The sequence below is a fragment of the Zootoca vivipara genome, chromosome 1 (assembly GCF_963506605.1).
Source record: "Zootoca vivipara chromosome 1, rZooViv1.1, whole genome shotgun sequence".
Taxonomy (NCBI): Eukaryota; Metazoa; Chordata; class Lepidosauria; order Squamata; family Lacertidae; genus Zootoca; species Zootoca vivipara.
The window spans coordinates 123,058,343-123,298,698 of record NC_083276.1 but is presented as its reverse complement, the minus strand read 5'-3'; the positions used below and the strand labels follow the sequence as shown (position 1 = coordinate 123,298,698).

At 42.6% G+C, this 240,356-nt stretch overlaps 3 protein-coding genes and 1 long non-coding RNA gene across 11 annotated transcripts; 3 read left to right on the top strand and 1 right to left on the bottom strand.

Moving 5' to 3' along the window:
- The first annotated feature begins 1,028 nt into the window (after positions 1-1,028).
- SF3B1 (splicing factor 3b subunit 1) lies at positions 1,029-25,656 on the top strand. 3 transcript variants are annotated; one of them, XM_035136660.2, is made up of 25 exons: positions 1,029-1,144; positions 6,066-6,232; positions 6,457-6,558; positions 7,991-8,105; positions 9,918-9,997; positions 11,172-11,339; positions 11,935-12,172; positions 12,666-12,878; positions 13,143-13,264; positions 14,389-14,586; positions 14,679-14,780; positions 15,359-15,538; positions 16,063-16,149; positions 16,574-16,844; positions 18,234-18,379; positions 18,474-18,620; positions 19,134-19,259; positions 20,006-20,227; positions 20,901-21,083; positions 21,174-21,285; positions 21,381-21,501; positions 21,752-21,883; positions 22,486-22,758; positions 24,420-24,636; positions 25,278-25,656. In XM_035136660.2, exons 1-25 carry the CDS (start codon positions 1,117-1,119, stop codon positions 25,434-25,436), a joined length of 3,909 nt encoding a protein of 1,302 aa, XP_034992551.1. In that variant the 5' UTR covers positions 1,029-1,116; the 3' UTR covers positions 25,437-25,656. The 3 variants fall into 3 exon arrangements, with proteins under 3 accessions (XP_034992551.1, XP_060137512.1, XP_034992559.1); XM_035136668.2 differs by lacking the exons at positions 1,029-1,144; positions 6,066-6,232; positions 6,457-6,558; positions 7,991-8,105 and adding an exon at positions 8,166-9,589; XM_060281529.1 differs by lacking the exons at positions 9,918-9,997; positions 11,172-11,339; positions 11,935-12,172; ... (16 more) ...; positions 24,420-24,636; positions 25,278-25,656 and adding an exon at positions 8,291-9,639.
- A 9,245-nt stretch (positions 25,657-34,901) lies between these two features.
- On the top strand, positions 34,902-167,472 carry ANKRD44 (ankyrin repeat domain 44). Of its 6 annotated transcripts, none has more exons than XM_035136639.2 (28): positions 34,902-35,103; positions 93,420-93,503; positions 98,635-98,713; positions 109,293-109,363; positions 114,481-114,681; positions 116,010-116,097; positions 119,906-120,048; positions 121,299-121,511; positions 122,911-122,989; positions 123,886-124,000; positions 125,861-125,943; positions 130,445-130,508; positions 132,614-132,682; positions 134,258-134,398; positions 138,292-138,375; positions 139,795-139,906; positions 145,270-145,341; positions 148,263-148,464; positions 150,646-150,724; positions 152,362-152,479; positions 154,548-154,764; positions 155,618-155,705; positions 157,720-157,803; positions 158,438-158,583; positions 158,900-158,982; positions 160,915-160,997; positions 161,387-161,478; positions 165,691-167,472. In XM_035136639.2, the coding sequence occupies exons 1-28, from the start codon at positions 35,077-35,079 to the stop codon at positions 165,747-165,749; spliced, it is 2,976 nt and encodes a 991-aa protein (XP_034992530.2). In that variant the 5' UTR covers positions 34,902-35,076; the 3' UTR covers positions 165,750-167,472. The 6 variants fall into 6 exon arrangements, with proteins under 6 accessions (XP_034992530.2, XP_034992494.2, XP_034992520.2 ...); XM_035136603.2 differs by having other exon boundaries at positions 164,175-167,472; XM_035136629.2 differs by having other exon boundaries at positions 130,391-130,508.
- Positions 167,473-174,912: 7,440 nt separating this feature from the next.
- On the top strand, positions 174,913-230,093 carry PGAP1 (post-GPI attachment to proteins inositol deacylase 1). The gene is made up of 27 exons (XM_060281504.1): positions 174,913-175,123; positions 189,628-189,781; positions 192,287-192,462; positions 193,436-193,607; positions 197,939-198,099; positions 199,638-199,690; positions 199,805-199,871; positions 200,076-200,181; positions 201,243-201,298; positions 201,953-202,036; positions 202,186-202,235; positions 203,891-203,942; positions 204,197-204,274; positions 205,157-205,232; positions 206,071-206,144; positions 206,282-206,333; positions 209,470-209,536; positions 210,545-210,653; positions 211,902-211,940; positions 213,345-213,438; positions 215,471-215,561; positions 215,744-215,941; positions 217,534-217,669; positions 218,871-218,921; positions 220,073-220,317; positions 220,750-220,854; positions 222,492-230,093. The coding sequence occupies exons 1-27, from the start codon at positions 174,971-174,973 to the stop codon at positions 222,628-222,630; spliced, it is 2,838 nt and encodes a 945-aa protein (XP_060137487.1). The 5' UTR covers positions 174,913-174,970; the 3' UTR covers positions 222,631-230,093.
- A 5,375-nt stretch (positions 230,094-235,468) lies between these two features.
- LOC132593035 (uncharacterized) lies at positions 235,469-237,973 on the bottom strand. The gene is made up of 3 exons (XR_009558461.1): positions 237,772-237,973; positions 236,556-236,660; positions 235,469-235,566 (listed from the first exon to the last, which is right to left on the bottom strand). It is a non-coding gene; the product is annotated as an uncharacterized LOC132593035 (long non-coding RNA).
- Positions 237,974-240,356: the final 2,383 nt, after the last annotated feature.

Genomic DNA, 240,356 nt, shown 5'->3' with positions numbered 1-240,356 from the left:
ATGTTTGGGGTATGTGTACCCCTGTGCCCCCCAGAAAAAAAAGCAGAGATATTTATTTTTACATTACATTACTGTTGTAGAGGGATCCCATCCTTCATGTGAGGTTCACATTATATAATAATAAACTTTAGATGAAGGGCGGTATAAAAATTTTATTTTATTTATTTATTTAGTGTCCTTCACCTACAGCTCTTAGGGCAGGGCAGATTACAACCATGTTGAATTCAGTATTTAAAAGCATCTTGCCCCCCCCCCCCAATGAGCTATTCGGTCATACTGAAAACAAGACAGGAGAGTGAAAGAGCAACCCTATTAAACACAAGCGCTCCTCAGCTGGGATTCTCTATGAGCAGAAATGGAAAAAGTTGAAGGAAGTTCCTACCAAAGAAGAATGGACAAGCAAAGGGAAGGATTCAGCAAAATAACTTTAAAAACTGCTAAAATAAGGTAACCTGATGACTGTTTCATGGTTAGAAGCCTTTTTTCGCGCTTAAAAAGAAAGAAATGTTGTAACATGTTTAATTCGCGAACAGAACTTGGAGCTACTAGCAACAGAAATATTAAGAGACTATTTGTGTTATGGTTACGATATAACAGAGTGAAGGATAAGGTGCAGCAATGAGATGGAATTTAAAAACAACAAAACCACGGAGAACGGGATACGAAGTCGATTAAACAAGCAAAACTTTTATTTTTATTATGTGTTGGAATGCTATGTGAAATTTGTGTAAATTTAATAAAACACATGTTAAACACACCCGCAGGGGATCTGAGGGTACAACGGAAGCTGCGCCTTTTTCAATACACAAGGAACCCCGCGCGTCTCTAGGCCGAAACTCGAGGGCCGCTTGGGCGGAAGCAAGGCCCGACATCCTTCCAGAGCCTTCTCGTTCTTGTCTCTATGGTTTCCTTGGCCTAGCTAGCGTATAGCCCCCCCCCCTCCCGCCGCTTGCCTCAACGGCGCTGCTCCGGCGCTTGCGCAAGACTCTCGCGCCTCCCTCCCCACGCCCTCCCGCTTGTCGGTCCAAGATAGCGGAAGTAGACGTCGACGAGTGGGCGGAGCTAGGCGGGCCCCTTCCATCTCGCTCGCTGTGTTTGTCCCGAGCTCCACACAAAATGGCGAAGATCGCCAAGACTCACGAAGGTAAGGGACGGGGAGGGCTGGGCCGGGCCTTCTTCTTCCACTCGACTCCGGGCCTGAAACCTTCTTCCGCTCCCCCCCCCGCCTCACGCGCTTTGGGGGAGCCGGAGGGCCTTCGTCGGGCGGCCCAACGGTTCGCGCGCCTCAGTCGGGGCTAGGCCTGCGCGTAATGGCGTCGCTCGCGCGATCTCTTCCTTCCTCCTTCCCGCTCTGGCCTCTCCTTTTGACTCGCTCCCTCGCGCCTCCCCTGCGGCCTCCAGGCCTCAGCTCAGGAGACCCACGGAAAGCCCAGCCAAAGATGGGTGTGTGTTGGTGTGTTTGTGAGAGAGAAGCGTGTGTAAAATGCTCTGGACCAGGAACCAGCGTAGCCGCTACACCCACCTCCACCCCCCAAAAAAAACCCAGGACGTGAACTCCATTTTATTTATTTGATTTGATTTACAGTACAAAACCGTACACGCAATACCGTGTTTCGCAATACTCGCCACGGAGGGCAAGTGCGAAAGGGAAATCTGCCCCTCGCATGTAATACATGCAAGACGCGAGCAGAGGGCCACGATTTCAGATTAAAACTGCAGAGTGGAAGGAAAGGAGGACCTTTTTCTGCCTCCAGCTACTCTCTCAAGACTGGAGAAGAGACCCTCTTAAGAATACTATGGGGGTGGGCAGGGAAAGGACTTGACCAGACATCCCCAAACTTCGGTCCTCCAGATGTTTTGGACTACAATTCCCATCATCCCTGACCACTGGTCCTGTTAGCTAGGGATCATGGGAGTTGTAGGCCAAAACATCTGGAGGGTCGCACTTTGGGGATGCCTGGACTTGACGATGTGAAAAATGAACATATTTTATCTGCAGTTCATTCATTTTCAGCTTTTAAAAAGCCTAGATATTCTGTTGTTGTGCCCATCCAGGTTTAAGGTGCCTTTTAGCCCCTAGCTTTTATATCTGTTTCTAACACTGGTTTAGGCGGAGGTTCTGTTTTTATATACGTATAGATTTATAGATATTTGTTTCTTCAGTGTTTGTATGGTTTTGCCATGGCCTTTGGCTAGTGCAAGAAAGCTTTTTTACTTCCTCTTTCAGCTTTTGACTCAGTTTGCGGAAAGTGTTGCACATATGGCTCGTAGGGGAGGGAGGTTTGTTGCTTAACTTTGAGGGTTTTTTTAAATAGCAGGTCGCCTGGGGGGGGGAGAGGCCACGTGGCCCAACAATGCCATGAAACACACTCACACACTGAGGGAGGCTTCTACCGGTAGGTAGGAGATGCAGAAGTGAGAAAGGAGGTCAAGAGAGAAGATGGGGCGATGTAAGCGGCTTTTCTGCAAGCTTTGTGGCAGGAGCCGTGTAGTTTTTAGTGGCGTGTGCTATTTCCTAAGCGCATTGGTGTGTTGGGAGAAATCTAGCTTTGCCCTTGGGAGGTAACGGGTGAGCCCACCAAGGGCGCTTGTGTTTCACTTTAAGCTTGATACCATAGCAAGTGTCTGCCTAGAAGTGCCTACCTGGTTGGATAGCTGTGTTTTTGTAAGGCGCAAGAGATGAATTTATTAGTTTAAAATGTTGTGAAGGGAGTAGCTTTGCATACTAGGACATTGAACAAGTTTACTGTAATTGGGAATGTCTTTTTTTTCCCCCAAGCCAGGAATGATGCTGTTGTATGCAGCTGGCAAAGAATGAATATACTTGTAAAAACCAAACAGAAAAAATCACATTCCCACGTTGATGTGGATAGAACCCTGTAGCAGAGGAAATTCTCCACTGCTTTCCACAAATGCAGTAACTATAAAAGGGTTAACCATGCCCCTTTCTACCAACTAAAGCAAGTTCATAATCTCTTTCCATCTGTGGTTCAGTACAATCATTTAATATATAGATGCTTTTTTTTACGAAGATGTGGCTACTGTAGACTAGCATTTAATCCCAAACACATTTACTGGAAAATGTCAAATTGACATTGTCCAAACCATTATTCTAGGTAGGTGCTTTGGATTGCAGTATTGGAAACTGTCTTCTCTTTCATGTTTTCCCCTTCATTGCTGCAACATGTGTTGTTGCAGGGATTCTTAGCATAACTTCAATGTGAAATTATAAATTAAAATCTTGTAAGATATAAGAATATATAATTAATTTATGGTTCAGTAAGCCTAATCTTCATAACACATAGTGATCTTTATTGAGATTGGATGAGTTTACTTTTATTGTTAAGTGGAGATTAAATGTAGGCACCTCGGTTTTGCTATAGAATGGATTTTAGATGGTTCTGTTGGAGGCAGAGTGTTCTCAATAGTTGGGGTGTGCCCAGTTCCGTTATGTCATAGTCATGATTCAGAGTTAGACAATCCTATCGGTAAAAAAAAAAAAGTGCAGGTCTGGAAAAGGCTGGATAAGTTGAACTCGGAAGTAGGAGTTGATTCAAATGAAGTACCCCCCTTAACAAAATGGCTTTTCTGCCTGTGCAACAGGACTTACTCTCTCTTGTCTCTACAGTGCACCTCCAGATCTGTTCTCAAAGCTCCACTGGAACAGATTTGGGGAGCATGTAGGGAGAAGAGAGAGAGATGAAGTCCTGTTGCACAGGTCGAATACTTGGTTCTAATGGTATGGCTTGTTGGATGCAGCCCTATAGCAGCATGTAGTAAAATTAGTTAATATAGTTCAGGCATCCCCCCCCCGATGTTTTTGCTTACAACTCCCATGATCCCTTGCTAACAGGACCAGTGGTCGGGGAAGATGGGAATTGTAGTCTAAAACATCTGGAGGGCCAAAGTTTGTGGATGCCTGACAAGAATTAGTTCCTCTCTTCCTTAAACCTCTTAATGCAGGGGTCCCCAAACTACGGCCCCCGGGCCGGATGCGGCCCAATCGGCCTCCCAATCCGGCCCGTGACGACCCCCGCCGCCCGCTCTTACGGCGCGCGGCGCGGCGACGATCTTAAAAATCGGCAAAAAAATCGCCGAAAATCCTTTGTGCGCATGCGTATGGGCCTCTCCCGACCCGGAAGAGGTCATTTCCGATGCACTTCCAGGTCGGGGGAGGCCCATACGCATGCGCACAAGCGATTTTCGGCGATTTTTTTCCCCGCCCGTGTGCGCACGGGCGCGCACTCCCCCGCCCTCCGGCCCGCTGCACTGTCGGCGCGGCGGGCACCGGCCCACTGCGCGGTAAGTCTGGGGACCCCTGTCTTAATGCAAGCCATTCCGTATGTAATATCTTATGAATGGGGAAATCATCTGGGCAGGCAGTCTATTCATATTTGTACTAATTGTGCCATACCTGGTGGTTTGTGCAACCTTTTTGCTGATAATAAGACAAAGTCAGACATCTACATGCAATTGCGGTTAAGTGCTGCATCTTTGATTTTGCAGTTTTGGCTGTAGCAAGTTGCGGTGTACTGTATACAGGGAACCCCATTTGATAATAGTTTCTGTAGCAAGGAATTACTAGAACAAAAGAGGCAGGTATAGGGTTTTGAAGCCCAAATGATAAAATCTTCATTTTGTTTACTAAAGTGGTGTTAGTTCTTAACAAAAACACACACAAACCATTGATTTCCCAAACTAGGAAAATAATGAGAGTGCAGTAGCTTGCTCGTATCCTAATTGTATTTGTAAAGATGGTTAATGTACCTATACTTTAATAAAATCAACAGTACAGTTTTTGTTCGTAATATAGTAAATGTAGCATGGATAAGAAACCTAACTATTGTATACCTCTCATTTCCCCCTAAATTTTAATCCCTCCCCCCCCGAAAAGGGGAGCATTTTTATTTTTCATAGCTTTCTGGAAATTTTACATCTCTAGGCAAGAATGTGGGGGTAAAGGATTTTGAAATATATGTTTTCTATAACTTTGCAGTTATTAGATATAAGCCTATTTTGTTAGTTTTTAGGGTTTTTAATGTATTGTTTGCTGCCTTGGACTCCTTTGGGAGGAAAAGGGGGGATAAAAAAAACTAATAAGAATAGCCAAAAGTGGAAGCCAAACTTTCAGAACTCCCAACTCCTAGCCACACAGGAGGTTGAGAAAGGAAGCACGGAAGACTCACTACAGCTAATTCCTGTTTAGTTATGTTAGACTGACATGCAAACACGACTATTTTAGTGCATGTTTTATTATCTAGGTATATTTAGAAGGCCTACAGGGGACCTTACAGTAGGCAGGTCCAACAAATCCTGCAAGTTAGGCAATAATTTATGTAAAAAACCACAAACATTGATAATAGTTATTACTAGAAACTTAAGAGTTGGAAGGGACCTTGGACGTTATCCAACTCCCTCATCAATACGACTGGAACTTTCCTAACAGAAAGTTGTTTCATCCTCTGTCAGGCCCTTGGTCTTTTCATAAGTCACACTGCTTCCCAGGAATATGCTCACTCTTCTCTGAGCCCTCTTCAAGTCCTTTTGCTGTACTGGATTGCACCCTTAAACTATGACAATGCATCTTGATTGTCTGAATGGGGAGTGTGTGTGTGTTTTTATCTCAAAACCTTGATGTGTGTGACTGGAATGTCTCACCATACAAAAGGTTATAGCAGTGATGGCCAAACTTGGCCCTCCAGCTGTTTTGGGACTACCGTTAGCTAGGGATGATGGGAGTTGAAGTCCAAAAACAGCTGGAGACCCAAGTTTGGCCACCACTGGGTTACATTCATTGGTCCACCCACCACTTGCTTGTAGTCCCAGAAAAATTTCCCCTTGGGGCAAGTGTCCCTTGATCTGAATATTTCCATCCCTGATTTAATACAGTACTGTAGTTTCCTATATATGCTGTATGTGTTCAGCACTGCAGAACAGTTGCTAGATTGCTCTTTGGTTATGCCTTGGAGATGTAGAGGAAATGCTTCCAGTAATACCTTTGGTTATACCTTTGTGAATAATTTTTTTAATATATATTAAAGCATTTGAATGTACCTTTTTCATAGATATTGAAGCACAGATTCGAGAAATCCAAGGCAAAAAAGCTGCCCTTGATGAAGCTCAAGGAGTGGGCCTTGATTCTACAGGATATTATGACCAAGAGATCTATGGCGGGAGTGATAGCAGATTCGCTGGATATGTAACTTCAATCGCAGCAACTGAGCTAGAAGACGTAAGTACATCATATTACAATACATTACTGTCAAAACAAATTCTGTCATATTGTTGAAATTATTCTTAAATGAAAAGGTATGTAAGTTTTACATTTCTGGCTACAGCTTCCATTTAAAGTTTGCAAAAAAGCCTTCCATACCAAAAACCATAATTTAAATACAGTTTAAATTGTTTAAATTAATTAAACAATTAATTAAATCTTAAATGTTCCTGTTTGTATAGGATGACGACGACTACTCTTCTACAAGCCTGCTTGGCCAGAAGAAACCTGGATACCATGCACCAGTGGCACTCCTTAATGACATACCACAGTCAACCGAACAGGTAAACCTTTCAGTATATAATACAATAAGGAAGTAGAAGCTTTCTGTTTCCATTTCTGGGAGGAATGGTGGGGACAAAATACTCAAGTGAGAGGTGTGAGAGATTTTACCTGTGGTTGTGCACATGAACGTACACACTGCATGTGAATTAGTAATTTATTTATTCTGTAAGCTGCTGAAACCTCCATGCAATTGTATGCAATGATTACATTTCGTTGTGTGCCACTCATTGTTCTTAAATTTTAATTGTATTGTTTAACCTGACTTCTTTATTTAGAAGCATTTAGAAGTCACTTAATAGTATTAAACTAAGTGGTGTACAATATTTTTTAAAAACCAATGTGATTAAAAGTACAGCCTAAAACCAATAAAACACACATACGCGTGGGGATTGACATTTAAAAGGGTCTAATCTTATGGGTCCAGGGAAGCAATTCATGGTTATTGCTTCATGAATGGCAGGGGGAAGAGTGTTACGTAATACAGCTGCAATGGCAGAAAATGCTCAATTTCTCGTCATTGTCCAATGTTACATTATAGTATATTCTGCCACCCCCAATCGTTCTGCCCAGACACTGAGGTCCAGCTCTGAGGGCCTTCTGGCGGTTTCCTCACTGCGAGAAGTGAGGTTGCAGGGAACCAGGCAGAGGGCCTTCTCAGTAGTGGTGCCTGCCCTGTGGAATGCCCTCCCATCAGATATCAAGGAACTAAACAACTATCTAACGTTTAGAAGTCATCTGAAGGCAGCTCTGTTTAGGGAAGTTTTTAATGACATGTTTTAATATATTTTTAATCTCTTGTTGGAAGCTGCTCATAGTGGCTGGGGAAACCCAGCCAGATAGGCAGGGTATAAGTAATTAAATTATTATTATTATTATTATTATTATTATTATTATTATTATTCACCTGGATGATCTATGTCACCTTAGAGGTTTGTACAGGGGAAGGCAGGTAACCCGGTCCTTACTTGTTCAGAACTTTATATATAACAACAAGACCTTGAACATGACTTGGGAGTGTTTGGCAGCTAGTGTAGTTCCCTCCGAGTAGGTTTAATATGTGCTTGTCCAGGTGCTCTGCTTAACGTAGCTGCAGCATTCTGCCCCAGCTGCACCTTCTGCACCAAACATAAGAGTGAATTGGCAAAAGACACAAGCTGTGAAGTTTAACTCTTGGCAGTGAAGAAAAATTCTTGCTTTGGAAGGGTTTTATAGGGAATAGTGATTAACTGTTTTTAAAATAAAAGCTAAATTAATTTGTAAGTGGAATACGGAATACAATCAGCTATGAACTGTAGTGAATTGGGAACACAGTCTTCATTAAGCTGAAGTTGTCTTTCCTTTAAGAGGAAATAGAAAACTGGGGAAATTTCCTTATCTTTTTACATTGCTGACTCACAAAAGAAAACCATATTTTGTGTTTCTGGTTCTTAGTATGATCCGTTTGCTGAGCATCGTCCACAAAAGATCGCTGATCGGGAAGATGAATACAAAAACCGCAGGCGGATGATGATTATTTCCCCTGAGCGTCTTGATCCTTTTGCAGATGGTAACTTACTTTCTCTTTTTCACTGGATCTTACGAGTTTTGTTCCCTTAAAATTGTCTTTAGCCCTTTGATTTCTGTTGGCATGCTTATAAATTCAGGAATTTTTAGTTTATGTAGTTTTAAGAGTTGGTTGAAATCGTAGTTTGCCATTTTGTTCATCTTTTATAATACAAATTTTCTTTCCAGGTAGAAGGACAAGAAAATAATGAGCCATTGCCATAGAAACACAAAGGGTTAAAGGTTTCTCTTTTTTCTTTTTTGCTTTGGGTTATGTATACTATACTTTGAGCAACTTGTATATTTAGTGCTCAAGAACCTTCCAGCTTTCTGGAAGGGTTCAGTCCAAAATTATAACACAAGAGAATTGCTGCTTTTAAAATGCTAAGCAAACATAGCAGTTCATTCTCAGTAGGAAGATTAGCTACATGAAGCAAAAGTAACATTGAGAGGCTTTGGTACTTTTTAATAGTTCAAGTCTGTTCTGATGATTTTAGACTGTAGGTCAGTGAAAGGGGCAGTAGTGGGCCTGATGGAAATTTTCCTCAGGTGAGTCAGCTTGACAGGTAACCTGAGGGCACCTGTTGGTTAAAACTATAATTGGTTGCAGGTTTTTCTAAATTAGCATTTCAGCCTGCATGAATTGATAGGGATATGGATTTTACTTGCTTAACTGTCATTGATATAAACATGTATTGTCAGAATTCACAGGCCCATACTAACTGTCCTTAATTTCTTTCCTACAGCAGTACTGCTATATGCCAGTCCTGTCTGCATTCTTAAGGGTGCAGTTCAACACATCCTGTGTAGATAATGGTGAAAAAGTATCCCAAAGGAAAGTCCTTATCAAAGCTAGTGTCAGAATGACACTGCCAATTGGGCAATGAACTTCAGCATAGAAAATGTATTAAGAATATTATTTTGTCCTAAATATTAATGCTATACTACCTGTATAGCCAATCTGCACATTAAGAGCAGTGCTTCCTTGCTAAGTTTGTTACTATATAGTTGGGCTTCTGTAAAATATTTAAAAGTTAGAATAAAATTTAAGATATAGATTGGTATATCTTATGATGTGGGAAAAACAAATCATTTGCCTGTGAGTATCCTTATAGTGAATATAGTTTATTGGAATCAGCTCACAATGTAATAATTGTGCCTTCAGAATCAGTGGGGGGAGAAATTGTGTGCTCTTTAAATGAAGCCCTTTAACATGTCACCACAAAATGAGAATCTAGGAATGGTTGTCCAGATTCATCAAAGCATATACGCTGGTCTGTATGATTAAAAAAAAATCAAATTTTGAGTTATTATCTAGGTTTACAATAGTTCATAGTCAGATAGCATAGGCTTTATCAGCTTGAACAAGGTAATGTGTTGATTATAAATATCTTTCCAAAGTGTTACTAATGGTAAAGAGATAATTTTCTAGGCTTCTATTCTGCTGCTTGAAGTCAGAACTGCTGATGGAGACAAAGGCACGAAAGTGTACGTATTCCGGATTAGCAACCCAGGAACCCATCACTTCTGAAGACTCTTTTAACTGTGCTGTCATTTTATCATTCTTATCTCCTTTAAAAATATTTGTTTTAAACTGTTGTAGTTATGTTTGTGTTCAAACAGGTTAAATTGATCAGCAAAGTGAATAAACGTAAGATACATGTAATCTTTTTTTAAAAAATACAATTCAGTCAAAACAGTAAAAGTAATTGATTTTGGCATAATGTAATATTAGAGTAGGGCAGTTTTAAAAGCCAACTTTTCCTAATCTCCTGTACTTATTATACTTCTGTCCTGTTGCTGTTCTCTTCTGCAGGAGGGAAGACACCTGACCCTAAAATGAATGCGAGAACATATATGGATGTTATGCGTGAACAACATTTGACAAAAGAAGAGGTTGGTTAAAATTCCACTTTAAATTTTAATTGGTTGCAGTCTAGGCTGATGTCCAGCATGATCAGGCAGCTTTTGAGAGCCCACCAATGCTCAGATCTCACATGAATTGGCTTTCCACCCTGTCCATCCTCCATTGACCTGTTTGTCCAAGTGCATGAACAATTTTAAATTTTCCTATATGTTTTGGAGCAACACCATGTTAAAGCATTGTGAGGAAATTAAATGATGGGTGGCTCACAACTGCCCACTCTGGATCATAGTGCTGTTGCCAGTAAGTTCACGTACGGAGGCAGCAGACATTGAAGGCACCCAGAAGATGGCCAGGAGTTCCTCAGCTCTGGTCCTAGTGCAACTGCATGTGACGTTCTTGGAGGACAATATGTGCAAATACAGTGAATTGAGTATTGTGGATTCAGCAAAAAATAGCAAAACATAAATGTTATCATGGTGAATTTGCACATCTTTTTAGGAAGAAAACATTTAATTGTTCTTTTGGCCGAAGCATTGAATCCGTTCACAAATAAAAACCAGTCCTCCGAGCCATGGTATGGAGCAGGCATCCCCAAACTGTGGCCCTCCAGATGTTTTGGCCTACAACTCCCATGATCCCTAGCTACCAGGACCAGTGGTCGGGGAAGATGGGAATTGTAGTCCAAAATTTCTGGAGGGCCGAAGTTTGGGGATGCCTGGTATGGAGCACCAAGAGCAAGCTTTAGGCTCAAGGATTCCTTCCTCCTATCCCACGCTTAGATCCAGTTGAGCACGAAGAAACCATTTATTGTCAGTTCAGACGTAATGGCAAAGGATTGCTTGCACTAAGCAGGAAGTAAGTTATGGAACCTGAGCGAGGGAACCCATGCCATGGTTTGAAGAGGATCAGGAATATTTTGAGTACGTCCTGTTTAGTGTATCCTGTTGATATTTTTGGCTAATTTTTTTAACAATAATTGGCAGTTGCTTATATGCAGGATTAAATTATAGCAGCAAAAAAAGAAAGAAAGAAAAGATTGCAGTTAGGGGATAGCCAACTGAATAGCTTGCAGGTTTACAAAAATGCAAATAAAAGTGTGGATCAAAGGGTTTGAAAAGGCTCCACTAGCATAGGAGTGTGGAATTTATTTTAAACTGACAGTATTGGAGGAATAAGTGATTTATTGGTGTTATCTTTTAATAGAGGGAAATTAGGCAGCAACTAGCAGAAAAGGCTAAGGCCGGCGAACTGAAAGTCGTCAATGGGGCTGCGTCCCAGCCACCATCAAAACGCAAACGGCGTTGGGATCAGACTGCTGACCAGACTCCTGGTACCACACCGAAGAAATTATCTAACTGGGATCAAGCTGAGGTAAGGGTGTGATGGTAGTGGGTGCTTGTTCCATGAACCTTTGCTGTTATTCAACACACCCATTTTTTAAAAGCTGTATTTATAGAGCTATCCTTTTTTCTTAAATTGTGGATTCAATGGCCACTGCCCTGTGGCTCTTGAATGTGACCCTTGGGCCACGCCTGGCCTACAGCACAGAGAACAGTTAGGTAGTATGGAGGGCATGGTATGCTCACCCATTTCACAGATTTCCGTGGAGAGGGTAGAGTCCCCAGCACTTTGCCTCCCCTTTCATACAAGCCAGGCATATGCACAAAATGCACTGCACAGTGTTCCCCAACCTGGTGTCTTTCAGCTATCCAGTTGGCTGAGATGGATGGGATTTGTATTTAAAAAGATATAGAGGGCACCAGGTTGCCTTAGGACCTCTCAATCAATGTAATGCTCTAGTGTGGAATATATAAAAGCTACAAAGGTGAATGAAAATACCTGCTGGATTAAAAAAAGGCAACTAGTGATATGCACCTGATAGTTGATGTGAATTCCCAAGTATTTTGCAGTCTTACGTACTTTTGCAATTAGCGCAATATAACACCTGTTTTTTTGTTTTATTCAGACCCCTGGACATACTCCATCTTTGCGATGGGATGAAACACCTGGGCGTGCAAAGGGTAGTGAGACACCTGGAGCAACACCTGGATCTAAAATATGGGATCCAACTCCTAGCCATACACCAGCAGGAGCTGCAACACCTGGGCGTGGGGACACTCCTGGGCATGCAACACCAGGCCACGGAGGCGCAACTTCCAGTGCACGGAAAAATCGATGGGATGAGACTCCCAAAACAGAAAGAGGTATTTTTTAATCATCCTGACCTGTTATTTGCTTGTCAATGTACATGAAAACTTTAGCCCAAATCTAAAGGACCTCAAGAAGTTCTATGCAGTCAAGAGAGTTCTGGATGTCTTGGGCAGCAATCTCCTTTGTTACTATTAATACTAAGAAGAATGTCAGTTCTGTGTTAGATTCATGTGTCTTCTGACCAAAGGGGACAAAATTAATCTTCCATTTTAGCAGGTGAAATCCCTCAGATGTATTTAAAGAAATTTATTTTAGTTCTGATCTCTGAAATAAAAAGTTAAGAAAAGGATTGCAATCACCCAGGAAAGCTGTGTATAACTAATACAGTTATTTGCAAGTAATGTCGTTCATGATTGCATTTTAACATCTTGGGGAAGTACGAGTTTTGAAAAGGTTCTTGAAACCTGCAGTGAGTTTTCACTTTCAGAATAGATTGTCTCTCTGTGCACTGGAATCAGTTTGAACCAAATGGATTTTGTTTTACAGATACTCCTGGACATGGGAGTGGTTGGGCTGAAACGCCTCGTACTGATCGAGGTGGCGATTCCATTGGTGAAACACCAACCCCTGGGGCAAGCAAAAGAAAATCACGTTGGGATGAAACGCCTGCAAGCCAGATGGGGGGGAGCACCCCTGTGTTGACACCCGGCAAAACACCAATTGGTACACCAGCTATGAACATGGCAACCCCCACACCAGGTATGCTTGAATTATTTTTTTAACAGCCCAAGCATAAAACATGCTGGAACTCAGCAACGACCTAATGAAATAGAAAAGCAGTTTTCAAGCTTACTCTGCTTATCCCTGACGGGGCAGACAATGCTTGTCTGCTTAAATAATTCGAGCTTGAAATTTGGCTGCCTGCGATAATGATGCATATATGTCTTTGCTTGTTGCGCCGTTTATTTGAACAGGGAGATCATTTGGTGCGGTTAACAACATAATCTGTTGATTTCAACGTAGGTCACATCATGAGCATGACTCCTGAACAGCTCCAAGCTTGGCGGTGGGAAAGAGAAATAGATGAGAGAAATAGGCCACTTTCTGATGAAGAACTTGATGCCATGTTTCCTGAGGGATACAGGGTAAGCAGATAGATCCAAGCCATCACTTGCAGGATCAGCATGAATTTAGATAATGTTTTCCTTAACCTTAACGTGCCTTGTTCAGGAACGGACCTATGTTTTAAATATTGTCTGCATATTGTGAATCCGGACCTGGCTGATATTTCTTCTCTGTTCGTAGTAACCTAATAGCCTTTGTGCCTGCTCCTTGAGCAATCCCTTTATTGCTTTTAAAAATCTACCACAAATGGTCTCAAAAGACTTTGGATGGAATCCAGCCATGGGAACCTGGATAGCTCAGTGGGTTAGAGCATGGTGTTGATAATGCCAGGGTTGCAGGTTTGATCCCCATATTGAATGGCTGCATATTCCTACATTGACGAGGATTGGGCTAGATGGCCCTCAGGGTCCCTTCCATCTCTGTGGTTCTGTGATTCTATTGGGCTTTAACCCAGAGGAGCCTTTTACTTATTTGTATAGCTGGGGCGCCACCATGTGTCAGGTTCCCTCTGTAATTCTCAGTTTCAAAAGCAGTTTGCATTGGAGAGCAAGGTGCTCTTAAGGGAAAAGCAGTCTAAAAAGCCCTTGTGCTTAGAATTACTTGCTCTCTCTCTCTCTCTCTCTCTCTCTCTCTCTCTCTCTCTCTCTCTCTCTCTCTCTCTCTGGAAATCTTTAGTTCACACTAGCCATGCTCAGTGCTTTCAGTCTGAGGTGCTGAATTCTCTTCAGCAAAGCTGCTCAGGGTCTCCAGTGTCATCCCCTCCAGAGCAGCTTAAGTAGAGACAAAATTGGAAGATGAGCACGCTAAATTCAGTACATGAGAGCTGGGCAAGATTTTAGAGCTGGCTCACGGCACCTCATTTTCCCAGTGACATTAAAGAGGCCTCAACAGTGACGCACAGGCTCCTCCAAGAAGCTGAGAAAGATGATGCCAAGTGGCTGAGATCCAACACATTGGACGGAGTTGTTTCCTGAGCAGGCTCTTGAGAAGTGGCGCTGCTCAGGTGAGCAGCAGCCTGTAAATTGCCACTTCTGAGCCAGTTGGGGGCAGTATGGTTGCCAGCTGGCACATGCCATAGCTGTTTGTGTTTAATAATTTTAATCTCTCTGATGATTGGTTTGAACACTTAACCTTTTCATTTTAGGTTCTCCCTCCTCCAGCGGGTTATGTCCCTATCCGTACTCCGGCTCGTAAACTTACGGCGACGCCAACACCTCTGGGCGGCATGACTGGATTCCACATGCAAACTGAAGACAGGACCATGAAGAGTGTCAATGACCAGCCCTCAGGAAATCTTCCTTTCCTAAAACCAGATGACATACAGTATTTTGATAAACTACTGGTGAGATTTTGGCTTTTCTGTGTTGTTATCTTACACTGTATGGAGGTTGGCGTTAAATGTGTGTTAACCAGCATACTTGTAATTAATCGTAGGTCGATGTTGACGAATCAACACTCAGTCCAGAGGAGCAGAAAGAAAGAAAAATAATGAAATTGCTTTTGAAGATTAAGAATGGCACCCCTCCCATGAGAAAGGTAAGTTAGATCACTACCCCTCTGACACCCACTGTTTTTGTTCATGTTGTCTTGTGTTTGCCCTGTACTTTGTGACTGAATTTCATTATTATTACGTTATATAGGCTCACTTTATAATTTCTTGCCGTAGCTGGACATAATTTTTAGTACCATTACTAAAATAAATAAAATATTACTAAAATATTTAGAAGAGAGCTTCTAAAGACTGGCTGTGTTTATTTAGAAAAATATTTACACAGCTCATTCATGTACAAAACCTCTAAGTGGTGTACAGCAAAAATAAAAACAGCAAAGATAAAAACAGAAATCTCATATGCAGCTTACCAGTCACATAAAATTCATTTATGATCTTGTTGAGATTCCTGTATTTCAGAGGCTTAGAGTAGAGGACCCTTAGGGTTCCTTCCAATTCTACAGAAAAGGCCTGTCAGTAAAGTGAATCTTCGAAAGATGTCTAAAAACAAGGAAGCATATGCCATAGAAGCATATTTCTTTATTTTAATTTTTTGACTGTTGGGCTTTAAAATGAATAGAGCAGACTGTGTCTAATGTTATGCTACATTTCCCCTCTTCCATAGGCTGCTTTGCGACAGATTACTGATAAAGCTCGTGAATTTGGGGCAGGCCCGCTGTTCAATCAGATTTTACCCTTGCTGATGTCACCAACTCTTGAAGACCAAGAACGCCATTTGCTTGTCAAAGTTATTGACAGAATCTTGTACAAATTAGATGACCTGGTCCGACCATATGTCCACAAGGTTTGTCTCACCGAAATTTAGTACTTTTCATTCTGAATGACATAACTTTAATGTAAGCCTGTGATGTATATACAGTATTCTGAATAACAGATGATTGCACTCCCTATTGTGTTGTTGGCTCATAGCTATAAATGTACTAATATTTCCACAATTAAATATAGAAAAAGCTGTGTTGTTAAACACTGTTGGTGCTCTTCAGATAGCTGAGTTTAAATTTTGAATTCCAATTTATTAACTTGGGTCCTTAAGTCCTAGCTGCCACAGCTATAATATTAATTATGGAAGTAGAAATGGTCCTTATTAGCATTACATTATTAGTGCCATGTACCGAAGTAGAAGGATAACTGAGAATTGCAATGCGGATTAAATGAATGCAAATGAGGGCTTCCTTGGACTGGAAAAGCATGGAATCTTCAATTAATACGAAGCTCATTCTTGAGTTTAGCTACTACTGAAGTTAACATAGTTTTAAAGCTGTATTTGCGTAAGATCTAAGTGTTTAACTCTCATTTTACCCTTTTCAGATTCTTGTGGTCATTGAACCGTTGCTGATTGATGAAGACTACTATGCCAGGGTAGAAGGCAGAGAAATTATTTCCAACTTGGCTAAGGTAAACCCACCATAAATTCTTTCTTTTGATTATGCTAATACTAGCAGAGATTGAAAACCTGACCTGGGATAACATAATAATTACTGTATATTCCTGCGTATAAGACTACTTTTTAACCCAGGAAAATCTTCTCAAAAGTCGGGGGTCGTCTTATACGCCGGGTTGTATTTCTTATACGGCGAGTATATCCCAAACTCTTTATTTTAACTGGAAAAGTTGGGGGTCGTCTTATACGCCCAGTCGTCTTGTACGCCGGAATATACGGTATATCAACCAATCTGACTGCATATTGTGAAGAGGCAAGATACTGTTGCTTTATGGCTTTGAAAAGTGAGCACAGGCTTGCCAGATCATGAATTTAGATTGTAGAAATGCTTTGTGCAAGTCAGCAATGACAGCCTGTTTGCTTATTTTGTCTTTTCAGGCTGCTGGACTGGCAACAATGATTTCCACTATGCGACCTGATATCGATAACATGGATGAATACGTTCGTAACACAACGGCTCGAGCCTTTGCTGTGGTCGCCTCTGCTTTGGGCATTCCATCTCTCTTGCCCTTTTTAAAAGCCGTGTGCAAAAGCAAGAAGTCCTGGCAAGCTAGGCACACTGGTATCAAGATTGTGCAGCAAATTGCTATTCTTATGGGCTGTGCCATTTTGCCTCATCTCAGAAGTTTGGTTGAAATCATTGAGCATGGTAAGTATCATACGTAAAATTGCAAAGCGCTTGAGTTCTAAAGCAGGGGAGTGTGTTTTAACTGAATGCTGTTAATGCGTCATATAACAAATCAGAGCATCTTTTTTTGTATTTGAGGATTTTTTTTAAGTTTATAATTGTGCAAAAAGAAAGAAAATTCAGCCACCTTCATCATTTGGATCTGGCAACATTAGCAGTGACCTCCCTCCCCACAGGAACCCATAGGTGGAGGACTAGCATCTGGAATGTGGCCGGTGCTGACTTTTGCAGCAAGATGCATAGACATGTCATCAGCATAAGGGGGGAAACAACTGCCTTTGCTTTTAGGACATGAAAACAACACAAACTCATATTCTCAGAACAAACCCAGTTTCATCTGAGGAACCTCCTCCTGGCACAGTGCTTCTCAAAACATGGGTCACTGTGGATCAACACATTCCATACAGGGAGACTTGAAAAATCACAGCATCTATGACTGCTGTGTGTATGAAAGCAAAATGCAGAGGAGAATTTGGACTATTCATAAAATGCATCTTAGCCTCAGGTCCATCAGCAAAGTGTGCATTCTAGTTACTGCATTACTGCAAGTGACTAGCAGCTGGCATACCAATGTAGTGTGCACTTGGTGGTGGAGATACTCTCTCTTTTAAAAAGAAAAGAAAAGGAAGTTGTAAAATTTATGTTAACAGAGTTTATATCAGTCTCGACCTTTTTAACGCTATTCAGATAAAGATTTAAGCCATGGATAGACGAGCCTGCAGTATAGTTGACACAAGGTAGTATGTTGCTCAAGGCTGGACACTATGCTGACGTTAGGCTTGCAGTTCTGTGTGCCTTTTGGTATTGTGCTACTCTTCCAGTAAAGATCTTTTTACACAAAGCCATACCAAGGCCTGGGAAGTTGGGCAAGTACTGTAGTCATACACTTTAGAGTGGGGTGTAGATTTGTGATGCATTTTGGTCAAAGCCTTATCACCACTGGATTAGGCTGTAGGCTTGGGATATTCTCACTGACTTGTTTAAGACATTGGTTTATAGCTCCAAAAATATTTCAACATGAATTCTGTGATTTTGGCAAGCATAGGGTAGGATCTAGTTTAATGTCTGCACAAGAAGGCTTGGGTGTGGCAATTGTTGCACAGGTGGTGGCACACAAAGGTACCCTGTGAATGAGTTGCAGTTGTGCCAGGGGGTTTCACAATATCTCTCACAAGCACAAGATTGTGTGTAGCACTTGTGTTGTACTAAGAAGTGACTCCTGTTCACAGAATGCCTGCTGTGGTGCAAGCTGACTGACACAACTGGATATATCACCTGCAATGTGTTTTGTTGTGCCCTGATATCTGTTGACCCTTGCAAGGTGAAATGAGCATTGTGTTTGTTTTGCAGGCTTGGTGGATGAGCAGCAGAAAGTACGTACCATCAGTGCTTTGGCTATTGCTGCTTTAGCTGAGGCAGCAACTCCCTATGGCATAGAATCATTTGACTCTGTTTTGAAGCCCCTGTGGAAGGGTATACGCCAGCACAGAGGAAAGGTAAGTCTGAGTTGCCTCAATCAGCTCATTTTTAAGAGAACATGCCTGGATATTATTGACTTTTAACCATTTTTCTAAAATTATGTACCATCAGGGCCTGGCTGCCTTCTTGAAAGCTATCGGGTACCTTATTCCACTTATGGATGCAGAATATGCCAATTACTATACCAGGGAAGTAATGTTGATCCTTATCAGAGAGTTCCAGTCTCCTGATGAAGAAATGAAAAAGATTGTGCTGAAGGTATGCAAATGTAATATCTGCTGATTGCTATTTGAGGCTTTAAAGAGTTGGATGTATGCAAATTACAAAGAAGCTTATGCTTCTGTGTGCTGGGGGAGATGTATTGGCAACTGTCAATTTTTAACTTCTTAATAAAAACAAGTGTAATATTTTTATATAATATTTTTATATATTATATTTTAATTATACCCTGTGTGTGTGTGTGTGTGTGTGTGAGTGAGAGAGAGAGAGAGAATATGAGAGTGCAGAAAGGAATACTGAGATCAAGAGAAATGGGGGCTTGCTTAAGATCAGCCCAATGAGTTTGTGCTTGAGCTGTGCTTTGAATCAGGAGCTTCCTGGGTCATGCTCTTGAATGCATTTTTAATTAGTTGCCTAATAAGACAGTTTTCTAACATGCTGCTTTTCCAGAATCATTTTGTCTATTTGAAACTGGGTATAATGAAGCTTTTATCATAAATTTTTCTCAAGGAGGAATAGGGTATTCATGCTGGCTGTTTCCTCTCCTTCCAGGTAGTCAAGCAGTGCTGTGGAACAGATGGTGTTGAAGCAAACTACATTAAAACAGAGATTCTGCCCCCATTTTTCAAGCACTTTTGGCAGCACAGAATGGCACTGGACAGAAGAAATTACAGACAGGTACTGTTGGCTTCTTAGTTAGAGAAGGCTTTAAATAGTTTTGCAAGTGTGTTGGAAACATTTGGAAGAGTGTTGGAAACAAGCAATACTTGTATCATCATGGGTAAAGCAGTTTCAGAAGAAACCATAAATGCTAATTCTGAGTAGATTACAGGAAGCCTTATTAATTTCAACCATTTGTGTACCACTTCACACCTTAGTCTCTAAACGATTGACAGTGTGGTTAAAGTGATAAAAGAACTATGTTTACACTAGTGCTAGTTTTAATACAAACTTCAGTTGCATTAAGTTTGGCAGTTCTTATTCAGTGAGATATTCAGTTCAGATACGTTGTGTTTCAACTATTCACATATAGTAGTAATGCCACCAAGAATAAAATTTTAGCACTGCTGTTCTATGCATATGTCTAAGAGTAATCCTTTTTGAACATAGCAATTACTTCCAGGTAAATAGGCATAGGAACAGGTTGTAAGTTACCCACGTAGAATTATAAGTGGGGAAAACTTTCCATCAGTTGCAGGCTTCAGATCAATTTATATGGCCTGTTCCACGCTAATAGCAATCCTGAAGTTTCTTTATTTGCTGCATACTAGCAGCCTCCCATAACCTAATTTTAACACTTACCCGAACTCTTTGGTTTTTATCCCTAAAACATAGTTTTGCTTCTATTTATTTTTGGGAGAACAGAATAGGGGTGGTATGGATCTTACTTATTCAAAAAATAAAATAAAAATTGTCTGTTTCAGTTGGTTGACACAACTGTGGAGCTTGCAAACAAAGTTGGAGCAGCGGAAATAATTTCCAGGATTGTGGATGATCTGAAAGATGAAGCTGAGCAGTACAGGAAGATGGTTATGGAGACAATTGAGAAAATCATGGGGAATCTGGGAGCGGCTGATATTGACCACAAGCTGGAAGAACAGCTTATTGATGGTATCCTATATGCCTTCCAAGAACAGACCACAGAGGTATATGAAAACACTCATAATTTCTATTCGGGGTTAAGTTTAGAATAATGACTTAATAATTGTGTCGGAAAGGGAAAATCTAGACTTTAAATTTTAAAATTTACCAGTAACATATTCCATGCTCAAAGACAGCCCATCTGCACAAGCATTCCCACAGGTCATTTGGGACTCTATGTGGGTAATAAAAGTTGCTATCCCTTTAGTTGTTAGGGGGCCATAGGAGATATCTGACTAAGTCCACACACTATTTTATTCCCAGCCCAACAAATGACTGGCAACAGTCATCTGGATGGAGAGAGAAAGTACTCAGGCTACAGCCACAAGGTCCTTCCTGTCTTTGATTTTGAATGAGTTGATACTGAGGTACTTGTGATGCTCGTGTCAGTTTTCAGTATCCACCCCTACTAAGCAGCTGTCAACGGCGAATTGTTTGTTTCCATTTTCGGGCTCAAATCAGCCTTGTAGAGCTTTTACCATTCTGCTGATGTGATGATGCAAGAGTTCAGGGCTGATACCTGAAATTGTGCTTGGCTGTCAAGTCATGAGAAATGTAGATGGGGGTCAAAACCTAGCTATCGGAACGAGGCGGTGAAGCTAGGAAAGTCCAATAACGTCCAATGTTGGTGACAAAACAATACTAAGACATTCTGTTTTATAACTTCCTTGTAAACAGGACTCCGTGATGTTGAATGGATTTGGAACAGTGGTCAATGCTCTCGGCAAGCGAGTTAAACCGTACTTGCCCCAGATCTGCGGTACGGTTTTGTGGCGTTTGAACAACAAGTCAGCCAAAGTAAGGCAGCAGGCTGCTGACCTGATATCCCGTACTGCAGTTGTCATGAAGACTTGTCAGGAGGTAGAAACTTTTCAATATCACTTTTCATAAACATTGCTTTTGTGTCTAGAGATGTTTGATTACAAGCTGTTGCTTCTTTTTTGTTCATAGGAAAAGTTGATGGGACACTTGGGTGTGGTATTATATGAGTACCTGGGTGAAGAATATCCTGAAGTGTTGGGCAGTATTCTCGGAGCACTTAAAGCTATTGTGAATGTCATAGGTAAGTGTAGTTTTTATAACAAAAACAACAAAGTGAGTTTTTAATTTGGAAGGATGGAAATTGAGACTCAAGGTATACTTTTCTATGTTGAACAGGTATGCACAAAATGACCCCTCCGATTAAAGACTTGCTGCCAAGGCTCACACCTATCTTGAAGAACAGACATGAAAAAGTGCAGGAGAATTGTATTGACCTGGTTGGGCGTATTGCAGACAGGTAAATGATTTTTTTTTTTGTGGTTAAGTGTACAGTTAACCTTCAGGTCTATATTGTATAGAATATTATTTTATATATGTGTGTACTGTAATTTCTTTTGCACTTATTAGTACCTCATATTCTATCTTCTTTGTAATGTTCAATCCAAAATAAATAGTGAAACTACATCTTGCGGATCTAGGTGTTTGCGTAAAAGGTTTCAACTTCATTTTCTTCATTAAAAAATACCTTTCCTCTCTCTTTTACCCAGGGGGGCAGAATATGTTTCTGCAAGAGAGTGGATGAGAATCTGCTTTGAACTGCTGGAGTTGCTAAAAGCTCATAAGAAAGCCATCCGAAGAGCAACTGTGAACACATTTGGTTATATTGCAAAGGCTATCGGGTAAGCATTTCCATTACTGTATAAACTTACAGCTCAACACAATCTTCTGTATTTTTCCGTGTACAAAACAGTGTTTTTTGCTAAAAGAAATTAGTCTAAAATGGGGGGGGGGTTGGTCTTACAGATGAATGGTGAATGCACATGTGTTCAAGTCCAGGCTCCGGTGCGGGTGGTCTGAGTTCATGTTCTGCCATGGGTGACCCAGTTCGGTATCTGGCCCAATTTCTTAATTTTGTGTTCAAAAAAATAGAGGCCGTCTTGCGCATTGGGGGGGGGGGCGTCTTATACATGGAAAAATATGGTAATTTCCCCTCTCTTTGAAGTAGTGTTAATATCCCGTTTTCCAACATACAGGGTGATTATAAACTCCTCCGACTGGGCCCATTGACATTAATGGACTTAAGTAACTAAGTCCATTGATTTCAGTGCTTCTGGGTGTCATCATGTGTGTCTGGGGTTTGGAGAATGGAAAGTTAACACAGCTGCAAAGAAAGGGGGAGTTAGATCCTTTTGAGCTATGCATCTGAATGAAAAAACTGGAGAAACAGAGTGTGTCTGTTTTAAAATTATAAAAAAAATTTAATGCTTTGTTCTTCTTCTAGACCACACGATGTGCTGGCGACGCTGCTAAATAATTTGAAAGTCCAAGAAAGACAAAACAGAGTGTGTACAACAGTAGCAATAGCTATTGTAGCTGAAACCTGCTCCCCTTTCACAGTGCTGCCTGCGCTCATGAATGAATACAGAGTTCCAGAACTGAATGTCCAGAATGGTGTATTAAAATCACTTTCCTTCCTCTTTGAGTATATTGGAGAAATGGGAAAGGACTACATTTATGCTGTAACCCCATTGCTTGAAGATGCTTTAATGGACAGGCAAGTAACCTCCCCCCCCCCCAAAAAAAGGCTTAAACTGTGCTATCATCATCTTTCATTTGATGCACTTCTACTGGAGAATTTTAATTGGGGGACGGACACAAGACTTGACTTGCTTTCTAGGGATATAATAAGCGAACACTGGAAGTGTCAGGGCAGTTGCTGGCTACCCTCGAGCAACGACACTCCAAACCATCTTGTCTTTAGTGCTTTTATTGTGAAAGCTATTTACAAGGCAAGAGCTTCATGAAAACATGTCTACTCAGTACTATCAGATTCTCCCAATAGCGCTTTTCGGCTCCTCCCCCAGCAGAGTAGTTTGGAGACCCCAAATCTCCCCCCCTTGCGTTTATGAGCCGCTGATCGCCTCAGTTCTGGGGTGAATTTGAAAGGACTCCCCTCTGCTGTTTCCCCGCTGGAACTCTCTGCTGGCCCCTCCTTCCTTGCTGATATCACAGGCTGCAGGTAGGGCTCTTGTATGCTGCCTGAGCTCTGGCCCGCTCTTCTCACTTCTCCTTCCTGTCTCCTGTCCCTCCGCTGTTGTCCGAGCCATTAGAAGAGCTGGATTGGATGGGGGGGGTGGCTGTTCCCTGTAAGCCCACCCCTTACAGGAAGTATTTGTAAAAGCAAAATTGGCCATAATATGTGATAAAACAGCCTGTGTGAGCCACCAGTTCTGGGAAGAAGGAGTGGGACTGATTTTCCTGTATCCCAAGTGCCTTCCTCTTCCCTAGAGGGATAAATGTTTAGAATCCCTGCCTCTCTCTCTTCAGTATACATACATATAGCAAGCTTAAACAATTGCCACATTGCTTGGCTGAACTTCATTTACATAGCTGTGGTTGGAAAAGTGGCGCTTGGTGTAGCATAGCTTTCCACTTTTCTACTCTTCTTGGTTGATTAACATCTGCCCAGGGAGGCGGTAGTTAAGCCACTCTGAATTATTCCTCTCCTGGACTCTGGGAACTGTTCCAACTGCTAGCCTGTTACTAATTTTTTTAGCAAGATCAACACTGGATACCAGTCTGTTTCTGGGTACAATTTGAAGCGCTAGTGTTAATGTATGAAACTCTTAAATGGTTTGGGGTTAGAGTGTTTGAAGGCCTACCAACTCCCACATGAACTTGCTAGATCTTTACAATCATCTTCAGAGGCCCTTATCAGAGTTCAGAGATTAAGCTGGTGGTGCCTGAAGAAATCTATGAGGTACCAGCTTTATCATTTAGGTGCCATGTTATTCTCCAAGGCTTCACATGGTTAAATGGCCTCTGCCGTTTAATTGTTCTCTTAATCATTTTTTATTATATTGTTTCCTGATTGTTATAGCTGCCTGCTTATTTCTTTGTGCTTTTCCTCTACACCGTTGTGTGAATTTTACTGCTTTTAACGTGGTAGGTTTCTATTAATATTGTGAGTTGCTGAAATGGAGAAGCAGCACCAAAGTATCTAAAATGAATAAAACAGATTGCAGCTCTCACCCAGACATACTGAATTGAAACTATTGATGACCGCAGTAGAGAGAAAAGGGGATGGACAGTGGGTTTAAGAAGCTAAATGTCGCCAAAATAGGTTAACTTCCAACATATATTCATGTTGTAACATGCAGTCTGTCAACCTGGCGAAAACCAAACCTAAACACGCCTATGTAATTTCCTTTTCAGGGACCTTGTTCACAGACAAACTGCTAGTGCTGTGGTGCAACATATGTCGCTTGGAGTATACGGCTTTGGCTGCGAAGACTCTTTGAATCACTTACTGAATTACGTGTGGCCCAATGTGTTTGAGACATCGCCCCATGTCATCCAAGCAGTTATGGGAGCGCTGGAAGGACTGAGGGTTGCTATTGGACCTTGCCGGATGTTACAGTATTGTTTACAGGTAAATTTCCTTAAGTAAAATTGTTTGGTTTGTGAGCAGACTTTGGAATAAATCCTGTATTGCATTTTTTGTCAGCGTTCCCAGGGTGATTTCTATGAACAAACACCATAAGCTTGTCTGAATAAATCAGGCAAGGAAAGACATTGGTTAAATATTGCACGACCATATAACGGTTAACGAAGGCAGGGGAGTTCTTTGACATATTAAGAACTATTGAAATACAATTGGAGAGGAGGAAGCCTTGATCAATCATTAGCTGAAAATAGTCACAAATCAGTGTAACATTTGGTTTGTGCTGTGACTGAGCTAAAGAGGATAGTGGTTGTGATGGGGGAGCCCTCTGGGTTGATGTGAGAGGTTTTGTGCATCTGCAGTGTGACTTTTGCCACTCCCATCCTCTGTGCTCCACTATACAAGATGTTTTTAAAAATGTTGAGCTTGAGCAGCTTGCAAGTTTCTTGGGGTGAAGGGAGGGTTAGAAGAGGGGAGATGTATCCCCATTATGTATATATTTAGTTGTGAACACCCTTTGCAATGCCTAGGATTGTGGCTCCCTATGGATAAACTGTCATTTCTTTTAAACAAATTAGGGGGGGACCAATTGGAAATGTGATTTAATTCCCCTACTTTTATTTCCTTAGGGTTTGTTTCACCCTGCCAGAAAAGTCAGAGACGTGTACTGGAAGATCTACAATTCCATCTACATTGGTTCACAGGATGCTTTAATAGCACATTACCCACGAATCTACAATGACGAAAAAAACACCTACATTCGTTACGAACTCGATTATGTCTTGTAATTTTATTTCCCATTCTTTTTTTGTGTTTAGTGCACAGCTATACCACACTTGGTTCAGATCTGGTGATGTACAATTTTTAAGACACTGCAGATCACCGTAGAGCGGATCAGAGGCGCAGAGCTTTAGAAATCCAGTAGCATGATTTTTACATAACATGTCCTTGTTGATTTTGATGTTAAAGCCAGTAGTGACCAAGAGCAGTGATTTACAGAGTACTGGAAAGATTTCATTTTGGATTCATCTTGATGAGGATTTAGATTCCATTCCTTGTGTTTAAAGGGGCTGTTTATTTGAGAAATAAACATTTGTGTATAAAATATTAATGGTTATGTGTGTGTGTGTGTTTGCATTTTTCAAAAGGGAGACACTTTAACAAGTCTCTGATAGATCGTCAAGCAGTTTATGTAAAAAGGTGGCATACTGCATTTTAACCCTCTTTGTCATACCCTAGCTTTTGAATAAATAAGAGAAATGTTCACATTTTGATTGTGGCGTCTTCATCCTGTGCTTGCTGTGTGGCTGATAAAAATCTACAGATTTTCTATTTGCTGAGCAGCAGTGGGTTTCTGGCTTCGTTCACTCAATTCTTTTTTCCAAATCCCTCACCAAATTCCTTATTCTCAGCAACTTTTTATTCTTGTATTGTGCTGCTCTGTTTTCCATGAAACTGAGGTGAGATGTTCTAGGAATACAAAAGAGGGTTGTTTTCACTAAGCCTGGGAAAACTGGCTGGTGGCTCTTTATCTTATGTGGAAAACACTGATAAAGAGAAAAAGCCAGTAGTTTGCTGAGACAAAGAACAAATTATTACAGTGGTATCTTGGTTCTCGAACTTAATCCATTCTGGGAGTCGACTCCTGAAACCGTTTAAAAACCAAGGTGCATGTTTAAAAACCTGCACTCAAGCAGAAGCCACATCGGATGTTCGGCTTCCAAAAAACGTTCGCAAACCGGAAGTTATTTAGGTTTGCGGCGTTCAGGAGCCGATTTGTTTGGGAGCCAAGCCATTCGAGAACCAAGATACCACTGTACTTGGTTTTGTCAAGATAGAGTTCTGCAAATTTATAGTTAGATTATTTAGTTTTCATCCGCTCACAAGATTTGTAGCAAACAACATAAATTTATATGAAATACACTGAAAGAACAGGCCCTTTGTTTTTGATACAGCACGTAGATCCAGCTAAAGAGACGTGTGGGAAATGCATTCTAGGTGAATAGTGACTTCAATTTGTAGGCATAAAAACAAATTATCCTTTAGTCTACGCTGACAATGATTCATTGCATAGGAGTGATATCCAGTGTGGGTGTGGCCGCTTGCAAAATGGGACTTTTGGTTTCTCTTCTCCCTCCAGTCCCTTATATGCTGTCAAAATCTGCTTCAGATGGTCCTCCAACCCTCAGGGAGAGGGAGAAGAAGCAGAAGCCCCATTGTTCAAGTAGACGCTTGTTCACAGCATCCTGGATCTAATTTATTGGATCCAGGCAGTGACTAACCCGGAAAGAGATCTTGCTGTCATGGTGGATTTCTCCATTAAAATACTGACTCGGTGTGCCATAGCTGTGAACAAGTGAGATTCCAGGGGTCTTGGCGCTTACCCAGAGTTCGTGTTTGCTTTGGAAATTGGGAACAGCGGAGACTTTTACTGTAGTTATGAACTATGGTTTATTTACATACATAAATCTGAGTACAGTGGAGGGATTTCCAGCATTCACATCTCAATATTATTCTTGGCTCCTGTCTTGGGAGCAGCAGGAACTAGTCATGTTGCCTGTCTCGTCGTTCCAGCCTACTCCAGCCAGCCCACCAGGTAGGCCGCCCTTCTCCCCTGGTTTTCAAACCTTGCACAGATTTCCTTCAGCCTGCATTCAAGCTGAAAACCTCAAACCTTTTCCCTGCCCACTAACATGCACAGCTGGAGGAGGAGCCCATTGGACCTTGTCTGGCCATCTCTCCTTTTGATGGCTCATCATCAGCCTTTATCCCCTGCTTAATGCTCCATTTTAGTGGCTATGCCAAGTTGGCCTGGGTTGTAAGCATAAATTAAATCCAGGGAGTTTCAGCGAGGATCTGGCACCCTGGAATTTAGGGAAATATGGCCCCCACAAATGCATAACATCATGATAGCACTTGCAGAGAGCTACCTCTCCTTCATTTGTGGAGGACCAGCTTTTATTTAGCACAGCTGATTCACCTAACTGTTGCCAACAAAACACGTCCATGTCCCACCCCCACCCCCCTAGCTAGATCTCTTGGAATTTGAAGTATGAATAAAGCATTACATCATTGTCTTTCACTTATAATTAGGTTGGCTTTTTCATTTTCTGAATCATACCTAAAACGTAAGCGGTGTTGGTTTGAGTTTTTACATAGGGCAGCCATGTTTTTTGTGCACCATTCGCTGATTGAGACCCTACGGCCTGCCAGAGGTAGAATCTGCCTCTCACGTTTTATTACGCTGCCGTTTTTATATTGACATACGCCGGGCTTTCATTTCCCCGGTCATACAAAATTATTTAAGCAAATCCCAATGTCTTAAACTCCTTGTAGAAGATATATGGACCCCGAGATTACGCTAAAAGTGGCCAAATTCTGTGCAGCAGCCATAAAGCTCAGAGAACAAGCGGTGCTACCGCAATGAATAAGACCCCAAAATGGTAATCTTTGGGCTATATTTTAGTGTCCCAGTTCCAATTTATTCATTTTAAATGCTGCTGCGCTGTGTACATATATATGTGTGTGTGTTGTTCCTGCTGTGTAAATTTTAGTGTATTATCTTTGTGTTTTATGATTTTTAATGTTCTTCTGATTTTGTAAGCTGGTCTGTGACCGTAAGAATAAATTCAATCAGTTCACTGATTGACAGGGCCCCTTGCTCTACTATACTCAAAGGGCTGAAGCAAGGAGCCCTGTGTGCTAGCAACTCTAGGCCATGGGTAGGCAAACTAAGGCCCAGTGGCAGGATCTGGCCCAATTGCCTTCTAAATCCAACCCACGGACGGTCCGGGAATCAGTGGGTTTTTACATGAGTGGAATGTGTCCTTTTATTTAAAATGCATCTCTGGGTTATTTGTGGGGCCTGCCTGGTGTTTTTACATCAGTAGAATGCGTGCTTTTATTTAAAAAGCATCTGTGGGTTATTTGTGGGACGCAGGAATTCGTTCATTTCCTCCCTCAAAATATAGTCTGCCCCCCCCCCAAGGTATGAGGGACAGTGGACCGGCCCCTGCTGAAAAAGTTTGCTGACCCCTGATCTAGGCTGTGGGTAGCTAGATGACCTGTTTTGCAGTTCAGTCGTACCTTGGTAGTCGAACAGAATCCGTTCTCAACTTCTAAAACGTTCGGAACCCAAACACGGCTTCTGATTGGCTACAGGAAGCTCCTGCAGCCAATCAGAAGCCGCAGAAGGCCCGTCAGATGTTTGGGTTCTAAAGAACATTCTCAAACCGGAACAATCACTTGGTGATTTGTTTGTGGTGCTCAGGAGCCAAAATGTCTGAGTACCAAGGCGTTCGGAATCCAAGATAGACTGTATTGTCAAACCTTAAAAACCTATCAGGGAGGCAGTGCAGCAACCCTCATACACCTTATAAAAGCATCCTCAGGACTGCAGATTCTTCAGAACTCAGGATTTTGATGCAGGCCATGGCCTGCCTGGATCAAATCTGGTGAGTTTTGCGCAGTCTTACTCCATCCTTTACTGGCAGAGCACTACAATTGCACTGCTTTCCATTGGCCGTCATAACTGCATTTGAAGAATGATTCACAGCCTCAAGCTCATTTTTGATAAAGATACCGGTAATGCTGGACCAGAGCTGTGCAGATAAGAGAGAAAGAAGGTGAAATGGGGAACACAGCGCCAGTGAAGTGAAGGAAGGGGCCCCTGTTTTAACTGAAATTCAAATATTTTTATCTCGGGCAATATATTGTTCTCCTTGTCCAAGGTTTTTCCAGTGCAGTCCTTTACTCAGATTACCGGTACATTGGGACTGGAGACATTCAACTGCTTCAGGAATCCACATCTCTCTTCAATCTTTGTACTGTCCTGTAACATCTTTAGTGCTTGTGAGCATATTTTTAGGAACCACTGTAGTTGTGATGGTAACTTCTTCTTTTTTTAAATTGCTTTATTGCATTTTATTGTATTTTAAATTATGACCACAGCCCTAGGATCTTGTGGTGAAAGGCAGTTAATGAACCGAATAACAGCAATAAATGCTGGAACCAGGAAATTTTAATACTGAACACTAGTCTTGGCCTACTGTTTCTTTTATATTTTAAATTAAATATTAACTTTGTGGGCAAAGATAGGCTAAGGTATCAGGAATAATACATATCTTCCTGTATTGCTCTCTGAGATACAATCGCTCTGAAGGAAAGCGCTTTGATTTCCTTTCTTTGAAACATCCTTATTAGGCATCTGTAAAGCATTTACATTCCTAGTTCTGGGTCAGACTCCTTTTGTGCCTCATGTTACTTATTCCCTTCTTTAGCTAAAATGCTGCATGGGATGGGCTTTCCTTTCACTTTTTAGCATTTATAGTGATAGTATTCTATTTCCCCCCTAGCAGCAGTTTGTTTTATAAATTAACAGATACGTATTGGGCGACCAGCTGGGAGATGAAGACAGTGTGTGAGATTATCTAAATTAAGTGGAATATTCCACATGATGTAATTGTGAAATTCATCATCGGAGGTCGCAGGGCTTGAATTCTTATTCAACAGAGTGGTCTGGAGATCTGTGCAGGAGTTTTGTCTCAGTTAAATTCCCTGCAGGCACTTAAAAGAGTGTCCGTGAATCTCATCTAATTTAGGGAATGAGCAAACTTCAAGTTTGTAGTAGTGACTTTTTTTTTATTGAACCCTGAGATCGGCCAAATGGAGGCACATACAAAAAGATACGTACCTAGAATGCAAAAAAATAATGAGAGCTCAGAAATTTGTTTTGAGCACCAGGATTGAATGGAACTCACACACACAAAAAAGGCCACCACTCCTTGTTATCCCAAACTGCATTTCAGGGCAGCATAGAATAAGTATTTGGTTGTTGCTATTATTAAACCCTGTGCTGATCTACAAATAATCCACAGATCCAAACCATGCATATTCTCTCTCTCTCTCTTTTACACACACACACACACTGTATACTCTTTCAGATTTATCACTAAATACATTACTTTCTAGACCTATCTACCCAAAATCAAAGGGGCTCATTGCTTGCCTGATGTGAAACAGAGTGGCATCATTTTCAGCTCTTTCTGCCCTCCCCACTTCTGGTCCTAAGACATTGAATCCAACTGTTCACCTTTCTGGATGTTGCTGGTGGACATAAAAATGTCCTCGCCTTTCTTCACCCTGATGTCATTAGGAATCATTCTGTATGGAAAATTGTCTTCTGCTGGACATCCAAATTGACGCTGCCTGATTTTCCGAAATCAATCATTTTCATTTTGTGAATCACGTCCGCTTAAACCTTTTGAAGTAGTTAATGATACCAAAAGCAACGATAAAAATAATTAAAACCATTTCGTTGATAAAACAACCCAAATCCAATGCTGATACAGAAGGGAATAGAACTCTCCACTTAAAAGGCTGGTTGGAAAATGAAGGTATCCCACGGGTGTCAAAAAGGTGGAATATCCAGCGGGAAACTTGAGATACTGGCTTTGAATAGGGCTGCCATATGTCTGGACTTCCCCGAACATTATTGGGATTTCAAAGGAGGAATTGACATCTGAAAGGTGGGGCTTTGTCCTGGTTTTTAGACAAGTCAATAGAAAAATTGAAAAACCGTTGCTTGGGATTTTTTGGGAGTTTTTTTGGGGGGGGGGAGCTCAACAACTTTTGGGGTGACCTGTTTTTTCCTTTTTGAAATATGGCAACCCTAGCTTTGAATATTAACAAAGCAATCCCATGTGTTAATCTACTGACAAGTAAGTTATATTGAGTTCAGTTTTGTTTGCACCCAGATAAATTGTGAGATTGCAGCTTAAACGTGTAAGTTGGTTAGAAACTACATTTTTAATACTTTTATATGTGATATTGTTGGTTTGACCCAGGGACTTTCCTGTTTCCTGATCGCAGGCTGGAAATGAGGCTGGGCCAAACCTGGGGAAAGGTGGATGCAAGCCAGTGGCTATGGTTGTATTTCCTGCAGAGCCCCATCTTTGAAATTTGCTTTTACAGCGGTAACTTTAAGATCTCCAATTTACATTGCATGCACATAGGACAAACAGTTACCAGGCATTCTCTACATGAGGGAATAAATGGACTGGGAACCCCACTATCTATGCTGTGAGACGGGGAAATGAAGCACCAGTGACAATTTAAAGACTATGTGTGTTTATTTTTAAAAAGGCATATGTTTCCACAGGCCGTAAGTGAAGAATCAGACCAGGTGGATATATAGTTGACTCAACTTCCTGCCCATTCAATTACAGATCTCAAAGTCAGGAGCACAAGAGCTTAGGTTCAAAACAATCTCAAGATGGCACATGTCTCCAGTTAGACTAAAAAGAATAACACAAACAACAAAAAACAATTGTTTCCAGTTGCTTATTTATTTGTAAAGTCTTATTATTTAAAACTCAACAAAATAATATCTACATATGAAGGAAGCTCCGGCCTACAAAAGCTTATGCCATAACAAAAGCGGTCACTAATTTCCCACAGACTTTGTTTTTCAGACGCCATGTTGTTGTTTTTCATGGCGCCTGAGAGACCACTGTGGCAAAATGGTTATTGTTCCTGTAAAATATGTTGAAGATTTTATTTGTAATTTAATATTGTGGAGGCTCTTGACTTGGTTCAGTTTACTTCAAAGCTTTTCAGTATGCTAGGCCCTGCTGAGGCCTTGCAGTTTTGAACTGGGTGGAGCCAGAGCGAAGGACGCAGCCATCTTGTGAGGGCCTTTAAGGCAGGATATAAATTCTTAACAAACAAATGAACGCTGGTGGCAAACAGGAACAAAACCCCTGAAGAATCATGGGAATTGTGTTGAAGCTGCTTTGGAAAGGAGGCCATCATGTGAGCCTGTCAAAAATTTTACACATCACTTGGGAAGACAGGCGAACTAATGCCACTGTACCGGAAGAAGCAAAGATCACAATTCTTCAACATCAATTTCATTGGACTGGTCATGTTGTTGTGTGGGTGCCTGATCATCGTCTTTCAAAGCAACTACTCTATTCCAAACCTAAATATTGAAATCATAATGCCGGTGAGAGAGGTTTAAAGACTCTCTCAAGGCAAATCTTTAAAAAATGTAGTATAAACGCCGACAACTGGGAAACACTGGCCTGCAAGGGCTCCAATTGGAGAACAGCCTTTCGCAAAGGTGTCGTGGGCTTTGAAGACACTCGAACTCAGGACTAAAGGGAGAAACGTGTTAAGAGGAAGGCACGCTTGGCAAATCCACACCCTGATCAACTCCTGCCCGTAAACCTATGTCCCCACTGTGGAAGGACGTGTGGATCCAGAATTGGCATCCACAGTCACTGTTAAGATTGTGTTTATGGAATACATTATTACAAAAGATAATAATGGCATTGGCTTCTCCACGGGAATGGAAGTTGGAAGACGCTAGTCTGATCTCTGCTTATCACCCAATAACCTCCCAGTTTTTATACCTCCTCCTAACTCCACTTACTGGGGAGTAAGCCCGACTGAATACAGCAGGACTTACTTCTGAGCAGACAAGGTTAGAATTGTGCTGTAAACCTCACTGCATTTGGAGCTGGAGTTCTGACTGCTTAACTCCGTAAGTCAATGGGATATTTGGTGTGAAAACTGCTTGTACTGTACATAGATCAAGGTACACAAATCATATCCTGGTTTGTAGTAGCTCTGTTGCAACCTTTGGAGCGTCTAGTCCAGAGTTCAGAGGAAGGGATGGTCGGCAGAACTACCAAGTAAATTGGCAACCTTAAATGTATATTGGGAGTTTGCTGTGTTTCAGATCCAGCACATTTTACACAGTGCTTTTAACCTCCCCTTGAGCTGAAACCAGGAATATAATCAACCTGCCCCTGTGGCAACAGCCTAGGTTATTTATTTATTTAATTCCCACCCCCACCCCCCAAAGAAAAGACCACCATTATTATTTTTGGGTCAGGAATTCTGATTTAATAAAGCGTTCCTGGGACCAGGCTCTGCCTATAACCTACCAGCTAGGGTGCTTCACCCATATTCTTCAGGGATGAGTATTTGTGAAAACGCCCTCCCTCCCCAGGGAAGTCCATGAGTTAAATGGGGCATTGGCTTCCAGGGCAAGCTGCATGTGTTGCATGTAGTATTTAATGAAGAATGACAAAACAGTTCAAGTGGACTTTCTTCCAAGTAAGCATGCACCAGATTACTAACCATTCTTACTATTAATTCTGCACATGCAAACCAATAAAACGGGAATTGCCCTATTGCAGTCTTTAGATCCACTGACTGGGATAGCTCAGTCGGTTCAGCATGAGATCCCTCAATCTCAGGGTGGTGGGTTTGAGCCCAAAAGATTCCTGCATTGGGGGTTGGACTAGATGACACTTCTGGTCCCTTCCAACTCTACAATTTACAATTCCCCACACCAGATTTAGGGCAGTGTGTGGACCCCTCCCCCCCAACAGAGCAGCAAGCTGAAGGGGTGCAAAATTGAGAATATCCATAGTTAAGAAGATCCATTTGAGGGTGCCGAATTTTGGGCTTGCTTAGGGCGATATATTACCAAAGATTACCAAAGTCCACCCTGGAGTCTGATATCAAGCTTGGATTCCAGAATTAACATGATTAGGACCGAACTGTAAGCTGCAAAGTCTAAAAATAAAATAAAGAAACCCAAGTTGTTGAGCTTATATCCATATATATATGGATAGAGGAGGTGTTTTTTCCCCCTGGGGGTACACAGGGGTATGCATACCCCTAAACATTTTGTGCATCTTTGTACTTTTGTCCATTTACTGTATTTATTTCCCCCAATTCGGACTATAATATGGTGATTTTTCTTGAGCCAAAATGAGAGTACCCCTAAACAATTTTTTAAAGCACTGTATATAGGCTTATATTATTATTATTATTATTATTATTATTATTATTATTATTATTATTATTATTATTATTATTATTATTTATTACTATTTATTATTATTATTATTATTATTATTCATGTGTGAGATACCTATAGCTGACTGAAGGAGCTTCAGCAGTGAGCGCTCTGGTAGGAGATGGAAAATGCAAAGGGCAGGCTTCGGGGTGGCGGTGGGGAGGATGGGGGGGAAAGCTGAGAGAGGAACAAAGGAGAGAGAACAGGAGCAGCAGGCGGCAGCAGATTTCCGGAAACGAAAAGGAAAGCGGGGAGGCAAGGGTGCAAGTGGCCAGAGGTGCATTTCGCGGCTCTGGCCGGCAGGGGGTGGCCTTGCGCGCATCGATGCGCGCCCGCGGCTCGCCGGGTTTTGTGCATCCAGCACTTCCTGCATCCGAGCAGGCTGGGCTTGCAATACCAGCAGCCTTTTCTGCTCCTGATCTAACAAGCGGCAACCGGAGCAACAGAAGCAGCAGCAGCAGGCGACTTGTCAAGTCCCGGGTCTCGCGTCTCCGTTTCTTGACGCTTCCGACCCAGCGGAGCTGCATGCGCGCGAGGAAGCCCAGCGGGAGAGAATGGCAGTGCTCAAGCTCGCCGACCAGGTAGGAGGAGAGGCGAAGGGAGAAGCCACAATGGGAGACTGGCGGGGAAGGGCTCTGGTTGAGCCCGGCCGCAGCCGAGGAGCAGCAAGCGGGGGATCGGCTGCCGTCCGTTGCTGTCGAGAGCCGGAGAGGAGAAGTCGCAGGGGGAAAGAGGAGGGGGGATCATGGATCCTTCCATTTAACTGAACGTCAGACCTGCCCGCCCCTCTCCTCTCCTGCAAGCATTTCATTCCTTGCAAGCGTCGAGCCCTGCTGTGCTTTCCCAGGCAGTTTTGCATTGTTGTTGTTGTTGTTTTCCAAAGGCCTTTCCCCCTTTGCAGAAGCGGCATGTTTCTGTCTAATGTTCTGATGCAAATCCAGAGAGAGAGAGAAGGAGGGCCGGGGGTGGGGGGTGGGTGGCGGTTTTGGATTATTATTTTCAAAAGGCCTTTTCCCTTTTGTGGAAGCGACATGGTTGGGTTTTCTTTCGGGTTTTTTTGCTCCGAGGCAAATACACACACACACAGAGAGAGAGGCTCATCGCCGTTCCCAATACTCGCCCGTCAAGTTTCTCATTGTCTTGGGGAAAACGAGCAGTTGTCAAAATACTCGGAGGTTTAGTTATGTTAGTTAGGGAGGGGAATCTCACGGCACCCGTGCATTTGTGGCTTGTGGCTTTTGTTGTTGTTCTTTTTGGAGGAGGATATATGGCTGTTTGGAATCGCATCGCCCAGCCATCAAGGCCTTTTGTCCTTCTTTGCGGTGCGGTAGCATTTGTTGCCTCCCTCCCCCACCCCCCCGGACGTGAGATTCCGCCACATTTTCCTCCTGGTCCCTCTTCGTCCTCCTCCTGCTCCACGATCTACCTGCGCAGGGAGGTGGCGGTGCGGATGTCAGGTTTTAAACGCGCGACAAGGGAAGAGAGACTGATGCGGGTCCTTTTGACCAACGCTGTCAGTTGCAGCGCCCCGTCAAGCCAGCCTTTGGCATGGATGGCTTCGCCCGAGGTTTCTAATCCTCCCTCATGGCCCCCCCTAGCTTCCCCCCCCCCTTTAAAATGTGACACTTTACAGCTGGCTGCATTCAGGGCTGTTAATTGGCTGCTCAATCAGGGCCAGTCCCCAGTCGCTGGAGAAGCTCAAATATTTATGCAGCCTTTTATAAGAGAGAACTCCAAAGGGGAGCCTCTAATAGGCTGTTTGTTTAACCAATCCACGGAACTGTTGGATCCATTTAATCCCCAAGCCTGGGACTACTGGGCTTTTAGTGGCGTTGGAAAAACCCTCCCCTTCACTTGAAAACAAATGGGATAAAATTGTGCATTAATATTTGTGTTTTACAGGGTGCTTGTTGCTTTCCAACTCGTAGAACAGTGTTATCACAACAAGATCAACATCCTTGCCCCTTTCCCCCCTTGAAATAAAAAATTAAGCAGCAGGATTTGTGCTTTTGGTGCAGGACCTAGCATGAAGGCCCATTAAATTGCTTATCACAACGTATAAGCAGTGAGTTAGTCAGAGATAGGTGCTTCTTATTAAATTGACAGGCTACATCATGGAATGCGGAATGGCAACTCTTCATCTGCTTTTGCTGTATGTTCCACAATGCTGATATGTGTACTTTTAATTATTATGCCCGAAGCTTGCAGTCAGATTCCTCTTGAAAGTATTGTGTGCCACTGAGCACAACCCCTTACAATTATTTTTAAGATTACAAATTATCCTTTTAAATGTACAGAGTAGGATGAATACTGTAATATGATACGAAAACCGCATTATAAGCATTCCTGGTGTCTTTTAAAGTTCTATTGTTGACTATGCAACAATATTTGTTATTGTAGCTACTTTTGGATGTGAATAGCACTTCAGAAGGCAAATGGATTTTATTGCTTACTCCTTCACTGCATATATTGATTGAACCGGTACTTCCATCGCTCACTTCTTTTCTTACCGAGGCTTCACTTCTCTATTGACCTACCCATTGAACTGAATGGGTCTTGCTTCCGAGCAGGCGCGTGTGGGATTGCGCTGCAAATCTCTTACCATTAATAGCGCAAAGCATTAAAAGGGGACATTGTGGCTGTTATATATAGTGGCCTCATTTATCTACTGACTCTACCAACTGTTTCAAGCTTGCCTGGTTTAATCTGCTAATTTTGGTTTAACTTGGTCTGTTTGTAATCAGTAGCATGGATATCAGCCGAAATCCCCCACTGCTTCTTAAACGGATTATCAAGTTCTTCTTAGATAAAGACCACTGTGATGCACCTTTCTCAATTTCGTGCTTTTTAAAAAGTATATTGCCTGCTGAAATCCGCTGTTTCCTTGCTTCTGCCATGCGTGGAAAGTCTGGAATGGAAAGTGCCCTTTCGATCTCATAAAATAAAGGCAGATACTGAAAATAGACTGTGTTGTCTTCTAATAGCCAGATGTGTGTTTGTAATTGTGAAGTAAGCAATGTTTATACCGCTCTCTGAGGCACATGCCCCTTGATATTGCCTTGTCTTCATATTTGATACTTCTCACTAATGGCAAAATTGTTTCACACCAAGAGACTTTCTCTGTGCGCTGCAGGGTAGCACAGAGTCTTCATAAATCAGAAGACCCAGGTAGGCCCTGCAAATTGAACATCCTGGCTGCAGTTAATATTGGAGGTGTCTGTGCTCTGGCTGATAAAGTGCGGCATTTCAGCAGCGCTTAAAGTCTTAGCCTGAAATCATGTCTTCAGTGCAGTCCTCTGGGGAATTATGGCTCTAAAGGTTTTAAACCTTTACTCAACCTGAGGGGGGGGGGCGCAGAAGAGAGAAAATGAAATTTGCTTCCGACACACTTTGTGATAGAAAGAAACTGGCTTTGCTTCTGCTTTAAGAGGCCTATGTTGTAGGGCAAACCCTGTGCCCCTTCTCCTGCCAGCCGACTGGCTAGCTGCCTGCTTGGATTATCGTTTCCCCACCTTTTTACCTTGTTGGAGATGGAAGATATGAGGACAGCCAGGAGTAAGGAGGTTGGTTACATGATCCACACCATACATTTCCAACCCTCTCATACCATTTTGACAGTCCTGGCTTCCCCCAAAGGATGCTTGAAGTTTGTAAAATAATATTGCAGTTTGTGAAAGGTTGTTAGGAGAATCTTCATACAGTTGCAGTTCCCTTAGCAGACTACAGTTCCCAGAACAGTGAGGAAATGCAGGTGCTCTCCCTGAGAACCCCTGTAGCTCTATCTCCGTTAAGACTGCACTAGAACAGAAATTAATTATTGGCCATTAGTGACACTGGGCTTGTCCGCACTAGATTTTACAGTGTTTTTGCAGCTGTTTACGTTCCTGTTCAAATTTGTGCAGCCCACATGATGTTACCTTCAATATCAACCTTTATGTGTAAATTTGGGTCTACCTGATAATGGGGATAATCTGATAATTTGGGGGAAATTGAGCTGCAATCCGCTCCACAAAGAGTGTCTTCATCGTTCAGCCCAGGCACTGAGGTTCAGCTCTAAGAGCCTTCTGGCGGTTCCCAGGGAACCGGGCAGAGGGCCTTATCGGTGGTGGCACCCTCCCTGTGGAATGCCCTCCCATCAGATGTCAAGGAAATGAACAACTTCAGATGTCTTCTAAAAGCCAGATAGTTGTTCATTCTGCAGTGCTTCCATTTCTTTTCCAGCTGTGCTCTTAACTGTTTCCTGGGTGCTCCTGAACTTGAAGAATATTTTTCTTTTGATTTCTCAGTTTTGCACAAAGCTGCACAAGCAAACCATGTTTTTTTTTAAAAAAACGTCTACACCAGATTTATTGCGCAGCAATCTGAAAATTGTGTGCTGAGAATTTACAATTGCTGTCGTTTCTTTTCCAGCATGCCAGCAACTTGTGCCAGGAATACAGCAATAGATAGAGAGATATTCTTTTGATCCCTTGTCTTTGCCCCAAAGCAGAAAACTGCAGAGCAGATTAACAGTTTCCTGACTGTGTACTTATGCACACTTCCTGTGCAGGGAAATTGTTTAAAAAACAAGATGTACAAGCAGATATATGTGCGCATGCCCCGTCAGTACTTCATCAGCATAATTAGACACATACAAATTTTGATATAGAGTTGGCATGGGGGAAATTCTTTTGCATATCAGCGCTGCAGGAAATCGGCAAAGCAAGAAAAGAAGTACAGTCATACCTCATGTTGTGTCTGCTTCAGGTTACGTGTTTTCGTGTTGCGTCCCGCGGCAACCTGGAAGTACCGGAACGGGTTACTTCCAGGTTTCGCCACTCACGCATGCGCAGAAGCGCTAAATCGCGCCCCGCGTGTGTGTGGATGTGGTGCTTCGGCTTGTGTCAGTTCCGTGTTACAGATGGGCCTCCGGAACAGATCCCGTCTGTAACACGAGGTTCCACTGTAATAGAAGCAATTCCAGAATTAGCCCTATTAAAGATCTTCCAGGACAAAAACGCACATTCACACAATGAGGAACTCTTTAAGTCATGTACTCTCAGAAGCTATAAGCATAATAACTAGATGCTGGAAAAACCTATCAGGAGTGAACATGCACCACTGGTATGACAATGTATGGGAAACCACCCTATCAGAAAAGTTAACCAACAAACTTCAACTCCCACGGGGGCAAGTAAAAGAGGACTCACCCCCCTCCGGTGTGGCCCCCCTTTATCAAAACAGCACAACAAGACAATGACCTATCCCCCTACAACAACATAATGTACAAATTGCTATGGCTAATCTGACTCAACAATACAAACAAGCCACACAGCAACCAGCCAAATGCAACCAACCAAGTTTTAGCAATGCCAACAAAAATAAATAAATATACATAAAGGCCCTGCCCATGTGACACTGACAGAAAGATCATTATCCCCCCCATCTCTCTCCCCCCCACTACCACATAATGCATATGAGAGGCTGGGAGAGTGAAATGTACCGGTATGTGCATCCCCCCCAAAAAAAAACCCCAAAAGAAGGCATATTTTCCTCCTCAACACTATTTTCTTCATAGGCAAATGAAAAGGGATTTCAAGGAAGAACCGGCTAAAATTCATACTGTGAATCGACCAAGATTTCTGTAATTGGCAGGCAGTCCTTGTTTCCACTGAGCTAACATCACATTGTGCAATAGAAAAGACCTACCTAGAGTTATTAGTCTGTGATGGCTTATTATTTGGACGTGCGAGACATGAATGCATGCCACATTCAACAAGCGGTGAACATATACGTGTGAACCGGCCCCTCGGGGCTCCTAGCTACTGTTTGTGGTAGTCAGCATCTTTTAATCTTGCTGAAGTTATTGGTTTCATCAGGTGCTTTTTTTTTGGGCCGCAGGCAGCTGGTGTTTGATCGCTCAGCGTTTGTTTCAGCACCGCTGAGTCAAGCGTCAGGTTGAAGGCTGCAGCCCTGGCCCCACTTCCCTGGGAGTGAGCCCCACTGAACTCAAGAGTGAGAAATGCAGGATTGTGCTGCAAGGCGCCTTTAGAAGCGATGGACCCAATCTTAGAACCCACTTCTGCTTGTTGCTGAGGGTGGAGGACAAGTGGTTTCTGCAAACATCCTGCTTGTGGGCTGTTGCACGGAGGTTGATGCAAACCCTCCTGTGACTAATCGCTGGTTACAGCAATGCGTGTTTCCATGCAAAACAAGGCACTTCACCCTCTCTGCTCCACAAGCGAACAGTCTGAATTTTATCTGAGGAGTGTGGCTTGCGGCGCAACTGTGTGCAGTTTTGCTGAGAAGTAAATGGTGGTGGTTTCTATTTCCCAAGTAGGTTGATTGCATCCATAAATGGTGTTTGCTAGTGTTTCTTCTCCCTTTCCTTTGAAGAGTCTGTCCCATTCCCGTCAAACCGCCCCCTGGACACTATGTGGTGAACCATTCCTAAAGTGCAGGAGAAATTTCGGGCAGTAGTAAAGCACGTGGCTGCTGCATGTTGCAATAATTGATGCAATTCAGCTCTTTCGCAGAAGGAGCAGTGAAAATAAATATTCTTTCCCTCCAGCTCTGTCTTACAACAATGCATTGGGTTTTGTGGGGTGGGGTGGGGGATATAGCTTGACAGGATTTGAGGTGTATAAATTAAAGAAGCTTGCAGCAGTGCTCAATTCTGTTAGTGCTATTTAGTATGCTTACTCACTCAGGTTTTGAAAAAACGGCCGTGTTCCATGTTCAATAGGTTCCACTTCTGCTTCCTCATGCGGAGCAGACAGTTGCACAAGTGAAATCGAGCCACCTCCTGAAGTCCCCTTCTGCACACAGAGGCACAAGCTACGTGCACAGGACAACCAGTTCTGCACACAGGACGCGCAAGCATATGCACTCTCAGGTAGAACTGTGCATGTGATACTTTTCTGTTCCCCCAGCCCTTTCATTCCCACTCTGAATAATAATTTAGAAAGCAATGAGCAATCCTTGCTCCGTGTCATGGTTTTTGAACCGTGCCCGGCAGATGCCCCTTTAACTGCAGTTTGAGCGGCATCAATTAGCAAGGTAATAGTACCCATGAAAGTGTCACCTGCTCCTTTCTGCATATCAGACCCCTGCTAATGGCTCAGGAACAACTATAACCCCAGGGTAGGCCCTTTTCTCCTCCTTCTGGTCAGCTGGCAAGCTTACTCTGTGGATCAGACATAAAAATAGCTGAATCTTCTGCTTCAGAAACCAAAACTTCTGCACACACACCCACACCCTGAGGCTGACAGTGCTCCTAATCCTGAAACACTGTCCAGGAGTTATCCAAAGTGACTTGTACTCTCGGGCTCGTAGATATCTTCTGGCCAAAGGGGCCTGGAATGGTTAGACAGAAGCTGCTGCCCGGGTACAGACTAGAAGTCACATTTCCCTGATGGCCCACATGACACAGTCCGACCGTACCATTAGGAGTGAGGAGCAGTGGCAAAAAGTTGGTAGAGCAGGACTTGACCTGCACCCCTTAAGCCAGGCACAGTGGAAGGCGCCTAATGATGGTGTGGAATATACAGCCGGTCCGATTGGCTTCTGCACATGAAATGAGGTGCTTGTCCTGCGCCTTGCAGAGCAGAATGTCTCGGACTAGACTTGGGGGAAACGTACGCTTCTTCCTTCCTCATTTTAACATGCACTTTGCTGCTGTCAGAGAACTGCTTGTGCTGTGAAATTCTGCAAAAAATAATAATAATAATCCATGCAACCTTATCATGAACACAACTTTTCTTTGTCTTCGTTACTTTTTAGGACCACAGACAGTTCTAGTTTCAGGGTTCCCTGCAGTTTGGCGACCTTAATAAGTAAGAAGGCTTCTGTCACCATCTTTGCTACTTGTGCCCAGTATGATTTGTGCCCACACTCTGAATAAAAGGACATGATTGGCTGTCCCAAAAGGAATCGAACCAGGAGATATGCCTCTTCCAGAAAGTGACCGCATGCACCCCCCACAAACAGTTATACTTGGACAAATGGCGGGGTGGGTGGGGGGATGGAGAGAAGTGATCTATACGAATGTGTTACGTTGCGTACTTAAGTCTTCCTGGGTGTGTATGTCATGAGGTTTCACTGGCCCTTGAAATATGAGTGGCATCCAGAAAAACCACATGCTTCTCAAGGTGTGGCATTTCATCTCTGTGTGACATGTGACTTTCAACCTTTTCCTGCTCGACTACAAAATAGGGACATGGTTGCCATGGTGACACTTGAATAGAAGGGAGCCCTGTCCTGCCTGAAAGCTCATGGCTGCCCAGCCGTGATCTAAGGGTTATGATTGACCTTAGGATTTGTGCATGTTGGATAGGACTGGGGCAGAAAGGTAAAGCTTGCCTATTCCTGCTTTCTCCAAGGCTCATTCTTCTGGAAGAATGCAATACATCCCGACCTTTTGAATATCAAACCATGGGGATTGCAGGGTGGGAGAGAATGTTCTACTTCTCCTTTCAGCTGTGCCAGTCGGGGTCAACGGTAGACCTTGCCAGTAGGCTCTGGGGTCGTCTGTAAGTCAGCCTGCTACAGCTCCCCAAATCCCTGACCATTGGTCATACAGGGACACCTGGTGGCAGGGATGGCCACCGATAGCTTTGGAAGAGGATTAGGCAAATTCATGGAGGATAAAGCTATCACTAGCTGTTAACCCTGATGGTTATGTCCCACTGTTGGGTGAAGTATGTTTAGAATACCAGTCGCTGGAAACCACAGGAGGGGAGAGTGCTGTGGCCTTCGGGTCCTGTTATGGTTGGCCATAACAAAAAGTTCCAGGGTTAGGAACTCAGATATATAACCTAAGTGCCAGATGGCTCCTTAAACCAAGGTTACAGTCGCTAAAAGGGAATGTCTACTTACCACTTTGGGGCAAAACTGCTCCAAAGTCTTATTTTTCAAAGGATGGGCTGACTGTGGTTGATTATCAGTTAAACATATGGCTAGTTCAGAGCTCAGTCAAGAGCTTTGAGAACTTAAAGAAGAAAAGTCGCTTGATCCAGGGACAGTTCACATATACACTGGCCTACCCCCGACCTCTTTTTCTTGATGGCGACTGCTCTTTCTCAGGCTGCACAGAAAAAGCATTTTGGTTTCAGAAATACATTCTGATTGTGCAGATAAAATATAACTGAGAGAATTCTACAGTGTCGGAGTACAGCATGTGAAAAGTCCAGATCCAATGATCCTCAGACAGTGGAGATATCAGGCACTATCCTGGCGCGCAGGAATCTTTACTTGGTCACAAATGGTAGGTAGCTAGGTGCAAAATGCCAGGCTTGTCGTTCTTTGGGTGGTTCCAAGGGCCTCATTCACTCTCAGCTAATCCTCCATGAATCACGTGTCAGCTGTGTGTGTGGCCCAAACTCTTTCTTTCTTTCTTTCTTTCTTTCTTTCTTTCTTTCTTTCTTTCTTTCTTTCTTTCTTTCTTTCTTTCTTTCTTTCTTTCTTCGCTGCCCCCAAAGTCAGTAAAGGCCTATGGGTCCTGAGAAATTTGCTTTGGGCGGGAGGCAGTGCGAGACAGGAGTGCCTGGCGTGCTATGGTCCATGGGGTCACGAAGAGTCGGACACGACTAAACGACTAAACAACAACAAAGGGCCTGAATGAGCCCCACCCCCCGAACTGTGAGTCAGCAGCTTAGGTTTTAGAATGAAACACAAACACGCACATGTCGCGGGAGGCGTGATTTTCAAAGAGAAATGGGAGAAGGAATCTTTTGACATAGTGCTTCCATCTGCAGTTTTAATAAGTCCTTGCACCATCATCATCATTTAATTATAAAAAAAAGCTTTTAAAAAATCTGTTGCCTAATTAATTGGGGTTATCTTTTGAGTCAATCCGAATGTTCCTAATGAATTAATCAAATCCATTAAGAAAAACCAAGATGGGTTTCCCCCCCTAAAGTCATTTGATGTGAAATAGTAGGGTACGTGTTGTGAAAGCTGACCCAAATCTCATACGTTGGTAAATTGAGTTCACTTTCAGGTCTTGCAACAGAAGCTGAGTTAAAGTCAGCAGTGTACCATTTGTTATCCTCAATTATATAAAGATCTAAGAATGTCCTCCTCCCCCCCCCCCCAAAAAAAAACATTTTCTACTTCCTCAAAAAGTTAATTTGGTATGCAAGCGTAAAGAGGAAGTCGAGGTTCTGCAAAAACATTTTGTCAAAGTGAGTTTCTCTGAACATCCCGAGTCTTGTGATGCCTTAAAGATGAGCAAGTACATGACAACACTGTATTTCACAGGCCATTTCATCAAAAACAGCCATTGTGAGGTGGTTATGAATAGCGTGAAGCTATTTAGAAATCACTAATAACTTGCACAATAAAGATCTCACTTACCTTGAGTGTGTCAAGGCCTGGTTTAATGCTCTGAACCCATCCCATTTTTCACTCATGCTTTTATGCACTTGCAGATTTTTTAAACCACAGCTTCTTAACTTCCCTTCTGCAGAACGATGGCTGACTTGATAGCTTGCGTATTTCTCAGCTGGACGAAACCAAATGAAACAGCAGAAGTTGAAAGATCCTTGTTGACTCTGCTTTATGCCTTCAGCTTATTTTAATTATCTCCACCCTGGATCCTTTCTCTTTCTTCTTTTTAATCCTAAATTTATTAAGCAAATGGATTATTTGTATATTCATCTTTAGTCCTTCACATGGATGGATAGGCGAACTAGAATTTCTTTTATCCTTCCGCCCAGTGCTATTTTTCTAGAAAAAGAGGTGCCGGAACTCACTACGAACACCTCCCCTTGTTCCCTTAGAATGGCAATGGTGCCCACCTAAAAAGGGATGGAACGGAGTTCTGGTGAGTTCCCCCTGAAAAAAGCCCTGCTCCCACCCCACCTGCATTTCAAGTCACATTTGCATGGTGTTGAACACGTCAGTACGGTTTGATGTGCCTGTTCCCTTTCTGTCCACACCCAGTGGATGCAGAGGGGGCTGGAAAGTAATCCCTCAGGAACTCCAATTAGCGAAGCTCTCATCTGCACACGTGCAGCAGCTTTCTCAACTGTACACACCTCAGCTGAACAACAACAACAACTTATTATTTATACCCTGCCCATCTGGCTGGGTTTTCCCAGCCACTCTGGGCGGCTTCCAACAAAAAATTAAAATACAATAGTCTGTTAAACATTAAAATCTTCCCTAAACATGAACTGCGACATAAATGTGCCTTTAAGTTTCCAGGTCAGATCAAAGCTGGTTCGAGAGGAGGGGAGCTCACCAGACTGCAGCCCTTCGCAAGAAACTAGGATAGCTCTGCAACATGTGTGCACAGATTCAAAAACCTGGAGCAAGCAGGAGTGCACTGAAGTCAGAGTACTGTAAATGCTGATATGTACTCTCTCTCTCTCTCTCTCTCTCTCTCTCTCTCTCTCTCTCTCTCTCTCTCTCTCTCTCTCTCTCTGACTCCTTGGGCAGATGGAAGCTTTCCTGTAATGCAGTATAAGAAAGGGAGCCTCTTCCTCGCCCCACAGCACAGAAACCAAGAGAGGAGAGGCTGGCATAATTTGGGTGAGCAGTTGCAAGAGAGGAAAGGGTGATGGTCAATTGGCAACCCTAGCTGTTTCGGGCATTTCTTCAACCTTACTATTGGCCCCTGTCCTAGCTTATAATGCATCCCTCCCCACCCAGACAACAGTGTTACATGCATCTATGAGCCAGTCTGTAGCGCAGTTGGACTTCCCCAGCCCTGAGCCCTGCAGATGTGGCTGCTAATCAACACCTGCTTTTGTCTAGTTTCAGATATCGCCTTCCTCTTCTCCCAGATTTTACACTTCTTCCTTTGCATGCTACTCTGATCTGAGCAGCCCCCTTGGACCTCTCAGTTAATCTCGCTGGGTTGGGGGTTGGGGACGGACAAGGCTCCCTAAAGAAAATTTGCCCACTTGCTCATCATAGAACGTTTTCACAAGATATAATCCTAAATCGTAGAATTGTAGAGCTGGAAGGGAGCCAAGGGTCATCTAGTCCAACCCCTAGAATCTCAGCTAAAATAAGTTCATGGAGGTGGTTTTATGGCAGGCTGGGGAAGCAGTAGCCCTACACCACCCCCGTCAGACCTAGGCCTGTTGTCAGACATGGTGGGAGTTTATGGGTGTAGATCAGCATCTGGTGGGTGCTGGGTTGGAGAAGACAGGCTTGCATCACCAGTTCAGGTTGTGTTGTCGTTTGCCGAGAATGGATGCTTAGAAACAGCAGTGTGATGCTCCTCTAGTAAACCCCAGCAGTGGTACATCCAGATATAGATGCATCTATCCACTGAGATGAAAGTGCAAGCTATTGTTCTGTGCAGCTGATAATATCCTCTGTATCTGTCCTGATTGAAATGCTGAGGTTTACATATGGCTCCTGGACCTTTTGCAGAGACCACCCAGAGCCAGCGGTGAAATCGGAATCTCTCTCTGATTCTTTTACACCGTATATTAAAACCTGCTGACCTGAAAGAGGGATGTGGGGGGCCTACTAGGGGGCTTTGTTGTAACAAAGGAAAGCCAGGAATAAAATACAATAGGAAGAACTATGCCACGTGTGTGTCAAGGAACAGGTTTGAAACAGCGTGCACTGATGCGAAAAAGGCTGTAATTCTGGCAACGTATTCACAGCACAGCACGCACCACCAGCGAATGGATTCTACCCCACCCCTCTTACAATTTGTAAAGACAATATTAGCAATACACTCGGCACACAAGTTTCGGCTGCCTGACATCTGCTTGCAGTAATCTGCTTTCAATATGTGGTAGGCATAGTTTAGATTTCAAGCCGCAAATGTAGCACAGAGAACTGTTTTCAGGGGGCGGGGGCAGAGACACACACACACACTGTCTGGCCATGTGTGTTTTAGGTGGAGAGACTCTATACATAATTATCTGTGTAGATATGTACTCTGCCTGATGAGCATGCGGAAGGGTGCAGGTTCAATCCCTGGCATAATAATAATAATAATATATTTAAACCCCGCCCATCTGGCTGGGTTTCCCCAGCCACTCTGGGAGGCTTCCAGCAGAATATTAAAATACAATAGTTCATCAAATATTAAAAGCTCCCCTAAACAGGACTGCCTTCAAATGTCTTCTAAAAGTCAGGTAGTTGTTTATTTCCTTGACATCAGATGGGAGGGCGTTCCACAGAGCGGGTGCCACTACTGAGAAGGCCCTCTGCCTGGTTCCCTGTAACCTCACTTCTCACAGTGAGGGAACCTCCAGAAGGCTCTCGGAGCTGGACCTCAGTGTCTGGGCTGAACGATGGAGGTGTAGACACTCCTTCAGGTATACTGGGCCGAGGGTGTTGAGGGCTTTAAAGGTCAGCACCAACACTTTGAATTGTGCCCGGAAACGTACTGGGAGCCAATGTAGGTCTTTCAGGACCAGTTTATGTGGTCTCGGCGGCCGCTTCCAGTCACCAATAGGTAGGGCTACGGTAGGTAGGGCTGCGAGAGTCTTTTGTGACTGAAATTCTGGGGAGCCACTGCCAACAAGGCAGCTTCCTATGCTTTTTGTTGTTGAACTCTGCAGACTTGGAGAAATGCAGCTTCGGTTAAAACAAGGCGCAGTGTCCAGCCAGATGTTGTTGGGCTACAACTCCCTGGTCCACCCTTGACCGTTGGCCATGCACCCTGGTTACCGTAATGGGATGGCATGCATCACCACAGACTGCAGTGTGGCTTATGGCAGTAAGTCACCGGACAGCCTGGAACAATTTTGCACATTAAATCAAGTACTCAGCACTTTCATCAGTGTCTTACTGGTAGAAAGGATCTTCTCTTGAATACCTTGGAGATTTTCCATGACTGAATATATGGCCAAGAGGCTTTTGAAGTTTGGGCCTCATTACTCCGTGATCTCCAGAAAGCGAACACAATAATTGTCCATGTGAGGGACAGGGGATATCGCGAAGTCCCTCCCCTCCTGAGTTCAAGCCCAGCACTGACCACAGGGGAAAGCAGAGGGAGCTCTGATTCCAGTGGGGAAGCAGGAAGTCGGGTCCGAGGCTCAGGCAAGGTAGCGGAGCCAGGGTCCCAGGTGGGACAGGAAGGGGCAAGTAAGGGGGGGAGACCCATCCCTCCAACGCCAGAATTACGCAGAAAGAGGAGGGGCAAGAGAATGGGGCTTCCGAGGCTTTTGTGCTGGGGAAAGACGCGCCAAAAGTCATTCGGAGGTTCTGATACCGACTGAACACATCACTCCGTGTAAATAGCAATGACTTTAGCACTGTAAATACGCAGCACCAATAAAAGAATAAAATGCAGAGCTGCGTAGCGTCGTTACTCTGAAGTAGCCTACTCCGGCCACTGTGACAGCAACCTCCGAATCTTTTTTGGGCTACTTTGGAGTTGCCGGGATGAGCGTGTCAGAGGCGGAGAAATGGCGGCAGATCGCGGAACAAGCACAGGAGGAGCTGCAGCAGCTGACTCTGCATGCACAGGGAGAATTAAAGGCAGCTAAAGAAGAGACTAAGAAGGTCCAGGAAGACCGGCTACAACTTGCGGAACAGGTGAGAGCGCTTCAGGAAAGAGAGCAGCAATTAAGGGCGTGGCGGTAGACCTCCAAAGCAAGCTGGATGCAGAGAAAGACAAGGCGGGAGGGGCCCCCCAAGTCCAAGTGCTGCCAGGAAGGAGAGCAGGGACCCTAGTAAGCAAGTTCAATGGAGACCCGAGGGAATATCATGGCTTTGAGACTGAGATCGTGTATGCTCTTGAGCTGCACCATAATGAGTTCCCCGATGATGAGCACAGAGTAGCGTTTATTGTGGAACATCTTACCGGAGCAGCCAGGGAGTGGCTAAGACCGTTAATCGCAACCAAGAATCCTTGCATGAAAAATGTCCAACAATTTCTAGAAGGTTTGAGGACGATGTATTCGTCCGACAGTCATATGGACCAGACTAAGGAGGAACTGCATAATTTACGCCAAGGAAATATGACAGTTCGCGCATATTGGGCGAAATTCACCATGCTGGTGCACAGACTGGGGTGGGTTTTGGAGTCGCCTCCTATGCAAGCGGCGTTCTACTTGGGTTTGCACGAGGAGGTGAAGGATGAGCTCTCGAGAGGTCCAAAGCCCAGTACTATGGATCAGCTGAGCAAAGCGGCTCTGGCGGTGGGGGTGAGACAGGAATCCCGGTGGAACGACAAGCAAGCGACGCGCGCAAAGCGGGCTTGGTTCCCACGGTCGCAGGAGAAGCCACTCCCTCAACAACCCTTTCAAGCCACGCCTGGGGCCAGCCAGGACCAGGAGCCCATGCAGATTGATAGCGCGCGCGCGCGGGCTTTTCAAACCCCAGCGGCGCCAAGACGCAAGGAGGGAAGGGGCGGGAATTGCTTTCTCTGCAACTCACCCCAGCATCTCGTCAGAGACTGCCCACATCGCAGGGAGTGGCAAGGAAAGGCGGGAACGGTGGTGCCCTCCCCCACTGACGCAGCACCACAGCAGGGAAACGGGAAAGCCTGGCTGCAGGAGACAAGGGGCAGCAGCCAGGCACAGTCAGCAGACAACAGCCCCAACCCACCCACCCGCACAGAAAGGAGCAGAGCCAGCCCACCCCTCCCAGAGCAGGAGTGGTTCTAGAAGTCACGCTAACGCTCCCAAATGGCTATCCACTGACAGTCCTAGCCTTAATTGACAGTGGTGCATCAGCCAACTTCTTCTCGAGGAACTTTGCAGAAGAGCACCAGATCCAGCTTCTGCAGCTGGATTTTCCTCTGCACGTGGCAACCATTGACGGCAGGGAGCTGCTGGGAGGGGCCATCACACATCAACCCCCCCCCATGAGAATGACGGTGGGAAGGCACTCAGAGACACTGGCGTTCAACGTCACCACCATCTCAGACCCCCCCATCGTCTTGGGCATGAGCTGGCTGGCGCGCCACGACCCCTCCATCAGTTGGCACCAGAGGTGCATCACGTTTGGGTCGGACTTTTGTCTGGAACATTGCATGCAGCACCAACCAGGGGAGGGGCCTCCGATAGCCACGGTGGCCACCATGCATATCAAAGGGGGTGAGGCGATACCCAAGCCGTACTGGGACCTGCAGGAGGTCTTCAGCGAAGCGGAGTCCGACCACCTACCCCCGCACAGGCCTTTTGACTGCCAGATCAACCTGGTGCCAGGGGCGACGATACCCCCAGCCAAGCTGTACGCCATGTCAGACCAGGAACTGGAGGATCTGCGCGCTTTCATCGACAAGAACCTCAAGCGGGGGTTCATAAGGGAAAGCAAGGCAGCAGGGGGCAGCCCGGTCTTCTGGGTGGACAAGAAAGACACGCAACAGCGCCGTCTTGTGGTGGACTTTAGACGGCTGAATTCGGTGACAGAGCCAGTGGCTTTCCCCATGCCCAGAGTGGACGATCTCCTGACAGCGGCACGCAGGGGCAAGATTTTCACCAAGCTGGACCTACGGGGGGCGTACAACTTGATCAGGATCCGGGAAGGCGATGAATGGAAAACCACGATGTTCACGCCTCTGGGCTCTTTTGAATATCTGGTGATGCCCTTCGGTTTGCAAGGGGGCTCAGCATGCTTCCAGGCCTTCATGCACCACGTCCTGGGGTCCCTCCTCTTCAGGAAATGCTTGGTCTTCCTAGATGACATCCTTATCTACTCAAATGACCCAGTGCAGCATGTGAAAGATGTCAGAGAGGTGTTGCAGCGCCTGAAGGAGAACCACCTGTATGTGAAGCTGGAGAAGTGCAAGTTTCACACCAAAGAGGTGGACTTCCTGGGCTACAAGCTGTCAGACAAGGGGCTGGCGATGGACAAGGACAAGGTGCAGGCCATCCTGGACTGGAACAGCCCCAGGACGCGCAAAGATGCCCAACGCCTACTAGGCTTCGCCAACTTCTACAGGAAGTTCATCAAGAATTTCTCTCGCGTTACGGCTCCCATCACTGACTGCCTGAGAGGCAAGCAGAAGTTCAGGTGGACACCAGAGGCGCAAGCAGCGTTCGAAAGCCTCAAGAGGGTGTTCGCCTCAGACCAGAACCTGTTCCACGTGGTGCAGGACGCGCCCCTACGCATTGAGACAGATGCTTCTGAAAAAGCTGTGGGCGCCATTTTGTTGCAACTGGACGCCAACAGGGAGTGGAGACCCTGTGCCTTCTTCTCCAGGAAGCTGACACAGCCTGAACGCAACTACACAGTGTTTGATAGGGAACTTCTCGCGATCTACGCTGCGTTCCAGCACTGGCGACACTTCCTGGTGGGCGCAAAGCACCCCATCCAGGTGTGCACAGACCACAAGAACCTGGAGTTCTGGAGAACTGCCAGGGTGCTCAACCAGCGGCAGATACGGTGGGCAGAGTTCTTCTCGAACTTCAACTTCTCCATCCACTACATCCCGGGAGAGCAGAATGTCAGGGCGGATGCCCTCTCCCGCAAGCCAGAGTACATGGAGGAGGAGGCGCCACCAGCACCCAGGCACATTTTCCCCCCGTCAGCATGGTCCTGCGGAGCAGCAGTGGTGAGCGAGGCAGAACTCACAGCACTGACGGCAGCGGATGAATTTGCCAACCGCATCTTCAGAGAACTGAGAGGGGGGAGGGAGCAGGCAAAAGACTTTGCAGAACGCAGGGGGCTGCTTTTCTACAAGGGTGCACTGTACCTGCCCACCACCCAGCTGAGACGTACGGTCCTCAAGCAGATGCACGACAACCCAACGGCGGGTCATTTTGGAAGGGACAAAACCGCCCACCTAGTCATGAGACACTTCTGGTGGCCAGGGGTGCGGGAAGATGTTCGAGACTATGTACGGGGCTGTGACACCTGCCAGCGGGCAAAGGTGGTCAGAGCAGCGCCACCAGGATTGCTGGAGCCCTTAGCCACCCCACACAGGCCGTGGGAAGTGGTGTCCATGGACTTCATCACAGATCTGCCTTCTTCCAGGGGCAAGACCGCAGTGTTGGTGGTGGTGGACCTCATGTCCAAAATGTGCCACTTTATACCGTGTGCCAGGGCGGTCTCGGCAGAAGAGACAGCCAGACTGTTTGTGGACCACGTATTCAGACTGCATGGATTACCTTTAAGGGTTATTTCGGATAGAGGCCGCCAATTTGTTTCCAGGTTCTGGAGGCGGCTCATGAACCTCCTGCAGGTGGAGGTCAGCTTGTCGACAGCTAGACACCCGCAGACCAACGGACAGGCGGAGAGAGTCAACGCCATTCTGCAGCAGTACCTGAGATGCTACGTCAGCCAGCGGCAAACAGACTGGGTGGATCGACTGCCACTGGCAGAATTTGCCTACAACAATGCGGTGCACGTCTCCACAGGGGTGTCGCCCTTTAAGGCCAATTACGGGCGCGACCTCAGATCTTTCCCAGAGAGGGAGGGGGAGGAGGAGGAGGAGGGCCCACAGGCTGAGGATTGGGCAGAGGAACTGGAGACGGTGCACCAGCAGCTCAGAGAACACTTGGAGAGGGCCAAGGAAGCGTACAAAAGGGGGGCAGATCGACACAGGCGACAAGGGGAGGTCATCAGGGTGGGGGACAAGGTTTGGTTGTCCTCGGAGGGCCTGCCCACCAGAGGGAGGTGCAAAAAGCTGGCGCCCAGAAGGCTGGGTCCCTTCACAGTCACGCAACAGGTCAACCCGGTGGCATACAGGCTGGCACTGCCAGAGGACATGAGGGTGCATCCAGTGTTTCATAGATCGCTGCTGTCGCCGTACAGGGAAAGCAGCAGGCTCCGAGACAGCGAACACACCCCCAAGGGAGGGGGGGAGAGGGGAGGCAGGGAGCAACTCAATGAAGCCACGGCCATCCTTGATTCACGGAGGGGGGTGGGGGGCCTGGAGTACCTCATGGCATGGGAGGACGCTCCGCCCTCCCAGAATGAATGGGTCCCCGCCACTCAGATACAGGAGGAATTCTTGGTGGAAGAATTTCACGCCCTCTTTCCCCACAGACCCAAGCCCTGGCACATGGAAAGGGAGGGGGAGGAGGAGGAGGCACGGGAGAGCAGCTCACCATGGCGCTGGGAGGCGGAGTTTGAGGAATCGGGAGACGAGGTATGGGTGTCACCAAGATCCACCCAGTCAGAGGCAGAAGCAGATTGGCAGCACATTTTTACCCCCACCAGCTCAGACGCCACGGACTTTTTGGGATTCCAGTCCTCACAGGCGGAAGGGGGGGCCTCGCAGGACTGGGCGGAGGTGTTCACACCAACGGGCTCGGAAAGCACTGAGTTCCTAGGCTTCCAGTCGTCACCGACACCTGGGGGGGACCTGGGGAGGGGAGAAGGGGAGCTTGGAAGGGGGGTGGATGTGAGGGACAGGGGATATCGCGAAGTCCCTCCCCTCCTGAGTTCAAGCCCAGCACTGACCACAGGGGAAAGCAGAGGGAGCTCTGATTCCAGTGGGGAAGCAGGAAGTCGGGTCCGAGGCTCAGGCAAGGTAGCGGAGCCAGGGTCCCAGGTGGGACAGGAAGGGGCAAGTAAGGGGGGGAGACCCATCCCTCCAACGCCAGAATTACGCAGAAAGAGGAGGGGCAAGAGAATGGGGCTTCCGAGGCTTTTGTGCTGGGGAAAGACGCGCCAAAAGTCATTCGGAGGTTCTGATACCGACTGAACACATCACTCCGTGTAAATAGCAATGACTTTAGCACTGTAAATACGCAGCACCAATAAAAGAATAAAATGCAGAGCTGCGTAGCGTCGTTACTCTGAAGTAGCCTACTCCGGCCACTGTGACAGTCCATATGCTAAATGTGTGCTTGCTGGCTCGTTTTCCTGTCCGAGGTCTGTTGGCTTTCCAAGTTAACTTCCTATAAAAACCCCAAAGAGTAAGTCATTCTTCTAAGGTTCTTCTAACTGCTCCAGCATAACTAGGTGACCTAAGGTATTCCAGGAATCAACAGCCTTCCAATAATCAAGGAGGCACATTCTAAAATTAAAGGAGATGAACTGCTGCTACCTGAATCAAGGGTAGCTAATAAACAAAAACCTAGTTTGAAAATTCCTTATGCAACTTAACTTTGGATCTAGTAGGAATAGCCAGAATTGCAAGGTTCCAGTACAGTGGTACCTCGGGTTAAGTACCCAATCCGTTCTGGGGTGCCGTTCGCACCCCCAAAAGTACTTAACCTGAGCGGTGCCTTAGCACATGCGCGAAGCGCCGATAGAATGCTTCTGCGCATGCATGAAGCGCACAGAACGCTTCTGCGCATGCGTGTGCAGCGGAACCCGCAAGTACGCAACCTGAGGTATGACTGTATTTTCTTTTAGAGGCTATTGTGCACAGCACATCCTGTAGTCGTTCCTGAATAATATGTTTTGATAAACTAAGCTTTGAGCTCTGAAGGATTCTAGTTTAAAAGTTCATTCTGTCCAATGTTTGTGTGGGACTTTTCCTCCACCTCCCAATAAAGTGAATGGTGGTGATCTAACTGCATGTTCAATTCTGGGGGGCAGGGGGCATAACTTTCCACGGGGGATGGGAATTATCAGTTCACCATGGCTTTATGGAAGGTTTAGCTATAGCAGTAATGCAAAGTCATTCAATCCGTTGTAACCCAGAGCTACATTTCTGTCACAATTCCATTGCTTTCTCGGTTCAACTCAACTGTTGCTTTTCTTCCGTTGTGGTTGCCCTGCATCATGGTTTGCTCAAAGTTACACTGCATTTGTTGTCTTGAAGCTTTCCAAATACAGTACTGTAGTCTAAATCCTCTCACACGTGCATATTTCGACAAGATGGCTGCATTGTGCCAGGAAGTGAGAACTTCCAAGTTGTTGCCCTCACACAAGAGACAATGGAGCAGCAGTACATTGGGGATTAAATAACTACTTAGACGTTGAAATTCCATGGAAATAGACTATCGTTGAACATTACAGGACACCATTAGTCATGAGCGGGGTTTAAAAATACTCTGCGACTCCAGAATGTGCTTTGTTCTGGAACTGAAACGCTAATAAAAAATTAATCCTGGAAAATGTGCAAAGGAATGCTTGAGCTTTGTGGGATTCAGTAAGGCTGTCTGCAGTTTCAGAACAATATTATGATTAAACAGAATTTGGGTCAAAATATGCGTTTTGCTGTTTTAATTCCACAGCAGTCCTTGCTCCTCAGGAGAGGTAGGGGAAGCAGCAGGAGTGCTGTTATTACTCATGCCAGCTGCTGAATAGTCTGCAGAAGTTCTTTGCGAATGCAATTAATCCAAGAGAGAAATCTTTACAGGCAATGCTTTTGTTTTGCATAATGATTGGAAATGCCCACAGGGGTGCCCTGGTCACAGTTTCAGATCTGTACCTGCTACCATTCCTGCTTTATGTAGGACCTCACACTTTTCCTTCCCTCACCTGTGGCACTTTGGATATTGGCCTTCCTCTTCTTCCTGATATTGCACTTCTTCCTGTGAGAAGCATGCTACTCTGGCCGCGGCAGCCCCATTGGACTTCTCAATGAATCTTGCTGGTTAATGCTAAAGAGGATTATAAGAATTGTTTTGTGCAAGAGGAGGGGAGCCTGAAGGCCTCCATGTCATTGAAAATCTTCTCAATATTGATCCAGAGTAGATTCCAATGTATAGTAAGCAGAGTAAAACACGTTGCAGGATTCCCCAAAAAATAGACCAGGGGCAATTGTATTTCATCCAGCAGAGCTTTACTGCTACTGAAGGCAAATGAGCATAATGGTCACAAATCCAATACATTAAGGATACATTAAGAAATCCAGTTGCTGCAGACTGCACTTAAACTTACAATAACTTATAATTAGACTAAACCTTAACACTAATGTACACACCAGAAGGAAAAGAGATAGAAAGAGAAAGTGAAACCCAGGTTCTTTCTGGCCTTCCTTTCTGGCCTTCCTTTTATAGTCAGCATGACCTTGACAGAAAGAGATAAGAGAACCAGTTAAACCGACCGTACCGTACTCAACTTTTCTGATGGAATAACCCAAACATCAGGAACCTTCTGCCTGTTTCTTTCACACAGAGAAGCTTCCAGAACCCTCTTGAATTAAGTAGAATAGGAGAGCTCTCTACGCATCAGATCAATACTTTCTGCACCAAGATATGCAAACTGACACTCTATCACACTAATCCGGCCCAGCCAGCAAGGTCAGTGGTCCGACATGCCGGGAGTTGAAACCATTGTTGGCATTGCTTGATGGATTATTGCAGGTTGGCTCTGGTTACATTCCACCATTAGGTTAATTGTTTGTTCCTCAAAGGGTTTGAGCTCTGAAAGGTACCTTTCCAAGCTACCCCGTTGCAGTTCGAAGCAACAGGGAAAGTTGCATACCGGTAGGTTGTTTCTGGCATTGCTGATAGGGATCCGTTGTGACTTGTTATCTAACCCCTCAGAGGGAGAAGTCAGTTCTGCTTTACTTCCTATTTATTTATTCCTCCCACCCCACCCCTTGCCAGCAAAGAAAGTCTGAGTGAAGTATAGTCGTACCTTGCATTCCAAACGCCTTGGCACTTGAACATTTTGGCTCCCGCAAACCTGGAAGTGAATGTTTTGGTTTGCGAACATTCTTTTCGAACCCAAACATCTGGCATGGCTTCCGATTGGCTTTAAACCCTTCTGCAGCCAGTCGGAAGCCACACCTTGGTTTCCAAACGTTTTGGAAGTCGAACAGACTTCCGGACCAGCTTCCGTTTGGCTTCCAAGGTACGACTGTATTTTTTTCCTGGGACCTAGTTCTGGTGGTGGTGACAGAAGTCTATTCGGGGTCAGCAGCATCTGATTAGTTTAGTTTAATATTGGGATAATGAACTTCTTCCAGTGCTTAGGAAACATACTCTACAAATAAAATTGTGGTCATAGATACACGGCTCACTCCAGTAACTCTTAATTGAGACGGCTATAGCAGCATCATTAAACTAACCATGTTATCTTTTAACAGCAGTCTTCTATATGAACCTGATAAAATTAAATGACCATGGCTGTAAACGCTTCCAGGAGCAAACAAATTGCTGCTAATATCAGCTGTGGCTGTAAGAACTGTAACTTCAGGAACTTCCTTTTCCCTTATGCATCAAATCTTTATAGAGATTGTGCCTTTGTGGCACAGACCTTCTTAGGAATGATTTCTGCAAGCCATTCTGAGAGCTAAAGGGCAGGGTATAAATTCTATAAATAAATAAAAAATGATAATAAAGAAACAATTGTATAGATATCCCGTCAGGACAGGTTTAGCAGCAGCATAAAAGTGACTAACCAGTGTGGCTTTATGCATGTTTACAATTTCCTTCGTAAGTGCATACAATCCCAAAATGTTGCCAGCATAACTTCCCCAGTGACTGGTGAAATAGACTGTGTGAAATAACTGCTTGAAAACCCAGTACTGTATGTCATTTGTGCTTAAGAGCATGAACAGCACCTTTCGGTATTGCAACATTGACTCTCTGCTTGTGCAGCTCCAGAATAACATCCACAAAGAGGAAGCAACACATGGCGTCCACATGCAGTTGGGAGATCTCTGGGTCCTGGCCTAAATGCCAGAAAAGCTTCTTGTCACTTCTGGGAAGATTAGAGGCTCAGGCACAAAAGCGAGGGGAAAGAATCACTTCCCTTTATTAGTACATTGGTGTCCCACATGCAGATGTCTGGGGGACCCAAACAGAAGGAGGAGAGAGGGTCAGAGTGAATCCCTACAGCTGCTGGGGGGGAAGGAACCCTGAGACATGCAAGAAATTTCTGCTTAACCCCTTCCCCATAATACCTCTTTAAAAAACTGGTAGGGATCAAGCCTGTGTAGATGCTTTGGCAGAAGAGAACAACACACAGATGTGAACCAGCAGTTAATTTGAAGGGAACAAAGTTGACACTTCCTATTTTAATAACCAATTCCGAAACACAGATACAGTACTATACAGTATCATCCTTGAGTATGCAGCAGATATTCCGGTTGTCAGAAAATACAAGAATATTTGACATCAAGTTTCATAGGGGTGAATTTTTTAAGGCCAAGATTGTTTAAACTCGGACTGCGTAAAAAATTTCCACCAAGAGGCTTAGGAGCATTTTGCAAGTTGCAGTTCTCATTTTGAGAGAGTCCTCCTGCAAGTTGCTATGCTGAGTAAAAGATTAAGGTGTGATAGGATATTTCAGACAGAGAAGTTGGTAAGGGTTAAAAACGTTTAACCTGGGAAGTGGCCCTGAGCATGTACAAATCCTCTGAAATAGTACTTTTTCATCCTAAATGCGAGCAAAATGAATTAAACTCGTCATGTTATTGGTGATAAATGGCGATAAATGGTTTTTTAACTCCTTTGAGTTTTGACATTGAGTTCACAATGTATTTCTAAAGCCATAGTGCACTCTGATAAAGGACACTAACGTTATACTTCCCTGGGTGCAGTTTTATATACTGTAAGTAATGAATTCAGGGAGCAGAGCTGTAAACTCCAGACCGCCTTCAATCTCCTGCCGCATGTAGAATCTGAAGCTTTGTGAAAATGTGATGCAGTAAATATCATACAGAAATACGTTTCTTGTATGACGTTGGCACAACTCCTTTGACTTTCCATTGTTGTTGTTGTTTAGTCGTTTAGTCGTGTCCGACTCTTCGTGACCCCATGGACCATAGCACGCCAGGCACTCCTGTCTTCCACTGCCTCCCGCAGTTTGGTCAAACTCATGTTGGTAGCTTCGAGAACACTGTCCAACCATCTTGTCCTCTGACGTCCCCTTCTCCTAGTGCCCTCAATCTTTCCCAACATCAGGGTCTTTTCCAAGGATTCTTCTCTTCTCATGAGGTGGCCAAAGTATTGGAGCCTCAGCTTCACGATCTGTCCTTCCAGGGAGCACTCAGGGCTGATTTCCTTAAGAATGGATAGGTTTGATCTTCTTGCAGTCCATGGGACTCTCAAGAGTCTCCTCCAGCACCATAATTCAAAAGCATCAATTCTTCGGCGATCAGCCTTCTTTATGGTCCAACTCTCACTTCCATACATCACTACTGGGAAAACCATAGCTTTAACTATACGGACCTTTGTCGGCAAGGTGATGTCTCTGCTTTTTAAGATGCTGTCTAGGTTTGTCATTGCTTTTCTCCCAAGAAGCAGGCGTCTTTTAATTTTTAATTTAATTGACTTTCCATTACATTCTCACAAATCTCTTCCAGGAAAAGGAATTCTTCTGTCCAGGATCCTGGAGAACTACTGCCAGAACAGAGTAGACAATGCAGAGTTAGTTTATATAAGTCGTCTTTCTGTATTCCGGCTAGGTTCCAACTTTATGGATATCCAATTCATGCATATCCGTAAAATGTAACTTGCAAAGGGCCCTCTGAGAAAGGATATTGTGCTCCTGCAATATATTTGCATGGTTTTGGTTTCACATTTGCAGTGTGCTGGCAATCAGCCAGTTAGAACCTTTGCATTATGCTGCTATCTTGCTTGTGTGCTAGGATAGCTCAGTTGGAAGAGCACAAGGCTCTTAATCTCAGGCCTGTGGGTTTGAGCCCCATGTTGGGCAAAAAGATTCCTGCATTGCAGGGTGTTGGACTTGACGATCCTTGTGGCCCTGTCCAACTCTAGGATTCCATGATTCTAACACTCAAAAAAATTTTTTACCATTAGTTTCCCTTTTCATCTGCATTGTTGTGAGAAAAGCTTAAGTGCTGTGCTAAGTTACATCACTGATTTTGGAGTTACAAAAAAGAAAGAAAGGATGGAATCTAACCAAATTTAAGCACTTTGGGCCAACTTGCTAACCCAGCCTTCCACAACCGAGTGTCTTCAGTTTTCGGACTACAGCTCTCATTAATCCTTGACCATTTGCTCTAATGGCTGGGGCTGATGAGAAGTGAAGCTTATCAACATCCGAATGACAAGAAGTCCAGGAAGGTTGTACTGAAACACTACTTATTGAATACTAATTGGTTTCTTTTTTAAACAATAAGTATTTCTTTTTATTAATGTTACATAAAAGGTGTTACATAACATCCTAGTTTACTCAGAAGATGAAGTAGGAAAGAAAGGTTACCCAAATGTGTGTCTGTGTTATAATCTATTACAGAGAATTCTGAAATGTCAATGATGGAAGAAACCAACAACTTTTTTTTGCAGTGTATGAATGAGTTCTTGTGTGTTTGTGGAATGTTGGGTGCCAATAGCGAGTTAATAGAAAATTTAATATAGGATTTATTTTTGGTAATTCCGAAGTAAGCTCTAAATGGTGGAGAAAACTGACATTGAGAGCAGACGCCTCCTTCTCGGTACCCCATAGGCTTTTGTTATCGGTAGGATGATGACAGGACTTGCACAGGTTCAGGCGACCGTGACCAAATGCATTATTTGCGACTTGCAGAGATAGCGGTTTGGAGAGGCAGTTGTCAAGATAAGGAGAAAATCCGCTACTGCCTGCCATTTGCTATATGCTATAGAAGTATAGCAGAAGTACATTTGAATCCAGAAAGTCAAACCTATAATTATCTTTATTTGAAAGAATAAAGTTACAGAATTGCCCCGGGGGGGGGGGTTGGCATTCTTGGGCGCCCTGTTGAGCCCAGCAAGGACCTCTGTTGCTGCTCTCCAGAGCCTTCCAGCCCAGCTGCTTCCAACTGAGCCCACAGGGAGGGCAAATATATGCATGGAAAAAGCATTTTGGTTCCTGGAATTCATTCTGATTGTGCAGATAAAATGCAACTGATCGCCAAGGCATGCGCCTCCAGATGTCAGGAGCCTTCCTGGCGCCCAGGCATCTTCACTTGGTCGCAAGTGGCCAATAGTGGCCTGGCTAATTTTGGACACAGGTGAAGAACATGAGCAACAGCGGGGCAGTTGCTCTACCTTCCATTAAGGACAAGTCTGTAGGCAGAGTGTGTCTTCTTGAGGAGGGAAATAATTGTTAATACAGTTGGTCTTGTGGGGGAAGGAATGAGAGGGCTTGGGAGAGCAGATTTTCGCCTCTGTATCTGAATCTTGGTTTGTCCACATTTGACTCTTTTTGATGTAAACAATGCTCTTTCCGAGGAACTGACAAGTCGCTTACAACTCAAGTACATTCCCATTTCTGGCTGTCAGTCTGGGTCAGTAGGAGAGTCCTGTGTATCTCTGAACTGCCGATTACATTGCTCAGTTACATAGCGTATCTCTGCTTACAGTTCATTGGACAATCCATCATTTAGTTGGAGGAATCAATCACTATGGCAGAAAACTGCTGCCTTTTAATATTAAGGGGGCACTGGGTACGGTATGTCTGCCACACTGCGACAACAGCATTGATTGTAATCCAGTATTGATGCTGTAAGTATATAGAAGCAAGCAGGCTGCTGGGAGATGCTCCTGTAGGGCTTGCGTTGCTAATCTCTTGGATTGCTTCTCCAAAACGGGCTCTGCCTCATAGCTTTTAAAGGTCTGCAAATACCAGGGCTCCCCCCCCCCACAACTGGAACGTGCCAGAATTCAGTTCCAGCACCTCTCAGGTGGGCACCTTTGTCATTATAAGATAGCAAGGGAGGTGTTCATGGTGAGTTCCAGCACCTCTTTTTCTAGAAAAATAGCACTGGTGAAGACTATATCTGCCTGGATTTTTAATTGCTATGGTTTTGCATGAGGTGTGCGGCTTGCTTAGGAAATGTCTCCACAACATACCTTGGTCCAATCCAGTGAGATGTTCCCATTGTGGTGATGTCAAGCAGATCAGGGTACCGGTAGAACTTCGCATGACCATGGGCAAATGTAGATTCTTGAGCTATGTCCCCTGCATCATGTCCTTGTTCCATTGTGTGCTGGAGGGCAAAGGTCTTCAGCAAGGAACTTCCTGTATTTGTGGAAGCTCCTCATAAAATTGAAACCTTGATCGTGTGGGGTTCTTAATCATCCCTGCCCTCCCGCATGCAATTCTAACCACATGGTGCTACTGAATGGCTCATTGAGGGGTCCACATGCCTTGACCATTCCAGACTCCTTGGTCAAATCCAAGACTCTGGGCGGGAATTATTTGGGGCTGGAATTGTCAGTGTGGCATGCCCGCAGCAATATTCCTGTTTTACAGTAATCTGATAGCAAAGCTCCCAAATAACAATTGCGTCGCTTTTCCAGCAGCTGAAAGCAAAAAAATCAAAACAAAATTACCCAGTGCAGCAGCTATTAGTCCCAGAAGGCGATGCTAATGGGGCTGATAGCCATCTTTCCTGGTACCGCAGTGGGGGAGAAGACTTAAACCGCCCCCCCCCCCGCCATGCATTGTGGTCCCAATGACAAACCCCTGACAAACCCAGCAACTCACATACCCATAGCGTCTATCTAACCACAATAAAAACTTGGCATCAGCACTTTAAGCAATGTTGATAGTTAGTCGAGTTTGGCTCCAAAATGAGCTCATACCCCAGTTTCATTTCAGAACTCTTGTGTGTGTCTGTGTTTTTGTCTAATGTGGCTTGCCCAAAGCTGCTTGCCAAATTTCTTCTGCCCAAAGGCTGCCCTGTGTGCAACGGTTGAACGGGCCCTGCTTGAAACGAGGTCTCTGCCCTGCAAATAATGCTGTGCTTTGTAAGGCCTGCTCTCTTTTGAAGAGAGAACCCGCCTGTATTCCCTACATATGGAACATATTTTATATGTTTACCTGCTGCTCCGGCGCTTTTGTCTCACAGCGACTCTTTAATAATGAAAGGTATAAATAATAGATTGGGCTAACAGCCCTGCATGAGGCTCTCTAAACAGAGAGGCTTGGGTCTAATATGCCAGGCTTAGAGGAGGGAGCAATGCCATTGTTTCTGAAGCCCAATTTAAGCTACGCAGCCCCCTGGTGTTAATCACATGTACGATGGGGCAGGACAGAGTGTGCTCATCACGCCCTCTCTGTTGCATGTCTGGGTATCTAGTTGGGGGGCAGGGATTCAGCTGTGTGGATATAGGCTCCCCCCATCCTGATATTTTAGAACATGATTAAATTGCCTTTACTGAGAAACCGGTTGCCTTTTGACCCTCCCTCAACTGCTGCCTCGCAGCAGCTGTTTCATCAGACTGCCTATACTGTTCCCATCTCAGTGGGTTGTTTCGGAACAAGCCTTTAAGTGGGCAGTGAAGAAGCATTTGTTTCTGGTGGGGCTTTAAGATTCTGTAGCCCTACAGGGCTTTCAGTGGTAGTGAACTTTAAGGTTTTAACTGTTCTTAAACTGATTTTGCTGGTCTGAGCAAGTTTTGTTACGATTTTACACACACACCATTTGGTCCCCCCCTCCCCAGTGGACGCTATTGTATGGAAGCTCTCTTGGGAAGGTAGCTACCCTAAGAGGTGCCTTTTCCTCTTCCCTCTCCATCCTTTTTCCTTTGTGCATCATGGTTTTTTTTTAATAAAAAAAATAACCCTGTGGTTAGGGACTGGCGCTATATCGCCCTAACACACATCATGATTTGCAGTATATTGCCAGGTCAAAAACTATGAAACTGATATCACAATATGAACTTCAAACCGGTTTTGGACGATATATCGAGATATTGCCCAGCCCTAGTCCTGTGCTATGAAACTGATATCACAATATGAACTTCAAACCGGTTTTGGATGATATATTGAGATATCGCCCAGCCCTAGTCCTGTGGCTAGAAAGCATAGGTCTGAACGGTTTCCCCCCTCGCCGCGCTCCTTTCCCAGGAAAAATCTGCTCTTTACTGCTAAATCGGAGCAAGCATCAATCTGGAGAAAACCCGAATTGCCATTTGCTTCCATTGAGCACTAAAGAGCAGTTTTCCCTGGGGGAAAGCAGAGGGACAAGAGGTCTTCATGTCAGAGTGTGCTGGCTGTCAGAAACAAACCAGTGTGGCAGATTGTCTGGTTAACAGAAGGAAGACAGCATATAAAATAGGTGTAGGGGATAAACTCAAAGAATTGTACGTAAGCACAGTATGGCCACTCCTTGCCCTTCTTTAAGCAGTTATCTTTTAGCCAGGTTCTAAGTGAGCTGACAGGGAGAAAATGGCTTAAAGCAGCAAGGTCAGAAGGCAGCCAGGTGCAAACTGTGCTCCCTTCCCTGCATTCTCCTTTCAATAGAAAAACTTAACCCCACATATTGCTGTTTGATAGCCAGATAGGCAAGCATAATGTGAATAAATAAACATGCATAAATTTGATTTGGTAATAATAATAATAATAATACACAACTGGATCTTGTTTGTTGCTTACTGGGATGGAAAAATGTGATCATGTAATGTGATCAGTATTTTAATGTTGGAATCAACTTGTTGCATTTAAACAGTAAAGCAAATATTACTAATAATTTATATAATAAAAAGCCCCATAAGGAGCTCTTTACAGCATATATACAGAAGATGAACACACTGGAATTATTATATAAATACCTCTTGAGTGTTTTTCAGTTAAGAGGTTTTTGTGAAGTCTTTTTAGGAGCCAAAATGCATTTAAATTAAAATAACAACCACTTCTCCTGTCCTCAATGAGTTTTTTCTATAAGCAGGAATAACAAGCCTTGTCATGTGATCCTTAATGGATTTAGCTTTGGAGCATTCTATTTAATCACACTTCATCTACCCTTCCTTTCTTTCTTTCTTTCTTTCTCTTCCTCCCTCCCTCCCTCCCTCCCTCCCTCCCTCCCTCCCTCCCTCCCTCCCTCCCTCGAGAAATCATGGATGAGCACAAACAGGAAATAGTATTAAACAATCAGGACCCTTCACCCTCCGAGTTCATGTTCTATTTTAGGATCAGACTTGAGTTCAACAGAATATGCTGTTCTAGTAGAAGCGAACTTTCTTTATATAATAGACAAACAGGCAGTTTTAATAGTACGGTGGGCAAGCGGAATCATGGGGCTTCTATGTGGGGTCCATCTGTTCCTTGTTACACTATTATTGATTTTTTAAAATTATATTTCTGTTTGCATTAATCTCTGTGACACTTGGATTGCTGGTTGCCTACTTTGCAAACCTGAGATGGTTAAAAACCCGTATCTCCCAAGACAGAATCCACCCTTCTTCTCCCTTCGGGATTGTGGTGCCCCTTTCAACAAATGGGTGATTGCCTTGGCCTGCCCACCTTCTCTTCGATGAAGGCAGCGTGTTGACTTGGTCCTTGGGTATCCATGATGCTATCTCCTTTTGCAAGCTAGCGTAACAGACAGAAAGGACCACGCGAATGTTGTGCTTGTGCTTAAGAGCAGGGGAGGTGCCAGTGAAGAGCATATTAGAAACAGGGTGTTGGCAACCCTATAGCTGCACCAGGCTACCAGGTCTCTAAAAAGCTATGACCTGTGCCAGGAATTGGTCAGGAATTGGTAAAAGGAAGCAAGAGAATGTTGCAACTTTTGAAGAAAGGATTTGTGTTTTTTGGTGCTGAGCATGGGATGTTTTTCTCAGATCATCAGGTCTGGTCTTGTTTATGCCTTTTTCTGCTTTACTGTACTTAGAAAGAGAACCCTGCTTCAGTGGAGGAAGTACTTTGCAACCTAACTACGACATGTCAACACTGTTTGGTCTGTTGCTAATCCTGGCTATTTTCAGAGATCCAATATAACTAGAAGCTCAGGAAGGCCTTGGGTCATGCACCCTGCAAACGAGGCATCTGGCCAAATTGAGGATTTTTACATATATATAATGTGTGTAGAGTGGTCTGTGCTATTGAATGGATTATTAATGTTGTCAGAAGACAAAATGTACTACAGGAAATGGCATCGGATGGCTTCGTTTATTCCTGTAGTCCTTACTTGCCCTTGCCAGCTCCTTGATTTCTTTTTTTACATTGCTATGAAAGAAGAATGTATTCATAGTTGGGGGGGAAAACTGCAAGCGCTAACAATTTGTGGGCTTCAATAGTCTGGCTTTTCTGGTTGTTAGCGTCATTTTTTAACGAGGGATCTGATCTCAGAAGGCGTGTCTTCATGTTAACACAGGTTTTAAAGGGGGAAAGCTACTCATCAATATACTTGCTGTAATTGTCATGTAAATTATCTGGAATAATTTAAAAGGTGTATAAAATGGACACGCAAACTTTAATAAAAGAAACTGATTGTTTTTATTGGAATGGCTCAAATGGATTGGAATACACCAGTTTTAATTAGGTGTTGACTACCCCTGCTCTAACCACCATACTATACAGTACAATACAATATAAAATTATTTTGTAGCTGCTGCTCAATATGTTCTGCGATCCTTTAAAAAATAATAATGACAACAACCCAGGAATTTCTTCTTGGACAATTTGGTATGTTTGGTTGATGGCTGGGAATACCTATGCCTTTAAACAAGTTCCTAATTTTTTTGGACACTTTTAATGTCTCTAGATTAGTAAGGCATATACTTAAAAAACTTTCGACAAATTTCTGTGCACATTTGGAGCCTTAATGCTTTCTACAGCCAAGTAGGCGAGAGAGGTTTATTTTGGAACAATTTCTCCCCTTCCTTGGCTGCTTGACAGCAGCTATGATCACTTCAATTCCCTCTTGAAATAAAAATGCATGTTCAGTGCCACTTAAGAGTCTGTAGCTGAACTCTTCAGACACGATAAGGCATCACCATGCCAAATTAACGAGAGCAAAGTCCACTGCTGTACTTCTGCAAAGGAGCAGCTGTGGTTTCCAGTTTTGAGGCGCTTAAGGCAGGGGTGGGGAACCTGTGGCCTTCCAGATGATGCTGGACTGCAGCTCCCATAATCCTTGACCCATTGGCCATGCTAGCCAGGGCTGATGGACACTGGAATCCGCCAACATCTCGAGTGGCATGAGCTCCCCACCCCTGCGCTAATGGCAGAGAACGCTTGATCTGTAAAGTTCCTCCCAGAGAGTTGTGATGTTCTGTTTACCTCTTAAAACATTTTATGTTTCTGGGTGTGTGTAATACGCTCCGAAATCGGCCCATACTCCTCGTGCCAGAATGCTGGAGAGAGAACTTTCTGTACTTGCTCTGTTCAGTGTTTGTGAGATGGCGATTGTACTGGACCAAAGGAAGTGAAGGGAGGCCTTTTAAGGCACCTGAGGCCCAGCATGGCCACGTACACACTCGTACATTTAAAGCATGGGAGTGGGTGGCGCTGTGGTCTAAACCACTCTTGGGCTTGCCGATCTGAAGGTCGTTGGTTTGAATCCCCATTACGGGGTGAGCTCCCGTTGCTCTGTCACAGCTCCTGCCAGGCTGCCAACTTAGCAGTTCAAAAGCACGCCAGTGCAAGTAGATAAATAGGTACCACTGCAGTGGGAAGGTAAACGGCGTTTCTGTGCGCTCTGGTTTCCGTCACGGTGTCCTGTTGCGCCAGAAGCGGTTTAGTCATGCTGGCCACATGACCCAGAAAGCTGTCTGTGGACAAACGCCGGCTCCCTCAGCCTGAAAGCGAGATGAGTACCGCAACCCCATAGTCGCCTTTGACTGGACTTAACAGTCCAGGGGTCCTTTACCTTTTACTGTACCTACATTTAAAGCATGCCCTCCTCTAAAAAAAATCATGAGAACTGAAGTTGACCTTTCACAGATTCACAGTTCCCAGCACCCTTAAAATTATAATTCCCGTGTTCTGTGTTCCCAAATATATGGTGTGTATATATAACCTAAAACAATATTTAATGCTTTTACTCCCAGTAATCCCAAAAAAATCCAAACCATTCTTATGTCTTGAATCAAATGATAACTTTTGTGATTTGGAATGATAGCTATAATGAAAATGATGGTTAACTTTCTTCTGCCAAACCCTCCCAATCACAGTTCTTCCCTGTTCATCAAGAAATCGTAGCCTATGTCCATTACTTCTATTCCTAGAAATAAGAGAGCCCAGCTCAGCAATAATACCTTGCATAAACCTGTAAATTAAGGAGATTTTGGAATGCCAAATGTGGGGACATATTATGAGCCTTTCTAATTGAAGAAGTTAATTGCCATTTATACAAGGTTCAAAAGACAAACTATGGGTCTCTATGGATTAACCGCTTGTTGTATTATCTAATGCACATGCCCTAGATTCCCCCCAACTCCCGGCAGAGCTCTTTAAAGTGTGGCTAATCACAAATCTTTAGCGTAACTCTGCTAGTCTGGAAGATTTGGTTCTGCAAATTGGCTCCTTCAGTTTCTTCCTTAATACTGTACCTTTCCTGAAACATCCATTATTATATGACCTGAATAAGCTTCTGCAATTTAAGGGCGATGAAGAAGATGTTCAGATTTAAGGGCTTATGTGCATTCATTCAGAACTTACTGCTTTCCTCCCCCTTCTCCTTCTTTTGTCTATATGCCTATCTACTAACCCAGGGGTCAGCAATTTTTTTCAGCAGGGGACCTGTCCACTGTCCCTCAGACCTTGGGGGGGGGGCGGACTATATTTTTTTGGGGGGGGGGGGAGAATGAATTCCTATGCCCCACAAATAACCCAGAGATGCATTTTAAATAAAAGCACGCATTCTACTCATGTAAAAACACACTGATTCTTGGACTGTCCGCGGGCCGGATTTAAAAGGCGATTGGGCCGGATCCAGCCACCGGGCCTTAGTTTGCTTACCCATGTACTAATCCCTTAGTTTGTTGCAGTGTGGATAAAAATCAATGATTTTTTTTTAAATAAAAAGTCGCTTTTTAAAAATCAGATTTTTTTATTTAAATTGGATTTTTATTTATTTAAATCAGATTTTTAAAAAATAAAATGCTTTTGGAGGGAAAATCTTTCTAAAGATAGTTTTCTGTTTAAATTACATTACTGTATAGTCCAAAGGCTAATCATCAGGAAATAAGGATTTGTTTTTAATTATGTAGCATGAGGCTTTATAGGCAATGTTTAAATTGTTTGATGAATGAATTCCATTGATCCATTCACAATGTCATGCTCTTACAGAGCTTTCTGTAAGATGATTTGGGGCAGTTTTTCTAATGAGAAGATATGTATTTTTTAAAGCGAATTAATACAGAAACAGAATGGAGCGATGTAAAAATATGTGGAAATGACATGGATAGGAAACAAACAGACTTGCTCTTCTCTACTGTTAAAATATTGTTGAAGCCCAGCCATCGTCAGTCAGGTATGGGTGTGTGTGTTTATATATATAAATGTAAGGCTGTCGTCACTTTGCAGTTGGCATGGCCATCAAGGAGCATAACGGTGGGGGGGGACCACTGTGAAGTGTCTCCCCCTCTGCCAAGTGTGCCTGCAGCTAGGTTTAATGGTAGGGAGGTGCTTCACATAGCAATTTAGCAAGCAGCTGTGTGAAGTGCCGGCCCCCTCCATTAAACATGGGGAGGGGAAAACACATTGAAAGATGTGGGGGGTTGGTGAGAGGTGAGTAAGGTGTAAAGGGAGGAGGAGGAGGAGGGTTGGTCAGGCGCAAGGGAAGGGAGGTTGGCAAAGAGTAGGTGGAATTGGTGAGTCCAGCGAGCATTGCTGGCATTCTCTAGTGTTTGCATTTGTGGTTTTTTGGGTTTTTTTTGGTATTTAAAGTAATAGGGGATGCGGGTGGCACTGTGGTATAAACCACTGAGCCTAGGGCTTGCTGATCGGAAGGTCGGTGGTTTGAATCCCCGCGATGGGGTGAGCTCCCGTTGCTCGGTCCCAGCTCCTGCCAACCTAGCAGTTCGAAAGCACCTCAAAGTGCAAGTAGATTATTAGGTACTGCCCCATCAGGAAGGTAAACGGCATTTCCGTGGGCTGCTCTGGTTTCGCCAGAAGCGGCTTAGTCCTGCTGGCCACATGACCCGTGGACAAACGTCAGCTCCCTTGGCCAGTAAAGCGAGATGAGTGCCGCAACCCCAGAGTCGTTCGTGACTGGACTTAACTGTCAGGGGTCCTTTACCTTTTTACATTGGCTCCCAGTACATTTCCGAGCACAATTCAAAGTGTTGGTGTTGACCTTTAAAGCCCTAAACAGCCTTGGCCCAGTATACCTGAAGGAGCGTCTCCTCCCCCATCGTTCTGCCCGGACACTGAGGTCCAGCGCCGAGGGCCTTCTGGCGGTTCCCTCACTGTGAGAAGCAAAGCTACAGGGAACTAGGCAGAGGGCCTTTTCAGTAGTGGCACCCGCCCAGTGGAACGCCCTCCCCATTAGATGTCAAAGAGATAAAGAACTACCTGACATTTAGAAGACATCTGAACGCAGCCCTGTTCAGGGAAGTTTTTAATGTGTGACATTTTAATGTATTTTAAATCTTTGTTGGAAGCCACCCAGAGTGGCTGGGGGAAACCCAGCCGGATGGGTGGGGTACAAATAATAAATTATTATTATTATTATTATTATTATTATTATTATTATTATTATTATTATTAATCAACCTGCTAGGGTGGAGGACTTCTTTCTCAAATGGGGAAATGTTCCTAAAACTACACTCAGAATATTTTACAGTTGGGAAAACTCCAGCCTTCCCTTTTCAGTTTGCAGCTATTTTAAAAATGTTGTGCTTTCCAAATTCAGCATTTTCAGAGTTGTGGGGAGTTATTCCAGTTTACTTGTCATGCATAGCAAAAGCAGGAAGTTTGGTTCCCACCCTGTCCTGTGACCTCTTTTGCCTGGCGAACATGGCACTTCAGTGTCCCATGCTGCAGGAAATCTGTAAGGTGCCACAAGACATTTTTCTAAGATGAAATGAGTTATTGTGGCATATGCTTTCATGGAATACAGCCCACTTCATCAGAAGCATGAAGTCTTATCTGCGGTTGGCAGGTTTTATATAAATATATCTATGTATGATGTGTAAAAATTGTAAACAGTGTGGCCAGAAGACCATGAAATGCAAAGCTCAGTTGTGTGCAAGATAAGCACAGTGACCATTCTCCAGTAATTTCATGCTGTCTCCTTTTCAAGCTCTGCAGCAGAATTTATCAGTAAGTTTAATTCTATTTGTTTAGAACTTGTCTGAGGCCAAGGTTTCTCTCTCTCTCTCTCTCTCTCTCTCTCACACACACACACACACACACACTGCATATGTTAAATTAGCAAAGCTCTCATTGCACTTACGCCTCTTCCTGTTTGGTACAGTGAATTTATCTTGTGTGAGATTGCAGCTTCTTCCACAGTGGAAAGTGCTCCAAAACTAACAACTTTTGAGGATGCTGGAAATGCGTGATCTGGTCATGCGCCACAGCACTTGTAACACGAGACCTGTTACTGACCTTGTGGCACCTTCCTCCTGGAAATTCAGCTATGCCCATCAAGTGTACAGTGGCAGGGAAGACGATGGGTATAAGCCTTCAAAGTGCATCTGCTTTGTGATGCCACCAAACATTGTGTAAGTAGGAAACTAATAAAATATCATTGACTTCTCTTGGCAGCTCTCAATAGAAGCAATTTGGCTTGCATCCCCTTGGTTTTGTTCCTGGTGGTTTGAGATTTGCAGCAAGAAAAACCCTGCTTGAAAGAAAAGTGGATATTTGTGTGCTGTCTTGTAGTTTATATACCCTGCCGCATCTCCTGTTTTTCTGCTGCTGCTGTTCCAGAAATTGCATTATAATTGTATTTATATAATTGGTTTGATTTTATGCTGTACAGATATTATGTTATGTAGTGACATATGTTGTATATGTTGTGTATACTACGGTAAGGGATGCGGGTGGCACTGTGGACTAAACCACTGAGCCTCTTGGGCTTGCCAAACAGAAGGTTGGCGGTTCAAATCCGCACAACGGGGTGAGCTCATGTTGCTCTGTCCAGCTCCTGCCTACCTAGTAGTTCGAAAGCATGCCAGTGCAAGTAGATAAATAGGGAAGGTAAACGGCGTTTCCGTGCGCTCTGCTTTCCATCATGGTGTTCCATTGCACCAGAAGTGGTTTAGTCATGGTGGCCACATGACCCAGAAAGCTGTCTGTGGACAAATGCCGACTCTCTCAGCCTGAAAGCGAGATGAGCGCCGCAACCCCATATTTGCCTTTGACTGGACTTAACCATCCAGGGGTCCTTTACTTTTACTTTGCATGTTGTAAATTTCCCCTTGGTCTTCTGCAGCGTTTGCAAAATTCCTCCATCTGGAGGTGCATGCTTCGGGAGCCTTGGATCAAGACTGTTTTTGGACACTAGCAACACATCTTGTATATCTACGATATTTGCATATCTACAATATTTTATCTGCACAATCTACGATATTTTATCTGCACAATCAGGAAGAATTTCAGGAATCCAAAAGTTGCATTGAAAACTACAGTATGACTTTCGAGCCATCTGGCCCAAAAAATGGCAACCAGGCATTCCGTTTTGGCAACTGAAACCCTGGTTTAAGGAATCGTTTGGCACCTAGCTTTTATATCTTGAGTTTCTAACACTGGTTCTGATAATGGTGATGATGAATTAGGGGACAGCATAATGGGACAAGGGTGGCACTGTGGGTTAAACCACAGAGCCTAGGGCTTGCCGATCAGGAGGTCGGTGGTTCAAATCCCTGCAATGGGGTGAGCTCCCGTTGCTCGGTTCCAGCTCCTGCCAACCTAGCAGTTCGAAAGCATGTCAAAGTGCAAGTAGATAAATAGGTACCACTACAGCAGGAAGGTAAACGGCATTTCTGTGTGCTGCTCTGGTTTGCCAGAAGCAGCTTTGTCATGCTGGCCACATGACCTGGAAGCTGTACGCCGGCTCCCTCGGCCAATAATGCGAGATGAGCGCGCAACTCCAGAGTCTGTCACGACTGGACCTAATGGTCAGTGGTCCCTTTACCTTTTATAATGCAAATATTTTAAACGATGTTGTAAAAAAGGCGGTTGTTATATCATAAGTGCATGTAAGTTTACAAACTTTTCTTATAGTTTGTTGCTATTCAGGTCTGTATCCAGGCTTTTCATTATCGTACTCTAGGCTAGGGTGTTCCTGGAAGTTCCCTTCATATGATCTTGGACGCTCCCATTCTCCAAACCGTCTTTAAACAGTGCAACATCAAATCCTCTGCTGGATTTTCTTAAGGGTGGTGGTGTATCAGGAATTTTTGTGGGATGAGAAGAGAGAGAGAAATGGAGAGATACTCTGGAAGACTCTGAATGGCAGTGCTGATATTTTTTTCCTTTGGAAGAGAGTGAGGAATAGAGGAAAGTGGGAGGTTTTATTCTCCTACAGATGGAGACTGCACATGTGGAAAGGAATTTGGAATGAGTACAGGAAGGAAGCCATAATGAGAGGCAAATCTGGTCGTGTGGCTTGTGAGGTGACAAAATGATGGAAAAAGGTTTGGGAGAGACTAGTTGAAACGATCTAATGCCCCTTCTGCCTTTCTGGAATCCATCTAGCATTTGTGGCAAGCATGTGTTTTGCTTAAAAAATAACCAAACACCCACACACAGCCCCCATCATGAGAATCCATTTCTTAAAAATGAATTTCATGAGGTCTTTACCATGCTAAGAGAGAGAGCGATTATTATCATTCTTGGCAAGGCCTTGCTCTTACATAGTTGCTCTTTTACAACCTATAGCCAAATATTGTTCCTATTCCCCTTTCTGCCTTTCCAGAAAGATTTGCTAAATAAGTCAGCATGTTGCAAGGAGAGTCGCCGGTGGCTGTCTCTCCTCACTTAATGGTTTTAACCTCAGTAGATTTAAGCCTGGAATAAGTTAAGTGGCAGCACTACACACGGCTATGTAATAGTGCTGTATTTGCTCTTCTCTGTCCAGAAAGAAGTTCTGGAGAGCTGTTTTTACTAGTTTTCTTGAGGTGGTGGTGGGGAATAGGTGGGCTGGGGGTGATCATTACACACTTGGGGAGCATTTAGAATGGCTTAAGGGATTTGGAACAATATAAAGATGGTCAAATGTACATATTCACCAGGGCTCGTTTCAATGCTCTACCCTCGGCGTTGTTAACTGGTAGATATCTCCAGATTCCGGTAGAACAGAGACTATGTCCTTGTGATAACAAGGAGATCGAATCGATAAGTCATGTCCTCCTCCATTGCACATTGTATCGAGACACGAGGAAGGAGATAATTGATCCCTTGTTTAAAAACTTACCAGGCCACTCAACAGAAACGCTTACTAGATACCTACTAGCGGATTTTAACTCAGAGTGCACTAAGAATGTAGCTAAATTCTGTTACTACGCATCAAGGCTAAGACACGCCGTGACATCAATCAATAACAATGATAAAGCCGCCTATTAATTCCCAGCGGACAATAGTTAAAGGGAACTATCCCTCATTAAATTTTAACCTAATTTGAACTTAAAATAGCATTATGAAACAGTATTATTCAAAGATGATAATACTATCTATTTTATGTGTTATTTTATGTATTATTGGTTTTCTTTTTCCTTTTTTGCTGGTCTATGACCGTAATAAAGATATTATTATTTATTTACATATTTAGAAGGAATACCACAGTAAGCATTAGTGACTATGTTACTGCATCAATGCAGGATGCCATAACGGTTGGAAATGTTTTCCAAAGCCTCATTACACATAAAAGAAGTTCAGTCCCAGTGCAGGTTTTATTGGGGCTTCAGGTCTAAAACTGAACTGGTACCCTACTTCAGTTTTCCGTACAAAGCGTATGGGACTCTTACGACAGAGGTCTCAAAGGAAAACGTGACTCCACTTTACTACCATTAAAAGCACAGGCCATGGTAGCTTTGATTTTTTTTTTTAAAATTAGATGATCGGGTTGTGCATGACTTCCCTCATTTTCTGACTCTATGTCAAACACAGCCAGTACAAAATGAATTCATTTTTCTTTCTCCACTTACTTGTGCACCACTTATAGGAAAGTCATATATATTACCTGCAGGCTGGATATCCAGAGTACAACTGGAAGGTCATTCCATCAATTTCAGTTGCTCTCATTAACACATGGCCCCACCTTTGTGAAATGAGGATCTCAAAGAAAGAAGGCAAGATCTAGCTGTGGTGTTAACACCATTGTTTATGAATTTGGAAGCAAATTACTATGCAAAGTCCCGACTATTCTTATAATCATTTTCAGTCTTGAATCCAGTTTTCTGTGAGGCATAAAATAAACAACACATTCTGATACGGAGGTGACTTCTGGGTTCTTTTAAACATGCCGTCTGAATCCATAAATATTCTTCATCCAAATGCAGAGGTAATATTTCTTTCAGGGCTATCTTGGCAGTATATTACTTCATCACTCAGGTTTTTTTTCCCAAATAAGGAGAAGGTAACTGTTCCTGGAAAGAATTTAATTAGTCCCTAATGCACATCTTGGGCATACTGCTTAAAGTACGGTAGTAGAAAGAGCCTTCACTTCTCCCTCTCTGCTCCCTTAATCATCTTAAAGAGAAATGCTCTGAAAATGAAAGTGTCTGAGCAATAAACCAAAATTAGAAGTTTGCTTTCCCCCTTACGTTTGCAAATCATATCGACAATTTGAACTAGGTTCAGCTGAAGTACCACAATAGCTTGCTAGCCTGTCATACCAAAGCTGTAAGATCTACAGAAGGTGATTTTGCCCCTTAAAACCATTTTGGTTCATTCTCTCTGTAAATACCATCGGAACGTTTCTTGAGCACTGTATTTCAAAAGGTAAAATGTAACATGTATGAATCAATTTTATTCCTCCGCGAAGGTACAAGGAAAAGAGGTGGAGGGTATACTTCATTTCCAAAGTAGGACTAAAAGGGCCGTCCCTTCACAGAGGAAAGGACCCTGAGGATCATTTAGCCCAACCGCTTGCAATGCAAGAATATGCAGCTGCCCCATATGGGGATCGAACCTGCAACCTTGATTATCAGCACCACTCTCTAACCAACTAAGCTATCCAGGGACACAGTCTCAGCCAGCGTGGCCAGTGACCAAGGCTGATTGGAAGACACTTAACCCAGTCTTATAGACACCTCCCTTTTTTGACTCCTCCTCCAGAGGCGGGCTTTGGTCTTTCAAATTTCGGTGGCGCCCTGTGCAAACCCAAAATTTGGTTCCCCACCTCTCACCTTCTGTTCTGCTCAATATACAATATCATAGTTGTGACGCACTGTGGTGGAACTGGTTGCACTGCCCTAAATCTGCCTGAGCCTCCCCGATACATTATTATTATTATTATTATTATTATTATTATTATTATTATTATTATGTACCTGAGGTGCTCAAAGTTATTCACATACAAACTCTCTCAGAAATCTATACACCAGATTGCAGCAAGGCAGCTTGTTGTCCAAGACTTGGATAAATTAACTATACAATTGTGGTATAAAAACGTGTGGAGCATTTTGGGGGGCGGGGAGGGGAATACATTTAGTTTAAAATTAATTCAAGGCAATGCACAACCTTTGGATTTTTGTGCAGTGTTGTGGAATTTTATACAATAGGCTAATAATAATAATTTAAGCGACTTGATCCAGAAGTAAATAAGAATGTTTGGCAGCTGTCAAAATGTAAGAAGTTGTCATCCTGTTTGTGGATAGAGTTGTCTTTATACTTTTAGCTTTGTTTATAGCACTTGTGTTCCTAATGATTATGGCATAATACATGTTTACTAACATCACAGAAAACCTAAAGCCACAAATAATAACATTTATAAGAAACGAATCCTCGCGACGGCGTGAGCTCCCGTTGCTCTGTCTCAGCTTCTGCCAACCTAGCAGTTCGAAAGCACGCCAAAAAGTGCAAGTAGCTAAATAGGTGCCGCTCCGGTGGGAAGGTAAATGGTGTTTCCGTGCGCTGCTCTGGTTTCGGTGTTCCATTGCACCAGAAGCGGCTTAGTCATGCTGGCCACATGACCCGGAAAAACTGTCTGCGGACAAACGCCAGCTCCCTCGGCCTGTAAACAGAGATGAGCGCCACAACCCCAGAGTCATCTGCGACTGGACTTAACTGTCAGGGGTCCTTTCCCTTTCCCTTTTTAAGAAAGGTAGCAAAAATGTGAAATGACATGCATTCTATTTCTTGATACTGTAAAATGGGCCTACCTTCCTTATCCATTGTTTATACAAGTTGGTTGAATTTGTATGTTGCTATACTGAAAAATAGTACAAAAATTGGGGCTCGGAATCCATGGACCAATGAGGCAGATCAAAATTTTTCATCTCTGAGGAGAGGGATTAGGTTTTGAGAGAGAACGTCATATAGGCATGTGTGAGTGGGGATTTCAGTTGGGACCAGCTCCTATTTCAAGCATCTAAACTCTGCAATGTGCTCAGCCTAAATGCCCATCCAAGGAGCAGGATTTAGTTATTTACCTAATTTATATCTCAAATTTGAAAGATAACAAGTTATTTCAAGGGAAGGCTGAAAAGCTAAAGTACAATAGTATTTCATCTGCTACAGCTGATCTGACTGGAAATAAAGTTTTAAAAACCTAACTATCGAACAAACCCAAAACTTGTTTTTGAGGTAGGCTGGGATGTCTTGTTTATTTGGGGTTAAGTAATGTGGGAAAGGAACAAGGGAAAGGAAGATCTCTGAGTGGTGTGGGCCCTCATTGGTTTTAGTAATTTGGCCTTCTATAAAGTTCCCTTTCCCCAACTTCATTTTATTTTTGCAACATAGAAGACTAGCCACATAAGTCTAGTGACGTTTATACCTCCTAAGTGATGGACTCATCCTATTACAAGGGCACACATGGCTGCGAAGTTACAGAGGAACTGCAAAATAGATTAATCAGGAGAGAATGCATATGTAATTTAAACTGGGGAAGTTAGCAGGTGCACTGAGAAGTAGGAATTTAAAACATCAGTCCTCTCCTTGTACCAAGATTCCAGTATATATCCCGCAGTAAATATATTCTCTCCTTTTTATAGCAAAACACCCACTGCCAATGGAAATAAGCAAATTCTCACTGGGAAGGCGAGACTCTGGAGGAGCAGAAAATAGCAGCTAATACCATAAACGCTTGCAGTGGAGTCTGTTGCTAGTCATGCAGATCACACATTCATCAGACTCCACTGCAAGCGTCTATATTAGCTGCTAATCCTTCAAATGCATTCAAATGGAACATCATCCAAAGGCATTTGAAGGATTAGTGACCTACCCCTCCAAAAATTAGTGGTGATGGAACTAGGGAGGTATGTGTGATTTCCCCATCCAACTCTGCCAACAATCTGGCTTGTATCGTCTATGACCCATTACATTGAATGCTGCCCTACCAACGAAGTATTGTTAACAGTCAGAGGCCTCCATTTGGGTTGGTGGATCACAAGTTGTACAAGCTGGTGTTGCCTCCTGATCTGCAAGGCCTCTGCCTTCCTCCCTGAACACCACTCCTCCACGTCCTTGAACTAACCTTGTTTTTGCTAGAGCACAGGTCTTTCATTCCTTGTCTGTGGTCACTAGACATCTCCATGGAGTTGCCTTTTATGTTAATAGAAAAGGCTCATGCTGGTGTGATTTACATAATTAGGTGGCCTGAACTGTGCTAACATTTCTGAAGGTTAAATGCAGGTACTCTGCCATCCATCCAGAACCATGAAATTAATTTTACTGGTGATTGTTGATGCTTTCAGGTAGGGCAGGCAGGTGCAGCTATGGCAATATATTGCTGTAGTGCGTTAATCTTGGTTGCAACTGCATCCTTTCAAAAACTTGTAAATTCCTCTGATTGTATTCCTGAAACTTAGCATATAAAAGATAAAAATAATGTGTATTATTTTTAACAGAATTCATGTACAGTAGTTAATTCCCCACTGAGTATATGTTCCTGTATTTATTCCCCTCTGACTGGGAAAATTAGGAAGTACATGTTAAACTACATTGTGAGTACATGTTAAACTACATTGTCATAATCAGGGTTAGGAATATAAAGTTTTAATTAAAAAAACTCAACGTAACACCTTAATCGGCATTACAGACTGTGAACGTCTTTATTTCACAAAAAGCTTTCACATTTTTGGGTATCAGATTGTGATTTGTGAACCACCAGTGGTCTGCGGTGTGTCTGTGGATTTGTGGCTGAAGGTGGGAATCAACCGTTGCATTAAATATCTAATGGTTTAATAATCAGTGTTTCTTCTCATGGAACTCTGGGAATTGTCACTTTGTGAGGGGAATAGGTGTCCCCTGGCAACTCCCAGCACCCATAACAAACTGCAGCTCCCAGGATTCTCTGAGGGAAGCCATGTCTGCATAGCCTCCAACATTTCTCTGATGAAATTAGGGATGTCCTATTCCATAATAATAATAATAATAATAATAATAATAATAATAATAATAATAATAGTTTTATTATTTATACGCCACCCATCTGACTGGGTTGCCCCAGCCACTCTGGGCAGCTTCTAACACATATTAAAACATAAAAAAATTAAACATAAAAACTTCCCTATGTAGGGCTGCCTTCAGATGTCTTCTAAAGGTAGCATAGTTACCGTACTTATCTCATTGGCTCCATGTCCTCCAACATATCTCCAATGAAAATAGGGATGTTTAAACCCGTCTGATAACTCCAGGAAGAGAGGGCTCAACATGCCACAATAAGGAGTGTATCTTTTGATTTAATTGTGATCCTTAGCTTATTTTTTTTTAAGTTGTTGCTTTTTTATAGATTGTAATCATTTTCCTGATGTTTTGTTAATTGTTCTATAAGATTTATACTGCATTTGGGATATTCTATCATGTTAGTTATTGCTGCTTACTGTTTTTAAGCCGCTTTGGCATTCATTTGAATGAAAAGCGGTGTAGAAATATAATAAGTCAAATCAGACTAATTAATTAAATGCATAGAAAACAAGAAAATGGACAATGACTGGGTTGTTGAGCAAGTTACCATTTTTCATGTCGGAGCCTTTCTATAGACAAGGACAGGGATTGTGTTATAGGTGGTGTGTCCACAATTTATGAGGTGCTCAGCAATGAATGTTCTGGTGTGTGTGTGTGTGTGTGTGTGTGAGAGAGAGAGAGAGAGAGAGAGAGAGAGATGTTTCATGCTTCATTGACCTGTATACACTTTGCTCAATTTAAGAGTTGACTTGGTGTGGTCACGGTGACATTTCACTGGGGCAGAAAGTGCAGTGCGTCCCTTTAAATACTTGTCCTATCTCTGTGGTTGTTGTGACCATGCTGTGTTGACTCAGGGACCTGATTCAGACAAGTATTCCCCATTTGTGAAAAGGCTCCGTCAACCACCATACCATAGCTGCCAAGTTTTCCCTTTTCTCGCGAGGAAGCCTATTCAGCATAAGGGAAAATCCCTTTAAAAAAGGGATAACTTGGCAGCTATGCACCATACCAATTGGGGCTTTTGCCCCTATGCATGTGGCCGTTGTGCCAGCGTGTCCTCTACTACAAGGAAAGCTCAGATAAGTGGATAAAACCTTCCCTCCATTTTAACTCTGTTTGACAAGCTCTAATTACAAAGGGTTGCAGCAGTGCCATCAGTCACACTTGGTGCAAGTGCAAGATTGCGGAGGTTTGATGATCTGAGACAAGGCTTAGGTCTTGTGTGGGAAGAAGGAAAGGCACACAGAAGTGTGAGATCCGGTGCTCAGAGTTTCTTGAGAGTTTCCTGAGGGTTTTTCTCTGAAATTTTGAGAAGAAATCTCTATGAGGAATTGGGGGGAGGGTGTCAGTAGTATTGTTAACAGCTGAGGGCAATAAGGGCACCAGTCTCCCTTTGCAGCTTGGACACAGGTGAGAAAGTGGAACCTCAGGGTTTGTGTACTACACTTTAAGTTATTTACAGTAGTGATGAATTGATTTCATGTGTTCAGATTTGAATAACTAGAGGCCTTCAAGAGATAGCACCAAGCAGAACGGTAGGACGGCAGCTTCTCCTTGGCTCTATTTCTGCGCTCTAACACAGTAGAGCCATTGACTATGGGTTGAATACACTCAGTCGTTGAATACAGCGCTCATAATCCCTGATCATTGGCCATGTTGGCTGGGGCTGAAGGGAGTTGCAGTTCAACAATCACTGGAGGAGCACAGGATTCCAACCCCTGCTTTAATGTATGTAACAATTTCATGACTTGCATGAAATCTTGTCACTTACAGTTCACAGCAGTCAGTCTAGAACAGGCATCCCCAAACTTCGGCCCTCCAGATGTTTTGGACTACAATTCCCATCATCCCTGACTACTGGTCCTGTTAGCTAGGGATCATGGGAGTTGTAGGCCAAAACATCTGGAGGGCCGCAGTTTGGGGATGCCTGGTCTAGAAGTACCTGGTCTTGATATTTTAGTAAATTTCTATATTGAAAATTTTGCGTATTTACATTCATGTACAGTATACAAATTGGAAAAAAACAAAACATTACCCAATATAACAGATTGGCAGATCTTAATGGTGGAATATATGCAGTTGGCAAAGACAACAGGTAGAATAAGAGGACAAATGAAACAAGTAGTCAACAAGGAATGGAGAGTGTTTGAAGAATATTTAAGAAATAGTAACATAAAAGAAACCCCATTGGCAGAGCTACGGTAGACTGAACCTGGTATAGTATAAATATATAAGTACAAGAAAAAGTGAAGAAAATATGTAAAGAATATATACAAAACTGTGCGAAATAATCCAAACAATAGACAAAATTGGAAGTCATTCTTAGGATTTTGTTACCAACGATGATATTTGTAAGTGTTCATGTATATTATGTGTTTTGTATGTTATGTGTTTGTTTTATAATTTTAAACAATAAAGATATATCTTTTTTTTAAAAGGGAAAAAAGGAATGTGTATACAGTCGTACCTTGGAAGTCGAACACCTTGCGAGTCGAAAGTTTTGGCTCCCGAACACTGCAAACCTGGAAGTGAGTGTTCCAGTTTGCAAACCTTCTTTAGAACCCGAATGTCCAACGTAGCTTCTGATTGACTGCGGGAGCTTCCTACAGCCAATCTGAAGCCGCGCCTTGGTTTCCAAACGTTTAGGAAGTCGAATGGACTTGCGGAACAGATTCCATTCGACTTCCGGGGTATGACTCTATTGCTAGGCCCTGAAGGAAGACGAGCAGGATTGGAACCCTGCTTTGTAAAAATGTAAGTGACTGCACAAAACCCCCCCAAGAGAATAACTTTGCCGCAGTTCACGAATAATCCAGAGCCAGCTGGTGAGCTTTTCTATAATGTTGCTTTAAACTTTTGCTATGAGTGGAACGGGTGACAAAAGACAAAACAGGATTTCCAGTCTCAGCTGAACACCAGCGCAACTCTTCTTCAGAGACCTGTTTGTGCTGAGTACATCTGATCCCTGCAGTGTATTTGACCAGAGATTTTGTGGGGAGCTGTGAAGGTCTCCTGCCTGGAGGTGATTGCAAGCTGGGCAGTTTGCAAGGTGGTGGTTTCCTGGTTTCAGCGTTGAGGCATCCTGGGATGAAAAGTTACTACTTCCGTGGCTAAATTAGATGTGGCACTAAATGCCTGACTGCCCCTGAAAATGGCATCTGTTTTTTCTTTCCCCTCCACAACATCTGGCAGTACTGACCCAAAGCCTGGTATGAGGCTGCTAGTAGTGTTATTGCAAAGAGCTTAAGTTTACAACACTGTGCTGGAGTCATGCAAGTCTACAACGCACATGAGCTGTAGTATTGTTTATAATTCCTCTATGGTTTTGTGGTGAAAGTGTGTGAACACATCTTATTTAATGATTTAGGTTTGCAGGGGGACCAGGCAGCTTAATGGACAAATAAAGAGATTAGTCTTGACATCTCTCATTAAGCTGTGGTGCACACATTCTTGGTGTGAAAGAAAACTGTCCGCTTGCAAAATAATCTATACATTTGAATCTTTTTAGAACTGGTGTTCTTTATGACTCCCCTCTCCCCTCTCATTGAATGTAGGACAAATTGACACCAGGTGTTCTCAGAGATGGTATAAGATTTGTTTTACGGCATGAGTCCAGTGCAGAATTACGTCTTGAAAAGTTTTTTAATAAAAACTCAGTTATGTGTTGCTGCTTTCCATTCAATTACCTTTTCTCCCCCCCCCCCAAGCTAAGATTTGAACCCCAAATGCTCTCCTCCACAAAATGTCTAGTTAGGGCTAGTCCAAGACATTTTGGTGTCTGAGGCAGAGATCAAGATCGTGCCTTCCCCCATCCCATGTAGCTGAGGGGACACAGGGCACACTGCCCAATACAGCTTTGTCTGCCCCCTATTACTCAGCATCTGCTGCCTAAAGAAGCTGCTTCTCTATGCCTAATGATAGGGCCGGCCTTGCCTTTGCATTCTTCTTTATTTGTGTTTTGGGTTTGCCAGTGAAGGGAGGGGAGTAGAGAGAGAGACTCAGTTCTCAGCAGATTCCGTTGAGTTCTAGAGGACCAAGTAAGTGGGCTGCAAGTGGCTGGCAAGAGAGAGAAACTTGTCCTGCTTCCAGAAAACATCAGTGTCAGGTTACACCCCTCCAAAATGGTGCCCCGGAGTACATTTCTTTGCTTTCTCTCATTTGCTCCTTTGGGGAAAGATAAAGCACAACACTTAGCGATGCTACCAAGAGAGGGCAAAATTTATTATCCATCCCATCCCCACCCCCCATCAGTTCTGATGGGTTTTAGTGGGTGTCCTTGACCCATGTGTTAAGGGTGTTTTGCTAATTAAGGAATAGCTGCCACTGGGGAATGCAGAAAATGGGTTGGATGGCTGGATGCAGAAGCCGTCGGTGAGAGATCTCCCTGAGTTGCTGGTGCTTGGGGCTGCATTAATAGGTTTTTGTTATTGTAGTTTTTCTTGTGGGTTCAGGTGCTGAATGTTCCTCGTTCTATCAGAGCCCTGATGTAAAAATTGGGGTTTGGCTTTTGCTGCCCATGGGACTCTGAGTCCCCTAAGTCCATGATTGGTCAGAGAAGAATGGATGGAGGCAGGAGGATCCAGTTGAAAGCAATGCAGATATTTATTTTTCTGTTGCATTGCAACAGAGTTCCCTCCCCTCCCATCCAGTGTGGTGTAGTGGTTAAGAGCGGTAGACTCGTAATCTGGTGAACCGGGTTCGGGTCCCCGCTCCTCCACATGCAGCTGCTGGGTGACCTTGGGCTAGTCACACTTCTTTGAAGTCTCTCAGCTCCACTCACCTCACAGAGGATGTTAGCCACTTTGAGACTCCTTCGGGTAGTGATAAAGCGGGATATCAAATCCAAACTCTTCTTCTTCCTTCAAAGGAGGGAGAGACAGTGAACAAAAGTGTGCAGGAACCTTTAAAGACTTTTGACACTGCCCTTAGTCAAAGACTACGCTGAAATCATCATACATACATCATAGGAGGTGGTCTACAGCAGAAATCGTGTCTGCCAGGATATCTGATAATGGTCACTGATTGCATTACCTGGGCAGCCTGGCCATTCTTTTGCGATGATTAATACTTTAGTTCCTGAATCCAGGTCACAGGCTCACTTTATTCATACACAAATATGCCCTTAAGACAGGATTTGTAAGCAAAAAGACAATGGGAAGACTTCCCCCATTTGCCTCCCTTACTGCAGAGTAATATTTGAGCTCATTGGGAGAGTCAAAATGGCTTTCAGGATTGCCCTCCTGTACTACAGTTTTTCAGACCCATGGTTTATATATTTAGATACGCGTGTATTTATGAATATTTATTCCATATTTGAGACCTTAAAATTCTTATAACAGCCCCAAGTAAATAGTGGAACTGTGTTGCAAGATCACACTTGCTCATAATTTTGCTCTTAAGGGCAAACATTCTCCATGATATCTGTAACACAAAGCATGGACTAGCTGGAGACCTGCTAGTCTTTTTAATGCCCTTTGCAACTCTGAGGAAGAAGTGGGGAGGGAGATTGGTCAAGCACTGAGTCAGCTTTGCCACAGAGACTGCAGCTGACCCTCACCATGTATGGCTTAACAGAGCAACCATGTAGGATATTTCAAAAATGATAGCTATACATCAGCCGGGTGCTTCCTGGGTATGCTGTTCTTAAAATCACATTGAACCCATTTGCTATTAAATTTCAAAATCTAAAGCCTGTTGAAGAGGTTTGTAGGGTGGTGTAATCTTGTAACAATCAAGTCAATGGGTGGGTTCCTCAAGTGGGGGCACCAAACCTTTAAAGTACATGGCTCCCACAAAGAATCTTGGGAACTATAGTTTACCTCTCACAGAGCTACAACTCCCAGCACCCTGAGCAAACCACAGTTCCCAGGATTCTCTGTGGGAAGTCGTCTGCTTTCAGTGTAAGGTGTTTGCTGTCCCCAGTTTACATTTCCATGACTCCTGTGAGTAAGACACAAGTAGGACACTTAAAAATGGCTGCCGTACATTACCTTTGTTGAGTTTTCTGGAGTTCTAACAACTGAGCTCAAGGCCTGTGTACGTTAAACTTACGATAAACCTCTCCACTTCTATTCATTTCCTGCCTAAATGTGCTATGCTTAAGGAATAAGCAGAAACTATATTCTCCCAAATTGCTGCCATTTGGAGATTTGGATAAGTACTCAGTAGTACTACTGCTACTACTACTACTACTAATAATAATAAAGCTGCTTTAATGCTTCAGTTAGTCTTTCTCCGCCTCTGCACTACTGAGACAAAAGCTGTACATATGGCATTAGTGTAAAACTAAAATGCTCAGCTTGTAGTCTTTAGTTAGAGAAAACCTCATTGTGTTAATTTCCTGTTATCACTGAACTAAGCAGAGAAGAGTGAAGCATCAATTCCTAGTTTCCGGAGTGGAAACATCCTGAGAGAACCATATGTGACAAATATCTGTGGCCTGGCTTTTAAAAATATGTGTCAGGTTGCTGCTCAGCACAGTAGATATAGGAAAATATATAGGGAGTTTTAAAAGAAATTATAGAGAGGAGTGGGTGTTGAGACTTTTGGGGGGAGCGCGGCTTCCTAGAAAAATGAACTTGTCTTATTCACAATAGGATACTGTAATTCCCTTCAATATTATTGACAGTTCTTCTAGATCAGGCATCCCCAAACTGCGGCCCTCCAGATGTTTTGGCCTACAACTCCCATGATCCCTAGCTAACAGGACCAGTGGTCGGGGAAGGTGGGAATTGTAGTTCAAAACATCTGGAGGGCCGAAGTTTGCGGATGCCTGTTCTAGATTCTGAGATTTGTTTGCTTTACAGATAACATGTTACTGGGATTTATTTATTTTTTAAAATCTTCTTCATTCTTGGCACAAATCTCAAGTTGCATTCATTATTTGCTTCCATTTATAGCCTACGTGATCAGTATTCTAGACTGGTATGAGAAAGAAAAAGCAAAATGAAATTATTGAAAGGAAGGTCAGTACTGTGCCTCTTTTGTAGGAGGAGGAACAGATAACCACAAAGTAACTCACTAAGAGAACAGTTGAACTGGGATCTGAATCTACCTTTTCCATGTCTAGCACTTTACCCAATGAAGTAAATACAGTATACACTTTATATATCTAAGATATGTAGTCTACTGTTCTCTATTTGTTTATTTATTGGAAGCATAGTGTGATCTCTCTCTCTCTCTCTCTCTCTCTCTCTCTCTCTCTCTCTCTCTCTCTCTCAGTATATAGAGATCTCTATATAGATATAACTTTAATGAATAATAATAACAATCAGTGCTATTTTTATTGAAAAAGAGGCGCTGGAACTCACCATTGTTCTCTTATAATGGCAATGGCACGCACCTGAAAGGTGCCAGAACTGAGTTCTGTCGAGTTCCGGCTGAAAAAAGTCCCAGTAGTAGTAATGATAATAATAACATCATCATCTATACACATACATTATATCCAAGATTCAGTAGGCTTACAATAAATGAAAAGTCCCTAGATAATGGGTGTGTGCCTCTGTGCCTCATGTTCATCTTGTTATAATTGGCAATTTAATTGAATACCACAGGGTATATTCCCTTCTCTTCTCCCTGTGCCCTTTTGAAGAGCCTGGATGTTTCGTAAATTGTCTTTGCTCATTTCTTCGGGGGGTGGGAGGGACTTGAAATGGTGAGGAGGAATTGGAGATCCCCTTGGCACAAGTGCTGCTCTGGCCAGCTGTAACCCATAGTGGAAAAGGAAACAGGATGGAGTTGGCAGCAGGAGCACGCCATTAATGGAAAGGAGCGAAAGTGGCTGAAATGGTCTGGGATTTCCTGCCCCAGTAAATGAATAAAGCTGAGTTAACCTCTGAAACAACGTCCTGTATTCCCGATTCGTGTAAACAAATCTTGTCTCAGTTTGCAGATTTCGCTGGGGGGGGGATCGCCAGCAAGTTAGAGCAACACATTTTTATAACAACAGGAAGCCCAGGATTAGGGAAGTTAAAGCCTTTTTTGCCATCGGTCCTATTTCTCAAGAGACTTTCTCAGCCGACATGCTTTTAAATCCAGCAGATGAAAGCAAGCTTGATGACCACAGGGGGATTTCAGTGCAAACGGGCCTTGCCGAGGAGATTTCTTATGCCTTCAGATTGTACGGCCGCTCTTGCTGCCTCTCCTGCATCTGGCAAAGCAAGTGGAAAATGTTCTTGTTGGCTTTTAGTGGGTCACTAGAGAGCAAAATGTTTACATCCTTCCCTTTAAAGAGAGGAGGTGGAGGGGAGAGAGAGACAGAAAGGTTTCCAGATTGTGTTAGTTAACTGCAATGGTCTGCACTTGTGAAGAAGGCAAGATTGATGGGATGTGCTGTGTGTTGCAACTCTGTTATTCATTTCAACTTTCCTTTAAACTCTCCGTACTATGCCAAGTTTTACAGAGACACTTTCGAGGATCCATTACCTAAGCATCCCTCCTCGTCTTTAGCTCCTGAACATTGCATTGCATTCATTTTCTCTCTATTAGCCTGCCTTGTGTTGGCTTCTGAATCAGAGTGTTAGGGTTTATTTATTTATATTTACAGAACGTATTAGTTCACTGGTCACCGGAAGCTTTCCAAGCAGCTTGCATTATAGAAAAATATATCCCACATACACAACATAGGGGGAAAAAAGGAGGGGAATCCTATAATTAACATTGCAGACATCCTACAATTTAGGGTTCTATCTACTGCTAGGCCTAGCCAGAGCAGGCCTATTGAAGTCACTGGGCATGACTAATTTAGGCCTATTAATTTCAGTGGGTCTACTCGATGAGTAGGGCTTAGTTGGCTACTACAGCCCATTATCTTTTTTCTTCTTCTTTTTAAACCTACAACAATCCCACAATGAACATGATTGTACAGGACTACTTAATAGAGATCAGATGTGGTCTAACCTCTGTGTAAGCATTTTGCAAGCCAAGCAGGACAAATGATAAAAAAACAGGTTGTCTGGAGGGGTGTGCGTGTGTGTGTTTAAGTAAGAGTTTGGAAACTATAGTGTCCTTTTATTTCCTTTTCCTTTTGGATTCTGTTGCCGCTTCGAAGCTCCTAATAAGACTGGTAGCTTTAAAAGAGATTAGCAAGAGATTAACAAAGCTGGTGGCTTAAAAAAAAGGGGGGGGGTAGGGAAATCTTGTGAGGAAAGGCCAGCCAAAATGTCAAGTGAAACATTTTCCTGGTGAAGAAAAGTGTCAGTGAGAGGATACTGATTCTCAAGGCCAAAGGACCAGATATCTCAAGAACAAGGAAAGCGGAGTGTCGTATTGTTGTCATCGTCAAGGCTGTTTATATTGTGTTTGCTGATAATACTTGGTGGATCGTTCCCCTGTCTGGGAAAGAAGAAATAGCGGGTGGGGAGTGGCCCTGAGTTTTACTCCTTAAAGTGCCTAGGGCCATAAATGCTCCGTTTTCCATTATCCAGCTGGTGGAAGAGCAGAATTGAAATGACACCCTGCTTTTGGGGGTGGGTCTTGGCTGTGGGCTTACCTGGTGACATTGGTAGGTAGCCATTTTAAAAAAACAACACAGTACCTTAGGACGCCCAGTGTTGTGTTGCATAGTGGGGCATAGTGGAAAATCTTAAGCAATTTAAAATGCTATTCATAGTTACCCAGGGAAGGCTATGGGTGGACTGTGGGGATTTTGGAGCCCCAAAGTGCTGGCTGTAGATGGTGAGGCCTGGCAAGGAAAGGGGCAAAATACAGGTTAAACAAGCTGGGCATGTTAGGTATAGTTAGCCTGTTAATTTCCCAGGTAAACCTGGGTTGTATTTTAAGAAATAAATTGTACAGTTAAAGGTTCTCATGAGCCCAAAACCATGTATGGTGTCTCCAGACATTTTCTTCTGGGGTCAGGGGGTGCTGTGTATGTGTATGTGTGTGAGAGATTTTCCCTGCTTGTGGTTGTGCAGAGAGCATTATTGGCTGCTCACTCACCACCTTAGAACAAATTTACACCACCAGGTGCCATAGAAAAGCACTAGATATATCAAGAGATCCAACGCACCCTGGTCACCATTTCTTTCAGCTCCTGCCATCGGGACGGAGATATAGAACAATGCAGGCAAGAACGAGCCGTCTCAGGAACAGTTTCTTCTCTAGAGCAATTTTGGCCTTAAATGGAAAGCCCGGACTTTGAAGTCATCTTATTTTACTTGTTATTTTGTAGTATATTTACTGTTTTTAATTAGCTTTTGTAATTTTGGATTATGCGGAATGCTTTATCTGAGTGGATGTAGCAACCGAGTAATTTCGTTGTTCCCGCAAGGGGACAATGACAATAAAGATATCTTATCTTATCTCTTCTTCCCTCAAAATCTCTCCATCGTCCCCCAAGCTGACATTTTGCTTCTGTAAGGTGGATAATGTTGTGGTGCAGATTTGAAGCAAAAGAAGAAGTTGCAGGTAGAAGGATTAAACGCCCCCTCCTCCCTCCTCCCAGTTTTCTCTGTTCAGAATGACATCCTCCCAAAGCTGCTTAGGTCTGTTTTTGGTTACTGTACTTTGGATTCTAATTCGTCTCAAATGCTTTATAAATACCTGATTTTTCACTGTGCTTTCTTGATAATTTCAATTTTGGTGTGTGAACCGCTTCAAGGTGTTATCACAACCAAGTTGATATATAAATCATGTTAAATAAATCTCTCTGTTGTTAAAAGTTTGGAATTAACTGGCCTAAAACATTTTCTTTGAATTTGTTGAGGTCTGCCCCCCCCCCCACTTACAAATTTTGGAATTGGGGGCTTTCACGGTGGCCGGAGTGGGCTACTTCAGAGTAACGACTCTACACAGCTCTGCATTTTATCTTTTATTGGTGCTGAGTATTTACAGTGCTAATGGCAGTGCTATTTACAAAGACACATCTGCTCAGCTTGAATCAGAACCTCCAAGTGGCTTTTGGCGCGTCTTGCGCCAGCATAACAACTTGGGGAGACCCATCCTCTTCCCCCGACGCTTTCTGCGCAATTCCGGAGTTGGGGGGACGGGTCTGCCCCCCTTCCTTCCCCCTTCCTGTCCCACCTGGGACAATGGCTCTTCTACCCTGCCAGAGCCTTGGACACCACTTCCTGTTTCCCCACTTGAGCTGGAGCTTTCCCTCTTTTCAGCTTCGCTCGGGGCTGGGCTGGAACTCAGGAGGGGAGGGGCTTCGCGATACCCCTTGTCCCTCACCATGGGCGTACCCAGGATCAAAACTAGGGGGGGCAAGGGGAGGGGCCAAGGCACGGAAGGGGAGGGGCCACAAAGTGGGCGGGAACGGCGAACTCGCGCTCCGCCGGGCTGTGCCCCTCCCTAGAAGCAGGGCTGGTGGGCGGAGGCGGAGCCCAGCCCAGCGGAGCGCGAGTTCAGCGTTCCCACCCGCCGCGCCGCGCTCTCTGGTTCCCCGCCGCGCTTGGCCTTGCCAGAGGGCGCGACGGGGAGCTGGAGGGAGGGCGCAGCGCGGCGGGCGGGAACGGCGAACTCGCGCTCTGCCGGGCTGTGCCCCTCCCTAGCAGCAGGGCTGGTGGGCGGAGGCGGAGCCCAGCCCAGCGGAGCGCGAGTTCGGCGTTCCCGCCCACCGCGCCGCGCTCCCTGGTTCCCCGCCGCGCTTGGCCTTGCCTGAGGACGCGCCGGGGAGCTGGAGGGAGGGTGCGGCGCGGTGCGGCGGGAATGGTGAACTCGCGCTCCGCCGGGCTGTGCTCCGCCTCTGCCCACCAGCCCTGCTTCTAGAGTAGGGCAGCTGCCCTAACTTGCCGCATGGTGGGTACGCCCTTGTCCCTCACAGGGGCTATATTTGAAGAGTGGATCATAATTACATTTATTCCCCTCCTTCGCCTATTGAACTACCATAAACTATGGGGGAGGGTTGGAATGCCATCATGAAAAATAGTGAGTTGAAAATGGAATGGAAATTTGTCTCTGCTCTTTTTCCTTTTCAGAAGCGACACACACATTTCAAAAATGCCTATTTTCAAAACCCCACCCGCTTGGTTTGAAAAATGTAGGTCCGCCTTGTTGTCCAAACACACACAGCTCAGTAGTTGCAATTTTCTGTGGTAGGAGAATGGCCAGGTTCCAGGGGGAGAGTGCAGGAATTGGCCTCTGTTTCACCTGGAAACATTAGCAATTCTAAGGGCAGGAGTCTGGTTATACACAGAAAAATGGAAATGAGCCATTTTGAAGCCAAGCTTCCGGCCAAAATTAGCTCAGAAAGCCGAAGGGAAAAATCTGTATTTACTCAGTGTACACCTCTAGCATACTGAGCAACCCGACTGAAGATCTATAGGGCTTCAAGACCTATTATTATGAGGTCTTATTATTAGACTTGCTATTTAAGGGCTTATAGACTTTTGTGTCTGTGTAAAGGATGCATCAGCGACTAGGCGATGGCCCGCTATGAACATCGTGCTCCCTGTTAGCCATTGCAAGTTAAGCGGTGAGATGAACAGTTACTAACAGCTTGAGGAAATAACCAGGTTTTAACCAGGCACCAAACTGAATAAGGTTCATGCCAAGCAAATATCAGATGGGAGGGCATTCCACAAGTGGGGTGCCGTCACAGAGAAGGCCCTATCTGGTGTCACCAAGTAATGTGTAACACCCAAAGTTGGGACTCCCCAGAAGATTTCAGGACACTCAGGTACCAAGGTGGCTTCAGTGATCCACTATATTAGATGACTTTAATGATACATTTAACGTCCCTGGCCAGATCTGATAGAATGGAGAAAGAGATTTGCTTGCTACGAAGTGTGTCTCAAGCATCAAATTATTTGTTTTTTAAAAGGTGTAGCACAGCACTGATTGTCAGCTGATCATGGGGAAGTGATGCATATGTACAAGGCTTCCCGAGCGCCAACTATCAGCTGATAGTGATAGGGGTGAATGGAGATAACGATCTGGCACCCCAGCCCAAGCCAGTTCCCCACCTCTGCTTTAAGAACATGCTTTTAAATAAGTTTAAAGGATGTTAAGAACCACGGATAGATCCCGCCACTAAATATAGACTGAAAGGGGCAGCTTATGGCGAACTCTCGGAGCAGATGTTTCTTTCAGTCTCATCAGTAATATTTTCCAACTACTGAAGGACCAGCTGCTTAATTATTTCCTGCTTTAGCCATTCACACTATATCCTAGATTCCATGAATGCGACAGCAATGATGTCAGTTTCCCAACCACCCTTCCACTGCATAGAAACCTATGAACATTGTGTGTGCGCACCCTATGGTTGTAAGTGCTGTGTAAAAGCAAATGCTGCTTTTTCTCCAGGGACAGGCTATGGGTTCAAGTGCCCCCTTTCTCACTCTGGGGCAAAATCACCCTCTCTTCTCTGGCCTTTGTTAGCAGACAGCCAGGAGAATATGGTGGTCAGAGTGCATTTTTTTTTAAAGTTGCAGAAGGCTGTTGACCAGTTTTCAGAAATCTAGCAGGCGGTTATAAAGAGCCATTGTTAGCAGCTGAGATAGTAGAGCATAGAGGGTTGTTGGTGTAAGTCAATCTTGGCCTGTTAGAGAGTTCAAGTTGGTTCACAAGGCCATTTCCCCCAAGTCACCCATCCATCAGTTGACACCACTTGTGATGTCTTATTGTTTCCATTGATGTATGTTTTGCACTTTCATTGTATATTTATTTCGTATTAATATGGTACAATGTTGGCCACTGCTTGGGGGGGGGGGAGGATTTGCGCTAAAAAGCGGTATATAAATAAACCAGGCCATCCATATCAAAACCATGCCATCTGATGGGCAGAAGAGCATCTTAAATCCTGTGTTGGGTGCACACCTCTTTCCCTTGCAGGAAACAGGGGTGTGTGACCAAAGCAGAAGGATTTAATGCCTCCAATCTACAACCGACTAGCAGGCATTTGATTTACATTTCAGGGCAGTCTAGTGTAAATACGACGTTTAACATGGCTGGAAATATCTTGGAGCGTGTAATGGGTTTGACATTAAATCATTCCCCCTCTATTATTTTTTGTTTCTTCTAGCCCCCGCTGGTTCAAGCAATTTTCAATGGTGATCCTGATGAGATACGTATGTTGATCTACAAAACAGAAGATGTCAACGCTCTGGTAAGTGACTCAGTTGTTGTACTTAACCAGCAGCTGAAAAATTGTCTGATTTATTTTTTAAAAAATCATGATTTTCAAATTCCAAGTCTAGCAACAGCCCTGTTGGGAAGTATGATTGGAAGATGAGATGATCGTTTTCGTCCATTTTCATGTGTCTGGGTCTGACTGTCATCTGTGATCTGTTTTACTGGCTTTCTGCTTTCCTCTTTGTGAGGAAATTTCTGCACAATTTTCCTGAGAGTCCAGGAAAGCAGGTTGGGGAAACTTTTCTAGCTCCTGGCTAGTCCCACCCCATGGACCAACTTAGACAGGTGAGTGGGACAATCCAGTTGTTTAAATTCCATGGTGAGGTTCCCAAGTTCCTGGCAGTCAGGCCACCACAGAATAAAACTTTGTCATTTCAAGCCATGTGAGAAAAGGCTGCTGTTCCTTTATCCGATGAAGAACAGTTGTACGGTTTAAAACTACAATATAATTGTGGTGTGTCGTTTTGGTTATTTAGAGTGGCCATTGTCATGTTTGCTTAATGTGCATGGCTGCCCTGGGGAAATTGGAACAGAATTCTTTGTTTTCCCCCCTAATCTGCTTGCATGGATTAAAAATATTACTGTATGTGGACATAAAGCAGACTTCTTCGGTAACATACTTGGTAGGGGTTTGGAAAACCTCTTGTTTCGTTCATGTTAAGACAGCGATTGCTCCATTTTTCTTACTGAACGTGAGGAGAAATGAGATGCTGGTTTTTCGTTTATGGCATTGTTGATTTCTTATCTGCCCACTCGTCGTTGTAAACACACTGTTCCTGCATGTGGCTTCACTGGCCCACTGCCCACAGCTACAAGGAAGTTTTGAATTCCTGTTATCGAGTTTTGTAGAGCATTATTGTCTTGTGCCCAACCTAAATAATGTGGATAGTTCAGGGAGGCAGCTAAGTAGACTCCCTGACTTTGTGAAGGCTTCCAGCTAGCCTAATTAAACCACATCTCGTCCTATATCTTAAAGAACCAATGCTTCATGGCTAGATTAACCTTCCTTATCAATATCACGGACCCAATTTTCTGATCTGTTCTTTTCCCAGTCTGATATAGGCTGCATATGCACCATACCTTTAAAACAAGTTATTTCCCTCGAAGAATTCTGGCACTTTAGTCTCCCCCTCACAGAGTTACAGTTCTCAGAAACCCTTTATATCAAACTGCAGTGCCCTGAATTTTTTTGTGGGGAGAAATGTGCCTTAAAGGTGCAGAGTGTATGCAAGTTCAAAAAAAAAACATTTTGTGTTTTTGAGAGAACACAAATTAGGTATTTTGTGTGCATTTAGTGGCTGCTCATTCAGTTTCTTGGATGTGTCAAACTAGCAGTGACCCTCTTTGGCATGCATAACAATGTATGAAAGGTGCTGAGTTTGAGCCATTTTGATGGAAGCCAACCACCTAAATGCAATTCATGTGTTGGAGCATCCTTGTGATTAGTTCTAAACTCGTCATCACAAAATGTTTTTTGTGGATTGTGCCAGGTTTAGGTTTATTTTCCCCAGCCATGACTAGAAAAATTAAGATAATGAGTTAACCATTTAGCTAGTAATCTTAGAGGGCCTCATTCTACAGCTGATTTTAAAAATGACATCGAGAAATCTCCATTTTGGAAATTTGCCTGGTTTGTTGACACCTTGCTTGAAACAATGGTAGGACTGATCGTCTTTGCACATATTACTGTTCTAATTAAACAGACAGTTAGGTGCAGGGCTAACCAAAGACTTGCCTACCTTTCAGAAGAAGAAAGTGTACATATGCTGTTGAACTGCTTTTCACTACTGTTTATTCTCAGCAAGGAAAATAGTCATTGTGATGCATCAGTCTTGAGACAGAACAATGAAAAAGTTCAGCGAGGCCAAGAGATAAATGAATCCTGCCTCTTCCTTCAACAACTATATATTTAGCCTTGTTTAATGATATCTATTGTCTTGGACAGGCCTTTTTTGTTCGTTTTTTAAAGGACTGTATACTTGAAAAATGGCTCTACTTAAACTAACAACATGTGCAATCCTTCCTTCTGTTGTTTTAGACCTTTTGTGTCTGTGGGGGGGTCATTTATCTGGTGGAATCACCATCTTAAGTTGGAAGGAAAATGTTTGCACTATTTTGGAGATTGTGAGATATTCTAGAGAAGGGGGAAAGCAGCTTCCCATCTGCCAGACTTAACTTTTTTGGGTTCTGGATGCCTGAAGTTTTGCAACCCTCACAATAAACGTGCACACACAGAGCAGAGTTTATGGAACGAACCATTGATTGCTTGGCCTTGGACTTTGGACTGATCAAGCAGGATCTTACTTGCTGGTTGTCCTTTATAATTTTTGCATGAGATTAATAGCGAGAGCAGGGACGCAGGTGGCACTGTGGGTTAAACCACAGAGCCTAGGGCTTGCCGATCAGAAGGTCGACGGTTCAAATCCCTGCGACGGGGTGAGCTCCCGTTGCTCGGTCCCAGCTCCTGCCAACCTAGCAGTTCAAAAGCATGTCAAAGTGCAAGTAGATAAATAGGAACCGCTACAGCGGGAAGGTAAACGGCGTTTCCGTGTGCTGCTCTGGTTCACCAGAAGCAGCTTTGTCATGCTGGCCACATGACCTGGAAGCTGTACGCCGGCTCCCTCAGCCAATAACGTGATGAGTGCCGCAACCCCAGAGTCGGTCACGACTGGACCTAATGGTCAGGGGTCTTTACCTTTACCTAATAGCAAGAGCAAGAGTGTGGCAGACCTAGACATCAATATCTCCTGCTGCTTGTTGTAGCCACCAACTGCTTTCAGGAGAGCCTTTCTCCTTGCACAGCAGGCTTGGCATCAGGTGTGGGTATTGCTGTGCACCAGCTAAGCCCCCCTCCCTCCAGTAGGGGACCCACTGCCAACCCCGTGGGCCCCCTGGCTCTGTTGCTCCTTCTCCATACAGTTGCTGCCTGCACACCTGTCTCCTTCAAGTGAGTTCACAATAGAAGGAACAAGAAGGAGCAGCAACTTCCACTCATTTTGCCCTCTCCTGAAGCTCCCAAACAGAAGAGGGCAAGCAAATGAGCAGTGGGGACAACAGCAAGGGGGAGCTGGGCTCACTTAGGAAGGTATCTGTTTGAGGAAATCTTGCCCATCCTGCCTTCCCAAACCCTGGAGCTAATACCATTGTCACAAAGGCACCATGCTGTAGAATAGGCATCCCCAAACTGCAGCCCTCCAGGTGTTTTGGCCTACAACTCCCATGATCCCTAGCTAACAGGACCAGTGGTCGGGAAGATGGGAATTCTAGTCCAAAACATCTGGAGGGCCGAAGTTTGGGGATGCCTGGTGTAGAACCTTGCCTAAAACAACAGCAACAAAGGTTTATCCAGAAATCATGTCCACTTGCGCACTGCTTCATAAGCGGTTATTTCTCTTCTGCTTGCTGCCTTTTCCTTCATAATTACCATTCTGCTATCATAATTTTCATTATGTCTAGGTAGAATACAGGTGGAGAGTGAGATGCAGATAATTGCAGAAACGTTTTGGCAAACGCTTGAAATTTTGTGCTCCTGCTAATGCAGATCATTGCTACTTAAAAAACAAGACCCGGTGTGGATGAATGCTAGGAGATACATGAATATGGAAGTGAAGTCTCCTTCACAAATAGGGAAATACAGTATTCACGATAAATTTAAATATCACTGCTGTATTTCCCACACATCTTACTCTCGTTTCCTTCAGTGTAGATCCCGCTTTCATAATCAAAGAGTGGTCAGAAGGGAACCAATCTGGTGTGACCAATCAAAAGTTGGTCAGGGGGCAACCTGAATTACAAAATGTAAAAGGTGTATTAAAAAATGCCCCCCACCAGGATCTCTGACTTCTACTGTTTTAAGTCTTAAAGTGAAAAGGCTGTATTGTGAGCGAAATATTGCTAACAAATCTGTTCTCCCATCTGCAAAAGGGCAAGAGGCCCAAGAAGAGCAGGTCTGGATTTAATATCAGCCAAAGTTAATGTGAAGGGAAAATGAGGTGAAGAAACATGCTGTAATGGTGCTGTTGCGGGCGGCTGCTCTTGAGTAAAGACGCCCAAGTCCGCTCTGCCTTTAAGAGTTTTATTGTGCATAGTATTTACAGTGCAGAGATAGCAGAAAACATGACCTCTCAGTCACTCGCAGAATCCGGGAGTGGACGTTTCCTGTTGCGTGCCCAGCATAAGAGTTTGGGCACCCCGAAACGCCTCCTCCCCACCTTACGTTTGGTGGCGCGCCTTAATTCGAGTGCCAGAAGGGGCTGCCTGTTCCCCTCCACCTGTTAGTCAGGGCATTGCAATGGCTCTCTAGCATAGCGGAGCCCTCCAACTCACTAACTTCCTCATTCCCCCCACCTTACCCGCTGCTGCTGCTCTCACTGGGCGATGTGCTAGTCAACAGGAGAGGCGGAGGCTCCCTGTACGGCGGTCCCCTGACACATAAACAAACACATTATATTAGGAAAATTGCATTGCCTGACACATAAACAAACACATTATATTAGGAAAATTGCATTGCCTGACACATAAACAAACACATTATATTAGGAAAATTGCATTGCAAACATTTGTGTATTAAGCATAATTGCATACAAAAAAGTGTATGGTAGGAGAAATGAATTTTCATGAGGCCTTAAAAAAAATGCCAATTGGTGTGGAAATGTGCATAAGGTTGGAAAATGAGAAACTGAAACCCAAATTGTCAAATATGCCCATCTCTGCAAAAGACCCAATGCTGTCCCAAGAATGCTGTCGTGCTCACACTGTGTGGAGGATCAAAGGAGTTCAGAAGTGGCATGATAGAAATCTCTGTTTTGTGTGCCTAACCTAAAGACCCCTATCCCCTCAAGTCGCAGAGCCAACTCTGTAGGCGGCAGCGATTGCCCCACCTCCACACTTGTGGCGCCATGACTGGAAGCAGTAGAGCGTGAAGCAAAACAAAGTTTGATGACCATCTGCTGGCAATCGCTGTATCTTGAACTGCATTGATGGGGCTTCCTAGGAGTGGCCTTGACTGTCTCCCTCAGTGGCTACAGCCCACAACCAGCTACAATGGCAGCCTGTAGGCCTTTGGTTAGTAATTCTGTAATGATCGTGTCTCTTTTGCTCTTTAGGACACAGAGAAGAGGACCCCTCTTCACGTTGCAGCTTTCCTGGGGGATGCAGAGATAATTGAGCTTCTCATCTTGTCAGGTACGTAGTTCCTGTATCACCATTAGGAAGGCAAATGGCCATAGGTATGTGTAGATGTCGGCTGCATATCACAAACGAGTCATTCAGATCTAAGTTTTCTGTGTGCATGTTCAGCACCTTGTCCCATCAGCCATGATATTCCCATCAGTCATAATATTCATTGCCCTTCTCCTGGTCACTGTCCACACAAGTGGGTGGAGCTTGATATTCAGGCTGAGTTTCTTTTGTTCCTCTCCTCAGTCATTTCTAGGCGAGAGACAGAGGCCGGAGGGCCCAGCAGGCTGGGAATTTATCCCTACTCTGGGCGTGCAAGGCCAAGCACCACCATTGGCCAGTTGGTCCCGCACCCCAGGGAACACCCTTTAATTCCTGCTGCCATTGGCCAATTTGGTGGCAGGAGGACGATCACAGAGGAGGCCTGGGGGCCTGCCCACAAAGCAAGCCACCCAAGAAGGGGCAAACAGACATCTCCCTTTCTCTTCACTATCCTTTCCCGATTTTGGTGTTCCTCTACTTGTGTACATGCATCTTTTTAAAAGAGAAAATTCATTTTTAAAATAATTTTTTAAAAGAAAATTCTCAGGGAAGTACACAAGACTTCAAGAGCATGTTACCAGCCTTGAGTAACCTGCTTCCCCAATGGACAAAACTGAGGTTTGTGTTTTTCAAGGGGTGGAATGGGGGCAATCTCCATTCCTATTATTCTGTTTTTTAAAAGGGAGGGAGGCCTTTTGGAACTGTGATATTGACCTGACCATGGCTTGTACCAGAGGTAAGACCTCTATATTTACAAAATAAATAAATCTTGATGTATGCACCGTGATGACAGTCCTCAAGATCACATGTGTTGAGATCTTGAGAGAATAGCTCCTTCAAACTGGGTTGTTGAACTTTGGACGTGCCTTCAGTAAGCAGCAGTCGGTAGAAATATGCATGCTTGTATTGTTTGGGATTCGTTACCTTGCTCAAGGTGATTTTCTGAATGATGTGGATACATTTTGGATAGTGACGGGGTGATAGTTGGCCCCCATAGCAGATGAAGATGGCCCTATTTTCACCTGAGGAGTGTTGCAGGGTATGAACCACACAGCTTAAAAAGGAAAGTCAATGACAGTACAGCTCTACCTGTGCCACCAATAACCCCCTTCATCTGTGACCCAGAGTGCAGACTGCATACAGTACAGCTTTGATGGACCTGGTGGAAACATTGTTTGTATCCAATGGCTAGAATAGGTTGTTGGGGTATTCACTTGACTATCTTGGAAAACCCAGAGTTGGTGCAAAGTCTTTGTTCTGACCAGTGGTACAAGAAATGTTGGACTTTGAAGTTACTGCTCCTATGTACCACCTCTTTAGGTTGTAATGTGTATTATCTCGGTTACTGCAAAATGTGCTAAGTCTGGAGGCCCTCCTCCTCATTCTCCTGAATCAGCCCTTTCCTCCTCCTCCTCCTCCTCCTCCTCCTCCTCCTCCTCCTCCTCCTCCTTCTCCCCTCTCCTCTCCTCTCCTCTCATCTCATTATTTGCTTGTTACCTATGAAGGTCTTGTCCTGCCTGGGCTACGCAATCTTTATTTGAGATCCTTAAGTTCGGGGTGAGAATCCTCCAGCCCTCAGGACTAATGAGGCCTGCCAAGCCTTCTGAATTGGCTTGCAATAGTGTTTTGGCCAAGCCACACCAACTTGTACTGCTCCTAATGCCAACAGGCATCCCTGGGCACAGGGCATAGAGTCCAGTTCAGCAAGGCAACTTTTAAGTTCAGACCCTTCAAAGCCTTGGTGGTAATTTGAAACACTGGTGGCAATGCTGGTATAGGAGGCAGGACTTTACATCCGACATGGGGTCTTATTTCATACGAACATGATGCATGTATTAGCATGGAATTGTTTGTCTCACACTGTTTGTACCACCATGGCTTGGATTTGAAGATGTGAATGACCACATCTAAGCCTTGGAGACAGTGAAGCCGGCAGCTATTGTACCAGTACAATCTGTGGGGATCAGATGTGCAGTGCAGAAATACAACACAAGGGCCATGTTTTCTTTACTGAAGGTGTTAGAAACATTATTTCCCTTCCCTGTCAAATCCTTTGCACAGAAATCAAGGACATGTGGGAAAGCCTTTTGACAATTAGTGCTGGTCTTAAACATTTGCTATTAGACTTCATAAAACATGTTTAAATGTGTAGTGTCTTTGGCAATGTACAACATTTCCTGTTTCTTGAAAGCTTTAATTTTTAAACAGTATCTTTCATGATACAATTACAGTGGGATTATCTGAAAAGCTTAAAGACAATCTCTATCTGCTTTATAAAAAAAATATTCCAGCTGTTGCTACTTCATCAATGAGCCTAGCTGCAAAAATGGACTGGAAGGGCATGAAGAAACATAAATTTTGAGAAATGTTGAATAGAATTCAGCAACTATGAAATTGGACCCAGGATGTGTTGTTGTGTTCTTTAAAGGATTTTGACACACACACACACACAGGAAATTTATGTTTTGTCATCTGTTATTCCTAGTAACATTAGATCAAATGCTCAAATTATAAGCAGAAGACTGATCCTGAATGTCAGAGAGTCACATACCTACATTATAGTTATTGTTTAAATTACTTCAATATTCGAAAACAGAAACATCTCATAAGACACATGTCAGATCCTACTAACACAAATGCCCGCAAAAGTCTGGAAGCAAATTAATTACAGCTGTAAAGTAATAACCAAATATAATAATTTACTGAAACTTGTAAAATATACAGGCAAATCAGAGTAGACTTCTGAAAAACTATTATTAGTTGTAACTTTTATTTGCTTGCCTCTTGCAATATATCTCCCCCCCAGCCAAGATATAAAACCACAAAATAAATAATGAAAATAAAAACAACAACCCAATAAACCCCCCCCCACTATAAAATCAAATCAACCAAATCAAATCAAACCCAATACCCACCCATCCCACAAATCAAATCAACCAAAGGCCTGGTTAAAAAGGAACATTTTTGCCTGGCGCCGAAAGGTGTGTAATGAAGGTGCCAGGTGAACTTCCCTGGGGAGAGCATTCCACAGATGGGGAGCCACTGCAGAGAAGGCCCATTCTCGTGTTGCCACCCTCCGGACCGCTTGAGGAGGAGGCACATGAAGGAGGGCCTCAGAAGTTGGTATCAGGGTCTGGGGAGGTTCACATGGAAAGAGGCGGTCCTGGAGGTATTGTGCTCCTGAGCCGCTTAAGGCTTCATAGGTCAAAACCAGCACTTTGAATTGGGCCTGGAAACTAATTGGTAGCCAGTGAAGTCGGAACAGGATCGGTGTAATATGCTCAAACTGTCTTCCTCCGGCGAGCAGCCTGGCTGCTGAATTCTCATCCCGTGATTTCCGGGAACTGGTATTCAGGAACCGGAAATTGTCAGGCATTGAACCTGGGATCTCTTGCGTGAAACGCACATCTTATGCCACTTAGCCATACATATAGACAGGGCTTTTTAAAAAAAGAAAAGAAAAGAAAAACAGAACAAAACCCTCTCTTCCTGCCCTACTTCATCATTTCACTCCAACTAGGCCATAAAAGACCCTTAGACAGCATAAACTCACATAGCCATAGTGACTTCATTTTCACAGTGCCATTTCAACACAACTGGCTGCAGGTCTTCTACTTTACCCCTGAATAATTTCTCTTTTAATGGTAACCTAGAGGCCCATTCCTGACATGTCTCAGTGCACAGGACATATGCTTTATTCATTAGATGCTATGTTTATTTGTACTGCCACCAGTTCATGTGCCACAAGTCTAACTATGAGCATATTTCACAGAATGTCTCTCCTGAGCCTTGTATGAAATTCAATGGCCTGATTCTTTTTGCAGCGTCTAGCCCCGCCGACAATATTGCTGTTGGTTGTAAATCTTTCTTGTGCTCCCTTTAAATTAAAAAACAAAAGATGCAGAGAGTTATGCCGCCTGCTGTTCACACTTGCCACGTTCATCCGATTCCAACCTTTCTGAAGCATCGTCGAAAATGTAAGCCTAAAAAGAAAGAAAGAAATTTGACTGCAGCTTTGATAAAGAGGGCTTTGCTTCTCACTTAACAGGTTGCTGCAGCAAATAAATTTAGAAGTCTTATAACCTTGGTGGTATTCCAAAGGGGCATGAGAAGAAATGTGCTGTGTGAGAAATAATACTTCAGAGGGTTTTTTTGGGGGGGGGGGCACAGCAGCCAGGAAACACACAGAGAATATAAAGCATCAATCCCAGCGCTATTTTGCACAAGGCCTCATAAAACATGATTGTGTCATATTTCTTGCTCACAAAGGAGCTGAATCATTCAGGCCTGAATTCCACACAGTGCTCTGCACACCAATAATAATAATAATAATAATTTATCATTTATACCCTGCCTATCTGGCTGGGTTTCCCCAGCCACTTTTGCCAAAGTTGCAGGTAAAAAAATGGGAATTATTTTTTTCAGAATTATGTTTGAAATAATCTTTATTACGTTTCTGATCCTTATGCTTTCCAAAACATGCCTAAATAAAGAAATGAAGGCATCTTACTTAATTATCTAAGATACTGGGCAAATATAATCCCCACATATTGAAAGTACATGTTATCTACCAGTATTTTTTGATCACTGCACAACACCCATCACAAACTAGAGGGTGCTAGATTTTTAAGAAGGCTAATATTAACTTGTGTAGAGGGTGGCATTGCAGCAATGGGCCCCGCCCTCCATAGGATGCATGTGGAGTAGAGGGCATGTATGTAGAGAAAACTTATTCACATATCTGGGAAACTGCAGAAGTTAGGAGTGGCATCTTATTCATGTTTAATGTTTGGAAAGGGCTCCTGTCCTTCTCCAACAGCCTCCTGGAAATTAACTTGGTGCAGCAGGCAAAGGCCAGTTCATAAGCTGCTTCCTGATGTCAGTTTCCTCTCACGCAAGCAACATTACAAATGGACACTCACAGGTTTTGGCTGCAGCAGCTTCTCTGACCAGTGAGCTTCACGGTGGTGCTGAATGAATGGAGTTGCTGTGCCTGACATCCACATGTTCCCCACTCACTTATTACTTTATCCATGCATGTAGACTCCTTGTGTGAAAAGGAACATTGTTTAAAACCTTAAGGCAGGAATGCAGAACCTGGGTGTCCTTCCAGATGTGGTTGGAGTCCTGTTCTCATCAGCCTTAGCCAGCCTGACCAGTAGTCAAGGACGATAGGGAGTTGTAATTCAGCAGTTTCTGGAGGGCATCATATTGGATGCCCTGGAGGATTGTGGAAACCCAAGTTCAGATTCTTACTCAGCCATGAAGACCTGCAGATAACCTTGGACCCATCAACTACCATCAGCCCCTGCCATCGTGGCCAATGGTCAGGGATGTTGGAAGTTGTAATCCAGCTACATTTGAAGTGCCACAGGATCTCCATCCCTCCTGTAGCCCAATATCGACTTCTCCTATGGGTGGTATCAGCAGCTCCTATTCCGAACTTAAAAATGGAAAGTGTAATGCTGGTGGTCAACAAAAGAGGTTTATAGACTCTCTCAAGGCAAATCTAAAAAAATGTAGTATAATAACCAACAATTGGGAAACACTTGCTGCGAGCGCTCCAATTGAAGAACAGCCTTTACCAAAGGTGTCATGGGCTTTGAAGACACTCGAACTCAGGACGCAAGGGAGAAACATGCTAAGAGGAAGGCACGCTTGGCAAATCCACACTGTGATCTAACTCCCGCCCAGTAACCAATGTCCTTACTGTATAGAAGGATGTGTGGATCCAGAATTGGCCTCCACAGTCACTTACGGACTCATTGTTAAAACCGTGTTTATGGAAGACAATCTTACTTGGCTCCGAGTGATCGCCAAAGAAGAAGAGTGAGCTACAGCTCTGCTCCAAAGTAATCAAAATTACTTTGCAGAAATCCAGAGGATGGAGAACAGATTCAACTGCTTGCTGCTACTCTACTTGAGTTCAGTCTACCCTGTCCCAAGAGCGACCCACGTTTTGAGGGTGGGCCTTAGTAGCTCAAATTCTTAACTACAACACCAGCTCTCCAATGAGGATGGCTTTGCTATACTAAGCAGTCTCTCATGTGTAAACTAATCATGTAAAGAAGTTATCAAGTTAAACAGAAGTTCTGAACGATCGTCGTGCATGTCAGTAGTGTAAAGCAGCAGTAGCTCTGCTTCCTCTCTTCAAAGCCGTTCATGAACAAACATTGCGAAGTCAGATGAAAAGGCATGGTTTATGACTACAACTATCCTGTCATTGCTACATCCTTTGTTTGCATTATTGTGGCAAATCCTGGGCTTGCTCATAACAAAAGCACGCAGAAACAGAAGAGAGGTGTAAGTCTTGAGTGAATTCGCAAGGAAACCACTGTGGATTATCAGTTGCATAGCATGGTCTGAAGATTCCTGCAAGCCTAGTAAAGAGATTTTATCAATATTAACCTTCAAAACAGTAATGGCCCTATGGGGACATAACCATGGTTAAGACTTATGTCTGAAGGTCTAAGGTATGGTTGCATACAAAGCAGACTTGCTTACTTTCAGTAATCAGTGTACCTGATCAATACCTGAACTTCCCACAGAAATGCTTTTCTTCTGTCATCTGGAAGAGAGTGTGAGCGACTGAGGCAGATAGTGGTGAAAATATATGAAGATAAATTTTGGGTTGTTGTGCCCACGTCCTGCCTGAGGACTTCTCAAAGGCTACTGTAAAAACTGGACCAGATGCGTTTGGGGGCTGATCTAGCAGGACTTTTCTCATGTTCCTATGACTTCTGTTCTGTCCTTGCTTTAAGTGTTCAGTTGTTCATTCCTGAAACGTACAGCGAAGATAAAACACATCCAAGCACACCCAGTGATAAATAGATCTTCTGAATTTTAAAACTCTTACTTAAACAGCCTTGTTAAATGGGCCATGTTCCTCTGCGGAAATTAAATTAATGAATCTAAGTTTTTCATGTCCATTAACTTCTAAGGAGTCTTGGTAGAACAAGTGTTGACTACCACCCATAGGATGTGCCCAATGCTAGCTCTACTCAGAGTAAACCCATGGACAATAGTAGACATAACGATCTTATACATACATCCTTTTATGTCCATTAATTTCAGTGAGTCTGCTCTGAGTAAGGATAATGTTGGGGCAAGTGATTGGTGAGGTTGCAGATCATAAGATGAGAGTCAAGGGACCTCTTTGGCTTTTAAAAGAGGTGGTAATGAACTGCAATGCCTCTTTTGTGCTTGACTGAATTTTTCATAGGCTATAATAATTTCATTACAAATACATGTCGATTGAACATGCAGATCATTCCTGTCTGTTAGGTAAACAGCACCTTGCAAAACGTGAAGGAAGAGGATGTGGAAACCAGAATGCGATGAAACTGATAGTGCAGTAGCTTATTTCAGGACTGTGGTCATTTGACTGTTATAGTTAATCTCTTTTCTTTTTTGGCAATATAACTGCAGCGACCAACGTTGAACTTAATATTGTTTTTTTCGGAGGGCCTATCCAAATGATAATTGAACGAATGCCACAATCACCTTATAAGGCAGTCTTCAAATTCCTCTTCAAAGAGAACAGCATGCTATTCAGTTTGCACACTAGGGTTTGAGGAGGGGATTATGGTATGGGTAACTTCTTCCACCTCCTATTCAGTACTAAACAACAAAAACCACCCTGAATTCACTGTGGTGAAGGAAAGCACACAGTCTTTATACAGGCAGTGAATAACTCCTGTACGCCCCGAGAAGAGTAAAAAAAATTCAGTAAAATAAAGTCCACAGAATGGTAGGGCTTTTCTTGACAGGTGGGGTAGAGGATAGTATTGCTGGAGGATAACTGCGCTTTTATAAAAACGTTAGATGCAGGCGTGCCAACTTGGCCCCGCGGTCGTGGGTGCCATGCAGCGTGCACCAAAATTTGTGGGTGCCCGGCCCCTTCGTGGGGAATTTTGTGAGTGCTCAGGCACCCAGGACCCAAGGAGTTGGCACCTATGTTAGATGTACATATTTATGCGGGAGTGGTAGAAGCATTCGCTTTATACCCAGCCAACAAAAAGAGGTGTGGGTTGAAATACGGTACTTGCCCCTTCTTTGTCTTTTGCACTCTCTGCTGTTGCCCAGTTGCCTGGTCCCAGGTACGGATGGCCACATAATAGGAGCAACTTTGCTATCAGTGTGAGCATTAAAGCTGCCTACACCAAGGGCCTTCTCGGTGGCTGCTCCCAGACGCTGGGAACTCCTTCCCTGAAGAAGGTAGACTGGCTCTCCCTTGTAGTCCTTCCATCAGCAGGTGAAGACCTCTTCTTATTCCAGCAGGCTTTTGGGAACTGAGTGGTTTTATTGAAATGGCTGGTGCTGTACTGTTTTTATTGTAATCACCTGTATGTTTTTTTAAACAGTTCTTTCACATTTCTATAAGTTTTTATTCTATGTCTATTTGGTCTTCAAATGTTTTATCTGTAAGCTGCCTTGAGTCCCTGTCAGGGGGGAAAGGTAGGGTATGTTTAAACAAACAAACAAACAAACAAACAAACAAACAAACAAATGACTACTAGGATCATAGAATTGTAGAGATGGAAGGGATCCTGTGGATCATTGAGTCCAACCCCCTGCAAGAATAATAATAATAATAATAATAATAATAATAATAATAAATTTTATTATTCATACCCCGCCCATCTGGCTGGGTTTCCCCAGCCACTCTGGGCGGCTTCCAACAGAAAAATAAAACACAGTAATCTATTAAACATTAAAAGCCTCCCTGAACAGGGCTGCCTTCAGATGTCTTCTAAAAGTCTGGTAGTTGTTTTCCTCTTTGACATCTGTTGGGAGGGTGTTCCACAGGGCAGGCGCCGCCTCCGAGAAGGCCCTCTGCCTAGTTCCCTGCAACTTGGCTTCTTGCAACAAGGGAACCGCCAGAAGGCCCTCAGTGCTGGACCTCAGTGTCCGGGCAGAAAGATGGAGGTGGAGACGCTCCTTCAGGTATACTGGACCGAGGCCATTTAGGGCTTTAAAGGTCAGCCCCAACACTTTGAATTGTGCTCGGAAATGTACTGGGAGCCAATGTAGATCTTTCATGAAACTAGAATAATGATACAATGCTGGTTTCTGAGCTTCCCATGCAGCATTCCAAGGGAACAGTTGGTTCTTAGCTGCTCAATCCTCTTCATAGTTCTAGTTACAGGTAGGTAGCCGTGTTGGTCTGAGTCGAAGCAAAATAAAAAAATTCCTTCAGTAGCACCTTAAAGACCAACTAAGTTTATATTTTGGTATGAGCTTTCGTGTGCATGCACACTTCTTCAGATACACTAGAAACAGACCCTATATATATACAGAGGGTGGTGGGGGTGGGTGGGAATGGGTGATGGGCTGATGGGAGTGGTAAACCTGTAGATGGCTGTTAATGGCTGCTGATGGCTGCAATTAGTCCTGGGCTGAGGTGCTAAAGAAAGCTTGATCATGCATAATGAGATAAGAATCCGATGTCTCTATTCATCCCAGGTGCTTCCATGGTTTTAAGCTTGGTAATGATTTCCAATTCAGCAACTTCTCTTTCCAGTCTGTTCCTGAAATTTCTCTGTAATAAAACAGCTGCTTTGAGATCTTGTATAGAATGTCCTGGGAGATTGAAGTGTTCTCCTACTGGTTTTTCAGTCTTATGGTTCCTGATGTCAGATTTATGTCCATTTATCCTTTGGCGTAGGGTTTGGCCTGTTTGTCCAATATAGAGAGCTGAAGGGCACCGTTGGCATTTGATGGCATACACAATGTTAGAAGATGAGCAATTAAATAGTCCTGAGATGGTATGTTGGATGTTGTTGGGGCCCGGACAACATCATTACTGGCCCCAACAACATCCAACATACCATCTCAGGACTATTTAATTGCTCATCTTCTAACATTGTGTATGCCATCAAATGCCAACGGTGCCCTTCAGCTCTCTATATTGGACAAACAGGCCAAACCCTACGCCAAAGGATAAATCACCCATCACCCATTCCCACCCACCCCCACCACCCTCTGTATATATATAGGGTCTGACACTTCTGTTTCTAGTGTATCTGAAGAAGTGTGCATGCACACGAAAGCTCATACCAAAATATAAACTTAGTTGGTCTTTAAGGTGCTACTGAAGGAATTTTTTTATTTTGCAATCCTCTTCAGATTGCTTGAAATGTGATGTGTGAGCTTTCTGGACGCCTTTGCAATCATTCAACTTTAGTTGGGCCATGAAGGTTTCCCCGGATTCCCAACAGTTCTTTCCATCTGTCTTGCCACCACCACACGCATACAAACATGCTCATTTCCAGAAGGAGGCGCTTATATTAGGGATGGGGGAAGCAATCTAACTTGTTTGTCTTTTCTGTTCAGCTCTTCCTAGTTGAATTCTCTACAGGGGATCCACTGAGGGCAAATTAGCTTTGCTATCAACCCTGTTGACGTTATAAACAAAGCTGCAAAGTCTGGAGTGCAACCCTGCATCGTTCTGCGCCCCAAGTTGCATGTGTGCAATGGAATTATTACCATTTGCCTGTTTTGTTTCAGATGGTCTGAAAGATGTTTCCCTTTCCATTTGCAGGGGCACGTGTCAATGCCAAGGACAACATGTGGCTGACCCCTCTGCACCGAGCAGTTGCTTCAAGGAGCGAAGTGAGTGATATATATATAAACCACTGAGCCTCTTGGGCTTGCCAATCAGATGGTTGGCGGTTCGAATCCCTGCGACGGGGTGAGCTCCCGCTGCTCTGTCCCAGCTCCTGCCAACCTAGCAGTTCGAAAGCATGCCAGCACAGGTAGATAAATAGGTACCACTGCGGCGGGAAGGTAAACGGCGTTTCCGGGCGCTCTGGTTTCTGTTGCGCCAGAATCAGTTTAGTCATGCTGGCCACATGACCCGGAAAGCTGTCTGTGGACAAACGCCGGCTCCCTCGGCCTGAAAGTGAGATGAGCGCCGCAACCCCATAGTCCCCTTTGATTGGACTTAACCGTCCAGGGGTCCTTTACCTTTAACTTTATATATCAAAGATATTGTGAAGCACTGATTTCATGTATTTCATTGGCAAAGTAAACAAAACAAATAATTAAGGACAGTATCCCACCCACCCACCATCTGTGTTCCATAAAAGAGTTGTGGGCTGAAGTACAGTTTTTAAAAAATCTATCAATAACGCTACAGACTTGCAGTACAGTGGTATCTCGGTTTAAATACACAATTGGTTCCGGGGAGCCGTTTGCTCCCTGAAAAGTACTTATACGGAGCACCTCTTCTGCACGTGCATGAAGCGCTGATAGAGTGCTTCTGCGCATGCACACGCCGCACAGATTGCTTCTGCGCATGCGCGCGCCACAGAACCCAGAAGTAAACACTTCTGGGTCCACAGAGTACTCAAACCGAAAGTACTCAAACCGCAGCGGACTTAAACCGAGGTATGACTGTACTTGAAAAAGAAGTAGATATGCCTAGATATTTTTAAAATATTAAGTGGTTTAGAAATGCTTTGAAATAAAAAATAGCTAAATAAATGTATTTTATTTATTTAACCACCATGAAACTAGAAGCATCCTAAGGCTCAGAATGTGATAGATTGAGGGTGAAGAGGATAGAGGAACATGGACCCTCTGCCAAATCTGTGGTCATATGACTTGGCAATTGTGATCATGTTTGTCTTTTCTAAGTTGTGAGGGATGATTTGTATTGGCCAGGCCAAACACAAACCACCACTCAGGTATTGTGGCTTGCTAATGGTTTGATGAATCTCCTATTTTGCTGTGTGCCTTAGACTGCAGAGAGAGAGAGAGAGAGAGAAAGAAAAAGAAAGAAAGAAAGAAAGAGAAAGAAAGAAAGATTGCTTGCTTGCTTGCAAGTCACAATCTGTACGTAGTTAGCTGTCTTCTTCTCAGTGGTGTGCTGGTTATGCATGTCTCATACATTCAACTTTTAGAATGTAATTAGAAACATGGGAGGTGTTCCCCAAGGTGAGACTGGTTGTTGATTGCATTGCATACTTTGACCTTCTGGACACCCCTGTTTGCGACCAGCTTGGCCAAAACAAAAACAATCCATGGCTTTCATGAATGAGATGCAAAAACCAGATCTCTTGTTTTTTTATATCCCATCAAACATGGCTCCATAGAACCCTTTTTAGTAAGCCTTAACGTGGGTAACGTTTGCACCTCAGGATAGATGAGTGAGGTCTTGGTGTATGAGTGCTGCTCCTAATTGTACTAGAAAGGCAATTAATTCAACTTGCCTTGGAATGTCTTATGAAAGATCAATTTTCAGGATAGATATGCTAAGCAAATATGTCCAAATGTTGTAAGAGAAGAGAATAAAAACCAATGGCAAGTATGGTAGGTGCTTAGCAAAGTTGATTAAAGCTGTGATTATGTTTGTGATGAAAGCTGTGTAGCGGCTAATGGACTACTCAGCATACATATTTTTAGAGCAGGAAAACAAGGAAAAAATATTCTGAATCACACCCTCCTCAAATACAAGCGCAAATTCTTACCTGAATAACAGCAGCTATTTACTGTATCTCAAGGGAATACATTTTTTTTTGCATACCTTCAACTGTAGATACGGTAGATATATTTTCAATGCTATACATGTCATGTTCAATGCTATATAAGTCACTTACATTTATACTCATATTGTACTACTTTGGCTATGTGTTTAATAAAATATTGAATGCTTGCATTGCGAAAAACGAAGATTATGGTGAAAAGTGAAAAACATGAATTGCAAAAAAACCTAGAGCTTACAGAACAAAACTGACTTCAGATATGAAACCAGCATTATAAGAACAGTTGAAAAATCTAATGCAACAGAAAACGTGGGGAAACAAATTTGTTCCATAAGACGCATTTGCTCCATAAGACGCACAGACACTTCCCCTTACTTTTTAGGAGGAAAAAAGTGTGTCTTAAGGAGCGAAAAATACGGCAGTTTAAATAAGAGGTGTGAAACCTTTGTTCTTCCAGATGTTGTTGGACATTGCTGCCTTTTGGAGGTCATACTCCTCTCTTCTCCAGGGATCAAGGTCCCAAACAACTGATCTAAACCAACCAGAATGTCCCAGATCTCAGCTGGTTCAGTAGCAGAAGCGGGGATATATCTGCCTGCTTCCACTTGGTTAATTAATTAGCTGTAATCAAGGCCTTAGGCCACAAGGCTATTGCTAAAATTTCAGCTGGAACATTTAAGAAAGATAAACCTTTGTGACGCTCGCTGGTCGCCCATTACTTACCTTGTATTATCTTTTCCCTGTCCACTGCCACTAAGGCGCTCACAGTCAAAAGCTGTAGGAAGGAAAAGTGTGGGTTTTGCTGAAAGCAAATTTTATTTTTAACTGAAGCAGAAATAGTTAGCCACTGCCTTCCAACATGCTGGCGGAGGATCTTCGTTAATGTGACACTTGATTTGTAGCGCAGCAGGAAGCAGAACACGGAAGATAATAAGACGCTGGAATAACCTTGACATAAATGGGACATTCCCTTGAGATCTGATGGCTTAGGCTGCAGCCCTGTGCACAGTTAGGTTGGAGGCACACAGCAGTTTTCCAGACAGTGGGTATGATATAGCTCTTCTCCTACATGCACATTTCATTTGTCCAGAGTTGTCTGTCATCAGGCTGGTTTTAGAAGCACTGAGAAATCTTGCACAGCCTATTTGAGAAGGATGATATTGGGCTGAGTGTGCACATCCTAAATCAGGTCACCTTCAACTCTGGGGAACCCCACCTCACCCCCACCCCGATCCCCATCACAATCTGTCTCCAGCCTTAGACTGCTTTAAATGCCATTGATGTCTATGGGAGTTAAGTGGTCTAGCTGCATGCAAGACTACTGCTATCAGCATTGCTAGCTTTTAGGGAACAATGAGTGCTGCATGCTTTTAACTAGCTTGTTTTTATTACTCTGTATTCTATAACTGATATTTTTAAATGGTGTAAGCCGCCTTAAATCCCAGCTTGGAAGAAAGGCAGGATATAAATCTGTTAAATTATTATTTATGTGAACCTACCTGATTTGTACTTACTGAACCAATGCATGAACCAAAATGCTGCTGTCCTTTTAAATTATTCCTTTCTCTAAATTTTGCAAAACATGTACGAAAAAAAGCGTATATTAGGGGAAGTGTGCACAAAACGTTTTATGATAGTGAAAACAGCATACGTAAATGTGTTACGTTAGGAGAAAATGACCTGAAAAAAGGGATATATTAGGAGCAATACATATACAAATGTGTACAAATTTTCATGTTAGCTTTAAAAAAAGTTCACAAGTGATGTGGAGATGGAGCAAGCTGAATTTAAGATTGAGAAAAATGAGAGGCTGAGAGAAACTGAACTGGACAGATTTGTCCATTCCTAAGAAAAACACAAAACAACCAAGCAGGGCTGAATTTTCAATGATTCCATCCTCTCATTCTAAGCTGCCGTTTTTGTGTTTGCGCTGTCATCATCCAAACAGTGGAGTCGAGGCAATGCATGCCGGTGAATTGGCTGCTGAGTGTGTCTTCTTTTTTAAAATGTTGCAAGCTGGCTTTTCTCCAGAGATGGATGGAATTGCTTCAGCAACCATTGGAGCACTTGCCAAGCCTGGAGGCACGACTCCTTGGAGCTCATTTCTGAAGTCGAGGACTGTCAGGTCACTCCTGGAGTTTCCCAGCTGCTGGCTTCTGACAGAAGTCCAGTGAAAGAAATCTCTAATGGAATACAAATGCTTGGAAAGAAATGAAAGCTTGTTTGGGGGGGGGAGGTAGAGATGGAGGGTTTGCAGACATTAATAGCAAAGGTTAAACATCAAGCTATAAAAAGCAAAGAGGTGCAGCTACGATCTTTATGACCCAGAATTGCAACCTACTGGGTTTGTTTCATATGTCAGAGCTGATGATTTCGATTTAATATGACAGTCTGGCTGACAAGATGGATTTGTAAACCCTTTAATATATATAGATTCTGAAGTGTAACCCCCCCCCTTTGCTGTGAAACACTAAAATAGTGATGTGGAATGCACATTGTGTGCCATAGGTGACAACTCCCGGGGGCCCTGGGGACCCAAGCACCCACAAAATTCCCCATGGAGGGGCCGGGCACCCTTAAATTTCAGTGCCCGGGCTATGCATACTGCATGGCACCCACGGCCCTGGGCACCCACAGTTGCGGGGCTATGTTGGCACTCCTGTTGTGTGCACACTTTAGGAAGATTGGTTTTTCCCGGCATAACCTTCTTCCTTTCAGTACATGCATTCATGTACACTTAACAGTCTCCTCGTGGGGGACCGTGGGGCGTGCTGCTCTCCTCATCCATGAGGTCGCACAGCTCCCCAGGCCTGTCCCCCCAAAAACATCCATCAATATTAAGGTGCTTGAGGTGTGATGGTGGCACACAACTAGAGGCTGTGTACACATTACTAACTCAAAATTCAGCTAGGTCCTTTTTCTCAGTTCGGATCGAAGCTGGGTGGTGGTGGGAGGGCGGGACCCCACACATCAAAATGCAGCATTTGATGAGAAATGACAGGATAGATACAGAATAGATATGGGTTGTGGCTCACATCGTGTGGATTCCCAAACCGTCGGCGGAAGCGCATTGGATGCAAAGTGAATGGGTTGTGTGCACAGCCGATATCTCGAATACCAAAGGGTTTTATTTTATTTTTATAGTGGTGGAATGATGTGGCCACAGTGCAGGAGATTCGCACGTCTGATCTGCATTTATAATAAATGCTTGCTTGTAAGAATTTAACTGTGCTGCCTTTGTAGGAAGCAGTGCAAGTATTGATTAAACATTCGGCTGATGTGAATGCCCGGGACAAGAACTGGCAGACCCCCCTGCATGTAGCAGCTGCAAATAAAGCCGTGAAGTGTGCCGAAGTGATCATTCCGCTTCTGAGTGGCGTCAACGTCTCTGACAGAGGGGGTCGAACCGCATTACACCATGCAGCTCTGAATGGCCATGTCGAAGTGAGTGGGCTTAATAGCGTGGGCTGCTATATAGCTCGGGACCTTTTCATGTCAGTGCGTGGGAAGGCAAGCGTTTTTCTTAGTTGCTATTCGTGGTGTTAGCCCCGAGTCGAGTGCCAGCGTTATTTAATCGCTCCCCTTGTAATGGATCAGGGGATAACTTTGTTGCATGGAATAATAATAATACATCTGCTCTCTTTAGTCATAATTGGCCAATGACAAATTGTGATGAGCTTGACGTGGAAGTTATAGAAACTCTCAATGGAATCTCAAAATATTCCTCTAGAACAGGCATGTCAAACTTGCGGCCCTCCAGATGTTTTGGACTACAATTCCCATCTTCCCCAACCACTGGTCCTGCTAGCTAGGGATCATGGGAGTTGTAGGCCAAAACATCTGGAGGGCCGCAAGTTTGACATGCCTGCTCTAGAATGACGAGGGGAAAGAACCCCTACTCAGTGCAGGAGGAACCCTCTCCAGCACCAGGGGCGGACTGTGCATATGCGGCATCCCATGCGTGCGCACTCTGTTCGGGCTGCCGCTCGCGTGTAACGGCTGTACGGGCTGCCACTTGCACAGCGTCCATACGACCTGCTTCTTGCACGACAACCATATGGGCTGCTGTATGAACGGCATCCCGTACGGAGTGCGCATGTGTGGCAGCCCGTATGGATGCCGTGCAAGCAGCATGCTGCACGGACTGTGCATGTGTGGCAACCGTACGGGATGCTGCATATGCGCAGTCCGTACAGGCTGCCTTTCGCATGGCGACCGTACGGGATGCCACTCGCACGACAGCCTGTACAGTCACCGAGCAAGCAGCAGCCCATACGGTTGCCATGCGAGAGGCAGCCCGTACAGACGCCGCATGAGTGGCGCCCTTACGGACTGCACGTGCCCTCTGCTGCTCTACAGCTGGGGGGGGAGACAGGGGCCATCTTGTCACCCCTCCCAGAATGGAACCCGGGGCGGCCCACCCCCTCCCCCCCTTCCTATGCCCCTGCCCCTACTTAACTGTAAACGTTTGGCTTATTTACAGGAAAAGCTTTAGTCAAAAGATAATCAGCACAGTTGAGCTGCACTTTTCTAGAAGTTTTTTAAGCCTCATCTAAGATTGATTGGATGCTCTAAAATTTTGCTCATAAGAACCGATTGAATGCTGTATTATGAGAATTGATATTATATTTCACAGCTATTTTTCATCAGAGCATTACATTTTAAGCACCGCTATGACATAGCAGTCTTCATTAAATGGATTCCTGTACAGTCCACAACAACCGATAATTCCTTTTTTTATTTTTTGACGTTCCTTTGTTTGCTTGCTTCAGATGGTGAACTTGCTTTTGGCTAAAGCGGCAAACATCAATGCTTTTGACAAAAAGGACCGGAGAGCTTTGCACTGGGCTGCATACATGGGTAAGAGCTTCTTTTTAACTATTTGACAGAAATGGAAATAACAGGAGCCAATGAGATTCTTTTAAACCCATTTTAAAAAATGCAGATTGAAAGTTGCAAGCTCTTAAGAATTTGCACCATCGATATACTAGCCAAAACAGCCGAAAAACGTGGATTCCATTCCTTCAGGAAAAATCCTTAGCATGAAAAGAAAGATGGTAATGGACACTACTGAGCAGCTGCCAGTTGGCCTTCATGCAGTTGTACTTTAAAAAAAAAAATCCCAACTCTTCCTTCTTGAACTTAATAAGCACATTTCTCGTGCTTTTCATTGTTTATGTCTTACTGCAGTTCATGATATGGACATGATGATTTTTCTAAGGCCATCTTCTGACTTGGATGGTTTCATAGTGACCCCAATCTGATTCTTCAGTTTCTAGTCATTGAACTACAGTGATATTTGAATGTGGAAGTAGAGTTAGGGATGGATCACATGCACATTCATTACTTTTTGACTGTAGCCTCATGTGCTGACATATGAATCCTTGTAGATGAATCCACACAAATTGAATTTTCTTATTATTTCATGTCAGCTCAAGCACAGTACCTTTCAATTGAGACAGTTAACTGACATATGGCTGAGGACCATCAAGAGCAACCAAGTTATGATAGATCGAACAATGTGTGTCTGTGTTGTGAGAGTTGCCCTGTACTCATGTGGACGTTAGCAAGTTGACTGTGTAAGGTTAATAATTAAAGGAACATGTTGGTTCTATCAGTGCTTGGCTTGGGGCTCGGTCAGAAATCACAGATTGTACAAGCGCAAGTCACTTACATCTCTGCATAATCTGGGCAGGTACAAAGAGAGGGTGGAAATTAGATGCAATGACAAATGTGGGTTTTGCTGCAAAAAGAGCAATTCTCCCTCGTTCGCCCTAATGTGTATTTGTATAATGTCATCATGTAAAAGTACCTTTTGCATTTCATCGCCTCTGCTCTAGTCTATTGGTTGCTGCTTGGATCTTAACATGGTGATGTCATATCACACATATCTATAACTATATATTATGGACACAATGGACACAGAAGAGGTGGAACTTGTCCATGGATGGCCTTTTCTTTTTGGTGGAAAGTTTGTATTTATTGTTGGGTTCAGTTCTGCCTTCACTCATTGACAGACCTTCAGAGATGGTTTAATACAGTAATTCAGTCTTTCAGTCTTGCAAGTTTATAAGTGCAAGAGCCATACTAAAAAGCACTTGCACTCATTGTTTGGACCAGCTAAGCTCAGTGTATGTGGACAGCAGGGACAACATTCACTGCTTAAGGACTTGCCGTGAGCCTGCCTGGCTCTTCACAGGCATAGAGCAATCTTCACAGTGGGAACGATCATTTGTCCATTAATGCTGGGCTGTTTCAGAGAAAATGTGCCCATGTCTCCCAGGGAGACTTCCACTTTCCGTGGTAGTTTATTTCTGGGCTCAGCAGGTACAAAGCCAGCGACTAGGTGGATGTGTCAGAGATAGGCTAGTCTAGTGTACAGAAACACTGGAGGGGAAACGCACCATTAATTCAAAATCATTGCCAACCTTTGAATGCTTCTAATTTTAGAATGCTAGGGAACTCAGTCAGTAACCAACCTTTAAGGGTTAGTGTAATTAACAGAGCATCATCGATAAATAAAACTAGAAACAAAATGAAAACACTCTATATCTGTGCACTGTGAAATTTAGCAAAACAAAAGTGAGTCATTAGTAATCCTTTTCTGAAATCTTTACTTTTCCAGCTGTGCATTCAGCGCATTCCCTCGCAGTTTTACTGTTAAGGCCAATGTTACCAGCCTTGCCGTTATTAGAAAAATAATCCAACTATTTTGCTAGGAATATATGGTAACAGCGAGGGTGTTTTGATTGAGGTTTGAAGCTTTTAGGGACCTTTTCATGAATAGAAAAGAAAAGCCTCATTATTGGGATAGTTCTGTGTTGTGTATGAGACTTGAGGAGAGGCTGAAACCAAAAAGACACAGTTAATGATAACCAGCTGTGAACGTTTCTTTGTCTGAATGAATGAGTTCTTGAATCTGAGTTGCATTGAAACATGAAGCAAAGCTGAAGGTGGAATTCAATAGATAACTACTTAAAATTATTTCTATATTTCTATTCACTGTATATTCCTGCGTATAAGACTACTTTTTAACCCAGGAAAATCTTCTCAAAAGTCGGGGGGGTGGTCTTATATGCCGGGTCGAATTTCTTATATGGTGAGTATATCCCAAACTCTATATTTTAACCGGAAAAGTTGGGGGTCGTCTTATACGCCCAGTCGTCTTATATGCTGGAATATACGTACACATATTCATAGGAATACCTGTTTTTAGTTCTTTGAAACATGTTGGTTTTGCACCCTTTTTTTATTGGCTTAGGATTCTCCATGTTCATTCCACCAGAAGTTCCTTTAGATGAAACTGTTCAAGAGAGAGGGCTACAAAAGTGGCTTTGTCTTGACTGATGCCATTCATACAGCTGCTTCAATAGATGATATTAATAATGTACTATTTTTGGAGCCTCCTAATGTTGTCATACTGATTTGTCACTGGCCCATTGAATAAAGGGGAAAGTAAGAAAAGAGTATCTGCAAAATAAACAGAGGGAATATGGAAGAACTGGATAATATAGACTTGTTCTATGAGTCTGTATCCCCCTCTCATCCTCCAGACAAGGAATGACACCTGTGATTATTATTATTTCTATGTCTGGTGTACACACCCATCCACCCACACCCCAATCTTGTGTTAATAGGGTTGGCCAAAGTCTTTCACTACCCTAGATAGAGAAGCAGATCTCCCCCACCCCCCATGAAAGGACCCAATGCTAGTGAATATATTTTGACATCTAAGGCAGAAAACCTCCCTCTCTGGCAGTGAAAATACAATGAGAAAAAAAATGAACAATGAAGAATTTGCTGCCCTTTCATGACTTCTACAATCTGATGTCTGAGGCAGTTGCCTCATTTTTCCTAAACGTAGAGCTAGCTCTCTGTGTTAATGAGAAATACATTCAGCTTGCTTCCTAGTCAACCTGTGAACACACTAGAATGTGGTTTGAAATTTCTCCAAGGCAAATACAGTGTGTTTATTCAAAACATTTGCCCACATTTTGAAGTTTCTCACTGCAGGACTGTGTAGAAGGGAGGAGGTCCAACAGTGACCCACAATACAATTTTTGATGGATTATCTAATAACTACAGATTTTTGCATTTTGCTACATTGGAGGACCTTGATCAGAGCAACGACATAACTTCAAACAAAGATTTAAAGCAGGAATGTACAAAGGATCACAATTATATCTGCTATGCCTGGTGGAAGGTTGTTTGCTCCCTATACGTTTGGGCAGCTCTTGACATACCATAACCAAATTTTGTATGGTGGTTCCTGAGATCAAGGAGCAAGCTTTTGTCCGTTTGGATATAACTGGATGACATTCTAAATCAAGATGGTAGACTGGAACTTTCTAAACTGCACTGATTTTTTATTTTCTAAGAATTCCCAGGTGTGAGGTGTGAGGCTGCCAGTTCGTTGTAACTTAGTTGTTAAGAGATCTATTCTTTGTGAATTTAAAAAACACAGTGGTGGACCACTGGAATTCTTGTTTCAATAAAATGGGTAGTAGACCACATAAATGGTGGTATGGCCATTCTGCCAATCTAAGCACCCAAGGAAGGAGGTGGAATTTTAGGGTTTGGGGGCCTGAGTCATTTAGGGCTTGAAACGCTAAAGTCGTCACCTTGAGTTACTTGATTGACAACTAATGCCCTATTTCTCTTTTCTAAGGCCACTTGGAAGTTGTTGCATTGCTGATCAGTCATGGTGCGGAGGTGACATGTAAAGATAAGAAGGGTTACACTCCACTTCATGCTGCTGCATCGAATGGGCAGATCAGTGTGGTGAAACACTTTCTCAATCTTGGTGTGGAGGTAAGAAGCAATTAATAATATTTTTTAACAGGCTAGTGAACACAGGGCACACTGTGATTTTAATCTGTATAATTCCTTCCTGTTGAAATTTTCATCCTGCTATGAAATTAGATTCTCACTGCCTTTTTAAAATTTATTCCCTCATTGGCAAGGTTTATGGAGGAACCCATTTTGTCACCTGGGCTATTGGTTTTCTCATATTTCTTGCCCACGATGCTAATATACCATAGCAGTTGAGAGTGACATGTTTAGGTGTGATTAGCTGGCCTTCCTTTCTCCACCAGGCTTGAAATAAAAATAGGAATTCAGAGTGTGGGTGGATACATAGGGGGAAATTGTACTTCTGGAAAATGAGGATAATAACTTCCGTGTTGATGGGCAGACTTTTTCTATATTTTGCGGTGTCATTCCCTCATCTGACCAAGTAGATAATCTGTTCAGCAATGAGCTAGAGTTCTTTTACCTAGATGAAGTGTAAGGACAGGGAAACCTCTTTTTTCTAATTATTTTTCTTCAAAATTTATATTGATTGCCAGAAAAGATCAGGCAATCTAAAGATTCTCCTTGATGATTTCCATCGAAACATTGAAAACACACGTTCCATCAAGAAGATATGCAACACAATGGATTTTGTTTAAATAGTTGCATCATGAAATAAAAGGTTCAAATAAAAAGAGAGAGATAGAGGTTTCAGAAAAAAATATTTCCTTGTTAGGGCATTAAAGTTCAATTGTCTCATTTGGAAATAAACTAGAACAATGGGACTTGACACCCCTAGCAAAGTAAGTTCTTTACAATTATCACATTTATTTCGTAGTGTGATTTTCCTATTTCCTAGTGTTGGTTCCCTATTTTCTTGAAATAGTGCTTACTTCCACTTACAAAATTTTCAAGACTTAAGGCTTGAAAAGACTGTCATTTCATATAAATTTTGAAGGGAAAAAAGGCCTCGTCCCCCACCCTCTATTTCTGGGTCTAGTTAAAAGCTTTTTAGTTCATAGCTACATTTATTTATTTATTATTTTCCATGGGGAACTCTCTCACTCTTTCTCTCTCTTGTCTAAAGTGAAGTACATACCTAATTAATTGCTATTTACTGGAGTATTTTTGTCAATGAAATCTGCTTGCATACAGTAAAAAATCATGTCCTGGAACTCTCCTGCTATGTCAACATGCAGTCAGCGGTGGGTTAGGCAAGGCCAGGGAGCTGGTGCCTGTAATTTAATTAAATTGGCCTTGTTTTGTTGCAGATTGATGAAATGAACGTCTACGGAAATACGGCACTTCATATTGCTTGTTATAATGGGCAGGATTCTGTGGCTAACGAGCTGATTGACTATGGAGCTAATGTCAACCAACCTAATAACAGTGGATTCACTCCCCTGCATTTTGCTGCTGCTTCTACACATGGAGCTCTTTGTCTGGAATTGTTAGTGAATAATGGAGCAGATGTTAACATTCAGGTAAAACAATAGATTTCACACCTTTAGTTTTAATTGCCTGAACGTGATCTCTGCAGACTGGGTGCAAATGGAAGCAGAAGCCCAGAGGCAACTGTTGGCTACCTCTTGGGATGCTTCCACACAGAAGCCTCCTGTCCATTGCATTTCCTTCTCATTCCACTTTTAACAGGCTATGGGATAGTAACACCACCATCCACACCTCTCTGCATTTTATCTTTTTACTTCTATGGTATCCCATCCACGCCAGTGGGGCAGTGCAGGTCTGAAACTGCCTGTTTTGCTCATGCACAGACCGTCCCCTTTCTCCATGTTTCCCATCCGCTACACCTCACTTGTATGTGTAAATACACCCAAACCAACACTTTGTACTTAGCTCGGTAGTTCATTAGCAGCCCATGCGATTCTTTCAACAGTGGGGTGACATGTTGGTGATACTCTGCTCCAGTGAGCAGTCAAGCCACTGCATTTTGTACCAGCTGCAGCTTATGGACTAACCTCAAGGACAACCCCACTTAGATCACATTGCAGTAATCTGGCCTGAAGGTTGCCACTGCATGGATGACTGTGGTGAGGTCATCCCAGTGCAGAAACAGCCGTAGTTTTCTAGCCAAGGCACTCCTAGCTGCTGAGGTCACAGGGGTCTGTAGTGAAAGAGAGGGGATTAGGAACCTCCTCCTTCAGGGGGAATACGACCTTAACTAAAGTAGGGAATTGACCAATTATCCGGACTTGAGAACCATCTCCCCACAACCCCTCTGTCTTTCCAGGATTCAGTTAGTTGTAGTTGATAGATTTACATAGTTTGTCCAGCTTGTGATTCTTTTTATCCCTTTTGGGTAGAAGTGAGAGCTGCCTGTAGAAAACAATGGAGAAATCCAGGAATTTATCATAGCTGCGATATTCTCCCTTACAACAAAGGTGAGAGGTCTTTCCAGGAAATATCTCTGCGCCCTCAACCTTCCGTAGGTCCTGGAAGCACACAATACCATTTGAGTGGTGGCTTTAATTTAAAAATAAAACAAAACACAAACTTTTGTGTTTCTGCACACCTAGGGAGACCTCTGAATGAAACCACTACCTTACTTTTGGGTGGCTCTCTTTCACTTCCAAACTGATGGTGAGTTTAGGTCAGGCTTCCCCAAACTCGGCCCTCCAGATGTTTTTGGCCTACAACTCCCATGAGCCCTAGCTAGCAGGACTAGTGGTGGGATGATGGGAATTGTAGGCCATGGGAAACTTCTGGAGGGCCAAATTTGAAGAAGCCTGGTTTAGATGGTCAAAGGATTTACTAACAACTCGTAACATTTCAGGACACCTTACAACCTCGTGCTTATGATTAAACTGAATTGTGGTCAAATGGCAGTGGTCAGTTTGGGGCATTTTGTTTTGTTTTTGACAGAGTAAAGATGGGAAGAGTCCATTGCACATGACAGCTGTGCATGGGAGGTTTACGCGGAGTCAAACTCTCATTCAGAATGGTAAGAAGGTTCTTCCTGTTTTCTTCCTGATCCAAAGAAACAGGGCCGGCTCTAGGGGTAGTCTGGGTGGCGCGGGGAGCGAGGGTGCCGGCCCGGTAGGGGGGCGGCACGCGGCAGAGCCGCACGGAAACCGTGCTGCGCCCGCCCACCAACCGTGGCAAGAAGTGGGGTGGGGCGCCAGAGCGATCTCCGCACCACGGCGCCAGACGTGCTTGAGACGGCCCTGCAAAGAAAGCATTAATGGGGGTGGGGAATCAATGAGTTTCAATTAATTTGAATTTGTTTATAAGTTGCTTTTCTGCAAAAGTATTCAAAGTGGTGTACAACTCCCTCCCAACTCAAAGCAGATTAGCCAAAAGACACAGCAGAAGCTGCAGATAAAATTGAATTATCTTCAGCTTTTAAGTTTTTTCAGACAAGCCTGTTACAATTCAAAACTCAAAGCAGCTAAATCATCACATTACAGAAGTAACCCTGTACATACTTACTTGGGAAGTGATTTCAATGGGACATACCACATTTTTCAGTGTATAAGATGCCCCCATGTATAAGACGACCCCTATTTTTTTCACCCAAAATTAAGAAAACACACTATGCACTATCTGTGTATAAGACGACTCCTTACTTTAAACTTCAAAATATAACATCACACACTCATTATTTCTGCTGTAGGAACCCAGTGAGTGTGTAGGCTAATGCCTAGCTTATACATCCATACCTTGCCCCTGAAATAGTTTATATTGTGACTAGTGAGAAGACTTAAAATAACTTGCATCATCTCTTCAGGCTGGTGTTGATGAGTGACCTATATTCCTAGTGAGTAATGTGAAATCTTTGGTAGCTGAATTGCACTTGATCCTTATGCGTTATTTCTGTGTTAAAAATGTCATTTCCAGGAGGTGAAATTGACTGTGTTGATAAGGATGGCAACACCCCTCTCCACGTGGCTGCAAGATATGGACATGAGCTTTTGATTAACACCCTAATAACCAGTGGAGCTGATGCTGCCAAGTAAGTTGCTGAAGAAATACATTTTTTTGGGTGGTTTAGCAACGATTGACTGTATAAGGTTTGTTGTGAATATGCTGGTGCATAAGTGCTCATTCAACATGTAATCATATGGATGCCGTGGTTGCAAATTCTTGTTTTTTAAGATACCTAATTCCTGGCTGATACCAAATAAATATTGATAAAACCACAGAAGGGACAGGACAGCATATTTAACTATCTTTACCGAAACCACTGTGAATTAAAAAGGGTATTTAACTTTGGTTGGATTATATCAGGGGTCAGCAAACTTTTCCCCCAGACCTTGTGAGGGGCCGGACTATATTTTTGAGGGAACATTTTAACGAATTCCTATGCCCCACAAATAACCCAGAGATGCATTTTAAATAAAAGGACACATTCTACTCATGTAAAAAACATGCTGATTCCCAGACCGTCTACGGGCGGGATTTAGAAGGCGATTGGGCCGGATCCGGCCCCCGGGCCTTAGTTTGCCTACCCATGGATTATATATAACATTTGCAAAGCTAATTTAGTTATGTCGCTGTCTTTTGGATTGCACAGTTTAAGAACTTTTTTGCTTCTATTTGCAGTAGAAAATGGAAAATTATATAGTGTTTAGATCGTTGCGCTATATAGATTTAGAGGCGAGGTAGGTCAGGAGATGACCATTTTGAGAACTGAAACCTTTTTGGCTTGTTCCTTTAAAAGTTTCAATCTACTGCTTTTTCTAAGTGTTTAAGGTAAAAGAAAAAAGAAAAGAAAGGAGAAAAGAATGCCAGCATGAAAACCAGGTTGAGCAATCTGGGTTATCTGCTCAAAATTTCTATTACACGCTTCAGTGACCTGTAGGTTGATCAAATAAAACACCTCTGTCAGCGGCTGAAATGCCCAGTGAAGTGAAAAGCCGGCTTGGAAGTATTAGGAAGACAGCCATTATAGAAGGAAATCAGTTGCCTGGGATCTAGAATGAAATTCTGAGACACCCATTTGTCAAGATCCTATTGTGATCTTCTAGGTAGATGTCCAGCAGTCGGGATTTTGCTGTGGAATGAGCAGAAAACAAAGCAAAAGGTCATTAGTTATGTGTTATAAAGGGATATGGGATAAAATCAAGAGGCGGACAGCTGGGTCATCAGCTTATCCTTGGTGTAGCAGAGGGAGCGCAATGCAGGAGAAAGACTGGCAGACAAGACCTCTTTATTTTCAGATGGGAATATTTTTAGGCTGTAGACAGAAATTATGCAATAGAAGACAGAAACTGTATTGGACCATTTTATTTTTTATTTGCAACATATGGAGGAGCTCTGTAGATTAATGCAATGGTTTTGCCAGCCTGTCTGGCCTCATAGTTGTGTGTCACAGAAATTTCAAAGTGTTTGATATGGCAGGCTTCTTGCTAGGAGTTGTGTTATCATGAAAGTGGTCTATTAAACGCAGAGCCGAATAAGGCACCATTAGGAAACTCACGGATGCATTCAACCTAGCATTAAGCAGATCATTCTGTCTGGGCAAGGATTCCAAATTGTATACTAGAATAATCTCCCCCCTCTCCTCCTCCAGTGTGGCCCCTAAATCTCTTTCTGGGGATTCCCCTGACCCTCCAGAGCAGATTCGAGGAAAATATGGGGGCATGTGTGGGAAGAGGAGAGGGACAAAATCCAGTTGTTTTAGTTCTGGCACAACTATTTAGTTGAATACTACTCCCTGACTGTTGAATATGCCTAGGTTTCCCTGAGATGACAGCCAACACTTAAATAACTTCCCTCTCGAGTAGCTTAAAAAAAAACCAACAACTCTGAAATGGGTCCACCTGATTTCTTTCTGAAAGGGTTTGAAGAGAGGTTCTTTTGTGTTTTTCAGATGTGGCGTCCACAAAATGTTCCCCTTACACTTGGCAGCATTGAATGCCCATGCCGACTGCTGTAGGAAGTTGCTGTCATCAGGTAAGCAAATGAGAAAGAAAATGCAAAGCTCAGTTAACGTTGCAAGTGAGCTGCTTGTGGGTCCTACTTTTGGTCAGGGTTGTGTGCTCACGTTACTAAAATTTAAAGGCCTCATTTCCTGTTTCATGTTTGTGGCGCTAGCTGCATGTGCTTATTTGTGCAAACCCCTACCTATATGCATGCGTATGAATTCCTGTCGTCTGTACTGTTTGTGTTTGAAGCACAACGAACGCTTTTTTCTTCCCTGAACGGCCATAGGGAGTTAGGATTCCCGTGACCGGAACTTCTGTCCATGGTCTGTTCCTGGTGGTGGAAGTGGGGGTGGGGAAGCAATTTTCAAGACTTCACCCTGCAGTAGCCTGAAAATGTCCTCCATGGGGTCCTCCAAGAGCATGGCGGGGTGCTGCAAGGAGAAGGAGAAACTGGGAAAAATTGCTACCCCCCCCTCTCCTGCCAGCGGAAGCCTGCAATGGATTGGAGTCTCTTCCATTAATGGAAGGAGCCCTTCTGAAGCAGAACAGCAACTTGGGATCCAAGGCATAGGTTTCAATTCTATATACCCACTTAATCTGGGAGTAAATCTCACTGGATTTAGGCCCCACCTGCACTGCACATCTAAAGCAGTATCATACCACTTACAACAGTCATGGCTTCCCCCCAAAGAATTCTGGGCACTGTAGTTTGTTCAGGGTGCTGAGAGTTCTTAGGAGACCCCTGTTCCCTTCACAGAGCTATAATGATCACAGTGGCTTAATAATCAATCCTTTTCCAAAGAGAACTCTGGGAATCACAGCTCTGTGAGGGGAGATAGGGGGTCTCCTAACAACTCGCAGCACCTGAGCAGACAAGTATACGATTATGTTGCTCATGTATTTTCAGAGTGAATGATAAAACTTTGGTGCATTGTAAGAGAAAAGAGAAAATTGCTGCTTTTTAAAGCATTTTATCATATTTTAGATTTCTAATTTGGATGTAATACAATTTTTATTATTATCTTATGCATGTGTAAGAACTCAGAAATATTACAATCCATATTATTTATATAATATTAATATTATTTATAGATGAAGTTGGCTAAAAGGATATAGAAGCCTTGTCTTGTACCAGTTTTAATGCCCCTGACTGCATAAAGCAAGAGTCTTAAGCTCAAATGTGTTGGGTGGGAACCAAATCCATTGCCATCAGTTTTGATGTGTGAGTAGAGGCCAGTAATAGAAGCAGTGACTAGGCTGAATTTTATTAAAAATGCCCCAACTACCCCAAGCCAATATCCCCACCTTTCTACCACATCTGACAAAATTCCTTCATTAGCATTAGTGTTATTGGTGTCTTCATGGGTTGGCCTGCAGCTTCAAATGCCCCACCATTTTCAGCTCCACCCAATGTACTGCTCCTTCTCCTCAAAATTACTAAAACAACTGAACCCTTCTTGCCAATCTAAATAGTTCTTGAATCTTAGTTTTGTTTCATGCTTTTCGCACTTAGCTGCAGAGGTTGGCAAACAGTGAGACTCCATGCTCCTTGATCATCATCACTGGAAATTTAAATGGAATGGGGACGTTAGCTGAGGCAGATTCAAATGCTGCTGTAGGACAGCCCCTACTATGGGCATTGCTTCTGAACGTAAAGGTTCGGTAACTGGTGTGGAAATGGCATCGTGAACTGCCATTTGGGCTTTTATTTCTGACAGCCCTTTCAAAAATCATAAGCCACGCTTACGAAGCCACACAACTGGCTTCACATACCGAAAGTTGGTGCCCTGCAAATGTGATTGCACGTGGTTTCATCCAGCTCCACACCCGAAATGTTTGCACAGACAGCAGCTTCTCCTTCCTGGTGACTAGGCCACGGGTGTTCTACATTTTCTGGTGGTGAAAATGTTGGGGAAGTAGGCCATTTTGTAATGTGGGAACAACCTCTGTGTTACGAAAACGGAGCTTCCCTTCCCTCTGGGGGGGAAAAATGTGTCGTTGAAAAAGGCCCCACATGTTGTTCAGTGTATGGTTAGAAACTTTTCAACATTAATCATTTACGTCCCCGCTTCCCAAGCATGGATAGAAGTGCTTTGTTTAATCTAAGGTACAATGGCAGCTTGCCTTTCTCTGAAGAGGCCCCCTCTATTGCTGGACTGTTCCTTTTTAAAGCTGCTGCGCTGAGGGAGGGTAAGGCACTCTCACTCCTGTCCTTGCATTTTTAGGAGCCCAGCTGTCTGCTTAATTTTAAGACCAGCAATACTAGAGCGAACGACACTGGCAGAGCGCAACTGGGCAGCTGCATCTCCAAATTTAAGAGAATAGTGCAAGAGTATTAGAAACATGGATTACGATTGCGCCTCTCCATATCGCTTAGGGATCGTCCATACTTTCATCATTGAGCAAACTTCACTCTACCCTATTGATGTTTGCTCTGATTCAGTGGTAAAGAGCAGATTTTTTATTGTTATTGTCATTTATTAGATTTATATACCGTCCTTCATCCATAATACCTCAGGGCGGTTCACAGAACAAAATACAGAATAAAGACGAGTAAACAAGTAAAGCCAAGCAGCCAAACAATAACCTCCCCCTACAGACACGTTTAAAAGGCTGTGGTATGTTAATCTGCCAAAGACCTAGTTGAAGAGGAATGCCTTCACCTGGCACCTAAACTATATATAATGAAGGTGTCATTCGAATCTCCCTGGGGAGAACATTCCACAAACGGGGAGCCACTGCAGAGAAGGCCATGTTGCCACACTCTGGACCACATGTGGACGAGGAGGGACACAAAGAAGGGCTTCAGTTTAAGATGGTTTATATGAGATGTGGTCCTTCAGGTAAAGGTAAAGGGACCCCTGACCATTAGCTCCAGTCGTGACCGACTCTGGGGTTGCGCGCTCATCTCGCATTATTGGCCGAGGGAGCCGGCGTATAGCTTCCAGGTCATGTGGCCAGCATGAAAAAGCCGCTTCTGGCAAACCAGAGCAGCACATGGAAACGCCGTTTACCTTCCCGCTGTAGCGGTTCCTATTTATCTACTTGCATTTTGACATGCTTTCGAACTGCTAGGTTGGCAGGAGCTGGGACCAAGCAACGGGAGCTCACCCCGTCACAGGGATTCGAACCGCCGACCTTCTGATCAGCAAGCCCTAGGCTCAGTGGTTTAACCACAGCGCCACCTGGGTCCTACCGGTCCTTCAGGTATCCTGCGCTATTAAAGGCTTTTAAGCCGTTTAAGGTTTTTCCCTGTGGGAAAGTGGCTGGGCAAGCGAAAGTGTGGACGAGCCCATTTGTGACTCAGAAGCATAGGAAGCTGCCTTTTACTGACTCAGGCTTTTGGTTCATCTAGTTTAATAGTGTCTACACTGATTGACAGTGGCTCTCCAGGATGTGTTTATTTATTTCATGAAATCTATACACCGCTTGATTGTAAACAAACAAACAAAAACACCTCAAAGCTGTTTATAAACAGGAGTCTTTTTTTGGATGCAAAATATATGTGTTACGGCTGTACTACTGTATTCTTTATAGAGGTGGTAACAGTAGTATGATTATTATTGTTATTAAGTTTACAACTTTTTCAAAAATAGTTCCAAAACTGCTCAGGCATAAGGGAGTTGTCCGCTCATCAGTTAATATGGTGCCGAGACCTATAAAGATGCCAAGGACAGTTAAAACATCTTTTTTTCCACAGTAGCACCAATTGAGCTGTGTTTAGGATTTTTATTAGCTACCTCCTAAAAAAACAGAAAAACAAAACACCCTTTCCAAGGAGTACAAAAAAGGACAAAAACCTTTCTCTCAGCAATAGGAAATAAATAAATAAACCCATGTGCATGATGCACAAAATGAAGCAGACAGAAATATTTTCACATCTGTGAGAATGTATTGTCCGTAAGCACCCTTAGGGGAAAATAATCGCAACCCCCTTTCTCCCTTTCCCAAAGAATATCCACCCACTCCACAACGTAACGGTGGAATTTTTTTTTTTTACCGTGCCCTCGCTTCAATAAACTTTTGCTGCTTTCTATATAAAGCGTTCGCATTTTCCTAGAAAGTCACCCTTTCTCCCCCTTCCCCCGCAACAGAATCTGAAGCCATCAATAAATAAAAATCCTATTTGAGGCCTGCTGAGGCAATCTCTGTGACTCCCTTGTTTCCTTTGCAGAGCTTTCTGCCTTCGTGCCCTGCTGTCAGTTCTCTCGATAGCAATCTGCCTCATAAATGCCTGCTGCATGATTTAAATACTTATACAGCACGGGGCTGAATGTGAAAATAGATTCTTTCTGACTTTACGGTTCTTCTTTATGCAGCTGCCAAGCTTGAGCAGCCCCTGTCCGTTTCCATGACAACCTCTTGCTGACTACGGTTGTGTCTGCATTCTCTAATTTTTGTGTTGTTGGTTGTTGTTGTTTTTTCTGACTAACTTGATTTTTCTGTCTCTGCAATGTTTCTTGCGGTTTAACTAGGACAAAAGTATAGCATAGTATCCATGTTTAGTAATGAGCACGTGCTGTCTGCAGGCTTTGAAATAGACACCCCAGATAAATTTGGAAGAACGTGCCTCCATGCCGCTGCTGCAGGAGGGTAAGTGGTTTTGAAATTGTAACTGCCAAGTTATATATAATTTCAGTTCTGTGGCCTCTCCGCAAAAAAAAAAAAAAGGTTCCAAAAAAGGAATGGTGAAAGCTTGCATAAAAGCGTTGTTTCCGAGGATTGGTATTTTGTGTGTTTCGCGCATGCAAACTCACATGCACATAGAGCACTTGAGGGGAAAACCCAACTCTGTGCCTGTTTAAGCAAACACCACTGTTCTCCTATCGTAGATTGCTCAGCCCTCATTTGAGTCTTCCCTCCTCTCCTGAGTCATTGTATTCTCAAGCACTCATGTGACTGCTGTAGTTTATCCCATCTTCAAAGCTTAAGCTTGCAAATGAATCGTGTGGCCCGCGCAATAAATTGGGTTTTGTGGGAGCAGCATTAAATTAAAAGATGCGAGGCCTACATGGAATTCAGTCTTCTCCCTGCCCCATTTGTCCATACATGCCACTTGCAGAAAAGAGAGCACCGTCTCCTGTAATCATAAACCACAGCATAGAATGCATTGCTTCTCAGCAGGCTGCTAATTTAATACATCATTTTTCTCTCTCAGTGGGGAACAGTACAGTGGTACCTCGTCGAGCGTCCAGGATCCGTTCTGGAGCCCTGGACACTCGACGAAAGACATGTGCGCATGGAGCGGTTTTGCGCTTCTGCGCATGCGCGAAGTGGCAAACCTGGAAGTAACCCATTCCGATACTTTTGGGTTTGCTGCGGACGTCCGCCGAAGGGGTGGACGATCGAAGGGGCGGACGTTTGCGGAGGTATGACTGTAGCTATTCCTTCCATGACAAGGGAGTTGCCACCATGACCTGATCTATATGATACTATGTGAGACCTAGCATTTCTACTATGTCTACTGTGTTAGACAAGGAACAATAGTTTAACCTGGGCCCTCTGCTATAGCATACCGTACTTAAATACCCTAAAGGTTGATTTAAACCTGGATGAGAGTTAATAATAAGTGGCCTTATGTTAGAGGGCACAAGTTGCACTAGATACCGTAGTTGTTTACTACCTCTTCTGCCTGAGCACATTTTTTTTGTCCTGTCATATCCAGGCCAGGCCAGCTCAAAGAAGTCAACACTTTGTTCTTTTTTTCATTCTGGCCAAATAACTAAATTGCCATCCTGGAAGGCAAGTTGCCAGAAAGAGGGGGAAGCAATCCTCACCCTGTAGTTCTGTAGCCAAATATTTCATTTTAACAGACTGTGCCCTCCCCTTGTATCAAAGACTAGCCGTTAAACAAGTCTTAAACTTCCACCGTTCCCACATTTGTGCATATCAGGACTTAGGTTTTAGCATGAGAGAGACTAAGCAGGCAACAGATTTCAAGGGGTTTGGTACAGTTCTGATGTTTAAGAGGTAGACTGAATGAAAAAGAATGTCAGCTTAATTCCACCTCTTCCATTCATAAAAAAGCCCTGCATCCAACAAACTTCAATACTGGGGAAGCCAATGTACTGCTCCCCAAATGCTGGTCTTACAAGCCCCAGTCAATATGGTGGGCACTGCATGAGATACCCATTTAGCAAACTGAAGGCACCTCCCAAATTGAAGGAAGTTCTCCTGCACATAATAAACTTGCAACAATGAAACTGTGATTTCTTGACCACAGTGAGGGTTGTGAAGGACAACTTCCTGACAGAACGTGCCATTAATGTCTTAAGGGGGGCTTTTAATGTTTAATCAATTATTTTATTTTATTTTTATTTTCCCCAGAGTGGCTGGGGAAACCCAGCCAGATGGGCGGGGTATAAATATATTATTATTATTATTAACCATTTTTTGAAATGAATTGGCTGCAGTTGTTCTTTCCGATTAAACAGTTGGGGTTAAATTTGTATAAATTAATTTAAAATAGTCCTTTGTTATATGCTCTGAATTTAATTCAGAAGGTATTCCAAGGATTTCTGTGTGTAGAGAAGAGGTATTTATAAATTGTTCTTTCAGTTGCTCTTACTTAGATTGCTTATCCTAGCTGGTTCTTCCCGGTCCCCAAACTGTTGATGGAGAAACTCTGTCCCTCCATCAATGTGAAGTGTCTGTTTTATTTCAATTCATGCATTCTCTTCCTTTCTTTGTCTTTTCAGTAACGTTGATTGTGTAAAACTCTTGCAGAGCAGTGGAGCAGATTTCAATAAAAAAGACAAACATGGAAGGTTTGTAATTTACTGCACTTTTCTAAAAAATTAAAAAAGAAAGAAAGACAAGACTTTAGCCTTATCAATACCTGAGTATAGGCTTCTAAAACTCTATCCTTGATGAAAACCACATAACATAATTCCTGATGCTGGCATATTTCTGCTCAGATCTAGAATGCCACAGAGAAACATTGGGCTTCTGCATCCAGATCTCAAATCTGCCTAAGGGCTCGTGAGTTCATAGCACGGCCCTGATTTCATAGCACCGGGTTTTTTCCTCCCCTCCCCTCCCTCCTGAAGTGTTGGGAAAGATTGAGGGCACAAGGAGAAGGGGACGACAGAGGATGAGATGGTTGGACAGTGTTCTTGAAGCTACGAACATGAGTTTGACCAAACTGCGGGAGGCAGTGGAAGACAGGAGTGCCTGGTGTGCTATGGTCCATGGGGTCACGAAGAGTCGGACACTACTAAACGACTAAACAACAACAACATTTCAATATGAGTAGGAAAATAAGAGTACAGTACCCCTCAAAATATTTTTTTTAGAAAAAAAGCACTGCTTTTATGTGTTTCTGGATGTAAGAAATACAGTGGTACCTCTGGTTAAGAACTTAATTCGTTTCAGAGGTCCATTCTTAACCTGAAGCACCACTTTAGCTAATGAGGCCTCCTGCTGCTGCCGCACGATTTCTGTTCTCATCCTGAAGCAAAGTTCTTAACCTGAGGTGCTATTTCTGGGTTAGTGGAGTTTGTAACCTGAAGCGTTTGTAACCCGAGGTACCACTGTACTTTTCACAAGTCTTGGTGGAGAAGATGGCTAAGTTCCTGCCCTTAGTCAAGCAGCTAAGTAAGAGGCTGAGAGTTTGAGCTTTGTTGAAAATGCTAACTAACATTCACAATGAAGAGAGGCTTCATAGGGCAGGGATGGAGAACCCATGGCCTCCTGGATGTTCTGGGTTACAATCCCGCCTCTCGGAGGAGGGCCACAGGTTCTCTATCCCCACCACAGAGAAAGCTCCTGGAGCTGCAACTGTTGTTATGGTGAGTAGGGAACTACGTAAGCAGGACGGTGCTCCCCTCTCAGTGAATACACAGGTGCTGAAAATAATGTTCACATCCTCAAGAGGATAGAGAGGGGCACCAGTTCCTTGGCTGGAGCTCTGGAATGGCCTTATAGAGTTGGTGTATTGCAGGTGCAAAACCTATAAAGGGAATTCACAGGCACAGCGTAACAGAAGAATCATCATTATTTTTTCCCTATCCTCCCTCCTCCCTTTCAAGAGTGTTCCTTGTTTCTTCCTTGTTTTTACTTTTTAGTGGTGTTTTTTGTGTGAATAACATTCTACACCCCTTTGTTTGTTCAATTCTTCTCTCCACCCCCCCCCCCCGCAGCCCATAGTCTTTTGCATTTCCCGAGTGCCTACTTCTAATCTTCACCGCAGGAGTAAGAATATGTTCTGCATTCAATTAAATAGCTGCTATTGTTACCTCGAAATGGGTTCCCCCTATAGTAATGTTGCTGTCAGGAGCAGTTAATGTAACACCGTTACTCAAAGTAGTGTCTGAGCTAATTCGTTTCTATTTATTTTTCAGGACACCTCTGCACTATGCAGCTGCAAATTGTCATTTCCAATGTATGGAGACGCTGGTGACCACGGGGGCCAATATTAACGAAACAGATGACTGGGGACGGACGGCTTTACACTATTCTGCTGCCTCAGACATGGACAGAAAGTAAACAAGCCTATTTGCATTCCTTGTTTCAACTTCAGCGCTAAGCCAGTGTCATTTCTGGTCTCTTTATGCAACAGTCTTATTTCAGCAAAAATACTCCCAGAGCCAAAAGTATTCCCTTTTCCCTTCATGAATCCATTCAGCTACTTTGATTATTTTGAATAACTTAAGTCCTCTGCGTATTGAGAAGCCTCATAGATCCCTTCAAGTTGCTGTCATATCTGCAAATGCAGCAGCTTGGACTCTATTGATTCATTTCATAAAATTTAGACACCGCTTGATTGTAGGAAAATGACAACCTCAAAGCGGGTTACAGAAAAGATAAACTGATAAAATCGGGGAAGAAAAATCGCAACAATACATACAAAAGTTAAAATACTAAAACAGATTGAAATCGCCTCACTTTTAATTCTGTCTAAACAGATTAAAATTGCCTCACTTCTTTCTAATACCGTCTTTCCATAGAATTGTTCCCTCTTGAGGTTAGTTCCTCACACAGGTCAAAGGTAAAAAAATTCACCTAGAGCCATTTTAGATTTCATGAGCCTGTTGGTAAAACCAGGTCCTATATAACTAAGTTATATAGGACATTTCTTCATGCAGACAGAAGCAAGAGGGATTCTATTTACTGGAGAGGAGCACTGTATATGTTTTCTCCCTATGGTAATGTTGCTGTGGTGCTGTTCCTCAAGTTTCTGTCCTGATGTAAAAGTGTAGGTGGGTTTACAGTATATAAGGAGAGGACATAAAGGTCCACAAGAGTGTGGCAGCAAAGATTATTCAGTCATTTGATAATCCAGGTATATTCAAGCCCCGCATTGGGCCATAAATTCCTAGATGACCCTCGTAGTCCCTTCCAACCCTACAGTCCTATGGTTCTAGAAACCATTGCAATTCAGAACATTTTTTGTATGCCTGGAGATACAGAAATATCAAATTGAAACATGCATTAGGGGAGGCATTGAGACTATTCTGTCATAGGGCCCTGTCATGGCCATGCGCTCAAGAGATGGCAGAAGGATTCGGCAGGAACCTTGCACTGTAGCAGAAATTAAATTATCCCCATACTACTACTATTCCTCAAATCTCCTGGCCCAATGACTAAGAGAAGATCCACTCCACATGTTTAAAGCACATCCAACTCACATTTGAAGCACGTGGCTTCTCGCAAAGAATAATGGGAACTGTAGTTTCCCCCTCACAAGGCTACCATTCCCAGCAACCTTAGTATACTACAGTTCCCAGGATTCTTGGGGTGGGGGTCATGTGCTTTAAACATGCATAGGATGTGCTTTAAACACTTGGTGTAGATCAGGCATCCCCAAACTTTGACCCTCCAGATGTTTTGGACTACAATTCCCATCTTCCCCGACTACTGGTCCTGTTAGCTAGGGATCATGGGAGTTGTAGGCCAAAACATCTGGAGGGCCGCAGTTTGGGGATGCCTGGTATAGATCTTCCTGAAGTCTCTTCCTCCTAGTGTGTGTATGTGTGTTAAATTTACCACATAATAGTCACAGCTGGGTGAATTTGTACCTTTAAAGCCTGCCATGATGTATTGGTACCAGAGGATTTGATTATAATCTCTCTCCCTGTAATACCCAAATCACCGTAACACAATTCCTTTCTACCTAGCTTGCTGCAGATTCCATAGCAGCTGGGGATGTAACCTGTGCTTAAAGTCTCCAGCAAAGATAATCTCAAAAGCTATGCCAAAGGAATGGATCTGTCTGAACTGCCTATGAATATCAAAGGAGGAAAGAAAAAAGCGGGCGGGGGGGAGTAGGAATAGATTTCCATGATGTTGAAACAGAATATATTTTTAGGGGGGAAAGGAAAGGGTAAGATTAATGCTCTTTAAAATTGGCTCCATACAGCAAGTATTGGTACCACTTCTACTTACAACCAAGAGGTTTACCCAGTCCCAGTTCCCCTGGCACATGTAAATGTCTGACACACGTATCCGAAAATACCAGTGTGCGCTGTACCTGTGCATGCTACTTACATGGGGACATCGTAAAATGTTTTAGGTATAGCTGTAAAAAAGGGGGGACAAGTTGTGATGGGCCTTAAAAACAGGACATAGTAATTTTTTTCAGTCAAGGGTTTGTAAACAGAAATATTTTAAGTGGTCTTAAAATGTTAAGGTGTATATTGTGGCAGAATTCTTTCCTCGGGTATTTGAAACATTCCACTGCGATTGAGTGAATGGTATGGTTCAAGTGTTCAAGTGAACTATGGTGCCTTTAGTTCTGTGGCATCAACCCTTTGGCATTCGGTTCCCTTAAATATTAGATAGGCATCACCTCTTTTGTCATTTTGGCGCCTGCTGAAGACCTTCCTCTTTCAACCGACCTTTGAAGTTGAGATATTTACCTTTCTGCATTATATTGGATATGTTTTTAGTATGTTTCTATAGTTGCTCAGTGGTCTAAACCACTGAGCCTAGGGCGTGCTGATTGGAAGGTCAGCGGTTTGAATCCCTGCGACGGGGTGAACTCCCGTTGTTCAGTCCCAGCTCCTGCCAATCTAGCATTTTGAAAGCACATCAAAGTGCAAGTAGAGAAATAGGTACCGCTCCGGCGGGAAGGTAAACGGCATTTCTGTGTGCTGCTCTGGTTTCGCCAGAAGCGGCTTAGTCCTGCTGGCCACATTACCCGGAAAAACTGTCTGCAGACAAACATCGGCTCCCTCAGCCAGTAAAGCGAGATGAGCACCGCAACCCCAAAGTCGTTCGTGACTGGACTTAACTGTCAGGGGTCCTTTACCTTTTTATAGTTTAATCATTTGTTGTTTGCTGCCCTAGACTCTTTGGGAGGAAAGGTGGGATATAAATTTAATAATAAATAAGGTTCTTACCAACTGCTGAAGTGGTAAATGCCACAAACAGCAGCACTGGATGCTTAAGAGAGAAGACCAGACCTTTTGGAGAAACAATTTTGAAAATAGGAGTGCTGAATTTTTTGTGCTTTTTCTTCTTTTGTCTCTCTATAAAAATGGACATACTGAGCTTCTCATTTCTACTGACCTGATTCGTTAACGATATTCCTGGACACTGGGACAGGAAGCCAATTATGTATGAGGAAATGCTTTTGGGCTGCATTCAGGATTTCTGCTACTGAAACATAATGCATTCATATTTTAATAGTTATAAACCCCAAGTCCTCATTTCTTCCATTCTATTTTAAGAACAGGAACATTCTGAACTCCCAGGGAAGAGTCCAGTAGAACAGGTTTGCTGCTAGTGGCATCGTGAGCTGCCATAGAGTTTAACTTTCTTGTTTTGTGAATCTTCTTTAAGAATGGAAAGGGCCAGGAACAAGTCCACCAGTGATAGATTAGGCAGATCTCGGTTAAACATGAAGAATACAAAAGCAACCTTGGGGAATCAAACCCATGGTACACCTAGCCCAGGAACCTCAGTGAAGCATCAGTTAAAGTGGTTGCTATAGGATAGCTGGTTGACCAGCTGCTACATTTCTAGGAGACAAATACTCCTCCAGACAGGAGTTGCTGGATTACAGCTCCTTTCATCCCTGACCATTGGCTATGCAGACAGGGGTTGATGGGTCCAAAAATACCCGGAGGTATTGAAACAGTTGTGTAGGCAGTTACAGCCAACATGACAGTAACATCTGCCCTGTGACAATAATTTTGCAAATTTTCTGGAACGTTTATTATGGAAGTTTGATGTGACTCTTAGCCTTGTCCATAGGTCAGAGACAGTCAGTTGTTGTTGTTACTACTACTACTATTACTATTAAAAAGGATTCCTGGTGGCATCCATAAGTATGTACACTGCTCTGAAGTGAAAATGATGGCCGGTCGCTTATGCGAATCTCTGAAGTGTCGGTTTTCAAAATGAGTTGCGCTTTTCTGTCCCTTATGTTAAGAAGAAAGAATATTTTGGGTAACTCCCATGAAAATGCTGAAGAACTTGAAAGAGCCAATGAAATGAAGGAAAAAGCAGCCGCATTGTAAGTTTGGTGTCAATAGAGCAGTTTGACTCCATCTCCGTATAATGCTTTTGCTTCTGTGGGTTGCAGTTATGTGCATTCCTTATTTTTGCTCACCTGCTGTGCTGCTGCATACAACAGCTGAGGCGATGAAATGCTAACCTTTGAATTATGGTCTATTGATATTTTTGTGTGTGTGTGTGTGTGTGTCTTTTTAACTTTTCCGTTCTGGCTGCCACTGTAGCGTTTTGAGTCATTTTAAACACAGTGTGCTGTTGTCCAAATCAAATGCATTGTGATGTGATAATATGCTGCAAGGAATATATGTCCTTCACATATTTAATATTCACAGCTGATGTTCTTTATGCCATAGTTTTTGTTGTAGTGTTTGTGTCGATTGTCAACGAGGTAGGATATGCATGAAAGGAAGTGACACAGAAAATGTAATCGAATTTCTTTCCTATGGAGCTGTTCCCAAGTAAATAGACAACATGAGGAAAGCTTTTGGTTTTGAGAAATGCATAGGTTGACATTAATAATGTGCGGGGTTCTGTAGCTGAAGCAGTGACTCTACTACAGCAGCTGATTCTTCCAAAAGAATGGGTTTTAGAATCTGGAGCAGTAGTAGAGCTGATCATAAGGGATCTTATGACTTTCGACTTTTAGAAGACATCTGAAGGGAGCCCTGTTTAGGGAAGTTTTTAATGTTTGCTATTTTATTGCATTGTTATTGTTACTCGCGTGTAGGACCCTGGCAGAGACACATGCCTGACTGGCATGTTCTCTCCCTCCTGGTCGTTCGTTCGGGAGCTTCAAAAGCTTTCTCCAGCCCGAACATCACAGCGACTGATACCAAGTAGCATTCGCACGCTTAAGGATCCTGCAGAGTGTTAGCAGTTTGCATAACAAACTCAGTAGCACAGCATTTTTGCTAATCTGCTTTATTTACATATAATACACTCGGAGCATTCTGACTTAGCTCCTTCCTCTTTCTCATCAGACAGCAAAGAGAAAGAACAAAGGACAATAGTCCCACATCACGGAAACACGGTAACATAAGCATCCTGTCTCCGTCACTTCCCACTATGTGGAATGAAAACATACACCGTCATGTGATAGAAAACAATCCCATGACTGCAGGCACAGAGCAGGAATCCTAACAGGGAGCCACCCAGAGTGGCTGGGGAAACCCAGCCAGATGGATGGGTATAAATAATAATTATTATTATTATTATTATTACCCAGAACATTGATTATTTCTGTACAAAATCTAAGTTAATATGATGGAAAAGCCAGCATGTAACAGCTGCAAGATTCTGTGCACAATGAAAAAGCTAGCTAGTTTATATTCAAAACCAGGAAATGTTATCGTCTTGGCATCAGCCTTTATGTCGAATCAGCTGGTACAGCTTAGCATTTATACTTGCAAATATTCCACAGGTGTCTAGAATTCCTTCTTCAAAATGAAGCCAACCCGTCAATCCAGGACAAAGATGGGTACAATACCGTGCATTATGCTGCTGCTTATGGACACCGGCAGTGTTTAGAACTGGTGAGTGAGGCCCTGATTGCTATTGAGATGCTGCATGCCAAATGTTAGCTTCTGACAAACACCGTTTGTCATGTTATTAACTCTGCAGGGCTGTGGCTGTTGTTTTTGAGTCCTATTAGACTTCAATATTGGGTATGGGGGTAGGGAAGGGCGGTTCCCCAGAACAGACAAAATTCAAGACTGCATCCTCACAAAGTAGAGCTTGGAAATGGGGAGATAAATGGCTGGCTAATCAGCATGAAATCTCCAAAACCTTTTTAGACTGCAGATGCTGAGTGGAAATGCCTGAGGCCAACTCTGCTGATTGATGGCCACAGTCAACAACTGCTTCTGTAGTTTGACAGTACCATTGGCATACCAGCTGCTGAAAGTGAAGTGTTTTCCATATAGGGTTGTTGATTCCATGACTCTTCATGAATGGGCTAGGGATTGTGGGCCACTACAGTAAAAGGCACATGGAGGGGAAGACTCGTTTTCTTGAGTTGCACCGTAATGAATGTCTTTCCTCAGCGCTCCTTGTCACAGAGTATGTGTTGAATTCCCCATTGCAATAAATGTGGTATGCACTGCGCTGTCTATGAAACTAATTGAATAATAAGCTTCATTGCGGTGGGGAAACCAGTTCAATTCAATGCCACAGTTCCCTCCCCCCCCAAAAAAATAGCAAGCTGCTGTCTTCTCTGCGTTAAGTTTTGCTGCTCCTCAGTAGGGAAGCAATGATATTTAAAATACTGACAGATGCAGCCTTTAGCAGAGTTTCACAAGTAACGGCATTTGTTATCACGGTACTTCAGTTTTAATATGAAAAGTGTCGAGAAGGCTTTGTCTACCAGACTTCGCGTAGTCTGGGAAGTAAATGAGGCAGCGACGCCATCTTAAATAACATGTCACAAAAGGAAAAGGAGTGATTCAGATACTTGGATCTCATTCATCTCTATCTGTGGTCAACCATTCATAAAGCGTTTGAGTGACAGTCGCATGTATTAATGGATAAATGAGTGCCAGTCATTCCTGCCTGCTTTTACTATACTAAAAATAGACTCTCCCCCTAGTGTATTCATTCCTCTCTGGGCTAATTCTTTTGAGCCTTCATTAATCAGAAATAGAAACTGAGATCATTTGATAATATTTCATAGTTGTGATAAGATTAACATCCTTGAACTGTATTGGCTTTTTTCTAAGCTGCCATTCCAAAGAAAAATCCTATTATAAGGCTGATAAGTATGACATGTTGATTGCTGTCAAATGATATGTGGAAGGCTATTGAACTGGTAAACAGTGTGTATAAAATAAATGTCTTTCTGCAGTGCTTCTTAACTGGCCTACTGGACATAATTACAGTATTCTCCTGCCCTGTCTCCCCCAAATTTTCTGTGTCAATATAGTATAAAAAAATTATAATATACTTTCATGACATATACTTTCCCTTTTTCTTTTGGCTCTTGGAGAAAGCAAGTACAGCAGAAACACAGTCAAGACTTTGGGACAATATGATGGAGGCATCAAATCTAAATCTAAATCAAATCAGTTGTGAGCTAGTGAATCAACCATGTTTGTTGAGCTGTGTTTGGACATTTCAGTCCACTTAATATTTTCAAAACTGCAAATTATGTAGATTTACATTTAAATGTGAACTGAGTCAAATCTCCGCCCCCCCCCCCATCCCTAGGATAGGATGAGCGGTGTAAGTGGCTAACTAAGCAAATTTAGATTGGCCTTGCAACTTTTTAATTATATATTTTTGTTAGCTTGCTAAAGCAGTGTTTCCCAACCTTGTGCCTCCAGCTGTTTTCAGACTACAATTCCCATCATTCCTGACCACTGGTCTTGCTAGCTAGGGATGATGGAAGTTGTAGTCCCAAAACATCTGGAGGCACAAGGTTGGGAAACACTGTGCTAAAGTATGTAGTAAGTAGTTTAGTAACCAACTGCCAAAATGAAGAAATGTTCAGAGAAAGGGGAGAAGAAGGGAAAACAAAATTAGAGAAAAGGGGAAGAACAGGATCGTGTTTGACACTGCAGTTTTAAAGCACACTGACTAGAGAAATAATTAAAATAATAATTTTATTTAAAATATTATTTTATTTCCTATACCCTTTTAAAATGTGGTTTTTTTGATGGGTTATTGGGTTGTTTTTATTTTGATCATGTATTTTGTGGTTTTATACCGTATTTTGATTTTGTTCTGTGAACCACCCTGAGACCTCAGGGTATAGGGCAGTATAATAATAATAATAATAATAATAATAATAATAATAATAATAATAATAATAATTTTATACCCCGCCCAACTGCCCCAGCCACTCTGGGTGGCTTCCAACATATATAATAACATAATAAAACATTACACGTTAAAAGGCTTCCTGATATAGGGCTGCCTTCAGGTGTCTTCTAAAGGTTATATACGGTAGTTACTCATCTCCTTGACATCTGATGTGAGGGTGTTCCACAGGGTGGGTGCCACTACCGAGAAGGCCCTCTGCCTGGTTCTCTGTAGCTTCACTTCTCGCAGTGAGGGAACCACCAGAAGGCCCCCAGAACTGGACCTCAGTGTCCGGGTTGAGTGATGGGGTAGAGACACTCCTTCAGGTATACATTAGACACAGTGCCATTGGACTTAATGGGAATAATAATAATAATAATAATAATAATAATAATAATAATAATAATTTTATTTATGCCCTGCCCATCTGGCTGGGTTTCCCCAGCAACACTGGGCGGCTTACAGCACATAAAAAAAATGTAAAACATTAGACATTAAAAATTTCTCGATACGGGGTTGCCATCAGATGTCTTCTAAAAGTCAGATAGTTGTTTGTTTCCTTGATGTCTGATGGGAGGGTGTCTCACATGGCTCGATACATCGTGATGTTAAAAATCAGATATCGCTCAGCCCTATTAGGTGCTTTGGAAACTGAGTTTCAAGAACTGGTCAGATAAGGAGGCTGATACCTTGGTCCCTGTCATTGGCTATAATTCACAACTGTCATGAGTGGCAAAATGCATTGGCAAGGAGCCATCTCATAAAAACCCACTTTTAGAAAACTGGAATGCAGGTTTTATTAATTGAAACAGCCAATCTGACAATTTTAATATAAGATAATTAATTTCAGTGTCATTATATTTGAGAATCAGATGTCGTGGAAGGAGTTTGAATCATAGCTGCACTCCCTAAAGGCACCCCATTATTCCATCACCTGTTTGTTCCTCTATCAAATGTGGCAATAGTGATAATATACTACCAGCAAGTGTTGAACCCAGTATAGACTGGCTGACCTGAAGCCTGAAGGCATTTACATAGTAACACAGATATAAGCATTTCTCCACCGTGGCGCAATATATAATTATAGAAAATCCCCATGGTAATTTATCCTCAATTAGCACGAAGTGTTACGCCTGGCAAGAAGTACTGTAAGCTAGAGAGCTATCAGTTTTTCTGGCAAATTTTGTGTTGACATTTACAGCGGAGGAATTCAGCATTCTGGATCGTAAGCTCAGTAGCCCTCTCCCCCCCCCCCCAATTCTAATCAAGGTTAAGATTAAAAACCAGCGACACTCCCCAATCCTGCATTTTCTTAAATAATAAACTCCCCACCCGCAGTATATTTCAAATTGCCGCCTCCCCAATTACTCTGAAGTAAGGAACTTTGAGCTGCTTTGTTTGGAAAATAGTTTTCAAGTTTCTGCGTTAATCTTTGAACGATTGGGAAGAAGTGCATGCTAAGATGACAAAGAGAACACAGTTTACAGTCATTTTATTTATGTGCCCACCAGAGAGTGATATTGTCAAGCCCATGTAGATGAAGACAAGTGGTCAATTGCTTACACATGGGCAAAATCTAATCACTCGTCTGGTTGGTGATGAGGGCGGCTTTGCCAGGGATATTAACAGGAAAGGAAATGCTTGTTAAATTTGGGGACAAACAAGGGTTTGCAATCAGAGTCAAATAGCCTATAAAGCAATGAGAGTCAGAACTTCAAAATATAACTTCAAAAAATGGTGACGAATAGTATAGTATTCCGAAAGGTTAAGCATATAGCCATTGTTTCACTTTTTTCAAAGGTTGGGATCTAGGAACAAGCATGCTGGTGCTAGGGATGCCAAAAATAACAGTTGGAACGTCAGTAATAATCATCATCATCATCATCTTATTATTTTATTTATTCAGTGAAAACTCTGGCTCGAGTTGGGACAATCTTCTCAATTTTGGTTTCTCTCAGGTTCTCATTCGTCCAGCCTTAAGCTGAGTTCTATACATTTCTGAGTCAGTTTGCGGATTATTTTTTTAAGTCCTTGTGAAAATCTGACTGGATTGTAGTGCAAATTTCTTCTGATATACGTATTTTTGCGTGGAATTTTGCCCGGTACACCCCCTTCTGCAAGCGACTTATGCGATGCATTCTGTATTTTCACTTATACATTTTTAGGCACCCTTTCCCCTAATACACACGTTTTGGTATGTTGGTACGGTTGGAGAACCACTCGGCAAAATTCAGAGAAGCACAGACTTCAAAGGATAGCTGGGTTTCAGATATTGTTTCAGGAAGTGCAAATTGTGTATGTTTGCATTAAAATCCTAAAGGAAGTAAATCTCTCTTCCACCCATGGCTCTGGCTGCCTTTCTCTGTGATATGTGTGTGTTCCTTTTCTCAATTCTAGCTGAAGACTTAAAGTTCACTAAATAGTAGACAGCATTCCTATGTGTGGCAAAGGATTATAAGAATGAAGCTCATACACAGGCAAAAAGTTCATAACGTTAATATTAGTGTTGAGTATAATCGTAACACTGGCTTTATTTTTTGTTTTGGAAAAGTGCCACCATTAACGGTGAAGATTCATTACGAGAAAAGCTGATTAAGGGCTCAGTCCTGCTGTCGCTGAAGTCAGTAGTATCTAAATCCAGTTGTCTGTATGATTTTGGTTTATTTTATACATTAAACAAAATATTTAGGTACTTGCGCTCCTCTTTCCTTAGCCCAAAGCAGCTTACAATATCAAACTGGTATAAATACAATATAAAATAACAGCAACATCATCATCAACAACAGCAAAATCAACGTAACAGACAATAAAATGAATGCAACAGTGTGCCTAGCATTTACCTCATGAACAGTAAGAACTGTGCCCCTTTCAACCATTGATAACGCTAGTGCCTGTGTTGTGGTTTAAAAAATTTTCTTTTTTGGTGTTTTCTGTTAACTCAGGGGGGTATGTGTGAGACATGCCTGAAGACTAAATAAAATTAATCTTTTCTGATATGCCCGCTTCCCCCAAACATGCATGTTTTGTTGATCATCCCCATTCATGTGCATTATCATTTCAGCAGAGGTACAAAGCTCTGTCACTTCTTTATTTGTTGTAGCTTCTGGAGAAAACGAGCCACATTTTTGAGGAATCCGATTCAACAGCTACAAAAAGCCCTTTGCACTTAGCTGTAAGTACACAGTTTTAGTATTATATTGCTGCCTAACTCAAATAACAACGCACAAGGTGTTCCCCCCCCCCTCTCCTTAGGATTCTCCCCCACCCCCGCCAATTTTTTTTCTTCTGTACTTCTACAAACCTTGGGGGTTCCCCAAACCTGCTGATCCCTTTCTCAAGTGCATGGTTGGTGCTGTCTTGGTTACAGAAGCACACATGCACTTGAGAATACATTTGCTATCAATATATAGGATTTCTTGCTGGAAAGAAAAAGGAGAATACTAAATGAGGTACTCAAAATGCCCATTCCCCCAGTGTTCCTTTTGTGTATGGTCATAGAGTCATAGAATTGTAGTGTTGGAAGGGACCACGAGGGTCATCTAATAAAGCCCCCTGCAATGCAGGAATGTTTTGCCCAAGGTGGGACTTGAACTCACAACCCTGAGATAAAGAGTCTCATGTGCTACCAACTGAGCTATCCTGACCACCAACCGTACTAGCTGGGTGTCAGGAATAAGCCAGCTCCAAGCGAAGGTTTGCAGCCAACTGCAGGAAGCAGCCTGGAACAGAGAAGCTGCAGACTTCGGCTCTTCCTGACCTTGAATGGCAGGCTGATAAGGCAGTAGCTGAGAGCAGTATGGAACACAGCAAAGCTCTCAGGAAGCACAAACAGGTGCGAACAAGAGAGAGTCTTTCTGAACAGGAAGAGGCTGGAGCTGATCCACTAAGTCTGAAGAGTCGGCAAATGGGAGGGCTGCTAGATAGGAAGCAAAACAATAGACTTAAGGGTCGTAAATTCAATATCTTCTGTCAACACCAGAAGGAGTCTTCAGAAGGGTCATGTTGAGTGATTATGCCGGAGGCTTTGTTAGAGCCGTCCGGAGCTATCTGTTTGTTTTTGCAATTAAATCCTCCCTTTTAATTAGCTACGCTTACTGTGTTATCAAGCTGGGAACCTGGACTCCTGACACTGGGACTCATGGGAATTGTAGTCCAAATCTGGGGATGTGCTTCCTTCCTCTGTACACTATGCTCAGCTTTGTAGGGCCCTCTCAAGCATCAACAAAGAAGGGGGTATTCCATTTTGCAGCCTGCAAACAAGGCTACAAATTTTGTTTTGATGCAGCCCTAAAATAAAAATTAACTTAATTTCAGGTGGTGCTGGGAATCAGATTGCACATTTCTAATACCCTATTATCACATTGAAGGCCTAGTTTTCGTTTTCATGTAGTTTATGTCGTTACTTGAAATAAAGGAATGTAAATTGAGTTAATATGAATATACTTCCCCAAGAAAAAGATAGGAACATGAACACATGTCATCTTTAACCAACAGTCTATCTCATATGCTTAAAACATAAAATTCAATATGAATTTTAATGCATACCTTCCTGCATATTCTGTTCTCATTAACATTCAGAGGAATTGCACATCAATGAAATAATTAGAATTTTTAATCCTATTTGAAATGCTGCAGCTTTTAGCTTTGATGAAAATAAGGTTTTAGAATGAATGTAAGATAGAAATAATTTTGTATTTGCCTCTTCAGCTTTAAAGTCATATTTTGTCAACTGAACAGACAAACCCAAAATTACAACTACACTACAATTACAAGCTACACTGGATAAGTGCCGAGAATACACATCCAAATTTAATTTTCATAAGAGATCTTCATCTACACTTGTGCTGCAGTTGTATGCAGTGAGCATTTCATTTTTTTAAAAAACCTTTTAAAATGAGAGTTGAAACGTCAGATAATAAAATACATGAATTTCAATGATAATTTCACAAATCTTCACGTCTGTAAAGGAGCATTGTTCTTGTTCAGCTGAGAGCCAGAAAAATTGTGTTAAACTGTATCTAGCCACAACTGCATGCAAACTAAACTCAGTGCTACCCAGCTATCCAGGAGCAGCTCCACTTAACGCTCCTATAGGTAACCCATTTGCTGAACACTCTTTCTGATTTGCATCTGGTCCTTATTGAGCATTCTTTCTGATTTGTTTGCTAGGTGGCTATATGAAAATGAGCATTCACCCCACATTCATCCTGATTTGCTTGCAGGATGTCTTCCCATTATTCATTCATCCCACACTTTCCCTGTCGCCTTCCTAACTGCAAAAAGTCTGCTCCTTTTTAAAAGTGTATCTCTTGTGCTAGGGTGACAGAGCCCATTAATGCACTTTAATTGTGCAAAACTGAAGTCTGGTATGTGCTTGGATCCCACAAAAGTCTGGGCATGCCCTTAAGCTGCAATCTTAAACATAGGATTGCATAGGAGCATAGTGGAGTAGACAAGCATAGGATTGTGCTGTTAAAAGTATCTGTTGTTTAGCTTCTGACAATCTCCCATTTTGTATTTCCTTTTAATTAACCTAAAGATGAACAAGATAAAACAGAATTGGCCACCATATAACCTAAAACTCTTGCAACATAGATCTCATAACCTGTATGTGGATTGTTTGCAACTGTACCTACCTATGCTTCCAGAGGAGATCATTTGTAACTTGATGTGTTTTCTGTAATCACTACGACCCAGTTTTCACTAAGTCACTGCATAATGATTTTAATCAGTTTTTCATGGTATCTTGCAATAGTGTCATGTCAGATAAAAGATTTAGAAACTATAAGTTGATGTGGTAAATACTAAATGCAATGAAACTGGATGCTTCAAAAGCATGAATCGAGGTGTATTGCCAGTATAATGACTTGTCTTCACTGTCAAAATAAATTAAAAAATTGCCCAGTAGTTCCGGGTATAAGCTTTTGTGTGCATGCACACTTCTTTAGATACACTGAAACAGAAGTCACCAGACCCTTATATATAGTGGGAGGGTGGGGTGGGTTTTTTCTTCACTGTGTTCAGTTTTGATTATAATAAGGAATACCTCCCACATGTAAAATGCTTATGAAGTGCCAATTTTTTTACCTCTAGGCCTATAATGGTCATCATCAAGCCTTGGAGGTCCTTCTCCAGTCTCTGGGAGATCTGGATATTAAGGACGAAAAAGGACATACTGCCTTGGACCTGGCTGCATTTAAGGGACACACCGAATGTGTGGAAGCTCTCATCAACCAGGGTGCTTCTGTTATGGTGAAGGATAACATCACCCAACGGACCCCGCTTCATGCCGCAGGTCAGTGAGATGCTGTAATTTGTATGTGTTTGCTGCAATGCAGGTAAACTGCATGCAGAGAAGAGACGAATGGGGCAGGGTTGTAGCCTGGTGTTAGTGCATCTACTTAGCATGCAGAAGGTCAGAGAACATGTATAAAGTGTTTGCTGTTGAAGAGGCAAGTCACTTTTTTAGACCAAAGGGCACCTTACCTCTTCAGCAGTGGGAAACAAATGTAGCAGAGACTGAAGCTATGGTTGGCCCCCCTCTAGTAGTAACATAGACTGAGCCTATTTCATTGCCCATTACTTACTGAACTGGCTATTAGGCCTTTTTTGAAGCAGTCCGTTCTGTATTCATACAAACTCACCTGTAACTGATGACTTAAGTGATGACATGTTACTTTCCCCCATGTTCTGGTTTAGTATGGAATGCATGCTGCTGCTTCTCCAGTGTATTTATCTGCATGGTACCAAACAAAAAGGACAAGTTCAATCTTTTGTACTGACATGTTGCAGCACCTCAACATGGTCTGACAGAGACCTCTATTGGCTGAATAAAATTTGTACACCATACACTTGTGGCCAAACTTGTGGATACCTTTTGGAGAAAGTAAATTTCCAATCAGGTGTAATCTTGTTTTGGCAATGATGGCTCACAAATTCTAGCATTTAGACCAGGCACCCCCCAACTTCGGCCCTCCAGATGTTTTGGACTACATTCCCCATCATCCCTGACCACTGGTCCTGTAAGCTAGGGATCGTGGGAGTTGTAGGCCAAAACATCTGGAGGGTGGCAGTTTGGGGATGCCTGATTTAGACCATATTCCTGCAGTCTGCACCAAACAGTCCTTGCACTCAACTTCATATTACATTGCGCCATGTCAGCTTGTATACACCCAGATGATTTTGTTATATCACATAGGCACAGTCTCTCAATTCTTCTATCGTCACCTGCTGTTGTGCACTTTTTCCTGCCTTTACCAGTCTGATTTTGTAGTGACTGAATCTCCTTATACCTTTAGAAATTTAGAAATGCCACCTTTGGTTAAGTTTCCACCAATTTTTCTTCTAATTTCTTCATAACTATAGCCTTGTTCACTTAATAATACTATTTTACACCACTTTCTGGGTGACCAGTCAACTCTTTGCACCACTTCTTTAATTTTGTTATGTTTTACAAGCTCACTAAATGAAAGAACAAAAAACCCCAACCAACTTGATAACAATCACATAACACTGACAGATGTCCTTCTTATTTATGTTGCAATAAATAATCCTCCGTAAAAGTTACTGTATGACATTCTTCATTAAATTATATTTCCATTGATACATAATTTTATTGTATTACTCCAAAAAAAGGTGATGTTATGAGCTAGCATTGCCAATACAAGCTGACACCTGATTGGCTCTCTAAACACTCCTTTTTCTGGTTATTTGGCTACAACGTTTGATAGAATACAGATAATTGAAGAAATCTTGTTGAATTACATTCTTCCTTAAATTATCTTTCCATTGATAGATAATTTTATGGTATTACTCCCAGAAATGTGGTGTTATGAGCCATCAAACCTTAGAAATACACTTTCTCCAAAAGGTTTCCACAATTTTGGCCACTAGTGTATGCTAATATCAATTCACTCAGACTGGGTTTGAGCATGCTGCATGTGTGTATGTGCAGGCACACACTCAACATTTTAATCCTCCCTTTACTGCAACAACTGGTGGCATAATGCTACATTTTTTGATGTCAGGAGCTTGTCGTGGCTCTTTCGGGACACTGTCCCCCACAAGAAAATGTCCATTGTTATGCCACCAAGGACAGTCAAAAAATGCAGGCAGCTGTGTTGACATACTATATACAAATAGGTACATTCTATACCTATATCTACTGGGGGAGTGTCCCCTTGTTCAGCAGTCCCTTCCCCCGAATTTCCTTTTCCAGCTCTGCAATCTCCGCCTTAGTTCCCCCTCCATATGTGTTCCCCCGGCACTATACCAACTGATCTTTTGGTCATTTGATTCCCGCTAGATATACATCCAGATATTCAAGTGCTAAGTAGGGAACATCTCTTTCTTCCTTTGGGGTACACTTTAGGAGAAAACGCCTAGAATTTAGGACAGCTGTGAATAACTAAATGTAAGAGTGCATGAGCTTCTAGGCTTTATTTTCAGAATGCTAAAAAGCTTCCCCTTTTTGTAGTTATCAATGGACACACACCATGTTTGCGGCTTTTGTTAGAAGTAGCAGATAACCCTGACGTGACCGATGCGAAAGGACAGTAAGTCGACTTTGTTTTTATCTGTTTGAGCGGCGTGTGATATTGGGAACACCTTAAGCACTAGCATTTAGATCGTAATCGAAATAATGGAATAGAATCTTCAGAGTCGCTGCTTCTGTTTCTTATAAACTTAGCTGCTGCAGCTCGGAAGCAGCTTAGGGTTTGGAACTGTGCATTTTGCACAATTGGAAGCACACAGATTTATTCCGTGTATAGAGGATATTCTCACCTTTCCAGACTTACGCAAACAGTTGTGCTGGAAATGATTGAAAAGGGGTGGGCCTCAACAACCTGCTTCCGAAGCTACCAGCAAAGATTCGGACAGGTAGGAAGAGCGGGGGGAGGGGGGAATTTTGCCGAGACTCTAAGGGCGAAGTGATACAATGCAATTGCATGTATTGTTCTTGCATCTCTATTACAACCTCTCTGTATGGTCTTTTGTCAATGGAGGTCAGGCCACTACTGGTAAATGGGGTGCAGGTGGTAAACCTTTGGCAACCGTCATCCCGAGGGCAATGCTTTATTTACTTTTGCACATTAAGAACGTACAGAGGCGAGAATAAGGTGGTGCATTGAAGGATGTTGTTGACGTAGTTGGGATCTGTATCCAAGGCTGGCCTTCCCATTAGGTTGAGTGAGGTTTCCTACACTGGGAAAAGCGGAGCAGCTGTGGCAGCACGTCTGACATTTCCTTCTGAGCCTCCTGGCTTTTGGTTGGAGGCAGAGCGCTGTGTGTGTGTGTGTGTGTGTGTGTGAGCTCTGCACTCACTGAACTGCTTCTTAGGGCTAGTAGTTTATACAATGAGCATATGAAGTAGTTTCTTGAAATGTGCTACTTTAGGCTTTGGCTTGGTGGGAAATTTATCATATTGGCCTGAATATAAGCCTCACTTTTTTTTCTGAAAAGTTAAAGTGCTGCTTAAATTTGTGATCTTACAAAAATGGACTTTTACGATATCGCTGCCAAAATAGACATACAGTAAGATGGAACGTGTGTGAGTGCCTGCAGAATTTTAAGGGAGCGGCTTATATTCGGGTATTGTCTTTTTCTCTTACCCACCCCCCCAAATGAATTTTAAAGGTGCGGCTTATATTCAGGCCAATACGGTATGTGCAAATGTTGCCCTGTGAAAAGAAAGAAAGAAAGAAAGAAAACCCCAGCACTTGGAAATATAACATGCCAGGGGGAAAGGGTTTAGCCTGCTTCTCTCTCTCTCTCCCCCACACCCCCATGGGAGAACATCAGTAAAACTCTGAAATTGTTGCAGTGTGGAAATACCTTCACCACTTGATTTTCTTGATTGAATAAACAGACTCTTGATACACATTAGATCAGGGGTAACCCAATACGATGGGCCTGTGTGTTGTTGGTCTTCAGTACCTATTAGCCCCAGGCAACAAGACCAGGAATGGTGAGGATTGTAGTCTGTGGAAGGCTACACTAGCTGCTCAATTTATAAATATCTGTGGATCGGATATCTGGAATTATGTGAAGCAAGTATGTGATGCAATGATAATGTTGGAAAGAGGGAGTATCGTTGCAAAGTCTGGTGAAAATGGCAGGTCTTTTTGGATAGCATGTTGACTAAAAAACCACAGAAGTAAGACTAAAACTGCTGTTGTCTCTCATTTCTTAGAACTCCCTTGATGCTAGCTGTGGCTTATGGGCACATAGATGCCGTCGCCTTGTTACTTGAAAAAGAAGCATCAGTGGATGCAGCTGATTCCTTGGGATGCACTGCTTTACATCGAGGGGTAACTGCTGATTTTAGAATATTTTGTCCTATGTGTCTGCTGCATGCCTTTTGAAATTCTGCCTGAAACGTACATAATAGTATTCAACATGAGTACAGACCACCAAAACAAAGTATAAATGTTGTTGGATCAACTCGCATCACCCCAACATCTAGAAGACAATAGGTTCCTCATTCCTGATCTTCCAGATGCACCTCGGTCCAGTTCAGCCAAGCAACTTTTATGTTCTAATAAAAAAACAACAAGGCAATTATTTAAAAGAGAATTGCCATGATAAGGAAAAGAAACAAACAATCAGGGATATGGAATACATGTAGTAAAATGAACTTTTCTTCTTCTTAAAAAAACAAACAAACTCCACAAGTCATGTTTTCTATTGAAATGTGTGTGTGTGTGTGTGTGTGTGTGTGTGTGTGTGTGTGTGTGTGTGTTAAAATTGCTGACAATTAAAAGCTTCAACGTTTTTAACTGGAGGAGAGAATAAAAGATAACAAAAACTATGGGAGGAATTCAACGTAGTGCCATGGCAATTGTTCCATCAGCACAAGCTTTCCATCATGCCAGATGAAATTGTCCTCCCTCTTTCCCTCCATATGCTGTTCTCAAGGTTACCCTGAGCCCCCCCCCCAAGTCATTTTGGGGGAGTGGGGGGCTCAGGGGAGGAAAGGAGGGGAGTCCCATTGTGCACGCTTCCATTAGCAGGATACGTTAGTTGAATCCCGCCCAGTATGTTGGCAGACATCTGAAAGCAGCCCTGTTTAGGGAAGCTTTTAATGTTTAATAAATTATTGTACAGTGGTACCTCGGTTTAAGTACACAATTGGTTCCGGAAGTCTGTACTTAACCTGAAGCGAACTTTCCCATTGAAAGTAATGAAAAGTGGATTAATCCATTCCAGACGGGTCCGCGGAGTACTTAAACTGAAAATACTCAAACTGAAGCGTACTTAAACCGAGGTATGACTGTATTTTAATACTTCTGTTGGAAGCCGCCCAGAGTGGCTGGGGAAACCCAGCCAGATGGGCAGGGGTATAAATAAATTATTATTATTATTATTATTATTATTATTATTATTATTATTAGTGTATATGTAACAGTATGCTCTTGAGAAGTGGACTTGGGGGGCTTGCTGTTTTGGTGCTGTCACTGTGGAACACGGTCCCAGCATTTCCTGTCCCTAAGAAAAGTTTTATGTGCATTACCCTCAACATTCTTGTTGTGTTATAATCTCTTGTTTGAGGTGGTAACCTCTCTCTGAGGTAGTAGCCACGATGATTTGTGTTGAGTCACCATGTGGTGTGGCTGATGGTACCAATTGAATTCATTTAGGCAAGCGAAGTGGTAACTTCACTGGCCACATAATTCGTGTAAAGTGTGGGTGTATTCTTATAAACAACACTATAAAGAAGCCAGGGATGTCATTTTTCAGAAATGTAGCCATGGTGCTTTCTTTTGCATTGAGCTCTTTAAGTCAGGCAGTAGTATCCTTAAAAGCCGAAAGCCATGTTTTCTATGCACGTGAAACAAATGGGCAACGGGTGGCTTATTTGTGTATGCTGCACCACTACATTTGCTACGATGGATCTTTCCTTTTATTTTTAAATTAATTTTCTTACATGATGCACAACAATGGAACAGGAATATAGAATTGGATTGCATGCAATGACCATCAATACATATTGCATTAGCCATTTCTAACCATGCTGCCACTACTTCTTGGACAAAATTGATTTGTTACATCTTTCAAACATACTAAGCAGGACTATGTTTAAGGGTTTCTGTGAGTAATTGATGTATTTTTGCTGTGATTTCTGGCCTGCCCCTGTAGCTCACCCACCACTGGACTCTTCCCACCACGTATGAAAATAAGTTGTTTGCAACCTCTCCATCATTCTCATTTAGTTTCTCCCATGATTTAGGATAATTTCAGGGGCACAATCTTCACAAAATTGTCTCTTAACTGTGCAAACACCAATTTAAAATGTTTTTCTTACATATCCCCATCCAGTTCTCTTCTGAATGTCTCTCCCCCCCCCCAATATATTTATGCATGTGTGTTTTACATCAGATTATGACAGGGCATGAGGAGTGTGTTCAAATGCTGTTGGAACAAGAAGCATTGATAATGTGTAAGGACGCCAGAGGCAGGACACCTCTACATTATGCAGCAGCTCGTGGTCATGCCACATGGCTGAGTGAATTGTTGCAGTTGGCGCTTTCAGAAGGGGACTACAATTTTAAAGATAATCAAAGTTATACACCTTTGCACTGGGCTTCTTATAATGGTAAGTTTTTGCCCCAGCATACTATATTAGGGCTGGTGTGGAGTTCAAAGTAAAGTTGAAGCCAGGATTGTAGGCTTTTCTAAACTCTCAGAAGAGCAGTCAGGCAAGCATGTAGGTGTGAGACTGCAAGTGTGAATAAATGCCAGGCACCAAATTCTAATAATCACAACACAAAGCAGAATTAAGGAGGGATGGAGCAGCTCATTCCATGTCAATCATAGCTCCATTCTGTCTCTTTGTTATTCCTATATTGCAGGGGGTTGAACAATTCTATGATAAAAGGTATTTCTATTTTTTAAAAAGCACCCAAACCTGCACTTATATCCTAAAACACACATTTTTACATGTTTCACAATGCAAATGCATGCACTTTTTTGTGCATCTTTTGAACCAAGGCTTCATCACAAAATTCGGAGAACATAATCAAAGCGATAGCTGTGTTCCAGTCTGAATACAGGTAGATGAACCAGCAGTTTGACTCTGTATGAGGCACCTTAGTACAGTACAGTGGAACCTCGGATGCCAAACGCCTTTGAACTCGAACGTTTCGGCTCCCAAATGATCGAAAACCGGAAGTGCTTGTTCTGGTTTTCGAATGATTTTCGGAAGCCAAATGTCTGGCACGGCTTCCACAGCTTCTGATTGGCTGCAGGACGCTCCTGTGCCTGGGTTTTCGAACTGTTCTGGGAGTCATACGGACTCTCAGAACGGATTAAATTTCAACTGTATTCTGGCAGGAATACAGGAACGACTGTATTCTGAAGTGCTAATTTGCATTATATACCATAAGCTATTCTAGTTGCAAGCAATCCTGAAGTGCTTTTGTAACATGAAATCGCCCCATTTGTTACAGGTAATGAAGGCTGTATAGAGGTACTGTTGGAACAGAAACCTTTCCGCAACTTTATCGGGAACCCTTTCTCTCCATTGCACTGTGCTGTGTAAGTAGAAACGGCTGCATCAAATCTCACTTCTTGTGGTTTTAACGGAAGGTCAGGCTAAACTAGGGATAAAGGAGCAGAAAATTTATGGAGACAATATCCTTGGATCACGTCCAAAAATATACATTTCTGTCTGGTGTTAAAACTCTCCCCTTCTCAAATATTTGTTGTAGGAATGAACACTTGTCACACAATAACCTCATGGTATGACTGCATTTGAAGTGTTAACTAAAATTAGGGCAAATTCGTAAATGTGGGTTTAGTCACTCTAAGGACAAAAGGAATAAAGGTTGCAGAATGTCACAGCCCTGCCTAATTCCCCTGCTTGTCAATTATTGTGTTATAAACTCTTCACTCTGACACATCAATAAAATATAATCTAGAAATGATTATAGTGTTCGTATTTGAGAACGCACCACCATAATTTTTGGATTTGATTGTCAGCTTTTCTGTTACATGCTATGTTCCTAGATTTCAAATTGAGCTCTGATCTTTTAAATAGAAACAGTATAAAGCCCTCTGTAGAACCAGTAATTTTACTTCTGCCTGTGTTGGATAACATTACCGCTACCTCTCCACACTGGCCATGTTAACTTGTCACACTAAACTTAGTGCAACATTCATGGGCTCTGGAATGAGCCTCAGGCTTGCATCCTCCTCGCCACTCTTCTTTCTCCCAATTAGCTGGAAGGAGAACTTTGGAAAAAATTGCTTTCTGTTTCCATTAAAATCAGCTTGTTTTTGCATTTGAACTGGGGGTTGTAGTTTACCCTAATTATGGTCAGTTTAAACAAGCCAGCTTCATAGCCAGTGGTTTGAAGTTAACATGTTTCAAAACTGACCAGAATTCTAGTTCGTACATATCACACTAAACTATGGTTTAGTGCAGTGGTGTCCAAACTTTTTTCAAAGAGGGCCAGATTTGATGAAGTGAAGGGCTGTAAGGGCCAACCAAAGTTGTTGACCTTTTTCCTTTATTTAGGATTGAAGTTGTTAAGCTTTTTTTTTAGGGTTGAAGTTGTGGAGGTTTTTTTAGGATTTTACCCCAGGAAATAAACTGCCACAGGGCCCAGATTAAACCAACCAGCAGGCCAGATTAGGCCCCCGGGAACAGACTTTGGACATGCCTGGTTTCGTGGGTAATAACTAGAAGGAACTAACATCTCTTGTTGTGAAGTAAGTCAAATGCCATGACTGCAATCCTATACCTAGTTACAGGTAGGTAGCCGTGTTGGTCTGAGTCAAAGCAAAATTAAAAAAAAATCGTACACTGGCTCGTACGAACAGTGTATCTGAAGAAGTGTGCGTGCACACGAAAGCTCATACCAAAATAAAAACTTAGTTAGTCTTTAAGGTGCTACTGAAGGAATTTTTTTATTTTGATCCTATACCTAGTTACCCATGACAAAAACCCACTGAAATTAGTAGCATGTACCCACCAGAAATGGCGGTATTAGTATTGCTTGAAATCTTTAGTTGCACTGAGCATCTTAGGAATAAAGAATGACATTTGAACACTAGGTCTTATTCAAGTTCATATAAAACTAGCTTCTAATTCATCAGGAGGAAAAAAGCGCTTCAGTCAGATTCCTGCCAGAGTTTTTACTGAATGTGAATCCTCAGCTGTGTGTCGGAGCTATACACAGAACATATAGGGAGCATGTAAAGAAAAAAGAGTGGGACTGTGCCCACATACCTTTGCTGGCCCCCTATATGCATTCATCATAACTTGTGGAAGAGCTTATCAGGTAAAGTTTATATCCGCAGGTGCAAACTCCCTCTATGCATATTTTTCTATGCAGGAACTGAGCGAAACAGCATTTCCCCCTGCTGCAGTTTCCAGCAGCTGTTATTTGGAAGCATGCAGCCTCTGACATTGACAGTAGCCCTTGATGTAGACTTGTTGCTTAGGCTTTGTTGAGTCAGAAGTACAACCTGGGGAAAAGGATGTATGTTTATGAAATGAATGACTTATTAAAGGAGAGTTGAATTTGCAAACCTGTTTTCTCAATAGAATCAATGATCATGAAAATTGTGCGTCGCTACTCATCGGGACCATTGGTGTTGGCATTGTCAATTGTAAAGATGACAAAGGAAGGTAAGGACTGCTCGGATAATGATTGTGTGTTTGTTTTCATTGAACCCATTAAGATAGGTTCGAAATGAATTATTGATGGTCCCCTGACAGATTTCTCAGTTCTCTTAAGATAAGACTTAGGCCCACCCACACTTTCTTTGGTCCCATGATTTCAAGTCAAGGGACTGAGAGTGGGTTTGTTTGTTTTGGTCCTGTCACTTTCCCTGTGATAGCCAGCTGTTTACTCCCGAATTTTTTTTTTTGGGGGGGGTCTTCAATCCACAGAAAACCCAGTTGATGTTTGTTCCGATTCAGCAGTAAACAGTGGGATTTTCCAGGTAAAGCAGTGGGACAAAACAAACAAACAAAAAAAAAAATCATGGGACAAATGAAAGTGTGGATGGGCCCTTAGGCTGTATACGGTTTAAAGTGGATTTGATGCATCCCATATGTGCATGTTTCTTGTGTCATCCACAGAACAACGTCCTCATCTGAGTAGCAGACTGCACTCCCCCCCCTCCCACCTTTAATGTTGAATTATTGGGTTCATTGTTTTGAAAAGTTGTTAGCTTGGACTTAGTGGTGGAATAGAACTAAGCAATAACACTAGTAAGGAATTCTCTAGTGTCTAAAAAAAGGTGTTATTTCTTCTTAGAACACCGCTTCACGCAGCAGCCTTTGCGGACCACGTAGAATGCTTGCAGCTTCTCTTAAGCCACAATGCACAAGTAAATGCTGCAGATAATTCAGGGAAAACACCACTTACGATGGCTGCTGAAAAAGGACACGTAGGTGCTGTAGGTAAGTACCTGGCTGCTGGGAACTGATTAGAATGAATACCTTTGTACAGGTCTACAGATATTCTGTATACGTGTTTAGCAAGAAAAAGCCATCTTCGTACAACGCTGCTGCTGCTGCTTATGTCACCAACAGACATTCCAGATTTCACTTCTAAACACTACTTTGCCAAGACTTTCATTAGGGTGTGTAGGACTAGAGTCTCATTAGTTTTAGGAAGTGCAAGGAGCACACCAGAAAACGGGATATTCTGTGAACAAAGATTGAAGGTAATTTAACTGAGAGTAATCGTGTGGTCTGTTTTCTTTCTGTATCTTAGATTTTTTGGTGAACAGCGCGAAGGCTGATCTAACTTTGAAAGATAAGAACTCGAATACATCCTTGCACTTGGCTAGCAGTAAAGTATGTTTAAAAGCATTTGTGTGTGTTTGTGTGTGTGCATGCGTGTAGAAGACATTATTGAAAGTGTGACAAAATAATGATACTTGTATCAGAGGCACTTGGTACCCAACAAAGTCATCCTGTTCATGCATGGACTTTTGATGACAAACTTCCCTCTTTCTCCTCTTCCTGTGCACCCCTACCCCCATCCTGGATTCCCAGAGTGAATTTGCGGGTGACGGGTGGGGAGGGGAGAGGAGAGGGAGTGGAAGTTGCATTGCACAGGTGGAAATCCTTGAGCAAACCCAGATTTGCCACGTGAATTGGGCTGTATGTGCAATGGTGACATGATAAAAAGTTCTTTCTTTGTTGCCTGCCCTTCACCAGAAGGCCTAGAGTGGGTTACAACATGAAAAACCATTTTAAAACAACCCACAACCATAAAAACAAGGGGGGTATACCCCCCGATTGTGTAGTCAGTTTCTTCCTAAAGCTTTTTTGCAAATCTTTGTGAACCAACTGAATGCTAAACTTAGCCAGTATATCTTCTGAACACTGGGAATAATATTGAAAACTAGTACTGTCTTACGTGGGTGACGCTATGGGTTAAACCACAGAACCTAGGACTTGCCGATCAGAAGGTCGGCGGTTCGAATCCCCGCGATGGGGTGCGCTCCCGTTGCTCGGTCCCAGCTCCTGCCAACCTAGCAGTTCGAAAGCACGCCAAAGTGCAAGTAGATCAAGAGGTACCGCTACAGCAGGAAGGTAAACGACGTTTCCGTGCGTTGCTCTGGTTCACCAGAAGCGGCTTTGTCATGCTGGCCACATGACCTGGAAGCTGTACGCCAGCTCCCTCGGCCAATAACACGAGATGAGCGCTGCAAACCCAGAGTCGGTCACGACTGGACCTAATGGTCAGGGGTCCCTTTACCTTTACCTTACGAAAGAGGCTTATGGAAAATCAATCAGTGACTGACATGGGCGAGTAGGTGGGGAAGAGAACAGAAGTGCAAAAAAAATCAACCTAAAACAACATTGCTCCAAAATCACTACCCTTTATTTTTGGCGTATTTTGAGATAAACTGAAGAGAACTTGCATTTTATTGTTGACTTTTACTATTCACTAGTGGCAACACCAAAGGGCAGAGAATAAACTGGGCTGAAGGATTCTGCTCATAGTTGTTGTTGTTTTTTCAGTTTGGGGGAGTAGCCTGAAAGTGGAATAATGACCACAGGTTGGATAAAATATACTCATATTGTATAAAGTAAATATTGGAGGCGCTTTTTTCAGTATATTGGGGCTCATCATTGTGTATGGAGTGGCAGAGGGTGTCTACTTTCTTTCTCAGATTTATTCTCAGATAAAGGCTTTGCTGCAACTTGACGCAGTGGCAGAGCTGGTATCAACAGCCCAGTTCTTCCTACTTTGCAATGGGGAAAAAAACAATGGGAATGAAGCTGGAGGTAGCATTGTCCCCCTGACAATGTTGCATATTAGGGGGGAATCCCCTGGGGTGCTGAGGGCAGCTCTGTCGCTTCATCAAGCTGGTGGCACAGTTTTTTGCCAGGGAAAAAAAACATAAAATGGTTGCAACTTGACCGTGTCCCCAAAATACGGTTCCATGACTTTGGTTGGGGAGTGAACAGCAGGCTTGTGGTTATCATATGTGCTAATTTCAGGTTAGCACTGCTCAGAGATTACACACACTTACAGATAAAAGATCCACCAGGTGTTCTTGCTCTCATTCTAATAAACTTCCCCAGTTTTCATATGCAAATCACTCCTCGTCTGCTCATATCCGATAGCATTTCTTAAAAATTAGCCTGGATCAGATTACAGAAAGCTAACCTGTGATAGCATAAAAGGGGGCTGTGCATACTGAGTCATGCCTTAATGAAATACTGTCAGATTCTCATAATTTCCTTAAACATAAATGCATTTATGTATTCCAGGGACATGAAAAATGTGCCTTGTTGATACTTGACAAGATACAAGAACAGAGCCTTATTAATGCAAAAAATAATGCATTACAGACGTAAGTATAACCTAATGAAATTTTATTTTTTGTTGACCCAAACTGGCATTTAGTGTTTTTAAAAGTCTACTTAATGTATATTTTTGCATTCTATAAATATGGCGTTCCTGTTTAGGTTTTGTTTTTGGGAGTTTTTAAGCAGAGGTTGGATGGCCACCTGTCATGGATGCTTTAGCTGAGATTCCTGCAATGCAGGGGGTTGGAATAGATGACCCTTGGGTCCCTTCCAACTCTAAGATTCTATGATAGGTACATGTTGAAATTGTCCAGAAAAGAATTTCTAGTACTGTATCCTATACTTTAAGCACATGAGCATGCTCTGCATAATATCCCAACAGACCCTTTGAAATGCATCAAACCTACTTGAATCAAGATGTTATGTTTTCTAGACCTCTTCATATTGCTGCACAGAATGGCTTGAAGATGGTAGTTGAGGAGTTGCTAGCGAAAGGGGCATGTGTACGAGCAGTAGATGAAAATGGTAAGTGAAAACACTCATGAAGAATAACTATCCTTCATTATTCAACATGTGTATGTTTCTAAAGTACACACCAGTAGGTTAGACAATGCTAATTGTAATAAGATGTTCAGTATAACTTTGTTAAACAGTTATTTTTATCATCATCAGAGCACATTTTTCTTTAGCGTAGATAAAACACAATAGCTTATTTTCCTTTTTTGCTTCATTTTGCCCTCACTGATGGCTACCAGTCATTCTTTAACACAGTAAGAATTGGAATCTTCTAGTTGCACAAAAGGCATCAAAAACATTTGACTGAAGAGTGCTGTGTTTTAAATCCATAATCAAAGCATGCTCAGGAGAGGGGGGGAAATTCTGCAGTTTAACTGTTTCCTTATTCATTCTGAGATCATACTGTCTCCAGTTCTGACCACATGTGGTATGCAAAGAAAGTTACTGCCACCCTGTGGACAAAGATGCAGAAAACATTGTGTAATTTTAAGTATTCAAACAGCACTGCCATTCATTGAAAGCCTCTTTTGAGTTCCATCTCTCAAAAATATTATGTCAAACTGAATTCTGTACAACCAATCACTTTTTGCTTTGAACTTTTTGCACTGAAGCAAATTGCTGGATGGATGGCGATCTGATACTGAAAATGCCTTGAGCAGAATCCAAAATGCCATGTGATGAATTCTACCCACTCACAGTGGTTTTGGATGTAGGTTTCTTATACAAAAGTCCTCCAGTGCTGCATGGCAAACCACTTTTAAGTTTGAGGGAAGTTTCAAAACCCTTTGGGGTATGGTTTAAGGGTTTTGACATTTTTTAAAAATTAAATGCTCACTGGACATATGCAAGTCTCTGAGCACACTTAAAGTCACTCTTTGTATCCCATCCTTGAACAGCTAGAGATGGCCAGTATTAATGATGTAACTAAATGCAGGCCAAATAACAGAGTAATTTGGAATTTAATCTCATCTTCATTCAATATTCATACAAATATTTTTGTAAATATTTTAAAAACAAACATATAGTTTTCTTACAAATTGTACCTGCATAATATTCACACAAGAACACTAATTCAGTTACAAATGGATATACACAGAATGAGATTGTATATAGAGGAAAATAAAGGGAATCAGTCAAGCAGGGGTCTTTTGTAATAAAGCAAAAGGAGATTGTGGTCGAATGTTATCATAATGCTTGCCGTTCCAAAACTTCTCGGAATCCATTTTTCAACAGACTTACTCATTCCATGCTCATTTGACAATCTTCTGTAATAAGTTAGCAGAGATAATATTGCCATATTCCATACTTTCCTATAGCAGACCAAAATGAACAAAATACCTTCCTCCCCCCCCCCCCCGTCCGCCCCCAAATTTGCCGCAGTGCACATTTGAGCAGCTGTAAGTAGGTTAACAACCACTTCCAAGTTGGTGACATTGACTGGAGCCTTAAGATAATTTTAAAATATAACACTAGTTTCCTTTGGTAACAAATATCTTGTAATTTAGAGCAGAAATTGTTCCAAAAAATGTGTATTTTAGAACATTCCCAAAAGAGAGGTAGACCCATGCCATCTTAGAGCACCAATAGTTGCCCTGTATGAATGGATAATTCTTGCTCAATCTATGGAGGGACATATACCATTGATTTTGGGATTTTAAATTCATTGGCTTGATTTAAAAACCTTTATATGGTCTTGATGTGGGGAGGAGGACCACAGTCAAGCTCCCGAAAAACCTGCCCACCATTCTCATCATGTAAATGATGCTCGCCCACAGCCCACCAAACATAACCGTGAACTGTAAGGGATGACATTTCGTGCTGGCAGAAAACTATCTCCATTGCGTCACAGGGTTTAAAAACTAGAAAGCTGAATTATTATTTTTTTGAAGAATTCATCAGCATATACCAACGTCTGGTTCACAGTGTATATAAGCAGTTTATTATTGTATTGTTTCTACACCGTACAACACAATAAATCTGCTTGAATACAAATAGATCCAGCTCTTATCACATTTTGCTTAAAATTACTCAGCTCTAGTTCAGATTAAGTATTTGGATTCCATGCAGTGGCTTCCATGTATTTCACTTCAGTAGGGCCTATGTTACATTTACTGTGTATTTCAATAAGTTCTGCAATCTTCCTTAATGAAAATACTGTTTGCTTAATAGCAGTGTAAATAGTCTAGAATTAATCATCCATCCATTCCTCTCAAACGACTTACTTTGTGAAATTATTTGCCCGTAAAAATAAAAGCCTATATGATTCTAAAACAGTCAAATATCATTATGCAGTTGATTTGGAATGAAAGTCATTGTTCTCAGAATGAGAGTTACTCACATGATATTTGAGGCTAAATACGTCTTGGTGCATCAAAGTTGTTTTCAATTTATATTGTCCTCGTGGAATGTTGGTTCACCTGTGTTTATTTCATTTTCGTGGAGGCTGTAAGTTGCCTGCTGTTTTCTTTTTTAAAAAAATAATAAAAAAAATTGCTTGTAATGAGATTAGCTTAAAACCTCTTTGTGAATTGTGTACATTCCCAGCATGCCTAATTTTAAAGTGTAACACTGCCTTGCCTGCTGTGATTTGTGACTAAACATACATCTCCAGGCTATAAACCCATCTGGAGATGTATCTGAGGAATGCTCAGGTCTTTTCGTAGTTCCCCAGTACTAACCATTGCTTTGTCTGCATTTGTGCCCAGGTCATACACCAGCCCTGGCTTGCGCTCCTAACAAAGACGTGGCTGACTGCCTGGCACTCATTTTGGCTACCATGATGCCTTTTTCTCCTTCCAGTACAATGACGGCTCTCAACTTCGTTTCTTTTAAAAAAGACAATTTGAGCAGGACTCACCTCTGCAATAGCTCAAATACGAGCAGCACCATTGACTCCTATAGCAAACCCTTAAGTAATGATGTAGGAGCAGAAAATGGATACAATGAAAACGATTCTGATTCGGAAACATTTTGACTTTGGCATTCAGTGCCCTTTTCCTCAGTTGCATTTGGATCTAAGTTGGTATTTTCCTTTTTTAAAAAAAAAAGAATAAAAAAGGACAATGAATCCCAGAATTACAGTTGACTTTCACTTTTGACTGGAATGAGTACAGTTAGGCAACGGAAGGCTTACAGTTGCCGTTAAACAGAGCCTTTAAGAAAACTGGTTTTTATTGAAATGCATTCATGTTAATGTTCTGCTACTTCCAGCTGTCACGCTTTCCATAGGTCCTCGTGACTCCTGTGGAAGTCTCTACCTCCTATTGTATGCAGAAAGCGAAAGCTGCCCTATTCATTTTGACAGCACAAGTAAACAGGGGGGCTGTTGTGTACATATCACGGTGTTAGCTAGGGTATACTGCTAATATGAAGACATTTTTTTCCAGTACAGTATTTGTAGATCATGGGAAGAAACTCTCCATCTCTCTTCACTTTTATTACCTATAGTTATCTAGTCTTCGTTTTTAGATATCTTTGTTATACAAACCAAAGATAAAGCCACAGGTTGTTGTTTTTCCGTTTCGTTTCTTTGCTGTTTGCAAGCACTGCACTGCCAGTATCACCACTTTCTACGGAAATTAAAACTTCTAAATTCTACATGAGATGTATTAAGCACTTCAGTACACAAAAGGCACTTTTAAAAGACATTAGCCACACTTTCATTTGCAATTTGAAAGTTTTAGGACCAAATCTTGCTTGCCTCAGTCATTGCACATATCCACCTGCAGCAAAGAGATTATCGGTAAAGCAGATATTATTTGCCTTCCTTTTTCATTATTTGGCACAATCTTGCTTGGCTATTTGCACTTCGCAGTTAAGAATCCCTGGAAATGTGTTGCCTGTGCTATCAAGGCAATGATATGTTTGAAAAAAATCAGCTATACATTGATAATGCACCTAAATGTTTGTTGTTTGCCAAAATGAATTATTCCCCCCATTTTCTTTAGTGTTTATAAGTTGTATTTTTTTTATCTTGAGCATTTTCTGGTTTAAAAATTCTGCAACATCTGAGCTACATCATGTTGCTGTTGTCTCTAATTACTATTACTGTGGTTAAGCTATACACAGCAGATAAAACCAAAACAGGCGAAGTAAAAAAAAAGAAGCCAAACAATCATCAGGAACTACATAAGGCAATTGCAATATATTAAAAAAGGCCTGCTGATCATCAGCTTTCTTATTAAACATCTGCATTATGAATATCTACTCCTTCTGCCAAAGCTTCTAGGTCAAATGGACCCTGTTCCTCGCCTGAGAAAGATGTACGGAAAGAAGACTGAGACTCTTAAAAGACAAAGAACTAACCAGCTATACCACGAGGACCAAAAGGCTTCAGTATCTTAAATGGGAAGATGTATTATTTTTTTAATAATGCAAGTGAAAATTCAAATAACTTTTCTAATCACACATGCACACAAAAGTCTTTTATGTAATTAAAAGAGTCTTCTTGGCTGTATTGTACACTTTAAGACACAAATTTCTAGTTGACATTTGTAACTGATGGATGATGTGTTGATCACAGTTTATTTTTCCAGACTAGAAAATGTTCATACTTTTAATGTTAAATGTGTTTATATTTATTTGAAATGAAACAAGTGCCCAGAAAAAAAAGACCATGGTTTGTTCTTTTTTTAAAAAAGTTTTTATTATGTCTTATTAGCTATACATTTAGGGAAGCCTAGCTACTGAGGTTTTTTTTTTGTTCTTTTTTTTGTTCTTGTATAGCAAGCTGGGTGAAATGTGAAAGCAAAGCTCTCTTTGTGCCCAGTATGGCATGGGGAATGGAGGTATATATTGCTTTTTCAATAGAATTGGATGCCAGAGTAGAGGGGTCTGCATTTTAAAAAGTCTGTAGTGTATTTGTTCTCCCTGCGAGGAAATAGTGTTCCACATCTCATAGCAAAATGAAGACTAAAGAACCAGGAGTGAACTGCCTTTCTTCACGAAAAAGTTATATTTTGGATCTGGGGTGGGAAACCCCAGGCCCAGAGACTATATGTGGCCTTCCAACCGTCTCCATCTTGCCCCTGAGAGTCACCCCAGGCTACACCTTCTCAAACCTTCTCCCTGGGCCATACCATTCGCTGGCCCTACTTGCACCCTACCTGCTATGTGTAGAAACGTAAGCTAACATTAAAAGGTAATATTTGCATTCCTGGCTCCTCCCACTTTTGCCTCAGGCCTTGCTCACTGCAGGTACCGTATATGACCGCCTGCCCCCCCACTTGGGAAGTTGCCCAGAGGGGAATGTGACCCTTGGTCTGGAAAAGGTCCCCCATTGTTGCTTCAGATCAGGGTTTCCCAAACTTGGGTTTCTAGCTGTTTTTGGACTACGACTCCCATCATCCCTAGCTAGCAGCCAGCCTCTCACTTTCTACCACCTCCTTTCCTTGGCCCTCTTTCACCCATTCCTACCTTTCCTCATCTTTTCCTCCTGCATGCCCTATTCCTTCAGAGGGTTTCATGCTACATGTGCAGAGCATGAAAAATGGGTGTTGAGTAGCTAGGACTAAGGGGGACATGTTTCCCTCTCCTTGGTCCTTGTCCTGGTTTTGAGCTGTCTTCCTTTTATCTTCTCCCTAGGCTCCTGCCTGTCTTTCCTTCTCCTCCTGGCTTCTTCGGGGGTTTTCTTCGGGAGAACTTATGCTCCCCCCCCCCCCCGGAAAACAAAAGAGGCTTCCTTTCTCTAGGATCAGATGGTACTGAGGGCCACAGCACCCAGAACATTCTGTATGTTGCCACTTATGCCCGCAGATTCCCCATCCTAATACGTACTTCTGCAGTAGGAAATGTAGTGTGAGAACTCACCCCCAGTTACAGGTCTGGTCCCCAATAACATCAAAATAAAACTGACACAGACTACAGGATGATTCATAACACCCACTGTTAGGCTCGACAAGGAATAGTCTACCTGCAAGTTCACAGGCTGACCAAGTGGTCAGCAATTAGCGCTCCTGCTTTTATGGAACACAACAGCCTTCCAAGCTAGCTTTGAGCAGAACAGTTAGTTTTGGTAGATGTGTGATACTACCAGGAGGTTGTGCCGAGAGGGAACAGGCTAATGTGAGGCTCTAATAATTTCTGTCTATATGCTGACCATGCATGTTAGTCTGTTTTGTCTAGAAGGACTTGAGAGTGTACTACATCAGATCCTGTAAAAACGCTTGAAGGTTTTGCCACAATTGGGTGGTGAAGAAATTTTGTTAAGGGATTAAAATAAAGGAGCATCGTATAGACTGGGAGGGGGGCATTGATTACCTACTAACAACATTTCATAAGTCATGTCTGAAAATCCCTTTTTTAATGAGTGGTAAGAATGTTTACTGCTCAGAGCCATAGGCCTCAATACATACAGAAATACAAAGTAGATATAAAAATGCACATCAATCTAACATATTGCATCAAACTTATTCCATCAAACAACACACACAAAAAAGAACAAATAAAATTAGGCTTCCCCTCCAGAACAAAAGGGACACTGGACCTCCCTGTAAATTAGTGTATAGGTACTAGAGCAATCTTACTCCTCTTAGAAATTGCCTAATTACAATATGCAGTGTCAAAGTAGGGTCTGAGAAGAAAAGAAATATAATTTACAATAAATAATAATAGTGCCAGTGAAACCAAACAATCATAGTAACCCAATGTACTATATTTTGCCCAGCTATTTTGGATCAGATCGGTGGTGAATGTAAAATGGAACACTTCCAACCCTTTAAAACTGAAATGCAAAAACCTCTTCTTTCAAGATTCATGTTTCCTTCTTTCTTTCTGTGTCAGCTGCACTGGGAAAACTGAGCATCTAAATCATGAGTTTTCCCTCTCAGTACTGTAACTTTTTATAACCGAAAAAGACGTTCTAGAATATTGCTGAACAGTAATAACTGATACTTGGAGCACTTAAAATGAGAGGTGCCTGTGTAGAACTGAGCAGAAACCCCACAGCTGCTGCTTATTATTTCTAGGCTGATCATTTGTTTAAAGAGCCCCGGGGGGTGCTATTGCTTTACAGCAGATACAACAGGCATCCCCAAACTTCGGCCCTCCAGATGTTTTGGACTACAATTCCCATCATCCCTGACCACTGGTCCTGTTAGCTAGGGACCATGGGAGTTGTAGGCCAAAACATCTGGAGGGCCGCAGTTTGGGGATGTCTGAGATACAATATTTACTCTTCTTTATTTCTTCTTTAGAGCATCCTCCTCCTCCTCCTCCTCCTCCTCCTCCTCCTCCTCCTCCTCCCCCTCCCATGTGCCCTCCAGATCTGCTGTAGAGGGTATCCCAATCCTCTGGAACAGATCCTAAGGTTGTGCAGCGGGAGCAGAGGAAGGAGAAGCCCCCTTACACAAACAGAAGTCTGGCAGCACTAGATGCCATCCCATTGTTTACTGACAGCAGCTGGAAGTACTTACAGCAGGCTTCCTCAACCTCGGCCCTCCAGATGTTTTTAGACTACAATTCCCATCATCCCTGACCACTGGTCCTGCTAGCTAGGGATCATGGGAGTTGTAGGCCAAAAAACATCTGGTGAGCCAAGGTTGAGGAAGCCTGACTTACAGGATTGCCTTTTTGAAGTACTTACAGGATTGCCTTTTCGGCTGCAACCCTCTGCATCCTTACATGGAAGTAAACCCCACTGAACCAAGTGGACCTTCCTTCTAAGTTCATGTGTTTAGGTCTTGGCTGCTTATTGGGAACCTAAGATGCTGCCTTATATCTAGCTCAGCAATGTTCTCTGAGGTTTCGTCTTTTGCAGCTCCGCATGGGACGAATCTACGCTGGTCAATTTAAAACATTATAGATGTGTGTGACACCAGAGGGCTCTGTAGAGCAATGTAAAACCATCAATGTAAAATTCCATTGAGAGCTACGTAATGTTTCTTTTTTACCGTTTTTACAATCAGTATAGATCCAGCCTTGGAGATCCCAGTGGGCTATCGTTCTACCCCAGATGCCTTTCTCCCCTACCGCTAATTTCAAGCCTATTGGAAAGACAATGTTTTAAATTAGACCCAATATTTTTTATAGTGTATCATTAAATGGTAAAAGAACAGTGCAATCCACAGCCATTAAAAAAATGTTATAAGGCTTATAAGTATAAGCGAGATACTGGCAATCAACTTCAGTGTGATGCGGATTACACTCTAACGATTCTCTAATCTAAATGGCAATACTGTTTTGTAGCAGACAAGGTACTGTATTTAAACTATAGGTAAGATCAGGTTTGATCTGTTTTTTTATTTGTTAAATCTGTCGGAGGCTAAGCACTCTGCCTGTTCCATTGAAATTGGTGGGACTTGCTTTCAACTAAATGTGTTTATGACTGAGAAGCATGAACTCGATTGTGAGTAGCAATGCATGCATCCCCTTCTATGTCCACATTTCTGTGTTGACGACTAGTATTTAATTCTTGTGAAACTTCAACTGCAGGGTTATAATGCATGGCACTTACCGCTTGCTGGTGTCTATTGTTTCAATTGTAAGATGAACTAGCTCAGGGTTTTGTTTTGTTTTTATCACTACTAAAAGGGCACCACATTATGTTTTGGTACTTTTCCGCAGCAAACATCTGCTGTACTTAACTATGAATCAAATGCTTAAACTCAATTTATTGTCTACTCTTGTACAGAAACTTGACAATGTGTTTGGGTTTTTATCATCTAAGAAACTTCTTAGAGTGCCTTTTTATATTTGTGTATGCTGGTATGTTTTGTGACTTGTCTTTCATTTGAGTGATACTGAAGCAATATAATACATGTATATTTTCATTTCAAACCTTTCTTTGAATGTTTCTTTTTTAAATCTTGTGTTAACATGGAAATTAATATGCTAAATTTGTATAGGAATTGTGATAACTTTCTGCAGTGCTGCAAACACTTTCTTATTACACAAAGCAAACCTTAGGTCAGTGTTACTGGGAAGGGTGTTTTAAAATGGTGACAATCTTGAGTGTGTATAAAATACAATTATACATGGTTGTAATGCAGTGATATAAATATTTAAAAAGCCAATATCTAATGTTTTTTGTAGTTTTGTCTTCATATTCTATGCTTTTAGCATGTGCAATATATCTCTACAAACCATGGTGATATGAATCTGGTGCCAGTGTTACATTTTGTAAGAACTGTTTGTAATAAACAATATGAAATATTGTTGAATGGTTTCAGTGTGTTTGTTGCTGGTTGGTTTTTTTTAAATCTAAACTGAACTTCAGTGACATAACTATGTAATTAAATGACATGTTTGCACAAAATGGGTATGAGAGATCAATTTAGACCCTAGGCACAGTTCAATATCTTTTTCAACTACTGAATGCTGTGTTAGTTGTAACTGAGCAGCTTGATTCAGATGGATATTTTTACAAATAACTGGTATGAGTATTGTGGCAAAGCTTGAGTCCATTTGTTAGTACTTATGCATATTTTCAGGTTTCTATAAACATGCACACATAAAATTAAGCAGGAAAATGCTGATCCAATCCCATGATTAAAGACTGCTAGACAATAAATTAAAAAATGAGTTTTATATGAGCACAATCAAAATATGTAAAAACATAATTGAAAAGCATGAACTATCATTATGATAAAGCCATCAGTGTTATATGGAATTAATTATGATTTGTAATAAAAGCACATCTAAATTATGATATTGATTTGCATAAAATACATACCCTCCCTAATAAAAACAGCAATCTGAAAACTTTCAAAATCTACCAAGGCATTTAATTAAAAATCCAAAACATATAGAAGAAGAAGAACTGTCCTTACATGCTGATCTGAAGGGGACCAAATGAAGAAGGGAGTTTTCATGGTCCACAGAATGTCCTGTTCCTCATAATCACTTATTTAACCTTGGATGGAAGTGGGATGCAGAACAGAGTGTCTCTTGAACTTCTTAATACATTGGTAAAAGGTAAAGGTAAAGGGACCCCTGACCATTAGGTCCAGTCGTGACCGACTCTGGGGTTGCGCGCTCATCTCGCATTATTGGCCGAGGGAGCCGGCGTATAGCTTCCAGGTCATGTGGCCAGCATGACAAAGCTGCTTCTGGAGAACCAGAGCAGCACATGGAAACGCCGTTTACCTTCCCGCTGTAGCGGTTCCTATTTATCTACTTGCATTTTGACGTGCTTTCGAACTGCTAGGTTGGCAGGAGCTGGGACCAAGCAACGGGAGCTCACCCCGTCACAGGGATTCGAACCGCCGACCTTCTGATCAGCAAGCCCTAGGCTCAGTGGTTTAACCACAGCGCCACCTGGGTCCCTAATACATTGGTAGAACCGTGTAAAAGCAGGCAAATAAGTGTGTTAGACTGAAAATGTTTCGGGCATGGGTAATTTGGCCCAAAACCAAATAAGAGAGACACTGAAGAATGAACAGTTTTGGAGTAACAAGTAGGATCTTCAACTTGGCTGTTTGGAGAGTTATCCCTCTTAAGGTTTTTTGTACTTCTGTACACGGTTGTTTCTAGCACATTGCTTAGATACAAAGCATGTGTAACAGCAGCTAGATCTACCTTTTCAAGGAAAAAGGAGAAACTTATTTGTTACAATGTATTTGATCTTTCCCATTAACATCTCTGCTGACAGACCTCCTTTGGGTTGTATCTAACTAGGTCATACTCTAGCGTAGACCCAATGAAATCAGTAGACACGACTAAGACAGTCCCACTAGTGTGGGAATCGGTGTACACACAACTAGGGTTGCAATTTTTTTAAAAAAAAATCCCTCCAAAGTTGTTTTTACAATTTTTCGGTTTACTTTCCTAAGATCCAGGACAAACTGCCACCTTTCAGAAATCCCACCCCTGGACATCACTTCCGCCTTTGAAACCCCAGTGATGTATGTCAGCTCTACATTAGCCACAATCCATATCTATCCTGCTGTTTCTTACAGAATACTTGCCTTTTGATGCCTTTCTCCCCCAAACCATCTTCGATCCAAATTGAGAAAAATAATGACCTATCTGTGTTTAAAGCCATTAATTTCAAGTGCATTAATTCCGGTGTGTTTATTCTTGAGTATGACCCAGCTGAATACAACTCTTTTAATATATAGCTTTTTAGGCTAGAATTGGTGGATATATTGGTGGGTAAATTCCTTTGTTTTCTAATTAACTAACAAATTCTTTCACTAAGGCCACTTGGAATTTAGGAATGTGCAGCCGACAGCTTACTGCAATCTTAAGTACTGTATTTTATACCGGTAATACAGACCTTCCCAAGTGTCCCTATTTTCCAAGGATGTCCCTTTTTTGAGAAGCCGTCCTGGTTTCTGATTTGATCCCAGACTATCCCACTTTTCCTTAGGACGTCCCTATTTTCATTGGAGAAATATTGGAGGGTATGAAGTTATCCGACCCATAAGCCATCTATAGGCAATCCTGTATAGGAAAGATGTTTGGTTTTTTAAATGTTTTGTAATATTATTATATATGTTGGAAGCTGCCCAGAATGGCTGGGGGCAACCCGGTAAGATGTGTTGGGTATAAATAATAAAATTATCATTATGGAATGGGATGTCCCTATTTTCACATCTGCCATTTTGTGACTGGTGACCATGGCACTTTTTAGAGTGCAGGAAAGGAGTGGAATTTTAGGTTAGGAAAGCATCCAGGAGAGGTGAACCACCGCTTTGAAGACTTCCATGTAGGAAGAAGTGCTTAAGGGCGAACAAATTTAGTCTTAATAGTTATAGTAATTCCGTTGCTTTCTGCAACGCTTCATTGCAAAGCTTCATTGCAATCTCCCTGCCCACCACAAAAAAGTGTCTGCATTTTTTTTTTTTTGGCCTTTGCCCTCAATAACATGAGGGCTAATTTTGGGCTAGAATCATAGCTGCCAAGTTATCCCTTTTTTAAAGGGATTTTCCATTATGCTGAATAGGCTTCCTCGCGAGAAAAGGGAAAACTTGGCAGCTATGGCTAGAATACATCTCATCTCCTCTTTCCTAAGGTAGGGCATATCCTCTTGGCACTGGCAAGGGTCCAAAGCGCTGGTTCTCATCTCTATCAATAACTTCTGCCCTCTTTTCATCAGGTCAGAGCAAGGTCAGGCCTTGCTCCAAATGGTTTGCCATTTCCTCCAAGGAGCAAAAGGAAGCAAAGCAGAGAAGGAATGAAGGCTGGGTGACCCTAAGTGATCCTATTTCCCTCAGAGACATGTGAAGCCTCTTTATTTAAACCTCTCCAGGATTTATTTTAGGGGTACAAGGTTTATGTTGGGGGGGGGAGCAGAAAGTTATCTGCTATGCAAATAGTTAGTTGGGATTTTTATTTATTTACTTAACTGGGGGGCAGTTGTCCCTCTGCACCCCCGGTCCTCCCCATTTTTGTTTTCACAGAAGGTGCCATACATACATATAGGATCATCTGGGTTTGCCCGATCCCCCCACACTTTTAATGCTTGCTTCTTATTTTGGCGAGCTGTTCTTTGATTGAGTAGAATTGCACACTTGCATTCCCCCCCCCCCAGGTAAAACAACACCCAAAGCTTATGATGACATTATAATGAAGTGCTCCTGCGAGTGCCAGATTTACATATAAGCTAGCAAGCTATAGCTTAGGGCCCCACTCTCTTGGGGGACCCCAAAAAAATTAAAGGGGAAAAAATGGTGTACATTTCCAAAATATAAAAATAAAATTAAACCTACATACAGCAACAGTGTTTTGTGTTGTGTAGGCTCCTATGATGTAAGTAATGGGCCCTGCCAGCTAGCCTGCTCCCTTAAATATCACTAGTTTGCTATTATTATTTCATGTTGTAGCAAGTTTGTAGAGACTGGATTATGAGTCTTTGTAATTTGTGTTTCTAAAGGAACTTTTGTTATTGCCAAATGCCAATGTGTTTACATTATTAAGTTTGTTATGAATAAAAAATCATGTTAGAGCTTAATATTTCACTATTAATAAACTTCTTAATTGTATTTCAGTTCAACAGTTACTTTGATAAAATACATATTTTGTTATGTGCATATGGCTTTAGATACCTAGGTCCATAAATTACCATATATCCTATATCCAACACAAAAATCAGCGACAATTTGTTGTTGACATAGGACAGCTGGACATATAAAGGGCCCCATGACCTTCAGTAGCTGAGGGCCTCATCAAACCTAAATCCGGCCCTGCTTCCTATCCTGGCGGGATATATATAAGCGCGGCCCCTTTAAACGCCGACCCTGCCAAGAAGCTGTCATTCCACCCCCCTTCTCCGCTCCCACTGCCAGTATTGCCCGTCCTCCGGGAATCCCAACATGGCGCCTAAGCCGGAACCCGGCCCTCTGTCGACCTTCCAAACATGGCGACGGGCCCACCCCACCCGCCTTTCCCCACCCGCTTTCCCTTCACGCTTCGAAGCCCCACCCCTGGACCCGCCCCTCCGCCAAAAAAAGAGCTTTGCCCCGCCCCCACGCGGGGCGTCTGTGTGTAGCCCAGTGAGGCGAACCGGGGGGGAAGGAAGAAGAGGGAGACCCGGCGAGCGGAGACGCAGCGGGCGGCAGGCATGTGGCTGGAGGCGGGCAAGGTCCCTGGAGCCGCGGCGGTCTTTTACGGGGCTCTGGCGGCGCTCGTCCTGCTGGGCGTCCGGGACGTGCTCTTCCAGTACGAGGAGAACCGGTGCAGCATGACCTACATGTTCGAGTACCCCGAGTATTTGGTGAGGGGCCGGTCGCGGGGGGGGGGGAAGGGAGCGGCGGTGCCGGTTAGCGGGTTTTTTGGGGGGAGGGGTCGCTTTCTTCTCAGAAAGGGCGGCCGGTGCTTCTCTGGGAACAAGACCCTGGACGGTTTCAGGGCAGGGGGGGGGGAGGCAGGCAGGACCTCCGTTGACGCCTTTCACCGCCTTCTTCCATAATAATAATTAATAATAATAATGATGATTTTGTCATTTATACCCCGCCCGCCCATCTGGCTGGGTTTCCCCATCCACTCTGGGGCGGAGAACTGGGCAAGAGAAACGATCTGACTTTTTAGAAGGCAGCCCCCCTGTGTCGGGAGCTTTTTAATGTTTGATGTTTTACTATGTTCGCATATGTACTGTAAGCCAGCCCAGAGTGAGCTGAGTAGTAGTAGTAGTAGTAATAATACTGTAATAGTAATTTGTAAGCATGCACTAGCCTCTCTGTTCCTGTGAGAGAAGTACTAAGATGCCACTGTCTGTATACCAACCTTCCTGCATTTAGGGGGCACACTTTATTATTATGAGAAGCAGCAAGATGTCTCTGTCTGTACATCAACTTTTTTCCATTTTGTGGCGTGCCTTTCCTATTATTATTATTAATATTATTATTAGTAGTAGTAAGATGCCACTCTCTGTATACCAACCTTCCTGCATTTGGGGGGCACACCTTATTATTATGATTTTGAGAAGCACTACGGTGCCACTGTCTGTACAAAATTTCCCCCCCGTTTTTTGGCATGCCTTTCCTGTTGTTGTTGTTGTTGTTGTTGTTAGAAGCCCTAAGACTCCACTGTCTATACATCAACCTTTCCCCCCAATTTTTGGCGTACCTTTCGTATTACTATTCTTATAATTATTATGAGAAGTACTAAGATGCCACTGTCTTCTTGCATTTTTGTGCAAGGAACATGAATCTTAACATCCAGGGGAACTGTGAACAAGTGTGTGTGTGTGTGTGTGTTTGTGTCAATCTGAAGTTATTGTATGGTTTATCTCTGCAGATCATAGCATAAGTATAAAGATGGACCTAACGGAAATATGACAGGGTGCCCTTCTTGATGAGCTCTGGCGACCTTGCTACAAGTCTGGTTCCAGCCTCATGTCCTGAAAGGCATTCAGGCATACCCTGACTTCTTCACATCTTACATAAAGGTCAACACATGCAGATTTAGTTACCAAGTACAGTCTACAACAGGCATCCCCAAACTTCGGCCCTCCAGATGTTTTGGACTACAATTCCCATCATCCCTGACCACTGGTCCTGTTAGCTAGGGACCATGGAAGTTGTAGGCCAAAACATCTGGAGGGCCGCAGTTTGGGGATGTCTGGTCTACAAGATAATTTGAAGGCAGAGGGCAGGCAAAAGATAGCCAGTTCAAGTTACAGCCCACCAGGGTGATTTCCATTCAGTTCCATTATTCTTTCTAGTTGCGATTCCTGCATTGCATGGGGTTGGACTAGATGACCTTTGGGGTTCCTTCCAACTCTACAATTCTTTGATTCTTATCATGAGAAGTACTAAGGTGGTACTGGCTATGTATTAACCTTCTTGCATTTTTGTGGCACGCCTTTCTTTTTATTCCACACTTTGAATATATCCTCTCGTTGATTTGGTACGGTCTCAGTTGCCACAATCCCAGACACGACTGTTTAGAAGTGGGCTCCATTGATTTCAATGGGGACTTTCTCCCTAGGATGCATGTATTGGATCGCAGCCCGAAACACACATTCAGGTTGGAGTCCTAAAAATGCTTGTTAGTCTTGATTCCAGGGTGCTAAACCCACCAATATTTTCCTCTTCCTCTTCATAATCTTTTATTAAAGCTTTTTCATCATACAATAATATACTAAAAGAAACTAATCTAAAATAAAAACAAGAACCAAGAAAGAAAGAGGAAACAGAGCCCTCTCTCAAAGGTAGCTGTTAACCAATGTCACGTACAGAAAGTGATAGCTCCTCCCAACCTCTCACCCTGGGAGATCTTCACTTCCTTGTGTCTCACTCAGGATCTTTCCACCAACCATCCACCACATTCATGGGTGTGTCAGAGATTTTCTTCAAAGTGTTTCGATTTGCACTGCAAGGCTCCATCCCTGAAAGCTCTTGCTTGTAAGTTTCATTGAACTCAGTGGTACTTCAAAGTAAACATGGGGCCTTCTTATTTTGCACACAAGTGTGTGTCGATCTACTCTGTTTGGAGTGTAGTTTGGATGGGTTATTTTATTTTATTTTATTACCAAAATTCACCTTTGTAACCTGTTCCAAGGTTGTTAAATTCAACACATGGAGTTGTCTCCAACAAATTGCTTCTGTCTGTGAAAAGACAGCAGGCTCCATCTGCCACAGTTCCCAGACAACATGTCTCCAAGGTTTTATTGAACCCTGCCATCTCTCCAACCAGAAACTGAATGCTGCATTCACCACTTTGTAGCTTCCTTGATTATGAGGGTGCAAGGTTCTTAAAGGTATGAATGTTGCTAAAAGCATATTCTTTGCTCCCAGAGTGTACTCCAGCATTCTACTTCTGGTACAACAGGCTTTTCCGGTGTTGGCTCAAAACGACCACCTTTTTTCACACCCAGTTGCATCCTGAGATGGTTACTACTGATGGTTAGTGCTGCATGGCATTGCTATTTAACAACTACATGAAGCCACTTAGGGAATTTGAAGCACATTGTTGTCTGTATGCTAATGACACACAACTCTGCTTCTCTGCGATATCTGAATCTGGAGGTGCTGTACAGGTCCTGAACCAGGGTCTGGACCCATAATGGACTGAATGAGAGCCAACAAACTGGAACTGAATCATAGGGCCCTCCTGTGGGTGAGTGGATTCCAGGTTTGGGAAATTGGTCAGTTGCCTGTTCTGGTTGCACTTCCTCTGAAGTAACAGGTGCAAATTGCTTGAAGGGTGCTCCTTCAACCAGCATTGTCACTGTAGACTCAAGTTTCTTGGAGTGCCTTTTACCAGCTTTGGCTGATAGACCATTTTATGAGTGTTACATGACAGAGTACATACCTGGGTAAACTCTAGAGCTGATTACCTTATTTTTTGTTCCATAAAATGCACCTTTTTCCTCCTAAAAAGTAAGAGGAAATGTCTGTGCGTCTTATGGAGTGAATGCATGGTCCCTGGAGCTGAATTGCCCAGGGTCTAAAGGCAGATCGTGCTTTTTTAAAATAATAATAATAAAGAGTTAAAGGCTAACAAGAGGGAATGAGCGCGTTGAAAGGAACCCGCACAGCAGCTGATTGCAAGAGATCGGGGAGGGAGATAAGAGAGCTAGCTCCCTTCCCGGCCCCTTGCCTAGGCCTCAGTTGTTGTCTGCAGAGGGAGACATGTGACTGGCTGATTAGATTATCTGTCTGGAAACTGTAGAAATGGGTCCCCTTCCTAGAGAAGCTGCTGAACTGTGAGTTGAACCCCATAAAAACAGGATTTTTTTCCCTTTGCAAGGAAACTCAGCAACTTTGAGCTGATCCTAAAAATGGAGCTTTCCCCCTTTGCAAAAAAGATGTACAACTCTGAGCTGACACCCCAAAAGGGGGCTTTTCCCATTTGCAAAAAAAGCTGCACAACTTTGAGCTGATCCTTAAAAAAATGGAGCTTTCCCCCTTTGCAAAAGAAGCTTCCTCAAATATTCAATTGGGAGGGGGGAGGCACCTAGGCCTCTAGGAGTTGGCTGCTATGCCTAGGACAATTCAAGAAAGCAAAATATTTTTTTTTTGTTCTCGTCTAAAAAACTAGGTGCGTCCTATGGAGCGAAAAATACCGTATTATAATATGTGGGGCTGCACTTGAATTTAGTGCAGAAGATACAGCTCGTACAAATTGCTGCCGCCGCGTTTTTCTCTGCGGCAGCTTCTTGACAAAGCATGACACGTCTGTTGTGCCCCATGGCATTCTCTTTCATTTAGAATTGAAGCAGCCCCAATATGGTTAGGTTCCCAGTGTTTGTTGAAGACTTCTTTCAGGCGCCACACCCATCTAGTCTTGCTTCCTGTTCTCACAGCAGCCAAACGGATGCCTCTGGGAAGTCTGTAAGCAGAAGCTAAGTGTAACAGCGCTCTCTCTCCACTTGTGATTCTCAGCAACTTGGTATACAGAGTTATATTGCCTCTGGCAGTGAAGGTAGAACATAGATGCCAGACTGGTAACCGTTGTATAATGTAGAGTGGCCCATAAATTATGATACAAAGCCATGGTAAAATATTGTGCCAGTTTTCACACAGAGATAAACTACAGTTAATGGCTTTTCAGCTGTGTGCTAAGTGCCATTTCCTTGATTGCTTCTGCTTTGCTCTTTCCCCCTTTCTTTAGTGCAGGCAGGAGCTGTGAGCCATGAAGCCTCGACTTGCTGTTACGCGCAAACTGGGGTCGTGCTTTGTTTCTCCCTAGCAGACAATGGTTAGCAAGTGAGCAGCCTTCACGTTGACTTCCTCATTGCGTTTTGTTGGGGAGAAGCAAACTGTGATTCCGATTCAGATATCTTGTTGCTTGCTCCAGCAGAGGAGCAAATCACAAGCCATCAGGCATCCCAAGTTAGCGTGCTGTTCTGTCGCAAAAATCCTGGCTTACCGTTATGTGGAAACAAGACCATCATTCATTAATACAGTATCTAGATCAGCCCATCTCTCCCAGTCTCTCCCCCTTCTGTCTTCAGAAAATGGCTGTGGTGCTAGCAATCTGACCTGCTGTAGGTAAGATCACCATTTGTGGACCAAGATCTACCCAATGGAGACAAAATAAAAAAATTCCTTCAGTAGCACCTTAAAGACCAGACCCTTATGTATATTCAGAGGGTGGTGGGGGTGGGTGGGAATGGGTGATGGGCTGATGGGAGTGGTGAACCTGTTGATGGCTGTTAACGACTGCTGATGACTGCAATTGGTCCTGCGGGCAAAAAGCAAGGGCTGAGGCGCTAAAGAAAGCTTGATCATGCATAATGAGATAAGAATCCTATGTCTTTGTTCATCCCAGGTGAACATCCACTCCTATCAGCCCATCACCCATTCCCACCCACCCCCACCACCCTCTGTATATACATAAGGGTCTGGCTCTTCTGTTTCAAGTGTATCTGAAGAAGTGTGCATGCACACGAAAGCTCATACCAAAATAAAAACTTAGTTGGTCTTTAAGGTGCTACTGAAGGAATTTTTTTATTTTGCTTCGACTCAGACCAACACGGCTACCTACCCGTAACTAGAACCAATGGAGACAGTTGCTGTAAATGATAGTACTCCTGAACCTTGAAAAGAGAGAATTTTGCAGCTTGTTATTGCATAACATGGCAAGCACGAGAAAAGCTGAACCTGCCAACATTTTCTCCTCCACAGCAATCTTCTATTAATTGGGTCATATTAGGCACAAGAGGTCACCCATTAGGTTTCCATTCTGTCTGCTTACATACCTCTGTTTCAATAAGGATTCGGGGGCAGGGAACCAGCTTCAGCACAGAGTAGGGAGAAGCATGAGAATTTTAATAGGCTTGAGAAAGGACACCCACACAGTTTTCTGCACCTGACTTGGGTTGCAATTTGGGTGTTGAAATCTGTTTTATCCTCAGGATATTCAGTGCAATAATAGCTAGGTTTCATGTACAATGGGTGTGGGAGTGCCAACCATAAATTAAATACAGTATTTGCTGCATGTTTGAAATGGAGGGGAGCGGAGACTGGTTATCTGATGGTTTAAGCGTATTGTTCTTTATCTCTGCATTCCTAAAACCCTTCAAATAGTGGATGTACTGAAATAAAGTAAAAGATAACAGCTGTTTTAATATAGAAAAGGCTGATCCTTAACTTTCACATTGCTGTGATTTTAGTGAGCACAGTTGCTGGGTCGGAGGGAGAGAAATTGTTACAACTACTTTTAGGTGTGCAATATGATCACATCTTGTGCAGCGATTGCATGTATATGCAAAACCGTGTATACTCTAACCGCCCCCGCACAAGCATCCTTACCTTCTGGAGCTGGCACACCAAGTGGGCATTGCCTCCCAAAAGCTTACTGGGCAAGTCCTGCTCAGCACATGGGTGCTGGAATGCTATAGCAAGTTCTCAGCAATAACAGAAATAAGATATTGAGGTTAACAGAGTATCTGAGTCAAAAGCCCCTAAAACCTGAGAAGCTTAGGGTCTAACAAATAGTCTTGTACAGAAAAACCATCTTGCCCAGGGACTTTCCCAGACATCATAAGTAACATCCCTAATTTCTTTGACCTGTTTTGTGAGAATTTCATTTTGAGAAATCTAACAACTGATGGAGAACCAGCTGCAGGGGGGGAGAAAATTCAACGTCACAGCTCATAGGACCCTTAACTTTCTTTTATAATTTAGAATAATACTTTGGGAAATGTAAATTTATTACTTTCGATGTTGTCTATACCATATTATACCCACCAATAATCAAAGGAATAAATTTCTGACTTTGCTTTAAGCAATAAGACAAAATTTTACCCTGCCTCTGGCCACTCTCCCAATAGCTGTGGTGCAAAAATACCAGAGTAAATTCAGCTCTAGCAGAACGTAGATTATCCAATTCATATTTACTGTGTTGCAACCTTCAATGTAGACCCAAAGAATGGGGTGCTCCAAATTGTCTTAAAATATATTTCACGATTTTCTCCAAATTTTCTTCTTGCGAAATTCTAATTCATTTCTTATGAGAAGCTTACGCTATAAAACCTTACCTCAAATAATAGGCCTTACATTTTCCCCATTCAGTAGCCTGAAAAGTAGTCCCATCATTATTTTCAAAATACTCTTGGCATTCAACACTAATTTGTGTTTTAAAGCAACCATAATACAAAAGTAAAATTTTATCAGTTTGACATCCCGTAAAATATTGTAAAAAAGGATACGAAACCGAAAAACAATGCAACCTAAAACAATGTTGCTCTACTTATGTGGGTAAAAATGGCCAGAGAGCCAGAATTCATAAGATCTTTAACATTCTCAGTAATCGAAACAAAATAAAAAAAATCCTTCCAGCAGCACCTTAGAGACCACCTTAGTTGATCTCTAAGGTGCTGCTGGAAGGAATTTTTTTATTTTGTTTCGACTACGTCAGACCAACACGGCTACCTACCTGTAACTATTCTCAGTAATTTCAGCCTTACCATTTGCAGACCATCTACTTGGTTATGAATTTGTATGTGCTTAAACTTTGGATGGAATTTGAAGTCTCCTTTTTTAAAATAATAGACAAAATGGTAAAAACTGTTAGATAATCACTCAAATGCTTGTTATCTTCCTGTCTTTCTGTACCAAAAAACAAAGCTGAGCTGAATTTCAACCCATCACCACACTAGAATTTGAAAATTACCCTCCAAGAAGGATTTGGATTTGATATCCCGCTTTATCACTACCCGAAGGAGTCTCAAAGCGGCTAACAATCTCTTTCCGCTCCTCCCCCACAACAAACACCCTGTGAGGTGGGTGGGGCTGAGAGACTTCAGAAAAGTGCGACTAGCCCAAGGTCACCCAGCAGCTGCATGTGGAGGAGCGGAGACATGAACCTAGTTTCCCAGATTACAAGTCTACCGCTCTTAACCACTACACCACACTGGCTCTCCAATGCTTGCAGACACATTGTCTTCTACATAGCTATAACTGGGGAGAGTTGGAAGGGACCCTGTGGTCACCTACTCCAATCCTCTAAATACAGTGGTACCTCTAGTTACGAATTTAATGCGTTCCGAACACACATTTGTAAGTCGAAAAAAATTGTAAGTTGAATCCCATAGGAATGCATTGGGAGAAAAAATTCGTAAGTCGAAGCAACCCTATCCAAAAATTCGTAAGTAGAAAAAATCCTATCTAAACCGCATCCAAGATGGCGGATTGAGCTCCGTTCATAAGTAGAGTTATTTGTAAGTAGAGTTATTTGTAAGTAGAGGTAACACTGTACAGGGTTCATAGCAAGATTTGTACTTTTTTGGATAAAAGTACCAACTTTATATAGAAGCCTTTAACAAACCTTAAGATAAACAGATATCCATTCTTAAGATATCCATTCTTAAGGAAATCAGCCCTGAGTGCTCACTGGAAGGACAGATCGTGAAGCTGAGGCTCCAATACTTTGGCCACCTCATGAGAAGAGAAGAATCCTTGGAAAAGACCTTGATGTTGGGAAAGATGGAGGGCACTAGGAGAAGGGGACGACAGAGGACGAGATGGTTGGACAGTGTTCTTGAAGCTACGAACATGAGTTTGACCAAACTGCGGGAGGCAGTGGAAGACAGGAGTGCCTGGCGTGCTATGGTCCATGGGGTCACGAAGAGTCGGACACGACTAAACAACTAAACAACAACAAGATAAACAGTTTTACGAGGGAATTTACTTCCTTAAACTACAGAGTCTAAAGGTGCTTGTAACACACAAAATACCCAGGTTAGGCGAAGTTTCTAGAGAAGAGTTATTAAATCAAGATAAAGAGTGAACAATTTACTGAACTTGCATTTTAAGGGTAAAGGGTGAGTACCTTTCACACCAAATGGAGTTCCTAGCAAACACTGCCCCCCCTTTGTTCTGATGCAAATGAAATTAGACACTTCAGCTTTTGAGATATCAGTAGTATTCCCCTTTTGTAGCATTGTGTATGTTTGTACAGCCTAATCACCTGAATGGTTTTGTTTAATGAAGGTAAGCTCTCCAGCAATTAGCCTTTACAGTTATACCCTTGGCATGAGATAAGCTTTATAATTTCAAAGCACTACAAAACGGGGGGGGGGGGGGAGGTCCCAGGTTTAAGATTATGAGCAAAGTGTAACATTTATTTCATGCCACAAGATTAAAGGTAAAGGGGCCGACTCTGGGGTTGTGGCACTCATCTCGCTCTATAGGCCGAGGGAGCCGGCGTTTGTCCGCAGACAGCTTCCGGGTCATGTGGCCAGCATGACAAAGCTGCTTCTGGCAGCATCACCTGCGTCCGGAAGGGTAATTTCTAATAACACTCACACACCCCACTCAATCCTTCCGCTAGGCAAGCAAATCATTAACAGAGTTCAAGGTCACCTTCCAGCCAAGCTAAAGCAATCATGGAGGGTGTAAATACGTGTGTGTGTGTGTGTGTGTGTGTGACACTGGGGTGTGGCTCAGGAGAGATCCAGACCCTGAGGTTTCTCAACCCTGCTCTAGTGATACAACTGAGCACAATAAATGCAGCATACCAAATATAAGCAATAAAATCTTATGGAGAAAGCCATAATTTGGGGGAATCCAAGCCTGAAAGATGTAAAAGTAAAGCAACTAAATTCTGTTCACCAACTGCACAGGTAATGCTGTGCATTGGCCCACCTGGCTTGCCAAACCAGGTACTGCCGGGTCAGCTCTCAGGTTCTGTGCAGTTTACTGTACCGTACTTTCAATTCTGCACTGCAATCAGGAAAGCTGCTGCATGTTTTTGTTTCCCCCATAACAGTTTTACGTTGAAGCTGTTTTGTTATGCATCTCGTTTTTGGCCTCCTTTCATGATGCTTTTCGGGTAAAAGCCCAATCTGCTTGGCATTTGCACTACTCCTTCTTTATCTCTTAGCTTATTTTGCAAATAAAATATTTAGTATCAGATGTGGAAGTGGCAGACATGGAAACCAAATGGGACAATCTGAACCTTGCAGGGGCTTCTCTGTCTGAAAAAGCGCAGATGGGTAATGTCAGGGAGTTGTTGTGGCTACTCCCGAGTAAAGACCCTCCAGTCTGTTGTGTCCTTAAAGGTTTTATTGTGCATACTATTTACAGTGCAGAGATAGCAGAAAACATGACCTCCTAGTCACTCTCAAAACCCGGCAACGGCGCCCGTCTGCTTCGGGACCAGCATAATAACCTGGGCACCCCGAAACGCCGCCCCTTCGCCCTGCGTTTGGGGGCGCGCCTCACACTGGGTGCTGGAAGGAGCGGTGCCCCTTCCTCCCCTGGCCGGCTGGGGCAGTGCCTGGGCTCCAACGTCTCCCTGAGCCATCCCTCCTCCACTTGTTGGTCAGAGTGGTGCAGGGGCTCTGATGCCTCGCTGAGCCTTCCCTCCTCCATTCCGCTTCCCCCTGTCGCTGTGCAAAGTGCTGTGCTGGTCAGGATGATGGGGGGAGGCTCCCTGTAGGGAGTCCCCCTGACAGCTAAGCTTTTATATTTGAAAGCCAATAAATATAGCCGAAGTACCACAGGGTTTTCGCTTATTTTCTTTAGCTATCATTAAATTTATACCCCAGAATTTCAGGGCGCCTTCCAAAGGATAGAAACCAATACAAGCAATAAAAAAAGCAAAGAGATAAGAGGAAAAACAAAATCAGTCAGTCAAGGAGAGAATCACATTCCAATTAAAAATATTTAAGTAGTCAGGGAAAATAAGTTCTTTTCCAGGTCATGGAAAAATGTAAGGACATTCCAGAAGCAATGTGCCATTATATTTAAAAAGCCCTCTCTTTGGTCACTACCCACTGCACTTCAGAAGATGGGGGCACCCAGAATAAAGACTCAGATAATCACCTTTGTTTGAGGTGGACCTATAAAACACCTGGATTTTAGACATTGTAAGGCTTTAGCAGGTTTAAGAGGTTCTAGCTAGAATTCCTTAAAAAGGTAGCAACTACAGCTACAATCCTAACCCCACCTACTCTAGGAACAAATGCCACTTCTGAGAATATATGGTTAGGATTTCACTATAAGACAAGCACCTTTCATATCTGTCCCACCTGAGGCTAAAACGGACATGTACAGCGAACATGCACCAGTATAGTACATGAATTCCTTGTACAGTAAAGGAAGGAGACCTTATTTCCACTTCAAATCCTCTCAATGGATCTTAGCAGTTACTTAGATATTAGAGTAAGAACTGTGTTCTAAATACAGCAGTGTAACAGTTGCTGTTTGGTAATGTTTGCAGATGGCAAGTACATGTGTGCATATATACATATAACACATCCATATGTGCAAGTTCAAATCAGGAACAAAACAATAGCCTATGGATTAATCTTTCATTGGACAGTTACATTGGTATTCTAAACAGTTTGATTTCTATGATTTTTAGAGTAAACTTTTGCTACTTTATATGATATAAACTTATAAAGGATGCGGGTGGCGCTGTGGTCTAAACCACAGAGCCTAGGGCTTGCCGATCAGAAGGTCGGTGGTTCGAATCCCTGCGATGGGGTGAGCTCCCATTGCTTGGTCCCTGCTCCTGCCCACCTAGCAGTTCGAAAGCACATCAAAGTGCTTCCGGTGGGAAGGTAAACGGCGTTTCTGTGTGCTGCTGTGGTTTGCCAGAAGCAGCTTAGTCATGCTGGCCACATGACCTGGAAGCTGTACGCTGGCTCCCTCGGCCAGTAAAGCAAGATGAGCGCCGCTATCCCAGAGTCATTTGTGACTAGCCCTAACAGTCAGGGGTCCCTTTACCCCTATGGTTGAAATAAGAAGAAAAAGGAATCAATTAGGTTGGGGTTTGGTTATTTGTGTGCAGTCTACCTTTTCGATTTGTTAGAATCTTCATGTTTAACCAATGTGTTTTAAATGCAAGAGGTGCTGTCAGAATATCTTAAGCCATAGCATGTGTTATATGAGCTTGAACTCTTGGTTAAGAACTGTGGTTCAGCTAGTCCAGCATTCTTTGTGAGACACTCAGAAACTGGTCAGTGGCCAACCATTAGATTCTGCCTAATCTTCTGCCTACCTCTGGCTTAGATAACCTGTCGTGGCCTTGTAATTCTATCCTGAGTCTTAGGAGCCTAGCCAGATATACGTAACTCATTTCTTCTGGCTAAAACGCTTATGTTACTCTTAACTAGCTCTGTAGAACATCTCAGGAATCACATTGCTTTTTCCCATGCAAACGTGTCCAGAAACTTACTTTGGAGTTCCTTCCTGAGGTCTCCCTGCAGTGAGAATTACAGTTGGCAGCTACCTAAGAAGCCTTTCTCAGCAGTGACCCCTAAATTCTATAATAGCTTCCAATGAGAGGCACACCTGGCTGGCCCTGTTACTGCTTGCCTTTAGGTGAACAGCACAGGGCAATTTCAGTGAGCTTTCTGAGAATTTTGTCATTAACTTGGGTGACTGCTGTTGCTAACATTTCAGTCTTTTTAACCTTTGTTTTCTTTCCTATTTTACCACTTTGATTGGAAATCTCCTTGAATATTTTTGTAGAAAGGTAGGGTAGAAATGAGTATGTGCTTAAATTCTCTTTTCAGAAGCCATGAAAGTATAAGCAGGGGTGGTTTAGTTTGGAAAGGTTTCTCAGCCCTTTTGCACTAGGTGGCGCTGTGGGTTAAACCACAGAGTCTAGGGCTTGCTGATCAGAAGGTTGGCGGTTCGAATCCCTGCAACGGGGTGAGCTCCCGTTGCTCGGTCCCAGCTCCTGCCCACCTAGCAGTTCGAAAGCACATCAAAGTGCAAGTAGATAAATAGGGACCGCTCCGGCGGGAAGGTAAACGGCGTTTCCGTGCGCTGCTCTGGTTCACCAGAAGCGGCTTTGTCATGCTGGCCACATGACCTGGAAGCTGTACACCGGCTCCCTCTGCCAATAACGCGAGATGAGTGCCGCAACCCCAGAGTTGGTCACGGCTGGACCTAATGGTCAGGGGTCCCTTTACCCTTTACCTTTACAAAGGCAAAATGCCATATAGTGGTTCCCTGGCCAGGGGCAGAAATAAACCAGACTCTGTTTAAGCACATGTAAGAATGTGTGCAGCTAAACCAGGGGACACTAACTTGGCAAGCACCGAGGTGCCTGAGAAGGCTTTTGTTGGCATCCCTAGGCTCTTACTCTGAGCTTTCATTTTAAAAAAGTAAGTTTCTAGCCCTCCTAGAAAGCATGTTATGGAGCAAGATGTGCAGATACCTTTCTGTGTGATTACTGTGAAATGAGCAAGCCTGGCTGCTTCCCCCTGGCAGTATTTTTAAGCAATGAATGAAGTCAGGGCTGTGATCGGTAAGCTGTTCTGACACTAGGCAATAGAAGCCCCCTGTGTTCCGAAGAACTGCTTTTCTCATTCCCCTTTAATGTAGCTTTTCTGCTTTGAATTTCCTAGGCTGAAAATCAGCAGGTTAAGCCTTTTCTCATATGGGAATGCAATTCTGGGGAAAGTGTATCTAATTTTGTGTTGTGCCATGCCTCCCTTGGCACCCATTTTGTAACTGGTGCCTCCAGCACTCTCAAAATTCAAACTGCATTCACTCGTCCAAAAAGGTTTGCGGGCCCTGACCTAAATTGTTGAGAGGATTATTACTTTGCTTTTCACACACATATCGCCGTTACCCTTTTATAGTCTATAAAATTCAGGGTTTGGCGGTAACCTTCAGCATTTTTAGAGCAAATGTCTTTCAAGCTAGCTGCTATGTTATGATGTGCTTTTATTGCAAGAAGAAGCTGAAAGGCTGAATCCTGATTTGTTACAAGTGTTTGCATTCATCTGCAATTCATGTGTTGGCTGATATTTATCTAGCTGATGACGTATATGCAGTTGACTGGTGCCAAAACAGCAAATTTTAAATGAATTCAGTGTCACCTTCCCTGACATTTTATTCATTATGATGTAAGCCTATTAAGTTAGTCAGACATTCTCAAAGTCAACATTTTTTTGTATTCCTTCTGGCATGCAAAATGCTTTTGGATTTTTACTTCACTCATTGCTGCAACAACTTCTATGTAGGCCACCTGTATTTCTTATATACATACCCCCCCCCCTCTCTGTGTGTGTGCGTGTGTGCGCGCACACACACACACACACACACACACACACACAGACTGAGATATAAATAGAAGTGATTTGCTGGTCCAGGAGTCATGGGGTTGAAATGGGGCTTGTACCTAGATTTCCTACATAAGAGAACCAGAAAGTCATTTCTTTTCATCAAGATAGGTACTGCAATGAAACTGTTGGATAAACTGATGTTGGTGGAAAGACCTTTCCTGGCTTCTAATGTGTGTAGTTGAGCTGAAATGGGATGGAGGGGTTGAGAGCAAGATCATTTAGGGCAGAGGTGGCCAACTCCCAAGAGACTGCGATCTACTCACAGAGTTAAAACCTGGCAGTGGTCTACCCCCCCCTTTTTTTGAGTTCCGGTCAAAATTGTTGAGCTTTTTTTAGGAAGGGGGTTCAGGTCAAAGTTGTTGAGTTTTTCAGGGAGGAGGTAAAATGTTGAGCTTTTTTTAGGGGAGCCACAGTTCAGCTTCTTTGGGGGAAGCCAATGATCTACCAGGGATCTACCGCAGATGTCCAGTGATCTACCGGTAGATCACGATCTACCTGTTGGACATGCCTGATTTAGGGTGATGAAAAAGCATCTGCATCATTTCAAAACTCCCCAAGCTGACTCTGCTGAATACAAATACACCCCAGCTTGAAGTTGCCCAGCTACCTCCTTTTGTAGTTACCCATTTCTGTACTTAATATGTACATTTCAAATTTGAACAATTAATTATTACATAAAATATTATTTATGAATAATTGTATTTTAGAATTATAATTATATGCATAATTGTATTTTACAGAAAGTAAAGCTTCCTAGGAAAGTATCCAGGCGTTATCCAGCATATGAGCTTTATCTTTATGGGGAAGGAAGTTATGCAGAAGAAAATAGAAATCTGCTCTTAACTGGGATTCCAGTACTCTTCCTCCCTGGCAATGCTGGGAGTTACAAACAAGGTAAGCTATATCTGAAGCAATACTGATGTGTGTAGTACAATCTTTCATAAAGCAGGAAATGTATGAAGATCTGTAGAATGTTACCTTTTTTGAAACATAGGTATTTGTGGACGTATGTATTCTGAATACTTTGTATACATTTAATTGTCAGCAGGATTACCAACCTTCTTTGTTGATGTATTTGCATCATTTAATAGCCTAGGGTAAAATGTGACATCGTGTGAACAGTTAGAATACCCAAATTATGTAAAATCACATAAGATAAGCTAAAAACAATCAAAACTACAAATCAACAAAAAATATTGAGACTGAGCACTATATTTACACTATAGCTTGATTGGCATTTATTTTATTGCGCATCAAGTATGTAAAAGAGTTGTCAAGGAAAGTGGTGTCAAGGTTTTAGAGATTTATCTGGAAGCGATCCTTAGTCCTGGGCTTCTAAATAGATTGAGAGCTAGGCAAACCAGCTCTGTGCTACAGGCGTCAAAGAGGATTATTCAAACAATCACAGAAGATACCATATGGACATCTGGAAAATGAACAAATCCCATCTGAATCATGCTCCCAACAGCCATTTGGAGAAACAGAATGTGATGTCAACCTGCAAAAGATGGAATTTTCTCTGAGAACTGGGGAAATGTATTTTACAAGCATAATACTAAAATTAGTGGTACAGGCAACTCCTGTTTTAGGCATGACCAATGTGTACGCAATTGCACAAACACACGCAGTGCTGAACCCAGAAACATAATAAAGATGTCACTAAAAGGGGCAGGGCAGGGAGTTTGCAGGCTTTTTCAATGGGTTTCCGATTTCACGCAAGCACACAGTGACCCCGGAACGCAATCCCCACTTAAATGGGAGTTTTGTGTATTTGACTTATGTTTAGTTTATGTAAGTGGCTTGAATGAATGATTGAATGAATGAAATATTTGTTGCTAAAAGCTGTAATCCGCCACAATTGGTCACAATGCGTAGAATACAAATAATTGATTTAAAACTGAACAACAACAGCAACAAAGCAAACATACAAAAATGCAAAAATCACACCTGCATAAATTAAGCACTCCACATCTCACACTCCTCCTTATGATACTTGTCTTGTTGCCTAGCTCTCAACTTACTTGCAGCCAAGGCAAATTTTGCAACCAGTGCAGTAATAAATGTAAGTGGCTTGACCTTCCAGTGCCAGAGGGCCATGAGCAACTATGTTGATATGTACATAGCGATGTCTCAGAAGTGCCATATGAAACCAAGAGGCCATAGCAGTCAATTTGGAGGATGGGCAAATATAAACTTGGACCACGCTCTGACTGCATATCACCAAGAGATCTACCAGTCAGGTTCAAATACTGCAAGGCTTAAGATTTATATTCCTTACTGTTTGTATTATTTTTGCCCTCATAATCCATATATACATTCAAGGAGTGTTCTCCACTCATAATTCAGTTTCTGTAATAAAAGCTAGGGCAGGAATAGCAAACATGATGCTCTCCAGTTGCAGTTATCACTGACAATAGGCCATGCTAGCTCAGGGTAATAGAAGTTGTAGTCCAAAAACTTTTGGAAGCACCATTCCTAATCTGGAATAATTAAATCTTGACCATGGATTCCGCCTCCCTCCCATTCTGGCTAAGGGTTAAAGTCTTTAGAATTTGTCTCTGTCTTCCAAGAACCTGTTTGTGTTTTAATATGGGCCAGCACCCTGTTAATTATGCTGTTTTAAATGTGTATTTTATATTTGACTTTATTTAGCAGTGTTTTTTTTCTTTTTGTTAACTTTGTTTTAAATACATATTCTGTAGTTGACCTCCTTTGTAATGTTTTATTTTGAATTCTTTAAGATAATATTTTCGTTTTCTGTTAATTATGTTGCTTTGACTGTATACTCTATATTTGACTTTCTTCAGAAATGTTTGATTCTGGATTGTTTTAATATGCTGTAAACCACTTTGAGATTTTTCTAAATAAGTAAATAAATAATCTCTACTATTTATAAGAATTTCCGAAGTAGCTGCTGTGACGAGAGCCTCTTGCCATTAGTTCTTGACTTCATGGAAGTAAATGCCGATCAGCAGCTATGTTGTGGTTTTTTATCAAACCAACAATAGATCAGTATAGGGTTATGAAAAGAAATGGGTATGAGAATGCATTTGAGAATGGTGCAGATCTCTGTGGTGGAGAAACACCCTTCCCATGCTTCTGTATTGTTGAACAATTTAGATGCAGAAGCAGCCAGGCCTTTTCATGATCTGTTCCAAAACCCCTTGTGTAAATAATATCGTTCTCAGGTAATACCTCCATATTGTATGTTAGGCCAGGGTTTCTTTAGCATGGAGTTTGGTGACGCCAAATTACAACCAGTTGTGTATTCCACTCCATTTTAACAATAGATCTGTATCTTTTCTGTCCCCTGAGGTCAAATTTTAGTGATCTGCCCTAGCATCAAAATCTAGAGATATTAAACTACTTGCTGCTAATAATCCATGTGTGCTTTTTCAGTACGTTCCCTTGGGTCAATAGCACTCAGAAAGGCAGAAGATGCTGACTTCAAGTATCATTTTGATGTCTTCAGCGTCAACTTCAATGAGGAACTTGTTGCACTCTATGGTGGAAGTCTACAAAGGCAAACTAGATTTGTGCATGAGTGTATCAAAGTAATTCTTAAATTGTATAAGGTATGGAGATAAGCATTATGCACTTATTTAATTCTGTCAAATTGTTAGCTGTACTGTATTGGATATGACAGCTGCAGGTTGGGAGAGAAATACTGTTGCTCTGTGTTTAATGGTTGGGATACCTATCTATGTATCTCCATGTTTTGGTATAGGGCCGTGTTTCCCAAACTTGGGTCTCCAGCTGTTTTTTGAACTACAGTTCCCATCATCCCTGACCACTGTTCCTGGTCAGGGATGTTGGAAGTTGTAGTGCAAAAACAGCTGGAGACCCAAGTTTGGGAAACCCAGTGTTTGAAATTCTCTCTCTCTCTCTCGACTACATTCAGTAGCAAAGTGCATTATTTGAAAGTTGGGTCCTTTGAAAGTTGGGCCCTTGTCTATCCATACTGGCACCACCCACACTATCCGCAGCCTCAAAGCCTTCCAACATTTGCATAAATACAACCATGAGGATTTTTGTATGCTTATTGATATGGTATCAGTGGAACATTGGTGGACTGTTGAGAGAGGAGAAAGTAGAAAATGAGTATGGGTGTGGCGTGCAGCATCTAGGTATGGTGTGGAACCCTGGAAAGGAGCACTCTAAATTGCAACAGTTTATTGCAGATCCCATTGCTCCTTTCTATCAGCCTGCTGGTTGGTACAGTCATCATTAGGGTTTTGCATTTCTGAAAAAAACCCTTTTATTGTCATCTGGTGTTAACATGAGAAATTTGCTTTGTACAGTTTGTACTATTATGCTGAGCACCCCCATTACAGAAATGTCTTACTGATTTAGATTCAAAATCCAAATAACCGTACTTGGATTGCAGTCTTAGTCTTTATAGTAACTTGATTTTTGGCGAAAGACAATAAAGTACATCAGAATTCAAATACATCAGCTATTAAGCAGGAGGGTGCCTGTGATTTCATACAATCTCAGTGTGTTTGATGTCAAATAATTTCTTCCTTATGCTTCCTTTTTCTTTTTAAGGGCCAGGGGTTTGCTCCACGTAGCGTTGCAATAGTAGGTCATTCCATGGGCGGCCTTGTTGCAAGAGCACTGCTGACGCTTAAAAATTTCAAGGTGGAACTCCTCAATGTCCTCCTTACTCAGGCCACACCTCACATTGCACCTGTAATGCCTTTAGACCGATATCTTACTGGTAAGTTTACTCCTAATACGGTCACTCGGTAGACATCAGCAAGATTGCTATACCTGCGGGTGGCGCTGTGCTCTAAACCACTGAGCCTCTTGGGCTTGCTGATCAGAAGGTCAGCGGTTCGAATCCCCGCAGCAGGGTGAGCTCCCATTGCTCGGTCCCAGCTCCTGCCAACCTAGCAGTTTGAAAGCACGCCAAAAAGTGCAAGTAGATAAATAGGTACCACTCCGGCAGGAAGGTAAACGGCGTTTCTGTGCACTGCTCTGGCTTTGGTGTTCCATTGTGCCAGAAGCGGCTTAGTCATGCTGGCCACATGACCCGGAAAAACTGCAGACAAGCCGGCTCCCTCGGCCTGTAAAGCGAGATGAGCGCCGCAACCCCCAAGTCATCTACGACTGGACTTAACTGTGAGGGGTCCTTTACCTTTACCTTTTTTAAGCACTATAGAAATTTTGTTAATTTCAACCTACATCCTTTTTCTGTCATAATAATTTTAAAAGGGTACTAGATAGTCCTGATACTATTCTTCCTAATGATTTTTAATGTCAGTTCAGGCAAAAATTTCTTGTGGTGCCCCTGACAAAGCTCTGATGAACTCCAAGAGAAGGTGTTTTTCAGTGTAAGAGGGATAAAGGAGCCAAGAATGTTTCTACTTGCTCTTGTTGTTTGATCATGGCCTAGAAGTGGAGCTGGTGGGTCTTCTTTTCTAAAATTTAACTAAGAAAAGAAATGGCAGTCTTTAGATTGGGAGGGCCCAGGCCATTCAGGGTTTCATAGGTCAGAACCTTGCATTGTACCCGGAGCAGTTAAGGAAAGCTGTACAGGCCACACAATGTTTCATATAAAATGCTTTTGGAACTTGGCAGTCCTAGGAGGTGAGGTATTGATTTCAACATTAGCCGCCAAGCGTTTTCCTACAACAGTTCCGTGTGTCTTGCGCTTGCCATCCTTTCTTAAATTGTAAGTGGTGACAATAATATCTTAACCCAAGAAGGAGAGCAAAGAGCATTGCTTTAGATCAGGGGTCAGCAAACTTTTTCAGCAGGGGGCCGGTCCACTGTCCCGCAGACATTGTGAGGGGGCTGGACAATATTTTGGAGGGGAAAATAATAATGAATTCCTATGCCCCACAAATAACCCAGAGATGCATTTTAAGTAAAAAGGCACATTCTACTCATATAAAAACCTGCTGATTCCCGGACTGTCCGCGGGCCGGATTTAGAAGGCGATTGGGCCGGATCCAGCCCCTGGGCCTTAGGTTGCCTACCTACCCATGCTTTACATGGAGCTGGTAAAAAGCTTTCCCAGATTCTGCTATTACTTTGACACTGGGGTGGACAAGGAGTGCACCGTCCAAGGAAGGTGTCTCTCTTTTCCCTGCCTCACTGTGTTTGTCAGTCATAAATACTTCGGTCTTCTCTAGATTTGACTTCCTTGATTCACCTGCATCTAGCTTTGAGCTAGGCACTGGAGGCAGGACTGGGGCTAAGATGAGAAGGGAGACATAGGACAGAGCGGTATCAGCATATGGGTGGGATCTTGCTCCAAATCTTCTGTTAGTTTCAGCTGGTAGCTTCTTGCACCTTAAACAGGAGCAGGGGCAAACAAGAGAAGCCATTGGTGGCATCCACCTTGCCAAGAACAAGGGAATCAGTCCAAGAATTATCCTGTGAGCAACCCTCCTTACAGTTCATAACAAAGTTCCTAAAATATCAGCAGCTTGCCCTTTTGGTTTCTAAGTGTATAAATTATCAACCAGGATCGCATTCAGTGTCAAGCCTATGAAGCCAGCGTAATGTATGCTGGGGTAAATTGTGCCAGTGCAACTTAATCCTATTCCAAACTCATTTCAGGAGTGTGGCTACTGACAACCGAGCCAGCCCAAAATTGGCAGAAGGAAAAGAAGTCTTTACTGTAAAACATTGTTTTTAGAAGGTGGCATTTAAATGCGGGCATTAAACAGCTATACAGGTGAAACTTAGAATGAGAATATCGTCGGAAAGTGCATTTATTTCAGTAATGCAACTTTTTATTTTTTATTTTTATTTTAATTTTTACAAATGCTATCTTTTGGAAATTCCACCGTAATAAAACAAATAGTTACAATAATACAAAAATAAACATTGCTATTACATTTCATTAATTACATCCCATTTATAATTGACCTGCCTAACAACAAATAATTAGAATTACAACAAATAAAGGCTTGACATATCTTGCTTCGCATGTCATGCATCTATCTCATATATTGGTTTCACCTTTTAAGTTGCATTACTGAAATAAATGCACTTTTCGACGATATTCTAATATTCTGAGTTTCACCTGTAGTTTAGTTTCCATTTAGAAACCCGTATTTCCTGTACCATGATCTTATTAGGTTTTGCTCAAAGCCTTTGGAATGAGTTCAGGCAATGTGTAATAAACTAAATGTTTTGGCTGCAAGCTACGCTGGCAATGGGCCTGAGAATCCCAATGTGTCCAGGCAGGCGCAGCTTAAACGTTAAGCTTAATTGTCAGTTTCATTTTGGGGAAGCATTGGTGAGCAGTTGGTAACCGGCAGAGAGACTTAGACCACAAGTGTTGCTTATTTGGTCATTCGTGGCAAGTTGGTTATCTTAGTTTTCTCGTATAAGTGTGGATGCTCTGATTACACTATTATCCTGATACCCGAGCTTTGACAGAACTAGGACACTGAGAGAATCCCTTGAATATCAAAGTCTAATGGAATGACTTGCAGCTTTCTAAACTCAGATTCTTGACTAATGGAAGTATTACAAGAAAATGAAGGACTTTGAAATCTAGGCCACTTGGAGGTTTTACCGAGTGTTTTTGATGCAGTTTCCTCTGTGCAGGATTCTTTTGTGTTAGAATTCTGATGACCAAGACCACTGTCACCTTGACTAATCCTGTGCATTGTTTTTCATGAGCTTACCCCTCATATACCCCAAGCAGCTTGAAAGTTAGGCAATAGCCAATATGCATAACTGCTAGCATCAAGTTAACTGCAGCATGAGTGTAAACGAAAGACTCCGAATGGAGCAGGATTCCGTAAGTAGGGTTGCCATGGTGACAATGAATTTAATTCTCGCAATCAGAATTTGGAACCAGCACCCAACAAGAAGCAGCTGTGCTATTTTGCCCTTAAAAAAATAAAAGCAATGTGCCAGCATTTTCTCAATTGAACGGGCAACCCCCAGGCTGCCAGGCCAACCTCTGCCATTGTGTCGTTTATGCTTCTGCACCTTATAGTCCTCTGACTGTTGGAGTGGGAACTGTTTGCATCATTTCTAAAGTCTTTTTTTTTAATGGCCTGTCTCCATCTATGCCCTTTTCTGCTGCTGTCTCCTGTCACTTCATTTCAGCAGTACTCTCCCCCTCCAAGTCTCCTTTTCCTTCTCCCGGACTTTTGCCTGCAGCTGAAAGTGAAGAGCTGCCTCCGTGGTTGGCCTCTTTCCCAATCTCTCATTTATGTCTGAGAAAATGGAAGGTGTTTTGTTTTGATTTTTTGTACTCCCAAAAAAGAGACGTAAAATTCCCTAAACGGAGAAGTAAAACATAGCATACTGGTTTTATTTCTTAAATATACTGCTCTTGTTTGTTTGTTTGTTTGTTTGCTTGTTTGTTTGTTTTTTAAAAAGCCTGCTTGACATTTACAATTTCCGAAATTGTGTCAGGAAGACTTTGCAGCCTGATTCTGAACACATTCACTCTGAGCTAATACTTAGTTGGGTCTGATTCTGAACACATTCACTCTGAGCTAATACTTAGTTGGGTCTGCGAAAGCTGCTGCCTTAATTTGCATTGTGTGGGCTGATTCACATGTCATCTGTTAATGGTTTTTGCATATGTGGGAGCCAGCCTCCTCTCTGCATTCCCAGAAAAAAAGGTACTGTTTGAGGTGGTAATATATGGATCTCACCTTTGGATAGATTCCTATCCATTATTGAGTGTGTGGGCGTGATCAGGAGTGAGAGAGATGTACTGAAACATCAATTATTATTTTCTTTCCAAGTATGCAGATGTGAGAGTGACTCTCATGTGTGCTAACCAAGAAGAATGTCGTGTCTGAATCAGCCGTGAGACTCGGAAAATAAATTGTGCTCCTTTCCTTTGAGTAGCTCGCCTTCTTTCTCTTCTACTATGTAGCATTTAGCTGGTGGTTTTGATACATATATTTTTGATGCTGCTGTCCTCAGATGATACTATCTGATGAAAGTATAGCTTTTAATGTATGTTGTGGTTGATCACCTCAATTATGCCAGATTCAGAATTTGGACTTCTCTAAACAAATGCTGCTAAACTAATGTTTAAAACAACATTTTTTCCTCTGGAAGATTTTTACAGAGCGGTAAACCAGAAATGGATTCAGAAGGCTAAAGAAATAAAGAATCTAACCACTCTTTCTGTGGCGGGAGGATTTCGAGATTATCAAGTTCGTTCAGGATTGGCTTTTCTGCCCCGAACAAGTCATCAAAGCAGTGCCTTATGTGTTGTGGTAAACTAAGCACCCATTCTTTTAAAATTAAAATAATATTTACAGATTTGGGGATAAGTAATTTGCAACCCTAGGGCTCTTGTACATTCTGAAGGATTCTTGTTAAAGGTATTGCATATTTAATCCTTGCCCTGGCATTTACTATAACCGGAGTGATTAAAGTTGCATTCTAGATTCAGCTCTCAGTCCCCGTGGAAACAGTGACATTTGTTACCAAACAAATGTGGATTACCTATAAGATTAGAAGTGTAATGCTTGGGCCAGCACATGCTGTATTTTTCGGACCATAACACAAACATAGTTTTTTTAGGAGGAAAACCAGGGAAAAAATTTTTCCCTGGTTTTCCTTCTCTAAAAGGCTGGGAAGGGGGTGCTGGAGGGGGAGCGAAGGAGACAGTGGGGGTTGGCGGGGAAGAACGAACAGCATCCCTCCGCTGCCCCCCACTTCTCGCTGAACGTGGTGGAGGCGGGGGGAGGCTGATACAGTATGTGAGGGGGGCTTACCTGCCCCCCCCCAATATTTTATTCAAGTTGGAAGAGGAAGGAAGGGGTGAGAGAGAGAAAGAAAGAGAGATAAGGAAGGAAGGAAGGAAGGGGTGAAAGAGAGAGGAAGAGAAAGGGAAGGAAGGGGTGAGAGAGAGAGGAAGAAAGAGAGGGAGGGGAGGGAAGAGGGAGGGAAGGAAGGAAGGAAGGAAGGAAGGAAGGAAGGAAGGAAGGAAGGAAGGAAGGAAGGGGTGAGAGAGTGAAAGAAAGGGGGAAGGAAGGAAGGAAGGAAGGAAGGAAGGAAGGAAGGAAGGAAGGAAGGAAGGAAGGTGTGAGAAAGAGAGGGGGAAGGAAGGATGGAAGTAAGGAAGGATGAAAGCTGGGAGGAGGGGCAGAAGGGGCTCCCTTCCATCTCTCCCCTCACCTCACTCGCTGTCACAGAAGTAGCCCGAGAGCCAGTTTCCCGCTGCGTTCTGCTCTGGCTCGGGCTCTGGCTCGGGCTCTGGCTCTCGCATTCGCTCCATAACATGCAGCGACTTTTTCCCTTCCGTTTTTGGAGGGGGGAAGTGTGTGTTATGGTCCGAAAAATACGCTAAATGTTTTTCTCCCAAATCCCTTTTTTGATAAAAAGGGCCTAACAGGAAGAAATAAGAAATTGGGCTTGCCTAAAGTAAATTTTTGGATTGTGTCTAAAGACAGCAGTCCTGCATTCAGCTGGCTGAACAGAAGGATCCAAAGAACCACACATCAAATTTTACATAGCCAAAGGCACTTTTAGCATTCCCCTTCCCGTACAGCCGCTCTCCGTGCTACATGTCAAACCAATTTTGACATTGAGTCGCAGTTCTGAGGCATAGTGATCTGCTATTACAGGGCGAAAGGCAGAAGTTCTGCTGTGCTGTGGGTGTCTAAACTAGCCCTTTGAATCCCTGCCGTTGGGATTTAAGCCACCCGTGGGCAGGATTTCAGCTATGTGCTTTCTTCATTAAGATAATATTAAATGTTTGTCATTAGTGATTTTTGAAAAGAAGTAATAGAAATCTCTTCTTAAATAGACTTCAGCCATTCCCCGTGTCTGGGCTTCAACAGACCATCTCTCTATAGTTTGGTAAGCAGCTAGAACCAGATTAGATCAATCAGAATTGATTCTTCTTTTGTTGCTTGATTTCATTTTCATCTGTAGTTTTTATAACTAGCCTTTTCCCTTAAACTCATTTTACAGGTGTAAAGAATTGGTCTTGGCTACCATCCGAGCATTTTTTGACCTTATTGATGAAAACACTAAGCAGGTTTGTATTTCTTGAAACGCAGACATGTTCCATGAAAAGAGCGGTTCTTGTCTGAGTAATTTCAAACTGTTGTTAAATAGTGATGGTATTAATGTTAATGATGTTAATTTTAATCCACATTCTGTCTTGGGTTTAGTATAAATATGCTTCATTGTAACCAAAACCTAAGTTAAAATTCTTCTGAAATCACGTGTTAATTCTTAGATAACAGAAGATCCACAGAAGAGAATGCTAGTGTTAAACCATCACTTTCTGAGGCACCCTGCAAAATTATATGAAGAGAGCCCTGAATCTGTTGCTGAATTAACAGGTTAGTTTATCTTTATTTTATACAAGGTCAGGGTTAGTAGTGAGTCTAAGTAAAATGGGTTTGAAATGAACTGTGATCTCTGGTGAAACTAAACACTAGCAGCTCCTTCTCCCACCTGGTGCTTTACTTGGGCTTTTCCCATTTTGTGCACATACCACCAAACCATGGTTTAGCATTGTATATGTTAGGCTCCTAGGTCTCGGCTTCCTCGCGCCCTTTGGCCATAGATAAGCAGGACAAAGCGAAAAGAGTCCCTTACCATTTAATGAGCCTTTAATGATCACAGCAAAAGAACAAAGCATCCATTCTCGGAATGAAGGTGTTCCCAATTAAGGATTCTACCCACTTCCTTCCTAGTCACTTCCGCATCTTGCAACCTGATCTCATAACCACCCTGCTTTTTGTGTAGCCACCTTATTTGCTCTACATGACCTTGGACTGATAGGCTGAATACTTTCCAGCGAGAGAGAGTCTGTTAGCACTCCCTTCTTCTGTTCTTCTTCACTTTGTTGCTCACCTCCCAGTTCTTCCCAACTTTTGTCTTCAGAACTATGCCCCTCTGCAAACCGCTGTTCCAAATCTATACTGCTCCACTGCTCCTGGACAGCCTCAGGATTCTGGTCAGGAGCAGAGGGAAGGGGGAGGCTCCCATCATTCCCCATCAGAACAGTACTCCTTAGCCTGGTCACTGACAGTATATGAACATGGCCTATGTGTGGCTTCTCTTAACTTCTTGAAGCAACTCCATACAGCGTGATGATACTGCATCATCACCACCACATTATTTTAGGAGGAGAGTTTGCAGAACAAACTGGTTCTAAGTTGGTGCTATACTTTTATGTCATTAAATCTTGGGTGGTTTAGTACAATACCACCAGGGAACTGGATCTTTGTATATTCTTATTCCTTATTTGTATGAAGTCCGGTCCTTGGCAGATATCATGGCTTGATACTATTTGAAGTTAGAAAGTGAAAAAACCAAAACAGTGGTGGTAATTTTGTAGGAAGTGAGGAAGAATTTTATTCCTGGATGTGTGAAGAGTGATGTTGCTTGATTGCAGGAGAAGTAAACTGGATCCAGATTAAAACTCCAAAATGGTCCTATACAGTGTACAATGTGAGTTGCGTTGATTTCTTCTTTTAACTGTAACTTATTTAATTTGGGATAGATGACATGGGAAGCTGCCCAACAGGCAAATGCAGCAACTTAAGGCCTCCTTATTTGGTCCCTGGAACTATTCACGGGCCACAACTCCACTCCACCAGCCAAACTCTTCACTGGCCCAGGTCCACACTCACGTGTTTTTTGCCTGCCTGAAATGCTTGTTTGGATGGAGAATAGGGGTGTGTGTGTGTGTGTGTGTGTGTGTGTGTGTGTGTTGAAACCAGCCTACTGTTGTGCTGCCCATTTTTGCCTCTGGCCCCACTCGCCACTAGCATACGGCCCTTGGAAGGTGGCCCAGAAGGGAGTTCAGCCCTTGGGCTGCTTTGATGAGTTCTCCAACCCTACTTTATGCCAAATCAGATACTCCAGGGTTTCAGATGGGTCTTGTTTCCCAGCCCTACCTAGAGATGCCAAGTATTGGAACCTGAGACCTTTTGCCTGCAAAGTATGTGCTCTACTTCTGAGCTTTTGGCCCACCCCCAGTAGACTGTCCAGGACTGTACATGGCTAATGGTGATTGGAAACCGTGTCTGCTCAATCCCGTTCCAGCAATTCTCCAAACTACTACAGTTTCAGTTCAGCATGTTTTTGTCCTTTTCTGAACAGGAATCGGATGGAAAATACTTTACTTTCCCTCTCTCAGGCCATCGAAAACCATACAGTCATGTCTACTGTCAAAGCAGTATGCTGGTGAGAAATTGCTTTCCTTGCAGCTTGACTTAACTTCTTATGTATTTATAGAAAGAAAATGATTTAAATGCTTTCACTATTTTGTATGCCAAGCTATAACATGTTTTCTTACCTCTCTTTCTCCCCCACATGCCTCTTTTATATATCAGGACACAAATAGTTGGATATATGGCTGTATAAACAGTTCCTCATCTGTGTGGTAAATATATTTTACATTTCATAAACAAGTAAAAATAGAACTGTTTGCAGAAGATACTTGTGCAAATTATTGCTGTTTTTATTGTTCTTTTAAAAATAAGGTTTGGTTTTGTATTTGCTTAAAATGAGTGGTGCTTAGTTCTGTTTTGTTTTCATTTTTGTGTTATATTTTCTGTCCTCTTCAGACTGTTGTGACATACTAGGAATTTAAGCCACCCTTAAACCTGCCTTAATCCACTTCTTGGATTAGGAGAATCCCTATAATCCCACGGTTAGCTGTGTATTTGGCTTTAATGAATAGGATTTCCCTGGGGACTGGTGGATTTTGAACATATTCAAAATTAGCTTAAGCACCCTACAGTTATATTTAAATACTGTACTGAAGAAAGAGGAGAAAAGAACATTAATATAGCCATATTATAATATCACATTCAGCACTGTAACACTGGTTTATTCAGTACATGAGAAAGCATTTCCAGTGGTCAAAATAATTCTTGCCCAAGGAAAGGCCTTCCAGTATTTGTCTGCAATATGCCAATTTATACATTAACAGTCTTCCATGACTGGACCAGTTTCTGCAGGTAGTTTCTGCAGTGAAAGAAGGAAATAAAAGCTTTGGGGGGGGGCAAAGTTGTTGTGTTTGTTTTAGTTTTGCCCAAAGTTACTGAGCTTTGGGGGCAAAATTGCAAAAAAAGATAAAGAAAGGATGTTTTTGAGCTTTTTAAAAAGTAAAATCGCCAAAAATGACACTGTTGACATGAGGTGCCATACACCCGCATTTTCCTGGACATTTTGCCGATTTCCGCCTTGACACTGCTTCCGACAGCAGTATTCCGGTTATGTCTGGGAAATTCCAAACGTATGGCAACCCTATTCACTATGGTTTGCTGAAACAAGCCAACTTCACAAATTACAGTGGGAAGGTGGCTTATTTCAGCAAAGCACAGTTAAAATTAAGCACAGTTTGTCGAGATTAAAAAAATTGCAACATGCTGCAGTGAATCTAAAATGGAAGTGAAAGCTTCTAAACACCTCAGAATTTTGCCAGAGTCAAACTTTTTGTGTCTTATCTCCATAATTTTAGACCATGGTTATTGTGTTACAGTTTCTTGTCTGAGGGAATTTAGACCTGCATTTCCACAAAGGCCTAATTTGACCCTCTGGCCCAGGGGTCCCCAAACTAAGGCCCGGGGGCCAGATGCGGCCCAATCACCTTCTAAATCCGGCCCGTGGATGGTCCGGGAATCAGCATGTTTTTACAAGAGTAGAATGTGTCCTTTTATTTAAAATGCATCTCTAGGTTATTTGTGGGGCCTGCCTGGTGTTTTTACATGAGTAGAATGTGTCCTTTTATTTAAAATGCATCTCTAGGTTATTTGTGGGGCATAGGAATTCGTTCATATTTTTTTCAAAATATAGTCCGGCCCCCCACAAGGTCTGAGGGACAGTGGACCGGCCCCCTAGTGAAAAATTTTGCTGACCCCTGCTCTGGCCACTACACCGCATTAGCTATAGTTATCAATAATAGTGATATTAGAGTTGCTTTCTAAACTTGCTTACCAATTAAAATATAGCATTGTGCATAAGAAACTTGAAATAAATATTCATGAACATGGTTCTCTAATCTCTAACAATTTTTATGTTAATTTTCTACAGTCTGCGAGGTGTTGATTTGAGTTGGAAAACTGAATTACTGCCAACAGTTAAGGTAAAAATTGCACCATTTCCTTGAAAACTAAACACTTGTTTTGTTTATTTATTCAGTATTTAAGAGAATATAAATGTGTTGTGCACTTAAACACTGCTGAATCCACTTAAACACATTTTGAAGCGCTTCTGTGATAAAATTAACAGTTCCAGTTTTTCCTTGTGGTTTATTATTTTCAACATGGTTTTTTAAAAGACTCAAAATACATTTTTCAGGTCAGTTAAACATTACTTTTGCATGTATTGTCTTTCTAGACTGTGACTCTGAAACTTCAAGACTATCCTTCTTTGTCTCATCTTGTGCTTCATATACCAGCTGTCAATGGTAATAAGGTAATAGAGAGGGGTGTCTACCGGTAGTTTGTGTGTGTTTAAAACCAATAAATCTGAGTATTTTACACAACTTTTCCTGAAATGTTGTATTTTTTAGCACATGCTATAACTTGTGATGAGAACCGTTACTTTCTTTCAACAAACGCGCCAAGTCTTTGCTGTTAGACCAGGCACAGGCAAACTCGGCCCTCCAGATGTTTTGAGACTACAGTTCCCATCATCCCTGACCACTGGTCCTGTTAGCTAGGGATGATGGGAGTTGTAGTCCCCAAAACATCTGGAGGACCAAGTTTGCCTATGCCTGTGTTAGACTATCGATGGATTGACTGCAAGAGTTGTTTGCCTCTGTAGTATCTGGGAATAAAGCACAAACCATGCTTTAGGCTCCACAAGAGAGCCTAAAATAAGCCTTAGTTCCAAATGACTCGTTTGAGAATCTGCAGAACATTTGCAGGTGATACAGAAATGACCACTATGCTTATTTCTGTTTACTAATAAGGTAATTTATTAAGTTTATGGTTGAGTCAGCTCTCGAACCCAGTTCTCCTGGTGTGAAGTTTAATACAGTGGAATCTCAGCTGCCCAATGTAATCCATTCCATAAGACTTCCTAAACATTCTACAACTGAGGCGCAATTGCCAGTTGGCAAAATCCATTGGAAAAATGCACCCCAGAAGCTGTTCAGTTTCCGAGGCGTGTTCAAAAATGGAAGCATTCACTTCCGGGCTGTCAGCGTTCAAAAGCCGAAACGTTCAGCTTCCGAAGCGTTCCACAACCGAGGTTCCACTGTACCTTCTCTCGGTTTTCCACTTTGTGAGGATGAAATGCTATGTGGACCACTGCCAGAAATTCTAGAAATTGCTTTCCATTTCTTTGTTGCAGTTTACTTTGGACTGTGAGTTCTTTAACGAAGCTTCAAGAACAGTACAGCTTCCTGTGACCCACCTTTTTTCTTTCGGTAGGATTCCTATGCTGCATTTGGCAAATGCACAATTCTTGTTTCCGTGTATTTAAATAATTACTTCTTGTTAATTGTGACTCTATAGACTACAATATTGGTGCTCATTTACCTGGAAGTAAGTTCCTTCAAATTTAGTGGGGTTTCTCAGACACACACAGTATTACGCTTTAAGTTTAGCAATATGTACACATGTAAAGCATCACTCTTCTAACATGTATACTTTGAAATATCAAATAAGATTGCTTTCCCCATTTTTTTGGCCTATGCGTTAGAGTCCTAAAGGCCACTCCCTGCAAGGCCCTTTCCACCTGGCCTAGGGGGCGGTTCCAGACTCACAAGCTCTACTAAAGAGGTGCCTGGTAAGATCAGAGGGACATTGCTATGCCTGACAACAAATCCTAATTATTGGATTCTTTTGCCCCATTTTTTAGTGCCTGTCAAATAGCTGTGTCATGCTTATGATAATATTTTATTCCCTTGTTATTTATGCTGTTTTAAATGTGCATTTTATATTGGACTTCACTTAGCAATGGAGGTTTTTCGGAATTTTTTTTTTGTTAACGTAGTTTCTGTTAAATATGCATTCTGTAGTTGACCTCCTTTATAATGTTTTGTTTTGAAATCTTTTAAGACAACGTTTTTGTTTTCTGTGAATTATGTTGCTTTGACTGTATACTCTATATTTGACTTTCCTCAGATTGTTTTATTGAGGTTTTAATATTCTGTAAACAGCTTTCAGGTTTTTCTTAAAAATATAAAGCGGTATAGAAATGAAATAAATAATAATAATCATACTTTACTAAGTACTTCTGACATGAGGCAATACTTTCCACAGGGCTTTCTTCAAGCAAAATCGTATTAAATTCAACTGGCCTTATTCACAAGGTTCAGCTTCAACATTTTGGTCAGGTATAAATACTGATTATTATTATTATTAATATTATTAATATTATTATTATTTCAGGTACTTGTGTTTTCTGTTTGGGGTTAGTTCTTTTGGGGAGTTCTAGTAAACTAATATTTATTGCATTGTTACATTTGTTTAGATATACCAAGCTTTTAACATCCTTATAGAGAGCAGCTGCCAGTCGCTTAAAGGTAAATTTATTTCCAGAAATCACTTTTAAACCAGTGTTTGGGGGGGGGGGGAATCCTTTGCATATACCTCATTACTCGCATGCTCTTATTTTTGTAGTGTCATTCGTTCTGTAGTCTTCATTTCTAAGGTCATTTTGTAGTCTGACTTGCTGTAAAATTAACCTTATTTGATTTTTGTTTTGGCTTTGTTTACTGATGTGGATAGTTGACAGTACAATTCCATGTACTATATTGAAACCTACTGATTCACATTTGAGCAAGGCAGATCCAATATTAAGGCTCACCTTGCTCTTCTCTGCTTTTAAAATCTCCCATTTTTTGTTCATTTTGTTCAGTTTCCATTTTGTTCAGTTTTGCTGGGAATTCATAACAATCTTCTTCTTTTCTTGAAGTATAGTTTCAGTAGCCGAGCTTGCCACTTTATTACAAAGCACTCTATAATTCAGCTCAACTTTTCTGCAGTACTCCAGCTTGATTTCATATTATGTTAACTCTGCTAGCTGATAGATAGGGTATATATCAGATCTGAAAGGTCTGTTAATAGGGTTGCCAGACTCAATAGAGGACAGGACTTTTGTGCCTTTAATTGCCCTGCTCTCTTTTGAGTCTGGAAACCTTAAAGAGAAACCAGCAGACCCTTTGCTTGGAAAGTAAACAAAGGGCCTGCTGGTTTCTCTTTTAAGGTTTCCAGACTCAAAAGAGAGTAGGGCAATTAAAGGCACAGAAGTCCTGTCCTCTATTGAGTCTGGCAACCCTATCTGTTAATATAGAAGATTTGATCTGAACTATTATCTCACGTTTAGCAGGTGAACTAGTGAACTACAAATAAGCTTAAGGTATCAGCATGTGAAGATGTTTGCTTAAATCAGCCATTTAGAGTGTGTGTTTCAGAATCCATTATTTTTTGTTTGCTCTGATCATGGGTAAGGGGGGAAAGGACTCTGTTACAAGAACTTTTTTTTTTAATCCGTTGATTTAAAAATTGATGGCTACTTGGGATGCCAATTTAAGCTTACTTTTAATGCAAAGGCAAAATTCATTTTAGTCCATAGATTTTAATATTCTTAATCCCTTATTGATCGGGGTATTTCCTGGGCATCACAAGATTGGGGTGAAATGTTTGGGGGAAAATAAGATAGGGTTGGGTGTGGGTGTGTTTCTTCCCCACAAATGGAGAGAGAAAAAATTCTAATGTAAATGGTAACTGAGATGTGACAGTTGATTCAGGACTCTGCTTCATTAATGGGGTGTGGACTGAGAATTTTATTTGATGATTTTATCATTGCTGAGCACCTGGTGTGCCCTGGTAAACCAGCTATATGTGTGTTGCCACTGAGCTAAGTTTTACTGTATTCTAAACTCTGTTCTGATTGTTTAGATTTGGTATAAATAGATCCCTGTGTGGGCGAGAGAGGAATTAAATGTGTGCAAATGTAGTTGGTATCCCTAAGATGCCTAAATTTGTTTTCTAATCTGCTTATGTTTCAGAGGGAAGCTTCCAGTTCATATGTATGAGATGGTATATGTGCTTGCTGTGTGTGTGTGTGTGTGAGAGAGAGAGAGAGAGAGAGAGAGAGAGAGAGAGAGAGCGCCATTGGAAACATGGTGATGTGGATAGGCTGCTAATATTATTCCTTTCGTTAAAGTCAGTGGCTTTCAGGGTTCACAGTGGTAAAATGACCAGTTCATTATGCTTCAGGCAGACAACATTTAAAATGAACCTGGATAGCTCTTGAAGTTCTCCTCCTCTTGCCCCCACCCCAGATCTTGCAGGTTAGAATTAATAACAAGGCATGGTCTCTGGTTGTCCATTGTGTTAGCAGACTACCAGTTTGCTACTTGATCTTTTGTACTAGTTACAGGTAGGTAGCCGTGTTGGTCTGACGCAGTCAAAATAAAAATAAAAAATCCTTCCAGTAGCACCTTGGAGACCAACCAAGTTTGTCATAGGTATGAGCTTTCGTGTGCATGCACGCTTCTTCAGATACGAAGAATCTGAAGTATCTGAAGATACGAAGAAGTATCTGAAGAAGTGTGCATGCACACGAAAGCTCATACCTATGACAAACTTGGTTGGTCTCTATGGTGCTACTGGAAGGATTTTTTATTTTTATTTTGATCTTTTGTAGTTATCCTTTCCCTAATCCAAACTGATTTTCACTTTGGCTTGGGTAGTACTTGGATGTTAGGCATTATAAAGGCAGATTTATGTGGCTGGGTTTTTCCACTTTATGATAACAATCACAGAACAGCTTGGCATCTTGAAATCTCCCATATATGCCAGCAAGGATGTGTAGAACCTTATCATCCTCATGCCCAAGAAGTGCTTGTCAGTGCAGAGAGGAAGCTTATGCATCGTAAGCCTGTCATTTTTAAATTGCCCCTTGAACTGGGTGCACGACACTCTCCTTAAAGTTGGCAATCTAATGCCACTTAAGCGTGAAAACGGATGAAGTGAACATACATTTTCTGTTCTGTGAATGACCTTCCCATTTATCTTGCTGAGTGGCACAGTTGCCATTTCTCTTTGCTCTTGTTGTACTTCATAAGCTGCTTTCTATTTCTTTCACTTTGCCTGCCTGCAGAGTTGGAATCGGGTAAATGATGATATCACACAGCCCTAATATTAAGTCTGCCGTGCCGCTTGAGTCTGCAGTGTGGCATGAATAATGAGAAGTGTGGCTCAATACAAAATTGAGATAGACGAGACACATTGGCAGAGAAGCAAAAAAAATTAAAATGCCGAGCTTTAGAGATTGTGAGCAACTGGGAGATGGTTATTGGAATAAGAGAATTACACATTGTCGTTATTTCAGTTGTTGCTACATTTCAATATAATTCTACAACCTTACATTCTGGCTGTTTTATGACTATTTTTTAAGTATTAAGATCTAAAGAAACAAAAAGAGAATCAAAGGACATTTGGGCCTCATTCTTGGTGTCTCATGTCACAGCAGAACCTAAGGTGTTGCCAAATACTCCTTAGACTTGCTTTTTGATAGTGTGATACATTTTGAAAAGTTTGTTCTTAGTATTTCTTGTAGCAGAGTCCTTTTTTTAGTGGCCTGATTTAAACTGTATTTCATCACGTGCTTCTCTCTTTGTTTTATTATGTTCTTTCATTTGCTTCTTTCAGAAAGGAAACCTACTGTGTACCAGCTTCATATACCATGGTCCTATGAAGACTCTTTTACTTTGTCACAGTAAGAGTTTACCATTATTTGATTTCATTACGTCACTGAAAAGTGTCACACCATAGGACTTCCATATATGATATTAATGCGTTCTCACAATCTGCAGGTGTATAAGCCCCCAAAATTTGGGATAGCAAATGATCTTAACGTCAGAGCCAGTGTGGTGTAGTGGTTAAGAGCGGTAGACTCGTAATCTGGGGAACCGGGTTTGTGTCTCCACTCCTCCACATGCAGCTGCTGGGTGACCTTGGGCTAGTCACACTTCTCTGAAGTCTCTCAGCCCCACCCACCTCACAGAGTGTTTGTTGTGGGGGAGGAAGGGAAAGGAGAATGTTAGCCGCTTTGAGACTCCTTTGGGTAGTGATAAAGTGGGATATCAAAACCAAATTCTTCTTTAAGGAAGGGTGAAGGTTTTGTGTATAACAACAAAACACTGAATAATAATTAAGTAGCCAGAAGATTCCTACTAATGCCCGTTTCTTCACAAGTCCACATGAGATATGGCTTTGTCATGATGCTTCCATGTGTATGCCTGTCCTAGAATAATTCCAAAAAGGTATCATCAGTTGGAAGAGGCTTGAGCAGTGATCTGGAACAGATATGTTGCTGGTCACTTATTCATATGTTCAAGCAGTCTCTTTATATTAATAAATTCTTCTCTGCCTTGCTGGTAGTGTTTATCTCCACTAGTAAAAACCATGGCTCCTATCCCAATCAGATTTTGTAAACTAGCTTCAACCATAGTTTCAAAGTCTGAATGATATGGAAACTTTGATAAGCAGTAGTGCCACTTGTTAAATGAATGACAGCTCTGAATGTCTGGTTTTTAGCTCGTCATTAAAAACAACAACCAGTGGAACCTGCAGCAAAAGCTAGCAATGTATCCTCCTGCACAAAATGAGTTCTCCTACCTCATAATGCCATGCACACTTAACAGGATTGCATCAGACTTTATTTTAGATTGGACAAGTGTTCATTGCAGACCAATATTTAAAGAACATAACATAACCACCACAGGGTTCCATCTTCGACTGAGATTTCTGCAAAGCTGCACATTGCCCAGCCTCAAAATGACACTGCCGTTCCATTGTTGAACATTTATTCATCTTCAGATTGCCAATATGAAGTAAGTAAAAGCCTATGTGAAGTAAGTATAAGGAAGAGAGTTACATTTCTCCTACTTTCCTTCAAAACAAGGGGGCCCATTTTCTGTTTTGTAGTAAAAGACAGTCAGTAGAAGCCTTTTGATGCGCAACTGAAGTGAAGCTCCCTTGGTTGTATCGCAGCCAACTGATGTTTGTTATATGTCAGAGTAGGAGAAGGGCCTTCTTGGTAATGGCACCCCAGTTTTTGAATTCTTTATTTTCCCTGGGTTTTTCTCAGTAATTAGTGCCTAGGCCTGTCGTTCAGTGTTTCCTTATGATTGCAGATCATTTTACATGGATCTGAATTTTAAATTGTAATCCGCTCTGGGATTGCTTTGCAGTGAAGTGCAGGTAATAAAGTATTTTAAATAGGATCAATCGAGCTTTCACCTCTTGTGAAGTGAACATTTTAAGCGTGCTGTATTTATTTATTTATTTTCCACCAAAATGCACATTTTGCTATTGATAGTAATTCTGAGGATAAAAACAAAACAAAAAAATAAAATATAGTTGCCAGTCATTAAAAAAGCCCCACATAAAATGACACTTAACTAGTTGACGCTTAACAAAGGCCTGGACAAATATTCTGGTGCTGGAGGGGAAATCTTACCATGGTACTGAAAAGGCATAATGATTGTACTAGGTGGATCTCGCTGAGAGGGACATTTCTACACCCACAATGCTAATAATTCCGCACCAGACCTCAGATACCGTAGTTGGGCACAAACATGTGGTAATTGGGCAAGCTTTCAGGTTCCAGAGTCCTAAACTATTTAGTTCTTACCCGTTAACACCAGAAGTTTGAATTATGCTTGAAAAATGGATTGGCAGTTGGTGTATGTTTAAGAACCAACAAAATATGATCTTGATGGTCAGTCCACATAGGAGCTGAGCCACCTGTATTTTAAGTTTCCAAACAGTCTTCCAAGGCTGTCTCATGAACAATACATTGCTCAGCCTGATCTGGAGCCCATAAGAGCATGGGTCCCTGTGGACCAACAGTCAGTGTCTAGGAGGGGTTTCAGTTGGTTCACCAGCCGAAAATAATGCAAGGCCCTTTGTACAAACTGAGGCTATTTGCGCCTCCAGGGACGCTGCTGGGTTGTTAAACTGCACACCTTATTTTGTCATTGTAACTGGAGTATTCTCATTATTTTGTTTTTACGCTATATTATTGTTTGGTGTAAAAAAAAAAAAAGCTACTTTTTTAAAATGTGTGTTGCAACTAGGTAACCGTCAAGACCTCTTTTCTGCAAGTCCTTGGCCAGGTAAGAAGGTTTTGTTTCACTTAACCTTAAGCTGATAATGCGTAAAGATAGCAAAGCAAAAATTACGTACCTTGATCTGATAAAATGTATTCTGTGAGTGTAGCATGCGTCTGTAACAATAGGGTGTAGTTCATAAAAGATAGTCCCAACAGTTCTAAGTGATGCCTCCCCAAAATAGGGGTGCGGTGTCTACATTGCCAAATAACTCCCGTCCATGGAGCCTGGTGGGTGGATGCAGAAAAAGCTTTGTTCCTAAGAGGTCCTGCTTTGCGTGTGCTTACAGGTTTCCTGCCACCAAACAATACCATCCACGCATCATGTCAAGAACAAACAGTGCTGTCTACATCTGTGCTACAGTTGGGAAGCAAGACGTAACTTGAATGTAGACCAAACAAATGACTTGCTCAAGGCCATATGCTCAATTCAGTTCCCAAAACATCAGGCCGCACCTCTCAGCCAACGCTTGCTGCTACTGCGCTGTGCCTTTTTTTTTTAAAGAAGACAAAGCGGTTATGATCCCAGTTGTGTTGTTCAAGTTAAAATCGGAAGCAGGCTGAAAAGCCTTAAACAGCAGTCTCTAAAGCAGGGCAAGTCAGCAACAGAATAGCAAATGAAATTTATGTGTGCAAATTCAGTTTTGTTTAAATCCTACTTGTATTAACTTAAACCAGGTCAGCACAGCTTGTCATGCTTCAGACCAGCCACCATTTATTGCAGCCTGCAAGAGGGGTTGGTAATCATTATTATTATTATTTTGCCTCATGCCTTAGACGGGTCAACACCCAGCAAGTCAGAACACATGTTGGTGGATCGCAAGATAATTCAGGCCTGATTTGCCCAGTTGGCTAAAGTTACGTTTCTGATTATAAAGTGGCCATCTTTAATCACGGTCTGAAACTTTATTGTGCTAAATTTGAAGCCGTGTTCTGGGTTAATATGTACAATTATGGGAGCATTGCTGATTTCGCATCCCTACCCCTTCGTGCTAATGCTGATGTACTTGATTGCAACTTGAGATTTGAGTAACAGATAGATATGTCTGCGTGCTTTATCTTGGCACTAGAATGTGTGGTACTCATACCTGTGGAAAAGAAACTGAGTCCATTTTTATCTTGAAAAAGATATCCTGAGAGCTAGCATAGCATATTGGTTAAGAATATAAATTGGGAATTTTTGATGAAATCTCAGTCCACCCATGAATTTGCTAAGTGGTATTGAGCAAGCCATTTTGTTGTCTCAGCCCTGTCACATGTTATATAGGCATGTCTCGTAGGTTTTTAATAATTACTCAGATAATAATGTGAAGTATTTAGAAAAAAAGCACTATGTAAGTACTGGATTATTGTGGACATTGGGTGATATTTGCATGCTCCATTTTTTCCATAAAACATTCTTGTTTTGTAGGTAATAAGATTCCATGGTGGCACTCTTCCCGTGTACATAATTTCTAATATTCTTCTTGCTTATGGAAGACAGTTAAGGTCCCTGATTTCAACAGGTAACATTACGTGAAAAGATTTTTAAGCACAGGTTTGTTTATTATTATAAAACTAGAAAATAGAGTTTCGTTGTACATTTCATTTGTAGTTCGGCAATCATTTTGTTATCTCTTTTTTAAAAAATGCTGAGATTTGTTGTAAAGTGGTTGATCATGTAGATACCGATAGGAATCTGGGGAGGGAAGCTTTTGACTGGCAAGAATAAACAATAGTTACTGTATAGCTTATCGACTTGAATGTATTTTAAAGCAAACTCTTTACAACGCTAAGTAGAGCTTTTAAAAGTCAGTACTTTTCAACATCTACATGCAGCCGTTGGGAGAGATCATCAGGGGGTTTGGGCTGGGTGTTCATCAGTATGTGGATGATACCCAGCTCTACCTCTCTTTCAAATCAGAACCATTGAAGGTGGTGAATGTCCTGTGTGGGCTGGAGGATGGATGGCGGCTAACAGATTGAAGTTGAATCCTGACAAGACAGAAGTACTGTTTTGGGGGGACAGGAGGCAGGCAGATGTGGAGGACTCCCTGGTCCTGAATGGGGTAACTGTGCCCCTGAAGGACCAGGTGCGCAGCCTGGGAGTCATTTTGGACTCACAGCTGTCCATGGAGGTGCAGGTCAATTCTGTGTCCAGGGCAGCTGTCTATCAGCTCCATCTGGTACGCAGGCTGAGACCCTACCGGCCTGCAGACTGTTTCGCCAGAGTGGTGCATGCTCTAGTTATCTCCCTCTTGGACTACTGCAATGCGCTCTACGTGGGACTACCCTTGAAGGTGACTCGGAAACTGCAACTCATTCAGAATGCGGCAGCTAGACTGGTGACTGGGAGCGGCCGCCAAGACCACATAACACCGGTCTTGAAAGATCTACATTGGCTCCCAGTACGTTTCCAAGCACAATTCAAAGTGTTGGTGCTGACCTTTAAAGCCCTAAACAGCCTCGGTCCTGTATACCTGAAGGAGCATCTCCATCCCTATTGTTCTGCCCGGACACTGATATCTAGCTCCGAGGGCCTTCTGGCGGTTCCCTCGCTGCAAGAAGCCAAGTTACAGGGAACCAGGCAGAGGGCCTTCTTGGTAGTGGCAACCGCCCTGTGGAATGCCCTCCCACCAGATGTCAAAGAGAAAAACATCTGCCAGACTTTTATAAGACATCTGAAGGCAGCCCTGTGGTTAAACCACTGAGCCTAGGGCTTGCTGATCAGAAGGTCGGCGGTTCGAATCCCTATGACGGGGTGAGCTCCTGTTGTTTGGTCCCAGCTCCTGCCAACCAAGCAGTTCGAAAGCACGTGAAAATGCAAGTAGATAAATAGGAACCGCTACAGCGGGAAGGTAAACGGCGTTGCCATATGCTGCTCTGGTTTGCCAGAAGCAGCTTTGTCATGCTGGCCACATGACCTGGAAGCTATACGCCGGCTCCCTCGGCCAATAATGCGAGATGAGCGCGCAACCCCAGAGTCGGTCACGACTGGACCTAATGGTCAGGGGTCCCTTTACCTTTTTAATGCTTAACAGACCATTGTATTTTAATCTTTTGTTGGAAGCCACCCAGAGTGGCTGGGGAAACCCAGCCAGATGGGCGGGGTATAAATAATAAATTAGTAGTAGTAGTAGTAGTAGTAGTAGTACACTTTTAAAGTTTGAGTTATATTTATTTGATTTCTAAAATCATTTGGGTAATATGCACCAAGTTATTTGCCCTTTAGGGCAGCAGCTTCATTTTGGTAAGACCTGCAAGCTGGAGGAAAAACACATTTAAATATATTCATGGAACTGAGAATTCTGTGTCACAAATATTCATTGTCTAAAATTGAATGCAACTATTACTGTAAATAATTTCTGTCGGTCTGTTTCCCCACACCATCAGTGCATTAGTAATGACATTATATGACAAACAGAAGTTTTACTGCCGTGGAATTAGCATTTAACAATAGTTATAATATATTCTGAATTTTGGAACATTAATGGTTTTTCTGCTAATATTTTAATTTACTGGCCACATCTGATTCTTGATACATTTTTCTTGTTCTAGGTCATTGCACAGATTTTGTACCTGCACTTACTAAAGCAGCCAGGCCCTATAAAGTAGAACCAATAGTGAATATTGTTAAATTCTTGTTGGGGTAAGTTCCTTGCTTTTATATTTTTCCGCTACACAATGGAATTCTTCATGCAGCAATAAAGGTCCTCACCAGTAACATACATACTAAAAAAATATAGCATTTGACATTAGGATTAATTATAAATTTTTGATAAGCAAGTAAAGCAAACAACTATAATCTTGTGTGTCCCCCCCCCCCCACAGGCTTAACTGGTTTAAAGGAATCTGGGATATATTATCCTTGCCAGAATTGGATGCTGTTACACCGAACAACCAGAACTTGTGGTTTCCTTTTGTATCTCTAATCCTCTTTATGTTTGGGACTGGCATAGCCTATTGGGGCAGCATACTCTTCAGTTCATCCCTAAAGATCTCATCCTCATTGCATGTAGCTTTGACCAGGTAAAAAAAACACTGCTCTTATTTTATGTGGGTGAAATGATAAAAGATGAAAATATAATGCTTACTTATTAAACAGTGATTATACTAAAACTGGGGATGGTTCTTAACTAGCTGAGAGAATGGGTTAACTTTCTATGGGACTGTAGAACATTGTACAAGATTTTACTAGCTTTTAGTGGCATCTTTGTGAGATAGTTCTAAGTGCTGAACTACTAATAAGCCGAGTTAACCTGGCTGTAAGGGCAATTTGGTTAACTTGCTTTTAAAGAGAGGTTTTGCTGCATAAGGTAGAACCTTATCAAGTTCTACCAAAGGATACTAAATGGTCAGAGGTAATAGGAGTGATATTTGGGTACTTGTGTAGACCAGGACATCATTCACGAACTGACCATTGCCAGTTTGTAATTTTTCTTTCCAGTTGAAATGCCGTTCTTTTTCAATCAAATTCTGAACAGGGCATAAAAGCTTTTTAATGAAGAAACCATTTATTACATTTCTGTTCTAGTTCTGCGGTGGTTTTATTCCATTTTTGTTCCTTGGCCTAATCATATCAAATTGCGTTTATTATCCTTTTATTTTTTTTAAGGTTAGATAGGATAGATATCATTTGTGGGCTTCAGGAGGTCTTTGATTTTGCTTTCAATTTTAGTTCTTGGAAATTGGAGCACGTTTCTGCACTTATACTTATTGTACCAAGCAGAATGAAACATACAGCTGCCAAAATTCATGGCCCTTGACTTGACTAAACTTGATTTTTCCTTTTTCTTTCCGTCAAATTACTCTTTTTAAATTAATGGACTGTACAGTTGATCTTTCTATTTAGGATTCCTGTTTTTCAAAGTAATTTTGCTCATCTTATCCGGGCAAAGTAAAAAGTAATCATGCTTTAATTTAGACTTTGACCCAGAAAGCCACAGAATGCTTGATTCCTATCTCAGCGTTTGTCCAAGAAACATTTTTTTCTAGAACCCCCCAGCAAAGAAGCTAAACCATTCCAATGTGTTTGTGCTGTTATAATTCTGTATGCTTTGGGAAATAAACATAATTGAAAAACAGACTGGATTCGCTAAACTTTAATATACAAGAGAGATATTTGGTAATAACTCTTTTTCCTGAAAGGTGAAATGTTTATTTGCATGTTTAGGGGTAACATTATTTTCAGAAAACCAGCATGTGGCATCTGTAAGTACCAGTAGTATTCAAAAATACCAAAACTCTTAGTTTAAAAAATAAATGGAAGGGAAAGAATACGAAAAACAGCAAATTTGGGACTCTGTGAAATGAATTAACCCTCATAGTTACGGACTTTGGTAAGCCTCCAGTTGCAGCTGCATTATAGATGTAATGCCAGAGTGAAATTCTGACTTTTCCCTATGGACACGAGGACACCCTCCAAGGGGCAATGTGTACCTCCTTTTCTTGAGCTAGGAAAATGTCTACTGCATGGGTTCTAAACCATGGTTAGCACAAATCGTAGTCTGGCAAGGTGTCTGAGCTGATCCATTATACTTTATACATGATTAATGTTTCGCTGTTCAGGAACGGAAACCTTTATTTTGTGTGAATTAATTATGACTGTTTGCATTTGCTAGACCCTCTCGACTTCCATCAGACCCCAGTTTGATTACGCGAAGAACGGTGTGTGTAGCTGTTTGCATGTTTTTCCTTAGCTGGACTACGTGTGGAGCGTTGGCTATATTAATGACATATGCTCATTACGCCTTCAAGGTAGTTAACCAGCATGTGGCAAATACAGTGTGTGAATAAAATGCTTTTAAAGTTTTTCAATCATGGGTTGGTTTGGGCAGTCTTCCCATAGGTTTGGTGCTGAGTGACGTGGGGTGGAAAATGAGAGGAAAAGATTGCGCTTGTCCTGCCTCCAAGTCATCCAGCTACCTCTGGTTTTGGTGCACATAAAATCCAACACATTTTGCTCAGATTTCTTGGTTGAATACTTTTTTATTGTTACCCCCCTCCTGCCTTCTGTGCCAACTGAAAACCTACTTCAGAGAGTTGGGGGACCCTTCAGAACAATATGGGAGGTGGCACTTAGGGTGGGAGTGCAAGTCCAGTTTTCAAACGCCATCTTTCTCAAGTTGCCCTCCCCTTGTAGTTTGAAAGAATGAGAAAGGTATTATGTTTTAGTTGGATTATGCAGAATTGGCAAAGTTGACAGCTAAAATAAGAGAACCCTAGTGCAGCGGCGTTGCTAGCCTTCTGGCTGCCTGGGGTGGCAAACCAGAAGTCACCCTGCCAGGGGGCGGGGCACCTGTCGCGCGCATGCGTCGCGCATCACAACGCACACATCACGCTACAGAGTGGGTTGCTGGGGGGCGGTGCTCCAGCGCGGCGTGTGCTTCTTCCTACTCAGTGCTTCTTCCTACTCAGGTGGAGTGGCGAGGGGCGTCAGCGGCCACCGCTGACGCTGCTCTCTGGCCCGCCCCTTGCCTCCACCCCACCAGGAAGAAGCGAGGGGTGAGGCCAGAAACATCGGGGCAGTTGTGCCGCCGCCACAGTAGCGAGGGGGTGCCGCATTGCCCCCCGCATTGCCCCCCCCCATTGTGACGCCCTTGCCCTAGTGACAAAGGTTTTGTGGAAGAGTGGAAACCCTTTTCAGATTATTTAAAGAAATATTATTATATGATGGACACGCAGGCAGGACTGGGACTATGAGCAACAGAAGAGAGTAAAATAACAGTAGTTTTGTTAAGGTTTAAGAGATGGAAAACAGGGTGCGACAGAGGAAGAGAAGCAAACACCATGGAGAAGGGGTGGGAAGTAAAAAAAAAAATTTATTATGTACTGAAACGTATGTGTGGAATTTTAGAAGACTTAATAAAAAAAAACTTTCAAAAAGGAATTATGTTTTAGTCTAGGTTGCACTTACAAGTTGACACACTGCGTTTAAAAAATCTTTCTTTTTAAACAGGTTATTAAACTACATTCAAATGTCAGAACAGAACTAAGTGTCCTTGATACGGTAGGTCTGTTCTGTGTCTTCCTTTGGGTTATGTTATTTCAGTTTTTAACATTTCAGGATTTAGCAGAATGTCTTTTTTCTTAAGAGAGCAAAAAATGCCTCCTGCTGTCGGCTAACAGCCGGGGGGGGGGGGCTGCCCCAAACATGAACCTGAGAGTTTGCTCAGGTGAAAAGGAGGCTTCTCTTCCTTTCCCTCAAGTTTGATCCTATCTCCACTGCTAGATCTTACTCCCCCCCCCCCCAGTGAGTTAATCAAATAAGCTTTTCTTTTCTTTAACAGCAGCTACATACCAATCAACTGCAGCAAAACCTCTAAGCAGTTTACAGTATATATTTACAGTTTACAGCCAGGTGGGTGGGGTATAAATAGTAAAGTATTATTATTATATTAAAGATATCAATTTAAAACATTGAAAGTAAATTAAACCAACAGTAAAAGTGTTAGCATCTATCTGTCTGGGTAGGCTTGCCCTAAACAAAAATACTTTTAACATTTAATGTTTTCAAATGTTTATGTCCCCCCCATAAGTCTCTCCTCTTCTACCTTTTGTTCCCTTTGTGCTTTGCCTTTTGTCTGGTACATCGCTAGGGAGTGGGCATGCAGGCAATATTGGTATATTCCCCCAAGGACCTGCAATGATGACTGCACTGGTATCATGGCAGCATTGGGAAAGGAAAGGGCGATAGTATATCTTGGCTACATTGCTACTCAAGCCAGCGTAGTGTAGTGTAGGGTCTCCCAAACTTGGGTCTCCAGCTGTTGTTGGACTACAACTCCCATCATCCCTAAGCTAGCAGGGCCAGTGGTCAGGGATGATGGGGATTGTAGTCCAAAAACAGCTGGAGAGACCCAAGTTTGAGGAACCCTGGTGTAGTGGTTAGAGTTCTGGATTAGGACCTGGGAGACCAAGGTTGAAGCGCACTGGGTTACCTTTGGTTGGCCAGTCTCTCTCAGCCTCACAGAGTTGTTGGTGAGGGTAAAACAGAGACAGGGAGGGTACGTATCCCACCTTGAGCTCCTTGGAGAAAGAGGTGGGATATAAATTAAATAAATAACATTACTTGATCCTTTTTGCCTTCACCATGAAGCACTTTTAAGTTCACCGTTAAACTTTTGTCAACTTATGAATGCCTATGCTTATCTTTTATAGTGCCCAAAGAACTCGGAGCAAAGCTCCGCTTGTTCCAAAAGAGAAACGGAAGAGAGCTGTGCATCATCATCAGATGGCCTTTCAGAAGCAGCAGCAGCAGCAACATCATCATCATCACCCAAGGGCAGCACAGCCATTGATAGCGTTGTAGACAGTCTTAAGATGCACATCACCATCCTCAACTTGCTCACGTTGATTGTGCTGCTCAGTTGCCCGTCTTTAATTTACTGGCTAAAAAATCTCAGGTAAGCGCCAGAACTTGCAGGATTTATACAAGAATCCACAACGGGTTGGTTTCAAACTCAGCTACTCCATCCAAAGGTGTTGGTTTTAAAATTGGGGAAGCTCGTAGCAGCATTAGTATATGAAGTTTGTTGTATCATCTTTTACTGCACTGCATATTGTTTCTTGTTCCTTCCCATGCCATAAAATCTATTTCTGCTTGTGTAATCAGTTAGAATAATAGAATTGTGGAGTTGGAAGCGACTCCGGGGGGCATCTAGGCCAACTAAATCATACATGACAGATGGCCACCCATCCTCTGCTTATGTATTATATGTTTTATCTACCACTTGTGTCTACAATATTCTGTTTTACTTTGTGTTTCACTTGCAAATTTGATTTTCGGTTTATTACCTTGCTCTTCGTTTTTTCTCCCCCCACCCTCCCCCAAATAGGTACCAAATCAAGCTTGATCCTGATCCATGTAGATCAACTGCTTTTATGCTCACAGCCATTTTGGGTATACTCATGAATGCAAGCACTGCAAAAGTTAAAACAAGGTACCTTAGTTCATTATCTTAATTTCCCCCACAGTTTTTGGTGTTTGAAGGCTGTGTGTGTGTGTGTGTGTGTGTGTTTTAAAACAAAACAATCACAATTATTTTAGTCACATAAAGGTACAGTCGTACCTTGGTTCTCGAATGGAATCCATTCCAGATGTCTGTTTGACTTCGGAAAACGTTCAAAAACCAAGGCGCGGCTTCCGATTGGCTGCAGGAGCTTCCTGCCCTCAATTGGAAGCCGCATCAGACGTTCGGCTTTCAAAAAATGTTCACAAACCGGAACACTCACTTCCGGGTTTGCGGCGTCCAGGAGCCAAAACGTTCAAGTCACAAGGCATTCAAGAACCAAGGAAGAACTGTACAAGCCTTTAAGAGCATCTTCTGCCTGTTCCCACCCTACCCACTATGTATTATCAGGGTTGCTTAGCAGTGCTTCCCAAACTTGGGTCTCCAGTTGTTTTTGGATTACAGTTCCCATCATCCCTGACCACGGGTCCTGTTAGCTAGGGATGGTGGGAGTTTTGTGTTTTCAAGCTGTTTTCTTACTCTTTACTGTTCAGTGGGTGTGATTCAGACAGGCTTCTCAAAATGGGAGCTTCAGGGAAGATGTCGTCTGCCAATTTCTCCCCTGCAAGACCCCACATGTTATTATGGGGCATGTACCCCTGACTCTGTAAACCAAAAACAAGCCATGGTTGCATGCAGCTCACCGCTTGTTTGGAGTGAGACAAACCACAAGCCTACATTTATGCATAATGCTAAGCTGAACTGTGGCTTAGAGCTCTGGGTAGTGTGGCAACAGCAGGACCCAGGGAAGAGCAAAGAGAAGCCGTGGTTTTCTCTTCCAGCACCAAAAGGCTTGCACATTCACAATAAACCATGGTTTGGGTTACTGTTACGTGCTAGGCCCTGAGTAGCCCCCCTACCACCCCCATTTTCAGGGGTGATGATGGTTCAGGTCAACGCTTGCCATGTTAAGCCTCTTATTTAAACGAGACTGCAATATTGAAATGTCAGGCTAGGATATGCCAGAAGGTTGGGTGGTTCAGTCTGAGTCTTTCTTTTCTTTTTCAATTTTTTATGTGTTTATTAAAAGTACATTCAGTGCATGGGAGTAGCCAAGTTGGGGGAAGGGGGCAGCTGCCCCCCCATCAATAAAAATACGTAGCAAGCTGAGGTTTTGCCCCCTTCTAACAAAAGGCTTCCCCCCCCCCCCCCGCAAACAAAAATCCTGGCTATGCCCATGATTCAGTGTGTCTGTTTTCAAGTCTTCAAGTAGTTCATGCAGGTCAGTTACATTCAGTTTGAGACGTTTTGTTATGGGAGAAGAAGTGGGGAGACAGAGGGCTGAGGAAATAGGGGAACAATAATATATGAGCGGACCTTTTGTGTCAGCGCCGTGTGTGCAGGTATCTTAATTTTCCTGGCGGAACGAAAGATCAGATGGCAGGAGATGGTTGGTTGCAGTTGATTGTTTGCAGTGCGCTTTGTTTATGTAATATGCAGAAGTACTACCGGTAGATATGCCGTGGTATTTTCCTGGGAATATCTGCACTCTTTATTATGCCACAGAGCTTGAAGCCTTAATAATGACCTAATTGTTTTACCGTTCCCCCCCCCCCCTTTCTCCACAGTAAACTGCTGAAGATTGCTGCACATCTCCCACTTCCTTTGTCTGTTGCCACTGTGGTGTTTGCACCAATGCACTTAGACAGAATGCCATACTTCGTAATCATTCCTCTTTTTCTTCATGCGTTATGCTGCATTGTGTAAAGACTTTAGTTTACCAAAGCACCAGGAAGTGGTGACGGGAGGGCGTTGAACCAAGGATAATCTGGGACAACATGAAAATATCATGAACATTATCTTCTGTCTGTGGCAGAAGTGAAAACAATGCTGGGCACATGTTGTGAAGGTTGATCCAGTTAGAAAGTGTAGGGTTTTGTACCTTACTGTTAAAAAAAAAATCCTTGTAGAAACTTACAGTTCGGTTCTTAATCTGCCTCTGACAATGATGCTTTATTTTCCTGGTGTTGGGGCAGAGTTTGGGGGTTTTATAAAAAAAAAACCAAATGTGCACTTGTGTGTCCCTTATGCTCTTCAGGATGAAGCACCTTTACTGTTGGCAACAAATGACTGAAAGAAAACTGGCTCAAAATCCATAACCAATAAGACAATCCAAAAGTTCTTACTCCGTTAAAGGCATCTGACGTTATGTTTTGTCCTTCCTTGAGTCTGTACTAAGCTATAATGCCAATGCTGCTCGGCTTGGTGACAAATCAAAAACCATTTCACAGCTTCCACGTTTGAGATTACTGAAAGTGGTGGTGGCCCAAGTGCATCAATTTATATTCAACGTAACATCGTTTACTAAGTATTTCAGCAGCTGTGTATGTTCTTTGTACTGTTACACTGCAGCGTGAAGCTCAGGGCAGATTCTCGGCTGACTTTCTGTACATAGAGATTCATGCTAGTGTACATGGAAACATGTAGAAAGTTACGCAGATACGTACTTTAGCAATACTTTGTGTTGGCAATAACACACCCATATGAGCTTCCCAATATGTGCATATGTTCAAGACCAAGATATATATCTGTGCAGCTATTTAAATGTGAGTGTTTTAGTAAGGCACTTCTGGCTTCGGTAAACATCATCACAATCATACGGCTTCCAACTTAATAAAAACACAGCAAAACATCACACATTAAAACTTCCCAATACAGGACTGCCTTCACATGTCTTCAGAAAGTTGTTTGTATAGTTTGCACATTGATGGGAGGGCTTTCCACAGGGTGGGCGCCACTGCCGAGAAGGCCCTCTGCCGGCTTCCCCATAACTTCATTTCTCGCAGTGAGGGAACCTCCAGAAGGCCCTCAGAGCTGGACCTCAGTTGTCTGGGCTGGACAATGGGGGGCTGGAGACACTCCTTCAGGGCCGAGGCCATTTAGGGCTTTAAAGGTCAGCATCAACACCTTGAATTGTGCTTGGAAACATACTGGGAGCCAATGTAGACGCTCAGATGACTAGATGACCTTGAAGGGCAATGAAATCCCGTCCCATGTAAGCAATCTCTCTGCCTCTAAATCATATCAGTCACCTACAATATTAGCTTTGATAAGTTACTCAACACTGTGGCGGTATCAGGAATCACCTGAAGGCAGAACTACGCATTGGCACTCCCATCTCAACAAGTAGTCAGTGGATATGAGAAGCAAGTATTTATCTCTATGTACAAAGAAGTCTTAAAAGAATCTGCCTTTAGGCATAACTCTTGAGTGGCAAATACTGATCATATATATATATATAACCATTTATAAAGGAGCAGCACATTTTCTGGTACCTTCTGGTGAAATGTACAGGGCATTAATCCGACAGCAAATGTCGCTCCTCTTGCATTGCACCATAACCTTGGGGAAAAAATATGCAGCCGTTTTGCAAATGTAGCCACTTACCTGCAAGCATAGCTGGTCAGCCTACCTACATAGACACTTGTATATCTCGTTATTTTATTTCTGGTGCATCCATTGCCTTGAGACCTGAGTGCTGATCTTATACGATGGCTCGCTTCCTCTCCCTTTTGTAATCGGGGAAGAGAGCCATTCCTCCGAACCAAGTTAACAGTGTACACATGTCTGTCTTGCCTTTAACCAGTTTGTACCATTCCTGCCTGAAGTGCCTCAGCTAATTCTGGCTTGTATATATAGATATATTAATCATTCAGTTTTCTTGGATGCAAAACCTCTGGATTTAAGAAGAAATTCTTTTAACTGTAGAACTGGTACCACAAGCCTGCTAACAAGTTTAGTGCTTAAAAGCTGTTGTATGAACCATGAAGAGCTTTATAACTAGAACAAGTATTTTAAAACACTCCAGCTAGTTTTATGGTCTCAGTATCCTTACATAATTTTTATCCTATAAAAATTATCTCCTTGCTACTCTTAAGAGAGAAGGCCTTCGGGCAAACAGTACTCTTAATCTCTTGAGATCTAATTTCCAGCTGATTACATGGAATTTAACTTGGTGTGCAAGTGACAAAAATTGAGTTGTTGGTGTACTCTGTGTGTACACCTGTCCCTTGTTAGCTGGATTACTTAACAGGTTGTGCTAGGAGTTACTCCTGATTGCTGAGCAGGGCTTCTTGCTTGCCAGTAGTTGGGGATGTGAAGAGAAGCTACAAGCCCTGTAGGGGCCTTTTTCAATGCAGCCTGGCCTTGAGGGATGCTCTTGTGCCTCTTAATAGCTGTATGCTAGGGAGAATTTTGGCAGAGGTTTTTGCTCTGATGCGATAGAAAAGACGCTTGCCAAATGTTTCGTCGTACCAAGGGCACCACAGTGCTCTTCAAAGCCATGTGTTGGCATGGGTACTTGGAAGCCTGCTGCTTCCAGTCACGATGCTGACAAGAGCTTCTCCTTTATAACAGGTCCAGGTGTTTCTGAATTACCTGGCTTTGCTTCACAGCTTTTATGCTGCAGTTGGGGCAGGGGCAAAGCCACGCCCAGTTCCTAATTAGGTCACAATGGCACTGAATATAAGTTCATCTGTGAAATGGGTGAGTTGACTGCTCTTTGTATTAACTTCATATATGCTGTGTGGGTTATACGTAGTTCAGATACAGAAGTCTTTTTAATTATCTTTTCTATGCGAATCAGTATGTTTGTAGTACTAGATTCTGCAGTGTTGCTTTTGCAATTTGGGTCTCTGATGTTGTTTGCCTTTTTTGCACTTTGGACCGTTTTCTCCAACCCATAAATACCCCCCCCCTTTTTGGCTTTTTTATTTGGAATTGCTGCTCTTGAATAGCACAAGCCTATTCAAGGAGTTCAGTGTGGTTTACTCCCAGATAAGTCTGCAGGTGTGCATAAGGCTGCTATCCTACGCAGCACTGGGTAGTGAAGGCCTGGACTAGGTGAGTCCTTACGAGGCCACTTAAAGTGGCCTGCCAGTCCCTAGCTTCCTTCCCACTGCAGCACATGGCTGAGAGGAGAGCCTTAAATCTCTGCACCAAGACCAACACTGATGGGGAACGAGTGTGTCTGCATCTACATTTGTGTTTCTGCTCTCTGTACGTGGTGATACATGTGTATGTGCAGAGCATGTACTTCGGCAACAGCCACCGTGTGGCCCTCAAGAGGGTGGGCCCAACCTTAAAAGTGGCCCTCGGCCAAAAAAATATCCGCCTCTGCTTATACAAACTACCCAGGGAGTAAGTCCCATGGAACATCACACACTTCTAAGTAGACATGCATAGTGTTGCACTGTGAAAGGAAATTCTGCGACTGAGTATTTTGTTTAAATGAAAACATCTCTGAACTTTAAGCCACATCCAAAGTAGCATGTGTATGTCTGCCCCCCCCCCTGCTGCCGCCATCACTGCAATTGAACGGCCTTTAGGAAAATGCTCCTCCGAGAACATTTGAATTGCTTTTTATAAGTTTTACAGATTCAGAAAGCAGTTTGGAGAACGATAGCTGCATAAAGACAAATTGGTGGGGGTGTATCTTTTCTCTTATTCCCCCCCTCCCTTTGAACTGTTAGGTATGGGAGGTAGAAAGGGGTGGGGATTTTTTTGATGCCAACCAAGAGGGCCTATCATCCACAACTTTGCATAACTACAGTAGTTCCTTTGGCCCAAAGAGGTACAGTACTTCTTGTCTTAGGTTTCTCAGAAAGCAACCCCTTTTCTCCCACTACTGCATAGCAAACAATTTTTGAAGCTTGGGGAGACGCTTTCAAAAATAAGTTTATGGTGGTTTGAAGCCCTGCTGTTCAAAGGAAGGATGCCTGAGTTCTTAAACATTCCCAGAATAGTTCTTTGGATCCTAGCCTAGGAATCTTTTATTATTATTATTATTATTATTATTATTATTATTATTATTATTATTATTAACCAAGTTTGAGAATATTGCTTTGCCATTAGATTATATGCCTCAAAATGATTTGTTACCTCCACAAAGAGATGCTATGTATATCTAAGTTCTGATCACAAATTCTGCTCTGGTACCTGTGAACCAATGTCAGAAGTATATGGAAACCATTTTCTGATGATGAAATCACTTTAAGCAAAGTGATGACTTGCTTGCGCACTTGAACCTCAATGTCATTTTATAATGCTAGCATTTCATAAACTTTTCAGTTCTTATGATATGATGTGTGCACTCTGTACTATTGGTACAACAATGCTTTGTCTGCTCGCTGCTATATATGTTATGAACAATTTGAGAACTGTTAGCCACTAAGTAGCCTAAAAAGTTCATTTTGTAATTCATTGATGTTTAATATGATAGATTCTTACTTAGTTTAGTATTAGATTTTTATATCCCTTTTTAGAAAAAAAATATATAGCTAGATCGCAACAGGAATTAGCATTCTCTATAATAACACTATAAAGTTTTCATTTCCTAGAAACTCATGTTTCCATCAATTGCCATCAATTAACATACCTCTGAATATTTTTGCCAATGAACTATGCTTGATAAACACATCTGTACTTTTGAAGCAATGTGGCAAATGGATTCTTTATTCATCCTTACAAGTGTTTGGTATTCTGATACCAGTCTGCGTAATAAGGATTTATGATAGTTCAAATTATCTATAGGAAAACCTTCCTTATGAAGCATCTTGTTTATATACTTGATATAGAGTTTTACAGATCACTTTTATGCATATCTACTTAGAGGGATGCTCCATTAAGTTTAATAGAACTTAATCACAAGTGAGCATCTGTAGGATTTCAGTCTTGGCCCAATTTTACCAAAGGTTTAAATTCAAAATGGCAGCACTTTCCATTTCCCAGATAACGCAAGTCATGTAGAAGCAAATTCTACAGTCTTTCATTAATGTGTGGGGACTGTATGAAAGCCCAGGTACCCTGAGTCCCAGTCCATAGAACTGACAACGTAAGTTTGCACATTCAGACGCACTTTTTAAATAGCAGCTCCTCTTACTGTGCATGGCATACTACTAAAACCAAGTAGCATTTTCATGCATACTACTAAAATCAAGTAGCATTTTCATGCAGAACTGGGAGGCATTTGTAAAGATGGAAAGTCAGAACTACAGCAGCCGTGTGAAGGTGCTGGAGCACACCTTATAAAGCTCTCTCAATTGTAGCCATTATTCCACCAAAATGAGTTGACTGTTCATGTATTTAAGCAAGACACGAGGCTTAATTTAAGGATCGGGGCCCAATTCTGTGCAGCCTTCTATGTAATACAGGCAAGCTTGTTGATGTGACACTTGGAGAATTTGCAACCTTGTCTAAAAGAATTGCTTGTTTTAGAATCTCACTAAAAAGATTCCTTCAGTAGCACCTTAAAGACCAACTAAGTTTATATTTTGGTATGAGCTTTCGTGTGCATGCACACTTCTTCAGATACACTAGAAACAGAAGCTCATACCAAAATATAAACTTAGTTGGTCTTTAAGGTGCTACTGAAGGAATTTTTTTATTTTGCTTCGACTCAGACCAACACGGCTACCTACCTGTCACTAAAAAGACCTGTCACATTAGGCCTTTGCAACGTGTAATCCGCCAGCCACGTATGGCTGCTTTATTAGGAGCTTGCAAAATTTACTGGTTATGATGCCGGCTTTGTGATAGCAAAAAACCGGGGTGGGAGGAAGTAGTAGCAGGAGCAACAACTGACAAGCCGTAGTGTATAAGTCTTTGCTTTGTTGAGTTTGGACCTGTGTTTTGCTCTTAAACTGGCAATGCTGATAAACCTAATGCGTTTTGTATGAAGAGATAGCTCCACTTCAGTGTGTGGATTCAGAAGTGAAATAAATATATGAGACTACCGTGCAAAACCCTAAAGAGTGAAACCTGATTTAAATTCCCACTTTTCCAGTCAAGAGCATGCCTTAAATTAACTAATTGCATTTGTAACTATCTGTAGCACTAGACTGAATTGCTTGAGCTCAGTTTAAAGCTGAATGTATTGTGCCACCGTTTGGTAATAGGAAACAGGGACTTCATAAATGCCCTGATGCATTATCAAAGTTGGGTCACCCTTTTTCAGCACTTGGGCATGGTCACTTCAGTGCACATACAAACCTACCACGCCCAAAATGTGTTGTTCCTCCTGTGGGTTTTCTGTAGATGGAGTCAATCCATACATGTTTTTCATGGTATGTGCAAATATTTGTCCATCCGTCCCCAACATTGAAAACATTGACGGCTAACATAAACAGGAGATCTGTGTTTACATCTGAAAGGCACAGGTCTCTCGAGGGAAGCAGTTAAACTTCTGAGCCAGTATTGCACAAAGGATGTGTTCCATTATCACAATGAGCTATGGTTTATAGTGAAATGAACAAGCCCAGGCAAGTCTTAGGCTCCCAGCGCCCTCCTTCAGTGCAGTCACAAGTGGGTGATTGGAAGCATTGTGTACAAATCCAGCAAACCAGTTAATCTTAACGATGCTTTGTTTGCAAATAAATCAGCTTCGTAGCACATGGTTTGAAGTTGGCCCGTTTCAAACAAGCCATAGCTTAAGCTCCTCATACTTTGCTGGGTTCAGATGAGATTGTAAACTGCAGTTTATCAAAAATGAACACGGCGGCTTCTGAATTCCTCAGCTGCACCAGAAGGGGAAAGAGCACGGAAGCCCAAGGCTAATTCTTTCTATACTGTCTTTCAATCATAATTTGCAAAAAAATAATAAAACAGTTAAAGTGCCAATACAAAAAGAAAAGCATAAAGCAGGACTAAAATTGCGTCTTAAAAGTTCTGAAAGTAAGAAGGCCTTTGCTTGTTGCCAAATGGACAATAAAGTAGGTGAACCTCTGAGGAGAGCACTCCATAAACAGGGGAGCCTCACTGAGTGCCCACCTCAGATGGCATTGGGCATCTACACAATAGTTGCCAAATACTGCTTTAAAATATTATGTTTAACCTTTCAAGTTCTTCATAAACTTTGTTAACACAGCTGTGTTCTGGGTAAAATGTGGGATGTATTTTTAAAACCCTCTCTCTTATTGCAAATAGTTCCTAAATTTTAAATGTATTGATGTTGATTTCTTTTTCATTTCATCTGTCTGCTTCCAACATTTCTTTAAAATACTAAGCTTATTTATTCTCTTCATTTGTCTCTTTTCTAAAAAACAATCCCTTTAAGTGTTTCAAGGACATCTCTTCTAAGCATCTTTTTTAAAGTAGATATTCACTAAAGTTGTGTGTGTTCATTCTTATAGCTGAAATAATTAAAAGAAATGAATGAACAACCAAAAAAAAAACACTTTTGCCAAACTATAATATCATTCCATTTCATAAACTTGATCATTTTCAATACAAGAATGAATTAAAGATGTATGGTTATTTAGTGGAGCATCCAAGAAAGCCAGGAAAGAGTTGTGGAAGAGATGATCTTGAAACATTTTGATAATAATTTCAATTTTAAAAAGCTGATGTGTAATACCTTTCAATATTTTTCCATTCAATTTAAAGACAATCATTGGCTTGGAAGCAGCAGTGTTCTCATGTGACCAATGGTGTCTTCTACTTGTGTAAGATCCAAGCTCCATTCCACGCCTCCAAATTTCTTCCAGTTCCTCCTCTCTGCAGTCAGCCTTGCGCTGCACCCCACACGGTTGTGTGGAGTCTCTCATGCTCTACTTAACATGGTAGAAGTGACCTGGCTGGGCAGCAGGTCAATCCCAGTAGGCGGTGTAGAATTTGAAACTTGTGGTGATATCAGAGCAGTGTAATTTTGCAAATTTATATTGGGAGTGGGGGAGTTGGTATGAATGTTGATGGAATTGGGCATAGGCACGATCCGTTTGAATGATGTGCACATAACTGTTGGTGAACCTACATGAGATGGTAATGAACACCTTTTTGCACTAGTGGAAAACCGCACATGCGCTTTGACACTGATTTTGGGAGTGAACCGTTCATGTGTTCCGTAACAGGCTTACTTTTACTGTATACATAAACATTCATTTTTAAAGATGTGTATACATTATACAAAATTTTGTACAATCTATTATGTCAAAACATTCATGCTCTCTTTGTACTGTATAGTGATACTTGTCATAAATTATACTGTTTTTATTTGAAAAGTGTCACTCAACTGACCATATGCTGTCGTCTGAATATTATAAACTGTATTTCTACTTTGCTCAAGTGCTTTTGGGTGTCATAATGTACATTTTTTGCCTTCAGTCTTTGCTCAGGTACTTTGTGTTGGAGCATTTTGGTGCTTTTCTTTTTTTCATACGTGGTATTTTGTGTCATGAGGAAATAAAACACCAAAAAGGAAAGAAGTGTGTTAACAGCATTGTTAAACTTTTTAATTTATAAGTTTCTATAGCACACCATAAACAAAGCATCTAGTTGATGAACATGGAACATTCATAAAACAGCATACAAATATTTAATCAGCATTTAGACAGTATAACAGTTTCAAAACTCTGACATTCCCAAGAAATAAATTTCCTCGTATTCGCTAGTGTTAATCTGTTTCCATATCTCCTGTTACTTTTCAAATATGTCTTCTTGCCATCTTTCTTTTTCCAGGGGAAACAAATCTGTTGTGTTGTTGCTTTCTCCTTCTACTCATTCCTTGCAGCAGTCGAGCCAAAAACAGCAAATGTTCTCTGCCCCCTTTCTTTCCCTTCTCACACAGGAATGGTGGGGATGACAGCTTTAATCAGCAAGGCAAGCAATGAAAATAAGGAGCAGGGGAAAACCCACACAGTGTCCTGGTTTACTCTTCTCAGCCCTGTGTATCCCAGTCTCTTCCAGCCATTTCTTGAGGGCCACCTTCTGGTGGTCTGGACAGAAGCAGTAAAGTGTGTCCTCCTTTCCCAGAGGGATGGTGGGATTACATTTACCCTGCCAGCATGGTGATGAAAAATGCTGCCTGGAAGCCACATTGGAACTGATGGGGCGGAAGGCAAGGAGCCCGACAGTAGGTGGCGCCAGAGCCAACGAGAGGCAGAGCCAGCTGATTCTAGCTTTGTCTCCATCCTCCAATATAAGTAGTCCTACAGTGGCAACACAAAGGAGGGGTAAGCTTGACAGGAAGTACGATCATTGGATTAAATGTACAAAAGAAGGCAGGCAGGTGGCTGCTGGCTAAGGACAGACTGAGATTAGTGGGACCGTACTTGCCCTAATGTAGGACACGGGTGGCGCTGTGGTCTAAACCACAGAGCCTAGGGCTTGCTGATCAGAAGGTCAGCAGTTTGAATCCCTGCTACGGGGTAAGCTCCCATGTCAAGTGCAAGTAGATAAATAGGTACCGCTCCAGCGGGAAGGTAAACAGCATTTCCGTGTGCTGCTCTGGTTTGCCAGAAGCGGCTTTGTCATGCTGGCCACATGATCCGGAGGCTGTACGCCGGCTCCCTCAGTAAAGCGAGATAAGCGCTGCATCCCCAGAGTTGTCCGCAACTGGACCTAACAGTCAGGGGTCCCTTTACCTTTACCTTTTTCTTGCCCTAATAGACCAGCCTCCTCTGGGCCCCAACTGAGCATAAGCAGTGGATATCTGCCCCTCTTCTCTCCAGAGGGATGGTGGAGCTACCTGGATCCAGCAAGCAAGGGATGATTTTTGTTCTTGCCCCTATGTGCATCAGGCTTTTTCCAGAGAGCAACTCTATAAACGAGACCCAGGAGTAGGAAGCAGCAGCAGCAGCATCCAAGATGCTACAGCTTCTCAAATGCCCATCCTGGAAGCTGGAGGTTTGGACCTCCCACAGAAGGGATGAAACACTCGCATAGCAAAAGATGAGAGAGAAAAGTCGTACTCTCACCTCTTCCCAAAAGGAAGCTGTTCCATCTGTCCATAGGGAAGAAAATCCATCTCCGGGGAGAATAGGGGAAATGTTTGGTTTTTTCCTTTTAAGCGAGCTCTGGAGACCCTGTGAAACCCAAAAGCTCTGGCCCCACATAGCCACCTGGAGAAAACATAAGGAAGGAAGAAAGGGAGGGAGAAAGGAAGAGGGGAGGGGGACAGAAAGTGGAGAGATGTGGGCGGTTGTTTTACAACTGTACGTAATCATCAAGATCCTCCATCAGCACGTCACCTGAGTGGAAACGAAGAGAATTCAGATTTAATTATACCAGCTTCATTTGACTTAGGAAAATGTTTGGGAGGGGTCCGTATAGATCGTCAACATCATCCCACCCCTTCAAGGAGATCACAAATGGTAAATTAGGTGGAGAGAGAACGATTGGCCCAAGGTCACCCACAGACTTGACTGGAGATTTGAACCCGGCTCTCCTTGGTTCTAGTCCGAACCTCTAACCAAATGGCCACCGTGGGATTGGTGCTAAAATGTGGACGCATCGGTGATGGGTTGATGTTAGTGGGCATGCGTTTTTATGCACATTTTACCTGAGTGCATACCTTTTTGTACACATTGCGTGGCTAGGAAATGGCACTGCAAAAATTTGGAGAAACTGAATTTCAACTGTGTTTCGTTCCGCATCTTGTTTTGAAAAGTGTGAATTAGATAGATTCGCCTTTAATTGCACACCGAATCTAATTCCTCCCCTATCCGGCTCACACACAATACAACAATAAATGTAGGCAATTTGTGTCTTAAGAGACTGGTTGAAGCTGTGGATAGTGGTCTTTTATAAGTAGATAGTAGTACAGCTTGTAATTATTCTATATCTTTGGTAGTGTTCTCCGTAACTGGAAATAGACATTACCTTTGCATGCAGAGAGACTTTGTACCGCCACAGGCAACTCATTGCAAACTCGAAATTTGTGGAGCTGGTGCCATATTTTTTTCTTTACTTGTTTTTCCTGGAGGGGTGAGGGGAATCCCAAAACAGTCAGAAGTCTTTTTTTTCCCCATCCTGAAAGAAGACTGGTCCTTTATAATATACTTTTTCACAGAAAGCTTAATTTAGTAACTCACCTCCACATCCATTAGTTCTTCTGCATTTCCAAGGATAGAATAAACAAGGAGTATCCCTGCTTCACTGACCCTCAGATTCGGACTATAAATAGCTAACAAAGCTGTTCTTAGAAAGGATCTTCTTTGTTCTTCGTTGAAGAATGTCCCAAACACCTAAAAGGAAAGAAACCAAAATGAAGCAATCTTTGGATTGCTGCATGTTCATTAAATGATCCCTGCTTCTCCCTTCCCTTCCCTTCCCTCTCTCTCTATTATCACAACTTTGACTGTAAGTTCCTTGAGACAGGATGTTGTCTCTTCTGCCCATGATACTGTCAAGGACTGCATTGCAATTATGTCTCTTCACACAATTCTGCAAACAACCCCTTAAGCTGATCCTCGTGTTTCCTGGAGGCAGAGAAAGGTAAAAGAAAGCAACCCACATTTCTCAGGTGGAGCAAGAAATCTATCAAACACTTGAGCGGTTTTGTATTGAAAGGGACTTCTAGCATCGAAGGAACACCTTTACCTCTCCAACTTTCATCATGTTTATGTAAGAGAGCATCTTCTTCTCCTCTTGGTACTTCCTGGACCAGAGTTCTTCGGCATGATTCATGCGTATCCCTGACAGTAAGACACCAGCAGTTAAAAGCTTTATCGTTCCATACATAAAGGTTTGGGGAAGGGATGGGGAACCTGTGCTCCTTCAAGTATTGTTGAGCTACATGTTGCGACTGACCATTGGGCATGCTGGCTGGGGTTCCTGGGGATAGGACTCTTAACAATATCTGGAGAGCCACGGGCTCCCCATCTCTGGTTTAGGGCTTTTCAGACATAATTTATTCTGATGACATTGGAAACATTTTTTAGACTGGAGGAGTTGTATGTTAACGTCCAGCTGGTTCCTTAAAATTCTATTTTTTATTGTATTTTTATGAGCAGTATTCAACAAAGTAGTCTCATTAGAACAAGGATGTCTTGTTGCGCAACAGGACTTCCTCCTCTTTTTCCTGTACGCCCCTTGTGCCCTCTCCAATCTCCTCTGGAGCATTAGGGAAGCCCCCAGAAAGAGATTTAAGGGGCACACAGGTGAGGAAGTCCTATAGTGCAGGCAGAAGACCCTGCAGGAGCACAACTACGTACTTTGATGGAGTACTACGTACTACGTACTGTGCTTACATTTTGTTCCCCACCTTGGGTGCATTTGGTCAAGATTATAAATATTTAAATGAACGAATGGAAATGAATTTAGGCCTTTCTGTTTCCTTTGGGTGATATTCTATCACTTTTTTCTTTTAATGAAGATGTTTGTAAGATCCACCTTGAGAGTTCCCTCCAAGGGAATTTCTCTGGCAACCTCGTGTCTCATTTTGGTATCGGCCTCTGAGGCAAGACTCAAGAAATGAATGTCTTGCATGCTGATCTCCCACCATCTTTGCTCAAAGGGTGGGCTCTCTTACTGGCAAAGGGAGAATATAGCATTGTGAAATACAACTGAACAAGACAACAGCCTCTTTCTTGCTAGTTGAGTCAGCTTTGTGGGAAATGCAACGTTACCAGAGAGTCAACGTAAGACTCGACTGATATTAATGGGAAAACACACTATGAACTGAGACCAGAGGTTCTAATCTTATTTCACTAGCATGTAAAACTAAGATGTTTAATGTATTCCATAATGTTTAAGCACGGAACTGCTGTTGCATCTTTTTCCAGCTTACTTGCCTTTCTGGTGCAGGAGCAGCTCATAGAGACGGAAGATACTCTCCTTGGCATGTCGGCTGACTGCTGGTTGGGGGTCCCCAATACAAATTGCCAGCTCTGCCACATGGTGCCCCAGTTCTGGGAGTTTGCAAGTAGCCTAGCAAGAAGGGAAACCAGCAAGATCTTTGTCCCCACTTCTTTGTCAGATCCTCTCTATCTTTAATGGGTATGCCTATTCTTGAAATCTAAGCCCTTCTCAGGAACTCTTAAAATAATAATTTGCATCTCCAAAATGGGCAGACTAGGTTAGACACATACTTCCAGAGAACATATCCTCCACTCTGTCCTTCGGATGGGATTCTGAGGAGATGGACTTAGGGCCTTCCATGTATTTTGCCAGAACAGCAAATTTCACACAGTTCAAGCCAAAAAAGGAACCCCAATGCACCTATCAACTAGGAATGCCAGAAAGAACTCGGTGGTGTGGATGGGAGCAGAGAGGTAAAAAGGTAAAGGACCCCTGGGACAGATAAGTCCAGTTGAATATGGGGTGAGGCACCCATCTCCACTTTCAGGTAGAGGGAGCCGGTGTTTGTCTACAGACAGCTTTCCGGGTTATATGGCCAGCTGGACTAAACAGCTTCTGGTGCAATGGAACACGGTGACGGAAACCAGAGCGCAAGGAAACGTCATTTACCTTCCCGCCGGAGCAGTACCTATTTATCAACTTGCGCTGGTGTGCTTTCAAACTGCTAGGTTGGCAGGAGCTGGGACAGAGCAACGGGAGCTCACCCCATCGCAGGGATTCGAACCACCGACCTTCTGGTTGACAAGCCCAAGAGGCTCAGTGATTTAGACCCCAGTGCCACCCGCATCCCTGTGAGATACTCAAAGGGACCCAAGAAGAGCATGCTGGTCTCATGCAAACAAGGCCATTCCTAGCTGCCGCCACCCCTTCAATTATTGGCTTTCCCCTCTCCTATTCCTCTCAAATGTAAGGCTAATATACTGAAAATAACATTCAGCTCTCAGTATGAAGCAGCTCTGGAGGGTGGGATAAATCTAAAAATTAGTTGTAGCAACAAAGACCAGCTCTCATGTTTGCTCCCTGGAGCGAAATGGGGCAGTATATGAGGTCACACTTACATCAAAATCTGGCATAAGGACAGCAAAACGTAGGAGCGCAGCACTGCTTTTGATAGCCCGGGTTCTCTCCAGTTTGTATTTCGAGTGTATCCAAAAATGAATGTGCTGTCGGAGGAAGAAACACCTCAGAAATATTGCACTGGTACAATGTATCATGCAACCCTTTTGCTCAAAACAAAGGAAGCAGCAATGATCCATAAACCAAAATCCGCAGGCAGTGGGGTTTTTGTTTTTGTTTTTAGGACCAACCAAAATGGAAGGTTGTGCATCTGACACATGAGTTCTCCAAAGATGAATTGTTCCTCTTCATAGATATGCCTTGGTTCAGGAATGGGCAGAAAGTAGATCAGGATCTACTGTTTTATCTCTGGGCGATTTGTGGTGGACATGCAATGCTTCGAGTCTTGGTTTTGAGGGTGTTTGAGGTAGAATTTGTACTGTTAAAACGGAAAGGGGTGTTGAAATTTTGGGAGGTCGGATAGTTACAATGGAATGGTCTCGGTGGTGGGGTGCACATTTTTATTCTCATTTATGTATGGTTATTACTTTGTCAAAATAAAATAATAAAAATAAATAGAATAGAATAATAAGAAATGACAAACTTTGTTGCCATTCTGTGAAAGCCAAAGCCAGCTGCCTGAGGCAGCTACTTCACTCTGTCTAATGGCAGGGCCAGCTCTGCTAGGGTATAACCCAGGCATCCCCAAACTTCGGCCCTCCAGATGTTTGGACTAGAATTCCCATCTTCCTCGACCACTTGTCCTGTTAGCTAGGGATCATGGGAGTTGTAGGCCAAAACATCTGGAGGGCTGCAGTTTGGGGGATGCCTGGTATAACCTCTCACCTGCACCCTGAAGCTTTACCACCATTTGATTCTGTGAGTGCATAAGTGGCCCTGTGTGCCCAGGAAATAAAACAATGCCTCCCAATAGACTGGAATGGGAGATACTAGTCTCCCAGTTTCTCCCCTGCATCTTTGTTTTGAAACCTGTCTCGGTTCAGTCACTTATTCATGGGCCCAGAAATCACAATATTTTCCCAAACAGCACTGTTGTGAGATAGCTGGCATTCCAGAGCATTCAAACTCTGCCAGTTGGAGGAAAACCTACAATAATGCATGGCAGGTGATTTTGCAGACCAACTGTTGCCTAGTTTGCAATATCTCCCTGCCAGGCCTTCCTTTGCCGCCAAATTTTCTTCGACATACTGTACTTACTTTTAAGATCCTCAACAGATGCTTGGTGGTCGGGTCCTCTGCTAATAATGACCTGAGCAGGATTTCAAGTGTTGCATAAGTTGTTCTATACAGCGCCTGGAAGAAAACGGAAATCGCTGCATGAGAGTTGGATTTTCTCCCCAACAAAGCATGCCTGCAAATGGGCTTCAACCCAGAGCCGTTGAGGTCTGGCTGTCAAAGGGAGAACCTCTCACTAGAAGTGGTTCCACAGATAACATGCAATGTGAGCTATAACCAATACCCTCTTTTCTAGTCTCTCTGTGCCTTGTTGAGGGGCACAGAACTTTGCCCACTGCACCCCGAGGGCAAACTACGAGGGATTCAAATAAGATAAGGAATTTAAAGAAGATTGGACAATGTTTATTTCAAGAGTGTAAATAAGCTTGATGGATGCAATATTGGAATACTGAATGGTTTGGATTATGTAAAATATGCAGGGACGTACGGTACGCAAACTGAACCACGGAAGGAGGAGAAGGGAATACACTGATGTAAGATTGTTTAAAGACGAAAGAATCCCTACCAGAGAGGAATGGCAAAACTGACCGGAAAACTCCGGGACCAAGAAGACAACAAGGATTCATTTACTGGGATATTTTTTTTTTAAAAAAAAAATTACTTAGGAGATCACTGCAAGCAGATGAAAACATCAGCAGCATTTTAATCTCACTTATAACAAATACTATGGACAATATGGACAGATATAAAATACAGATTGATATAATATGCAGTTGAAAATGTTGACATTAGGACCCATGGAGGGGATGGGTGGGGTCGTGAGATTCAGAGTAATCTCTTTATATGGATATGTATTTGGTTTTGTTATAAAATTATATTAGTAAAATGAAATAAAAATGATTTCAAACAAAAAATATTGTTTAAAGGAGTATTTTAAAATGTAAATTAGAAAATTAATAAAATTATTATTAAAAATAATAAGATAAGGAATCAAGTATGTATTTGACATAGTACTGTAGGGGTCACTAGTTCTGGGGGGACACGTGGGTGCAAACGTGAACAGGAGTAACACTTGTGGGAACAACACACACTGCAGCCTATTCTATTGGGTACAATATAATGCTTCTTTCAAGCCTAATTTCAATAAGGGGCCGAGGAGATGACCGTGTGGGTGCCAGGGAATGCCATGCTGGCAACCCCATGGTTCATGGGTTCAACAAGAATTTGCCTACATAAGAACATAAAAAGAACCTGCTGGATCAGGCCAGTGGCCCATCTAGGCCAGTATCCTTGTACTCACTGTGGCCAACCAATTGCCTGTGGGAAACCAGGGAGCAGAATATGAGCACAAGAACACTCTTCCCCTTTCCAGCAGTTGGTATTTAGCAGCATGGCTGCCTCCAGCTGGGGAGGCAGAGCACAGCCGTCACGGCTGGCAGCAGTTGACAGCCCTCTCCTCTGTGAATTTATCCAATCTTCTTTCAAAGACATCCAAGTGGGTGGCCCATCAATGCCTACCTGTTTGGTGGCATCCCTGGTCCCAATGTCCATCGTGAAAACCCCATGCAAAGCCAACCTCAAGACACACGACTCCAGTTCTGGATCAAGTGGAGGCTTGATTTTACTGGTGGGGTGGAGGAAAAAGGATTAGATTATTCACTGCCAGAGTTTCCTAATTCTGGTTCCTCCTGGGACTTGAGAAGCACAAGACTTCAGATCCCAAACGCCAGGGTGAGCACTGAGGGTGGAAGGAGAACAGGCTCCCCTCCTTGGGCTTGGAGACTATATTTCCCAAGGTGTGGAGAAAACAAACGTCTTCTAAGATCTGTGTGGGGAGTCAGTTGCTCCTCTCTGGAGCCTCTCAGAGTACCGGCCTCCCCACTTCTTCTTTCAACCATTTCTGTTTCGAAAGTCTTTGACCTATTATATTCGCTTGTCTGGGCTTCTCCCGGGCCATTTACCGTGTTGCATCTGCTTTCCTAAAATATATATTATTTCCTACCCTCCTTCATCACATATACAATGGTCTCCGCACACACTAATCACTTCTTAGTGGGATCAGGAATCCCTGGTCTGCAAGAGGCATACCTCAAGTTGTAAATGGCCACCATGCAGCACGGTAGAACTGATGTGGGCACAGAGTGAACCGGGAGTTTCTCCATCACCACCTGGAAGAGACCAAGGGCCCAAAGAGAGCAGGTGAATAACCACAGATTTCAATGGGGCACTTTCATCCCAAATGGTTTCGTCTAAGCACTTTCTCATTCACGAGCCCATTACCAGCATGCTCCCATTTTGTCCCCGCACCTCTGTCTTGTCTCACGTTCTGTATTAGTCCAACAGGCAAGCAAAAAACTGCATTCCTTTCTGGCCATTTACCCAAAGCACCCATAAAACATCAGATGCACCCTTTACAAAGAAGGTCCCTAGAATCTCCACCTCCTTTCCCGGAAAAAATCTCCTGCCTGGATCTAAGCCTGCTGTCGAGAATTCCTCATTTCCCTGCTTTCCTGTATGAATCTTAGTAGACTTAAGGATATAGAAACTCTCTCTGTTTCTCATTTTCAATCATCTGATCTTTCATCTCCCTCCCCCTCTTCATCAAT

Excerpts from the sequence above, each read along its gene's own strand:
- SF3B1 (XM_035136660.2), top strand. The coding sequence starts at position 1,117 with ATGGCGAAGATCGCCAAGACTCACGAAG. Across the intron at positions 18,621-19,133 it reads TGAAAAAGATTGTGCTGAAG|GTAGTCAAGCAGTGCTGTGG; the intron begins GTATGCAAATGT and ends CTCTCCTTCCAG. Across the intron at positions 21,502-21,751 it reads GTTGGGCGTATTGCAGACAG|GGGGGCAGAATATGTTTCTG; the intron begins GTAAATGATTTT and ends TCTTTTACCCAG.
- ANKRD44 (XM_035136600.2), top strand. The coding sequence starts at position 35,077 with ATGGCAGTGCTCAAGCTCGCCGACCAG. Across the intron at positions 35,104-93,419 it reads TGCTCAAGCTCGCCGACCAG|CCCCCGCTGGTTCAAGCAAT; the intron begins GTAGGAGGAGAG and ends TGTTTCTTCTAG. Across the intron at positions 160,998-161,386 it reads AAAAATAATGCATTACAGAC|ACCTCTTCATATTGCTGCAC; the intron begins GTAAGTATAACC and ends TATGTTTTCTAG.
- PGAP1 (XM_060281504.1), top strand. The coding sequence starts at position 174,971 with ATGTGGCTGGAGGCGGGCAAGGTCCCTGGAGCCGCGGCGGTCTTTTAC. Across the intron at positions 192,463-193,435 it reads TAATTCTTAAATTGTATAAG|GGCCAGGGGTTTGCTCCACG; the intron begins GTATGGAGATAA and ends TTTCTTTTTAAG. Across the intron at positions 199,691-199,804 it reads GACCATCTCTCTATAGTTTG|GTGTAAAGAATTGGTCTTGG; the intron begins GTAAGCAGCTAG and ends CTCATTTTACAG.